Raw genomic sequence first — 281,049 nt, 5'->3', positions numbered from 1 at the left:
CCTCCTGCACGGTTCTCCCGGGGTGGTCGCAGTTGGCGTCACGAACAGGATTGCTGTGCCAATGAAAAAGAAGGGAGGCACTTGAGCTGCCGGCAGGAAAAAAAGGATCTGTGACTGCGACACTGTGCAATATCGCCATCTTGGCCCTGCATCGCACGCTATACCTGAATCTACAGCACAGGCAACAGCAGGTGAGCCACGTACTGCCAGTATGTTTAGGAACAAAGAAAAAAGGGATTTTGTCAGTTTTAAACACCAAGGGTTCAGTAATGAGGAAGAGGGGTGTAGTGTTTCAGCCCCCACAGCTGCAGTAATGCCAATCACAATGCCTTATTACCCAGGCGTGCCATGGCTGCCACTCTATGTAGGCGAGCCAAATACCCTAAAGGACTTTAAAGAAAAGATGCAAGCAACTTTCAAAGTTTATCCCCTCACTGCTGAGCAGAAGGTTGCTATCTTAATGGGTCAGATGGGAGGAGCAGCCCTCCGTGAAGTTAAGTCCTGGGATGTTAAGGAGAAACAAACTGTTAAGCAAATTTTTGATAAACTGCGCACCATATTTGAAACTAAGACTCTGTCAGAACTAAAAGCTCGGTTCTTTTGCCGCAAGCAGAACGCAGGTGAAAGTCTTAGAGACTATGCTCTGAGCTTGGATGAAGCTCTCCGCCAGGTTGCGCAACTAGATCCTCATGAGCTTCACAATTATGATTGCACGCTGAAGGAGCAATTCATCGAGGGTGCTACACCTGATGCAGTTAAAATGCAACTACGTATGCTTAACTCTCAAGACCCTGACCGACCCTTCAACCTATTTAAAGAGACAGCCATCCAAATCCTTAAAGTGGACACAATGCCAGTGGAGCAGCATAATGTGCCCTCAGCTTCTACAGCACCTCCGCCCTGTGTAATCCAACAACCCATTGCTCAGTGCGCACAGATCCAACCTTCTGACTCCAACATTGAACTCCAAGGACAAATCGCTGAACTTTCAAAGAATCTAATTAAGCTTTGCAAAAAAGTGGATGACCTTCAGCTGACACCACCGAGGTCTCCCTCATCCCGGCACTGGCAGCGACCTTCGCCACGTCAGTATTCACGCAGACCGTTATTCCGACCCGGTCGCAGGGTCACGGACCAGTTTGATTCATCCGGAAGGCCCATCTGTCGAAGTTGTCATTTACCAGGACACGTTGAACGAGAATGCCAGTCTTTAAACTAGGCCGTCCTGGGGCAGAGGACCTACCCCCAGGAGACAACCACCACCATGGTCCACTATCACCTGAATGGGGCCGACGTTTCATTGGAGACCGTCCTATCCTTTCCATCAATATGAACAACATCCCACTGACTGCTCTCTTGGATACGGGATCACAGATGACTACCATGCCCCTTGCCCAGTTTGAAAAATATTGGTCTCGAGATCAGCTACAACCATGCAATCCTCATGAGCATGTGACTCTAATTGCCAGCAATGGACAAGAACTTAAACAGGTAGGATACTTCCTAGCCACCCTTAAGATTGGCAAAACCGAACTGAAGGATCAAGGGATTGTCATTGTGGACGTTGCCAAAGACAGAGACACTCCCTCCATCATCATTGGGACCAATGTCTTAGTTAATTGTTTTGATGAAGCCATTGCTGCCTTGTCTGACACTCTTCAAATAGCCGCTCCAAAAGAGAGACACATCTACCATAAGGCCATTAAGGTTTTGGTACAACAACAACAGGTCCAACTTTCCCAAGGTGAGATCGGAAAAGCTAGGGTGACTGACGCTAGACCCATCATCTTACCACCTGGTCATGTGATGATGGTCTGGTGCCGGGCCAGGTTTGGTGTCAAAGGCAGGGATTACTCCGTGCTCATCGAGTCAATGCCTACGGATCGTACAGTTATTGCTGCCCGTAGTTTGGCTAAGGTGACCCATGGACGAGTCCCTGTACAATTGTTGAATTTTGGGGATTCTGAAGTTACACTACCACGGTATACAGTGGTTGCCAAATTATCCAGAGTTCAGGATGCTGATTGCCTCCAGAGAGTCCATTGTGGAGCTCAGACCACCAATTCACAACCCACATGTAACCCCACTGGGGAGCAAAAAGAATGGTGGCAAGAGATTCACCTTGGAACCCCTGAGACGCCTTCATCTCAGCTGGAAGGGGTATTGCGGGTAGTTCACGAATTCGAACACATTTTCAGCAAGTCCCCTATGGACTTTGGGCATGTCACTGCAGTAGAACACACAATTCAAACTGGTGATCATCCTCCCATCAAGGAAAGACATAGGCCCATTCCCCCAGCACAATACCAACAAGTAAAAGGCTTACTCCAAAACATGAAGGATTCCGGTGTTATAAGGGACAGCCGAAGCCCTTGGGCTGCTCCCTTAGTACTCGTCAAAAAGAAGGACGGTACTATTCGCCTTTGCGTGGATTACCGCAAATTGAATGATATCACTCACAAGGATGCATATCCGCTGCCCCGGATAGAGGAGTCCCTTGCAGCTCTTCAGTCTGCAGCCTACTTCTCTGTCCTGGACCTTACCAGTGGATACTGGCAGGACCCTATGTCCCCAACTGATGCTGAAAAAACTGCCTTCACAACACCAATGGGTCTGTTTGAATTTGACCGGATGCCATTTGGGTTGTGCAATGCGCCTGCCACATTCCAACGGCTCATGGAGTTCTGTTTAGGTCATCTAAACTTTGAGTCTGTCCTGTTATATCTGGATGATATAATTGTTTACTCCAGAACATATGCAGAGCATTTGGATCACCTTGCGAGAGTGTTTGAGTCTTTGGATCGCTATGGTCTGAAACTCAAACCTTCCAAATGCCATCTCCTAAAATCTGAAATCCAATACCTGGGACACATTGTGAGCGCTGATGGGGTGTCGCCAGATCCTCAGTACACTGAACGGATACGCGACTGGCCAACTCCTGAAACGGTAAAAGACATCCGTAGATTCCTTGGGTTCGCCGGTTATTACCGCCGATTTGTAAAAAACTTTGCCCGGATTGCTGCACCCTTACAGGCTGTACTGATAGGTCAGTCTACCACCCGATCTGGTAAGAGTCCAACTATCCAATGGACCCCTGAAATGCAAAAAGCATTTGATGAGTTAAAAGCGGCCTTAGTCGGTCCGAATGTCCTTGCTTACCCTGATTACAGTAAACCGTTCATTCTGCAAACAGATGCAAGTAAAACTGGACTTGGTGCTGTCCTGTCCCAGAAACAAGAAGGTTTGATTAGACCCATTGCATTTGCCAGTCGATCGCTTCGGGCGACTGAACGTAATGACTCTAACTATAGCTCCTTTAAGTTGGAGTTTCTGGCCTTGGTTTGGGCGGTTACCGAAAAATTCCATCATTATCTCACCGCCACTCCTTTTGTTGCATACACAGATAATAATCCTCTGACCCATCTTAGCACTGCCAAATTGGGAGCAATTGAGCAGCGTTGGGCTTCACGTCTTGCCAATTATCAGTTTACCTTAAAATTCCGTGCAGGGAGAGAGAATGTTAATGCTGACATTTTATCTCGGTTACCCCAAGAGTCAACTAATGACCTAGATGACCCTGACATATGGGAAGAAATTGAACTCCCTGACTTCTATGATAAAGTCACTCAACGTGTTAATCAAAATGTCCGGACCAAATATTGTACCCTTCAGACCGTGCGAGTTGAGTCCCTCCATCATATGGATTGGGAACAAGTCCAAAAACAAGATCCAACATTGCAAAGATTAAAAGACCTTTTAAAAGATTCAAATTCAATAGGTCCAGATAACAATGCAAGCCCTGAACTTCAAAATCTTTGGCGAGAGCGCGGTCGTTTAACCTATCTGCAGGGAAAACTGGTCCGCCGTTATGTAAATCCTCGTACCCATGAGCGAGTGTTTCAGATTGTGATACCAAGACAAGACGCTCCTTTGATCTTGGATGCGTATCATAATCAGTCAGGACATTTCAATGCCCAAAAGACAGAACGAACCATTAAGGATCGTTTCTACTGGGTGGGAATGCGCCCTCAAATTGAACAGTGGTGCCGGGATTGTGCACAATGTGCTTTGCGGAGAGGATCTAACCAACGGGCCCCTCTACAGGGCATTGTCACAGTCAGACCACTAGAGTTGGTAGCGCTTGACCACGTCAAGTTGACTCCAAGTCGGTCAGGTTACACTTATGCGCTAACAATGATTGATCATTTTTCAAAATTCATGGTTGTAGTCCCAGTAAAAGATCTCACTGGTAAAACAGCAGCTCGGGAATTCCAAAGACATTTTGGGCGACCCTACGGTTATCCTGAAAAGATCCTTACTGATCAAGGTCCTGCATTTGAGTCAGAGCTTTTTCAAGAGTTCTGCAACCTCTATGGGTGTCAAAAGATCCGCACTACAGCCTACCATCCCCAGGGTAATGGGCTTTGTGAAAAAGCCAATCAAATCATTATCAACATGCTGAGAACAGTTGCCCGTGAAAAACGATCTGAGTGGCCAGAGCTATTGCCAGAGATCACTGAGATCTATAATAACACCAGACAGGATTCCACAGGGTACACTCCTGCATACCTCCTTAGAGGACAGATAGGGCAGCTCCCCGCTGATCACCAAATGGGAGTGATTACAGAGGTTAGGTCCCCACCTTTACCAAATGACACTTGGGTAGCAGAAAGACTAAGGGTTAGTAGAGAACTTCAGGAACTTGTGTGTAAATCTCTGGACCAGGCTAGACACAAACAGGCTCTCCAGTATGACAAAGGAGCAAATGCTCAACCCTTGCAACCTGGAGATAAGGTCCTAAAAAGGCGACATGTTAGGCATCATAAGTTAGAGGATCGTTGGGAAGACAAAGCCTATGTTGTCCAAGAGGCACCACATGATAACTCTAAAGTGTGTAAAATTGTTCCAGAGGATGGAGAAGGTCCATCCCAGCTAGTGTCTCGAGATGATCTCAAAGTCTGTCCCTCCTCTTATACAAGTCCTAGAGTGACCCGTCGGCTACCGGCTACTCCACACGCTCTGTCACAACCAAGACGGACATTACCCTGTATACCCATTCCTGGCCAACATGGTACAGAATTAGGACTTGCTCTGGCTTCCCCTAACTTATACTTCTTTGTGAGACCTACGGTTACACCGTTGCAAAGAGAGACTCCTTCTGTGTCAAGGGAAACAAGTGACTCCATTTCCTCAGATGACTTTGTATCAGAGACTCCGGATACTCAGGTACTCCCTGTTGAGAGAGAGGAGGCCTCAGAGCCTGAAACAATTTCTCAAAGGAGATCCCAAAGGGTAAATAAGGGTAAACCCTCAGTTCGCTACAGCCCTTAAAGGAGCATGCCAAGATCAGCCATAGTAGACTGTGCATTTCAGCTGATCATCTGCCTTGGAGACTGTTGTTTATTTTCACTTCAACAAATAAGCCATATACCTGGTGCCATAGTGGCGACGCCATGCTTGGACTGCCCAAAGTTCTACCTCTATGTTTATTATTTGTTCCTAACCTATTTAACGTTTATTCCATTTACTTTGGACTATGGGATATTTAAGCCATTGACTGTTTTCTGTGTTATTGGTAGCCCGAGGACGTGCTACATTCAAGAAGGGAGGGATGTAACCCCCTCACAGGAGTTACTAATGGTTATTTGGCCATATAAGTGCCTTACATGTTATGATGGATTGTATATGTTGCCATGTTTATTCTGTATTCATTTGTGTAATGTTGTTAAGCTATTGTTCTCTGGTTTCACTTGTCCTAGTGAGCTGTGGTCTCCATAGCAACACACACTATGGTGAGTGGATCTGTAGCTGGAACAGGAAATAGTCATAGCAGAGAGAGGAAGTAGTATTCTGTAAGAGCCAGGGAAGGAGAAGCAAGGAGAAGTGTGGCAGTGGCCATCTTGTGTTTCAGACACTGTGTTGTGAGGATTGCCATAGCAGCAGTAGCAGGACAGAGAAGCTGTGTGACAGCGCCCCCATCACTATCAGTAAGAGGACAGGATTATATCAGGCTAAGCAGAGCTATAACCCTGGCAGCCTGCACCGACCTCTACAAGGTAGCTGAACTCCTGCAGTAAACCATAATCTGGATCTGCAGACATCTAAGACTCTCTGCTAATACATGGGAAGGTGTCATCCAGCTACAAGCCACTGTGCCACAGCTCACTGCTACAGGACAAGTGACCAGCAGGTGCCTGTTACAATAAAGCAGTGAATACTTCTACTGATCCTGGCCTGGACATTGCCTTCCTTACAGCTAAGCCCTGGGCTAAAGCTCTTTGTTGGAGTAGAGCACTGGCACCCACATCACCATCTCAGCCCAGGGACCAGCGGGTGTCTCAATACTCCAACTGGCGTCACATCTAACTGACTCTGCCTATTACCCTGTGCACCTCTCCTGGGAGTTCTGGTGCCTATAAGGTCACCGTGACAGTCCAGCCTCCTGCACGGTTCTCCCGGGGTGGTCGCATATATATATATATATATATATATATATATATATATATATATGTGAGTGTGTGTCACAGAAATGCAATGGTGGGGCCCACACCGTCACGCGTGTAGAGGGAATGTGCTGTTATGGACACTTATCCCCTACTTACAGAATTGGGGATACGTGTCCGATTGCTGGGCTCCCAGACACCATGCCCCCCAGTAATCAGGAGGAAGGGAGACCAACAGTCCGCCATAAGACACCTTGCACTTCCAGGACTGTAATCTCCGGGGGTGTCCACAGCCAAATAGACGTAAATGGAGTGGTGGTCATGCAAGCTGTCCATTCACAATGAGGCTTTAGGGAGACTTTCAGGCCCATTTTCTTCTGATCATGGGGGGGGGGACCAGTGATCATTTGGAAAGGGATGAGTGTACATAAGAACACAACTCCTTTCAGACTGTAGTATACAGTAGTTTATTTTTGATAATGTTAAGTTAATGAAGAAAAGACAAAACGACCATCAATATTTGGTGTGATCTTTGCCCTTTGGAGGAGGAGTCCTGGAAGGGATGATCCGGCCCCCACAGAGCCCCGATCTCAACATCATCCAGTCTGTCTGGGATGACATGAAGAGACGGAAGGATTGGAGCAAGCCTACATCTACAGCCTATCCGCGCTTAGTTCTCCAAGATGGCGGGAACAACCTCCCTACCGAGTTTCTTCCAAACCTGTCTTAAGTGTACTGAGAAGAACTGATGGAAAGCAAATAGCAAAGGTTACATTAAAGGGATTCTACCATTAAACTACCTTTTTTTCTAATGAACACGTCGGAATAGCCTTAAGAAAGGCTATTCGTCTCCTACCTTTAGACGTGGTCTCCGCCGCGCCATTCCGTAGAAATACCGGTTTTAACCGGTATGCAAATGAGCTCTCCGCAGCAATGAGGGCGTCCCCATTGCTGCCCAGAGCTCTTTCCTGCGCCGCCTCCTTCTTCTGCAGCAACTCCGCCTCTTCTGGCTTCTCTTGCTCTTGTAGTTCTATACAGGAGCATAGAGAGGCCACCCCAAAATGGCCGCCGGCCAGCTCCTGTATTGAACTGCAAGAGCGGCTACCCCAAAATGGTCGCCGGACAGCTCCTGTATTGAACTGCAAGAGCGGCTACCCCAAAATGGCCGCCGGCCGGCTGCTGTATTGAACTGCAAGAGCGGCTACCCAAAAATGGCCGCCGGCCATTTTTGGGTAGCCGCTCTTGCAGTTCAATACAGCAGCCGGCCGGTGGCCATTTTGGGGTGGCTTCTCTATGCTCCTGTATCGAACTACAAGAGCAAGAGAAGCCAGAAGAGGTGGAGTTGCTGCAGAAGAAGGGGGCGGCGCAGGAAAGAGCTCTGGGCAGCAATGGGGACACGCTCATCGGTCTTTCAGCGCTGGGGCCTGCCCTCATTGCTGCAGAGAGCTCATTTGCATACCGGTTAAAACCGGAATTTTCTACGGAACGGCGCTGCGGAGATCACGTCTAAAGGTAGGAGACGAATAGCCTTTCTTAAGGCTATTCCGACGTGGTAATTAGAAAAAAAAAGTAGTTTAATGGTAGAATCCCTTTAAATATTGATGGGGTATAGATTTCTCTTTTATAAATTGATATTAAAGGGGTTGTTTTAAAGGCCTATTTTATATGGAGCCAGAAAAGGTAAAAAAAACAAAACAAACAAACATACCTGTAACTTGTTCTCCAATGTTTCCCTGTGCAATCCGGTCCTAGTGCTCTGGTGTTTTCCCCGGTGTCCCTGCTGCACTTCATGTCCCATATCCCCTCCTCAGGCCGCTGATTGGTTTATGGAAAGAGAGATGGGATGAGGGGCAACACGGTGGCTCAGTGGTTAGCCACGCAGCCTTGCAGTGCTGGAGTCCTGGGTTCGAATCCTCCCAGGAACAACATCTGCAAGGAGTTTGTATGTTCTCCCTGTGATTGCATGGATTTCCTACCTTTCTACAAAGACATACTGATAGGGAAAGAAAAATGGACATTGTGATCCCTACATAGGGCTCACAATCTACATTTAAAAAAAAAGAGACATGGGACGTCGCAGTGCGGTGGCGACAGCAGAGCAGCACCAGAGATATCAGGAACAGGTATGTTTTTTTAAAAAAAATCTTTTTAACCTTCCCCGGCTTCATATTAAAAATGTGGCTATCCCAAACAACCCCTTTAATAAATACACTATTAGCACAACCTCCTTGTTCCACACCTGCATAACACTTTTGCACAACACTGTACAGTAGGTTTCAAGTAACAGGTTTAATACTGAAACAATGCAGTTGAAACTTACCTGCCTGGGAGATACCTGTGTCGATAAAGCCCAAAGAAGGGGAAGTATAAAAATGTGGAAGGAATGCTTCATCTTTGGAGGGTGACGCTCTTAACATAAGAAGGACATCGTTGGTATTTGTTTCACCCCCACAAAAAAAATATCTATTACATTTATCAAATGCTTGCCAATTTTCAAGTGTTCAACTATACAGAATATAAAGGTACAGTAATATATATATATATATATATATATGTATATGTATATATATATATATATATATATATATATACACACACACACATACTGTGTATATATATATATATATATATATATATATATATATATATATATATATATATACACATATATATATATTTCTGGGCTCTATTTCATACATAATATCTCTATCCGTATATAAGAGAGAAAAATTCAACGCAGCAGAAGGTGGAAAACTAAACAGAGTGAGGGTAAAAATAAAAATAAAAAAAATCCCAAAGTATGGGTTCAATCCAGCTTCAATCACAAAAAAAAAAAAAAAAAAAAAAAAAAAAAGAAAATTACAAATTTATATTTTTGAAAAAAATTCATACATATATATATATATATATATATATATATATATATATATATAGTTAGGTCAGCATGCACAATGACAAAAAAAATACAAAAAAAATCACATAAATTTATATTTTTTTATATTTTTATCATATACATAGATTTTATATATAAAATTATAATCTACTGAGCAGGTCTTTATATCACATCATATGATGTGCAGATATACCTATAGAGAAATGATGTTTCCCTTTAAGGAGCTGCCCAGAATGAAACAAAAAAGTCTTATTAATATATTAGGAGAAAGCTCCTCTAGTCCGTATATAGCTGACATTTACTTGAATGAAGTTAGGCTGCAGTACCTGACACAACCTATTCACAGGAGTGGCGCTCTTTCTGAAGAAAAAAAAACAAAAAAAACTGTTTTCTAATGTTGGACAGTTTCTTGGATAGTATTGAGATTCTTGAGAGATTAGAGTATAGTTAGTAGCAGATAGACAGATAGGCATGCATCTCTATTGCAAAGAAGACGCGTAGAGAAACCTTACCTTCAGCAAATAAGATTCAAGACTGTCGACTGTAAACCTGGGCTTGTCACGGATTTATATATGTATATATGTTCCTACCATGTCATATTTTTTTTTTTATGTCACATTTTTCAGCAGGAGCCAAAACATGAAAATACTTTGCACTGACTATATTAAATTCCTCTAAATGTTAGTGTTGGCTCGTAGCCCTTACAGTAGACGCCATGGTGGAAGAATTGAGTGACGATCCCATGTAAACACAATTAGTATAGAAATGAAGGTGAGAGCATATTAAGAACTAGCTCGTAATATTGTGCCATGTGATATATTTCACCTACGTATTGGAGAGACCCCCCTTGAGATGTGCTCGTAGCCCCCCATGTGATGCCTCCTACAGTCATAAAAACCTTATGATGACATCTTCATGAAGGCTGTCTTGGATTACATGACGGGGGTTGTGATATGGCCAGAGCCCCAGAGTCCATCGGCTGCAATAAACTGGGACACGGTGAGGCTCAGGCCCCACGTAGTGAGCCATAGCCAAGAAAGGCAAAAACGCATCGCAGTTGCTTTTCACAGATAGTCCGCAGAAGTTTCCTCTGTCCTTTTAGTCTCAGTATAAATACACCTGTTCTGTGAAGGCCTCAGTGGTTTGTTAGAAAACGCCAGTGAACAAACAGCATCATGAAGACCAAGGAACTCACCAGACAGGTCAGAGTTAAAGTTGTGGAGAAGTTTAAAGCAGGGTTAAGTTATAAAAACATATACAAAGCTTTCAGCCTCCTCAGGAACACTGTTCAATCAGTCATCCAAAATGGAAGTTATTCTACAACTGCAAAACTACCAAGGCATATTTGTTCACCTAAACTAACAGATCGAGCAAGGACAGCACTGGTCAGAGAAGCAGCCAAGAGGTCCATGGTCACCTTTCAGCGGGACGATGACCCTAAATATACAGCCAGAGCTACAGTGGAATGGTTTAGACTAGAGATGAGCGAACACTGTTCAGATCAGCCGGTCCGAACAGCACGCACGCATAGAAATGAATGGAAGCACCTGTGACGCTGACTTTGCCGGAGTCCGGCCGGCGTCACGGGTGCTTCCATTCATTTCTATGGGTGCGTGCTGTTCGGACCGGCTGATCCGAACAGTGTTCGCTCATCTCTAGTTTAGACCAGTGGTCGGGAACCTATGGCTCTCCGTAACTGCAGTGAAAGGTGGCTCTACAAAGTATTAATATAGGGGAGCTGAATCCTGGCTCCCATTGAAATCAATGGGAGCGTATACGGCACTCAAAATCTCACACGGCGTATATGTGGCAGGTGACGCGGCACGTTACTCTGTGTGAATGGACCCTAAGGCTAAGGCCCCACATTTGAGGCAGTAGCAAAAAAGCGATGCAGGAAAAACCACAGTTGCAACACATCATGGTTTTTCCTGCAACGCTTTTCACAGAAAGTCTGCAGATGCTTCCTCTGTGAACTTTCTGCTTTCATTATATCTATAGGGAAACCGCTAGCAATTCCGTAGGTATAATTGACATCCTGTGATTTTTCAAAGCCGAAACGTCTTGGAAATCGCAGCTTGTCTGCAGCACGCATTTTTCCACAATATGTGGATCAGTCGCTAGAATCCCAATCCACCTTGCAAAGACTGTAAAACACCACATTGTTTTCCATGGGGATTCCGTTGAGACCAAACTGCAGCGTTTACACCACATGAGGCCCAGGCCTAAAACATAAACCAGTGCCTTAAAGGGGCTCTGTCAGCAAAATCATGCTAATAGAGCCCCACATATGCGTGACTAGCCTTTAAAAAGGCTATTCAGGCACCGTAAAAGTTATATTAAACCACCCCCACCCCCCGTTTTAAACTAAAACCCTAAAACAGAATGTGATAAACTTACCGAACGTGCACGCTGGGTGGGCATTCAGGGTGCGCCGTCTTCTTCATCCATACCTCCTCTTCCTCCGATGTCCTCGGGTCCCGTCTTCCTCCGGCGCTCGGAACTGACATCGCTTACAAAAAATGGCCTGGGCGCATGCGCAGTAGCATGCTGCTTCTACTACGGCTACTGCGCATGCGCCCAGGCCATTTCTTTTTAAAGAGGACCCTTCACCACTTTTGGGCACATGCAGTGTTATATACTGCCAGAAAGCCGACAGTGCGCTGAGTTCAGCGCACTGTCGGCTTTCCCGATCTGTGCCCGGTGTAAAGAGCTTACGGTGCCGGTACTGTAGTGCTCTATGGTCAGAAGGGCGTTTCTGACCATTAGCCAGAGACGTCCTTCTGCCTCGCGGCGCCTATCGCGCTGTACTGTGGAGCGGGGAGGAACGCCCCCCTCCCGCTCTTGATAATACTTGTCTATGGACGAGCTGTGTGAGCAGAGGGAGGGGGCGTTCCTCCCGGCTCCACAGTACAGCGCGATTGGCGCCGCGAGGCAGAAGGACGTCTCTGGCTAATGGTCAGAAACGCCCTTCTGACCATAGAGCACTACGGTACCGGCACCGTAAGCTCTTTACAGCGGGCACAGATCGGGAAAGCCGACAGTGCGCTGAACTCAGCGCACTGTCGGCTTTCTGGCAGTATATAACACTGCATGTGCCCAAAAGTGGTGAAAGGTCCTCTTTAAGCGATGTCAGTTCGCGAGCGCCGGAGAACGGGACCGGAGGACATCGGAGGAAGAGGAGGCGTGGATGAAGAAGACGGCGGACCCTGAATGCCCGCCCACCGTGCACAATGGGTAAGTTTATCACATTCTGTTTTAGGGTTTTATTTTAAAACGGGAGGGGGGGGGGGTAGTTTAATATAACTTTTACAGTGCCTGAATAGCCTTTTTAAAGGCTATTCACGCATATGTGGGGCTCTATCAGCATAATTTTGCTGATAGAGCCCCTTTAATGCAGAGCGCTAAGAATATAAAACATCATGACAAATCAAAAAGCATCAGTAATACTGAAGACACCCCCAGAGCCATCAGCAAAGGGGGACCACTTTGGGATGGGGGAACCAATAACTCCTAACTCCTGCAGTTTCTTCTTTGTGCAGTAGTTGTGTGGATATATACAGGCTGGTTCTGCTTTAACAGTACATGTATAAATATATTCAGCTTTAGGAGTATATAGTGCCTAGTGTGTTACTGTAGGGGGGAGGAGTTAGGAATAGATGTCACTTCCTGTCTCCTCCATCTTCTCCTCTCTCACCACAAGGACTGGAAACATGTCTGCTGTATCAGGGAGTATAATGCTGGGGTCTATCACCTCACACAGCACTGGTGTAACCACATTCACATTACACAGCACTACTAGTATAGTATCACCAACTGTATATACTGCAGTATTACCTCAGGATATATACAGTCACAGAGTCCCCTCATGTATTTACCTCACACATGGCTGATATATCATATATACTGCAGTATTACCTCAGGATATATACAGTCACTGAGTCCCCTCATGTATTTACCTCACACATGGCTGATATATATACTGCAGTATTACCTCAGGATATATACAGTCACTGAGTCCTCTCATGTATTTACCTCACACATGGCTGATATATATACTGCAGTATTACCTCAGGATATATACAGTCACAGAGTCCCTTCATGTATTTACCTCACACATGGCTGATATATCATATATACTGCAGTATTACCTCAGGATATATACAGTCACTGAGTCCTCTCATGTATTTACCTCACACATGGCTGATATATATACTGCAGTATTACCTCAGGATATATACAGTCACAGAGTCCCTTCATGTATTTACCTCACACATGGCTGATATATCATATATACTGCAGTATTACCTCAGGATATATACAGTCACTGAGTCCTCTCATGTATTTACCTCACACATGGCTGATATATATACTGCAGTATTACCTCAGGATATATACAGTCACAGAGTCCCTTCATGTATTTACCTCACACATGGCTGATATATCATATATACTGCAGTATTACCTCAGGATATATACAGTCACTGAGTCCTCTCATGTATTTACCTCACACATGGCTGATATATCATATATACTGCAGTATTACCTCAGGATATATACAGTCACAGAGTCCCCTCATGTATTTACCTCACACATGGTGGATATATCATATATACTGCAGTATTACCTCAGGCTATATACAGTCACAGAGTCCCCTCATGTATTTACCTCACACATGGTGGATATATCATATATACTGCAGTATTACCTCAGGATATATACAGTCACAGAGTCCCCTCATGTATTTACCTCACACATGGTGGATATATCATATATACTGCAGTATTACCTCAGGGTATATACAGTCACTGAGTCCTCTCATGTATTTACCTCACACATGGCTGATATATATACTGCAGTATTACCTCAGGATATATACAGTCACAGAGTCCCTTCATGTATTTACCTCACACATGGCTGATATATCATATATACTGCAGTATTACCTCAGGATATATACAGTCACTGAGTCCTCTCATGTATTTACCTCACACATGGCTGATATATATACTGCAGTATTACCTCAGGATATATACAGTCACAGAGTCCCCTCATGTATTTACCTCACACATGGTGGATATATCATATATACTGCAGTATTACCTCAGGCTATATACAGTCACAGAGTCCCCTCATGTATTTACCTCACACATGGTGGATATATCATATATACTGCAGTATTACCTCAGGATATATACAGTCACAGAGTCCCCTCATGTATTTACCTCACACATGGTGGATATATCATATATACTGCAGTATTACCTCAGGGTATATACAGTCACAGAGTCCCCTCATGTATTTACCTAACACATGGCTGATATATCATATATACTGCAGTATTACCTCAGGATATATACAGTCACAGAGTCCCCTCTATGGTGCAGCTGGGAGGTGACATGTAATGGAGACCCTGTGGTGAGAGAGGGACAGCCTGATATCAGATATACAGTGTGGTGATGGTAATGGAGGCCGCACTGATAATCCCTGTATATGTCTCCAGTTCTGCTAATACTGAGCATGCTGGAGATAGGTTAGGTTAATTATTTCTATGTAATTCTATGGACATACTGGCCATACCATATACAGGTTATTTTTAATTGGTGGGTTGGGGGGTCCTTGGAGTTGGTTTAAATTTTCTGGGGTGTGTACACATTGTGGTTAGTTTCTCCTAGGATTAGCTGCTGTTTACATCTGACTGGTCTTTGAGCTCCTGCTGGGGGGTGTCCTGGGTAGTGGGTTATTATATGTGGTAACCTGCCATTGTGGGTGTTATGATGCCCCTGAGCCTGTACTTGTGGCTGGAGGTAATTTGGTGGGGGTGGAACAGATTGATGACCTAGTGGCGTAACTAGGAATGGCAGGGCCCCATGGCGAACTTTTGACATGCCCCCCCACCTCAACCGACACCGAAGACCTCGACCGACCCCCTCCTCCACATTCCTGCGAGCTTTATTATTTCCCTTAGTGTCCCCTGAACACAGTATTATGCCCCTTACTGGCCCCTGCACACAGTATTATCCCCCATAGTGGCCCCTGCACACAGTATTATCCCCCATAGTGGCCCCTGCACACAGTATTATGCCCCTTAGTGGCCCCTGCACACAGTACTATGTCCCATAGTGGCCCCTGCACACACTATTATGTCCCTTAGTGGCCCCTGCACACAGTATTATGTCACTTAGTGGCCCCTGCACACAGTATTATGTCCCTTAGTGGCCCTGCACACAATATTATGTCCCATAGTGCCCCCTGCACACAGTATTATGTCCCTTAGTCGCGCCTGCACACAGTATTATGTCCCTTAGTGGCCCTTGCACACAGTATTATGTCCCTTAGTGGCCCCTGCACACAGTATTATGTCCCTTAGTCGCGCCTGCACACAGTATTATGTCCCTTAGTGGCCCTTGCACACAGTATTATGTCCCTTAGTGGCCCCTGCACACACTATTATGTCCCTTAGTGGCCCCTGCACACAATATTATGTCCCATAGTGCCCCCTGCACACAGTATTATGTCCCTTAGTCGCGCCTGCACACAGTATTATGTCCCTTAGTGGCCCTTGCACACAGTATTATGTCCCTTAGTGGCCCATGCACACAGTATTATCCCCCATAGTGGCCCTTGCACAGAGTATTATGTCCCTTAGTGGCCCCTGCACACAGTTTTATGTCCCTTAGTGGCCCCTGCACACGGTATTATGTCCCTTAGTTGCCCCTGCACACAGTATTATGTCCCATAGTGCCCCCTGCACACAGTATTATGTCCCTTAGTCGCGCCTGCACACAGTATTATGTCCCTTAGTGGCCCTTGCACACAGTATTATGTCCCTTAGTGGCCCCTGCACACAGTATTATGTGCCTTAGTGGCCCTTGCACACAGTATTATCCCCCATAGTGCCCCCTGCACACAGTATTATGTCCCTTAGTCGCGCCTGCACACAGTATTATGTCCCTTAGTGGCCCCTGCACACACTATTATGCCCCACTGTGGACACCCATAAACAATTATTATACTCTGGGGTCTTTTCAGACCGCAGAGTATAATAATCGGAGACCCGGGAGAATAAAAACATAAAAAAACTACCGTTTCTTACCTGTCACCTGGCTCCTACGTTGTCGGCCTCCGCTGCCATCCTTCTTCAATAACGTCGGACGTCACATGACCCGGGACGCAGGCTGGATTCATGTGAAGTCAGAGACGCCGGACAACTAGGAAGGAGGCCTGGCAGGATCGTGGAGCGGTAAGTAACAGTGTTTCTTTATGTTTCTTACCTCTTCCGGGCCTCCGATCATTATACTCGGGGGTCTGCAAAGACTGCCTTGGGCAGGCATCTATTGGAGGCATTAAAAATATGTATAGCGGTCAGAAACCAAGCTTTCTCTGGCTGCTATCATGTTGGTCCGGGGCCCCAGCCATCTACAGCTAGCGCTAGGCCCGCTTGCAGTTGCACACTGCAACCGTGATCGTTTCGCCCCAGCTTGCAGGGCCGCTGGTTGGGTGTTTAGACTAGGTCATTAAGCCCTTCCCCATTTAGAATGGTCTTATCATAGATAGAACTCTTGTGCTTTTTTTATGGCATTCTGTACTTTTTTTTTTTTTAGCAGAACCCAGGTGGAAAAATATATATATATATATATATATATATATATATATATATATATATATACAGTATATATATCTTTGTAGATGGGTTCTTCTAGGTAAGTTTTTGGTTTGGCTAGAGAAAGGACTTTCCATTTTAATAACAACATGTTTGCATTGCTGCATATATCTAGAATTCTCAATGTCTCGTGTGTTTATTCCAAGTAAAGACTTTGCTCAATATTAAGGCACTAAATCACACAACTTGACAACTATCACACATGATGCGTGCCAGTGTAATTGGACAAGGCGCCACTGCTACCAGCTAGTCAGAGGGTGAACTGGTTTACCCACAGCTTATACTATGATACGTCTTAGTGCTGTATGTGCAGCCATCTTAGAAATGTTGACCATTCTATGTTAATTCATTTGACTCAAAATAAGGAATATACAAGACCTCCTTGATGGAAAAGAGGAACATGCTTTAGCGCCACCATTTGAGCAGACAGCTGTTTTGAGGTTGTTGCCTCTCATCAGTGCAGAGAAGGGTATTGACTGCCTATGTGAGAGTTTAGGCATGGGTCACGAGTGAGACACCGTAAAGGGACTTGTTAGACAATGCGTGCCCCGACCCACATTCTCAGGGTAGATCAGCAATAAGAGATCAATGTTGGTCCAAGACTTGGAACCCCCACTGACCAGCACAGTCTGTTTTGTAGTGACCGTGCAATGTAATTACATCCCTCGATCCATAGAATTGTACAGGACAAGGCTATGACTCCATAACACAACTGCTATGAAATACACAATACAATGTAAACAGTGAAGGGGTCACACCACTCACATAGGAGCTGATCGGTGGGGTCTCAGGTTTTTGAACCACACTGATTATTTTAATAAATTCAGAGGCACAAAGAGAAAGTTAGGAGGGACAAGGGATATTATTAATAAGGGGCACATTATTAGGCGATATTATATATTTTACAATTGGAGGTTTGTGCTCGAGAAGGATGTCGGAATTAGAGATTGGTGGCAAACCTGATTTGACCTGAATATTCCAAAAGTTTCCTGTTTGTTCCTAACCCAAAATTTTGGAGGTTCGTCAACCGCAAACCAAAATTATTATACTCTATGGTCTCTTCAGAGTATAATAGGTGGAGGCCCGGGGAGATGATGATAAATCATGTACTTTTGAAGATTTTAGACCGGTTTTCAGCTCTTTTTTAGGGAATACTGTTCTCTACATAAGCAGCTATAGCATCACTGGCTTCCACATTAAGGACCTTCCTCCTTATCACATCGCATGAGCCTTAATAGGCAATATAGGCTTGCATGTCCTTCATTCTTAGTCTCAGTGACATAGACCATTCTCAATAGATTGCAGCACTCACTCACTGTTGGTCTCTCTCTCTATATATATATGCAACACTCTCTCATGGTTGGCCTTTGTTATCAGCCATTAGCAAAGGATTGCAGCATTCACTCACTATATAGTTTCCACATGATCTTCCTGACTTTGGTGGTATTCTTTGGACCCACACTTTACATGAGGGCAAAGGAGAGTACCTTCTCTTGGAGATTATATATATATATATATATATATATATATATATATATATATATATATATATAGTCTGTTGTCACCTCTTTGTGCACAGCTAAACAACATTTGACACATAGATAAATAAGTCTCTTTTGAAAGTTATTATTATATTTCTATTATTATTGTTTATTTATATATCACCATTATTTCCATGGTCCTGTACATTACTATATTAATTCCATGGTGCTTTACATTTGAGGGTTTACGTAGGCTATACAAAATATACAAACCAATATAATACTAACAATGACTGACTGGCACAGTGGGACAGAGTACAATGCCCTCAAGGGCTTACAATCTATGAGGGAAGGGGGATAGAGACAGGTGAGGGGAGAGGCTCTATAGATGGTGATGTGACAGTGTTATGGGAGGTTGTAGGCCTTCCTGAATAGGTGAATCTTCAGGGCCTTCTTGAAGCCTGTGATTGTGGGGGTCAGTCTTATGTGTCTTGGTAAGGAGTTCCAGAGTATGGGGGATGCACGGGAGAAATCTTGGAGATGATTGTGTGGGGTGCGGATGAGAGCAGAGCGGAGTAGGAGGTCGTTGGAGGATCTGAGGTTACATGTGGGCAGGTAGCGCGAGATTAGTTCAGAGATATATGGAGGGGACAGGTTGTGGATGGCTTTGAATGTCAGTTTTAGTAACTTGAACTCTATTCGCTGGGTAATTGGTAGCCAGTGAAGGGATTGGCAGAGGGGAGCAGCCAATGAAGATCGGGGGGAGAGGAGTATTAAGCGAACTGCACAATTTAAGGTTGGGGGGGGGGGGGGTGAGAGTATTTGCTAGGAGGCCATGGAGAAGGGTGTTACTCTAAGCTAAGAGGGGGATTATGAGCGCATGGACTAGCATCTTTGTAGTTTCAGGGGTGAGGAAGAAGTGGATTCAATGGATGTTCTTGCGTAGGAGATGGCAGGAGGTGTTGAGGATTTGCGCAAGCAACTTGAAGGATAGGTAAAAGTTCAAGGTTATCCCAAGGCAATGGACCCTTGGGACAGTGGTAAGCGTGGTTCCATTAGATCTCCTCTCAACTCTATCAGACCTACTGGTTTCGACATATCCAGAAAACAAACTATAGCGCAACTGGATTCCACATCATGGGCCTTCCCCCATCTTACGTTAATTGTTTAAATCAGCCAATAAAAGCTTGCAGGTTTGTAGCAACCCAAACATTTTTGTTTATACTGGTTTTCACTCATTGACAAAAGCAAGTATGGCACTTTTGATTTTCACAAATGGCTCCCCCAACAAATGGCCCCTCCTGCAACAATTTTTTTTTTTTTTTTAACTAAACCAAACAAAATGGAGATTCGTCTTGGGCAAACTAAAACATCTATGGCATTATACTCTTGGGTTTCATCAAAGGAAATTGAAAAAAATATATATTTATACTCATCTTTACTTACCTCTTTTGGGCCTTCTTGTGGCATCTGGAACTCTCTTGGTGGTCTCTTGGTCAGCCTCTTTACTACAACCGGGATCCACCATCAGGGTCCCGGTCTCAACTGTGGTTTTTACCACATGCCATATCGCTGGTATTGCAATAGGCTAGATGGCAGGCTATAGTTATTAGGGCAGCCTGCAAAAATTTTAATCGTCTCCTGATGATCTTGATGAAACGCGTAGAGATGCTATAATATAAGGGACGAACATATCTGATGTCCTAGAATATCAATCTGTCCTCACAGACACAGGCAGAATAACTAGCAGGGTCCAGAGCTGCGGGTTCTCATAAGTGTCCAGGCTCAGGCAGAGACTCCCAGCACAGTCAATGTGAAACCCAATTGTTTGAGGAGGGGAGAGGGAGCCTTTCAGAACGAGCACCTGTCGGCTTAGGAGTGCTAGAGAGAGTGGTGTGAACAAGTACCTAGATTCAGGGTGAACACCCGACAAACGGATTAGGTATCACAGAACACACGCCTGCATAAAAAGACTTGCCACTCAGTGAGGAATAGTGATTTTATTGCACTAGGTGGTAGTAGGAGGTACACATGAACTTCATAGACTTATTTTAAATGACTTTAATAAAAGTTAGGTTTTAATCTTTATTTTTGTTGCTGTGGGGATACCCCTTTCTGGTCTTGTACTCTCTTGGTGATATCCTGCACCTCAAGTTACCACTTAGTTCTGTGATTGTGATGATGTCGCAACTAAGGCCCAATCATAGGCCCTAGCTTTGACCCTTGGCGCAAGACCAACCAAGAACGTGAAGAGAACACGAACTCTGCGAGGAGGCCTAAAAGAGGAAATGGAAGGTGAGTATGGATGTTTTTTTTTTATTTTTTACACCTCTACTGGGCCTCAAATATAACACTCTGGAGACTCCAGAGTATAATAATGTCACATTCAATTTGACAAAGCTTGGCCTCTGCTTGCCTAAGAAAGATAGATATTGGATAGAAAGGTTCCTAGGAGCCCTGACAGTATTCTACACTATGTTTTATAGATAGGTTCCTAGGAGCCCTGACAGTATTCTACACTATGTTTTATAGATAGGTTCCTAGGAGCCCTGACAGTATTCTACACTATGTTTTATAGATAGGTTCCTAGGAGCCCTGACAGTATTCTACACTATGTTTTATAGATAGGTTCCTACCAGTCCTGACAGTGTTATACACTATGTTTTATAGATAGGTTCCTAGGAGCCCTGACAGTGTTCTACACTATGTTTTATAGATAGGTTCCTAGGAGCCCTAAGAGTGTTCTACACTATGTTTTATAGATAGATTCCTAGGAGCCCTAAGAGTGTTCTACACTATGTTTTATAGATAGGTTCCTAGGAGCCCTGACAGTATTCTACACTATGTTTTATAGATAGGTTCCTAGGAGCTCTGACAGTATTCTACACTATGTTTTATAGATAGGTTCCTAGGAGCCCTAACAGTGTTCTACACTATGTTTTATAGATAGATTACTAGGAGCCCTAGGAGTATTCTACACTATGTTTTATAGATAGGTTCCTAGGATCTCTGACCATGTTCTACACTATGTTTTACGGATAGGTTTCTATAATCTCTGACAGTAGTCTACACTATGTTTTATAGATAGGTTCCTAGGAGCCCTGACAGTGTTCTACACTATGTTTTATAGATAGGTTCCTAGGAGCCCTAAGAGTGTTCTACACTATGTTTTATAGATAGATTCCTAGGAGCCCTAAGAGTGTTCTACACTATGTTTTATAGATAGATTCCTAGGAGCCCTAAGAGCATTCTACACTATGTTTTATAGATAGGTACCTAGGAGCCCTAACAGTGTTCTACACTATGTTTTATAGATAGGTACCTAGGAGCCCTAAGAGTGTTCTACACTATGTTTTATAGATAGATTCCTAGGAGCCCTAAGAGTGTTCTACACTATGTTTTATAGATAGGTTCCTAGGAGCCCTGACAGTATTCTACACTATGTTTTATAGATAGGTTCCTAGGAGCTCTGACAGTATTCTACACTATGTTTTATAGATAGGTTCCTAGGAGCCCTAACAGTGTTCTACACTATGTTTTATAGATAGATTACTAGGAGCCCTAGGAGTATTCTACACTATGTTTTATAGATAGGTTCCTAGGATCTCTGACCATGTTCTACACTATGTTTTACGGATAGGTTTCTATAATCTCTGACAGTAGTCTACACTATGTTTTATAGATAGGTTCCTAGGAGCCCTGACAGTGTTCTACACTATGTTTTATAGATAGGTTCCTAGGAGCCCTAAGAGTGTTCTACACTATGTTTTATAGATAGATTCCTAGGAGCCCTAAGAGTGTTCTACACTATGTTTTATAGATAGATTCCTAGGAGCCCTAAGAGCATTCTACACTATGTTTTATAGATAGGTACCTAGGAGCCCTAACAGTGTTCTACACTATGTTTTATAGATAGGTACCTAGGAGCCCTAACAGTGTTCTACACTATGTTTTATAGATAGGTACCTAGGAGCCCTAGGAGTATTCTACACTATGTTTTATAGATAGGTTACTAGGATCTCTGACCATGTTCTACACTATGTTTTACGGATAGGTTTCTATAATCTCTGACAGTGTTCTACACTATGTTTTATAGATAGATTTCTAGGAGTCCTCAGAGTGTTCTACACTATATTTTAAGACAATTAAAGCTGTGGTTCGTACCAAACTTGTTCGATCTGAAACAAATCTTAGACCTGAGCCACCTGAACCTGAAACAAGTTGAATCCTTAGAGCCCCATCTATTTCTAGTATTAGTCCACAGAAGTAGGTTGCAGGTTCTTCATTCTCGGCCTCACTGACATACACAGCTTTTTTTTTGTTTTAGACCAGGTTTCTATAACAACCCAGCCTTCTATAACATGTTGGCTTCATATCAGTAGCAAACAAAAAATTTCCCTACACACAAACAAAATAGACCAGTGCAAAACCAAATCAATCTGCTAGTAAACAGAGAAGAAATGATGATACGCTCCCTTTAAAAACTGCTACATCTGTATAGTTAGTTTAAAAAAAAAAAAAAAAACCTTAAGAACGGAAGGGAAGGATATTTGGTTCATCCCTTTTAAAGACTTCTTTAATACTTTACTGAGAAAATGCAGTAAATATTTTTTTGGATTATACCTTAACAGGATTTGAAGGCTTTTTGAGGACAGCATGTTAATATATTATACAAACCTTTATTTCATAAAATAGTGCCATTTCACTAAGATGCTGCTACTGTGCAAGAATTAAAGTGGATTAGGCCCCAGACATATAGATTCTTAAAGTTAAACACTGTTTCAGAATTTCCTGCAGTAATCCACCAGGAGTACTGTAGACGTGCTGATCCAAGTAAGTCACCTTGCCTTATCCCCTTCTACAGATATATACAATATTAGACATAATATTAAAGCGCCCTTGGTGCCCCTTTCACCATTGAGCTAGTTGTAAAAATTATTTTAATATACTGCATATAACTCAGAAAATGCTACAAAATTTACTCTGGTGCCATGGGTACATATCCTACTTTTTGCCCTCTTCCCCTTGTTCCTTTGGTCTAATTGTGCATTTTTCCACTCCAACAGTGGTCCATCACGCCTCAGACTTCTTGAAACCTTCTAACTAGAGATGAGCGAGTAGTATTCGATCGAGTAGGTATTCGATCGAATACTATGGTATTCAAAATACTCGTACTCGATCGAGTACCACTCGCTATTCGAATGGAAAAATTCGATGCAGAACCAGCATTGATTGGCCGAATGCTATACAGTCGGCCAATCAACGCTGGTTCTTCTCCTACCTTTAGAAGTCTTCTCTATGCAGCGTCCCCGCAGCGTCTTCCGGCTCTGAATTCACTCTGCTAGGCATCGGACCTGGGCAGAGCCGACTGCACATGCCTGCTTGTAGTGCGGACATGCGCAGTCGGCTCTGCCCAGGCCCGATGCCTGGCAGAGTGAATTCAGAGCTGGAAGACACCGCGGGGACGCTGCACGGAGAAGACTGCTCGGAGAATCCAGCCCGACCCTCACTCGTGGACTTGGTAAGTTCAATTTGATCGAATGTTGCCTACCCCTGAAACGAGAATTTTTCCCCCATAGACTATAATAGGATTCGATATTCGATTCGACTGGTCGAATATTGAGGGGCTACTCGAAACAAAAATCGAGTATTTAACTACTCGCTCATCTCTACTTCTAATGCCTTGGTGAGAAACCATTGACAATAAAGAATATGTTGGTGTATAGAGATGGGGTTGTTACTAATTTGTTACAAGCCAGGAGGAGGTCCAAAAGAGGTCCTGGAAGGTGAGTATACATTTTTTATTTATTTGTTTAAAGGGGTTGTCCCATCACAAGGATCCTATCTATACTGCTTGTTAATGTGGATGTAAGACTTTTCCTAAATACATTGCTTCAGCAAAACTGCTTTGTCTGTCCACTATCTCACTTTATTCAATTTTTTGTGGCCACAGCCCTGACCTAGCTGCTCCTGAGTCAAATGATGTATCTGCTGCTCTCAGGGGGGAGGGAGGAGGGGCTAAGTGCAGGGAGCGAGCCTGTGTTTCTAGCTATTCCTGTGTCTACACCATGTGACCTAGGTCCTGCACTCAGATAGAGGAGCTGCTTTCATGTCTTCTGTTCTCCCAGTTATCAGGCTAGCTCATTCAGTTGTGTTCATTATGGCAGAGACAGGCAGTCTCTGTATGTGACACAGAATGGAGTTGCTGCTGCCTGTACTTCATAGTCCAATATGGGTGGGCGGAGCTACACAAATTTGGGGGCGGAGCTAAACAGCAGGTTGCCTGTGAAACCCCGCCCACCAAATGATGCAAGAAATCAGGAAGAAAGAAGATTTTACAAGAGTGAAGACTGCTGAGTATGTGAGGTGGGAATACCCCTTTAACCTTCCCTGGAGCTCCACCTATTATACTCTGAGGTCAGACCCCAGAATTTAATCATTTAACTTCCATTTCTATCCAAAGTTGTTCGGTCCGAAACAAATCGGGGACCTAAGCTACCCAAACCCGAAATGCCGACTGACACCAGGCAAATCCCATTATAGTCTATGGGGTCTTTGGGTTTCCTAGGGTAACTACTGTTTTAGCAGCCCGGTCTCCCAAATGACGGAAAGCCCTGTACAGATATGAACTTAGCCTTAATGATCTTGATTAAAAATCTCTTAACATTTTGTACCTACAGATCTGAAGCAAAGCTATATCTCTCCATGGCAAAAGACTTCAAAGAAATCATGTGTAGTCTTAGGTAATAGTGACATACATTTATTATTTTTCATCATTGTGTGTCCCAGTGCTTGGGAGAGAACAACTCCGAGCTAGAATGACAGCAAGTGGGGCAAGGAGGAAAACCTCTGTACGGACAAATCATTGGAATAATGGGGCATAGTTGTCCGTTCTGTACTGCAAGTGAAATTGAATGTCACATCCCAAGCTTAGAGTGGCAAACAGTGTAAGGCATTTGGACAACTTTGGGCTACAAGCCAGATGTCTAACTATAGCTGCTCCATTGTCCATTATTCCATCCAATCGCTCTTGAAGGCTATGTTGGTGCACAGTAAGAGGGCAATGGAGGCCAGAATGAAGGTCTATCTTGTTCAGTGACCTGCTCTTGCCTCGGATGCAGTGATAGCCAGACATTTAGATACCCTGGAGAGACCTTCACAAAGAAACATTACACCAGCCCTACTGCGAGGATTATGTGTGTGTTGGCATAATGTATGATAGCCAGACCCCTTTAGTCTTCATTACAGGTACACTAACAGTTCAGTGTTACATTGATTTGATTGTAGAACCAGTGGCATGGCTATTTCTCCAAAGTGTACCAGAACCCATTTTCTAATGCAAAAAAATGACTCCAACTTGCTCAAGGTACTGTGAGCATCCTACGTGTCCTAAACGGGTTACCATGCTCTGCAGCATCTCTTAAATTGTCTCCCATCAAGAACATCTGAGATGTCATTTGTTGGCAATTGTAAAGGGACCATTAATAACCACATTGATAGGATGCCAAGGTGTGGAAGTGTGTGCACATCACTTCTGAGATTTCCATCATTCCAAGACTTACCCATCTTTGTGCAATTTCAATATTGAGGAGGCTTTCTCTTTCTTTTCTTGAGAGATAACAAATTATAGTAAATGAGACTTCCTTTATAGCTTGCCTAGTGCAATTCATGCAAGGTCAGATGTGTCCATACCTCTTTTCCTAAAGGGGAACACTCCTATGTCTGCCACCACGGACACCAGTAATACAAATAGAGTGCACACCCCTAGGATTTGACCAGTGTCCCTTAGAAATAAAAAACATAGAATGTAGAGATGAGCGAGTAGTGTTCAATCGAGTAGGTGTTCGATCGAATACTACGGTATTCGAAATACTCGTACTCGATCAAACACTACTAGCTGTTCGAAGTTTAAGGTTCGATGCAGAACCAGCGTTGATTGGCCGAATGCTATACATTCTGCCAATCAACGCTGGTTCTTCTCTTACCTTTAGAAGTCTTCTCCGTGCAGCGTCCCGGCTGGAATTCACTCTGCCTAGGCATCGGGCCTAGGCAGAGCCGACTGCGCATGCGCGGGCATGCCCTCGCATGCGCAGTCGGCTCTGCTCAGGCGTCGGGCCGGGCAGAGCCGACCGCGCATGCGCAGTCGGCTCTGCCTAGGACCCGATGCCTAGGCAGAGTGAATTCCAGCAGGAAGAAGACGCGGGGACGCTGCGCCGGGAGAAGACTTCAAGGAGAATCCAGCCCGATCGTCATTCGTGGACTTGGTAAGTATAATGTTATCGAATTTTGCATACCCCTGAAACGAGTATTTCCCCCCCATAGACTATAATGGGGTTCGAAATCCGTTCAAACAGTTGAACAGTGTGCGGATGTTCGAGTCGGATTTCGAACCCCGGACATTTTAGTGTTCGCTCATCTCTAATAGAATGGTATACTTTACTGGTCCATATGCATATATTTATTATCTATATATCTAAAATTTAGTTTTATTTGTGTGAACGCACCTGCCAGCAACAGGAAGATCTCTTCAAATAGATTCTAGACTGTGGGATCCATGACGCCCCCACTGTCTTTTTTGTGTGTGTTTTTTTTTTTCTTATAAACCATTACCTACTAGATTACTCTAGCAGGTAATGGCCGATATACACTTATCCATTCCCGCTCCTGTCTGGTGCCTCCTCCATTTCAATCTCCAGGGGAGTATCGCACATTGACATCCCGATGCTGAACAATATCTGGATGTTGGATCTTGACATTGTTCAACATCAGGATGTAATGTAATAAGAATCTAGAGGCAAAGAGGATGGGAGGGCAGGAACATGGGTGTGTATGTGAATATAAGCCATTACCTGCTAGTGTAATCCACTGTGGGGGCCAGTATATTGTGTAAGAGGCAAATAAAGGAGGCAATATAATGTATAGGGGCCAATAAAGGAACCTATATACTGTGTCAATATACTTTGTGGGGACCAGTAAAAGGACCATATACTGTGTTGGGGCCAGTAAAGAGAAAAGGGGGCACTACAGGGTTTGGAGGATGGTAAAGCCTCCGTATCTAAAACTTCTGAGCGGACGAGGGGTCAAGAGAGGTGATATCTAATTCCTTAATACCCCATGGAAGTGGTGCAGTATCTACTATCACTATCTGGTAGTAGCCCCAGAGTTAGCGTTACTTCACATAGGGTAAAGAATCAGTTTGTATCTTTAGCCTTTACTGAAATAGATGGTCAAGGCAGAATGGGACTCTTTGATCCTCCCTTTGAACTCAGCAACTAAACCCCATGGACATTTCTAGCTACCGAAGCTACGAAACGTGAGAACAATGAGCTTGTGCTCGTCCACTGGGTGCCTCTAGTCATGGTGAGATTATGTGACCTTCGTTGTTTTGGTACTTCAGGCATCTTAAGCTGTATTAGAAATCCTGAAAAATTCCTTAAAATCTTCGAGTTCTTCATACACTTACATAAAGTCTTGTTTTTATTGACTTATCCACGTGTAGATTTTGACCCAGTTTTGTAACCTTAATCCAGGTCTTGGTGCATGAAAACAAGTTGTTCACTCAATTAAAAAATGTTCTTATTGTTTTTGCTGCTCCGAGTGCCAAAAAGAGAACGACTGGCACCCAATAGACTTCGCGCAGGGCCTGCAAGGCTGTGTACATAAGGAGGTGTTTCCTATGGTTAAACTTTTGACCTGGTCTTCTGCCAAGCCATGAACGCATTCTTCGGATAAACATTTGCAAGGCTGTAAATACCCGTCCAAATGTTTAAAAACTGTAGGTAAAATCTTCATATAAAGCTCTTTTTCCCCCCTTTATCGTTCTTCAATCGATATATCCAAAGAAACAAAAAAGAAACATCTACAATGCACAAAGAAGGACACCGCCAATCCGTAATTCTTCCCTTACCACTCCCTCTACCTTGGACATATGGACAGTTACTCAAAAAAAAAAACATCCTATCCATGTCATGACCCTCAAATAATAAAAGGCTCTAGTAATGGAAACTGAAACCAGACATATTACCTACCATTTAGGAAACAGGACTTGGAAAGGTATTTTTTGTTGTTATTTTTGTTACTACAGTTTAGTATATTTATTTCTATAGTCCTTATGGATTATACAGGAAAGACAAGGTGGAAGCCCCGAGGTAAAAGATATATTGACGACCTACTGCCAAAAGAGTAATGTAAATCACACGTAGCATTGAATGGATATGCTCCATGTCCTCTGGCATCTGTTGGAAAAAACAAGGTCTGGCGTTAAGGTCATAGGTAACAGATTTACAATGTACACTGAGCCTAGTACTAGTATGATATACAATAATAGTGCAGGACGACAGATTGCTCATCCAGAATCTTCCAAAATGCTCAATTTTTAATGAAACTGAATAAATGGCTATTCTTGTCGGATGAACAACAATGGCTACGTGAAACTGGATTCCGCCATCTGTTTGATCAAGAAATAAAGAGAAAATGGTGTGTATGACTCTGTTTGTGACGTTGTCACCACACCTGACAATAGACAGTAGTAGATGGACCTTACAGTGCTGATGGTATATGGACTATATAAGGTGGTGCACTCATGATCAGGTCTACTGGTCAATTCTATAAGATCTACTGTGCTACATTATGAGACCTCTAGTTCACTCCTATAAGAGCTACTATTCCCAGAGCAATACGAAAATTGACTTTGGCAAAGCCCCATATTCATACTCGTTTCGGCTTTGGCTTTTTATCTGCCATTTGTCAAGTGAGGAACAGGGTGGTGTCAACCAACATGGACACCTCAGATGGTGCTCACACATTACAGGACAACCTTGTGGTTTACATTGTGCATTGTGAATATAACAATAAATGAATGGAAATGAAGATCAAATTTTGGCCAATTTTCTAGAATTATCATCGGTGGCCAATTGTTTTGCGCCTCATCTCTTATCCTACAGATTTTATGTCCCATTGAAATTGATTCTTGTCATTCCTTGAGATCTAGCTTTTGGTAAATGTACAGCTATCCTGATATCTATAGAGGACAACATCTGCATCATATTCTTGGGTAATACAGTCAGTATGGTGATTTGTCTATGTACAATACAATGCTTCATCTATCAGAGGCACAAGTAAGTAGTGGATAACAAGAACTAACTTGTTAAATATAGGTATACAACTTTAATGTTGTTGATCTTTGTGTATGCACAAATATATTGCAAGGAACCTGATGCAACAATCAACTCTGTAAGGTCTAGGGCAACTAGAATTCCCAAACGCTGAGGCAAAAACAGTCCTGGGTGTGCTGCGCTCCCCTAACCAGAGCAGAACCAGGCCCCAGAAATCCAGGTCCCAGATCCACAACCACCCAGAGAGCGACAAACACCCAGCGAACCCCAAGGAAGAGGACCCAGAAGTACCCAGACTTGGAGTGAAGAGTGAAGAGCAGGATGGTTCAGGATGGCAGAAGTGTGGGAAGGTAATCCAGGGAAGACACGCAGAAGCCAAGGAAGCAGATTCATAGGCAAGTCGAGTCGTTAACTGGAGGTCACAAGGTAGCAGAGGGAAGCGGCAGCAGCAAAGTCAGGAGAGCCGGGTCATGCACAGGAAGTCAGCGGAGTAGCCAAATCAGAATCCAAAAGGGGAGGTCAGGAGAAAGCCAAAAGGTCATACACAGGAGGTCAGGAAGGTGCCAAATCGGTATTACGGAGAGAAGCTCTGTAAAGCAAGCCAGGTCAACAATCCAGGGAATCCAAATACAGAGGCAGGCGACAGGAAGGAAGCAGGAGAGGCAGGGAGCTGATGCCGAATGTAAAACGAATAACCAGCGGTGGGCCGAGACCAGAATGAGGTCTAAATTGCCTCAGGCCTGGCCCTGACCCCTGAAGTGCCGGTCCCAGTGCTAGGGAGAAGCGGAAACCTCCACATACTCAAGCGGAGGCCTCTGGCCTACCCCAGCACTGGAACCAGCAGTGACTCTGGCGCTGGACAAGGATCAGGTTGGGCGCCTCCGTGTAACACAGTCCTAACAGTACCCCCTCCTCCATGAGAACCCACTGGGCCACCAACAACTGGACCAGGCTTTCTGGGAAACCTACTATGAAAATTCCTGACCAAACTAGGAGCATGTACTGAACTAGCTGGCTTTCAGGAGCGCTCCTTAGGCCCGTATCCCTTCCAATAGACCAGATATTGTAGCCCCCTCTCATCCTTGGAGAGTCAAGATTCTTGGCAACCTCAAATTCTAGTACTCCATCAACTAATACAGGAGGAGGAGGGCTGTCAAAGGAAAGAACAGGAGGAGAGTACTTTTTGAGCAAAGATTTATGTAAAGACGTTGTGCACCTTAAAAGACTGAGGCAGAGCCAGATGGAAGGAGACAGGATTGACAATCTCAATGATCTCATAAGGCCCAATGAATTTAGAACCTAACTTATGAGACAGTACCTTAAGCTTCAAAGTTTTTGAGGACAGCCATACTCTTTTACCAACAGAAAAAAAAAGTACCCACTGCAGGACTCCTATTAGCCGTTACCCTAGAAAACTCCTGAGAGAACCTTAAATTATTCTGGACCTGATTCCAGACCGCTCACAGTCTCTCCGCTTCCACATTAACCTCAGGATTGACAGCAGAGGAGGAACCAGAGGAGAAAAGAGGGTGAAAACCAAAGTTACAAAAGAAAGGTAAAGTATTAAGGGTAGAATGATGGTGATTATTAATAGCAGATTCAGCTAGAGCTAAATAATCCACCCAATTTGACGGATTACCAGAGATGTAACACCTGAGATACTGTTCAAGAGACTGATTCAACTGCTCGGTCTGCCTATTAGTCTCAGGGTGAAGTGCAGAGGAAAACGAGAGCTCAACCCCCAAAAGCTGACAAAACGCCCTCCAAAACTTGGAAACGAACTGCACCCCTCTATCAGAAACAATATTCTCTGGACTCCCATGAACCCTGGCAACATGATCGATAACAAGACGAGACAATGTTTTAGCATTGGGTAACTGACACAAGGGCACAAAATGAAGTCCATGTAAATATGGGACCAGGGTCTCTCAGGGCCTGGCAAGGGATGCAACTCTCCAGACGGCCTCTCCCTAGGAACCTTGGCTCTAGCACAAACACTGCAGGCCAATACGTAGGCTACAATATCTCTGGACATAGAAGGCCACCAATAAATCCGAGCTACCAATCGCTTGGTACCCGAAATCCCAGGATGTCCACACAAAACCGAATCATGACATTCTTTAAGCAAATGACACCTAAACTAGAGGGGAACAAATAATTTCCCCTATGGAGTTTTCTGAGGAACCTACTGTTGGTTTTCCTTGATTTTAGAGGCAAGGTTTGCTAAAATGGCTGAAATCACATCTAAAACCTCATGTGACCGGGTGGCCTGCGTTGCGATGCATATGGACACAGTTCCCAGTCATGTGATGTCAAGGACGTCATGCAAGAAGGCCGCAAGAAGGCCCGAAGCCTGCCCGGAGAGGTAATAACACTGTTTTTATGTTTCCTTACCTCTCCTGGGCCTCCGATCATTATACTCGGGATCCAAAAAGACCCCGAAGTATAATAGTGCTTGTGGGGCCTGTGGCCCTGTGGCAGCCGCTACTGCTGCTACCCCGGTAGTTACGCCCCTGATTGCAGGGTAAGAATTCTCTCCTTTTTTCACCTATTTCACTGCAGAACAGTCAGAAATGAGGCCAAGAGTCAACGCCATGAGTTACTGTTATTGGAGAGTGAGGCACGGAACAAACAATGTGGCACATGTGTCAAAGACAAGGGTGCAACTATCGGGGTAGTTATATATATTTTTTTTTAAATAGGCCGTTACCTGCTGGAGTAAACCCAGCAGGTTACAGGCTCTATTTACTTACTGATCCAAGCTCCTGCTCACAGCCGCCTGTGCTTCCCCTTCTGCAGGAGCAGGGATCAGTAAGTGAGGCCGCAGGCCCGCAAACCCCACCACCACCACTGCATTCAGAGTATAATGATCGGAGGCCCAGGGGAGTTGAGGGAACATAAAGAACACTGTTACTTACCTCTCCTGCACGCCAGCTGACCTCAGGCCTGTTTAGTGACATCACAGACCATGTCAAATGTTTGCCTTGGAGCCCCGCCATTCCTAGTTACGCCACTGGCCAAAGATGAGCTACAATTATATCCCTCTATGCCAGAAAACTAATAAATAAATTTCCCCCAATTACTTTTGGCAAAACCCCATATTCAAACTTGTCTTGGCTTTGGCTTGTCACTAGCCCTTTGTCAACTTTAGAACAGAATGCCAACCAACATGGCCACCTCAGATGGCGCTCACACGTTACAGAACGCTCTGAACCACGTTGTGGTGTACACATTGCGCATCTTTGCATTGTGCATTGTCTATGGAACAATAAATGAAAGGAATTGAACAAACAATTGGTTTGTTGGACGGCCAACTTTCCAGTTATGGTCACCAGTAGCCAATCATTTCATGCCTCGTCTTTCTTCCTCCAGATTTTATATCCTATTAGAACTGGTTCTCTTCATTCTTTGTGATCCCATTGTTGGTGCTTCAGCTTAATCCTGATAAGCAGAGAGGACAACATCTGCAACATGTTCTCGGGCAATACAATCTGTGTGGCGATTTGGCTATGTGCAATGCTTCATCATTCGGAGGACAAGTAAGTAGTAGATATCACAAACTATCCTGTAAAATATAAGGTTACAACTTTAATGTGATTGATAGTCCTGTATGTTTTATGTCTACATTTGGAAATGAATTGTCTAAATATATGATAAAAAATCTTCTATAGACTGGAAAAAGTAATATATGCATCAGGAACAATAGTGACTAAAGTTAATAACTTGCCAATATTAGATGATTAATAATATTCTGAAAGTAAGATAAGATAATCCTTTAATAGTCCCACAGTGGAGACATTTCAGTATGATACAGCAGCATAGTAATATAGATACAGGATAATACACAGTAGTATATTACAAGATACACATAAGCTGAGAAGAGAAGATATACTAGGAGTCCATAGGAGCTAAGGAAGAGAAGAAAGAAAGAAGGAAGACTTCAGGATCATTTTGTTTTCTGAGCGGAGTGATCTTCGCTTGCTCTGATGTAGATTATACAGCCTGGTCGCGGTTGGAAGGAAGGACTTGCGACAGCACCTTCTCACACTTGGGGATAAGCAGACGGTCACTTACAGTGCTGCCAAGTCCCATCAAGGTCCCATACATGGGGTGGGATTTGTTCTCCCACATGGAGCTCACCATGGACAGTATCCTTCTGTCACCCACCACCTGTACTGGGTCCAGGGGGCTCCCCGGGATAGAGCTGGCCCTTCTGATCAGCCTGTCAAGTCTATTTCTGTCCCTGGTTGATATACTGCTCCCCTAGCAGGCCAGACCGAAAAATATGGCTGAAGCAACCAGAGAGTTGAAGAAGGCCCTAAGAAGTGTCCCCAGGACTCCGAAGGCCCTCAGCCTCCTGAGCAGGTAGAGTCTGCTGTGGCCCTTTCTGTGCAGCGCCTCCAGGTGATCAGCCCAGTCTAGTTTATTATTGAGGAGCACGCCCAGGTACTTATAGGTCCTGACTATCTCAATACATGTCCCTTGGATCTCCACTGGGGTCGGAGCACTTCTCCATTTACTAAAGTCCACCACCATCTCCTTGGTCTTCCCAGCATTAATCCTGAGCTGGTTCTGCTGGCACCATTCAACAAAATCCTGGTTTAAGTCTCTGTATTCCTTATCGTCACCATCAGTGATAAGGCCGACTATAGCAGAGTCATCGAAGTACTTCTGTAAGTAACAGCTGGATGAGTTGTGCCTAAAGTCAGCAGTGTACAGTGTGAAGAGAAATGGGGCAAGAACTGTATTTTTTGGTGCCCCCGTAGTACAGATCACAGTGTCGGAAAGGGTTTGCTCATTGTTGTCTGGGATCTCTCTATTCCGTCGATCATTCATACTACCATACTATATCAATCACAATACATAACACTATAATATCAGTAAATTTTAGGAACAAGATTTGCACAAACACCAATTTTTTTTTTTTTTCCAGTAGTCAGCTAGTAATATTTCATTTGCCCTGCGGAGGTGCTGCAGGGGAATTGAGCACTTACTTTCTGGTTTTCATGCACATCATTGATAGTTAAAGTTTACCATAGAGATATCTTATGATCATTGTATTTTGAGGATCATTCTAACACAAAGGAATTGGAGATGGTCAATGTATGATATTGTCTAGTATGACACGGGTTATGAGGTTTAATCTACAAGGAAGATCGTCAACATTGCGATAAAACCAACACATATTCTTTTCAGTCACTGCGCCAAAAAGTCATCCATTTTTTGACTTATCACTCCACTATTTTGGGAAGAGAACCAATCAGAAAAAAGTGTACAAAGTTGCGGTAATATTTCATTATAGATAGTCTAGGCACCTAAAGTTGTGTTTGCACACTGGAGGGAAACAATGATTTTTCTGCAATTTTAGAAAGTTTTAATTGAAATTGCAAAAGAAAAACAAAACCCAAAGAACACAAAATCACACTAATATGTAACTGGAGCCTAAGAATGGACGGTATATACTTTTTTATGAATCTCTGACTTCGTGTCATCCATCAGGCCCCATTGATATTGGAAATATTACTGTACCCATAATAAGTTACACTTAGTGCTGTGCGGGAATCTCCTCATTGATGAGTGCAGATTGTGGGGTCCTAAATATACACAAGATGCTGGATAGCCGCACATACCTAATGAACAAAAATAGAGAGAAAATAATATAGAAATAATATAGAAATATATCTATACTGCATCACAAAAGAGAACTGACAGATCCTCTACATACTACACCACACAGGAGAGAGGACAGATCCTCTATATACTACACCACACAGGACAGATCCTCTATATACTACACCATACAGGAGAGATCCTCTATATACTACACCATACAGGAGAGAGGACAGATGATCTATATACTACACCACACAGGAGAGAGGACAGATCCTCTATATACTACACCACACAGGAGAGAGGACAGATCCTCTATATACTACACCACACAGGCAAGAGGACAGATCCTCTATATACTACACCACACAGGAGAGAGGAGAGATGATCTATATACTACACCACACAGGAGAGAGGACAGATCCTCTATATACTACACCACACAGGAGAGAGGACAGGTCCTCTATATACTACACCACACAGGCGAGAGGACAGATCCTCTATATACTACACCACACAGGAGAGAGGACAGATCCTCTATATACTACACCACACAGGAGAGAGGACAGATCCTCTATATACTACACCACACAGGAGAGAGGACAGATCCTCTATATACTACACCACACAGGCGAGAGGACAGATCCTCTATATACTACACCACACAGGCGAGAGGACAGATCCTCTATATACTACACCACACAGGAGAGATCCTCTATATACTACACCACACAGGACAGATCCTCTATATACTACACCACACAGGAGAGAGGACAGATGATCTATATACTACACCACACAGGAGAGAGGACAGATCCTCTATATACTACACCACACAGGAGAGAGGACAGATCCTCTATATACTACACCACACAGGACAGAACATCTATATACTACACCACACAGGACAGATCCTCTATATACTACACCACACAGGAGAGAGGAGAGATCCTCTATATACTACACCACACAGGATAGATCCTCTATATACTACACCATACAGGAGAGAGGACAGATGATCTATATACTACACCACACAGGAGAGAGGACAGATCCTCTATATACTACACCACACAGGAGAGAGGACAGATCCTCTATATACTACACCACACAGGAGAGAGGACAGATCCTCTATATACTACACCACACAGGAGAGAGGACAGATCCTCTATATACTACACCACACAGGACAGATCCTCTATATACTACACCACACAGGAGAGAGAACAGATCCTCTATATACTACACCACACAGGACAGATCCTCTATATACTACACCACACAGGACAGATCCTCTATATACTACACCACACAGGACAGATCCTCTATATACTACACCACACAGGACAGATCCTCTATATACTACACCACACAGGACAGATCCTCTATATACTACACCACACAGGACAGATCCTCTATATACTACACCACACAGGACAGATCCTCTATATACTACACCACACAGGAGAGAGGACAGGTCCTCTATATACTACACCACACAGGAGAGAGGACAGGTCCTCTATATACTACACCACACAGGAGAGAGGACAGGTCCTCTATATACTACACTACACAGGACAGATCCTCTATATACTACACCACACAGGACAGGTCCTCTATATACAACACCACACAGGAGAGAGGACAGATCCTCTATATACTACACCATACAGTAGTGCAGCATGGTTGCTGAAATGCAGCAGAGCTAAGTGTGCAGGAAGGGGTTCCGCGCACACTCAGCTCTGCTACATCTCTGATGTAGCAGCGGTTCTCTGGTGTAGCAGTGCTGGCTGTGCGCTCAGCTTGGCTGCATCTCCGAAGTAGTCGAGCTGAGCGCACGACCAGCACTGCTACATCTCGGCATAGGAATGCATTGACCAGCGTTGATTGGCCCGAATGCCATACAGAGTACAGCATTCGGCCAATCAACGCCGGTTCTGCCGGAGGAGGCTTAGTCTAAGATCGGTCCACAGCAGTCTCCATTCTGGTCCGATCTTAGACTCCACCTCCTCACAGACGAGCCTCCGGCAGAACCAGCGTTGTTGTCTGTATGGCATTCGGCCAATCAACGCTGGTCAATGCATTCCTATGGGAAAAAGTCAGCTAGCACATATTGCAAGCTGACTGGAATCCCAACCAGATAGAGCCCCAAAGAGCTGTGTGAGTAACATTCCCTATCCCTGTCTCACAGTCACATAATTCAGTCTCATATGAAGCAGATATTAAATCCACTGTTCGTATAAAGTGGAGGTCACTTGATTTCGGCCGCCAATTACTTTTTCCGATGCCTCCGTAGTCGTAATTCCTGTCCCACCTCCCCTGCGCAGTTATTGGTGCAAAAAAAGCGTCAGGGAAGGTGGGAGGGGATGCAAATTTTTAGTGAGTTTACCACCTGGTGTTCGACTCGAAATCAAACATCTCGAACAGCCTGATATCTGATCGAACATGTACTCGATCGAACGGTGCTCGCTCATCTCTAGTTATCAGTATTTTTGACTAGCTTAAAGCAATGTATTTCTGTATCCGAAGTCCTACGAATGGGACATTATAGTATGTCAGGTTATGAAGGCATGAACCTGCATGGAGAGGGCTTCTGTTGGGACTCACCTGACTCCAGTGTCCAGCACCGTCACAGTGAGTGGATGCCATCTTGGATCTCAGCCACTGTCTCTGCCAAGGTCCTAGGATTGAGGAACTTGGCAGGGCACATCTTCTACTTACAGTCTGAGAGCTTTTTGATAAATTGGAGGTCATTCCTGCCTTTCTACACCTGTCACAGCTTCTGAAATCCTACCTGGACTAGGTCTCTACTTTATACATATAGTTATGAATGGTAACAGTACCAATGCTGAGGACATTTCATATCTCAGGGGCATTTTTATTGCAAGCATTACTGTTTTATTTACCATGATTGCTCTTTTGTGTATGGCCACTAGGTGGTGATGCTGAATTATTTTTGCACTGATAAACGTTTGTTTTAGATTCCGATGCCTTTGCTATTTATCCACAAGAAGACGCCTAAAGATATGCTGCCATCACAAACGCAGTGGCCAATGTTATAGATTATTACATGAACGAGAATATTTCTACTAAAGAGAAAGGGATGATGAAGAAAACTGAAAAATCCCCTGAATCCCCTATTTTGCAGGCCAGCATGGGTATATTAATATCAGCTATCGACACAAGATTTTTACCTTTCCAGGAATTGCTAGACAAAACTGTTTCTAAAGTTGCAAAAAAAGGCAAGACATGGTTGGAAGTGGAGCAATGGAAATCTGATGCGGAGGACTTTAAACTAATCTGTAACTCGTGATTATAGCGTCCTATTACTGCACACAGGAAACACTTTAGCTTAGCATATACCTGCTGACACATTGAAACAAAAACCCCACTGCGACAACATACACAGCAATTAAAACATAACTAGACAGATAATGTGTACAATATAATATATACATTTTTCATCCCACTCTTATTGCAAGTAGTGACTGTAGGTGGATAGATTACTATCAAACTACCTGCCAGTATCAATAAGAATATGGGTGGCAACAGCAACACTACTTTTCATCAAGTATGCATGGATGGGGGTGTTATATTATTTCATGTCGTTATACAATGACTCTATGTATTACGTTTATTTCCCTCCTGCTTATTCTGATAGAGTGTTATACTCTCATTGAATTGTATGTTGTATCCAGGCTGTATAAACAGAGTAAAAAAATAGAAAAACCACTGCTTTGTAAAGCTACTTCTTCCCTTTTGAAACAGACACACATCCTGCAGTTGTCAGATGTCACTGCCACACTGGTGACTTAAAAACAAATTAAAGAAAAAAGGGGATTTGGATTTCATTCTGCGAATCGTCAGGTTCTATCCTCCATGTAATCTCTACGAACAACTGAGCAAAATCTTGCAATTGGATTTTTCAAGCTTGGTGGTGCTCCCATACAGAGGTCATGAGTGGTCCATCCTCTCTGCATGTGATATACCCAATAGTATCGAGTATGTGTCTCCGAAGATGTCTTTTTGTCTTGACTATATAAATCAACGGGCAAGAACAGAAAGCCTCATACATGACTCCTTCTGTGTGAAAGTTGATGAATTTTGTTAGGTAGGTGACACCTTTAGATGCTGATGTTACTTTCCTATTTCTGTGGATAAACTCACATGTTCTATAGGAACCATACTTGAAGGTGTCCGGAGGATGAGCGTTACCTAGGGCCAGGGCCGCCATCAGGAATTTTGGGGCCCCATACAGCCTAAGTGTCTGCCCCCCCCCCCCCGCCGCCATTTTAAAACTACTTTATTTTGCGTCATACCAATTCTGTATTACATTTCCCTTTACTTAGCAGCATTACAAGGCTTCATCAGATTCTATTTGCAGGTATAATCTGCTACGTGTGACCGCACCTATAGAGAGCCAACACCATCTATAAGAGCCCTCCTAATAAATCCTCAGGGCTTATTCACATTGCGTTTTTGGCCTCCCTTGCCGGGATACGTTGGTAACCAGTCAGAATCAGCTGTCAACTTATCCCTGCACGAAGAACTGGCCATTAAAAAAAAGGGGGGGGCTTCGCGTGTCGTGGCAAATTTAGCCCCACTCACCGTTATGTTGACTCCACCCATTCTCATTAATTTTTCATGTGCCCACACACAGTATAATCCTCCTACAGTCACCCGTACATTATATGTCCCCCCTCTATCTCTCCCCCAGCTTCATATACACCCTTCATCTGCACCCAGTTTCATGTCTCCCACCCAATCTCTGCCCCCAGATTCATGTCCGCCCATCCATCTCTGCCCCCAGTTTCATGTCCCCTCCATCTCTGCCCCCAAATTCATGTCCCCTCCATCTCTGCCCCCAAATTCATGTCCCCTCCATCTCTGCCCCCATATTCATGTCCCCTCCATATTCATGTCCCTCCATCTCTGCCCCCATTGTCATGCCGTCCTCTCCATCTCTGCCCCCATATTCATGTCCCTCCATCTCTGCCCCCATTGTCATGCCGTCCTCTCTCTGCCCCCACTTTCACGTTCCACATTACACTGACTGACCTACCTTCTCCTTCGTTCCCTCGCAGCTCTCTGCGCGCCTCTCTCTCACACTGGCGCACAGTTATAGACGCGATGTGACGTCATCACATCGTGTCTACAAGCCAGTAGCGGAGGCGGCGAAGCGAGGAGCTGACACAGGTCACAGGTCAGCTCACAGGTCACAGGTCCTCGCTTCGCCGCCGGCTACTAGCTTGTAGACGCGATGGCTGAAGCGAGGAGCTGACCTGTGTCAGCTCCTCGCTTCGCCGCTGCCGCCGGCTACTGGCTTTTAGACGCGATGTGATCACATCGCGTCTACAAGCCAGTAGCAGCGGCGAAGTGAGGAGCTGACACAGGTCAGCTCCTCGCTTCAGCTGCATATGTGTCAGGGAGAGAGGCGCGCAGCGGCGAAGCAAGAAGCTGACCTGTGTCAGCTCCTTGCTTCAGCCGCGTATGTCTTCAACTCAGATCTGCGTCCTCTGGATGCAGATCTGAGTTGAAATAGGACATACACAATGACTGCTACGGGCGCCAGGGGGCCGGCACACGGTGGCGGGCCAAAACCGGGCCCCCCCCATTTTTCAATTTGGCCGGGCCCCTGACGCCAGTACCAGTAGTACTGCCCTATCGGTGGCCCTGCCTAGGGCTGGGGTGAAACTTCTACACATGCGCAATTCTGTTCTGCCTTCACAGTACCACAATAAGCTGGGTAAGTGGCCACAAAAAATGGCCACTTACACCAGGCGGGCATGCGCAGTCAGCTCTGCCCGAGGGCAAAGCCGACTTGCACATGCGTAGAAGTTTCACCCCAGCACTGGAAGAAGACGCATAAAGAGGCCATTCCAGAAGAAGATGGAGGCATCGCTGAAGATTACTCTCGCAGCATTGGGGACGCCCCCAGTGCTGTTTGAGCGTCGGGGACCGCCCCCAGTGCTGCGTGAGAAGTAATTTGCATACCGAAGAAAACCGGGTGTCACAATACCCTTTCTATTTTCTAGAAACCAATGGCTGGGAACAGTGAGTCTAGCAATAGTAATACACAAATTGACTTACAGTCCGTTCTGTGGAAGGCAGGGAGGCTAGGCCGGAAGCAGTGGTCCTATACTCAGCAGGAGGGCTTGCTGGAGGCTGTAGTTCCACGGCTCCTGTGGACCAGGTGAATAGCAAAGTCTTAGGTAGCAGGAGGACTTGCTGGGGGTAGTGGTTCCAGGTAGCAACAACTTGCAGGTAATTAACCAACTTGGAACAGTCAGTTTGAGCTTGAGGACCTTGCAGAAGACAGGCTTCTGAAAACAATACTCAGGCAACTGGGTAATCAGAACACACATGCTAAATAATCAAGAATCAGGAAATCAGGGTAAGTCACAGACAGGAAACACAAAAGACTCCGTCTTGACTGCTGGCAAAAAAGAGTTCAACAAAACAAGATCCTGACACTGGGATTTCTACCGAACGGCAGCACGGAGAAGACATCTAAAGGTAGGAGAAGAATAGCCTTTCTTAAGGCTATTCCTACGTGTTAGTCACACAAAAAATTGTATTTTAATGATAGGATCCCTTTATTGCTTAAAATGCAAAAAAAAGAATGAATATTTATTGCAACTTGTGATAGGAGACGGTGTTGGTACTTATGACCATATAATGCTATATGAACAATTTTGAGGGGCCACACGGTGGCTCAGTGGTTAGCACTGCAGCCTTGCAGCGCTGGAGTCCTGGTGCTCAAATCCCGCCAAGGGCAAAAAACCATCTGCAAGGAGTTTGTATGTTCTCCCCGTGTCTGCATGGATTTCCATCCCATACTTCAAAGACATACTGATAGGAAAAAATGTACATTGTGAGCTCTATGTGGGGCTCACAATCAATAATAATGCTATATGAACAATTTTATTTTAATGTCTGAATTTGCAAAAAAAAAAAAAAAAAAAAAAAACAGACACAACATAAAATAGATTTTTGATATTGATTTTTGTCGTTTTCAAGGTTTGGAGTGATGAAGTTGCAGCTACTGCTGAGACATCTGCCTTATGGTTTAACCCTCTGTCCCTCGGATATATAATAGGCAAGTATGAAACCTTCTATAATGTTCCCAGTAAAAACCCCTGAGATAATAAGCACGTAGCACATTGACTGTGGCACTTATATTAGTGGAAAAGCAGAAAAAAGTGGAAAGGTTGATAAGATATTTAATGCTAAAAATGTGGAGTAATAGAAGACAGCATATGCATATACAGTCCTATGAAAAAGTTTGGGCACCCCTATTAATCTTAATCATTTTTAGTTCTAAATATTTTGGTGTTTGCAGCAGCCATTTCAGTTTGATATATCTAATAACTGATGGACACAGTAATATTTCAGGATTGAAATGAGGTTTATTGTACTAACAGAAAATGTGCAATATGCATTAAACCAAAATTTGACCGGTGCAAAAATATGGGCACCTCAACAGAAAAGTGACATTAATATTTAGTACATCCTCCTTTTGCAAAGATAACAGCCTCTAGTCGCCTCCTGCAGCTTTTAATCAGTTCCTGGATCCTGGATGAAGGTATTTTGGACCATTTCTTTCTACAAAACAATTCAAGTTCAGTTAAGTTTGATGGTCGCCGAGCATGGACAGCCCGCTCTCAAATGATCTGAAAACAAAGATTGTTCAACATAGTTGTTCAGGGGAAGGATACAAAAAGTTGTCTCAGAGATTTAACCTGTCAGTTTCCACTGTGAGGAACATAGTAAGGAAATGGAAGACCACAGGGACAGTTCTTGTTAAGCCCAGAAGTGGCAGGCCAAGAAAAATATCAGAAAGGCAGAGAAGAAGAATGGTGAGAACAGTCAAGGACAATCCACAGACCACCTCCAAAGAGCTGCAGCATCATCTTGCTGCAGATGGTGTCACTGTGCATCGGTCAACTATACAGCGCACTTTGCACAAGGAGAAGCTGTATGGGAGAGTGATGAGAAAGAAGCCGTTTCTGCACGTACGCCACAAATAGAGTTGCCTGAGGTATGAAAAAGCACATTTGGACAAGGCAGCTTCATTTTGGAAACAAAAATTGAGTTGTTTGGTTATAAAAAAAGGCGTTATGCATGGCGTCCAAAAAGAAACAGCATTCCAAGAAAAACACTTGCTACCCACTATAAAATTTGGTGGAGGTTCCATCATGCTTTGGGGCTGTGTGGCCAATGCCGGCATCGGGAATCTTGTTAAAGTTGAGGGTCGCATGGATTCCACTCAGTATCAGCAGATTCTTGAGAATAATGTTCAAGAATCAGTGACGAAGTTGAAGTTACGCCGGGGATGGATATTTCAGCAAGACAATCATCCAAAACACCGCTCCAAATCCTCAGGCATTCATGCAGAGGAACAATTACAATGTTCTGGAATGGCCATCCCAGTCCCCAGACCTGAATATCATTGAACATCTGTGGGATGATTTGAAGCGGGCTGTCCATGCTCGGCGACCATCTAACTTAACTGAACTTGAATTGTTTGTCCAAAATACCTTTATCCAGGATCCAGGAACTGATTAAAAGCTACAGGAAGCGACTAGAGGCTGTTATCTTTGCAAAAGGAGGATCTACTAAATATTAATGTCACTTTTCTGTTGAGGTGCCCATACTTTTGCACCGGTCAAATTTTGGTTTAATGCATATTGCACATTTTCTGTTAGTACAATAAACCTCATTTCAATCCTGAAATATTACTGTGTCCATCAGTTATTAGATATATCAAACTGAAATGACTGTTGCAAATACCAAAATATTTAGAACTAAAAATGATTAAGATTAATAGGGGTGCCCAAACTTTTTCATAGGACTGTAAATGTGACTACAAATGTGTCCTTCTATCTCCGCACATTGTCTATGTCTACGTGGGGCCATCCAGTGGTTGTATTGTGCAATGCAGTCTATCAAGTCGTTACTTTGCTGCAATATTGCATTCAGTTTGTTTCGAGAGAAATTGGAGACATTAACCAAATCCAAGCAAAGCCAAGAGTGGACACATCTGTATGGAGATGAACCTGGACAACAAGGCTGCAAAGGTGAATTGGTTAGGTAGGGTCAGAATGTCTTTCCCAGTCCCTATTCATTTTCCTTACTTGTATAGTGCCAAAATATTGCGCAGAGCTTTTTCAGACATTGTCAGTCACTGGCCCATATAGGGTTCACAACAGTGGTGTAACTAGGAATGGCGGGGCCCCGTGGCGAACCTTTGACATGGCCCCCCCCCCACCAACACTGACGCCGAACACCTAGACCGACCCCCCTATGCATTCTTGCGCGCTCTATTATCCCCCATAGTGGCCCCTGCACACAGTATTATGTCCCATAGTGGCCCCTGCACACAGTATTATCCCCCATAGTGGCCCCTGCACACAGTATTAGCCCCGGTTGTCCCGGGCCCTGTGGCAGCTGCCTCTGCTGCTATGGCGGTAGTTACGCCACTGAGTACAACGATAGATTAACAAACTTGGGGTTATTCAGATTAGAGAAAAGATGTCTGAGAGATCTAATAACAATGTACAAATACATGAAGGGACAATACAAAGAACTTTCTAAGGATCTTTTTACTCCTAGGCCAGTGACAGTGACAAGAGGACATCCTCTACGTCTGGAGGAGAGAAGGTTTCACCAGAAACATAGAAGGGGATTCTTCACAGTAAGAACAGTGAGGCTCTGGAACTCTCTGCCCCAGGAAGTGGTGATGGCGGATTCATTAAACAAGTTCAAAGTGGGCCTGGATGCCTTTCTTGAAGAGAAAAATATAACAGGTTATGGACTCTAGATTTTAAGGACACATTGAGCCAAGCTTTTTATACTGACTGCCAGATTTGGAGTCGGGAAGGAATTTTTTCCCGTGAAATAGGGCAATTGTCATGAGCCTCATGTTTTGTTTTTTTTTGCCTTCCCCTGGATCAACACTGTAGGGATTGTAGGGTTATAGGTTGGACTTGATGGACTAATGTCTTTATCCAACCTCATCAACTATGTAACTATGGTCCATGTTATGAGGTCTTCTGGTCCATGTTATGAGGTCTACTGGCCCATGTTATGAGGTCTACTGGTCCATGTTATGAGGCCTACTGGTCTATGTTATAAAGTCTACTGGTCCATGTTATGAGGTCTACTAGTCCATGTTATGAGGTCTACTGGTCCATGTTATGAGGCCTACAGGTCCATGTTATGAGGTCTACAGGTCCATGTTATGAGGTCTACAGGTCCATGTTATGAGGTCTACTGGCCCATATTATGAGGCCTACTGGCCCATGTTATGAGGTCTACTGGTCTGTGCTATTTGTCCATCACTATATCAAAGTATTGTTAAAATAGAAATACATTTGCTTCATGAGAACATAAATACTTTTGGTGAAGCTTCATATTCAGACTTGTCTTGTCTGACTTGTTTAGCGAGGAACAGTATGTCAGGTAATGTGGCTACCTCGTACAGCTCAAATATTACAGAACACTCCGATCTACTTATGCTTTACATTGCACAACGTAACAATAAATGGAATCGAAGGTACAATACACTTGTTAGACGGCCAAGATTCCGGAACCAGCAGCCAATTATTTTGTTGCTCGTCTCCTTCTCTGCAGATTTTATTTGGTAGTGGAACCAGTTCTCTACTTTATTCGTGAATCTACACCTATCCTGACAGCAAGAGACGGCAACATCTTCAACATGTTCTCAGTCCATACAATCTGTATGATGATTTGCCTTTGTGTAATGCTTCATCGGTCAAAGGCGCAAGTAAGTAATGAATATCCAGAACTAACCTATAACCTATTGGGATCGAGCTTTAATGTTATTGATAGTCATATATGTTTTATATAAAAATTTGGAAATCAATAGTAAACAAGCTTAACATGACTTCTGACACATTTCAATGGCTGTGTTATGAATTATCACAGTGCAGCAAATGATCAGATTCATGTTTCATAGATGGGAAGAAATCTTGATCTGCTCACCCACAACCTTTTAAAGGAAAGCACCAGTCCCCTTTTTTTGTTAAAGGAGAAATATCAATAATTGGTTGGCTCATCAATGTTAGAGGAATAATAATATTAGCCAGAATTTCCGTCAGGAGATCCTCAACCCCTTTCCAAAATTTTTGTATGATCGGACAAACCCAAATCATATGCCAAAAGTCCAGCTGTGGGCAAGGACACTTGAGGACACCTACATTTTATTTAGACAAAAGGGGGTTAGATAACATTGATGTAGAATGTAAATCTGGATGAGTTTGTTATTAGCTGAGGGTGAGACATACTGAGGGGATTCGATAATGTCCTGAAACGTCTCATTTGTGAGAGCCGGAATATTAGTAAGCCATCGCGTCAGGGCTGGGACCTCTGCCAAGAACACCTTCACTTGAATCAAGTGTGCATATAAACCTTCAGGGCCCTGCAGAGACCAAGTGCCTGATCCCGACAGTGTTTTTACCAGCGATTCGCTCTGAAATTGTAAGGGCTATCGTGAAGGTCTTAGAATATTTTAGAGAAGAGATTCTCATCTTTAAAATGAATCCAATTTCATTATCATATCCCCATCCAGTCCTGAGATATAAGGCTCTAAAGTGTGACCATTGTGGGTTCTTCTTTCATTAAACGAGGGGTACAAACAATTTTGTCCACGTGTGTACATGTGTGGTATGTATGATCTCCTAACATATTGCATTTTTTTTGGAAAGTACATTTTATTAGCAGAAAGGGATTGCTTGAGCCTTGTAATCTGTTTGCTGCAAAGTTGCATGAAGGTTGTTGTATTGTATATATGAAATATTTAGTTGTGTTTTTATATACAGAATGCTGTGCAATCTCAAGAAAGTTAGATTTTGGTATCAGTCACAGTTTGGTAGATGCAGTATAGATTTTTAGCATATTAGTGAATAACAGCATAATCCTGCCTGTCTTCTGTATCCGTGTTTTTGGGACTCCAAGCTCTTGTTGTAGTTGATGTTTGTGGAACGTATAGTATATATATGCATTGTCTACACCTTAAGCTATTATTTTAAATGTATTTTGTATGTAAATGTGAGATTAAATATGTGTTTTAGTACATTTTAAAAATAAATTCTCTTTGTCACAAAGTTGCATGAAGGTGGATGTGGCTATTGATAAATCATTGAGACACAAATAATCTTCAGGTTGTCTACTTTCAAAAATATATAGGGTTTAGGAGTTCAGTTGCCTTCTATGGTGTGTAATCCCTACATTTTATAGGATGATACTTTTTTTTAACATTTGCAGCTTAAAAGTAGATTTTTGTTCCTTCCAGTTCTGGTGATTTTCTGAGGACATGTACATGCGGGTGCAGGCCTTAGTGATAGGAATGGACTCTGCACATGTTGAATTCATATTTTTAGGAGGTCCGGTGCATATCATTTTTTGTTTGGTTTCCACTTTTAGAAACTAATATACATTTATTTGCATTTTTTTTTTATAAAACATTCACTTTAAATTAAAATTGCATGAAGGTGCCTGTTCGTATAAAGTACCAAGTGGCACTGAGACAATGCTGCAGGTGTCTACTTTAAGAAAATATATAGGTATGGGGGGGTTGGATTGTTTTTTAATGTTGCAATCTAAGTTTAATTTGACCATCTCAAAACTGTGAAAAGTGCTCTGGCTACCGGAGGTGCAAAATTTCCAGAGACCCTTGGCAGTGAAAAGGTTAAGGGGGTGTCCAGTTTAGAAAAAAAAAAGGGGATATTCGGAGTAAATATAGAACAGTACCTCGCAGAGGATCGCTATTAAACAGAAGTTACAATAAGAGTCTCTCTCTGAGGGACCTAAAAAATCCAATTCATTTGAATGGGCAGCTGCAATGCTTAATCTCTCCTGTAGGGGTGCTGTAGGGGGAGGAGCTCTTAGTGTCAGATTTCCATGCTGATTACTGTTAGTTGAGGGTTACCATAGAGACATCTTTTGATAATTTTATATCCGAGGATCTTCTAACACAAAGAAATGTTCCATATTAGACAAGTCCTTGACTAGGGGAGGAGGAATTGGGCCTCCTTTGATATGTTGTTTTGACCCTATTACCTATCAAACTCCCCCCCCCAAATAATGACACGACAACTTGCTGGATTTAATTTGGCCTGCCTCAGGCCGATTTATTATTAACGTAATAAACAATGTTTAAATAACAATCACCGCCAAAACGGGCAGTGCGTATATACAAAATCCAACACAGAACAATGTAACCCTAATAATACCCCCCATAAAGTGCTTGAACTATAGCCTTTCCCACCTTAGAAAGGCCACACCCCATCTGCCCAGGCGCAATAAACCACGACCTCGAGCAGAGCTACAAACCCTTTGACATCACACAAGACTGAGACCCCTAAAGGGACCTAAGCCCAAATAGGGGACATCCCAGGCTTCAAAGAACCCCCATCAGGGACCACATACCAACGATGAGGTCCACCAAACTGCCCGCTAGGCCTCTAACCCCCCCCCTAACCCCCGGCCAACCCAAAACAGGCCAGCAGTAAGGGAGGGCGGGCGGGACACTGGATGGTATTCACTGGTAACTGACCCTCCGACACACGTGACCCCAGCCTAAATAACCCCTGGCTCCACCTCCTAGAATTTGCGCCACTGGCGTCCAATCCTAGACTTCCTAGTCCTATCCTCCCCCCAGTCATGCGTCCCTATTCCTAAAGGCCTAGGGCCTTCTCTTGACTAGGGGAGGAGGAATTGGGCCTCCTTTGATATGTTGTTTTGACCCTATTACCTATCAAACTCCCCCCCCCAAATAATGACACGACAACTTGCTGGATTTAATTTGGCCTGCCTCAGGCTGATTTATTATTAACGTAATAAACAATGTTTAAATAACAATCACCGCCAAAACGGGCGGTGCGTATATACAAAATCCAACACAGAACAATGTAACCCTAATAATACCCCCCGTAAAGTGCTTGAACTATAGCCTTTCCCACCTTAGAAAGGCCACACCCCATCTGCCCAGGCGCAATAAACCACGACCTCGAGCAGAGCTACAAACCCTTTGACATCACACAAGACTGAGACCCCTAAAGGGACCTAAGCCCAAATAGGGGACATCCCAGGCTTCAAAGAACCCCCATCAGGGACCACATACCAACGATGAGGTCCACCAAACTGCCCACTAGGCCTCTAACCCCCCCTAACCCCCGGCCACAGACTCGCGGTCATGACCCCTTATGACCGAGAGGCCCGCCACAATGAAAGAGCCCGCTCAACCCCATCTCTCAAACCCAGCATCCAAATATCGGAGCCAATCGCGTTCAAATGAACACCATCGCGCCGCAAATGATCAAAGGACGGAACCTCAAGTTCACGATGGCGCACTGCTACCCCCCCATTGCGGACAACAAAACGAGCAACAGCCCTATTAATCTTGATGCGCGCCTTATCAACACGCGCCGCGGACCGGGCGTGCCGCCAAACTAAGCGCGCCACGATGTCCGACCACACAACTATGAGGCCCGGGAACTCGGATAACAACCGCAAAACATCAAATTTAACATCACGAATCAATTCCCTGGACAGGCGAGCCCCCAAGTCGTTACCTCCCACATGCAGAACTAGTACCTGAGGGGGGCGGTCAACACGACTGTAATAATGGAATTCAGGTAAAACCCGACTCCACGTCATGCCGCGCACCCCAATCCAGCGGACCACAGCATCCTCCCGGCGCAGCCCCAGTTGCCTTCCATCCGGTCGAACTGCCGCCCTCATGGAACCCCAGAAAACAAAAGAGTGTCCGAGGATCCAGATCAAACAGGGACCTACAAAATGAACCAACACCATCAGCAGAGACAAACAACAAATGAGAAAAACCAAACCCAGACCCGCCAAAAGACACTACAAGGCATCCCCAAACAACCCCAAAAGAGAGACAGACACAACAAAAAACTAACCAGTCAACAAGGAAGGACGGACGTACAAGCGGAACCTAGTCGACTCCCACCGGCCGATACGCCGGACAACCTCGTCACTAAGCCCCCAACGTGAAGCCTCCGTAGCCGCCCCAATGCGGAAGGAGTGGGAACCATAATCGGCGGGAGACTCCCCGACCAACGCCAAGGCCTTCTTGAGAACAGCAATGAACTGGAAACGCAACAAGGATCCACCCGATGCATAACACAACAAAGACCCAGGTCGAGATCCCCGAGCCCTCAGGTAAGCGGAAACACCCCGGACGGGGCAGGTCGCTTCATCATCGGACCCATACAACACTACTAGCCGCCCCCCGCCTACTTGATCAGTCTTAGAACGCCTCAAGTAACATTCCAACCTATCATCAAAGAAAGACACGTCGGACAACTGCAAACCACCAGACGCAGCCACCGAACCACTCACCAATTCCCCCACCCGGAATGCCCCAAAAAAGGCCAACAAGAAGGCTGCCCTAAAAAGCAGCTCCTCATAAGTAGAAAAACATAAACCAGGCAAGGAACTGAGCAACCGACCCAGCAAATCAAAGGAGATCGGCCGGCGGCGGTCCCTCTGCACCACCCCCCGCCTAAATCCCTTCATGGCCTGAGGAACCACGAATTCCTTAGTGATATCACGCTCCCCTTGCAATCGAAACCAAAAGGCCAGACCTGCAAGTCGCTGAGCCATGGCAGACACCGAACGGCCCTCGGCAAAAGACACACCAATCCAAGACAACAAAATCAACACCCTGTCCCCATCAGAACGAAGCTCACCCCACGACTCACAAGCCCGCTCCCAGTCACCCCAAACCTGATGATACCGGGACCAGGTCACGGCAGACACCGACCGCCGGATGAGCTCTGACGTGAAACCGATACCAGAGACCACAGATGAGGAGGACACTCCTCGCCCACGTCCGCCGCGTCCGGAACCAGCTCCCGAAACCTGTCGAACTGAAACCGAGACAAAGAGTCAGCTACACAGTTAACAACCCCCGGAACATGACGAGCAGACACCAAAACATTTAAGTCTAAGCAACGCACAACCAAATGCCGCATCAAAGACACCACCGGAGGGGAAGAAGCAGTTTGAGAGTTAATAATGAAAACCACCGCACTGTTGTCACAATGAAAGCAGACTTTGCGATCCCGCAATTCAAAACCCCACAACTCCACCGCTACTACAATGGGGAAAAGCTCCAACAGAGCCATATTCCTCACCAAGCCACTCTCCACCCACTCCGCAGGCCAAGCCCCAGCGCACCAACGTCCCCTAAAATAGGCCCCAAAACCCAAAGAACCAGAAGCATCCGTAAACAAGTCTAACTCAGCACTAGACACCTGAGCCGGGAGCCAAAGAGACCGGCCATTAAAACGCCCAAGGAAATCGTCCCACACAACCAAGTCCGCCCTCACGTCGGCAGTAAGCCGCACGAAGTGATGGGGCGACCGCACTCCACACGTCAGCGCCGCCAACCGGCGATAAAACACCCTCCCCATAGGCATGATGCGACACGCAAAATTCAACTTCCCTAACAAGGACTGAACCTCCCGCAAACGAACCTTGCGAACACCCTGGAAAGCACGAACCGATGCCCTCAAGTCTTCCAGCTTGTCAGCCGGAAGGCGCGATTCCATGCGGACAGAGTCAAGCTCAATACCCAGAAAACGCATCACCGTCGCCGGCCCCTCCGTCTTATCGGGAGCCAACGGGACACCAAACAAAGCCGCAACCCTCTGTACCGTACGTAACAACACCCGACAGTCCTCCGAATCAGCAGACCCAACACAGAAGAAGTCGTCCAAATAATGTATGACTGCCGACATGCCGGACATGTCCCGCACGACCCACTCAAGGAACGAACTAAAAGCCTCAAAGTACGCACAGGATATAGAACAGCCCATCGGCAGACAACAATCGACATAAAACTTCTCCTCCCAAACACAACCTAACAAATGAAAACTATCCGGATGAACCGGCAACAAGCGGAAAGCGGCCTCAATGTCCGTCTTCGCCATAAGGGCCCCCAGACCGGCACGCCGAACCAACTCAACAGCTCTCGCAAAGGAAGCGTAAGAAACTCTAGACAAGGACGGATCAATGCCGTCATTCACCGAGGAACCCGCCGGAAAGGACAGATGGTGGATGAGCCGGAATTTATTAGGTTCCCGCTTCGGCACCACCCCCAACGGTGAAACGCGCAGATGCGGCAACGGGGAAGACAGAAAGGGCCCGGCCATGCGACCTAACTCCACCTCCTTCCAGAGCTTCTCCCTCACCACCTCGGGATGTTCCCTAGCCGACCGGAGATTACCCGGACGAAAAACAGGGGCCGACGCATCAAAAGGAATGCGGAAACCCAAGGAAAAACCCTCCTCTAACAACCGGGCAGAGGCCCGATCAGGGTATCTATTTAGAAAAGGTTGCATTACTGCGACCTTCACCGGAGTCCTCCCTCTTGTCAACAGCGTCCCCACCTTTTCCTTTTCCCTTCTTAAAACATTTGTTAAGCCCATGACTGCCGCCGCAACCGGAGCACTCGTGCTTAAATCGACAAGTGGCCACGAACTTGCACTGCCCTTCATTGAAGAGCCAACAATACCCTTTTCGCTGACTGCCCGGAGATCCGGTAGCCGAGCCCGAAACTCCGGTGCCCCCCCGAAAGGACTGTCCTGAAGGGGAAGACATCAAACGCATCCACAGGTATATATCCCTTTGGTCCCACCGCAACCCAGGACGAACAGCCTTCCGCTGCCTAAACTGCTCATCGTAGCGGAGCCAAGCCGTTCCGCCATAAACACGATAAGCATCACCAATAGCATCCAAATAGCCAAAAAGGGCCGAACAATGCTCAGGCTCCTTTTCGCCAATCACGCTAGCCGTATATTAAAAGCCTGCGACCAATTAACAAACGTGCGAGGAATCAAGCGATACCGCCGCTTCTCCTCGTCATCCTTCTTGGAATCACTAGGCTTGACCTTATCCAAATTAAATTTGTCCAGGGGAAGAAGAGAAAATATCTCCACATATTCCCCTTTCCTTTCCCGCACCTCCTGCTTCAAGTGCACACCCAACGGACTCTCAAAACAGACATAAAGCTCGCCTTTTGCCCTGTCATCCAAACGCACAAGATCAACCGCCTGTTCTTTCTCCTTACCTACCTCACCAGATGACACACCAGCCCCCACAGCCGCACCCTCCAGAACTGCCGCCGCATCCCCCCCAGAAGAAGGCACACCCGCAGCACCCGATGCAACCGCCCCCCCATCTAAAGAATTGCTCGGGTTCGGGCCAACCCACACCCCTACAGGCCCCGACACCCCAGACCGCTCACTGACCAACTGCTTCAGCAGACCAACAATCTGCCTAAGTACAGCCCCAGACCCCCCATCAACCGGAGACTCCAACCCCACAGACCCGGAAGCCCCCGCATTGCCAGCCCCCGAGACAGACACAACCCCCCCAGAGTCCCCCCCAGCAGTCAAAGCACAAGACCCCATGAACTCACCAGGCTGCGTCAAAGAGAACCCCCGATCAGCCGCTGCAGGTCCGGCATCCTCGCCGAAGTTGGAAGCCGCAGGAGACAGCTGGCCCTCCTCACGCTCCTCATCCAGAGTCGGGTCCTCGGCAGGAGAAGGCTGTAGCGCTGCATCACTCCGCGCAAGGCAGGACAGGATCCACACTGGAGGGGGATGGCCTCTTCCGGCCCAAGCTGCCGCCACTCGAGGCCCCGGCTGCACCGGAAATGCAGGCCGCATCAGGACTGGCGCTCGCAGACGCCGTCACCAGGGGAGACCCGGCAGCCCCGCCCACAGAGCGGGCCCCGCCCACGTCTTCAACGTGACGAGCGCGCCTCCCGGCAGCCGCACGGGAAGCCGCCGCCCTGGTCCGGGGAACAGAAGAGGAAGGTGGGGGCCGGGGAGCCGAACCACCCTCCGGGCAGCCGCGGCTACGATGCGGATTCCTCCCTGCCGACGGACGAGTGCCAGGGGAGTCGACCCGGACGTCCGCGGCCGGAGGGTCCCTCCTGGGGCTCCGGGAATGCCGCCGCGCTGCTCCTCCCCTATCCGGAGAATAGCGCTCCGGCGGCCTAGACCGCCGAGCGCGGGGCGCTGAGACCGGAGCGGGCGGGCTCCGGCCAGGGGAAGAACGGGCCTGGGAGAGGAGATCGTCCAGCACACGGTCACCATGGACCACAGCAGCCGCCCGCAGAAGGGCGTGCAAGGCCTCCAAGTCAGCCATCAGGTAAAGTCACGATGTACACTGGATGGTATTCACTGGTAACTGACCCTCCGACACACGTGACCCCAGCCTAAATAACCCTTGGCTCCACCTCCTAGAATTCGCGCCACTGGCGTCCAATCCTAGACTTCCTAGTGCTATCCTCCCCCCAGTCATGCGTCCCTATTCCTAAAGGCCTAGGGCCTTCTCTTTACATACTAGTCCTGATTTCCAAAAAGAGGGGGTGGCAATTTTCTAAACTGATCTAGGCTAATGCGGGTTATGATATTTGAGCTACTAGAAAGAATTTCAGGTAAAAACAATAAATATTCTCTGCAGTTACAGCAGAATACAGTCATCATTCCCTTCTCAGAGGAGGAGAAGGAGAAAATGGTTGAAAGGCACAATTTTATAAGAGCAAATGTGACTCCATCAGCGGCAAACATGAACAAATTGGTAAGTTATTATAATGATTATTTATAACAAAAGTATCTTCTAATCTAATTAAAGTTGGGGGACCCCAAAGAGCACAAAACATTGGGAGGACTCCAGCACAGAAACAGAGAAATGGTGATTTTATAGAAACTATTCTAAGCACACAAGTAACTGATACATCACTATATACTCGTAGTCCTAGGATAAGGCAGGATAAACAGAATGGGGAAGCCATTGCTTCAGAAAGTCATACCTCCCAACTTTTTAAGAACTGAAAGAGGGACAAAGTGTGCGGCAAATTTAGCCCCACCCACTTTTATGCTGACTCCGCCCATTCTCATTCAGTTTTCATGTGCCCCCACACGGTATAATCCTCCTACAGTTACCTGTAAATTATATGTCCTCCCTCCATCTCTCCCCCAGTTTCACGACCCCCCATCTCTACTCCCAGATTCATGTCCCCCCTCCATCTCTGCCACCAGATTCATGTCCCCCATCTCTGCCCCAGATTCATATCCCCCCATCTCTGCCCTCAGATTCATGTCCCCCATCTCTGCCCCCAGAATCATGTCCCCCATCTCTTCCCCGCAGAATCATGTCCCGCCCATCTCTGCCCCCAGATTCATGTCCCCCCCATTTCTGCCCCCAGAATCATTTCCCCAATCTCTTCCCCCAGAATCATGTCCCCTCATCTCTGCCCCCAGATTCATGTCCCGCCCATCTCTGCCCCCAAAATCATGTCCCCTCATCTCTGCCCCCAGATTCATGTCCCCGAATCTCTGCCCCAGATTCATGTCCCCCCCATCTCTGCCCCCAGATTCATGTCCCCCCCATCTCTGCCCCCAGATTCATGTCCCTCCATCTCTTCCCCCAGAATCATGTCCCCCCATCTCTTCCCCCAGAATCATGTCCCCTCATCTCTGCCCCCAGAATCATGTCCATCTCTTCCCCCAGAATCATGTCCCCTCATCTCTGCCCCCAGATTCATGTCCCACCCATCTCTGCCCCCAGAATCATGTCCCCATCTCTTCCCCCAGAATCATGTCCCCTCATCTCTGCCCCTAGATTCATGTCCCGCCCATCTCTGCCCCCAGATTCATGCCCCCCCATCTCTTCCCCCAGAATCATGTCCCCCCCACCTCTGCCCCCAGAATCATGTCCCCCCATCTCTGCCCCAGATTCGTGTCCCCCCATCTCTGCCCCCAGATTCGTGTCCCCTCATCTTTGCCCCCAGATTCATGTTCCGCCCATCTCTGCCCCCAGAATTATGTCCCCTCATCTCTGCCCCCAGATTCATGTCCCCCCATCTCTGCCCCCAGATGCATGTCCCGCCATCTCTGCCCCCAGATTCATGTCCCGCCCATCTCTGCCCACAGAATTATGTCCCCTCATCTCTGCCCCCAGATTCATGTCCCGCCCATCTCTGCCCCCAGATGCATGTCCCGCCATCTCTGCCCCCAGATTCATGTCCCCCCATCTCTGCCCCAGATTCGTGTCCCCCCATCTCTGCCCCCAGATTCATGTCCCCTCATCTTTGCCCCCAGATTCATGTCCCGCCCACCTCTGCCCACAGAATCATGTCTCCTCATCTCTGCCCCCAGATTCATGTCCCCCCCTTCTCTGCCCCCAGATTCATGTCCCGCCCATCTCTGCCCCCATAATCATGTCTCCTCATCTCTGCCCCCAGATTCATGTCCCCCCATCTCTGCCCCCAGATGCATGTCCCGCCATCTCTGCCCCCAGATTCATGTCCCGCCCATCTCTGCCCCCAGAATTATGTCCCCTCATCTCTGCCCCCAGATTCATGTCCCCCCATCTCTGCCCCCAGATGCATGTCCCGCCATCTCTGCCCCCAGATTCATGTCCCCCCATCTCTGTCCCCAGATTCATGCTGTCCCCCCCCCCTTCATCTGCCCACAGTTTCATGGACCCCCTTCATTATGTTCCACCTCAATGTTTAACTTAAAAAAAACACTTATATTCACCTTTTTTTAGTCATGTATGAATTCAACTCAGATCTGCATCCTTCCGGGACCGCGGGACAGGACACTGAAATTGTGACTGTCCCACGGAAATTGGGACGGTTGGGAGGTATGAGAAAGTGGTAAAATCTGTTGACAGGTTCATTCTATAGTTCATATAAACAAGAGAACTAACACATCTTTTATATTAAACTACACAGGAGAGAGGACAGATCCTCTATATACTACACCACACAGGACAGATCCTCTATATACTACACCACACAGGAGAGAGGACAGGTCCTCTATATACTACACCACACAGGAGAGAGGACAGATCCTCTATATACTACACCACACAGGACAGATCCTCTATATACTACACCACACAGGAGAGAGGACAGACCCTCTATATACTACACCACACAGGAGAGAGGACAGATCCTCTATATACTACACCACACAGGACAGGTCCTCTATATACTACACCACACAGGAGAGAGGACAGATCCTCTATATACTACACCACACAGGAGAGAGGACAGACCCTCTATATACTACACCACACAGGAGAGAGGACAGATCCTCTATATACTACACCACACAGGAGAGAGGACAGATCCTCTATATACTACACCACACAGGAGAGATCCTCTATATACTACACCACACAGGACAGGTCCTCTATATACTACACCACACAGGAGAGAGGACAGATCCTCTATATACTACACCACACAGGAGAGAGGACAGATCCTCTATATACTACACCACACAGGAGAGAGGACAGGTCCTCTATATACTACACCACACAGGAGAGAGGACAGATCCTCTATATACTACACCACACAGGAGAGAGGACAGACCCTCTATATACTACACCACACAGGAGAGAGGACAGGTCCTCTATATACTACACCACACAGGAGAGAGGACAGATCCTCTATATACTACACAGGAGAGAGGACAGATCCTCTATATACTACACCACACAGGAGAGAGGCCAGATCCTCTATATACTACACCACACAGGAGAGAGGACAGATCCTCTATATACTGCACCACACAGGAGAGATCCTCTATATACTACACCACACAGTACAGATCCTCTATATACTACACCACACAGGAGAGAGGACAGATCCTCTATATACTACACCACACAGGAGAGAGGACAGATCCTCTATACACTACACCACACAGGAGAGATCCTCTATATACTACACCACACAGGACAGGTCCTCTATATACTACACTACACAGGAGAGAGGACAGGTCCTCTATATACTACACCACACAGGAGAGAGGACAGATCCTCTATATACTACACCACACAGGAGAGAGGACAGATCCTCTATATACTACACCACACAGGAGAGAGGACAGATCCTCTATATACTACACCACACAGGAGAGATCCTCTATATACTACACCACACAGGACAGGTCCTCTATATACTACACCACACAGGAGAGAGGACAGATCCTCTATATACTACACCACACAGGAGAGAGGACAGATCCTCTCCTGTGTGGTGTAGTATATAGAGGATCTGTCCTCTCTCCTGTGTGGTGTAGTATATAGAGGATCTGTCCTCTCTCCTGTGTGGTGTAGTATATAGAGGGTCTGTCCTCTCTCCTGTGTGGTGTAGTATATAGAGGATCTGTCCTCTCTCCTGTGTGGTGTAGTATATAGAGGACCTGTCCTGTGTGGTGTAGTATATAGAGGATCTGTCCTCTCTCCTGTGTGGTGTAGTATATAGAGGGTCTGTCCTCTCTCCTGTGTGGTGTAGTATATAGAGGATCTGTCCTGTGTGGTGTAGTATATAGAGGATCTGTCCTCTCTCCTGTGTGGTGTAGTATATAGAGGACCTGTCCTCTCTCCTGTGTGGTGTAGTATATAGAGGATCTGTCCTGTGTGGTGTAGTATATAGAGGATCTGTCCTCTCTCCTGTGTAGTTTAATATAAAAGATGTGTTAGTTCTCTTGTTTATATGAACTATAGAATGAACCTGTCAACAGATTTTACCACTTTCTCATACCTCCCAACCGTCCCAATTTCCGTGGGACAGTCACAATTTCAGTGTCCTGTCCCGCGGTCCCGGAAGGATGCAGATCTGAGTTGAATTCATACATGACTAAAAAAAGGTGAATATAAGTGTTTTTTTTAAGTTAAACATTGAGGTGGAACATAATGAAGGGGGTCCATGAAACTGTGGGCAGATGAAGGGGGGGGGGGGACAGCATGAATCTGGGGGCAGAGATGGGGGGACATGAATCTGGGGGCAGAGATGGCGGGACATGCATCTGGGGGCAGAGATGGGGGGACATGAATCTGGGGGCAGAGATGAGGGGACATAATTCTGGGGGCAGAGATGGGCGGGACATGAATCTGGGGGCAGAGATGGCGGGACATGCATCTGGGGGCAGAGATGGGGGGACATGAATCTGGGGGCAGAGATGAGGAGACATGATTATGGGGGCAGAGATGGGCGGGACATGAATCTGGGGGCAGAGAAGGGGGGGACATGAATCTGGGGGCAGAGATGAGGAGACATGATTCTGTGGGCAGAGGTGGGCGGGACATGAATCTGGAGGCAAAGATGAGGGGACATGAATCTGGGGGCAGAGATGGGGGGACACGAATCTGGGGCAGAGATGGGGGGACATGAATCTGGGGGCAGAGATGGCGGGACATGCATCTGGGGGCAGAGATGGGCGGGACATGAATCTGGGGGCAGAGATGAGGGGACATAATTCTGTGGGCAGAGATGGGCGGGACATGAATCTGGGGGCAGAGATGGCGGGACATGCATCTGGGGGCAGAGATGGGGGGACATGAATCTGGGGGCAGAGATGAGGGGACATAATTCTGGGGGCAGAGATGGGCGGAACATGAATCTGGGGGCAAAGATGAGGGGACACGAATCTGGGGGCAGAGATGGGGGGACACGAATCTGGGGCAGAGATGGGGGGACATGATTCTGGGGGCAGAGGTGGGGGGGACATGATTCTGGGGGAAGAGATGGGGGGGCATGAATCTGGGGGCAGAGATGGGCGGGACATGAATCTAGGGGCAGAGATGAGGGGACATGATTCTGGGGGAAGAGATGGGGACATGATTCTGGGGGCAGAGATGGGTGGGACATGAATCTGGGGGCAGAGATGTGGTGTAGTATATAGAGGACCTGTCCTGTGTGGTGTAGTATATAGAGGATCTCTCCTGTGTGGTGTAGTATATAGAGGATCTGTCCTCTCTCCTGTGTGGTGTAGTATATAGAGGATCTGTCCTCTCTCCTGTGTGGTGTAGTATATAGAGGGTCTGTCCTCTCTCCTGTGTGGTGTAGTATATAGAGGATCTGTCCTCTCTCCTGTGTGGTGTAGTATATAGAGGACCTGTCCTGTGTGGTGTAGTATATAGAGGATCTGTCCTCTCTCCTGTGTGGTGTAGTATATAGAGGGTCTGTCCTCTCTCCTGTGTGGTGTAGTATATAGAGGATCTGTCCTGTGTGGTGTAGTATATAGAGGATCTGTCCTCTCTCCTGTGTGGTGTAGTATATAGAGGACCTGTCCTCTCTCCTGTGTGGTGTAGTATATAGAGGATCTGTCCTCTCTCCTGTGTGGTGTAGTATATAGAGGATCTGTCCTCTCTCCTGTGTGGTGTAGTATATAGAGGATCTGTCCTCTCTCCTGTGTGGTGTAGTATATAGAGGATCTGTCCTCTCTCCTGTGTGGTGTAGTGTATAGAGGATCTGTCCTCTCTCCTGTGTGGTGTAGTATATAGAGGATCTGTCCTCTCTCCTGTGTGGTGTAGTATATAGAGGATCTGTCCTCTCTCCTGTGTGGTGTAGTATATAGAGGACCTGTCCTCTCTCCTGTGTGGTGTAGTATATAGAGGATCTGTCCTCTCTCCTGTGTGGTGTAGTATATAGAGGATCTGTCCTCTCTCCTGTGTGGTGTAGTATATAGAGGATCTGTCCTCTCTCCTGTGTGGTGTAGTATATAGAGGATCTGTCGTCTCTCCTGTGTGGTGTAGTGTATAGAGGATCTGTCCTCTCTCCTGTGTGGTGTAGTATATAGAGGATCTGTCCTCTCTCCTGTGTGGTGTAGTATATAGAGGATCTGTCCTCTCTCCTGTGTGGTGTAGTATATAGAGGATCTGTCCTCTCTCCTGTGTGGTGTAGTATATAGAGGATCTGTCCTCTCTCCTGTGTGGTGTAGTATATAGAGGATCTGTCCTCTCTCCTGTGTAGTATATAGAGGATCTGTCAGATCCTCTATATACTACACCACACAGGACAGATCCTCTATATACTACACCACACAGGAGAGAGGACAGACCCTCTATATACTACACCACACAGGAGAGAGGACAGATCCTCTATATACTACACCACACAGGACAGGTCCTCTATATACTACACCACACAGGAGAGAGGACAGATCCTCTATATACTACACCACACAGGAGAGAGGACAGACCCTCTATATACTACACCACACAGGAGAGAGGACAGATCCTCTATATACTACACCACACAGGAGAGAGGACAGATCCTCTATATACTACACCACACAGGAGAGATCCTCTATATACTACACCACACAGGACAGGTCCTCTATATACTACACCACACAGGAGAGAGGACAGATCCTCTATTTACTACACCACACAGGAGAGAGGACAGATCCTCTATATACTACTCCACACAGGAGAGAGGACAGATCCTCTATACACTACACCACACAGGAGAGATCCTCTATATACTACACCACACAGGACAGGTCCTCTATATACTACACTACACAGGAGAGAGGACAGGTCCTCTATATACTACACCACACAGGAGAGAGGACAGATCCTCTATATACTACACCACACAGGAGAGAGGACAGATCCTCTATATACTACACCACACAGGAGAGAGGACAGATCCTCTATATACTACACCACACAGGAGAGAGGACAGATCCTCTATATACTACACCACACAGGAGAGAGGACAGATCCTCTATATACTACACCACACAGGAGAGAGGACAGATCCTCTATACACTACACCACACAGGAGAGACTACAGATCCTCTATATACTACACCACACAGGAGAGAGGACAGATCCTCTATATACTACACCACACAGGAGAGAGGACAGATCCTCTATATACTACACCACACAGGAGAGAGGACAGATCCTCTATATACTACACCACACAGGAGAGAGGACAGGTCCTCTATATACTACACCACACAGGAGAGAGGACAGGTCCTCTATATACTACACCACACAGGAGAGAGGACAGATCCTCTATATACTACACCACACAGGAGAGAGGACAGATCCTCTATATACTACACCACACAGGAGAGAGGACAGATCCTCTATATACTACACCACACAGGACAGATCCTCTATATACTACACCACACAGGAGAGATCCTCTATATACTACACCACACAGGAGAGAGGACAGGTCCTCTATATACTACACCACACAGGAGAGAGGACAGATCCTCTATATACTACACCACACAGGAGAGATCTTCTATATACTACACCACACAGGAGAGAGGACAGATCCTCTATATACTACACCACACAGGAGAGATCCTCTATATACTACACCACACAGGAGAGGGGACAGATCCTCTATATACTACACCACACAGGACAGATCCTCTATATACTACACCACACAGGAGAGATCCTCTATATACTACACCACACAGGAGAGAGGACAGGTCCTCTATATACTACACCACACAGGAGAGAGGACAGATCCTCTATATACTACACCACACAGGAGAGAGGACAGGTCCTCTATATACTACACCACACAGGAGAGAGGACAGATCCTCTATATACTACACCACACAGGAGAGAAGACAGATCCTCTATATACTACACCACACAGGACAGGTCCTCTATATACTACACCACACAGGAGAGAGGACAGATCCTCTATATACTACACTACACAGGAGAGAGGACAGGTCCTCTATATACTACACCACACAGGAGAGAGGACAGATCCTCTATATACTACACCACACAGGAGAGAGGACAGATCCTCTATATACTACACCACACAGGACAGATCCTCTATATACTACACCACACAGGAGAGATCCTCTATATACTACACCACACAGGAGAGAGGACAGGTCCTCTATATACTACACCACACAGGAGAGAGGACAGATCCTCTATATACTACACCACACAGGAGAGATCTTCTATATACTACACCACACAGGAGAGAGGACAGATCCTCTATATACTACACCACACAGGAGAGATCCTCTATATACTACACCACACAGGAGAGGGGACAGATCCTCTATATACTACACCACACAGGACAGATCCTCTATATACTACACCACACAGGAGAGATCCTCTATATACTACACCACACAGGAGAGAGGACAGGTCCTCTATATACTACACCACACAGGAGAGAGGACAGATCCTCTATATACTACACCACACAGGAGAGAGGACAGGTCCTCTATATACTACACCACACAGGAGAGAGGACAGATCCTCTATATACTACACCACACAGGAGAGAAGACAGATCCTCTATATACTACACCACACAGGACAGGTCCTCTATATACTACACCACACAGGAGAGAGGACAGATCCTCTATATACTACACCACACAGGACAGATCCTCTATATACTACACCACACAGGACAGATCCTCTATATACTACACTACACAGGAGAGAGGACAGGTCCTCTATATACTACACCACACAGGAGAGAGGACAGATCCTCTATATACTACACCACACAGGAGAGAGGACAGATCCTCTATATACTACACCACACAGGAGAGAGGACAGGTCCTCTATATACTACACCACACAGGAGAGAGGACAGATCCTCTATATACTACACCACACAGGAGAGAGGACAGATCCTCTATATACTACACCACACAGGACGGATCCTCTATATATTACACCACACAGGAGAGAGGACAGATCCTCTATATACTATACTACACAGGAGAGAGGACATGTCCTCTATATACTACACCACACAGGACGGATCCTCTATATACTACACCACACAGGAGAGACCCTCTATATACTACACCACACAGGAGAGAGGACAGATCCTCTATATACTACACCACACAAGAGAGATCCTCTATATACTACACCACACAGGAGAAAGGACAGATCTCCTACACTACTTCACAGAAGAGAGATACTTCTCCTTTAATTGTCATTGCAATACATGTATTAAAAACATAAAAAATGACAATTTTATTTATGTATGTATTATTATTTTTAAGACTTGGAGTGATGAAACTGCAGACAATGCAGCAAAATCTACATCAGCATGTGCGGTAAATTCTAGCCCTCCTTTCAGTAAGTATATAATAAGCAAGTATGAAATACACAAGGTATAACAGTAAGTAATGTAAGTAACTGAGCTATCAGAGATCTTCAATAGGAAATAACACAAAGATAGCAATAGAAGTGTCCAACATATCCCAAGATGTGTAGCACAAGATAACCAGCTTTTTGATAAAACATTATTTTGTTATTCCCTGTCCCAGCCTGTTTATCCCATTAGTGTCTATGTGACCCCCTAGTGGTTGTATTGCACACTGCAGTTTGTCAGGGCTTTGTCAGTATGTTGCAATGTTGTATTCAAGACTTATTGGCGTCAACAAAGCATGTCTGTCATCTTAGCAAGTTATCCTCTATTCATATTGTATATGCGTATGATAGAGACAGAAAAAGACTATAGAAAAGAGGGGCAAAAATTGTTGCTCAGCAAGTACAGTTGGAAAAACACATATGTCCATCAAGAAAACATGGGAGATGATATGGTAAAGTGTTTCTCAATATTATTATTTATTATGCTTACTTATATAGCGCCATCATATTCCGCAGCGCCTTACAGATATTGTCAGTCACTGTCCCATATAGGGCTCACAACCTACATTCCCTATCAGTATGTCTTTGGTGTGTGGGAGAAAACCAGAGTAGCCAGAGAAAACCCACGCAAACACGGGGAGAACATACAAACTCCTTGCAGATGTTGCCCTTGGCGGGATTTGAACCCAGGACTCCAGTGCTGCAAGACTGCGGTGCTAACCACTGAGCCACCATGCTGCCCTCTATTCTTCCCCTGAAAGCATGGGCACCATGATGTAACCCTTACAGTCCCAATATAAAGAAAATGGATAGGGTGTGGTTCATGACTGATGGAGGAGAAGACTAAAATCGGCTAACCAAAACTTTTTCCTTATGAAGGCACCTATGGCTGGCACCCACTTATGGGGAAACCTATGGCTAATAGAGATGGGCCAATTGGTTTGTAATGAGCCCGGTCCATCCTAAATATTCCAAACTCTTTGGATTTAAAATAAAATGCACAAATTTGCTTCAAATGAATTAAAAAGGCTGCAGTACGAGAAACCTGTGTCTGGCACATTCCCTTAGTGTAAGTTCACACTGAGTTTTTTGGCCAGGGTTTTGAGGCCGTATCCGCCTCAAAACCCTGAGCAAAAAGACGGCTTCGGGTGCATTCACACTGAGTAAACGCTAGCTTATTCTGAACGTAAAACACGTTCAGAATAAGCGGCGTCTAAAGCAGCTCCATTCATTTCTATGGGAGCGGGGATACGAGCGCTCCCCATAGAAATGAATGGGCTGCTTCTTTCACTCCGTGCAGTCCCATTGAAGTGAATGGGGAGTGCCGGCGTGTACGCTCCAGCATGAGCAGAGCTTGCCGTATACGCCGGCACTCCCCATTCACTTCAATGGGACTGCACGGAGTGAAAGAAGCAGCCCATTCATTTCTATGGGGAGACCTCGTATCCCCGCTCCCATAGAAATGAATGGAGCTGCTTTAGACGCCGCTTATTCTGAACGTGTTTTACGTTCAGAATAAGCTAGCATTTACTCAGTGTGAATTCACCCTTCCATTGAAATCAATGGGAGCCGCTCAGGTCTTTTTTCCAGGAGCTGTTTCTTCCGGCTCACGGTAAAAAGAAGCGAGGTGCTCATTCTTCAGGCCGAGTCACCTTGCAATTCAGCCTGAAGACACTCCCATTCATTGGGCCTAATCCGGAGCGGAGTGAGCGGCTGGATGCTGGTGCAGTGCACTGGCTTTCAGTCGTATCTACCCGGTTTTTGGATCGGAACCTGAAGCGGCCTCTGCCTCAGGTTCTGATCCAAGAACTCCCATGTGAACTTACCCTTAGGATATTTTATCCCTCAAATTTGTAAGTGTAGGTTGAAGTAGACCACATGATACATAAATATAATAAAAGCTACCGGCCATTTTCGGGTAGCCGCTCTTGCAGTTCAATACAGGAGCTTGCCGGCGGCCATTTTGGGGTAGCCGCTCTTGCAGTTCAATACAGGAGCTGGTCGGCGGCCATTTTGGGGTAGTCGCTCTTGCAGTTCAATACAGGAGCTGGCCGGTGGCCATTTTGGGGTGGCCTATGTATGCTCCTGTATAGAACTACTAGAGCAAGAGAAGCCAGAAGAGGTGGAGTTGCTGCAGAAGAAGGAGGCGGCGCAGGAAAGAGCTCTGGGCAGCAATGGGGACGTGCTTATCGGTGTTTCAGCGCTGGGGCCCGCCCTCATTGCTGCGGAGAGCTCATTTGCATACCGGTTAAAACCGGTATTTCTACGGAACGGCGCGGCGGTGACCATGTCTAAAGTTAGGAGACGAATAGCCTTTCTTAAGGCTATTCCGACGTGGTAATTAGAAAAAAACGTAGTTTAATGGTAGAATCCCTTTAACGTTCAACTTCTGATATGTGTTCTGTTGTATGACTTTCACCTTCTCATATGTATTCCATTGTGTAACATTCCCTTTCTGATATGTGTTGTATTGTGTAACTTTCACCTTCTGATATGTGGTGTATTGTATGAGATTTCCAATCACTGAATTCTTGTTTTATTTACCTTTTTTTTCACAATTTCCCAATGTTTTTGCACCTGGGTTTGTATATTATTTGCTATTATTGAAAGAAGACAAAACAAGTCTTGTGGCTTTTGTCTCATATTTTTTAAGTTCTTAGCAATGAATCTGGCTGCATTGATGGATGGTATAAAGGGGAGTTCTAAGACTCTTATTATTTAAAACTGCTACTAGGTTTTCATTGCCGTCTTCACCGGTGGCTTCCTGTTTGTCCAAGAGAACCTCTGAAGCCAATCATAGGCCTCTTCAAAAACTGACTTGTGACCGCTGAGGCTTGTGGTTCGTTGCAGTGATCACCAGGCACAAACAGCTGGGGGACTTGTATACAAATCAAATCAAATCAAATCAAAAAATGCTTTATTGGCACGTCCGAATAGGTATTTGGCATTGCCAAAGCTAGTAAAGTGGGTGGGAGGGGGGGGGAGTTGGGTTGGGTGGGTGGTGGGTATGGCGGGGGGGGGTTCGGTTATAACAGTCCATGGTATACAAACAAACTGAGTAAAGCAAATGTAAATGGGAGCTGCAAGTCTAAGGAGTCAAAAGATTGTAAAAAAAAATGCAGATAAAACCCTTTTCTTTTTAGATCCATATTCTCAGGTTTGTTTGGAAAATTCCCATATCTCATCTTCACTGGAGTCCCCGGATACAGTTATTGGATACTGGGCAAGTAAAAACGATGGTGCACCTACTGGCAGTTATGTGAAGGTAATAAAAAAATGAGCAATTCCCGTTTTTTTCTGTTCTTTTTATTTGTTAATTTTTTTTTATAAAGCGCAGCAGCACTCAAGTTCTGTGTTCAGCGTGAGTGGGGATGAGTTACTATAGTAGACACAGTCTACAGAGAAGAGAGGGGCTTCATCTGCAAAGTGCGCACACCTTATTTTCCTAATATCTCTCCCTTTACATTCAGATTCTCTCTATTAGTGACTTGTACAACTTTCTATCATGACCACTATAACCCCATACCTATACCCTATACCTATAACCCCATACCTATACCCTAGACCTATAACCCCATACCTATGCCCATTAATTGTAATAAAATACTGTAGACCTAGAACTAGTAACATTACAGACGTGTTCACACATAACTGATCTCTAATTTGGTTAAGGTTTCCAGTTTGCCTTGATAGCAATTTCAGCACAATTTTACGACACAAGGCTTGAAAGGCTGTGATCCATCTCTCCCCCACTGGGTGGTCACACCTAGACTCATACAGGATAGTTATCATAAGGATTTAGTTAACTTATCTATATACCATATATCAGACCTGGGCAAAGTACAGCCCACGGGCCATATCCGGCCCTCTGACTGATTCAGTCCGGCCCGCACAGCTTGACTATGGAGGCGTGTCTTAGTGCCAGCAGGACAGTGCAAGAAGACACGTGTGGTGTGTGTCCTAAGGTACTGAGAGGGGAGGGAGGGGGGCTGTGAGATGCAGGGTGGAGAGTGTGTGTATGTGTGTCTGTCTGTATGTGTGTGTCTGTGTTTGTGTGTCTCAGTAAACTAGGGGCAGAGATGGAAGGGGAATGTTATACTGGGGCAGAGATGGCAGATGGAGGGGGGGACATTAAACTGGGGGAGAGATGGAGGGGGACATGAAATTGGGCAGATGAAGGGGGATATGAAACTGGGGGAGAAATGGAGGGGGGACATGAAACTGGGGGTAGATGAAGGGGGCACTTAAACTGGGGGGACATTAAACCATGGAGGTAGCTGGTGGGGGACCTGTCTGCCTCTAGTTTCCCCCAGTTTAATGTCACCCTCCAGCTACTCCTATGGTTTAATGTCTGCTTCCAGCTGCCCGATTTTAATGTCCCCCTCTAGTTGCCCCTAGTTTAATGTCCCACTTTATGTCCCATTAATGTATTGTTCCCCTCCAACTACCCCTAGTGCTAATGTCCCCCCCCAGCTGCTCCAGTTTCATGTCTGTCTCTAGTTGCCCCATTTTCATGTCCTGTTCCAGCTGCCATTAATTTATTGCCCTCCCTCCAACTATCCCAACTGTTTGATATCCCCTTCCAGCTGCTCCAGTTTTATGTCCCCCTCTATTTTCCACCAGTTTAAACTGGGGCACCTGGAGAGGGACCTAATACTGTGGGGCAGTTGGAAGGGAACATTATAATGTGGGGACATATAATGTACGGGTGACTGTAGGAGGATTATACTTTGTGGGGGCACATGGAAAGATGATTGAGAATGGGCGGAGTCAGTGCAGAAGTGGGTGGGGCTAAATTTACCGTGGCACGGCTCTCTAGCATAATTTCAATTTCTTATGCAGCCCCATGGGAACATTAATTGCCCACCCCTGACATATATAAATGATGCAATTATTACAAAGCATACTGAATCTGGACATGTGCTGCCAAGAGGAAAGATCAGGGAGGATATATCTGTATATACTACACTAGGGTTGAGCGATCGGAATCAGAAAAGATCGGATCCCGGTCAGCGATCGAGTAAATGTCCCATGTCAAAAATTCGCCACGGGGCCCGCCATTCCTAGTTACGCCACTGGTTTCACCCCATGTGTCACAATTGACTTAAAGTTGATGCATTTACCGAGATACTTGTCCTATACCATAATGACACACTTAAGATGTTACTTTCACCTTCTGGTTTTGTTCCATTTCTCTTTGTTTAGATGGTTTGGGCGGTGGTTAACAAAATTGGATGTACAAGGATAAAATGTGACACTTCTCCACCTACATTCCAAGTAATTTGCCAGTATTGCACAAAGTAAGTCACGTGGGAATCATTTGTTCTTTTATAGCATTCCATGTATCCAATGTGGAAGGAATTTACCAGGCCCTGTACTACAGAATTCTGGCATTAGAGGGTCACAAATTAAAGTAGAATTTTGTGATTTTTTGGATTTATTTTTGCAAAAAATAGTCTTCTATACGTTTAGACTCTTTTGAGCAGTAGGCGGGTAACCTGTCAAGCTGAAATGCTCTAAATAAAGTATTCCAAAAAGTCACATTGTTAAATATCCCTCCACTAGGGGGTGGTGTAAAAAGTGGGGTAACAGAAGTTTAATGTGCATGGTCAGCACGTCATCACTGCACTATTATCAGAGCAGTGAAAGTCTATGGCTGTATTTTCCTGTCCATTCAGATATTCTTGGGTGTTCCCCTGGATTTCCTGATATTGACCCCTGGCTACTATATTTGGTCTTGCAGTTGTCTCTCTGTACAATCCTGCTACAAGTGATAACATTTCATTCCAGTGCTAGTTACAACATTCCAGCCTGCGGCTTGCTATAAGCCAGTGTCCGGTTATGTTCTGGGGATAATATCACTCCTTAAGGAGATATCCACTCCACTGGGGGGTTATGGGAGAGATATGCAAATCTGTTTCCCACAGAAAAAATAGGAAAACAGTGCCCTTGTATGCTGCCCTCTAGGTGTATCTCCCTTAACATCATGCACAACTTTTCGAACAAGCCTTTGCTGCTATGATGCGGGGTTAGTTTCTATCACTTTGTAGCCCCCTAAATGTTACAAGCCTATGGCCTACTGCCTGTTGCCAACTTCGTCCTGCTGTGTGCTATGAGCCTGTGGCTGCAGACAGGCCTGTGACCTGTTACTTTATCACCTGCCTGTGTGGTGTAGTATATAGAGGATCTCTCCTGTGTGGTGTAGTATATAGAGGATCTGTCCTGTGTGGTGTAGTATATAGAGGATCTCTCCTGTGTGGTGTAGTATATAGAGGATCTGTCCTCTCACCTGTGTGGTGTAGTATATAGAGGATCTCTCCTGTGTGGTGTAGTATATAGAGGACCTGTGCTCTCTCCTGTGTGGTGTAGTATATAGAGGATCTGTTCTCTCTCCTGTGTGGTGTAGTATATAGAGGATCTGTCCTCTCTCCTGTGTGGTGTAGTATATAGAGGACCTGTCTTCTCTCCTGTGTGGTGTAGTATATAGAGGATCTCTCCTGTGTGGTGTAGTATATAGAGGACCTGTCCTCTCTCCTGTGTGGTGTAGTATATAGAGGATCTGTGCTCTCTCCTGTGTGGTGTAGTATATAGAGGACCTGTCCTCTCTCCTGTGTGGTGTAGTATATAGAGGATCTCTCCTGTGTGGTGTAGTATATAGAGGATCTGTAGTCTCTCCTGTGTGGTGTAGTATATAGAGGATCTGTCCTCTCTCCTGTGTAGTATATAGAGGATCTGTCCTCTCTCCTGTGTAGTATATAGAGGATCTGTCCACTCTCCTGTGTAGTATATAGAGGACCTGTCTTCTCTCCTGTGTGGTGTAGTATATAGAGGATCTCTCCTGTATGGTGTAGTATATAGAGGACCTGTCCTGTGTGGTGTAGTATATAGAGGATCTGTCCTCTCTCCTGTGTGGTGTAGTATATAGAGGATCTCTCCTGTGTGGTGTAGTATATAGAGGATCTGTCCTCTCTCCTGTGTGGTGTAGTATATAGAGGATCTGTCCTCTCTCGTGAATGGTGTAGTATATGGAGGATCTGTCGTCTCTCCTGTGTGGTGTAGTATATAGAGGATCTGTCCTCTCTCCTGTGTGGTGTAGTATATAGAGGATCTGTCCTCTCTCCTGTGTGGTGTAGTATATAGAGGACCTGTCCTCTCTCCTGTGTGGTGTAGTATATAGAGGACCTGTCCTCTCCTGTGTGGTGTAGTATATAGAGGATCTGTCCTCTCTCCTGTGTGGTGTAGTATATAGAGGATCTCTCCTGTGTGGTGTAGTATATAGAGGATCTGTAGTCTCTCCTGTGTGGTGTAGTATATAGAGGATCTGTCCTCTCTCCTGTGTAGTATATAGAGGATCTGTCCTCTCTCCTGTGTAGTATATAGAGGATCTGTCCACTCTCCTGTGTAGTATATAGAGGACCTGTCTTCTCTCCTGTGTGGTGTAGTATATAGAGGATCTCTCCTGTATGGTGTAGTATATAGAGGACCTGTCCTGTGTGGTGTAGTATATAGAGGATCTGTCCTCTCTCCTGTGTGGTGTAGTATATAGAGGATCTCTCCTGTGTGGTGTAGTATATAGAGGATCTGTCCTCTCTCCTGTGTGGTGTAGTATATAGAGGATCTGTCCTCTCTCGTGAATGGTGTAGTATATGGAGGATCTGTCGTCTCTCCTGTGTGGTGTAGTATATAGAGGATCTGTCCTCTCTCCTGTGTGGTGTAGTATATAGAGGATCTGTCCTCTCTCCTGTGTGGTGTAGTATATAGAGGACCTGTCCTCTCTCCTGTGTGGTGTAGTATATAGAGGACCTGTCCTCTCCTGTGTGGTGTAGTATATAGAGGATCTGTCCTCTCTCCTGTGTGGTGTAGTATATAGAGGATCTCTCCTGTGTGGTGTAGTATATAGAGGATCTGTAGTCTCTCCTGTGTGGTGTAGTATATAGAGGATCTGTCCTCTCTCCTGTGTGGTGTAGTATATAGAGGATCTGTCCTGTGTGGTGTAGTATATAGAGGTTCTGTCTCTACTGTGTGGTGTAGTATATAGAGGACCTGTCCTCTCTCCTGTGTGGTGTAGTATATAGAGGACCTGTCCTCTCTTCTGTGTGGTGTAGTATATAGAGGATCTGTCCTCTCTCCTGTGTGGTGTAGTATATAGAGGATCTGTCCTGTGTGGTGTAGTATATAGAGGATCTGTCCTGTGTGGTGTAGTATATAGAGGATCTGTCCTGTGTGGTGTAGTATATAGAGGATCTCTCCTGTGTGGTGTAGTATATAGAGGATCTGTCCTCTCTCCTGTGTGGTGTAGTATATAGAGGATCTGTCCTGTGTGGTGTAGTATATAGAGGATCTGTCCTCTCTCCTGTGTGGTGTAGTATATAGAGGACCTGTCCTCTCTCCTGTGTGGTGTAGTATATAGAGGATCTGTCCTCTCTCCTGTGTGGTGTAGTATATAGAGGATCTGTCCTGTGTGGTGTAGTATATAGAGGATCTGTCCTCTCTCCTGTGTGGTGTAGTATATAGAGGATCTGTCCTGTGTGGTGTAGTATATAGAGGATCTCTCCTGTGTGGTGTAGTATATAGAGGACCTGTCCTCTCTCCTGTGTGGTGTAGTATATAGAGGGTCTGTCCTCTCTCCTGTGTGGTGTAGTATATAGAGGATCTCTCCTGTGTGGTGTAGTATATAGAGGATCTGTCCTGTGTGGTGTAGTATATAGAGGATCTGTCCTCTCTCCTGTGTGGTGTAGTATATAGAGGATCTGTCCTGTGTGGTGTAGTATATAGAGGATCTGTCCTGTGTGGTGTAGTATATAGAGGATCTGTCCTCTCTCCTGTGTGGTGTAGTATATAGAGGATCTGTCCTGTGTGGTGTAGTATATAGAGGATCTGTCCTCTCTCCTGTGTGGTGTAGTATATAGAGGATCTGTCCTGTGTGGTGTAATATATAGAGGATCTGTCCTGTGTGGTGTAGTATATAGAGGATCTGTCCTGTGTGGTGTAGTATATAGAGGATCTGTCCTCTCTCCTGTGTGGTGTAGTATATAGAGGATCTGTCCTCTCTCCTGTGTGGTGTAGTATATAGAGGACCTGTCCTCTCTCCTGTGTGGTGTAGTATATAGAGGATCTGTCCTCTCTCCTGTGTGGTGTAGTATATAGAGGATCTGTCCTGTGTGGTGTAGTATATAGAGGACCTGTCCTCTCTCCTGTGTGGTGTAGTATATAGAGGATCTGTCCTGTGTGGTGTAGTATATAGAGGACCTGTCCTCTCTCCTGTGTGGTGTAGTATATAGAGGGTCTGTCCTCTCTCCTGTGTGGTGTAGTATATAGAGGATCTCTCCTGTGTGGAGTAGTATATAGAGGATTTGTCCTCTCTCCTGTGTGGTGTAGTATATAGAGGATCTGTCCTCTCTCCTGTGTGGTGTAGTATATAGAGGATCTCTCCTGTGTGGTGTAGTATATAGAGGATCTGTCCTCTCTCCTGTGTGGTGTAGTATATAGATGATCTGTTCTCTCTCCTGTGTGGTGTAGTATATAGAGGATCTGTCCTCTCTCCTGTGTGGTGTAGTATATAGAGGACCTGTCCTGTGTGGTGTAGTATATAGAGGATCTCTCCTGTGAGGTGTAGTATATAGAGGATCTGTAGTCTCTCCTGTGTGGTGTAGTATATAGAGGATCTGTCCTCTCTCCTGTGTGGTGTAGTATATAGAGGATCTGTCCTCTCTCCTGTGTGGTGTAGTATATAGAGGACCTGTCCTCTCTCCTGTGTGGTGTAGTATATAGAGGATCTGTCCTCTCTCCTGTGTGGTGTAGTATATAGAGGATCTGTCCTCTCTCCTGTGTGGTGTAGTATATAGAGGATCTGTCCTCTCTCCTGTGTAGTATATAGAGGATCTGTCCTCTCTCCTGTGTGGTGTAGTATATAGAGGACCTGTCCTGTGTGGTGTAGTATATAGAGGATCTCTCATGTGTGGTGTAGTATATAGAGTATCTCTCCTGTGTGGTGTAGTATATAGAGGATCTGTAGTCTCTCCTGTGTGGTGTAGTATATAGAGGATCTCTCCTGTGTGGTGTAGTATATAGAGGATCTGTCCTCTCTCCTGTGTGATGTAGTATATAGAGGATCTGTCCTCTCTCCTGTGTGGTGTAGTATATAGAGGATCTATCCTGTGTGGTGTAGTATATAGAGGATCTCTCCTGTGTGCTGTAGTATATAGAGGGTCTGTCCTCTCTCCTGTGTGCTGTAGTATATAGAGGATCTCTCCTGTGTGGTGTAGTATATAGAGGATTTGTCCTCTCTCCTGTGTGGTGTAGTATATAGAGGATCTGTCCTCTCTCCTGTGTTGTAGTATATAGAGGATCTCTCCTGTGTGGTGTAGTATATAGAGGATCTGTCCTCTCTCCTGTGTGGTGTAGTATATAGAGGAACTGTCCTCTCTCCTGTGTGGTGTAGTATATAGAGGATCTGTCCTCTCTCCTGTGTGGTGTAGTATATAGAGGATCTGTCCTCTGTCCCGTGTGGGGTAGTATATAGAGGATCTCTCCTGTGTGGTGTAGTATATAGAGGATCTGTCCTCTCTCCTGTGTGGTGTAGTATATAGAGGATCTGTCCTCTCTCCTGTGTAGTATATAGAGGACCTGTCCTCTCTCCTGTGTGGTGTAGTATATAGAGGATCTGTCCTCTCTCCTGTGTGGTGTAGTATATAGACAGTCTCTCCTGTGTGGTGTAGTATATTGAGGACCTGTGCTCTCTCCTGTGTGGTGTAGTATATAGAGGATCTGTCCTGTGTAGTGTAGTATATAGAGGACCTGTCCTCTCTCCTGTGTGGTGTAGTATATAGAGGATCTGTCCTGTGTGGTGTAGTATATAGAGGATCTCTCCTGTGTGGTGTAGTATATAGAGGATTTGTCCTCTCTCCTGTGTGGTGTAGTATATAGAGGATCTGTCCTCTCTCCTGTGTTGTAGTATATAGAGGATCTGTCCTCTCTCCTGTGTTGTAGTATATAGAGGATCTCTCCTGTGTGGTGTAGTATATAGAGGATCTGTCCTCTCTCCTGTGTGTTGTAGTATATAGAGGATCTGTCCTCTCTCCTGTGTGTTGTAGTATATAGAGGATCTGTCCTCTCTCCTGTGTTGTAGTATATAGAGGATCTGTCCTCTCTCCTGTGGTGTAGTATATAGAGGATCTATCATCTCTCCTGTGTGTTGTAGTATATAGAGGATCTGTCCTCTCTCCTGTGTGGTGTAGTATATAGAGGATCTGTCCTGTGTGGTGTAGTATATAGAGGACCTGTCCTGTGTGGTGTAGTATATAGAGGATCTCTCCTGTGTGGTGTAGTATATAGAGGATCTGTAGTCTCTCCTGTGTGGTGTAGTATATAGAAGATCTGTCCTCTCTCCTGTGTGGTGTAGTATATAGAGGATCTGTCCTCTCTCCTGTGTGGTGTAGTATATAGAGGACCTGTCCTCTCTCCTGTGTGGTGTAGTATATAGAGGATCTGTCCTCTCTCCTGTGTGGTGTAGTATATAGAGGACCTGTCCTGTGTGGTGTAGTATATAGAGGATCTGTCCTCTCTCCTGTGTGGTGTAGTATATAGAGGATCTGTCCTCTCTCCTGTGTGGTGTAGTATATAGAGGATCTGTCCTCTCCCCTGTGTAGTATATAGAGGATCTGTCCTCTCTCCTGTGTGGTGTAGTATATAGAGGATCTGTCCTCTCTCCTGTGTGGTGTAGTATATAGAGGACCTGTCCTCTCCTGTGTGGTGTAGTATATAGAGGACCTGTCCTCTCCTGTGTGGTGTAGTATATAGAGGATCTGTCCTCTCTCCTGTGTGGTGTAGTATATAGATGATCTCTCCTGTGTGGTGTAGTATATAGAGGATCTGTCCTCTCTCCTGTGTGGTGTAGTATATAGAGGATCTGTCCTCTCTCCTGTGTGGTGTAGTATATAGAGGATCTGTCCTGTGTGGTGTAGTATATAGAGGATCTCTCCTGTGTGGTGTAGTATATAGAGGACCTGTCCTCTCTCCTGTGTGGTGTAGTATATAGAGGGTCTGTCCTCTCTCCTGTGTGGTGTAGTATATAGAGGATCTCTCCTGTGTGGTGTAGTATATAGAGGATTTGTCCTCTCTCCTGTGTGGTGTAGTATATAGAGGATCTGTCCTCTCTCCTGTGTGGTGTAGTATATTGAGGACCTGTCCTCTCTCCTGTGTGGTGTAGTATATTGAGGATCTGTCCTGTGTAGTGTAGAATATAGAGGACCTGTCCTCTCTCCTGTGTGGTGTAGTATATAGAGGACCTGTCCTCTCTCCTGTGTGGTGTAGTATATAGAGGATCTGTCCTCTCTCCTGTGTGGTGTAGTATATAGAGGATCTGTCCTGTGTGGTGTAGTATATAGAGGATCTGTCCTCTCTCCTGTGTGGTGTAGTATATAGAGGATCTCTTCTGTGTAGTGTAGTATATAGAGGACCTGTCCTCTCTCCTGTGTGGTGTAGTATATAGAGGACCTGTCCTCTCTCCTGTGTGGTGTAGTATATAGAGGATCTCTCCTGTGTGGTGTAGTATATAGAGGATCTGTCCTCTCTCCTGTGTGGTGTAGTATATAGAGGATCTGTCCTGTGTGGTGTAGTATATAGAGGATCTCTCCTGTGTGGTGTAGTATATAGAGGATCTCTCCTGTGTGGTGTAGTATATAGAGGACCTGTCCTCTCTCCTGTGTGGTGTAGTATATAGAGGATCTGTCCTCTCTCCTGTGTGGTGTAGTATATAGAGGATCTGTCCTGAGTGGTGTAGTATATAGAGGATCTGTCCTCTCTCCTGTGTGGTGTAGTATATAGAGGATCTCTCCTGTGTGGTCCTCTCTCCTGTGTGGTGTAGTATATAGCGGACCTGTCCTCTCTCCTGTGTGGTGTAGTATATAGAGGATCTGTCCTCTCTCCTGTGTGGTGTAGTATATAGAGGATCTGTCCTGTGTGGTGTAGTATATAGAGGATCTCTCCTGTGTGGTGTAGTATATAGAGGACCTGTCCTCTCTCCTGTGTGGTGTAGTATATAGAGGATCTGTCCTCTTTCCTGTGTGGTGTAGTATATAGAGGATCTGTCCTCTCTCCTGTGTGGAGTAGTATATAGAGGATCTGTCCTGTGTGGTGTAGTATATAGAGGATCTCCCCTGTGTGGTGTAGTATATAGATGGCCTGTCCTGTGTGGTGTAGTATATTGAGGATCTGTCCTCTCTCCTGTGTAGTATATAGAGGATCTGTCCTCTCTCCTGTGTAGTATATAGAGGATCTGTCCTCTCTCCTGTGTAGTATATAGAGGATCTGTCCTCTCTCCTGTGTGGTGTAGTATATAGAGGACCTGTCCTCCCTCCTGTGTGGTGTAGTATATAGAGGATCTGTCCTCTCTCCTGTGTGGTGTAGTATATAGAGGATCTGTCCTGTGTGGTGTAGTATATAGAGGATCTGTCCTGTGTGGTGTAGTATATAGAGGATCTGTCCTGTGTGGTGTAGTATATAGAGGACCTGTCCTCTCTCCTGTGTGGTGTAGTATATAGAGGATTTGTCCTGTGTGGTGTAGTATATAGAGGATCTGTCCTGTGTGGTGTAGTATATAGAGGATCTGTCCTCTCTCCTGTGTGGTGTAGTATATAGAGGATCTGTCCTCTCTCCTGTGTAGTATATAGAGGACCTGTCCTCCCTCCTGTGTGGTGTAGTATATAGAGGATCTGTCCTCTCTCCTGTGTGGTGTAGTATATAGAGGATCTGTCCTGTGTGGTGTAGTATATAGAGGATCTGTCCTGTGTGGTGTAGTATATAGAGGACCTGTCCTCTCTCCTGTGTGGTGTAGTATATAGAGGATCTGTCCTCTCTCCTGTGTGGTGTAGTATATAGAGGATCTGTCCTCTCTCCTGTGTAGTATATAGAGGATCTGTCCTCTCTCCTGTGTAGTATATAGAGGATCTGTCCTCTCTCCTGTGTAGTATATAGAGGATCTGTCCTCTCTCCTGTGTAGTATATAGAGGATCTGTCCTCTCTCCTGTGTGGTGTAGTATATAGAGGATCTGTCCTGTGTGGTGTAGTATATAGAGGATCTGTCCTGTGTGGTGTAGTATATTGAGGATCTGTCCTCTCTCCTGTGTAGTATATAGAGGATCTGTACTCTCTCCTGTGTAGTATATAGAGGATCTGTCCTCTCTCCTGTGTAGTATATAGAGGATCTGTCCTCTCTCCTGTGTGGTGTAGTATATAGAGGACCTGTCCTCCCTCCTGTGTGGTGTAGTATATAGAGGATCTGTCCTCTCTCCTGTGTGGTGTAGTATATAGAGGATCTGTCCTGTGTGGTGTAGTATATAGAGGATCTGTCCTGTGTGGTGTAGTATATAGAGGATCTGTCCTGTGTGGTGTAGTATATAGAGGACCTGTCCTCTCTCCTGTGTGGTGTAGTATATAGAGGATCTGTCCTGTGTGGTGTAGTATATAGAGGATCTGTCCTGTGTGGTGTAGTATATAGAGGACCTGTCCTCTCTCCTGTGTGGTGTAGTATATAGAGGATCTGTCCTCTCTCCTGTGTAGTATATAGAGGATCTGTCCTCTCTCCTGTGTAGTATATAGAGGATCTGTCCTCTCTCCTGTGTAGTATATAGAGGATCTGTCCTCTCTCCTGTGTGGTGTAGTATATAGAGGATCTGTCCTGTGTGGTGTAGTATATAGAGGATCTGTCCTGTGTGGTGTAGTATATAGAGGATCTGTCCTGTGTGGTGTAGTATATAGAGGACCTGTCCTCTCTCCTGTGTGGTGTAGTATATAGAGGATCTGTCCTGTGTGGTGTAGTATATAGAGGATCTGTCCTGTGTGGTGTAGTATATAGAGGATCTGTCCTGTGTGGTGTAGTATATAGAGGACCTGTCCCCTCTCCTGTGTGGTGTAGTATATAGAGGATCTGTCCTCTCTCCTGTGTGGTGTAGTATATAGAGGATCTCTCCTGTGTGGTGTAGTATATAGAGGATCTGTCCTCTCTCCTGTGTGGTGTAGTATATAGAGGATCTGTCCTGTGTGGTGTAGTATATAGAGGATCTCTCCTGTGTGGTGTAGTATATAGAGGACCTGTCCTCTCTCCTGTGTGGTGTAGTATATAGAGGGTCTGTCCTCTCTCCTGTGTGGTGTAGTATATAGAGGATCTCTCCTGTGTGGTGTAGTATATAGAGGATTTGTCCTCTCTCCTGTGTGGTGTAGTATATAGAGGATCTGTCCTCTCTCCTGTGTGGTGTAGTATATAGACAGTCTCTCCTGTGTGGTGTAGTATATTGAGGATCTGTCCTGTGTAGTGTAGTATATAGAGGACCTGTCCTCTCTCCTGTGTGGTGTAGTATATAGAGGACCTGTCCTCTCTCCTGTGTGGTGTAGTATATAGAGGATCTGTCCTCTCTCCTGTGTGGTGTAGTATATAGAGGATCTGACCTGTGTGGTGTAGTATATAGAGGATCTGTCCTCTCTCCTGTGTGGTGTAGTATATAGAGGATCTCTCCTGTGTAGTGTAGTATATAGAGGACCTGTCCTCTCTCCTGTGTGGTGTAGTATATAGAGGACCTGTCCTCTCTCCTGTGTGGTGTAGTATATAGAGTATCTCTCCTGTGTGGTGTAGTATATAGAGGATCTGTCCTCTCTCCTGTGTGGTGTAGTATATAGAGGATCTATCCTCTCTCCTGTGTGGTGTAGTATATAGAGGATCTGTCCTGTGTGGTGTAGTATATAGAGGATCTCTCCTGTGTGGTGTAGTATATAGAGGATCTGTAGTCTCTCCTGTGTGGTGTAGTATATAGAGGATCTGTAGTCTCTCCTGTGTGGTGTAGTATATAGAGGACCTGTCCTCTCCTGTGTGGTGTAGTATATAGAGGACCTGTCCTCTCCTGTGTGGTGTAGTATATAGAGGATCTGTCCTCTCTCCTGTGTGGTGTAGTATATAGAGGATCTCTCCTGTGTGGTGTAGTATATAGAGGATCTGTCCTCTCTCCTGTGTGGTGTAGTATATAGAGGATCTGTCCTCTCTCCTGTGTGGTGTAGTATATAGAGGATCTGTCCTGTGTGGTGTAGTATATAGAGGATCTCTCCTGTGTGGTGTAGTATATAGAGGACCTGTCCTCTCTCCTGTGTGGTGTAGTATATAGAGGGTCTGTCCTCTCTCCTGTGTGGTGTAGTATATAGAGGATCTCTCCTGTGTGGTGTAGTATATAGAGGACCTGTCCTCTCTCCTGTGTGGTGTAGTATATAGAGGAACTGTCCTCTCTCCTGTGTGGTGTAGTATATAGAGGATCTGTCCTCTCTCCTGTGTGGTGTAGTATATAGAGGACCTGTCCTGTGTGGTGTAGTATATAGAGGATCTCTCCTGTGAGGTGTAGTATATAGAGGATCTGTAGTCTCTCCTGTGTGGTGTAGTATATAGAGGATCTGTCCTCTCTCCTGTGTGGTGTAGTATATAGAGGATCTGTCCTCTCTCCTGTGTGGTGTAGTATATAGAGGACCTGTCCTCTCTCCTGTGTGGTGTAGTATATAGAGGATCTGTCCTCTCTCCTGTGTGGTGTAGTATATAGAGGATCTGTCCTCTCTCCTGTGTGGTGTAGTATATAGAGGATCTGTCCTCTCTCCTGTGTAGTATATAGAGGATCTGTCCTCTCTCCTGTGTGGTGTAGTATATAGAGGACCTGTCCTGTGTGGTGTAGTATATAGAGGATCTCTCCTGTGTGGTGTAGTATATAGAGTATCTCTCCTGTGTGGTGTAGTATATAGAGGATCTGTAGTCTCTCCTGTGTGGTGTAGTATATAGAGGATCTCTCCTGTGTGGTGTAGTATATAGAGGATCTGTCCTCTCTCCTGTGTGATGTAGTATATAGAGGATCTGTCCTCTCTCCTGTGTGGTGTAGTATATAGAGGATCTGTCCTGTGTGGTGTAGTATATAGAGGATCTCTCCTGTGTGCTGTAGTATATAGAGGGTCTGTCCTCTCTCCTGTGTGGTGTAGTATATAGAGGATCTCTCCAGTGTGGTGTAGTATATAGAGGATTTGTCCTCTCTCCTGTGTGGTGTAGTATATAGAGGATCTGTCCTCTCTCCTGTGTTGTAGTATATAGAGGATCTCTCCTGTGTGGTGTAGTATATAGAGGATCTGTCCTCTCTCCTGTGTGGTGTAGTATATAGAGGATCTGTCCTCTCTCCTGTGTGGTGTAGTATATAGAGGATCTGTCCTCTCTCCCGTGTGGTGTAGTATATAGAGGATCTCTCCTGTGTGGTGTAGTATATAGAGGATCTGTCCTCTCTCCTGTGTGGTGTAGTATATAGAGGATCTGTCCTCTCTCCTGTGTAGTATATAGAGGACCTGTCCTCTCTCCTGTGTGGTGTAGTATATAGAGGATCTGTCCTCTCTCCTGTGTGGTGTAGTATATAGACAGTCTCTCCTGTGTGGTGTAGTATATTGAGGACCTGTGCTCTCTCCTGTGTGGTGTAGTATATAGAGGATCTGTCCTGTGTAGTGTAGTATATAGAGGACCTGTCCTCTCTCCTGTGTGGTGTAGTATATAGAGGATCTGTCCTGTGTGGTGTAGTATATAGAGGATCTCTCCTGTGTGGTGTAGTATATAGAGGATTTGTCCTCTCTCCTGTGTGGTGTAGTATATAGAGGATCTGTCCTCTCTCCTGTGTTGTAGTATATAGAGGATCTGTCCTCTCTCCTGTGTTGTAGTATATAGAGGATCTCTCCTGTGTGGTGTAGTATATAGAGGATCTGTCCTCTCTCCTGTGTGTTGTAGTATATAGAGGATCTGTCCTCTCTCCTGTGTGTTGTAGTATATAGAGGATCTGTCCTCTCTCCTGTGTTGTAGTATATAGAGGATCTGTCCTCTCTCCTGTGGTGTAGTATATAGAGGATCTATCATCTCTCCTGTGTGTTGTAGTATATAGAGGATCTGTCCTCTCTCCTGTGTGGTGTAGTATATAGAGGATCTGTCCTGTGTGGTGTAGTATATAGAGGACCTGTCCTGTGTGGTGTAGTATATAGAGGATCTCTCCTGTGTGGTGTAGTATATAGAGGATCTGTAGTCTCTCCTGTGTGGTGTAGTATATAGAAGATCTGTCCTCTCTCCTGTGTGGTGTAGTATATAGAGGATCTGTCCTCTCTCCTGTGTGGTGTAGTATATAGAGGACCTGTCCTCTCTCCTGTGTGGTGTAGTATATAGAGGACCTGTCCTCTCTCCTGTGTGGTGTAGTATATAGAGGATCTGTCCTCTCTCCTGTGTGGTGTAGTATATAGAGGACCTGTCCTGTGTGGTGTAGTATATAGAGGATCTGTCCTCTCTCCTGTGTGGTGTAGTATATAGAGGATCTGTCCTCTCTCCTGTGTGGTGTAGTATATAGAGGATCTGTCCTCTCCCCTGTGTAGTATATAGAGGATCTGTCCTCTCACCTGTGTGGTGTAGTATATAGAGGATCTGTCCTCTCTCCTGTGTGGTGTAGTATATAGAGGACCTGTCCTGTGTGGTGTAGTATATAGAGTATCTCTCCTGTGTGGTGTAGTATATAGAGGATCTGTAGTCTCTCCTGTGTGGTGTAGTATGTAGAGGATCTGTAGTCTCTCCTGTGTGGTGTAGTATATAGAGGACCTGTCCTCTCCTGTGTGGTGTAGTATATAGAGGACCTGTCCTCTCCTGTGTGGTGTAGTATATAGAGGATCTGTCCTCTCTCCTGTGTGGTGTAGTATATAGATGATCTCTCCTGTGTGGTGAGGTATATAGAGGATCTGTCCTCTCTCCTGTGTGGTGTAGTATATAGAGGATCTGTCCTCTCTCCTGTGTGGTGTAGTATATACAGGATCTGTCCTGTGTGTTGTAGTATATAGAGGATCTCTCCTGTGTGGTGTAGTATATAGAGGACCTGTCCTCTCTCCTGTGTGGTGTAGTATATAGAGGGTCTGTCCTCTCTCCTGTGTGGTGTAGTATATAGAGGATCTCTCCTGTGTGGTGTAGTATATAGAGGATTTGTCCTCTCTCCTGTGTGGTGTAGTATATAGAGGATCTGTCCTCTCTCCTGTGTGGTGTAGTATATAGACAGTCTCTCCTGTGTGGTGTAGTATATTGAGGATCTGTCCTGTGTAGTGTAGTATATAGAGGACCTGTCCTCTCTCCTGTGTGGTGTAGTATATAGAGGACCTGTCCTCTCTCCTGTGTGGTGTAGTATATAGAGGATCTGTCCTCTCTCCTGTGTGGTGTAGTATATAGAGGATCTGTCCTGTGTGGTGTAGTATATAGAGGATCTGTCCTCTCTCCTGTGTGGTGTAGTATATAGAGGATCTCTCCTGTGTAGTGTAGTATATAGAGGACCTGTCCTCTCTCCTGTGTGGTGTAGTATATAGAGGACCTGTCCTCTCTCCTGTGTGGTGTAGTATATAGAGGATCTCTCCTGTGTGGTGTAGTATATAGAGGATCTGTCCTCTCTCCTGTGTGGTGTAGTATATAGAGGATCTATCCTCTCTCCTGTGTGGTGTAGTATATAGAGGATCTGTCCTGTGTGGTGTAGTATATAGAGGATCTCTCCTGTGTGGTGTAGTATATAGAGGATCTCTCCTGTGTGGTGTAGTATATAGAGGACCTGTCCTCTCTCCTGTGTGGTGTAGTATATAGAGGATCTGTCCTCTCTCCTGTGTGGTGTAGTATATAGAGGATCTGTCCTGAGTGGTGTAGTATATAGAGGATCTGTCCTCTCTCCTGTGTGGTGTAGTATATAGCGGACCTGTCCTCTCTCCTGTGTGGTGTAGTATATAGAGGATCTGTCCTCTCTCCTGTGTGGTGTAGTATATAGAGGATCTGTCCTGTGTGTTGTAGTATATAGAGGATCTCTCCTGTGTGGTGTAGTATATAGAGGACCTGTCCTCTCTCCTGTGTGGTGTAGTATATAGAGGATCTGTCCTCTTTCCTGTGTGGTGTAGTATATAGAGGATCTGTCCTCTCTCCTGTGTGGTGTAGTATATAGAGGATCTGTCCTGTGTGGTGTAGTATATAGAGGATCTCCCCTGTGTGGTGTAGTATATAGATGGCCTGTCCTGTGTGGTGTAGTATATTGAGGATCTGTCCTCTCTCCTGTGTAGTATATAGAGGATCTGTCCTCTCTCCTGTGTAGTATATAGAGGATCTGTCCTCTCTCCTGTGTAGTATATAGAGGATCTGTCCTCTCTCCTGTGTGGTGTAGTATATAGAGGACCTGTCCTCTCCTGTGTGGTGTAGTATATAGAGGATCTGTCCTCTCTCCTGTGTGGTGTAGTATATAGAGGATCTCTCCTGTGTGGTGTAGTATATAGAGGATCTGTCCTCTCTCCTGTGTGGTGTAGTATATAGAGGATCTGTCCTCTCTCCTGTGTGGTGTAGTATATAGAGGATCTGTCCTGTGTGGTGTAGTATATAGAGGATCTCTCCTGTGTGGTGTAGTATATAGAGGACCTGTCCTCTCTCCTGTGTGGTGTAGTATATAGAGGGTCTGTCCTCTCTCCTGTGTGGTGTAGTATATAGAGGATCTCTCCTGTGTGGTGTAGTATATAGAGGACCTGTCCTCTCTCCTGTGTGGTGTAGTATATAGAGGACCTGTCCTCTCTCCTGTGTGGTGTAGTATATAGAGGATCTGTCCTCTCTCCTGTGTGGTGTAGTATATAGAGGACCTGTCCTGTGTGGTGTAGTATATAGAGGATCTCTCCTGTGAGGTGTAGTATATAGAGGATCTGTAGTCTCTCCTGTGTGGTGTAGTATATAGAGGATCTGTCCTCTCTCCTGTGTGGTGTAGTATATAGAGGATCTGTCCTCTCTCCTGTGTGGTGTAGTATATAGAGGACCTGTCCTCTCTCCTGTGTGGTGTAGTATATAGAGGATCTGTCCTCTCTCCTGTGTGGTGTAGTATATAGAGGATCTGTCCTCTCTCCTGTGTGGTGTAGTATATAGAGGATCTGTCCTCTCTCCTGTGTAGTATATAGAGGATCTGTCCTCTCTCCTGTGTGGTGTAGTATATAGAGGACCTGTCCTGTGTGGTGTAGTATATAGAGGATCTCTCCTGTGTGGTGTAGTATATAGAGGATCTCTCCTGTGTGGTGTAGTATATAGAGGATCTGTAGTCTCTCCTGTGTGGTGTAGTATATAGAGGATCTCTCCTGTGTGGTGTAGTATATAGAGGATCTGTCCTCTCTCCTGTGTGGTGTAGTATATAGAGGACCTGTCCTGTGTGGTGTAGTATATAGAGGATCTCTCCTGTGAGGTGTAGTATATAGAGGATCTGTAGTCTCTCCTGTGTGGTGTAGTATATAGAGGATCTGTCCTCTCTCCTGTGTGGTGTAGTATATAGAGGATCTGTCCTCTCTCCTGTGTGGTGTAGTATATAGAGGACCTGTCCTCTCTCCTGTGTGGTGTAGTATATAGAGGATCTGTCCTCTCTCCTGTGTGGTGTAGTATATAGAGGATCTGTCCTCTCTCCTGTGTGGTGTAGTATATAGAGGATCTGTCCTCTCTCCTGTGTAGTATATAGAGGATCTGTCCTCTCTCCTGTGTGGTGTAGTATATAGAGGACCTGTCCTGTGTGGTGTAGTATATAGAGGATCTCTCCTGTGTGGTGTAGTATATAGAGGATCTCTCCTGTGTGGTGTAGTATATAGAGGATCTGTAGTCTCTCCTGTGTGGTGTAGTATATAGAGGATCTCTCCTGTGTGGTGTAGTATATAGAGGATCTGTCCTCTCTCCTGTGTGATGTAGTATATAGAGGATCTGTCCTCTCTCCTGTGTGGTGTAGTATATAGAGGATCTGTCCTGTGTGGTGTAGTACATAGAGGATCTCTCCTGTGTGCTGTAGTATATAGAGGACCTGTCCTCTCTCCTGTGTGGTGTAGTATATAGAGGATCTGTCCTGAGTGGTGTAGTATATAGAGGATCTGTCCTCTCTCCTGTGTGGTGTAGTATATAGAGGATCTCTCCTGTGTGGTCCTCTCTCCTGTGTGGTGTAGTATATAGCGGACCTGTCCTCTCTCCTGTGTGGTGTAGTATATAGAGGATCTGTCCTCTCTCCTGAGTGGTGTAGTATATAGAGGATCTGTCCTGTGTGGTGTAGTATATAGAGGATCTCTCCTGTGTGGTGTAGTATATAGAGGACCTGTCCTCTCTCCTGTGTGGTGTAGTATATAGAGGATCTGTCCTCTTTCCTGTGTGGTGTAGTATATAGAGGATCTGTCCTCTCTCCTGTGTGGTGTAGTATATAGAGGATCTGTCCTGTGTGGTGTAGTATATAGAGGATCTCCCCTGTGTGGTGTAGTATATAGATGGCCTGTCCTGTGTGGTGTAGTATATTGAGGATCTGTCCTCTCTCCTGTGTAGTATATAGAGGATCTGTCCTCTCTCCTGTGTAGTATATAGAGGATCTGTCCTCTGTCCTGTGTAGTATATAGAGGATCTGTCCTCTCTCCTGTGTGGTGTAGTATATAGAGGACCTGTCCTCCCTCCTGTGTGGTGTAGTATATAGAGGATCTGTCCTCTCTCCTGTGTGGTGTAGTATATAGAGGATCTGTCCTGTGTGGTGTAGTATATAGAGGATCTGTCCTGTGTGGTGTAGTATATAGAGGACCTGTCCTCTCTCCTGTGTGGTGTAGTATATAGAGGATTTGTCCTGTGTGGTGTAGTATATAGAGGATCTGTCCTGTGTGGTGTAGTATATAGAGGATCTGTCCTCTCTCCTGTGTGGTGTAGTATATAGAGGATCTGTCCTCTCTCCTGTGTAGTATATAGAGGACCTGTCCTCCCTCCTGTGTGGTGTAGTATATAGAGGATCTGTCCTCTCTCCTGTGTGGTGTAGTATATAGAGGATCTGTCCTGTGTGGTGTAGTATATAGAGGATCTGTCCTGTGTGGTGTAGTATATAGAGGACCTGTCCTCTCTCCTGTGTGGTGTAGTATATAGAGGATCTGTCCTCTCTCCTGTGTGGTGTAGTATATAGAGGATCTGTCCTCTCTCCTGTGTAGTATATAGAGGATCTGTCCTCTCTCCTGTGTAGTATATAGAGGATCTGTCCTCTCTCCTGTGTAGTATATAGAGGATCTGTCCTCTCTCCTGTGTAGTATATAGAAGATCTGTCCTCTCTCCTGTGTGGTGTAGTATATAGAGGATCTGTCCTGTGTGGTGTAGTATATAGAGGATCTGTCCTGTGTGGTGTAGTATATTGAGGATCTGTCCTCTCTCCTGTGTAGTATATAGAGGATCTGTATTCTCTCCTGTGTAGTATATAGAGGATCTGTCCTCTCTCCTGTGTAGTATATAGAGGATCTGTCCTCTCTCCTGTGTGGTGTAGTATATAGAGGACCTGTCCTCCCTCCTGTGTGGTGTAGTATATAGAGGATCTGTCCTCTCTCCTGTGTGGTGTAGTATATAGAGGATCTGTCCTGTGTGGTGTAGTATATAGAGGATCTGTCCTGTGTGGTGTAGTATATAGAGGATCTGTCCTGTGTGGTGTAGTATATAGAGGACCTGTCCTCTCTCCTGTGTGGTGTAGTATATAGAGGATCTGTCCTGTGTGGTGTAGTATATAGAGGATCTGTCCTGTGTGGTGTAGTATATAGAGGATCTGTCCTCTCTCCTGTGTGGTGTAGTATATAGAGGATCTGTCCTCTCTCCTGTGTGGTGTAGTATATAGAGGATCTGTCCTGTGTGGTGTAGTATATAGAGGATCTCTCCTGTGTGGTGTAGTATATAGAGGACCTGTCCTCTCTCCTGTGTGGTGTAGTATATAGAGGGTCTGTCCTCTCTCCTGTGTGGTGTAGTATATAGAGGATCTCTCCTGTGTGGTGTAGTATATAGAGGACCTGTCCTCTCTCCTGTGTGGTGTAGTATATAGAGGACCTGTCCTCTCTCCTGTGTGGTGTAGTATATAGAGGATCTGTCCTCTCTCCTGTGTGGTGTAGTATATAGAGGACCTGTCCTGTGTGGTGTAGTATATAGAGGATCTCTCCTGTGAGGTGTAGTATATAGAGGATCTGTAGTCTCTCCTGTGTGGTGTAGTATATAGAGGATCTGTCCTCTCTCCTGTGTGGTGTAGTATATAGAGGATCTGTCCTCTCTCCTGTGTGGTGTAGTATATAGAGGACCTGTCCTCTCTCCTGTGTGGTGTAGTATATAGAGGATCTGTCCTCTCTCCTGTGTGGTGTAGTATATAGAGGATCTGTCCTCTCTCCTGTGTGGTGTAGTATATAGAGGATCTGTCCTCTCTCCTGTGTAGTATATAGAGGATCTGTCCTCTCTCCTGTGTGGTGTAGTATATAGAGGACCTGTCCTGTGTGGTGTAGTATATAGAGGATCTCTCCTGTGTGGTGTAGTATATAGAGGATCTCTCCTGTGTGGTGTAGTATATAGAGGATCTGTAGTCTCTCCTGTGTGGTGTAGTATATAGAGGATCTCTCCTGTGTGGTGTAGTATATAGAGGATCTGTCCTCTCTCCTGTGTGGTGTAGTATATAGAGGACCTGTCCTGTGTGGTGTAGTATATAGAGGATCTCTCCTGTGAGGTGTAGTATATAGAGGATCTGTAGTCTCTCCTGTGTGGTGTAGTATATAGAGGATCTGTCCTCTCTCCTGTGTGGTGTAGTATATAGAGGATCTGTCCTCTCTCCTGTGTGGTGTAGTATATAGAGGACCTGTCCTCTCTCCTGTGTGGTGTAGTATATAGAGGATCTGTCCTCTCTCCTGTGTGGTGTAGTATATAGAGGATCTGTCCTCTCTCCTGTGTGGTGTAGTATATAGAGGATCTGTCCTCTCTCCTGTGTAGTATATAGAGGATCTGTCCTCTCTCCTGTGTGGTGTAGTATATAGAGGACCTGTCCTGTGTGGTGTAGTATATAGAGGATCTCTCCTGTGTGGTGTAGTATATAGAGGATCTCTCCTGTGTGGTGTAGTATATAGAGGATCTGTAGTCTCTCCTGTGTGGTGTAGTATATAGAGGATCTCTCCTGTGTGGTGTAGTATATAGAGGATCTGTCCTCTCTCCTGTGTGATGTAGTATATAGAGGATCTGTCCTCTCTCCTGTGTGGTGTAGTATATAGAGGATCTGTCCTGTGTGGTGTAGTACATAGAGGATCTCTCCTGTGTGCTGTAGTATATAGAGGACCTGTCCTCTCTCCTGTGTGGTGTAGTATATAGAGGATCTGTCCTGAGTGGTGTAGTATATAGAGGATCTGTCCTCTCTCCTGTGTGGTGTAGTATATAGAGGATCTCTCCTGTGTGGTCCTCTCTCCTGTGTGGTGTAGTATATAGCGGACCTGTCCTCTCTCCTGTGTGGTGTAGTATATAGAGGATCTGTCCTCTCTCCTGAGTGGTGTAGTATATAGAGGATCTGTCCTGTGTGGTGTAGTATATAGAGGATCTCTCCTGTGTGGTGTAGTATATAGAGGACCTGTCCTCTCTCCTGTGTGGTGTAGTATATAGAGGATCTGTCCTCTTTCCTGTGTGGTGTAGTATATAGAGGATCTGTCCTCTCTCCTGTGTGGTGTAGTATATAGAGGATCTGTCCTGTGTGGTGTAGTATATAGAGGATCTCCCCTGTGTGGTGTAGTATATAGATGGCCTGTCCTGTGTGGTGTAGTATATTGAGGATCTGTCCTCTCTCCTGTGTAGTATATAGAGGATCTGTCCTCTCTCCTGTGTAGTATATAGAGGATCTGTCCTCTCTCCTGTGTAGTATATAGAGGATCTGTCCTCTCTCCTGTGTGGTGTAGTATATAGAGGACCTGTCCTCCCTCCTGTGTGGTGTAGTATATAGAGGATCTGTCCTCTCTCCTGTGTGGTGTAGTATATAGAGGATCTGTCCTGTGTGGTGTAGTATATAGAGGATCTGTCCTGTGTGGTGTAGTATATAGAGGACCTGTCCTCTCTCCTGTGTGGTGTAGTATATAGAGGATTTGTCCTGTGTGGTGTAGTATATAGAGGATCTGTCCTGTGTGGTGTAGTATATAGAGGATCTGTCCTCTCTCCTGTGTGGTGTAGTATATAGAGGATCTGTCCTCTCTCCTGTGTAGTATATAGAGGACCTGTCCTCCCTCCTGTGTGGTGTAGTATATAGAGGATCTGTCCTCTCTCCTGTGTGGTGTAGTATATAGAGGATCTGTCCTGTGTGGTGTAGTATATAGAGGATCTGTCCTGTGTGGTGTAGTATATAGAGGACCTGTCCTCTCTCCTGTGTGGTGTAGTATATAGAGGATCTGTCCTCTCTCCTGTGTGGTGTAGTATATAGAGGATCTGTCCTCTCTCCTGTGTAGTATATAGAGGATCTGTCCTCTCTCCTGTGTAGTATATAGAGGATCTGTCCTCTCTCCTGTGTAGTATATAGAGGATCTGTCCTCTCTCCTGTGTAGTATATAGAAGATCTGTCCTCTCTCCTGTGTGGTGTAGTATATAGAGGATCTGTCCTGTGTGGTGTAGTATATAGAGGATCTGTCCTGTGTGGTGTAGTATATTGAGGATCTGTCCTCTCTCCTGTGTAGTATATAGAGGATCTGTATTCTCTCCTGTGTAGTATATAGAGGATCTGTCCTCTCTCCTGTGTAGTATATAGAGGATCTGTCCTCTCTCCTGTGTGGTGTAGTATATAGAGGACCTGTCCTCCCTCCTGTGTGGTGTAGTATATAGAGGATCTGTCCTCTCTCCTGTGTGGTGTAGTATATAGAGGATCTGTCCTGTGTGGTGTAGTATATAGAGGATCTGTCCTGTGTGGTGTAGTATATAGAGGATCTGTCCTGTGTGGTGTAGTATATAGAGGACCTGTCCTCTCTCCTGTGTGGTGTAGTATATAGAGGATCTGTCCTGTGTGGTGTAGTATATAGAGGATCTGTCCTGTGTGGTGTAGTATATAGAGGACCTGTCCTCTCTCCTGTGTGGTGTAGTATATAGAGGATCTGTCCTCTCTCCTGTGTAGTATATAGAGGATCTGTCCTCTCTCCTGTGTAGTATATAGAGGATCTGTCCTCTCTCCTGTGTGGTGTAGTATATAGAGGATCTGTCCTGTGTGGTGTAGTATATAGAGGATCTGTCCTGTGTGGTGTAGTATATAGAGGATCTGTCCTGTGTGGTGTAGTATATAGAGGACCTGTCCTCTCTCCTGTGTGGTGTAGTATATAGAGGATCTGTCCTGTGTGGTGTAGTATATAGAGGATCTGTCCTGTGTGGTGTAGTATATAGAGGATCTGTCCTGTGTGGTGTAGTATATAGAGGACCTGTCCCCTCTCCTGTGTGGTGTAGTATATAGAGGATCTGTCCTCTCTCCTGTGTGGTGTAGTATATAGAGGATCTCTCCTGTGTGGTGTAGTATATAGAGGATCTGTCCTCTCTCCTGTGTGGTGTAGTATATAGAGGATCTCTCCTGTGTGGTGTAGTATATAGAGGACCTGTCCTCTCTCCTGTGTGGTGTAGTATATAGAGGGTCTGTCCTCTCTCCTGTGTGGTGTAGTATATAGAGGATCTCTCCTGTGTGGTGTAGTATATAGAGGATTTGTCCTCTCTCCTGTGTGGTGTAGTATATAGAGGATCTGTCCTCTCTCCTGTGTGGTGTAGTATATAGACAGTCTCTCCTGTGTGGTGTAGTATATTGAGGATCTGTCCTGTGTAGTGTAGTATATAGAGGACCTGTCCTCTCTCCTGTGTGGTGTAGTATATAGAGGACCTGTCCTCTCTCCTGTGTGGTGTAGTATATAGAGGATCTGTCCTCTCTCCTGTGTGGTGTAGTATATAGAGGATCTGTCCTGTGTGGTGTAGTATATAGAGGATCTGTCCTCTCTCCTGTGTTGTGTAGTATATAGAGGATCTCTCCTGTGTAGTGTAGTATATAGAGGACCTGTCCTCTCTCCTGTGTGGTGTAGCATATAGAGGACCTGTCCTCTCTCCTGTGTGGTGTAGTATATAGGGGATCTCTCCTGTGTGGTGTAGTATATAGAGGATCTGTCCTCTCTCCTGTGTGGTGTAGTATATAGAGGATCTATCCTCTCTCCTGTGTGGTGTAGTATATAGAGGATCTGTCCTGTGTGGTGTAGTATATAGAGGATCTCTCCTGTGTGGTGTAGTATATAGAGGATCTGTAGTCTCTCCTGTGTGGTGTAGTATATAGAGGATCTGTAGTCTCTCCTGTGTGGTGTAGTATATAGAGGACCTGTCCTCTCCTGTGTGGTGTAGTATATAGAGGACCTGTCCTCTCCTGTGTGGTGTAGTATATAGAGGATCTGTCCTCTCTCCTGTGTGGTGTAGTATATAGAGGATCTCTCCTGTGTGGTGTAGTATATAGAGGATCTGTCCTCTCTCCTGTGTGGTGTAGTATATAGAGGATCTGTCCTCTCTCCTGTGTGGTGTAGTATATAGAGGATCTGTCCTGTGTGGTGTAGTATATAGAGGATCTCTCCTGTGTGGTGTAGTATATAGAGGACCTGTCCTCTCTCCTGTGTGGTGTAGTATATAGAGGGTCTGTCCTCTCTCCTGTGTGGTGTAGTATATAGAGGATCTCTCCTGTGTGGTGTAGTATATAGAGGACCTGTCCTCTCTCCTGTGTGGTGTAGTATATAGAGGACCTGTCCTCTCTCCTGTGTGGTGTAGTATATAGAGGATCTGTCCTCTCTCCTGTGTGGTGTAGTATATAGAGGATCTGTCCTGTGTGGTGTAGTATATAGAGGATCTGTCCTCTCTCCTGTGTGGTGTAGTATATAGAGGATCTCTCCTGTGTAGTGTAGTATATAGAGGACCTGTCCTCTCTCCTGTGTGGTGTAGTATATAGAGGACCTGTCCTCTCTCCTGTGTGGTGTAGTATATAGAGGATCTCTCCTGTGTGGTGTAGTATATAGAGGATCTGTCCTCTCTCCTGTGTGGTGTAGTATATAGAGGATCTATCCTCTCTCCTGTGTGGTGTAGTATATAGAGGATCTGTCCTGTGTGGTGTAGTATATAGAGGATCTCTCCTGTGTGGTGTAGTATATAGAGGATCTCTCCTGTGTGGTGTAGTATATAGAGGATCTGTCCTCTCTCCTGTGTGGTGTAGTATATAGAGGATCTGTCCTGTGTGGTGTAGTACATAGAGGATCTGTCCTCTCTCCTGTGTGGTGTAGTATATAGAGGATCTCTCCTGTGTGGTGTAGTATATAGAGGATCTGTCCTCTCTCCTGTGTGGTGTAGTATATAGCGGACCTGTCCTCTCTCCTGTGTGGTGTAGTATATAGAGGATCTGTCCTCTCTCCTGTGTGGTGTAGTATATAGAGGATCTGTCCTGTGTGGTGTAGTATATAGAGGATCTCTCCTGTGTGGTGTAGTATATAGAGGACCTGTCCTCTCTCCTGTGTGGTGTAGTATATAGAGGATCTGTCCTCTTTCCTGTGTGGTGTAGTATATAGAGGATCTGTCCTCTCTCCTGTGTGGTGTAGTATATAGAGGATCTGTCCTGTGTGGTGTAGTATATAGAGGATCTCCCCTGTGTGGTGTAGTATATAGATGGCCTGTCCTGTGTGGTGTAGTATATTGAGGATCTGTCCTCTCTCCTGTGTAGTATATAGAGGATCTGTCCTCTCTCCTGTGTAGTATATAGAGGATCTGTCCTCTCTCCTGTGTAGTATATAGAGGATCTGTCCTCTCTCCTGTGTAGTATATAGAGGATCTGTCCTCTCTCCTGTGTGGTGTAGTATATAGAGGACCTGTCCTCCCTCCTGTGTGGTGTAGTATATAGAGGATCTGTCCTCTCTCCTGTGTGGTGTAGTATATAGAGGATCTGTCCTGTGTGGTGTAGTATATAGAGGATCTGTCCTGTGTGGTGTAGTATATAGAGGATCTGTCCTGTGTGGTGTAGTATATAGAGGACCTGTCCTCTCTCCTGTGTGGTGTAGTATATAGAGGATCTGTCCTGTGTGGTGTAGTATATAGAGGATCTGTCCTGTGTGGTGTAGTATATAGAGGACCTGTCCTCTCTCCTGTGTGGTGTAGTATATAGAGGATCTGTCCTCTCTCCTGTGTAGTATATAGAGGATCTGTCCTCTCTCCTGTGTAGTATATAGAGGATCTGTCCTCTCTCCTGTGTAGTATAGAGGATCTGTCCTCTCTCCTGTGTGGTGTAGTATATAGAGGATCTGTCCTGTGTGGTGTAGTATATAGAGGATCTGTCCTGTGTGGTGTAGTATATAGAGGATCTGTCCTGTGTGGTGTAGTATATAGAGGATCTGTCCTGTGTGGTGTAGTATATAGAGGACCTGTCCTCTCTCCTGTGTGGTGTAGTATATAGAGGATCTGTCCTGTGTGGTGTAGTATATAGAGGATCTGTCCTGTGTGGTGTAGTATATAGAGGATCTGTCCTGTGTGGTGTAGTATATAGAGGACCTGTCCCCTCTCCTGTGTGGTGTAGTATATAGAGGATCTATCCTCTCCCCTGTGTAGTATATATAGTTGATCTGTCCTCTCTCCTGTGTGGTGTACTATATAGAGGATCTGTCCTCTCTCCTGTGTGGTGTAGTATATAGAAGACCTGTCCTGTGTGGTGTAGTATATAGAGGATCTCTCCTGTGTGGTGTAGTATATAGAGGATCTGTAGTCTCTCCTGTGTGGTGTAGTATATAGAGGATCTGTAGTCTCTCCTGTGTGGTGTAGTATATAGAGGACCTGTCCTCTCCTGTGTGGTGTAGTATATAGAGGACCTGTCCTCTCCTGTGTGGTGTAGTATATAGAGGATCTGTCCTCTCTCCTGTGTGGTGTAGTATATAGAGTATCTCTCCTGTGTGGTGTAGTATATAGAGGATCTGTCCTCTCTCCTGTGTGGTGTAGTATATAGAGGATCTGTCCTCTCTCCTGTGTGGAGTAGTATATAGAGGATCTCTCCTGTGTGGTGTAGTATATAGAGGACCTGTCCTCTCTCCTGTGTGGTGTAGTATATAGAGGATCTGTCCTCTCTCCTGTGTGGTGTAGTATATAGAGGATCTGTCCTGTGTGGTGTAGTATATAGAGGATCTGTCCTCTCTCCTGTGTGGTGTAGTATATAGAAGATCTCTCCTGTGTGGTGTAGTATATAGAGGATCTGTCCTCTCTCCTGTGTGGTGTAGTATATAGCGGACCTGTCCTCTCTCCTGTGTGGTGTAGTATATAGAGGATCTGTCCTCTCTCCTGTGTGGTGTAGTATATAGAGGATCTGTCCTGTGTGGTGTAGTATATAGAGGATCTCTCCTGTGTGGTGTAGTATATAGAGGACCTGTCCTCTCTCCTGTGTAGTGTAGTATATAGAGGATCTGTCCTCTTTCCTGTGTGGTGTAGTATATAGAGGATCTGTCCTCTCTCCTGTGTGGTGTAGTATATAGAGGATCTGTCCTGTGTGGTGTAGTATATAGAGGATCTCCCCTGTGTGGTGTAGTATATAGATGGCCTGTCCTGTGTGGTGTAGTATATTGAGGATCTGTCCTCTCTCCTGTGTAGTATATAGAGGATCTGTCCTCTCTCCTGTGTAGTATATAGAGGATCTGTCCTCTCTCCTGTGTAGTATATAGAGGATCTGTCCTCTCTCCTGTGTGGTGTAGTATATAGAGGACCTGTCCTCCCTCCTGTGTGGTGTAGTATATAGAGGATCTGTCCTCTCTCCTGTGTGGTGTAGTATATAGAGGATCTGTCCTGTGTGGTGTAGTATATAGAGGATCTGTCCTGTGTGGTGTAGTATATAGAGGACCTGTCCTCTCTCCTGTGTGGTGTAGTATATAGAGGATTTGTCCTGTGTGGTGTAGTATATAGAGGATCTGTCCTGTGTGGTGTAGTATATAGAGGACCTGTCCTCTCTCCTGTGTGGTGTAGTATATAGAGGATCTGTCCTCTCTCCTGTGTAGTATATAGAGGACCTGTCCTCCCTCCTGTGTGGTGTAGTATATAGAGGATCTGTCCTCTCTCCTGTGTGGTGTAGTATATAGAGGATCTGTCCTGTGTGGTGTAGTATATAGAGGATCTGTCCTGTGTGGTGTAGTATATAGAGGACCTGTCCTCTCTCCTGTGTGGTGTAGTATATAGAGGATCTGTCCTCTCTCCTGTGTGGTGTAGTATATAGAGGATCTGTCCTCTCTCCTGTGTAGTATATAGAGGATCTGTCCTCTCTCCTTTGTAGTATATAGAGGATCTGTCCTCTCTCCTGTGTAGTATATAGAGGATCTGTCCTCTCTCCTGTGTGGTGTAGTATATAGAGGATCTGTCCTGTGTGGTGTAGTATATAGAGGATCTGTCCTGTGTGGTGTAGTATATTGAGGATCTGTCCTCTCTCCTGTGTAGTATATAGAGGATCTGTCCTCTCTCCTGTGTAGTATATAGAGGATCTGTCCTCTCTCCTGTGTAGTATATAGAGGATCTGTCCTCTCTCCTGTGTGGTGTAGTATATAGAGGACCTGTCCTCCCTCCTGTGTGGTGTAGTATATAGAGGATCTGTCCTCTCTCCTGTGTGGTGTAGTATATAGAGGATCTGTCCTGTGTGGTGTAGTATATAGAGGATCTGTCCTGTGTGGTGTAGTATATAGAGGATGTGTCCTGTGTGGTGTAGTATATAGAGGACCTGTCCTCTCTCCTGTGTGGTGTAGTATATAGAGGATCTGTCCTGTGTGGTGTAGTATATAGAGGATCTGTCCTCTCCCCTGTGTAGTATATAGAGGATCTGTCCTCTCTCCTGTGTGGTGTACTATATAGAGGATCTGTCCTCTCTCCTGTGTGGTGTAGTATATAGAAGACCTGTCCTGTGTGGTGTAGTATATAGAGGATCTCTCCTGTGTGGTGTAGTATATAGAGGATCTGTAGTCTCTCCTGTGTGGTGTAGTATATAGAGGATCTGTAGTCTCTCCTGTGTGGTGTAGTATATAGAGGACCTGTCCTCTCCTGTGTGGTGTAGTATATAGAGGACCTGTCCTCTCCTGTGTGGTGTAGTATATAGAGGATCTGTCCTCTCTCCTGTGTGGTGTAGTATATAGAGGATCTCTCCTGTGTGGTGTAGTATATAGAGGATCTGTCCTCTCTCCTGTGTGGTGTAGTATATAGAGGATCTGTCCTCTCTCCTGTGTGGTGTAGTATATAGAGGATCTCTCCTGTGTGGTGTAGTATATAGAGGACCTGTCCTCTCTCCTGTGTGGTGTAGTATATAGAGGATCTGTCCTCTCTCCTGTGTGGTGTAGTATATAGAGGATCTGTCCTGTGTGGTGTAGTATATAGAGGATCTGTCCTCTCTCCTGTGTGGTGTAGTATATAGAGGATCTCTCCTGTGTGGTGTAGTATATAGAGGATCTGTCCTCTCTCCTGTGTGGTGTAGTATATAGCGGACCTGTCCTCTCTCCTGTGTGGTGTAGTATATAGAGGATCTGTCCTCTCTACTGTGTGGTGTAGTATATAGAGGATCTGTCCTGTGTGGTGTAGTATATAGAGGATCTCTCCTGTGTGGTGTAGTATATAGAGGACCTGTCCTCTCTCCTGTGTGGTGTAGTATATAGAGGATCTTTCCTCTTTCCTGTGTGGTGTAGTATATAGAGGATCTGTCCTCTCTCCTGTGTGGTGTAGTATATAGAGGATCTGTCCTGTGTGGTGTAGTATATAGAGGATCTCCCCTGTGTGGTGTAGTATATAGATGGCCTGTCCTGTGCGGTGTAGTATATTGAGGATCTGTCCTCTCTCCTGTGTAGTATATAGAGGATCTGTCCTCTCTCCTGTGTAGTATATAGAGGATCTGTCCTCTCTCCTGTGTAGTATATAGAGGATCTGTCCTCTCTCCTGTGTGGTGTAGTATATAGAGGACCTGTCCTCCCTCCTGTGTGGTGTAGTATATAGAGGATCTGTCCTCTCTCCTGTGTGGTGTAGTATATAGAGGATCTGTCCTGTGTGGTGTAGTATATAGAGGATCTGTCCTGTGTGGTGTAGTATATAGAGGATCTGTCCTGTGTGGTGTAGTATATAGAGGACCTGTCCTCTCTCCTGTGTGGTGTAGTATATAGAGGATTTGTCCTGTGTGGTGTAGTATATAGAGGATCTGTCCTGTGTGGTGTAGTATATAGAGGACCTGTCCTCTCTCCTGTGTGGTGTATTATATAGAGGATCTGTCCTCTCTCCTGTGTAGTATATAGAGGACCTGTCCTCCCTCCTGTGTGGTGTAGTATATAGAGGATCTGTCCTCTCTCCTGTGTGGTGTAGTATATAGAGGATCTGTCCTGTGTGGTTTAGTATATAGAGGACCTGTCCTCCCTCCTGTGTGGTGTAGTATATAGAGGATCTGTCCTCTCTCCTGTGTGGTGTAGTATATAGAGGACCTGTCCTCTCTCCTGTGTGGTGTAGTATATAGAGGATCTATCCTCTCTCCTGTGTGGTGTAGTATATAGAGGATCTGTCCTCTCTCCTGTGTAGTATATAGAGGATCTGTCCTCTCTCCTGTGTAGTATATAGAGGATCTGTCCTCTTTCCTGTGTAGTATATAGAGGATCTGTCCTCTCTCCTGTGTGGTGTAGTATATAGAGGATCTGTCCTGTGTGGTGTAGTATATAGAGGATCTGTCCTGTGTGGTGTAGTATATTGAGGATCTGTCCTCTCTCCTGTGTAGTATATAGAGGATCTGTCCTCTCTCCTGTGTAGTATATAGAGGATCTGTCCTCTCTCCTGTGTAGTATATAGAGGATCTGTCCTCTCTCCTGTGTGGTGTAGTATATAGAGGACCTGTCCTCCCTCCTGTGTGGTGTAGTATATAGAGGACCTGTCCTCTCTCCTGTGTGGTGTAGTATATAGAGGTTCTGTCCTGTGTGGTGTAGTATATAGAGGATCTGTCCTGTGTGGTGTAGTATATAGAGGATCTGTCCTGTGTGGTGTAGTATATAGAGGACCTGTCCTCTCTCCTGTGTGGTGTAGTATATAGAGGATCTGTCCTGTGTGGTGTAGTATATAGAGGATCTGTCCTGTGTGGTGTAGTATATAGAGGATCTGTCCTGTGTGGTGTAGTATATAGAGGACCTGTCCTCTCTCCTGTGTGGTGTAGTATATAGAGGATCTGTCCTGTGTGGTGTAGTATATAGAGGATCTGTCCTGTGTGGTGTAGTATATAGAGGACCTGTCCTCTCTCCTGTGTGGTGTAGTATATAGAGGATCTGTCCTCTCTCCTGTGTAGTATATAGAGGATCTGTCCTCTCTCCTGTGTAGTATATAGAGGATCTGTCCTCTCTCCTGTGTAGTATATAGAGGATCTGTCCTCTCTCCTGTGTGGTGTAGTATATAGAGGATCTGTCCTGTGTGGTGTAGTATATAGAGGATCTGTCCTGTGTGGTGTAGTATATAGAGGATCTGTCCTGTGTGGTGTAGTATATAGAGGACCTGTCCTCTCTCCTGTGTGGTGTAGTATATAGAGGATCTGTCCTGTGTGGTGTAGTATATAGAGGATCTGTCCTGTGTGGTGTAGTATATAGAGGATCTGTCCTGTGTGGTGTAGTATATAGAGGATCTGTCCTGTGTGGTGTAGTATATAGAGGACCTGTCCCCTCTCCTGTGTGGTGTAGTATATAGAGGATCTGTCCTCTCCCCTGTGTAGTATATAGAGGATCTGTCCTCTCTCCTGTGTGGTGTAGTATATAGAGGATCTGTCCTCTCTCCTGTGTGGTGTAGTATATAGAAGACCTGTCCTGTGTGGTGTAGTATATAGAGGATCTCTCCTGTGTGGTGTAGTATATAGAGGATCTGTAGTCTCTCCTGTGTGGTGTAGTATATAGAGGATCTGTAGTCTCTCCTGTGTGGTGTAGTATATAGAGGACCTGTCCTCTCCTGTGTGGTGTAGTATATAGAGGATCTGTCCTCTCTCCTGTGTGGTGTAGTATATAGAGGATCTCTCCTGTGTGGTGTAGTATATAGAGGATCTGTCCTCTCTCCTGTGTGGTGTAGTATATAGAGGATCTGTCCTCTCTCCTGTGTGGTGTAGTATATAGAGGATCTGTCCTGTGTGGTGTAGTATATAGAGGATCTCTCCTGTGTGGTGTAGTATATAGAGGACCTGTCCTCTCTCCTGTGTGGTGTAGTATATAGAGGGTCTGTCCTCTCTCCTGTGTGGTGTAGTATATAGAGGATCTCTCCTGTGTGGTGTAGTATATAGAGGATTTGTCCTCTCTCCTGTGTGGTGTAGTATATAGAGGATCTGTCCTCTCTCCTGTGTGGTGTAGTATATAGACAGTCTCTCCTGTGTGGTGTAGTATATTGAGGATCTGTCCTGTGTAGTGTAGTATATAGAGGACCTGTCCTCTCTCCTGTGTGGTGTAGTATATAGAGGACCTGTCCTCTCTCCTGTGTGGTGTAGTATATAGAGGATCTGTCCTCTCTCCTGTGTGGTGTAGTATATAGAGGATCTGTCCTGTGTGGTGTAGTATATAGAGGATCTGTCCTCTCTCCTGTGTGGTGTAGTATATAGAGGATCTCTCCTGTGTAGTGTAGTATATAGAGGACCTGTCCTCTCTCCTGTGTGGTGTAGTATATAGAGGACCTGTCCTCTCTCCTGTGTGGTGTAGTATATAGAGGATCTCTCCTGTGTGGTGTAGTATATAGAGGATCTGTCCTCTCTCCTGTGTGGTGTAGTATATAGAGGATCTATCCTCTCTCCTGTGTGGTGTAGTATATAGAGGATCTGTCCTGTGTGGTGTATTATATAGAGGATCTCTCCTGTGTGGTGTAGTATATAGAGGATCTCTCCTGTGTGTTGTAGTATATAGAGGACCTGTCCTCTCTCCTGTGTGGTGTAGTATATAGAGGATCTGTCCTCTCTCCTGTGTGGTGTAGTATATAGAGGATCTGTCCTGTGTGGTGTAGTATATAGAGGATCTGTCCTCTCTCCTGTGTGGTGTAGTATATAGAGGATCTCTCCTGTGTGGTGTAGTATATAGAGGATCTGTCCTCTCTCCTGTGTGGTGTAGTATATAGCGGACCTGTCCTCTCTCCTGTGTGGTGTAGTATATAGAGGATCTGTCCTCTCTCCTGTGTGGTGTAGTATATAGAGGATCTGTCCTGTGTGGTGTAGTATATAGAGGATCTCTCCTGTGTGGTGTAGTATATAGTGGACCTGTCCTCTCTCCTGTGTGGTGTAGTATATAGAGGATCTGTCCTCTTTCCTGTGTGGTGTAGTATATAGAGGATCTGTCCTCTCTCCTGTGTGGTGTAGTATATAGAGGATCTGTCCTGTGTGGTGTAGTATATAGAGGATCTCCCCTGTGTGGTGTAGTATATAGATGGCCTGTCCTGTGTGGTGTAGTATATTGAGGATCTGTCCTCTCTCCTGTGTAGTATATAGAGGATCTGTCCTCTCTCCTGTGTAGTATATAGAGGATCTGTCCTCTCTCCTGTGTAGTATATAGAGGATCTGTCCTCTATCCTGTGTGGTGTAGTATATAGAGGACCTGTCCTCCCTCCTGTGTGGTGTAGTATATAGAGGATCTGTCCTCTCTCCTGTGTGGTGTAGTATATAGAGGATCTGTCCTGTGTGGTGTAGTATATAGAGGATCTGTCCTGTGTGGAGTAGTATATAGAGGATCTGTCCTGTGTGGTGTAGTATATAGAGGACCTGTCCTCTCTCCTGTGTGGTGTAGTATATAGAGGATTTGTCCTGTGTGGTGTAGTATATAGAGGATCTGTCCTGTGTGGTGTAGTATATAGAGGACCTGTCCTCTCTCCTGTGTGGTGTAGTATATAGAGGATCTGTCCTCTCTCCTGTGTAGTATATAGAGGACCTGTCCTCCCTCCTGTGTGGTGTAGTATATAGAGGATCTGTCCTCTCTCCTGTGTGGTGTAGTATATAGAGGATCTGTCCTGTGTGGTGTAGTATATAGAGGATCTGTCCTGTGTGGTGTAGTATATAGAGGACCTGTCCTCTCTCCTGTGTGGTGTAGTATATAGAGGATCTGTCCTCTCTCCTGTGTGGTGTAGTATATAGAGGATCTGTCCTCTCTCCTGTGTAGTATATAGAGGATCTGTCCTCTCTCCTGTGTAGTATATAGAGGATCTGTCCTCTCTCCTGTGTAGTATATAGAGGATCTGTCCTCTCTCCTGTGTGGTGTAGTATATAGAGGATCTGTCCTGTGTGGTATAGTATATAGAGGATCTGTCCTGTGTGGTGTAGTATATTGAGGATTTGTCCTCTCTCCTGTGTAGTATATAGAGGATCTGTCCTCTCTCCTGTGTAGTATATAGAGGATCTGTCCTCTCTCCTGTGTAGTATATAGAGGATCTGTCCTCTCTCCTGTGTGGTGTAGTATATAGAGGACCTGTCCTCCCTCCTGTGTGGTGTAGTATATAGAGGATCTGTCCTCTCTCCTGTGTGGTGTAGTATATAGAGGATCTGTCCTGTGTGGTGTAGTATATAGAGGATCTGTCCTGTGTGGTGTAGTATATAGAGGATCTGTCCTGTGTGGTGTAGTATATAGAGGACCTGTCCTCTCTCCTGTGTGGTGTAGTATATAGAGGATCTGTCCTGTGTGGTGTAGTATATAGAGGATCTGTCCTGTGTGGTGTAGTATATAGAGGACCTGTCCTCTCTCCTGTGTGGTGTAGTATATAGAGGATCTGTCCTCTCTCCTGTGTAGTATATAGAGGATCTGTCCTCTCTCCTGTGTAGTATATAGAGGACCTGTCCTCTCTCCTGTGTGGTGTAGTATATAGAGGATCTGTCCTGTGTGGTGTAGTATATAGAGGATCTGTCCTGTGTGGTGTAGTATATAGAGGATCTGTCCTGTGTGGTGTAGTATATAGAGGACCTGTCCCCTCTCCTGTGTGGTGTAGTATATGGAGGATATGTCCTGTGTGGTGTAGTATATAGAGGATCTGTCCTGTGTGGTGTAGTATATAGAGGATCTGTCCTGTGTGGTGTAGTATATAGAGGACCTGTCCTCTCTCCTGTGTGGTGTAGTATATAGAGGATCTGTCCTCTCTCCTGTGTGGTGTAGTATATAGAGGATCTGTCCTGTGTGGTGTAGTATATATAGGATCTGTCCTGTGTGGTGTAGTATATAGAGGATCTGTCCTCTCTCCTGTGTGGTGTAGTATATAGAGGATCTGTCCTCTCTCCTGTGTGGTGTAGTATATAGAGGATCTGTCCTGTGTGGTGTAGTATATAGAGGACCTGTCCTCTCTCCTGTTTGGTGTAGTATATAGAGGATCTGTCCTGTGTGGTGTAGTATATAGAGGATCTCCCCTGTGTGGTGTAGTATATAGATGGCCTGTCCTGTGTGGTGTAGTATATTGAGGATCTGTCCTCTCTCCTGTGTAGTATATAGAGGATCTGTCCTCTCTCCTGTGTAGTATATAGAGGATCTGTCCTCTCTCCTGTGTAGTATATAGAGGATCTGTCCTCTCTCCTGTGTGGTGTAGTATATAGAGGACCTGTCCTCCCTCCTGTGTGGTGTAGTATATAGAGGATCTGTCCTCTCTCCTGTGTGGTGTAGTATATAGAGGATCTGTCCTGTGTGGTGTAGTATATAGAGGATCTGTCCTGTGTGGTGTAGTATATAGAGGATCTGTCCTGTGTGGTGTAGTGTATAGAGGACCTGTCCTCTCTCCTGTGTGGTGTAGTATATAGAGGATTTGTCCTGTGTGGTGTAGTATATAGAGGATCTGTCCTGTGTGGTGTAGTATATAGAGGACCTGTCCTCTCTCCTGTGTGGTGTATTATATAGAGGATCTGTCCTCTCTCCTGTGTAGTATATAGAGGACCTGTCCTCCCTCCTGTGTGGTGTAGTATATAGAGGATCTGTCCTCTCTCCTGTGTGGTGTAGTATATAGAGGATCTGTCCTGTGTGGTTTAGTATATAGAGGATCTGTCCTCCCTCCTGTGTGGTGTAGTATATAGAGGATCTGTCCTCTCTCCTGTGTGGTGTAGTATATAGAGGACCTGTCCTCTCTCCTGTGTGGTGTAGTATATAGAGGATCTGTCCTCTCTCCTGTGTGGTGTAGTATATAGAGGATCTGTCCTCTCTCCTGTGTAGTATATAGAGGATCTGTCCTCTTTCCTGTGTAGTATATAGAGGATCTGTCCTCTCTCCTGTGTGGTGTAGTATATAGAGGATCTGTCCTGTGTGGTGTAGTATATAGAGGATCTGTCCTGTGTGGTGTAGTATATTGAGGATCTGTCCTCTCTCCTGTGTAGTATATAGAGGATCTGTCCTCTCTCCTGTGTGGTGTAGTATATAGAGGACCTGTCCTCCCTCCTGTGTGGTGTAGTATATAGAGGACCTGTCCTCTCTCCTGTGTGGTGTAGTATATAGAGGTTCTGTCCTGTGTGGTGTAGTATATAGAGGATCTGTCCTGTGTGGTGTAGTATATAGAGGATCTGTCCTGTGTGGTGTAGTATATAGAGGACCTGTCCTCTCTCCTGTGTGGTGTAGTATATAGAGGATCTGTCCTGTGTGGTGTAGTATATAGAGGATCTGTCCTGTGTGGTGTAGTATATAGAGGATCTGTCCTGTGTGGTGTAGTATATAGAGGACCTGTCCTCTCTCCTGTGTGGTGTAGTATATAGAGGATCTGTCCTGTGTGGTGTAGTATATAGAGGATCTGTCCTGTGTGGTGTAGTATATAGAGGACCTGTCCTCTCTCCTGTGTGGTGTAGTATATAGAGGATCTGTCCTCTCTCCTGTGTAGTATATAGAGGATCTGTCCTCTCTCCTGTGTAGTATATAGAGGATCTGTCCTCTCTCCTGTGTAGTATATAGAGGATCTGTCCTCTCTCCTGTGTGGTGTAGTATATAGAGGATCTGTCCTGTGTGGTGTAGTATATAGAGGATCTGTCCTGTGTGGTGTAGTATATAGAGGATCTGTCCTGTGTGGTGTAGTATATAGAGGATCTGTCCTGTGTGGTGTAGTATATAGAGGACCTGTCCTCTCTCCTGTGTGGTGTAGTATATAGAGGATCTGTCCTGTGTGGTGTAGTATATAGAGGATCTGTCCTGTGTGGTGTAGTATATAGAGGATCTGTCCTGTGTGGTGTAGTATATAGAGGATCTGTCCTGTGTGGTGTAGTATATAGAGGACCTGTCCCCTCTCCTGTGTGGTGTAGTATATAGAGGATCTGTCCTCTCCCCTGTGTAGTATATAGAGGATCTGTCCTCTCTCCTGTGTGGTGTAGTATATAGAGGATCTGTCCTCTCTCCTGTGTGGTGTAGTATATAGAAGACCTGTCCTGTGTGGTGTAGTATATAGAGGATCTCTCCTGTGTGGTGTAGTATATAGAGGATCTGTAGTCTCTCCTGTGTGGTGTAGTATATAGAGGATCTGTAGTCTCTCCTGTGTGGTGTAGTATATAGAGGACCTGTCCTCTCCTGTGTGGTGTAGTATGTAGAGGACCTGTCCTCTCCTGTGTGGTGTAGTATATAGAGGATCTGTCCTCTCTCCTGTGTGGTGTAGTATATAGAGGATCTCTCCTGTGTGGTGTAGTATATAGAGGATCTGTCCTCTCTCCTGTGTGGTGTAGTATATAGAGGATCTGTCCTCTCTCCTGTGTGGTGTAGTATATAGAGGATCTGTCCTGTGTGGTGTAGTATATAGAGGATCTCTCCTGTGTGGTGTAGTATATAGAGGACCTGTCCTCTCTCCTGTGTGGTGTAGTATATAGAGGGTCTGTCCTCTCTCCTGTGTGGTGTAGTATATAGAGGATCTCTCCTGTGTGGTGTAGTATATAGAGGATTTGTCCTCTCTCCTGTGTGGTGTAGTATATAGAGGATCTGTCCTCTCTCCTGTGTGGTGTAGTATATAGACAGTCTCTCCTGTGTGGTGTAGTATATTGAGGATCTGTCCTGTGTAGTGTAGTATATAGAGGACCTGTCCTCTCTCCTGTGTGGTGTAGTATATAGAGGACCTGTCCTCTCTCCTGTGTGGTGTAGTATATAGAGGATCTGTCCTCTCTCCTGTGTGGTGTAGTATATAGAGGATCTGTCCTGTGTGGTGTAGTATATAGAGGATCTGTCCTCTCTCCTGTGTGGTGTAGTATATAGAGGATCTCTCCTGTGTAGTGTAGTATATAGAGGACCTGTCCTCTCTCCTGTGTGGTGTAGTATATAGAGGACCTGTCCTCTCTCCTGTGTGGTGTAGTATATAGAGGATCTCTCCTGTGTGGTGTAGTATATAGAGGATCTGTCCTCTCTCCTGTGTGGTGTAGTATATAGAGGATCTATCCTCTCTCCTGTGTGGTGTAGTATATAGAGGATCTGTCCTGTGTGGTGTAGTATATAGAGGATCTCTCCTGTGTGGTGTAGTATATAGAGGATCTGTCCTGTGTGGTGTAGTATATAGAGGATCTGTCCTGTGTGGTGTAGTATATAGAGGATCTGTCCTCTCTCCTGTGTGGCGTAGTATATAGAGGATTTGTCCTGTGTGGTGTAGTATATAGAGGATCTGTCCTGTGTGGTGTAGTATATAGAGGACCTGTCCTGTGTGGTGTAGTATATAGAGGATCTGTCCTCTCTCCTGTGTGGTGTAGTATATAGAGGACCTGTCCTCTCTCCTGTGTGGTGTAGTATATAGTGGATCTGTCCTGTGTGTTGTAGTATATAGAGGATCTGTCCTGTGTGGTGTAGTATATAGAGGATCTGTCCTGTGTGGTGTAGTATATAGAGGATCTGTCCTGTGTGGTGTAGTATATAGAGGATCTGTCCTCTCTCCTGTGTGGTGTAGTGTATAGAGGATCTCTCCTGTGTGGTGTAGTATATAGAGGACCTGTCCTCTCTCCTGTGTGGTGTAGTATATAGAGGGTCTGTCCTCTCTCCTGTGTGGTGTAGTATATAGAGGGTCTGTCCTCTCTCCTGTGTGGTGTAGTATATAGAGGGTCTCTCCTGTGTGGTGTAGTATATAGAGGATCTGTCCTGTGTGGTGTAGTATATAGAGGGTCTCTCTTGTGTGGTGTAGTATATAGAGGATCTGTCCTCTCTCCTGTGTGGTGTAGTATATAGAGGATCTCTCCTGTGTGGTGTAGTATATAGAGGACCTGTCCTCTCTCCTGTATGGTGTAGTATATAGAGGGTCTGTCCTCTCTCCTGTGTGGTGTAGTATATAGAGGATCTGTCCTCTCTCCTGTGTGGTGTAGTATATAGAGGGTCTGTCCTCTCTCCTGTGTGGTGTAGTATATAGAGGGTCTGTCCTCTCTCCTGTGTGGTGTAGTATATAGAGGGTCTGTCCTCTCTCCTGTGTGGTGTAGTATATAGAGGATCTGTCCTGTGTGGTGTAGTATATAGAGGGTCTCTCCTGTGTGGTGTAGTATATAGAGGATCTGTCCTGTCTCCTATGTGGTGTAGTATATAGAGGACCTGTCCTCTCTCCTGTGTGGTGTAGTATATAGAGGGTCTGTCCTCTCTCCTGTGTGGTGTAGTATATAGAGGGTCTCTCCTGTGTGGTGTAGTATATAGAGGATCTGTCCTGTGTGGTGTAGTATATAGAGGGTCTCTCTTGTGTGGTGTAGTATATAGAGGATCTGTCCTCTCTCCTGTGTGGTGCAGTATATAGAGGATCTGTCCTCTCTCCTGTGTGGTGTAGTATATAGAGGATCTCTCCTGTGTGGTGTAGTATATAGAGGATCTGTCCTGTCTCCTATGTGGTGTAGTATATAGAGGACCTGTCCTCTCTCCTGTGTGGTGTAGTATATAGAGGGTCTGTCCTCTCTCCTGTGTGGTGTAGTATATAGAGGGTCTGTCCTCTCTCCTGTGTGGTGTAGTATATAGAGGGTCTCTCCTGTGTGGTGTAGTATATAGAGGATCTGTCCTGTGTGGTGTAGTATATAGAGGGTCTCTCTTGTGTGGTGTAGTATATAGAGGATCTGTCCTCTCTCCTGTGTGGTGTAGTATATAGAGGGTCTCTCCTGTGTGGTGTAGTATATAGAGGATCTGTCCTCTCTCCTGTGTGGTGTAGTATATAGAGGATCTCTCCTGTGTGGTGTAGTATATAGAGGATCTGTCCTCTCTCCTGTGTGGTGTAGTATATAGAGGATCTCTCCTGTGTGGTGTAGTATATAGAGGATCTGTCCTGTCTCCTATGTGGTGTAGTATATAGAGGACCTGTCCTCTCTCCTGTGTGGTGTAGTATATAGAGGGTCTGTCCTCTCTCCTGTGTGGTGTAGTATATAGAGGGTCTGTCCTCTCTCCTGTGTGGTGTAGTATATAGAGGGTCTCTCCTGTGTGGTGTAGTATATAGAGGATCTGTCCTGTGTGGTGTAGTATATAGAGGGTCTCTCTTGTGTGGTGTAGTATATAGAGGATCTGTCCTCTCTCCTGTGTGGTGTAGTATATAGAGGGTCTCTCCTGTGTGGTGTAGTATATAGAGGATCTGTCCTCTCTCCTGTGTGGTGTAGTATATAGAGGATCTCTCCTGTGTGGTGTAGTATATAGAGGATCTGTCCTCTCTCCTGTGTGGTGTAGTATATAGAGGATCTGTCCTCTCTCCTGTGTGGTGTAGTATATAGAGGGTCTCTCCTGTGTGGTGTAGTATATAGAGGATCTGTCCTCTCTCCTGTGTGGTGTAGTATATAGAGGATCTCTCCTGTGTGGTGTAGTATATATAGGATCTGTCCTCTCTCCTGTGTGGTGTAGTATATAGAGGATCTGTCCTCTCTCCTGTGTGGTGTAGTATATAGAGGATCTGTCCTCTCTCCTGTGTGGTGTAGTATATAGAGGATCTGTCCTGTGTGGTGTAGTATATTGAGGATCTGTCCTGTGTGGTGTAGTATATAGAGGACCTGTCCTCTCTCCTGTGTGGTGTAGTATATAGAGGATCTGTCCTGTGTGGTGTAGTATATAGAGGACCTGTCCTCTCTCCTGTGTGGTGTAGTATATAGAGGATCTGTCCTCTCTCCTGTGTGGTGTAGTATATAGAGGACCTGTCCTCTCTCCTGTGTGGTGTAGTATATAGAGGATCTGTCCTGTGTGGTGTAGTATATAGAGGATCTCTCCTGTGTGGTGTAGTATATAGAGGATCTGTCCTCTCTCCTGTGTGGTGTAGTATATAGAGGATCTGTCCTCTCTCCTGTGTGGTGTAGTATATAGAGGACCTGTCCTCTCTCCTGTGTGGTGTAGTATATAGAGGACCTGTCCTCTCTCCTGTGTGGTGTAGTATATAGAGGATCTGTCCTCTCTCCTGTGTGGTGTAGTATATAGAGGATCTGTCCTCTCTCCTGTGTGGTGTAGTATATAGAGGACCTGTCCTCTCTCCTGTGTGGTGTAGTATATAGAGGATCTGTCCTGTGTGGTGTAGTATATAGAGGATCTGTCCTCTCTCCTGTGTGGTGTAGTATATAGAGGACCTGTCCTCTCTCCTGTGTGGTGTAGTATATAGAGGATCTGTCCTGTGTGGTGTAGTATATAGAGGATCTGTCCTGTGTGGTGTAGTATATAGAGGATCTGTCCTGTGTGGTGTAGTATATAGAGGATCTGTCCTCTCTCCTGTGTAGTATATACAGTATTATCTTTGATCATTAATTAATTATTTTCTTTTCAGTTTTTAATTTACTTTGTTTAAGAATGCAAAATGTAACATTCTCCTCTTGCTCTTTAGACGTAATATATTGGAGAATTCGTCTGCACCATATGTTTCAGGCGAATGGTGCTCACAATGCGAAGGGAAATGTGAAATCCATTTATGTGGTAAGAACTTTTAAATTTGATGTCAAGGGCAATAACATTGAATAGATTCCTCTAGATCAGACGTTCCTGCCCCTCCTTCTCACAAACGTCTGACTGACTGCAGCAGGAATCTTCTACAACTGGAAAGGACAAGTTAAACTTTGCGCTATATTTTTAGCTAAATGTCATCTCCAGAACACTTTTTAATTTGAAATAATAGCTGTAGCCTCACACTGTGCTACACATGCACCATCTCTGGATTAGTGTTCCTTTAAAGGGATTCTACCATTAAAACCTCTTTTTTTTGTGGATAGTCTTTAGAAAGGCTATTCGTCTCTTACCTTTAGATGTGATAACCGCCACGCCGTTCCTTAGAAATACTGTTTTTTACCGGTATGTAAATTAGTTCTCTGGCAGCGATGAGGGCGGGTCCCAGTGCTGAAAATACGATGGGGGCGTCCCCACTGCTGCTCGAGAACACAATCCTGCGACGCCTCTATCTTCGGCTGGATCCTCCCCTTCTCTGTCGTCTTCCACCTACGTCACCTCCAACGCCTGCGCAGTTGGCTCTGCCAGTGAGACACCAGCAGAGCCGAGTGTGAATGCCGGCCAGCGGCCATTTTTGGGAGGCTGCTCCTGCACTGAACTACAAGAGCAACTTCCCAAAAATGGCCGCCGGCCACCATACGCAGTTGGCTCCACCAGTGTCTCACTGGCAGAGCCAACTGCGCAGGCGTCGGAGGTGACGCAGGAGGAAGACGACAGAGAAAGGGAGGATCCAGCCGAAGATAGAGGCGTCATAGGATCGTGTTCTCGAGCAGCAGTGGGGACGCCCCCATCGTATTTCCAGCGCTGGGGCCCGCCCCCATCGCTGCCAGAGAACTAATTTACATACCGGTAAAAAAACGGTATTTTTAAGGAACAGCGCGGCGGCGATCACATCTAAAAGTAAGAGACGAATAGCCTTTCTAAAGGCTATTCCGACGTCTTATCCACAAAAGAAGAGGTTTTAATGGTAGAATCCCTTTAAAGCTCTACTCTAGTGAACTGCAATAGTCAAATATTGTATCACAATGGAGCAAAGGGTGAGGCTAATAACAACAATCAGTTTGTTGCAATATTTGCTACAAACACAAATGGGGCCATGAGGGGTTATTATTAGAGATGAGCGAACAGTAAAATGTTTAAGGTTCGATATTCGTTTTGAGCAGCCTCTCAATATTCGACTACTCGAATCAAATATCGAACCCCATTATACTCTATGGGGGGAAAATGCTCATTTCAGGGGTAGGCGACATTCAATCAAATTATACTTACCAAGTCCACGAGTGAGGGTCAGGCTGGATCCTCCGAGCAGTCTTCTCCTTGCAGCTTCCCCGCGGCGTCTACCGGCTCTTCATTCACTCTGCCAGGCATCGAGCCTGGGCAGAGCCGACTGTGCATGTCCGCACTACAAGCTGACATGCGCAGTCGGCTCTGCCCAGACCCGATGCCTGGCAGAGTGAATTCAGAGCCGGAAGACGCCGCGGGGAAGCTGCACAGAGAAGACTTCTAAAGGTAGGAGAAGAACCAGCGTTGATTGGCCGACTGTATAGCATTCGGCCAATCAATGCTGGTTCTGCATCAAACTTTTTCATTCGAATAGCGAGTGGTACTCGATCGAGTACGAGTATTTCAAATACTGTAGTATTCGATTGAATACCTACTCGATCGAATACTACTCGCTCATCTCTAGTGATTATACTTTGCATAAGGGCCACTATTGAACACAATGCTTTATGGATGGGCCACTATGGGCATAGTACTGTGTGGAGGGGCCACTATATGATATTATACTTTATGGAGGGGTTAATATGTGACATACGGAGCGCACTGGCCACTATGAGACATTATACTGCCCGGAGGGTCTGCTATTTGACATTATACTGACTGCAGGGTCCATTATGGGGCATTATACTGTGAGGAAGCCACTTACAATGCGTGTAAATGGGGTATTATACTGTGTGGTGGCCAGGAAAGAGGGTGCTAAAACGTGGGAAAGGGGCACAAGTCACAATTTTTCTACGTGGCTCAGTCTTTGCTAGTTACAATCCTGCACTCCTCTATATCACCAGCAGATGTTAATGGAGAGTGAGCTTACATGTGCAGGTAACAATAGCTAGTGCTCTTATATATAACCTTGATCTTTTTCTAGATGTTTTTTCTTTTCCATTTCAGTTCCATAATCGGGAAGGAAGACAAGAAATAAATAAGAATATCTGATCCCGACTCTTGTGGTCAGAGAAATGCTGCAGACGCCTCACCATCCTAATGAAATAGATGATAATAGTTCAGTATAAAGATGAGTGCCACCGAAAATGCAAATAAATCCTGTATATCATCACTACTCACCATGGCTGTGCCCGCTTACTGACCACCCACATTAGTAATGTAATAGAAGCTTTAAAAAAATATAATAAAAAAATAAAGTAAATAAAAGTTGTAAATCTCTCCTTTCCCTAGAATACATATAAAAGTAGACAATGACTGTGATACACATACACATTAGGTATCCCTGTGTCTGACAGTGCCCGGTCTACTGAATATAGGGGATCTGCAGTGCTCCTGTTCCGTCAGGAAGGGGTTAATAGGAGCACTGCAGATCCCCTATACTCAGCCAGGCTGAATTCCAAGTGGGGGAAAAAAAAACAGTCCTCAAGCTCAGGGAAGGGGCAGACAGACAAGCAAAACACCCCCTCCCCTTCCCCAGCACCCAGCATCTACTGCACCCAAAAACTTCGACCATTTTAATTTTTGAAATTTTCCAGTAGCTGCTGCATTTCCCCCCCTCGGCTTATACTCGAGTCAATAAGTTTTCCCAGTTTCTTGTGGTAAAATTAGGGGCCTCGGCTTATATTCGGGTCGGCTTATACTCGAGTATATACGGTAACTTTATTGCCATATTAAGTGACACATGCCAGTTTTGAAAAATGGAATTTTGGGTTTGAAAATTTGAGGAAATTAATGGGTTTTCCCATGAAAGACTTTTATGGCATAAATATAGGATAGGCTGTAAATTTCTGATAGATGTGGGTCCCAACTCTGAGACCAGACCTATTTCTAAAATGAGTCCCCCAGTCTCTGTGCCGCACTTCTTCCCCAGCTATATCCTTACTGAGAAGACTTTCAGCTATAACTGAGCTGTATGGAAACAACGTAACGAAGAGTGCAGGTCATAGAGGTGCCCTTTGGCCGCCTCCTTCATAGGCCTTTGATCTCTGTAGAGCTCACAATGTACATTTTTCCCTATCAGTATGTCTTTGGAATATGGGATGGAAATCCATGCAAACACGGGGAGAACATACAAACTCTTTGCAGATGGTTTTATGTCCTTGGCGGGATTTGAACACCAGGACACCAACGCTGCAAGGCTGCAGTGCTAACCACTGAGCCACCGTGTGGCCCCCTCCTTTGATCTCTTATTCCTCACATGCCACTTGTCCTGTTTGCAGCTCAGCCCCAATTCATGACCTGAAATACCGAGCGCAGCCATTATACAACATACTAGATGTGCTAGAAAACGATTGAAGATGCCGTAGGGTTCGTCTTTTCCACTCTGTACTGCTCCGAAAACACAATGTAGCTGGTCAGGTCCAGATATGTTTGCCAGGAGATGACTAGGTTTTCAAAGCAACATGGTTGCAGATTGATACCCAACCAATTAACTATATAACCTATAACATTTTACCGACTATATTTGGCAGGTCAGCCAAAAATTACTCTATTTGCTCTCAGCAGTGGGACTCAAAACCATCCTTCATACTTGACCCCACACTGGTATAGGTTCTTACATAGTGAGCAAGTTGGAAAAAAAAGACTTATGTCCATCAAGTTCAACCAGAGGATGGAAATTTGAATGACTGAAAGAAATAAGTATTCTATACATTTCCATAAGATTCCAAGTCATTTTACTGTAAAAAGCCATATAATACTTTTTTCACAGACTGCTATGACCAACTCCTGGGTAGGCTATTCCACAGATTCACAGACCTTACGATGCAGAATCTTGGTCACCTTTGAAGATTAAATCTGTCTTTTCTAGAGGCAGTGTCCACTTCACTGTTCTACTCAAGCTGAATCTGCAGGAAAGTGTATTTTGTAATGAAAATGGACTGAGTAGAGACCCATTTTTCCTTCTTTTTAACTTAAAAATCAATAAAAAACACAGCAAAAACATAAACATACAAAAGGATATGAATAAGTAGTATTCATTCTTCCAATAAGCCGTACACATCTGTTCCAATTATCCCAATGCTAATACTTTCTGTGTCTGGGATTTAAAAAAAAATAAATAAATAAGATAGAAATAAGATGTGAAAATAAAAAATAATTGAGTGTAGCCAATGTATTCTGGACAGCTTACATATTCTATTTTCACCATCTGCAGGGCATTCACATCTGGGAAAACTAATCATTACTATACCGCTTGATAAATTGGGATAAAAAAAAAAATCTAAATAAAAAATAATCCTACTAATGAAAGTTTGTGTGTTTGGATGTTTGTTTCTCAATCACGCCTAAACGGCCGAATGGATTGGCCTGAAATTTCGCACATACATAGCTTGGCTCCCAGATTGAAACATAGGCTACTTTCCATCCCCGTAGATCACTGGACTTCACAGGCGCTAACGCCGATGTTCGCTTTGGGGTCCGCTTAAGGACCTGAGATTACGTCATCCCAGGTCCTTGAGATGCTCCCCGGTTGGATGGCGCGACTGTGTGAGCGGAGCTATCGTCCGGCCTGCAAGCAGAATAAGATGGCGTCGCTCAAACCTCCGGAGCGTCCCAACGAAGCGGCCATGATGTGGAGCCGCGAGAAGTTCATTGGCTGTGCCAGCGGTATGCGCAGGGTGGAAAGGGCACGTGGGTTGCAGGGGAAAATGCCAGGGGAGTTTGTGAAGGGTGGGGGGTGCCGGGCAGGGTGGGGGGGGGGTTCGTTGGGTGCTGCAGGAGGGGGGTGCCAAGGAGTGGGGGCCGCAGGAGGGGGGTTGGGATGGGACCATGGAGGGAGGCCCGGGGGGGCCGCGGGAGATATGGGGAGGGTCACGGGAGGAAGGGTGGCATCGGAGGGGGGTGCCACGGGATAGGAGGTTGGGGGCCGGAGGCACGCGAGACAGAGGGGGGCCGGGGGCACCAAGGGAAGCAGAGGCATAGGCACGGGGGAGGAAGGGGGCAGGTGCGGGGATGAGAGGGGGAAGCCAGGAGCAGATGGTAGGTATTGAGGCCAAGGGGCAAGAGAGGCAGGGGTGTGCAAGGGAGATCGCGGGGGAACACGGCGGATCATAACCAACACAGCTTGGCTAAATAGAAGCGGCTTAGCGCCAACGCCAGCCCGCAGACGAAGTCTTGGGCAGATGCTAGTAGTAATAATAATAATAATAATAATAATAATAATAATAATAATAATAATATATAAATAAATAAAATGCTGCTCAGATGGTGGGAATAACATTACTCTCGCCTATAGGTAAGTATAAAGTTTTTTGTTGTGTTTTTTAAATGTACAGACAAAAAAAATTAAGGTAGGACTTTTGGGACACTAAACCATAAGGAACTGTGGCTGGCTAAGTGCCGCAAGTAGCCGTGACAGGTTCCCTTTTAGTATTGTATAACACAGATTTTTGCTATATACCATACAAGTAGCTGAAGGTTTTTTAACCCCTTCCCGACACCCGCCGTACTGGTATGGGAGATGCTGGGTGTTTAACGTGCCATAACCGCCGGGTTTCTACTGTTTTATACAGTAGACACACAGCACTAATGCCCCTGGTTGGTGCCCACACCGTCAGTGGCATTAACCCCTCTGGCGCCTTGAGGCGCCATTTTCCTGGTGGTACGTGGAAGTCGCACATTTTCCCTGTGATCGTCGGCACCCGGAGTAAGCCCCGGGCCGGCGTCATGCTGCCATGAGAGTCGGGAGTCTTGTGAAGGCTCCCCGGCCTGTCATTCTATTTCTTCTATTGTAGGCTACACAATAGAAGCTCCGGTATTTTGCATTGCATTAGTGATCAGACCCCTGGGGTTCAAGACTAGTGTTGAGCGAATAGTAGGAATCCTCAATACAAAACCCGGGAACTTACAACCTTATATTTATTCTACCCGTGTTTCTCCGAAAACAAGACAGGGTCTTATATTATTTTTTGCTCCAAAAGTTGGGTTAGGGCTTATTTTCATGGGATGTCTTATTTTTTTTCATGAATAACAATTCACTACCCACACCCCCTTAGACCCAAAATAATTAGTCTGCAAGTGCCAATGGCTCTCACACACAGATCTGAGTCACTGTCAGGTTTCTTGTCATTGCATCGGTGTCCCACTGCAGCCAAGTTTAGCGAATAATAATAATAACAAATTTTATTTCTATAGCGCCAACATATTCCGCAGCGCTGTACAATTTGTAGGGTTCAAATACAGACAGAAAGATACATTACAAAGAAAGTCATTTCACACAATGGGGCTGAGTGCCCTGTTCACAAGAGCTTACAATCTATGAGGTAGAGGGGGTGACACAAGAGGTAGCAGGGGCAGCATTGCTTATACAGGGGTCAGACACGTCTGTAATAGAGGTGACTGTCATTACACAAACATAAAACTTTATGAGCCATCACCAGTCGTGTCCTGTAACATGTGGATGGAGCTTGGACAGATAAAGTTATCCTGAGATGACATCATATCATGTGGGGTAATGTGGGAGCGGGGACAGAGGAGGGTTAAGGGTTTACGTTAGAAATTGTGATAGGCCTGTCTGATAAGATGCATCTTTAGTTTGCGTTTGAAACTGTAGAAATAGGGAGTTAATCTGATTGTCCGGGGTAGAGCATTCCAGAGAAGTGGTGCACCTCAGGAGAAGTCTTGTATACGAGCGTGGGAGGTTCTGATAATAGAGGATGTAAGTGTTAGGTCATTGAGTGAACGGAGAGCACGGGTTGGGCGGTAGACAGAGATGAGGGAGGAAATGTAGGGAGGTGCGGCATTATGGAGAGCCTTGTGGATGAGGGGGATAACTTTATATTTTATTCTATAATGAATAGGCAGCCAATGTAGCGACTGGCACAGACCGGAGGCATCGCTGTAGCGTCTAGCCTGATAGATGAGCCTGGCCGCTGCATTCAGAATAGATAGTAGAGGAGAAAGTTTAGTGAGGGAATCACTCCCCCTGGTGACCGGAGGCAGCCACAACAGAGTGATGCCAGCAGGACTACCTGATTTGTGTGTATGAGCCGACACAACCGGTATGCAACCTTAATTTTAATTTTTTTAATTTTTTTTCAATATAGATTATATATACCAGTGTAGCACCCCATTTACACACTCTATAATGTCCCATAGCAGCCCATCCACACAGTATAATGTCCCACCGTAGTCCTTATACACAGTATTATGCCCCATTGTGGACCACCCATGAACAATTTTTATACTCTGGGGTCTTTTCAGACCCCTGAGTATAATGATCTGAGACCCAGGGGAGGATATAAACATAAAAAACACTGTTACTTACATCTCTCAGGCTCCGGCACACTCCCTTCTGTTTTCAGCTTTCTTCAATGTTGGTACAGATGTCACATAAGCCAGGCCGACGTTGCAACACATAATGACACTGACTTCACCCACGTGACATCTGGGATGTCATCAAATAAGCCTGAAGCATTGCCAAAGCACAGGAGAGGTGAGTAACAGTGTTTTTTATGTTCTCTCACCTCCCCTGGCTCTCCGATCATATACTCGGGGGTCTGAAAATCCCCCCCCCCCCCCAAGTATAATGAAAGCAAAGTTTGTTGGAGTTCACAGACTCACAGCCTCACTTACTGATCCCGGGTAATGCTCACAGCTGCCTCCGCTTCCCAGGTGACTGTGAGAAGGAGCAAGGATCAGTAAGTAAGTAGGGCCCGTTACCTGCTAGAGTTACTCCAGAAAGTAATGGCCTATTAAGAAAAAAAAAAACATCAGGGGCCCGCCTAATGGGCCATGCTATGAAATCTACTGGTCTGTGCTACAGCAGACCTGTAGTTCACTCCTATAAGGTCTACTGATCCCTGTTATGAGGTCTACTAGTCTGTGCTACAATAGGAGACCTGTCATTCACTCTCTTATTGGTCCATACTATGAAATTTCCCCAAGGTGGGACTATTAAAGAATTATCTTATCTTATGAGGTCTACTCGTCCATGTTATGAGATCTACTCTCGTCCCTGCTATGATGTCTACTGGTCTATCCTATTCGGCCACCACTGTATCAAAGTAATGTTAAAACAGAAATAAATTTGCTTTTTCTAAACATAAAGGTTTTTGGCAGTGGCATAACTAGGAATGGTGGGGCCCCGTGGCAAACTTTTGACATGGTGCCCGGGCCCTCCCCCAACCGACACCGACGTCGAAGACCTCAACCGGCACCCTTCTCCGCACTCTATTATGTCCCTTAGTGACCCCTGCACACAGTATTATGTCCCTTAGTGACCCCTGCACACAGTATTATCCCTCATAGTGGCCTCTGAACACAGTATTATGCCCCATAGTGGCCTCTGAACACAGTATTATGCCCCATAGTGGCCCCTGCACACAGTATTATGTCCCTTACTGGCCCCTGCACACAGTATTATCCCCCATATTGGCCCCTGCACACAGTATTATCCCCCATAGTGGCCCCTGCACACAGTATTATCCCCAATAGTGGCCCCTGTATACAGTATTATACCCCATAGTGGACACCCATAAACAATTATTATACTCTGGGGCTTTTCAGACCCCAGAGTATAATAAACGGAGACCTGGGGGAATAAAAACATAAAAAATTACTGTTTCTTACCTTTCCCCGGCTCCTACGCTGTCTTCTCTGCTGCCGTCCTTCTGAAATGACGTCAGAAGTCACATGACCCAGACCGGGTTCATGTGACATCAGACAACTAGGAAGGAGGCCTGGCAGGATCGTGGAGAGGTAAGTAACAGTGTTTGTTATGTTCCCTTACCTCTCCCGGGCCTCCGATCATTATACTCAGGGGTCTGCAAAGACCCCCGAGTATAATGATAGTATTTGTGGGGCCCGCAGTGTCACTTACCGATCCTGGCCCACCCAGGATCGGCAAGTAAATAGGGCCCGTAACAGCCTATAAAAAATAAAAAAAAACGCAGTGGTAGCGGCTGTCACTGGGCCCCCTGATGGCCCGGGCCCTGTGGCAGCCACCTCCGCTGCCTCTACGGTACTTACGCCCCTGGTTTTTGGCAAAACCCCATATTCAGACCTGTATCACTTTGGCTTATCATCTGCCCTTTGTCAAGTCAAGAACAGAATGTCACCCAATGTGGCCACCTCAGTTGTGGTGAATACATTGCAGAACACTCCGATCTACTTGTGGTTTACATTGTGCAACGTGAATGTAACAATTGAATGGAACTGAAGGTAAAAAGGTCAACTTCCTGGAATCTGTATCGGCAGCCAATCGCTTTGTGCCTCGTCTTTTTCCCTTCAGGCTTTAATCCCAGTTGGTTCCAGTTCTCGTCATCTTTGTGATAAATTTTTTGGTGAAACTACATGTATCCTGAAAGCAAGAGAGGACAACATCTGCAATGTTCTCGAGCAATGCAATATTTATGGTGGTTTTCCGATGTGCAATGCTTCACCAGTCGGAGGCACAAGTAAGTAGTAGATACCAACGAACGTTGGAAAATATAGGATAGAATTTTAATGTTATTGAGAGTCATGTATGTTTTATAACTACATTTGGTATAAGGAAAACGTTTGTTTTTGTACCGTGTTAGCCAGTGGGTAGGAAATATAAAAAACAAAAAACTTGAGGGTCTTCAGTAGTTATACCTTTTTTAATGGCTAACTAATAATGATGACAGATTACAAGCTTTCGAGGCTCTCGGCTTCTTCCTCAGGCAAATTTAAAAACAATTTCGGAAGGATGTGTATTTATGTACAGAGGGACACATAGGAATAGAATTTTAGGAGGGAGGGTGGAAGAAGTTTATTGGTTAGAGATGAGTGAGTACTATTCGAAACGGTAGTACACTACCATAGGAATGAATGGACGCTGACAACAGACAACCGGGGCCGGTGTCCTGCCGCTTAAACCCTTGCACGCCGGACACTCCCATTCATTCCTATGGGAGCGTGCTATTCGAAATTACCATTTCGAATAGTACTCACTCATCTCTATTATTGGTTATTGGTACATACAAGTAAACAATTCATCAGTTCGCAATGTTCTTATCAGTTCAAAGAGTCGTCTTTTATGGTTGTTTCAGTTCATTGATTTCTGTAGGATTCCATGAACCCATGTGATAGATTGATCCTGCCCTCACATCATGACCACCGACAAGATAGCAAATTCTAACAGGGAATATAAAATCCCAGCTACTTTCACCTGTAACACACCTAATGTAGTGTATTTAACCCCTTCCCGACATGCGCCGTAATAGTACGGCGCAAGTCGGGTCTGTAACTATGGCGACCGCCCAGGAGCCGGGCGGCCGCCATAGCCGCTGGGTGTCTACTGCTTTAAGCAGTAGACAACCAGCTCTAATGCCTCTAATCGGTCCCCGGACCGATCGGAGGCATTAACCCCTCTGGCGCCACGAGCAAAGGCGCCGGAGGCACCATTTTCCTGGGCGCCGCCATTTTTCCAGTGATCCCCATGCTCCAGGGCCGAAGTCACGTTGGCATGACAGCTGGGAGCCTTTACAAGGCTCCCAGGCTTGTCTGCAAATTCTCTCTTTTGCAGGCTGGTCTATGCAGCCTGCAAAAGAAAGGATGATTTTTTTGCAATGCATTGCAATGCATTAGCATTGTAATGCATTGCATTAGTGATCAGACCCCCTGGGGTTCAACACCCCTAGGGGGTCTAATAAATGCAAAAAAAAAAAGTTAAAAAAAATTCAAATCACCCCCCTTTCCCTAGAACACATATAAAAGTAGTTAAAACTGTGAAACACATACATGTTAGTTATCACGGTGTCTGAAATCGCCCGCTCTACAAATCTATAAAAATATTTTTCCTGTTCGGTAAACGCCGTAGCAGGAAAAATAGTCAAAAGTGCCAAACCGCCGTTTTTTCACTGTTTTGATTCTGATAAAAATTTGAATAAAAAGTGATCAAAGCAATAGCATTTCCCAAAAATGGTAGAACTAAAAAGTACACCCGGCCCCGCAAAAAAAGACGCCCTATGCATCCCCGTAAACTTACGTATAAAAAAGTTACGACTGTCGGAATATGGTGACCTTTAGAAAAAAAAAATTTATCACAGTTTTGGATTTTTTTTAAGGGGTCAAAATGTAAATAAAACCATATAAATTTGGTATTCTTGGAACCGTATCGAAACACAGAATACAGGGGACATGTCATTTTGGCTGCACAGTGAACGCCGTAAAACCAAAGCCCGTAAGAAAGTCGCAGAAATGCATTTTTTTCTTCAAATCCACCCCATTCTGAATTTTTTTCCTGCTTCCCAGTACATTATATAGAATAATTAATGGTGGCATCATGAAGAAAAATTTGTCCTTCAGAAATAAAAAAAGTTATGGGGTTTAGAAGGAGGGGAGTCAAAAACGAAAATCAAAAAATGCCATCGGCGGGAAGGGGTTAATAATATGCACCAAGTGTTCCACTGAAAACTTGTATGTTGGAGAGACTGGTCAGAAGCTTAGAATGCGGATGTACTCACATCGCCATACAATTAGAGAACAAAGAATGGACCTTCCCGTGTCAAAACATTTCTGCAATGAAGATCATAATATCAGCAATGACATGAAAATTTTGGTTTTAAGAGGGAATTTTAACCCCTTCCCGCCGATGGCACTTTTTGACTTCCTGACCAAGCTCGATTTTTCAAAACGGACATGTGTCACTTTATGTGGCAATAACTTTGGAACGCTTTAACTTACCAAAGTAATTTTGAAATTGTTTTTTCGTAACACATTGTACTTCATGTTAGTAGTAAATTTTGGTTGATATGTTTTGTGTTTAATTATGAAAAAATTGGAAATTTGGTGGAAATTTTGAAAAATATGCATTTTATAAAATTTGAAATGATGTGCATTGCATACAGAAAGTCAGACCGCCAAAATTATATCCTAAATCTAATGTCCCAGATCTCTGCTTTATGTCGGCATCAAACTTTAGTCACCCTTTTATTTTTTACGGACATTAGAAGATTTAAAAGTGAAACAGCAATATTCAAAATTTTCAAGAAATTTCCAAAACCCATTTTTTAAAGGACTAATCCAGTTATGAAGGGGTTTTGAAAGACCCTTGTATTAAAGCCCCCATAAATCACCCCATTTTCAAAACTGCACCCCTTAAATAAGCCAAAACAACATATACCTAGTAATTTAACCCTATAAGTGCTTAACAGGAATTAATACAAAATGGAGGTGAAATTTTCAAATTTTATTTTATTTTACTAATATTTTCGTTTAGCCCTAGAATTTGCACATTCACAAGGGGTTAAAGGAGAAAACGCATACCACAATTTGTTAGGCAAGTTCTCCCGACTACCACAGTACCCCACTTGTGGGTGTAAACTAATATATGGACGCACAGCGAGACGCAGAAGGGAAGGCGCGCCAAGGAGCTTTTAGAGGGCAGATCTGGCTGTGATCAGTTTCAGGAACCATGTCGCATTTACAAAGCCCTTGAGGTGTCAAAACAGTGGAAACCTCTAGAAAGTGACCCCATTTTGAAAACCGCACCCCTCAAAGAATTTATCAAGTGATGTAGTGAGCATTAGTAACCCCGAAGTGAATGTGTAAGCTGTGCGGAGTAAATTGGGTACACCAAATCCCATTCTATTTTCCCACTAGCTCCTATGACACGGATGGGGAAGAGGGGCATTCTGGGGGATCAGCACTGGTGTATTATCTCTCATAAGCTCTAAATATGGGGGGTCCCCTGAAAACGCTCGCACCGCTTACACATTTCCTTCTAGTCGCAGCCACTTATGTCCTAATGATTTGGCGACTTTTGGGGTTTTTGTCTTCACATTGTACAAGGTAGATTTTTATTTTTATTTTCTGGCAATGTGGCCATATGAGGGCTTGGTGTTTGTGGCATTAGATGTACTTTTCAATGCCACCATTTTGGGGCCTGTAACTTATTGACTATATTTTATTAACTCTTTATGGGTGGGATGTAAAAGGAAACATCAATTCTGGCATTGCTTTTTAGCATTTACTTTTTTTCCCCGTGCAGCGTACAGCAAAAATAACATATTACCTTTATTCTGCGGGTCGGCACGGTTACGGCAATACCTCATTTATATGATTTTTTAATGCTTTGCTATTTGTGCAGAATAAAATTCAATTTAGGGAAAAAAATCTACTATTTTTGCATCGCCATCTTCTGAAAGGCATAACATTTTTATTTTTCGCTAGACAGAGCTGGTTGAGGGCTTATTTTTTGCGGTATGACCTCTTCTTTTAATTGGTACCATTTTGGTTTTCATCTAACTATTTGATTACTTTTTATTGAACATTTTGTAAGGGAAAGGTGGTGAATAATCATTATTTTGTGCGGTTTTCTACGGGTTTTTTTTACGCCGTTCGCCGTTCGGGTTAAATAATGTTTTAATTTTATTGTTCAGGTTATTACGGACGCGGCGATACTAAATATGTAATTTTTTTTCTTTTTTTCTTTATTTTACATAATAAAACATTTTATATGGGGAAATAGGGATTTTTGGGGCTTTATTTATTTCTAATTTATTTTAAACTTTTTTATTTTTACTTTTTTTTCACTTTTTTTTCTGTCCCCATGGGGGATTGAAGCAGTGATCAGCTGATCACTGCTTCAATAGAGATACGCTGCAATACACGTGTTACACGTGTATTGCATTGTATAGGAAGCTGTGAGCCTGTGTAAACGCACAGGCTGACAGCTTCATTTACGGCAGGGTCAGCCAGGCGCGAGGAGGGGGTAAGTGAAGGGGCAGACCCAGGGTCACTGATCAGACTCTGGGCTGCCCCCTACAAACACTGGCACCCCCCGAAACCGGCGTGGGGGATGCCGATCGCCTCCATATTATGTTGAAACCCTGGAGGTGCCGGTGGTCATGTTGACCGCCGGCATCTCAGGGGTTAACACCCGCGATCGGACCCGGTTCCCGCGGGTGTTACGGGGCATTGTCAGCCGTGTATTACGGCTGACACCCGCAGTGCATGGTGCGCACACAGTTTCTGTGTGCGCACCATGCATCCGCAGTAATAGTACGGCGGTTTGCGGGAAGCCCTTCCCTGCAGCGCCGTACTATTACGGCACATGTCGGGAAGGGGTTAAATCAAGGAAAGAGAGAAGGATTTAGGAGTACAAGCTGATGACTTTGTTTCATAGGAAGGGATTAATCTCTCACATGGGTTCATGGCATCTTACAGAAATCACTGAACTGAGACAGCCATAAAAGATGAATCTTTGAACTGATAAGAACACTGCAAACAGATGAATTGTTTACTTATGTACCAATAACCAATAACCTTCTTCCACCTCCCTCCTAAAATTCTATTCCTAAGTGTCCCTCTGTGCATAAATATGTATCCTTCAGAAATGGTTTTCAAATTTACCTGAGGAAGAAGCCGAGAGCTTCGAAAGCTTGTAATCTGTCATCATTAGTTAGCCAACAAAAAGGTATCAACTACTGAAGACTCAAGTTTTTTGTTTTTTATATCTAAATTTGGAAATTCATATTTTAAGTATATGTTACAAATCTTCTTATATTTTGGAAAAAATGATGGTGTACATGGATATGACTTGTCTTATTTGTATCATTTTATGTGGGAATAACTTTGCAACAATTAAACTAACCGAAGAGATATAAGACAAATGATACTTCATGTTAGTGGTGTTATTTGGTTAAAGTTTGAAAAATATATAATTTTCGAAATATGAAATTTTATAGTTTTCGGACATAGACCACATATGATTTACCTTATCCCTGCTTTATGTTGACATCATCTTTTAATTACACTTAGATTTATTTTAGATTTTACAACAGCAATTTTTTTATAAATGTATAAGAAAATTTCCCAAAGATATTTGGGAAAGCATTTTGTGGAAATTAAAAGGAAATGGAGGTGAAATTTAGAGTTGATTTTGCTGGAATAGTTTTCAGGTGCCATGATGCAGTGGTAGAGCCCTTGAGGTACCAGAAAATTGCAAACCCACATTGAATGACCCCATTTTAGAAACTTGACCCCTCGAGGAATTTATTAATGGGTACAGTGAACATTTTGATTCCAAAGCTGTTTTACATTGAGATATAAGACTAAAAAAAAATAAGCACGTGACCCTAAATTTGACCTTGTGGCTGGGGCACTGCCTGGCGGAAATGCTGCCCCCAAAAAGTGGTGTTTTACAATCACAGCAAAGTGGATGGTATTCTGGCAAATCCTATGCCCACATTGCGGCAAAATATGAAGTACAGACATGCAGCGATTTCTAAAACAGTTGCGATTTTGAAAACTGCACCATGTCAGATGCCAGAGGTTTCCCTATAGATATAATTGAAGCTGAAAATCCACAAAGGAAACCTCTGTGCAGGAAGAACAGTTGCTGCCGCGGCTTTTCCCGCAGAGCTTTTTTTGCTGCTAGATGCCACGTGAAGCATTAGCCTAAAAGAGGTACCACACAAAGGAACGAAGCAACCCCAACATCCACACAAACAACTGCTACTACGTGTCACTTACAGTAGACAACACATTGGTATATCCAGATCACACCTTCACCCTCTGGCCACACACAGTGAACCTGGTGTACAAAAGGTAACACAGCTAAGGGCTCGGTCACATCTGCGCCCCGGGTCTCCGTTATGCAGTTTCCGTTTCCTGCCCGAAACTGGACAGGAGACAGAAACCTGCAATCACTTTTCAAACCTATTCATTTGATCTGATGAATGGGTTTGATGAAAGGGGTCCTTTCCATGACCAATTTTGTAGGAACTCTAACCCAACCCACTTTTGGAAGCTTTCCACCTGTGTCCCCATTTTGAAAACTGCATCCCTCAAAGCATTATCAAGGAACATAGTGAGCTTTAGTTTTACATATTTTAATACACAGCAGATGGTGAAAATTGAATATGAACCTAGGTTACACCAGATTCCCACTATTTTCCCATTAGCTTCTTGGGTTGGGTGCTGTGTCTTTCCTTATAAACTAAACCTAGGATGTGTTTTTTTATTTTTATATTTTCACTTAATAAAACATTTTATATAGTAATGGGGTATTTTTTGGTATGGTTATTTATTTATTTTACATATGAATTGTTCTAAAAACATTTTTATAGAATTTTTACAATATAGAAGTATTAGGGGAGCCAAGTCAAAATAGGGTCAAAACCCGCCTGCCACAATGTCACGGTCACGGCTTCCTCCACCCCAGAGTCGGCTCAATTGAATGGGCCGACACCGGAGGTTGCGGCTGCCAGGCGGAAGCTGCGGCTCAGCGAGCCACGGAATCCGCCTGAAGAAAGGGCAGCTCGCTTCTTTTTTTCCGCTATCGGCAGTTGCCAATAGCGGAAAAAAGAACGCTAGTGGTCTCCATAGACCACCATTGTAAAGGGGCGGATTATGATGTGGATTCCGCTGTCAAAATCTGCCCCTTTGGCCCCGTGTGAACTATCTCTTAGAAGGTATAACAGCTATCAGCAAATAAATATATGCATAGGCTTACAGCCTTCAATAATTAAATCTGCCGGAGGCAGTATCTAGGGCGGATTCGGCTTTAGTCATCATGCCTTAAGTTCACCATCAATTTGGCATGGGTGTGGAGGGGGAAGGTACAAACAACTTTATCATTTTTTACCACTTTCCCAAAAAAGGGTCGTAGCATTGCTATACAGGGATAGAGGCCATCAACTCCGTCATATTTATTATTATTTATACCAGAAAACTGCATGCAAAATCTGCAACATTGTTTATGTCCAATGGATGAAAATCAGTCCTTAGACATCTGTCAGACACACAGGTGCATGGCTCCTAACAATGCAGGTATCTGGTTACTGCGCTGTGAGTGTTATGAGCCTTGCATAGTCTATGGGGTCCATGTGCTTTCTTAGCTAACCATTTTCTGATGTGTTTGGTATTCTGTTCAGGGGTCCCCAAGCAGACTCCCCGAAGGGAATACAGAACACAGATATGAACCGGGCCTATGCAGACTAGGATACCTTTTGCCAACTTTTGAAGGAATTATTGTCCTCCAAATAAAAGCATCCGCTGTCCTGTCAACTGGACACTCAATTTTCTAGTTCTTTGGTTGGTAATGGTTTTACACAGATCCTTTGTGGACTTCAGTTAATCGAGGGATCTGTGAAAACGGGCTGATATATATGACAATAGATATTAGTCAATGGAAGGGTCACAAAAAAAACTGGTGCATGAATGGATCCATTTTACAGATTTATGTAGGGATCTAGTTTAACGTGGGTTATGACGCTGGAGATGATGGAGTACTTAAATGTAACAATTCTGTCCAGTTACAGGGCGGCATCATTCGCGTGAAAGAAGAGCTTAATATTACTTACAGTCGCAAAGTTGAAAGAATAAATGTGGATCTACCAGCTGCAAACATGGAGACGTCGGTAAGTTATCATAGTGATTATTATTGTAATAGTGTCCACTGATCTAAAGGTAATAACATTTTTCATTTCACCGTTCTATCTTAGCCATTAGGAGTTGTTGGGAGCACAGGCTGCATGAGGGAATGCCACATAGTCAACAGGCTCTGGACTAGAGATGAGCGAACAGTGTTCTATCGAACACATGTTCGATCGGATATCAGGGTGTTCGCCATGTTCGAATCGAATCGAACACCGCGTGGTAAAGTGCGCCAAAATTCGATTCCCCTCCCACCTCCCCTGCGCTGTTATTGGTGCAAAAAAGGACAGGAACTACGACACTGGGGGCATTGAAAAAAATTGGAAAAAGTCATTGGCTGCCGAAATCAGGTGACCTCCATTTTAGACGAATAGTGGATTTCAAATCCGGGTCATATGAGAATGTGAACTTTGTGACTATGAAACAGGGATAGCTGTACAGGCAGGGATAGCTAGGGATAACCTTTATTTAGGGGGGAATGTTATTAAAAATAACTTTTTGGGGCTCTATCGGGTGTGTAATTGTGATTTTTGTGAGATAAACTTTTTCCCATAGGGATGCATTGGCCAGCGCTGATTGGCCGAATTCCGTACTCTGGCCAATCAGTGCTGGCCAATGCATTCTATTAGCTTGATGAAGCAGAGTGTGCACAAGGGTTCAAGCGCACCCTCGGCTCTGATGTAGCAGAGCCGAGGCTGCACAAGGGTTCAAGCGCACCCTCGGCTCTGATGTAGCAGAGCTGAGGCTGCACAAGGGTTCAAGCGCACCCTCGGCTCTGATGTAGGAGAGCCGAGGGTGCACTTGAACCCTTGTGCACCCTCGGCTCTGCTACATCAGAGCCGAGGGTGCGCTTGAACCCTTGTGCACACTCTGCTTCATCAAGCTAATAGAATGCATTGGCCAGCGCTGATTGGCCAATGCATTCTATTAGCCCGATGAAGTAGAGCTGAATGTGTGTGCTAAGCACACACATTCAGCTCTACTTCATCGGGCTAATAGAATGCATTGGCCAGCGCTGATTGGCCAGAGTACGGAATTCGGCCAATCAGCGCTGGCTCTGCTGGAGGAGGCGGAGTCTAAGATCGCTCCACACCAGTCTCCATTCAGGTCCGACCTTAGACTCCGCCTCCTCCAGCAGAGCCAGCGCTGATTGGCCGAATTCCGTACTCTGGCCAATCAGCACTGGCTAATGCATTGTATTTGCGTGATGAAGCAGTGCTGAATGTGTGTGCTTAACACACACATTCAGCTCTACTTCATCGGGCTAATAGAATGCATTGGCCAATCAGCGCTGGCCAATGCATTCTATTAGCGTGAACTGAGTTTGCACAGGGGTTCTAGTGCACCCTCGGCTCTGCTACATCAGATTGCTACATCTGATGTAGCAGTGCCGAGTGTGCATCAGATGTGTAGTTGAGCAAAACTGACTCAGCACTGCTAAGTCTCTGCATTCGCATAGGAATGCATTGGCCAGCCTTCGGCCAATCAGCGCTGGCTCTGCCGGAGGAGGCGGAGTCTAAGGTCGGACCTGAATGGAGACTGGTGTGGAGCGATCTTAGACTCCGCCTCCTCCAGCAGAGCCAGCGCTGATTGGTCGAGTTCCGTACTCTGGCCAATCAGCACTGGCCAATGCATTTCTATGGGGAAAAGTTAGCTTGCGAAAATCGCAAACTGACAGGGATTTCCATGAAATAAAGTGACTTTTATGCCCCCAGACATGCTTCCCCTGCTGTCCCAGTGTCATTCCAGGGTGTTGGTATCATTTCCTGTGGTGTCATAGTGGACTTGGTGACCCTCCAGACACGAATTTGGGTTTCCCCCTTAATGAGTTTATGTTCCCCATAGACTATAATGGGGTTCGAAACCCATTCGAACACTCGAACAGTGAGCGGCTGTTCGAATCGAATTTCGAACCTCGAACATTTTAGTGTTCGCTCATCTCTACTCTGGACAGCCCAGGTAGACCACCAGTGGAGAGGATCATCTGATCCTGAAGTAGGACTAGATTCCAGAGTTTCCTGATCCACCCTACAGATGTAGGTGGCACCTCCTTTACATACCTCTGTCTCAGCCCAGTCCATTCCCATGCACTTAAGCAGAAGGAAGCATCCATTACATGTCCTGCCATTGGCAGCCACTGTCTTCTACATTTAGAGTGGTGTCATAAATGAGAAATCTGGACTACTAAAAACTGGAAGAATATCATCTTTTGCAACGATTCCAGGTTCTGTTTGAGGATCTGACAATGTTTGGATAGAGGCCTCATGGTGAGTGCCTCAATCGTGCTTTGGAGTGAGACACGGCTCCAAATCTGGAGAGATCGGGGTAGGATAGGACGACAGCGTCACCAACCTATAAATATTCATGGTCTAAAGGACCTCATTATCCCCCTTTTCATGGGTATATTTTTATTATTTTTAAATGTCAGTGAATATATTAAAGATATTATATAACTGATGATGCAACTGTTACTGACAAATTTGGTGGCCTCTTCAAAGGATTAGAGGAGGCAACAAATTTCCATTATAAACCTCCAACGACAGGGTTCAAAGAAATACATTGTCCCCGTGGTCCCTGTGCTTGTGGTAATTATTCACAAGAAGCCTGAGATCTGTCCCTGCCCTTTCTTTGCTTTCTTATGCACAAAATGGTTCCTTTTTGTATATAATCTTATATAGTACCTATAACACCACTCAATGACCTCTCCACCCACAATCCTTCTGATAACACTAGGGATGATGTATGACCTAGGTGGAAAAGCCCATCATGTGATGTACCTTCTTGCTGCTTCTTTCTGATGTTTCATATGGCGATGGCCACTGTTCAAAATGAATTGCAAAAGTTTTGGTCTCGTTAGAGACCAAATTTAGAATTTGTTTCTCTAGGATGCGGTTGGGTTGCCCATCTCTAGTAGATATCAGGTCAGGTGTTTTTTTTATTGTTTGGCCTGTTCTCATGAACCCCTTAAGAAATGAAGTTGTGTACTGGTAGCAATGAGTTGGTGGAGCAGAAGAAACGGTAGTTTAGGAAGCCTTTTACAATCTTAGTCTCAAAAATATAACCGCAACCATCAACTGTTCTGACAACCCTATGCTCTGCTGGCTAGGATGCTGGTATTCTAATCCCTTCTGTTATAGGTCTTAGATTCTGGGGCTTGCCTTGTATGAGGGTGCTCGTTCTATGACACATCATTTGATTGGCCTCATTAAAAAAAATTATTGAATACTGTAAGTTTTTTCTCGTAATACAGGGGTGTCTGGTTTAGAATAGGGCATTCTCAGCTAACATAAAGCACTACTTCACTGGGGATCTCCATTACATAGAAAGTATAGCAGAAAGTTACAAACAGTCTCTCTCTGGAGGACCCAGAACTACAAAGATTTACAGTATATACAGATATGAGTTCTGACCGACTAGAGAGAATGTGAACATTTAATATTCTTTCCATTTACAGGGTGAAATAATTCCCTTGTCAGAGGAGGATAAGCAGAAAATTGTCGATAGCCACAATTCTATAAGAGCAAATGTGAATCCACCAGCAGCAAACATGATGAAGATGGTAAGTTATTATAAAGATTATTATATCAGTATCCACTAATCTAAATATAATTATATTTTTCATTTCACTGCAAAGAGAAGAGAACCCATCAAGAAACTCAATAAAAAATTTTTTTATTTAGGAAAGTCTCACTATAGGGGTTCCTATTAAAACCCCTTAAGGACCAGGCCATTTTTTGGTTTCGCATTTTCGTTTTTCCCTCCTCACATTTCAAGAGCCATAACTTTTTCATTTTTCAGTTCACAGAGTCACATGATAGCTTATTGTTTGCGGGACAAATTGTACTTTGTAATGGCACCATTCAATATGCTGTGCAATGTACTGGGAAGCTGGAAAAAAATTCAGAATGAGGCGCAATTGGAGAAAAAATGCATTTGCGCCATTTTCTTATCGGGTTTAATTTTTACAGCATTCACTGTTTGGTACAAATGACATGTTACCTGTGTTCTACGTGTCAGTACAAACGCGGTGATACCAAATTTATATAGTATTTGAAATTTTTTGATACTTTTAAAAAAATGATAAACTTTGCAAAATAGAAAAAAAAATTTGTGTCATCATGTTCTAACACCTGTAACTTTTTCATATTTCCATGTATGGAGCTGGTTGTGGTGTCTTTTTATGCGGGACAAGATGACGTTTCTATTGATACCATTTGGGGAAAGATCCGATGGTTTGATCACTTTTTATTCAATTTTTTATAGGAGGCAAAGTGTTGAAAAAAACGCTTTTTGGCTGTTTTTATTTTTTTTGCCGCTACGCCGTTCGCAGTACGGGATAAATGTTTTAATATTCTAATAGTTCGGGCATTTTGGAGCGCGGGGATACCTAATATGTTTATGTTTAATGTTCTTTAATTACTTTTATAGCTGATCTAGGGAAAGGGGGGTGATTTGAACTTTTATATTTTTTTTATTTTTTTAATACTTTTAAAAACTTTTTTTTTTCTTCTGTTACATTTATGATCAGACCCCTTAGGTACCTTGAAACCTAGGGAGTCTGATCGCTCATACTATTCACTGCAATACTACAGTATTGCAGTGAATAGGAAAATCGCAGCACTTCTATTAGAGGCTGCCTCTGGCATCCTGTAATAGATCTAGTGCAGAGACAAGCCTGGAAGCCTTCAATAGGCTTCCGGCTGTCATAGCAACCGATCACCGCCCTCATGTGACGTTCAGGAGGGTGGCGATCGGCGAAACATGGCGGCGCCCATGCCATGTCACGTTTGACCGCAGTGTGTAAAGGGTTAACAGGGCGGCGCCCATGCCATGTCACGTTTGACCGCAGTGTGTAAAGGGTTAACAGCAGCGATCGGCTCGGGCACCGACCGCTGCTGTTAGTGGCAGGTCCTGGCTGTATTATACAGCCAGCATCTGCCGTGTATGGAGCGAGCTCAGCGTGTGAGCTCGCTCCATACATCCCCATGCGACCCATGACGTACAGTTACGTCAAGGGTCGCTAAGGGGTTAAATTGTAATACATCCACAATTTATTAAGTAGGAGAGCTTACAGATCCTCTATATACTACACCACACAGGACAGATCCTCTATATACTACACCACACAGGACAGATCCTCTATATACTACACCACACAGGAGAGAGGACAGATCCTCTATATACTACACCACACAGGAGAGAGGACAGATCCTCTATATACTACACCACACAGGACAGATCCTCTATATACTATACCACACAGGAGAGAGGACAGATCCTCTATATACTACACCACACAGGACAGGTCCTCTATATACTACACCACACAGGACAGATCCTCTATATACTACACCACACAGGACAGATCCTCTATATACTACACCACACAGGAGAGAGGACAGATCCTCTATATACTACACCACACAGGAGAGAGGACAGATCCTCTATATACTACACCACACAGGACAGATCCTCTATATACTACACCACACAGGAGAGAGGACAGATCCTCTATATACTACACCACACAGGACAGATCCTCTATATACTATACCACACAGGAGAGAGGACAGATCCTCTATATACTACACCACACAGGACAGGTCCTCTATATACTACACCACACAGGAGAGAGGACAGGTCCTCTATATACTACACCACACAGGACAGGTCCTCTATATACTACACCACACAGGACAGATCCTCTATATACTACACCACACAGGACAGGTCCTCTATATACTACACCACACAGGAGAGATCCTCTATATACTACACCACACAGGAGAGAGGACAGATCCTCTATATACTACACCACACAGGACAGGTCCTCTATATACTACACCACACAGGATAGAGGGCAGGTCCTCTATATACTACACCACACAGGAGAGAGGACAGGTCCTCTATATACTACACCACACAGGAGAGAGGACAGATCCTCTATATACTACACCACACAGGAGAGATCCTCTATATACTACACCACACAGGAGAGAGGACAGATCCTCTATATACTACACCACACAGGAGAGAGGACAGGTCCTCTATATACTACACCACACAGGAGAGATGACAGATCCTCTATATACTACACCACACAGGAGAGAGGACAGATCCTCTATATACTACACCACACAGGAGAGAGGACAGATCCTCTATATACTACACCACACAGGAGAGAGGACAGATCCTCTATATACTACACCACACAGGAGAGAGGACAGATCCTCTATATACTACACCACACAGGAGAGAGGACAGATCCTCTATATACTACACCACACAGGAGAGAGGACAGGTCCTCTATATACTACACCACACAGGAGAGAGGACAGATCCTCTATATACTACACCGCACAGGACAGATCCTCTATATACTACACCACACAGGAGAGATCCTCTATATACTACACCACACAGGAGAGAGGACAGATCCTCTATATACTACACCACACAGGAGAGAGGACAGATCCTCTATATACTACACCATACAGGAGAGAGGACAGATCCTCTATATACTACACCACACAGGAGAGAGGACAGATCCTTTATATACTACACCACACAGGAGAGAGGACAGATCCTCTATATACTACACCACACAGGAGAGAGGACAGATCCTCTATATACTACACCACACAGGAGAGGACAGGTCCTCTATATACTACACCACACAGGAGAGACTACAGATCCTCTATATACTACACCACACAGGACAGATCCTCTATATACTACACCACATAGAATAGATACATCTTGTTTAAATGTTATTTGAACACATGCAACAAAAAATAGTTGATCTTTATATATTTGTATTAAGGTATGGAATGAAGAAGTTGCAGACATGGCAAGGAACGTTACAGTAACATGTTCGGCTGAACCCAGCCGTCTTTCCAGTACATATTCAACAGGTAAATATGCAAAAATAATAATGATAAAAACAATCTTCTTTTTGCATTGCGGTTCCAGAATTAATAGAGTGTCCTCAAATATTTATTTTACAGTTAAACACTGTCTGTGATTTAATCGTTAATGTAAAACCAGTTTAGCATCATTATATAGATAAGAGGCCTTGAAAAGGAGGTAACAGCTACTTATTATGGAGCAAACGAAACACAGCATATGTGTCTAGATAGATAGATAGATTGATAGATAGATAGATAGATAGATAGATGATAGATAGATAGATAGATAGATAGATAGATGTGTTCTTCCATCTTTGTATGACTTATTGAAAGATATGTGGCACAAAATAACCAGTTTTAATAAAATATATTAATGTGGTGCATCTTGGGGAGTGCTGCATATCATAATAGAAACTACAGGCCATTGATAGGTAAATGAGAAGATGTATAGGTGAATATAAACATATTTAGTCAGCTACAACAAGCAGCAGCACACCAGAATTATCTGGGTGTGTTTTTGGCTCTTCCTAGCTTTATTATACTAGACTGCAACCACCTTAATACCATTACTTCATGTTGTTGAGTATGGTTCGGAAGTTACCCAGCTCTTCCCGGTAACCCTCATAGAGGTATGCTACCATACATACAGTGACTCAGATCTGTCCATGTCTGCCATTATAAAGGTTTGCTACCATACATACAGAGAGATGAACCACTGTATCTAAGCTGATATGTTACAAAAGTTGTCTTATAGATTTATGAGAAACTGTATATTTGGAGGAGGAGAGGGCAAAACAGGACTTGGGTCTTTTAAGACCCCAGCAACATACCTGGTTGAAGGGTACAAGACCACATTGTTCAAGTGTAAGATGAAATTGCACCAGGGGCCTGAGCTGAAACTTTGCATCAGTGCATTCTTAGCTATACCTATAATTGTAGCAAATGGTCGTTGCAAGTGAAAAAAAATTTTAAAACAGAAAAAACTCTTATTTTGTAGAGGCTTATTGTGGAAATATTTTCTACGCGTCAGCTTCTTTGAACCCTTTGGATAAAGTTGTTTTCTCTTGGGCAAGTGAAAAAAAGAACTCTACTTCCGATGTAGGAGGGAACGTTAATCCTATTCTTGGTTATAGCCAGGTAATAAAAAAAAACTTTATAGCTCTATTTTCTTTTTTTTTCTCTATAAAAATGTTTTCATTTTAGGAAGTTGGTGACTAAATTACTAGAGATGAGCGAACAGTGAAATATTCGATATTCGTTTCGAATAACCCCTCAATATTCGACTATTCGAACGAATATCGGATCCCATTATAGTCTATGGGAAAAAAATGCTTCGTTTCAGGGGATCCCACATTCGACTCAGGAGGGTCACCAAGTCCACTATCACACCTCAGCAAATGATGACAACACCCTGGAATGCAACTGGGACAGCAGGGGAACCTTCTTTCCTCCCCAATTGTATGGACAGAATCCCAAATTTTAAGCTAAAGAAACATTACCAAGCACCCCTTTAAATCATGTTGCCCATGACAGCCACACATAGAATAGGCAATGGGAAATCCATCAGTACCCACCCTCAACTGTCATTGTGGATGTGTGTGTGTGTATGTGTGTGTGTGTGTGTGAGGATTTCATCACAACGCTGACAGACCCAACTCCAAATGCTGAGCACAAGCAACCAGCAGTCAGACTAAGATTGTCTCTTTTTCAAGTAAGACACGAGATTCTTTGGAACCAGAACAGGAAAACCCAGTGATTGCCATTGCAGCAGTGCCTAGGCCATCTGTCAGAGCAGTTCATTCACAGATTGAATTGGAGAAAAATAAGGACATTTACTGTGATCGAGTCTTCATGCATATTAGTGGGCATGGACAACCTAACGTAGAATATCCTCATGCTGAGCTGGCCTCATTACTGAACACGATCAACCAGGATAATCAGGGCCTGAAACAGCCATCAGATCTTACTGAAAGGAATTAGAGATGAACGAACACCGTTCGATCGAATAGATATTCAAATTTCCATTTTTGGTGCAGCAGGGTTCAACGCACACTCAGCACTGCTACATCAGATGCAGCAGAGCTGAGTGTGCAGCAGGGTTCAACGCCGAGTAGCCGAGCTGAGCGCACATCCAGCACTGCTTCATCTCCGATGTAGCATCTTCGGAGTAGCCGATATGACTGCGTGGCCAGCACTGCTTCATCTCCGATGTAGCAACTTCCATCTTCGGAGTAGCCGAGCTGAGTGTGCGGCCAGAACTGCTTCATCTCTGATTTAGCATCTTCGGAGTAGTTGAGCTCAGCGCAGGCCAGCACTGCTACATCTCGGCATAGGAATGCATTGACCAGCGTTGATTGGCCGAATGCTATACAGAATACAGCATTAGGCCAATCAACGCTGGTTCTGCCAGTGGAGGCGGAGTCTAAGATCGGTCCACAGCAGTCTCCATTCTGGTCCAATATAAGACTCCGCCTCCTCCGGCAGAACCAGCGTTGATTGGCCGAATGCTTTCTCTGTATGGCATTCGGCCAATCAACGCTGGTCAATGCATTCCTATAGGAAAAAGTCAGCTCGCACATATCGCAAGCTGACAGGGATCCTGATGTAATCCTGTGACTTGGGCATGTTAGATGCCCCCAGACATGCTTCCCCTGCTGTCCCCGTTGCATTCCAGGGTGTCGGCATCATTTCCTGGGGTGTCATAGTGGACTTGGTGACTCTCCTGAGTCGAATGGTGGGATCCCCTGAAACAAAGCATTTTTCCCCATAGACTATAATGGGGTTCGATATGCGTTCGAATAGTCGAATATTGAGCAGTTATTCGAAACGAATATCGAATATTTTACTGTTCGCTCATCTCTAAAAGGGATCACCCTCGGTTTGGAAAGAAGCCATCTAAACGTTGTACCTTTAATTGAGTTGAGCATTGCACCATCAGAATGTTAGGCCCTTTGGGTGAGTTGAACCTCTAACCAGCTTAGTTTTTGGCCCTTTGGGTGAGTAGAGCCTTGCACCTGCAGAATAGTAGGCCCTTATAGTGAATTGAGCCTTGTAGCAGCAGAGTGTAAGGCCCTTTGGGTGACCCCTAAAACAATGATTTGCAGGCACTTGAGGTGGAGCCCTAAAAAATTGATTTGCAGGCTCTTGAGGTGGAGCCCTAAAAAATTAATGAGGTAACCTCAGTGAGGTTCTTTAAGTATTACATTAGGGTTGGAGGAGGAGGATGAGTGAAGTGGGTGCTGGCAGCCCCTCTCCAGTACCTAGACTTTGGACTGGATACCCAGCTGGATATCCACGTCTTTTCCCACATCCCCTGCTGCTACCCTACTGCATCATTGGTAGGTTCACTGTATGTGTACAGTGTTCCTTCACTGTAGTTCTGAAAAGAGCTGTTTTACAAAAATGTTTTCCTGCCTAGACAACGCTAAAATCTGTTTCTCACCCTGAGACCAAGCTCTCCCTATCTGTCCAAAACTAAAATGAAACAAACATAGCAGACACTATTCTTATGAATCAGAGATCACCTAATTTCGGCAGCCAATGGCTTTTTACAATTTTTTTCGATGCCTCCGTTGTCGTAGTTCCTGTCCCACTTCCCCTGAACAATTATTGGTGCAAAAAAAGCACCAGTGAAGGTGGGAGGGGAATCAAACTTTTACTGTGTTTGCCGCGTGGTATTCGATTGGAATTGAATACCTCGAACAGCCTGATATTTGATCGAATAGCTATTCAATCGAACACTGTTCATCTCTATAAATTACCAGTTAGTTGGAAAAGTAGGGGGAAATGCAGCAGCTACTGGAAAATTTCAAAAATTAAAATGGCCGGAGTGTTTGGGTGCAGTAGATGCTGGGTGCTGGAGAAGGGGAGGGGGTGTTTTGGTTGTCTGTCTGCCCCTTCCCTGAGCTTGAGGACTGTTTTTTTTTTTTCCCCACTTGGAATTCAGCCTGGCTGACTATAGGGTATCTGCGGTGCTCCTATTAACCCCTTCCCAACGGAACAGGAGCACTGCAGATCCCCTGTATTTAGCAGACCGGGCACTTTCTGACAGAGGGATACCTAATGTGTTTGTGTTTCAGAGTCATTTGCAACTTTTATATGTATTCTAGGGAAAGGAGGGATTTAGAACTTTAATTTATTTTATTATATTTTTTAAAGCTTCTTTTTTTTCCCCCACTATATTATGGGAGATTCTATACATTACTATTAAAGCTGGTCATAGACACTCCCCCCCCCCCCCCCCAATAAAAAATAATAATTTTTTGCTCGACTCGAGTATAAGCCGAGGGGGGCTTTTTCAGCACAAAAACTGTGCTGAAAATTTCGGCTTATACTCAAGTATATACGGTACTCATAGGACTGCCAGAGTGGCAAATCAGAACTCCCACTTGACTGCAAAAGACCTTCAAGAAGATTTAGCAGACTCTGGAGTTATGGTACATTGTTCTACTGTTCAGCAATAGCTGCACAAATATGGCCATCATGAAGTCATCATGAAGTCATCAGAAGAAAACCACTCCTGTGTCCTCACCATAAAATTCAGCCTTCAGAAGTTTGCAAAAGAACATCCATACAGGTGTGATGCATTTTGGAAACAAGTCCTGTTGACAATGAGGATAAAATAGAATTCTTTGGGCACAATGGTCAAGGGTTTGCTTGGAGATAAAACGGCACATAATTTCAGGAAAAGAACATCTCTCCTACCACAAAGCATAGGGATGGATTAATCATGCTTTGGGGTTGTGTTGCAGCCAATGACACGGGGAACATTTCACTGGTAGAATGAAAAATGGATTCAATGAAATTTCAGAAAAAAATTCTTTAAGTAAAGTAAAGAGGTGGAGGAGGAGGAGGAGGATGAGGAGGAGGATGCTTCTAAAAATAGATAAAGATGCTAAACACACATCAAAATCACCCATAGATTACGTAAATCGGCGTCAGCTGAAGGTTTTACCATGGCCCTCACAGTCCCCTGATCTAAACATTATTGAAAATCTTTGGCTAGTCCTTAAAAGAGCAGAACATGGAAGACGACCCAAGAATCTCACAGAACTGGAAGACTTTTCCAAAGAGGAATGGATGAAAATCCCTGAAACAAGAAATGAAAGACTCTTGGCTAGCTACGAAAACTTACAAGCTGTGATACTTTCCCAAGGAGGTGCTACTAGGTACTAGCCATGCAGGGTACCCAAACTTCTGCATGCCACTTTATATGTCAATAGTACCAGTAGATTATACTCCTATATAACACCCCTTTACCGCACTCTGTAAATATATACTGAAACAAATGCAGGTATACAAATACAGGAAATAAATAGACCTATACCTTATACGTATCACACACATATGATGTACATAACGATACCGATGTGGAAGACTGTAAAGCACAAAAACAAAACACTGCCTTATCACAAACACATACTGGATAGGCATCTCGTGACACAATATCATAACATTATCTATTCACTTGCATCCATAGCTGATACATTATACACAAAATTAATTCCTTCCACACTTCAGCTGTTACAACACTTGAGGTTTGACAAGACAAAACACAGACAAAAATCCGGCCAGCTCCTGCTAGTCCATCAATTCAAGGTTATCTGCAAGTTCGAACAAAAAGTCTTGGTAGGACTAAGTCTGGTGGTGCAAAAACTCATACTCAACTTTCCCTGGCACTCCGTTGTACAGTCCAGGTCCCATTCCCTACCATGCTGGGACTCACTGCGCCAGAAGAAAAGAGGTTCACATGACTGCTGGACCAATCGGTGGCCTCAGCTATTGTTGGTAAGGAACAGGTGATGTATGTGAGTGACTCTCCACTGACTACTGAGGTTAGTGAATGGTCTCATTAGTCATGTGAGCTTCTTTGCTTCTGGCCCGGCGAGTCCCAGCATGGGAAGGAATGGGGACCTGGACTGTACAACGAAGTACCAGGGGTAGATAAATAAAGTATAGCATTCATATTTAACACCTGCCCTGGCCACTCATGAGTTTTGTATGATTCCAGGAGAAACCCTAGAACTTGTTGTACACATATATGAACAGGTAAGGGATATACAAATATTGTGGATGTGCAGTATATACTGTAGCACTATACTCTGTGTAGCACAATTGTCTTCCAGTTGATGTATTCACTGATACAAATGTCCTATACAAATGAGACACCGAAGATGTTATTTTTACCTTCTTTTTTATGTTCCATTTGTCTTTGTTTAGGCCATTAGGGCAGACTCAAACCAGATTGGATGTGCGGCTACAAAATGTACAAATGTTTCATCTAGATACATAGTTCATTGTCAATACTGCCCAAGGTAAGTCATATACACAGGTTAACTGAGAGCAGCAGAGTGCTGAGAGATCCTCTATATACAACACCACACAGGACAGATCCTCTATATACTACACCATACAGGACAGGTCCTCTATATACTACACCATACAGGACAGGTCCTCTATATACTACACCACACAGGACAGATCCTCTATATACTACACCACACAGGAGAGAGGACAGATCCTCTATATACTACACCACACAGGAGAGAGGACAGGTCCTCTATATACTACACCACACAGGAGAGAGGACAGATCCTCTATATACTACACCACACAGGAGAGAGGACAGATCATCTATATACTACACCACACAGGAGAGAGGACAGATCCTCTATACACTACACCACACAGGACAGGTCCTCTATATACTACACCATACAGGACAGGTCCTCTATATACTACACCACACAGGAGAGAGGACAGGTCCTCTATATACTACACCACACAGGAGAGAGGACAGATCCTCTATATACTACACCACACAGGAGAGAGGACAGGTCCTCTATATACTACACCACACAGGAGAGAGGACAGATCCTCTATATACAACACCACACAGGACAGATCCTCTATATACTACACCATACAGGACAGGTCCTCTATATACTACACCATACAGGACAGGTCCTCTATATACTACACCACACAGGACTGATCCTCTATATACTACACCACACAGGAGAGAGGACAGATCCTCTATATACTACACCACACAGGAGAGATCCTCTATATACTACACCACACAGGACAGATCCTCTATATACTACACCACACAGGAGAGAGGACAGATCCTCTATATACTACACCACACAGGACAGATCCTCTATATACTACACCACACAGGAGAGAGGACAGATCCTCTATATACTACACCACACAGGAGAGAGGACAGGTCCTCTATATACTACACCACACAGGAGAGAGGACAGGTCCTCTATATACTACACCACACAGGAGAGAGGACAGATCCTCTATATACTACACCACACAGGAGAGAGGACAGATCCTCTATACACTACACCACACAGGAGAGAGGACAGGTCCTCTATATATTACACCACACAGGACAGATCCTCTATATACTACACCACACAGGAGAGAGGACAGGTCCTCTATATACTACACCACACAGGAGAGAGGACAGGTCCTCTATATACTACACCACACAGGAGAGAGGACAGATCCTCTATATACTACACCACACAGGAGAGAGGACAGATCCTCTATATACTACACCACACAGGACAGGTCCTCTATATACAACACCACACAGGACAGATCCTCTATATACTACACCATACAGGACAGGTCCTCTATATACTACACCATACAGGACAGGTCCTCTATATACTACACCACACAGGACAGATCCTCTATATACTACACCACACAGGAGAGAGGACAGATCCTCTATATACTACACCACACAGGAGAGAGGACAGGTCCTCTATATACTACACCACACAGGAGAGAGGACAGATCCTCTATATACTACACCACACAGGAGAGAGGACAGATCCTCTATACACTACACCACACAGGAGAGAGGACAGGTCCTCTATATACTACACCACACAGGACAGATCCTCTATATACTACACCACACAGGAGAGAGGACAGGTCCTCTATATACTACACCACACAGGAGAGAGGACAGGTCCTCTATATACTACACCACACAGGAGAGAGGACAGATCCTCTATATACTACACCACACAGGAGAGAGGACAGATCCTCTATATACTACACCACACAGGACAGGTCCTCTATATACAACACCACACAGGACAGATCCTCTATATACTACACCATACAGGACAGGTCCTCTATATACTACACCACACAGGACAGATCCTCTATATACTACACCACACAGGACAGATCCTCTATATACTACACCACACAGGAGAGAGGACAGATCCTCTATATACTACACCACACAGGACAGATCCTCTATATACTACACCACACAAGAGAGAGGACAGATCCTCTATATACTACACCACACAGGAGAGAGGACAGATTCTCTATATACTACACCACACAGGAGAGAGGACAGGTCCTCTATATACTACACCACACAGGAGAGACGACAGATCCTCTATATACTACACCACACAGGAGAGAGGACAGATCCTCTATATACTACACCACACAGGACAGGTCCTCTATATACAACACCACACAGGACAGATCCTCTATATACTACACCATACAGGACAGGTCCTCTATATACTACACCATACAGGACAGGTCCTCTATATACTACACCAAACAGGACAGGTCCTCTATATACTACACCACACAGGACAGATCCTCTATATACTACACCACACAGGACAGATCCTCTATATACTACACCACACAGGAGAGAGGACAGATCCTCTATATACTACACCACACAGGACAGATCCTCTATATACTACACCACACAGGAGAGAGGACAGATCCTCTATATACTACACCACACAGGAGAGAGGACAGATCCTCTATATACTACACCACACAGGAGAGAGGACAGATTCTCTATATACTACACCACACAGGAGAGAGGACAGGTCCTCTATATACTACACCACACAGGAGAGAGGACAGATCCTCTATATACTACACCACACAGGAGAGAGGACAGATCCTCTATATACTACACCACACAGGAGAGAGGACAGATCCTCTATATACTACACCACACAGGAGAGAGGACAGGTCCTCTATATACTACACCGCACAGGAGAGAGGACAGATCCTCTATATACTACACCGCACAGGAGAGAGGACAGATCCTCTATATACTACACCACACAGGAGAGAGGACAGATCCTCTATATACTACACAGGAGAGAGGACAGATCCTCTATATACTACACCACACAGGAGAGAGGACAGATCCTCTATATACTACACCACACAGGAGAGAGGACAGATCCTCTATATACTACACCACACAGGAGAGAGGACAGATCCTCTATATACTACACCACACAGGACAGATCCTCTATATACTACACCACACAGGACAGATCCTCTATATACTACACCACACAGGAGAGAGGACAGATCCTCTATATACTACACCACACAGGAGAGAGGACAGTTCCTCTATATACTACACCACACAGGAGAGAGGACAGATCCTCTATATACTACACCACACAGGAGAGAGGACAGATCCTCTATATACTACACCACACAGGACAGATCCTCTATATAGTACACCACACAGGACAGATCCTCTATATACTACACCACACAGGAGAGATCCTCTATATACTACACCACACAGCACAGATCCTCTATTTACTACACCACACAGGACAGATCCTCTATATACTACACCACACAGGAGAGAGGACAGATCCTCTATATACTACACCACACAGGAGAGAGGACAGATCCTCTATATACTACACCACACAGGAGAGAGGACAGATCCTCTATATACTACACCACACAGGAGAGAGGACATATCCTCTATATACTACACCACACAGGAGAGAGGACAGTTCCTCTATATACTACACCACACAGGAGAGAGGACAGATCCTCTATATACTACACCACACAGGAGAGAGGACAGATCCTCTATATACTACACCACACAGGACAGATCCTCTATATAGTACACCACACAGGACAGATCCTCTATATACTACACCACACAGCACAGATCCTCTATTTACTACACCACACAGGACAGATCCTCTATATACTACACCACACAGGACAGATCCTCTATATACTACACCACACAGGACAGATCCTCTATATACTACACCACACAGGACAGGTCCTCTATATACTACACCGCACAGGAGAGAGGACGGGTCCTCTATATACTACACCACACAGGAGAGATCCTCTATATACTACACCACACAGGACAGATCCTCTATATACTACACCACACAGGAGAGAGGACAGGTCCTCTATATACTACACCACACAGGAGAGATCCTCTATATACTACACCACACAGGACAGATCCTCTATATACTACACCACACAGGAGAGAGGACAGATCCTCTATATACTACACCACACAGGAGAGAGGACGGGTCCTCTATATACTACACCACACAGGAGAGATCCTCTATATACTACACCACACAGGACAGATCCTCTATATACTACACCACACAGGAGAGAGGACAGGTCCTCTATATACTACACCACACAGGAGAGAGGACAGATCCTCTATATACTACACCACACAGGAGAGAGGACGGGTCCTCTATATACTACACCACACAGGACAGATCCTCTATATACTACACCACACAGGACAGAACCTCTATATACTACACCATACTTTTTTCTGCAGATAGAAATTATAACCTATTTCTTTTCAATACCCTTCAGAAATAATCCTCTGGTTAAAACGGCTACCCCATATGTATCCGGTGAATGGTGCTCACAATGCAAAGGCACATGTGAAAATAATTTATGTGGTAAGAACTTTGACATTTAACGTTACTCACAACAATCTGTAATAATTTGCTTTAGAAGATCAATCATTAGACTCTCCAACCTTCTTACAAACATCAATCTGACTGTAACAGGAATGATCCACGACTGCTCTGTCTGCAATAAGAGACAAGGACGTCTAAGCCCTGCTATTGTAGCTAAGCTCCGCCTCCAATGCACTTGCCATCCAAAATGAAAGCTGTAGACGGTCACTGTGGTATAGTGCTGAGTTTAGTGTTCCTTTTAGATAACACAGTAGGTTTTGGTTAGTGTTACTTTAGTGTTTTTCTGCAGCCTTGTCAAAACAACAAATTCATCCTTTTTTTGTGTTACCCAGTACCCCCTTCCCTATCACAATATTAGGTAGCTATAGGCCTGGAACTCCATTGTCATTTTCTATTATTTGACAGATATCCTGGGTATAGATACAATATGATGTACTGGGACTGCCAGTGGTTTGCACTGTTGCCTTGCAGACATGGGATCCTTTGAGTCTCCCTGGGAAAATACATTACAAATGCATTATAGTCTATGAGAGCACAGAGGAGCAAAGATAATACATGGGCGTATATAGGAAACATGATACTATACGGGGGTATACTCTAAGTAGAATGAGGATGTGTTGGAAGAGCGAGGAGTCAAAGTGATTTCTGTGCATTAAATTCAGTAGAGACAACTGATGGCTTGACGGATCAGCCGGGTGAAGATAAGGGGGCGACTCCAGGCATAGATGATGTCAGCAGTCCAACTGGTAAGTCATTGGATATAACTTTTATGAAGTACAGAGCTCCAGTGTAGTCAAAAAAATTTCTGTGCATTAAATACAGCAGAGACAACTCATGACTGGACAATATGGTGGGATCAGCCAAGTGGATGAAGTGTATGTGATGATGAAAAGCAGTCATGGTGCAGATGTAATATATGGTTATCATCTAATGTTATCTAAAGATGAGCAAATCAGTTTGGAACAAAATGGGTTCGGACAAAACGTTAAAAAAAAATTGGGTTCAAATCCATTTTCCAAACTGATTGAAAGGAATGGTCTATAAAGCAAAGGCAAAGTTTCTAAGCTTGTGTTCCTAAACATGACCACAGTGATCAGAAGGCTTCCTCATAATACCTTGCAAGTAACCGTTATTAAAAAGGGCAAATATTGATGACTTATAATTAGCCAGTAGTCAGTCAGAACTCACAGTTTGTATAAATAGCCAAGGCAGAAAGAGTAGGCGTCCATCTTGTGGGGAGAGATTAGAGAGATAGGGTCTCAAACTGAGACAGGTAGTATATGGGAGGGTTCACACGGAGTTACGTGCCGCGTGATGTGGCACGTAGACGCCACATGAACTTTTGCGGGCCGTTCATGCTCCGTGTGAACCCTCCCTAATACATAGATAACATACTTTGGGGGTTCTGGGGAAGATAGGATTTAGGACTGGGTAAACATTCCCAGCAAATTGCTGTTAAGATTGAGATTGTGGGGAAAGATTAGAGAAATAGGGTGTCAGACTGAGACAGATAGTATAATACACAGATAATACACTGTGGGGGTTCTGGGAAAAATTGGATTTAGGACTGGAGTAAAAAAAACCTTTGAAACAATGCTTTATTCCCATTCTCAGCAAATTGCTGTTGAGATTGAGAAATTTGCTCTCTTCCCTCCCTAATTATGGAAAAAGGAGCATTGTTCTGCTCATCGCTGTTCCTGTAGTTACTCTAGATGAGTATGGGAGAGAGTGTAGCACAGTTGAGCTACACTGTTTCAGTAGCTTAAAAGTTCAGAATCAGTATAGATAGATCTTGTACGCTGTTTCCATTCTCCGATATGGCAGTTACGGAACAGTGTAGAGCTGCTCTGCTCGCCTGTGGAGCCTGGACTTAGGAGCAGCTATTCCCATTTTAGCAGTGGTTTGTAGAGATAGGAATTACCCTGAGATTAATAAACATCTCTATTCAGTAACAGGCTGCTTTAGGCCCAGGGTCGTAACTATATGCAGTATACATGTCGTGTTGGGCTCTGGAATCTAAGGGGATCCAAAGGCCTCAATATGGTGTAATACAACACCAGTATTATATACAGCACATGGTAATTGGGGGCCCCGTTATAGATTATCCCCCAGGATACAGGAGCTTCTAGCTACGCCTCTGTTCAGACTTGTGACCTACCAAAGATCATGAAATATGCAGAGAATATCCTGCAGGGCAATAAAGAACTGTATCACACCATCAGCATTGGGTCATTTTCTATATGTGGGCACAAGCTGTATAGTATATGAAATCTCAGTGGAGGAAGTATACTACATGGGTGTACATGGGAAGCACAATACTATATGGAGGTTGCACTTTGAATAGAATGGGGATGTGGTGGAAGAGTGAGGAGCTAAAAATATTTCTGTGCATTAAATTCAGCAGAGACAACTCATAGCTGGTCGGATCAGCCGCTTGGAGAAGATAAGGGGGCGACTCCAGGCATAGAAAATGTCACCATTCCCACTGGTAAGCCATTGGATATAAGTGTAGTGTATTATCTTATATAATGTACAGATCTCGCATATGACATGTGTGTACCACTATAGTATATGGTCACTGTATGGTGGTTATTTTGGGCATTTGTATTGTGTTTTTTTAAGCACCATTATAATAATATTATTTAGAGACTGTCATGACAAAAAGCAGCCATGGTGCAGATGTAGAGCGAGGAGTCAAAAAGTTTTCTGTGCATTAAATTTAGCAGAGACAACTCAAGACTGGACGGTATGGTTGGATCAGCCAGGTGGAGAAGATAATACGATTGCTCCAGGAATAGAAGAAGTCACCAGTCCCACTGGTAAGTCATTGGATATAAGTGTAGCGTATTCTCTTATATGAGCTGCAGATCTCTGATATGACCTGAAGTATATGGGCACTGTATGGTGGTTATTTGGGAACTTTGTATTGGGCTTTTTATTCATCACCAGTATAATGGTATAATTTAGAGACTATGTGATGACAAAAAGTAGTGATGGTGCAGAAGCAATATGGCGATACGGTCTAATATTTAAGGATGTGCAAAAAGAATGCTGACCTCCATGAGATAGCATGGAGAAAGCAAAGACAAAGTTTCTAAACATGGGTTTCCAAGCATGACCACAATGATCAAGAGGCCGCCCCAAAATGCCTTACAAGTGATCCTCATCAGAGAGGACAGAGATTCATGACTGACTATTGGTCAGTGGCCACTCATGCCCCACAGGCAGTATAAAAAGCCCATGCAGAAGGGGTAGGGGGTTATTTTGTGGGGAGAGATTAGAGAAATAGGGTGTCAGACTGAGACAGATAGTATAATATACAGATAATACACACTGGGGGTTCTTGGTAAGATTAGATTTAGGACTGGAGTGAAAACCTTTGAAACAATGCTTTATTCCCATTCCCAGCAAATTGCTGTTGAGATTGAGAAAACTGCTCTCCTTCCCTCCCTAATTATGGAAAAAGGAGCATTGTTCTGCTCATCGCTGTTCCTGTAGCTACTCTAGATGAGTATGGGGGAGAGTATAACACAGCTGAGCTACACAGTTTCAGTAGCGTAAGGCTGCGTTTACACGGAGTTATTTGGTCAGGGAAAATCCGCTCAGGAAAATTCCTGAGTCGTTTTTTTTAGGCGTTTCCTGAAGCGTTTTCCACCTGAAAAAAAAATCAATGCAAGTCAATGGGAGTAGGAAGCTGACTGGGGGGGGCAGCAGCTGACTTCCTAATTACATCATGGTAGACAGATTTGCATATTCTTTTTAAGAGTTACAGAATCAGTGTAGTTAGATCTTCTACACTGTTTCCTTTGTCATCTATAGATGTTTTGGGAACAGCGTAGAGCAGCTCTGCTCACCTGTGGAGCCTGGACTCAGGAACAGCTATTCCTATCTTAGCAGTGTTTTGTAGAGATAGAAATAATCCTTTAATGGATCGAGAGTAATAACAATCTCTATTCAGTAAGAGGCTGCTTTAGGCCCAGGGTCGTAGCTCTATGGGGTATAGGTGTAATAATTGCTTCTAGGCCCTGGAGTCTAAAGGGACCCAAAGGCCTCACTATAGAGTAATAACACCCGTATTATATACAGCACATGGTAAGTGGGGCCCCATTATAGATTATCAACCAGGATACAGGAGCTTCTAGCTATGTCTCTGTTCAGGACTGTGACCTAGCAAAAATCGTGAAGCATGCAGAAAATATCATGCAGGGCAATAAAGAACTGCATAACACCACCGCCATTTTGGTCATATTCTGTATGTAGGCACATGCATTATAGTATATAAGGAAATATATGACATGGGTGTACATGGGACGCACAATACTATATGGGGTTTGACTTTGAGTAGAATGGGGATGTGGTGGAAGAGTGAGGAGCTAAAAATATTTCTGTGCATCAAATTCAGCAGAGACAACTCATAGCTGGTCGGATCAGCCGGTTGGAGAAGATAAGGGGGCGACTCCAGGCATAGAAAATGTCACCAGTCCCACTGGTAAGTCATTGGATATAACTGTAGCATATTCTCTTATATGAGCTGCAGATCTCTGATATGACCTGAAGTATATGGTCACTATATGGTGGTTATTTGGAAACTTTGTATTGGGTTTTTTATTCAACACCAGTATAATGGTATAATTTAGAGACTGTGATGATGGTGCAGAAGTAATATGGCGTTACAGTCTAATATTATTTAAGGATGTGCAAAAAGAATGCTGACCTCCATGAGATAGCATGGAGAAAGCAAAGACAAAGTTTCTAAACATGTGTCTCCAATCATGACCACAATGATCAAGAGGCCGCCCCGAAATGCTTGACAAGCGATCCTCATCAGAGAGGACAGAGATTCATGACTGACTATTGGTCAGTTGCCACTCATGCCCCACAGGCAGTATAAAAAGCCCATGCAGAAGGGGTAGGGGTTTATTTTGTGGGGAGAGATTAGAGAAATAGGGTGTCAGACTGAGACAGATAGTATAATACACAGATAATACACTGTGGGGGTTCCTGGTAAGATTAGATTTAGGACTGGAGTGAAAAACTTTGAATCAATGCTTTATTCCCATTCCCAGCAAATTGCTGTTGAAATTGAGAAAACTGCTCTCCTTCCCTCCCTAATTATGGAAAAAGGAGCATTGTTCTGCTCATCGCTGTTCCTGTAGCTACTCTAGATGAGTATGGGGGAGAGTATAACACAGCTGAGCTACACAGTTTCAGTAGCGTAAGGCTGCGTTTACACAGAGTTATTTGGTCAGGGAAAATCCGCTCAGGAAAATTCCTGAGGCGTTTTTTTGAGGCGTTTCCTGAAGCATTTTCCACCTGAAAAAAATCAATGCAAGTCAATGGGAGGAGGAAGTCAGCTGCTGAGGCAGCAGCTGACTTCCTAATTACATCATGGTAGACAGATTTGCATATTCTTCACATGGTCCCTTGCGAAGTGGAGTACTAAAGGCTTAATAAGTCTCCACACACCTATATGGTGGTCTCTCCCCAAGCAGTGACAATATCCCCTTAACCCTGTCTAAGCCTCTCACCTCTACCAGGTTAGTCTTCTTTACATTGGGCTGACGAGATGCAAGTACATCGAAACGGCCGTCCTCGATTGAGAGACTATACCTGGTAATAATCCCAGTGTCATTGCAAAACAAAGGCCTCTTGGAAGGTCGAGCATGATGTTAAAGGGAGCAGCCTTTATTGGGTTATTTCACTGAAACTCTGTCTTCCTAATTACATCAGGGAAGAAAGGCTTGCACATTCCAGTGAGCGCCCTCTATTGGTTTGCAACACTGAGGCAACAGCTGACTTCCTAATTACATCATGGAAGACAGATTTGCATATTCTTTTTAAGAGTTACAGAATCAGTGTAGCTAGATCTTCTACACTGTTTCCTTTGTCCTCTATAGATGTTTTGGGAACAGCGTAGAGCAGCTCTGTTCACCTGTGGAGCCTGGACTTAGGAGCAGCTATTCCTATCTTAGGGTGAATTCACACTGAGTAAACGCTAGCTTATTCTGAACGTAAAACACGTTCAGAATAAGCGGCGTCTAAAGCAGCTCCATTCATTTCTATGGGAGCGGGGATACGAGCGCTCCCCATAGAAATGAATGGGCTGCTTCTTTCACTCCGTGCAGTCCCATTGAAATGAATGGGGAGTGCCGGCGTATACGACAAGCTCTGCTCATGCTGAAGCGTACACGCCGGCACTCCCCATTCACTTCAATGGGACTGCACGGAGTGAAAGAAGCAGCCCATTCATTTCTATGGGGAGCGCTCGTATCCCCGCTCCCATAGAAATGAATGGAGCTGCTTTAGACGCCGCTTATTCTGAACGTGTTTTACGTTCAGAATAAGCTAGCGTTTACTCAGTGTGAATGCACCCTTAGCAGTGTTTTGTAGAGATAGAAATAATCCTTTAATGGATCGAGAGTAATAACAATCTCTATTCAGTAACAGGCTGCTTTAGGCCCAGGGCCGTAGCTCTATGGGGTATAGATGTAGTACTTGATTCTAGTCCCTGGAATCTAAAGGATCCCAAAGGCCTCAATATAGAGTAATGACACCAGTATTATATACAGCACATGGTAAGTGGGGCCCCATTATAGATTATCCACTGGGATACAGGAGCTTCTAGCTATGTCTCTGTTCAGGCCTGTGACCTAGCAAAAATCGTGAAGCATGCAGAAAATATCATGCAGGGCAATAAAGAACTGAATAACACCACCGCCATTTTGGTCATGACTTTGGATATGGGATGTCCCTCACTCCTTCTTAAAACCACCCAAACTACGGTAAATAATGACTTTGGAATAAATGCACAAAATACTTTATTTTGGTTGTCAAAATGGCCACAGCTTTATTAAACTCACAGAAGTAAAATAATGACAGAAGGAGTCAGGTGAAGTGCTAGACCATTGGGATTCACGAATACTGTGAGATCCCCAGCTGTCTGACATACAGTACCCGGCCAGACAGCAATAAATAAATAAAGGGGGGCAGCACGCTCCGGCTTGCAATTCTAGCAGAGCCAGTACACTTTAAGGGCACCAACGACCCTGTGCTTAACCACTGTGCCCGCCCCTGGATGACGTTACTATTACGACATCCTTCAGGCTGGCCATTTCTAAAGCTCAGCCTGTTCACCACCATGTGGTTTAACCTCCTCTATTAGTTAAAATAAGTCTACAATAACTTGCCTGCAACTTCCACCTGACTCCTCAACCGCAAAAGTAAAGCTGTGACAGTTTATCAATGGACCATGTGACACGTAATACTTTATTACACATGACTGACTAAATAATGGCAAACCCCCGACTCACAAAGAGTCATCCTACAGCACTCAGGAGAGGAAAAAAAACCTGTGGAGGAAACCTCTAGAGAACCATGGCTGGAGGACTGCCCTTCCCTTGGGCTTAGAAGGATAATACCCAACAATAACTCATCAGTCATCTCATAATTGAATATATAGAGCCAAATACACAATTACAGTAACAAAGCAATGATACAATAATACATTAGATAGGAAAATGTGAAAAAAATAAAAATAAAAAACAAGTATAACATAGTGATGCAAAGAGGGCGGGAGGGCGGGAAATGCTTCATCCAGGTCTTGTGATGAGAAAGAGGATGAAGATGGAGGAGACAGGAAGTGACATCTATTCCTAACTCGTCCCTCCCTACAGTAACACACTAAGCACCATATACTAAAGCAGAACATACACAGATATATACTCCTACAACAGATATATACTCCTACACAGAACATACAGATATACACTCCTACAGCAGAACATACACAGATATATACTCCTACAGCTGTATATACACTAAAGCTGAATATACACAGATATATACTCCTAAAGCAGAACATACACAGATATATACTCCTACAGCAGAACATACAGATATACACTCCTAAAGCAGAACATACACAGATATACACTCCTAAAGCAGAACATACACAGATATATACTCCTACAGCAGAATATACAGATACAGTCCTATGAAAAAGTTTGGGCACCCCTATTAATCTTAATCATTTTTAGTTCTAAATATTTTGGTATTTGCAACAGCCATTTCAGTTTGATATATCTAATAACTGTTGGACACAGTAATATTTCAGGATTGAAATGAGGTTTATTGTACTAACAGAAAATGCGCAATATGCATTAAACCAAAATTTGACCGGTGCAAAAGTATGGGCACCTCAACAGAAAAGTGACATTAATATTTAGTACATCCTCCTTTTGCAAAGATAACAGCCTCTAGTCGCTTCCTGTAGCTTTTAATCAGTTCCTGGATAAAGGTATTTTGGACAAACAATTCAAGTTCAGTTAAGTTAGATGGTCGCCGAGCATGGACAGCCCGCTTCCAATCATCCCACAGATGTTCAATGATATTCAGGTCTGGGGACTGGGATGGCCATTCCAGAACATTGTACTTGTTCCTCTGCATGAATGCCTGAGGATTTGGAGCGGTGTTTTGGATCATTGTCTTGCTGAAATATCCATCCCCGGCGTAACTTCAACTTCGTTACTGATTCTTGAACATTATTCTCAAGAATCTGCTGATACTGAGTGGAATCCATGCGACCCTCAACTTTAACAAGATTCCCGATGCCGGCATTGGCCACACAGCCCCAAAGCATGATGGAACCTCCACCAAATTCTACAGTGGGTAGCATGTGTTTTTCTTGGAATGCTGTTTCTTTTTGGACGCCATGCATAACGCCTTTTTTTTATAACCAAACAACTCAATTTTTGTTTCCAAAATGAAGCTGCCTTGTCCAAATGTGCTTTTTCATACCTCAGGCAACTCTATTTGTGGCGTATGTGCAGAAACGGCTTCTTTCTCATCACTCTCCCATACAGCTTCTATTTGTGCAAAGTGCGCTGTATTGCTGACCGATGCACAGTGACACCATCTGCAGCAAGATGATGCTGCAGCTCTTTGGAGGTGGTCTGTGGATTGTCCTTGACTGTTCTCACCATTCTTCTTCTCTGCCTTTCTGATATTTTTCTTGGCCTGCCACTTCTGGGCTTAACAAGAACTGTCCCTGTGGTCTTCCATTTCCTTACTATGTTCCTCACAGTGGAAACTGACAGGTTAAATTTCTGAGACAGCTTTTTGTATCCTTCCGCTGAACAACTATGTTGAACAATCTTTGTTTTCAGATCATTTGAGAGTTGTTTTGAGTAGCCCATGATGCCACTCTTCAGAGGAGATTCAAATAGTAGAACAACTTGCAATTGGCCACCTTAAATACCTTTTCTCATGATTGGATACACCTGTCTATGAAGTTCAAAGCTCACTGAGGTTACAAAACCAATTTTGTGCTTCAGTAAGTCAGTAAAAAGTAGTTAGGAGTATTCAAATCAATAAAATGATAAGGGTGCCCATACTTTTGCACCGGTCAAATTTTGGTTTAATGCATATTGCGCATTTTCTGTTAGTACAATAAACCTCATTTCAATCCTGAAATATTACTGTGTCCATCAGTTATTAGATATATCAAACTGAAATGGCTGCTGCAAACACCAAAATATTTAGAACTAAAAATGATTAAGATTAATAGGGGTGCCCAAACTTTTTCATAGGACTGTATATACTCCTAAAGCTGAATATACACAGATATATACTCCTAAAGCTGAATATACACAGATATATACTCCTAAAGCTGAATATACACCGATATATACTCCTAAAGCAGAACATACACAGATATATACTCCTAAAGCAGAACATACAGATATATACCCCTAAAGCTGAATATACACAGATGTATACTCCTAAAGCAGAACATACACAGATATATACTCCTAAAGCTGTATATACACAGATATATACTCCTAAAGCTGAATATACACTGATATATACTCCTAAAGCTGAATATACACTGATATATTCTTAAAGCTGACCCAGCCTGTATAAATCTACTCAACTACTGCACGAAGAAGAAACTGCAGGAGTTATTGGTTCCCCCATCCCAAAGTCATGTCCCCCTTTGCTGATGGCTCCGGGGGTGTCTTATTCTGTATGTAGGCACATGTATTATAGTATATAAAGAAATATATGACATGGGTGTACATGGGAAGCACAATACTATATGGGGTTGCACTTTGAATAGAATGGGGATGTGGTGGAAGAGTGAGGAGCTAAAAATATTTCTGTGCATCAAATTCAGCAGAGACAACTCATAGCTGGTCGGATCAGCCGGTTGGAGAAGATAAGGGGGTGACTCCTGGCATAGAAGATGTCACCATTCTCACTGGTAAGCCATTGGATATAAGTGTAGTGTATTCTCTTATGTAATCTACAGATCTCGCATATGGCCTGTGTCTACCACTATAGTATATGGTCACTGTATGGTGGTTATTTTGTGCATTTGTATTGTGTTTTTTTAAGCACCATTATAATGGTATTATTTAGAGAGGGCAATGCAGGGCAATAAAGAACTGCATAACACCACCGCCATTTTGGTCATATTCTGTATGTAGGCACATGCATTATAGTATATGAGGAAATATATGACATGGGTGTACAATGGACGCACAATACTATATGGGGTTGCACTTTGAATAGAATGTGGATGTGGTGGAAGAGTGAGAAGCTAAAAATATTTCTGTGCATCAAATTCAGCAGAGACAACTCATGGCTGGTCGGATCAGCCGGTTGGAGAAGATAAGGGGGCGACTCCAGGCATAGAAAATGTCACCAGTCCTGCTAGTAAGCCATTGGATATAACTGTAGGGTATCATCTTATATAATGTACAGATCTGGCATATGTCCTGTGTGTACCACTATAGTATATGGTCACTGTATGGTGGTTATTTTGGGCATTTGTGTTGTGTTTTTTTAAGCACCGTTATAATGGTATTATTTAGAGACTATGTGATGACGAAAATCAGCCATGGTGAAGATGTAATATGTACGATAAAAAAAAATTGTTTTGGATCAACTTGAATCTTCAAGGTTTCGCTTACCTGTAGTGGTATTGTTTGGCCGCTATATACTGGTACTATTGGCCTTCACGGTCCTAGTTTGTGCAGTATGGAAATACTTGGTCCCTGTGTAGTTGTGTTATCTCATAAATTATGACCTTTTGGCAGTGCCAGTCAACCTTTCACAGTCAGTTTAGATACATGGGGCACTCTCGGGACCTCATTACTGTGTTGGTCATAAAGCGAACACCATTACAGTTTAGGGACTCTTTACTGTATGTAACACCAGGATGGGCTTTTTCCCATCTTTGAATGAGGAAGTGCAAGAAGAGCGAGGAGTCAGAAAGTTTTCTGTGCATTAAATTTAGCAGAGACAACTCAAGACTGGACGGTATGGTTGGATCAGCCAGGTGGAGAAGATAAGACGATTGCTCCATTCATAGAAGAAGTCACCAGTCCCACTGGTAAGTCATTGGATATAACTGTAGCGTATTCTCTTATATGAGCTGCAAATCTCTGATATGACCTGATCACCAGTCCCATTGGTAAGTCATTGGATATACAGTGTTGGCCAAAAGTATTGGCACCCCTACAATTATGTCAGATAATACTCGTGTTCTTCCAGAAAATGATTGCAAGCACAAATTCTTTGGTATTATCTTCATTTATTTTGCTTGCAATGAAAAAGCACAAAAGAGAATGAAAAAAAAAGTTATTTTACACAAAACTCAAAAAATGGGCTGGACAAAAGTATTGGCGCCCTCAGTCTAATACTTGGTAGCACAACCTTTAGACACAATAACTGCGCACAACCGCTTCCGGTAACCATCAATGAGTTTCTTACAAGGCTCTGCTGGAATTTTAGACCATTCTTCTTTGGCAAACTGCTCCAGGTCCCCCCTGAGATGTGAAGGGGGCCTTCTCCAAACTGCCATCAAGAGATCTCTCCACAGGTGTTCTATGGGATTCAGGGCTGGACTCATTGCTGCCACTTTACAAGTCTCCAGGGCTTTCTCTCACCACCATTTTCTAGTGCTTTTTGAAGTGTGTTTTGGGTCATTGTCCTGCTGGAAGACCCCTGACCTCTGAGGGAGACCCGGCTTTCTCACACTGGGCCCTACATTATGCTGCACAATGTGTTGGTAGTCTTCAGACTTCATAATGCCATGCACACGGTCAAGTAGTCCAGTGCCAGAGGCTGCAAAGCAACCCCAAAACATCAGGGACCCTCCGCCATGTCTGACTGTAGGGGGCGTCTTCTTCTCTTTGAAGGCCTCTTTTTTTTCCCTGTAAACTCTATGTTGAGGCCTTTTCCTACTTTTGTCTCATCTGACCAGAGAACATTCTTCCAAAACATTTTTGGCTTTCTCAGGTAAGTTTTGGCAAACTCCAGCCTGGCTTCTTTATGTCTCTGGGTAAGAAGTGGGGTCTTCCTGGGCCTCCTACCATACAGTCCCTTCTCATTCAGACACCGACGGATAGTACGGGGTGACACTGTTGTACCCTCGGACTGCAGGGCAGCTTGAACTTGTTTGGATGTTAGTCGAGGTTCTTTATCCACCATCTGCACAATCTTGCGTTGAAATCTCTCGTCATTTCTCTTTTCCGTCCACATCTAGGGAGGTTAGCGACAGTGCCATGGGCTTTACACTTCTTGATGACACTGCGCACGGTAGACACAGGAACATTCAGGTCTTTGGAGATGGACTTGGAGCCTTGAGATTGCTCATGCTTCCTCACAATTTTGCTTCTCAAGTCCTCAGACAGTTCTTTGGTCTACTTTCTTTTCTCCATGCTCAATGTGGTACACACAAGGACACAGGACAGAGGTTGAGTCAACTTTAATCCATTTCAACTGGCTGAAAGTGTGATTTAGTTATTGCCACCACCTGTTAGGTGCCTCAGGTAAGTAACAGGTGCTGTTAATTACACAAATTAGCATCACATGATTTTTCAAACAGTGCCAATACTTTTGTCCATCCCCTTTTTTATGTTTGCTGTGGAATTATATCCAATTTGGCTTTTTGACAATTCTTTTTGTGGTTTTCCATTGCAGACAAATTGAATAACAATATTAATACCAAAGAATTTGTGCTTGCAATCATTTTCTGGAATAAAATGAGTATTATCTGACAGAATTGCAGGGGTGCCAATACTTTTGGCCAACACTGTATCTGTCATTCACACTGTGTGTCAGAGAAGTGATGCCATGAAGTGAGTCAAAACATTCAAATTTAATAGGTACTGTGTCCATGACCAAGAACAGACTATTGGTGACACACGTCATTCTTTTTGGAAGCATCTGACATAAATTGGCTTTTCTTTTTCTCACAGAAATCTAAAACACCGAGTGGAGTTATAACTTTTATTTGCAAAAAGTGTTACTGTAAAATATGGCCTTGTTTTTTCTAAGTAAATACCAAAAAAATACCTGTGAATAAAAAATAAAAATAAATTCCAAAGTACAGTGTTCTTCTAAATGGATTGTTACTAGAGTTTCTTAGGCCTCGTTCACATCTGCGTCGGTAATCCGTTTGGGAGAGTCCGCATGGGGACCCCCCTGTATGGACTACCGAACGCATTGGCAAGCGGTGTACAGTGAAAGCACATGGACCTCAGACTATAACGGGGTCCGTGTGCTTTCCGCATTGTTTCCACACAGAACATGCGGACAGAAAAGTATTTCACGATCTATTTTCCAGTCCACATGACTCGTGTAGAAAGCACACGGCCCCCATTATAGTCTATGATCCATGTACTTTCACTGTAGACCGATTGCCAATGCATTTGGTAGTCCTTTTGAGGGGGTCCTCATGCGGACTCCCCCGAACGGATTACCAACAAAGATATGAACGAGTCCTTATTCTTGGTGAGTCATATACATTTTTTGTGAGCAGTTTATTTGCACTTCAGAACAAACTCAAACTACACTTTTTTATGGAAAAGCTAACCTGTACCCAGTTCGAAACTTAAAGGGCTAACTTATCTCTACTAGCTCTAGTATGTACTATATGGTCAAAATAGGTGTTCCTTGTATATTGCAGGGTAATTCAACCTAGCAGGGTCGGTGTTGCTGCTTGAAGCACCATGAGGACCCCATTAGGGAGCTTTCACATGGGGCAAAATGGCTTGGGTTCTGGCACGACTCCGTGCGGAATTCATGCGGTGTCCATGCAAATTCCAGAATCCGTGCTGTTAAAAAGCCTCTCCATAGAGTTCTATGGGGAGGCTTTTTAACCTGAGCAGATTCTGGCGTCAATACCGCATGGACAGCGCATGAATTCCACGTGGAGTCGCACCAGAACCCAAGCCATTTTGTCTCATGTGAAAGTTCCCTTAATGAAGAGGCCATAAATGGAACACAAGTACAGTTTGGGGATATTTTTACTGTGTGCAACACCAGGGAGATCTTTTTTCCCAGTTTGTGTTGAACGGGGATGTGGAGGAAGAATGAGTAGTCAAAAATGTTTCTTTGTATTAAATTCAGAAGAGACAACTCATACATGGAGGATATTGTCAGATCAGCCAAAGGTAGATGTCGTCACCAATCCAACTGGTAAGTCATTGTATATAATGTAGCATATTATATTTTCTGCTCTGCAGAGCCTCCATGTAGATCTGGTGTCTACCTCTACAGTATATGGTCACCGTATGGTGGTCCTTTTGGTTCATTCTATAATGGATTTTTATCTAGCACCATATTAATGGCATTATTTTGAAGAATATTAAAAAAAAGTGGTCATGGTGTAGTGGTAACATGTGTTATACTCTGGTGTTATTTAAAGATGAGCAATATGGGTTCGAAACCACACACTTTCTAGCTCGATTCTCAGTAATAGTCTATAGGAGTGACACGGAGAAAGGAAAAAATGAAGAATTACATGACTGTTTGGATCAAGAGTTTTCCCCATAATAGCTTGCCAGCAAACCTCATGGGAAGGGGCAGAGAATCATGAGGGGCTATTAGTCAATGGTTACTGACAAGAGGCCGTAAAAAGAAAAAAATAAGACAGGAAGACTAGGTGTCCATTTTGTGGGGAGAGATTAGAGACATAGGGTGTCAATATGGTCAAGATAGTATAACACACAGATAAAATTGTGTGGCGAGATCTCGGATCCATCCTGTTTCTATTACAGCTGGGAGTCTTATGAACACTCTCAGGCCTGTCATACTATTATAGTTATATAGAGAATCTCCCATAGCCTGCAATAGAGGCTGCATCTTCATCCAAAAGCACCGACTGCGCAAGTCTGTCAACCATTTTCCTGTGGCGGAACGGGCGCTCGCGTAAGAGGCCGCTAGAAAATGACTGACGGACATGCACAGTTGGCGCTTTTGGATGAAGATGCGGTCGGTGACGTGGCGAAGAGGCGGCCAGCAGAAGAAGACTGAGGCGTCGCTGGAGAGTTTTCGGACAGCCCAGGGGACACGGTACGAATCAGAGAAAGAAAGCTAAGAGAAGAATGACATTCTTAAGAATATTCCAACGTGTTCTTAGCTAAAAAAGGGATTCTAATGATAGAATCCCTTTAATAAATGTATTACACATTGGCAGTGCAAGTCAACCTGACAGGGTTAGTTTTGCTGTTGGGTCTCACTGAGGACCCCATTGCTGTTTGGGACATAAAAAGAGCATGATTTCCCATGTCTGTAGGTTGAGTTTGTGTTGGATGGGTAGGATGTGATGTGAGTGAGGAGTCAAAAATATTTCTGTGCATTAAATTCAGCAGAGACAACTAATCCATGGTTATGGTCGAATCAGCCAGGTGAAGAAGATAAGGGGATTTCTCCCGGCATAGATGGTGTCACCAGTCCCACTGGTAAGCCATTGGATATAACTATAGTTCATTCTCTTTTCTGCTCTTCAAAGCACCACAGTAGATATTGTGTAAAACACTACAGTATATGACCACTCTATGGTGCTCATTTTGGGCCAATGTATAGGACTAGAGATGAGCGAGTAGTACTCGATCGAGTAGGTATTCGATCGAATACTACGGTATTCGAAATACTCACTCGATCGAGTACCACTCACTGTTCGAATGTAAAAGTTCGATGCAGAACCAGCATTGATTGGCCGAATGCTATACAGTCGGCCAATCAACGCTGGTTCTTCTCCTACCTTTAGAAGTCTTCTCTGTGCAGCTTCCCCACGGTGTCTTCCTGCTCTGAATTCACTCTGCCAGGCATCGGGCCTGGGCAGAGCCGACTGCGCATGTCTGCTTGTAGTGCGGCCATGCGCAGTCAGCTCTGCCCAGGCCCGATGCCTGGCAGAGTGAATGAAGAGCCGGAAGATGCCGTGGGGACGCCGCACGGAGAAGACTTCTCAGAGGATCCAGACCGACCCTCACTTGTGGACTTGGTAAGTATAATTTGATCGAACGTTGCCTACCCCTGAAACGAGCATTTCCCCCCCATAGACTATAATGGGGTTCGATATTCGATTCGAGTAGTGGAATATTGAGGGGCTACTCGAAACAAATATCGAACCTCGAACATTTTACTGTTCGCTCATCTCTATATAGGACCATTGTATAGGGCCATTGTATAGTGGTTTAGATCTAGCACCAGTATAACGGTATTATTTAGAGAATATTTGATTACCAAAAAGTGCTCATAGTGAATTGGTTATATGTGCTTATGGTCTGGTGTTAGTTAAAGATGAGTAAATTGGGTTTAAATCCATACTCTTTTCAGGCAATTCGCAAAAAAGTCCATATCGATGGCCTCCATGCAAAAGCATAAAAAAAGCCAAGAAGAATTACATGACCATTTGGATCAAGAGTTTTCCCTATAATGCTTTCCTGTTCCGATCACGCTTATTCAGACTCTACCTGACCTTTTGTTCTGAAAGAGCTAACCCGTGCCCAATTCGAATCTTGAAGAGATCACTTACCTCGACTGTGATTGTTTGGCCACTTATACAGTGATTATTTACGTAATATTGGCCCTCATGGCCCTATGATATAATACTGTTATGGCATACAATGCGATCTTAATAGTAGTTCTTTGTATAGTTGATTTATTTAATAAATGTATGACATTTTGGCAGTGTCTTTTTGGATATATCTGGCGTAAGTTGGCTTTTTGCTTTTTCCTTGGCAATCTCCAACACCGGTGCCGTTATGATTTTTATTTTTTTTTTCCAAAAAGGTTTTACTGTAAAATATGTCCTGTTTTTCTTAAACAAATACCAAAAAGAAAACCTGTGAAACTTTTTAAAAGTATAAAAAAAAATTCTAAAGTGCAAAGTCTTTCAACTGGTTGTTTTCTTACAAAAAGTTTCTTAGGGTAAGTTCAAATGGGCTTTTTTGTATTGGAACCTAAGGTGGAGGCCGCCTCAGGTTCCGCTCCAAAAAACAGGTAACCGAGTCTGAAAGCCGGTGCACTGCACCAGCATCCAGCCACGTACTCTGCTCTGGATTAGGCCCAATGAATGGGCCTAGTCTGCAGGAGGGTTTGTCTTCAGACCGAATTGTGAGGTGACTCGGCCTGAAGAATGAGCACCTTGCTTCTTTTTTCCGGGAGCCGTCTTTTTGGTCAGGGTATTGAGGCGATTACGGCCTCAAAACCCTGACCAAAAAACTCAGAGTGAACTTACCCTTACCCTCAGAAAGTCAATTTTTTAAAAAACAATTTGCATTACGGGAACAATTATTGAACCATATCTTAACTTTTAAGTTTAAGAAGCAAACCCTTAGCCAATCGGAATCGGGAATGGTTCACAAATCTGTACTGGTATTGTTTGGTCACCTCTATTTTGGCACTAGTAATAATTTTGGCCTTAATTAACCTAATATGTACAGTATGGTGATAATATTTGTTCCTTGTATGGTTATTTTAAAAATATATGACTTTTGTACTTTTGTTATACCATTTTGGAGAATTGCTATTGCTTTGATCACTTTTTATTAAATTTTTTATCAGAGGCAAAACCAGTAAAAAAATGACTTTTTTTTCCCGCTATGACATTTACTGTATGGGAAACATTTTTCTCTAGATCACGGGCATTAGAGCCGGGTCTCTGCTGTATAAAACAGCAGACACCCGCCGGCTCCCAAGCTGCTTACATGTTTAAACACTTGGCACTTGGTACTAGTACGTCGGATGTCGGGAAGGGGTTAGAAATTTTAAAAAGTTAAAAAACTTATAATTGTTTGTTACCAGAGTTTCTTGCCCTTGGAGAGCCATGCACAATTTTTGAAAACAATTTGCACTTCTGGTTCAAAAGAAACGTGATCAAACAGAACCCAAACTTTTGGCCTGAACAAGAACCCCCGTAGCTAAACTGAAGTGCTCACTTATCGCTATTGGTTTTGTTTGGCCCCTATATAATGGTACTATTAGTCATATTGGCCTTCATTGGCCTAGTAGTGATAATAGTTGTTCACTGTATAGCTGTGTTATTTCATAAATTTATGTCAGCGTCTGTCAAACTGTTTTGATGCCTGGGGTACTCTAAGGACCCATTACTGTGTTGGTCATAATGGGAGCACAATTAAAGTTTGGGAGCTCTGTTACTGTGTATAACCTAGGGAGGACATTTTCCCATCTCTGAATGTTGAGCTTGTGTAGAATGGGGATATGTTGGGAGAGTGAGGAGTCATACATTTCTTCTATGCATTACATTAAACAGATACAACTCAGGGCTGGTGGATATGGACGGACCAGCCGGGTGAAGGAGATAAGGGGGTGACCCCAGGCATAGATGAGGTCAGCAGTCCAACTGGTAAGTCATTGGGTATCACTTTAGTGTATTGTCTTATGTGATCTTCTGTGTGACCAGTGTAGATCTAGTGTCTACTATACAGTATATGGTCACTGTATGGTCTAGTGTTAGTAAAAGTTATGCAAATTGGTTTGGAACAAACTGGATCTTGAACACTTCACTTAGTTCTATTGGTATTTGGCCCTCTTTATAGTTATACCTTTGGTAATTTTTTTTTTTTTTAATGTAGATTGTGAGCCCCACACCGAGCTCACAATGTACATTTTTCCCTATCAGTATGTCTTTTTTTGGAATATGGGATGGAAATCCATGCAAACACAGGGAGAACATACAAACTCCTTGCAGATGGTTTTTTGCCCTTGGTGGGATTTGAACACCAGGACTCCAGCGCTGCAAGGCTGCAGTGCTAACCACTGAGCCACCGTGTGGCCCCTATACCTTTGGTAATATTGGCCTTCATGGCTCCAGTATGGAAATCAGCTTGAATCTTGAAGGGTTCCCTTACCTGTTTGCTTCCTATATACTGGTACTATTGGTAATATTGGCATTGATGGCCCTACTTTGTACAGTACGGTAATAATAGTTGTTCCTTGTATATTTGTGTTATTTTATAAATGTATGACTGTTTGAGGATACTTTTACTGTCTGTAGTACCAGAAGGGGCGATTTTCTATCTATGAAAGGTGACTTTATGTTGATTGGGGTTGATGGAAGACGGAGGAGTCAAAGAGATTTCTGTGCATTAAATTCAGCAGAGACAACTCAATCCTTGAGGATATGGTTGGATCAGTCAGTGTTACGATTGGCAGGTTATATTAAAAAAAAAATAAAAAAAATAATAACCTGCGGAGCCCACTGGGCTCTGAACCGCAGAGCACCCTGGTGTGAACAAAGCCCAACAGTTAATGTCACTGCCGGGCAACTACACCATCTGGGTTCAACAAAAACTATATAAGTTCTCTGCCAGTTAGAGCAGCCGCAACTGAATACAAAAGTCTTGCAGTTCGTGCACTGCAAGACCAACACAAACTACGGGGCCACACCCACACCACAGCCACCTGCCTAAGGTAGGAGATTCACAATTATAATTAAGGGACAGGGAATCCACAATTTTAACCCATAAGGGGAAATTCTCCCTACCTGACTAACTAGGCAGCTTACTGCCAACTAATGTCTTGTGCAGACATGCACCATGTGGAATTTGAGACTATAGCACCCGACGGCCTAAAACAGCCTCCTTAAATGGAGGAAAGGTGGGACCGATCAGCCCGTCCAGGTGCTCAAGCCAGATGCCGATAAGCTGACACCAGTGTCAGTCTGCAGACCGATCAGATGGCCACACCTGCTGCACAATCCTAACAGCCAGTTGGAAAAGAGGAGATGTTTCCAGATTCTTCCATACTTAACTTAAAGGGGTTGTCCCATCACAAGGATCCTATCTATACTGCTTGTTAATGTGAATGTAAGACTTTTCCTAAATACACTGCTTCAGCAAAACTGCTTTATTTGTCCACTATCTTACTTTATTCAATTCATTGTTGACACAGTCCTTGACTTATCTGCTCAAAAGTCAAGTGATGTATCTGCTGCTCTCAGGGGGGAGGGAGGAGGGGCTAAGTGCAGGGAGCGAGCCTGTGTTTCTAGCTATTCCTGTGTCTACACCACGTGACCTAGCTCCCTGCTCTCAGATAGGGGAGAGGAGCTGCTTTCATATCTGAACGTCTTCTGTTCTCCCAGTTATCAGGCTAGCTAATTCAATTGTGTTCATTATGGCAGAGACAGGCAGTCTCTGTATGTAACACAGAATGGAATTGCTCCTGCCTGTACTTCATAGAACAATATTGTGCATATAGTCTTTAAGGACTTTTGATGACATCACAGGCCCTTCAGCCGCCCCATAGGATCACGCTATGTGGTGGGCGGAGCTACATGGTAATTTGGGGCGGAGCTAAACGGCAGGTTGCATGTGAAACATCGCCCACCAAATGATGCAAAAAAACAGGAAGAAAGAAGATTTTACAGCAGTGAAGACTGGTGAGTATGCGACGTGGGAATACCCCTTTACAGATCTAGTGTGAAATGACAATTCCAAACCAGAACTAAATCTTGAAAGTTTTCCTTATCTCTAGTGGTCTTGTTTGGCCCCCTATATAGTGGTACTATTGGTTATATTGGCCTTGATGGCGCTAGTATGTACAGCATGATAATATTTGTTCCTTGTATATTTCTAATATTTATTAACTGTATGACTTATTGCTAATGTCAGTAAATGTAGCATTGCCAATTTTTCTGCATGAGGACCTTATTACTGTGTGGATCAGAAGGGGGGCACATAAATAAGAGAGCACTTTTACTGTGTGCAGTACCAGGGATGGCTTTTTCCAATCTATAAAGGATGAGTTTGCGTATTTTGGGGATGTGACGGAAGACTGAGGAGTCAAAGATGTCTCTGTACATTAAATTCAAAAGAGACAACTCACCAATGGAGTCCTCGGTCAGATAAGCCAGTTGAAATTATAGGGGTTCTCCCAGGCAAAGTTGGTGTCACTGCTATGACTGGTAAGTCAATAGATAACTTTTAGGCTAAGGCACCATGGGACGTATCGCAGTTATTCTCACAATGCTTTAAACAGAAAGGCCACAGAGTTTTCCTCCGTGGATACTGAGAGGGGACAACCAATTGTAAGGGACGATAGGTTAGTGTTAATTGATAACACATAAGCAGTATAAAAAGCTCAGGCATAAGGATAAGTGTCCGTTATGTGGGGAGAGATTAGAGAGATAGGATGACGGATCAAGATAGACATAAGACAGGACTGGTGGTGTAAGTACAGGAGGCGAATACAGAAAATTACTGATGTGATGGGGAAAACTACACTTTGTTGCATGGGGTACTCTGAAGACTCCATTACTGTGTGGGTTATGAAAGGGACAGAATTAAAGTTTAGGGGATTCTTTTAATATGTGCAGCATCAGCGAGGCCATTTTTCCTTCTATGAATGGTGAATTTGTGTAGAATGGGATGTCTTGGAAGAGCGAGGAGTCAGATATTTCTATTCAATAAATTCAACAGAGACAACTAATGGCTGGTGGATATGGACGGATCCGCCAGGTGGAGACAATAAGGGGGTGACTCCAACCACAACCAATGTCACGGGTCCAACTAGTAAGTCATTGGATATAACTGTAGGGTATTCACTTAAATTATCTGCAGGGCTCCAGTGTCGACCTGGTGTCTACCACTACAGTATATGGTCACTGTATGGTGGTGTTTTTGAGCCTTTGTATAGTGTTTGTGTTGGTATAACTGTTTTATATAGATGCTATGTATGGTGCAATGGTGATATGGTCAGGCTTTATTCACAGTAATGGTCTATAGTGGTGGCCGCCATGTTTAAGTATAGAAAAAACAAATATGAAAAGTTACATAACTATATGGTTGAGAAGGCTTACACGGGTTTCACTGCAGGGACTGATATAAAATAAATAAATTAGCATTTTTTTTTTTAATGTAGATTGTGAGCCCCACATAGAGCTCACAATGTACATTTTTCCCCTATCAGTATGTATTTTTGGAATATGGGATGGAAATCCATGCAAACACGGGGAGAACATACAAACTCCTTGCAGATGGTTTTTTGCCCTTGGCGGGATTTGAACATCAGGACTCCAGGGCTGCAATGCTAGCGACTGAGCCACCGTGTGGCCCCTATAAATTAGCAAGTTTGTGATATAGTGTATAGACTCAAATGCCTCTCTTCTAAAGTACCAGAATGCAAACTCACTTACAAAAACTATACAAAATCATTGATAAAGCAAACAGGAAAAATCCCAAGACCTGAGATCAGATGGGTTTCCCCATGTAAACAGCCCTCATGGTAGAGTGTTCCAATAATGAGGGACTATCGGTCTATTGTCACTGAGAAAGCCAGGCAGGAAGAATAGGTGTCCAATGTGTGGAGAGAAATCAGAGACCTAGGATATCACGCTGAGATGGAGAGGCTAATACACAGATACTACATTGTGGGGGTGGCGGATTAATGAGGTGTTACGACTGGGGACAAAAACTTTGATTCATACTCATCTTGGCAATTCTTTGCCGAGATGGAAAACTAATATCTGTCCTTTCCCAACCAAGATGAAAGTTACGGCAACAGTTTAGAGAGTTGTTGCTTGTGTAGTTGCGTTATACATTAACTGTAGGACACATTGGTAGTGCCAGTCAGCCCCGCAGGGTCATTTTAACTACATGGGTTACTCGAAGACCCTGCTACTAAAGGGAACACAATTAGAATTTATTAGGCATTATTACAGTCTGTAGCAAAAGGGGCGGGGGCATTTACCCATCTATGAATGGTGGGTTTGAGTAGAAGAGAGGATTGGAAAGTGAGGAGTCAAAAATATTTCTGTGCATTGAATTCCGTAGAAACAACTCAAGGCTGGAGGACGTGGTCGGATCAGCCAGGTGTTAATGCTACAGGAAAAGAAAATGTCACGAGTACCCCTGGTAAGTCATTGGATATAACGGTATTGTATTCACTTATTTAGTCCCCCCCCCACACACACACACACACATTGCACTCCTTTTGTACGTATCTGGTGAAATTTTGCTGTTTTTTCCTTGACAATTGCCAAACCCAGTGAAATTACGTACGCTACCTCGCTACCTCTACAACTGATACTGTACCCCTGAAAAAGTGGTCCTAATAAATACGACCTGTTGTCCCATGCCAAATGCCTAAATACGCCGGTGAAATTTAAAAAAAATATGTACAATTTTATATTGCAGATATGGGCAGGGTCGGACTGGGGTGTCTAGGGCCCACCAGTGGAATTGTTTGTAGGGGCCCACCACCAGGACCCTGCAGACCAGCGATACTGAGACAGGGCAGCTAAAGGTAATACCATCTCGGGAGCCATGCTGCTCACCTGCCATACAATGTGCAACAACACACTACCTAAACCTACTGCTACACTCTGTATGGAAAGTGAACAGCGCGGCTCCTAGAAATGTTACCATTACCTGTAGCCACACTGTCCTGGAAGAGCTGATCTGCAGATGTCCTGGCTGTTGTATCATCACAGATGTAATATTGATGACCTATCCTAAGGACGGACCATCAATATTATAAAGTTGGATAAATCCTTTAAAGATTTGTTCAGGAATTGGATCAACCCATTTGCCTGACGGGAGGTGTAAAATAAAAAATAAATAAAAAGTGCCTTCACCTGTCCCCATTGCTCCATTGTCCACCGTCAGTGTCCATTTAGTCTCGTTCCGGCGCCTCCATGCTGGGAGTCCTGCACCTCATGGGACCACTGAAACCAATTAGATACAGGATTTCCAGAAATAAGACCATGAGACTGAACAGACACAGGCAGGAGGATAACGGGGCACTGGGGACAAAAGCTCAATGAAAAACACTGCGTCTCACTGTTGCACCTAGTCCTTAAAGAGGACCTTTCACCATTTGGGGCACATGCGGTTTAATACACCGCTACAAAGCCGACAGTGTGCTGAATTCAGTGCAGCTTTCATGTTCTGCGCCCTGGGTGAAGAGCTATCGGTGCCGGTACCGTAGCTCTTCACTGTCAGAAGGGCGTTTCTGACAGTCAGTCAGTAACGCCCTTCCTCACAGTAGCGTCTATTGCGCTGTACTGTGTGAGGGGGCTTTGCTTACCGCCTAGTGATGATGCTGAGCGGTGAGGAACGCTACCTCCCCCCAGTACACGTCTATGGACGAGCATTATCAGGAGGGGAGGGGGCGTTCCTCCCCGATCTCACAGTACAGTGCAATAGGCGCTGCTGGGAAGAAGGACGTTCCTGACTGACTGTAAGAAACGCCTTTCTGACAGTGAAGAGTTACAGTACCGGGACCGATAGCTCTTCACCGGGGGCACAGAACAGGAAAGCTGTACTGAATTCAGCGCACTGTCGGCTTTCTAGCGGTATATAAAACCGCATGTGCCCCAGGTGGTAAGAGCTCCTCCTTAACATCTCACTATACTGTACATCACATTAAGGATAAGGCCTAACACAGCGTCCCGAAGCAAAAAAGCGCTGCAGGAAAAACCCCGGCGGCAAAGCATCAGTTTTCCTGCAGCGCTTTTTGCAGAAACTCCACAGAGGTTTCCTCTAAGGACTTACTGCTTCCATTATACCTATAGGGACACTGTAGATGTTTCCGTAGGTATAAGTGCTGCGATTTCCAAAAACTGCAACAGTTACCTACACACTCATACATATACATTCATATATATATATATATATATATATACACACACACACACACACACACACACACACACACACACACACACACACACACACACACATATATATATATATATATATATATATATATATATATATAATTAGCATATACACATTTATATACATTCATATACCATATATACTCACCTATATACATACACTCACACATTATTATAGCATACTGTATATACACACACACCTGTATACAAACATACAGTCCTCACACAGTATACAAGACACATGCTTTAACCCTTAAGTACTATCATGGTGTCTATCATAATGATATGTGTATGGTAGTGGTGTATGATAGACACCATGATAGGACTTAAGGGTTAAACAAATGTGCACATATACATATTAAACATTACATTTTACCAAAAAAAAAGAAAAAAAATATACTCACATTTGTGAAGCAGCAGCAGCAGACTGCTCTGTCCCCACACGGGCCGATGTAAGCGATGACTCACTGCTGGGAGGGGGAGGGGGGAAAGTCCAGGCTTGCAGAGAGATCGCTTCCTAAGATTGCACTGGCAGGAGGCCTCTGTGTAAGTGTCGGGCCCTGGGAAACTGCCGGTAGCCGTGCTTCTTTATTCATTACAGCGCTGCCAGCAGCCTGGGGCCCCGAGCTTACATATCCGGCCCCTGCCACTAGCAGTGGTCAGGTTATCAATGCAAATGCACTGGACAGGGGACCGAACCAGCCCCTGACATCCCGATCGGGCCCCTGACCAGTGCTTCTGTGTTGAGGAAAGGAGCACTGACAGTCAAGGCTCGGGGCCTACCGGGGGATTCCCGGTTCCCCGGCGGGCCAGTCCGGTCCTGGATATGGGGACTACTCTAGGCAAAGATAATGTCACCAGTACCACTGGTAAGTCATTGGATAGAACTGTAAGGTATTCACTTATATGATCTGCAGAGCCCAAGTGTAGAATCAGCATCTCCCACTACATCATTGTATGGTGATCATTTTCCTAGGACTTAGGGGACATTATTCCTATTTTGGCATTCAAAGGTGATTTACTGCCTATAATGAATAGAGAGCAATAGCAATCTCTGTTTGTCACACTGGGAGTGTCGGTGAAGTGATGTCATACTGTCACCGTGCAGCAGTAGATGTATCCATTACAATCACAATACTCAGACCATCAAACAGTTTTCAACCAAACCAAAATGTATAACAAACCCGAAACCCCATAATGATGTCACTGTGCTCTGTTGTATTATAATACCCCATTGTGATGTCACTGAATTACAATACAATGTAACAATTCTCCATTAAGATGTCACTGAGGTCTGCTGTGAAGTCACAATGCCCCATTGTGATGTCACTTAGTTTCGTGGAGATTTCACATATCATCTTTGGATGTCGCTTATTTCCGTTTTGATGTCACAGGGTTCCTCTGTGCCGTCACAGAGTTATGTCACAATGCCCCATTATAATGTCACTGAATTATATTGTGATGTCGCAATTGTGAAATCATTGATTTCTGATGCAATGTCACAGTTCCCCTTTGTGATGTCACTTAGTTACTTTGTGATGTCCCAACGTTCCATTGTGATGTCACTGAGTTCAGTTGTGATGTCAGAATTCTGCATTGCCACGTCATTGACTTTTGTTATGTCAAAATGCCCCATCACAATGCAGAGTTTCATTTTAATGTCACCGAATTCCATTGCAATATCCCAAAGCCCCATTGAGAAATCACTGATTTCCTTCGCGATATGACAATGTCCCATTGTGATGTCATTGAATTCTGTTGTGATGTTACTAAGTTCTATTGGATGTCACAGTGCCCCAATGAGAAATCACTGAGTTCAGTTGTGATCTCACAATACCCCATTGCCCCAAATTCAGCTCCCTAAATGTCCAGAAGCTGAAACAGAAGAGGAGAACAGGGGAGCGTGGCAAGGTGAATGTTACTAAAGTGACATTTATTGATAAGGTGACATCACTGTACTCTTTTACGATGTCGAAATGCCCCAATGTGTATGTGACTGAGTTCTGATGTGAAGTCACAATGCTTCATTGTCATGTCACAGAGTTCCAATGTGATGTCACAGAGGTCTGTTATGATGTCAGAACACCTCGTAGTGATGTCACTTATGCTCTGTTAGGATGTCACAGAGATTAACTAGGATTGAGAGATCGGATTGGATTCCAATTGGCGATTGAGTACATTTCACAATCGCGATCGGAATTCTGATCCCGATCTTTTCCGGCGGGATAGAGGTTGGAGGTTACGTCAAGATTGGCTCAACCCTATTCATGTATAAATCATAAATAGGGTTGAACGATCGGGATCGGGAAAGATCGGATCCTGGTCATTGATCAAGCAAATTTCACGATCGGGATCGGCTGGAAAATGATCGGAAATCAGATTTTAAAATCGATTCTGAAATCTTAAGATTGGCTCAACCCTAACATTAACTTTTTAATTCATTCCCCTTAAAAAGGTCCTATACAACATGGCCAGTTTTTCATGCCACATTCCCAAATAACCCAATGAAATTTAAAAAAATAAATACAATTTTACCTTGCAGCGATGGCGACTACTCCAGGCAAAGTCACTATCACCAGTACCCCTGGTAAGTCATTGGAGATAACTTTCAGTTTTTTACTTACATGATCTGCAGAGCTCCAGTGTAGAATTGGTACCGTATATACTCGAGTATAAGCCGAGTTTTTCAGCACATTTTTTGTGCTGAAAAAGTCTGCCTCGGCTTATACTCGGGTCATTACGGTAATTCAGCAATATTTATAGTTACAGACCCAGCATACAGACACCGGGACGGGTGTCGGGCCGCAGCATCAGCTCATAGCAGGAGCGTGGCCATGCTGCTCATTTCAAACTGCAGAAGTACTTACGGCATCTACCACTACATTAAGGTCACTAAATGGTGGTCATATTTATGGGACTAGGAGCCATACACAACTTTTTTTTAAAAAAAAAATTTGTGCTTCCGGTTTGCAACAAACAGATTCAAACCATCTGAAAAATTTGGCCTGAACCGACAAATGCAAACGGAAGCTTGATGATTTTTTTGCAGTGGTATTGTTTTGCCCCTATATAGTGGTACTATTGGTAATATTGGCCTTTGTGGTCCTAGTTTGTACAATGTAGTGATAATAATTGTTCCTTGTTTTATTTTATAAATGTATGACTTGGTATAGACGTGTTACTTATAAAGTGTACGACTTATTGACAATGTCGGTCAACCTGGTGGGTTCCGGTTTTCTGCATGGGGCACGTTGAAGACCCTACTACTATGTGGGTCATAAAGGGTGCAGAATTAATATTTAGTAGTCATTTTTACCGTGTGCAGTAAAAGTGAGGGCACTTTCCCTTCTATCAATAGTGACTTTGTGTAGATGGGGATGTGTTGGAAGAGTGAGGAGCCACAAATATTTTTGTGATTCAGCACAGACAACTAAATAAGGGACTAGGGTTGAAAGATCAGATTACAATTGGGATTGGGATCGGATTGAAAATGATCGGAAAAAGGATTTTAAAATCGATCCTGAAATCTCAAGATCGGCTCAACCCTTCTCTATAAACAAAGTAACTAGGGTTGAGCGATCGGGATCGGAAAAGATCGGATTCCGATGGCGATCGAGTAAATTTCACAATCGGGATCGGATGGAAAATGATGAGAAATCGGATTTTAAAATCGATCCTGAAATCTCAAGATCAGCTCAACCCTATAAGGGACAACAGGGTCGGAGAAACCAGTTTGAAAAAAATAAGATATAACTGTAGTGTATTCTCTAATATGATTGTAGAGCACCAGTGTAAACCCGATGTCTACCACTACAGTATATGGTCACGATATGGTGGTAATTTTTGACCTTTCTATAAAGGGCTTTGTTTAGTACTAGTATAATGTTATTATACAGAGAATATTTGACTACAAAAAGTTCTTGAGCTCAGGGATCAGACAGTCTTCCCATAATGCCCTCATGATTGGGGATAGCCAATCATGAGGGACTATAGGTTAGAGGTTAGTGATGACTCAGTATGAAATGCCCGGGCCAGAGGTGTAGTTTATAATTTTGTGGGGAGAGATTAGAGACATAGGCTTCAAACTGAGATAAGTAGGATAATGCACAGATTATAATCTATTTAGATTCTGGGGTGGTATTGTGTTAGAACTAGAGATGAAGCGAACAGTAAAATGTTCGAAATTCGATATTCGTTTCGAGTAGCCCCTCAATATTCGACTACTCGAATCGAATATCGAATCCTATTATACTCTATGGGGGAGAAAATGCTTGTTTCAGGGGTAGGCAACATTTGATCAAATTACACTTACCAAGTCCATGAGTGAGGGTCGGGCTGGATCCACCGAGAAGTCTTCTCCGTGCAGCTTCCCCGCGGCATCTTCCGGCTCTGAATTCACTCTGCCAGACATCGGGCCTGGGCAGAGCCGACTGCGCATGCCCGCACTACAAGCAGACATGCGCAGTCGGCTCTGCCCAGGCCCGATGCCTGTCAGAGTGATTTCAGAGCCGGAAGATGCCGCAGGGAAGCTGCACGGAGAAGACTTCTAAAGGTAAGAGAAGAACCAGCGTTGATTGGCCGACTGTATAGCATTCGGCCAATCAATGCTGGTTCTGCATCGATCTTTTCCATTCGACTAGTGAGTGGTCCTCGATCGAGTACGAGTATTTCGAATACCGTAGTATTCGACCGAATACTACTCGCTCATCTCTAGTTAGGACTTGAACCTCCCATGGAAGTCACTTATAGGAGCAGGTGAGCAGTGCTGCCCTATACAAATCAATTAAAGGGGTTGTCTTATACTTTATATTGATGACTGCTCCTGATGAGTCATTAATATGGAAGCTTTGGGGTCGGATATCTAGATCCCTCACCGAACAGCTGTGATCAGAAGCAGATGATTCTATCTATAACATAGAGGCCCAGAGAGTCAAGATGTCAGAGCATGCCGAATCCACCGTACCAATGGATTGGTTGGACACTCACTGGTCTTATACTTATCCTTCCACCAATCTGCTTGCCAGTGTTCTTATATACAACCTAAATCTACATATGTTTTCTTCTATTTCAGTTCCAGTAAAAACGAAAACGAAGACGGGACTTATTCCAAATCTCTTATCTCGGCTCCTGTAGTCAGAGAATTGTTGTAGACGCTTCACAATCCTAACGAAATAGCTGATAATCGTTCGGGATAAATTGTCAGGTTGTTGAATAAATCCTGGATTTAATCACTGCTCACCATGGCTGTGTCCACTTACTGATCATGCATGGCTCATTGTGTGATACATACAGTCCTATGAAAAAGTTTGGGCACCCCTATTAATCTTAATCATTTTTAGCTCTAAATATTTTGGTGTTTGCAGCAGCCATTTCAGTTTGATATATCTAATAACTGATGGACACAGTAATATTTCAGGATTGAAATGAGGTTTATTGTACTAACAGAAAATGCGCAATATGCATTAAACCAAAATTTGACCGGTGCAAAAGTATGGGCACCTCAACAGAAAAGTGACATTAATATTTAGTAGATCCTCCTTTTGCAAAGATAACAGCCTCTAGTCGCTTCCTGTAGCTTTTAATCAGTTCCTGGATCCTGGATAAAGGTATTTTGGACAAACAATTCAAGTTCAGTTAAGTTAGATGGTCGCCGAGCATGGACAGCCCGCTTCAAATCATCCCACAGATGTTCAATGATATTCAGGTCTGGGGACTGGGATGGCCATTCCAGAACATTGTACTTGTTCCTCTGCATGAATGCCTGAGGATCTGGAGCGGTGTTTTGGATCATTGTCTTGCTGAAATATCCATCCCCGGCGTAACTTCAACTTCGTCACTGATTCTTGAACATTATTCTCAAGAATCTGCTGATACTGAGTGGAATCCATGCGACCCTCAACTTTAACAAGATTTCCGATGCCGGCATTGGCCACACAGCCCCAAAGCATGATGGAACCTCCACCAAATTTTACAGTGGGTAGCATGTGTTTTTCTTGGAATGCTGTTTCTTTTTGGACGCCATGCATAACGCCTTTTTTTATAACCAAACAACTCAATTTTTGTTTCCAAAATGAAGCTGCCTTGTCCAAATGTGCTTTTTCATACCTCAGGCAACTCTATTTGTGGCGTACGTGCAGAAACGGCTTCTTTCTCATCACTCTCCCATACAGCTTCTATTTGTGCAAAGTGCGCTGTATAGTTGACCGATGCACAGTGACACCATCTGCAGCAAGATGATGCTGCAGCTCTTTGGAGGTGGTCTGTGGATTGTCCTTGACTGTTCTCACCATTCTTCTTCTCTGCCTTTCTGATATTTTTCTTGGCCTGCCACTTCTGGGCTTAACAAGAACTATCCCTGTGGTCTTCCATTTCCTTACTATGTTCCTCACAGTGGAAACTGACAGGTTAAATCTCTGAGACAACTTTTTGTATCCTTCCGCTGAACAACTATGTTGAACAATCTTTGTTTTCAGATCATTTGAGAGTTGTTTTGAGTAGCCTATGATGCCACTCTTCAGAGGAGATTCAAATAGTAGAACAACTTGCAATTGGCCACCTTAAATACCTTTTCTCATGATTGGATACACCTGGCTATGAAGTTCAAAGCTCACTGAGGTTACAAAACCAATTTTGTGCTTCAGTAAAAAGTAGTTAGGGGAATTCAAATCAATAAAATGATAAGGGTGCCCATACTTTTGCACCGGTCAAATTTTGGTTTAATGCATATTGCGCATTTTCTGTTAGTACAATAAACCTCATTTCAATCCTGAAATATTACTGTGTCCATCAGTTATTAGATATATCAAACTGAAATGGCTGTTGCAAACACCAAAATATTTAGAACTAAAAATGATTAATATTAATAGGGGTGCCCAAACTTTTTCATAGGACTGTATTTAGTATATAACTAGACCTTACGGCACATACAGATATGTCACCTCTTAGCTGCTCCTATAACTAGATATATCCTGAGATGTATGACTCGAAATGTATAAGATATCTCGCGATAGACTGAGGCAGAGGGAAGGACCAGCCTTGTGGAGGACAGGCGGAGAATCAGCGCTCACCAAATTTTGATAAATGGAAGTCAACTTTATTAGGCACAACGCGTTCCGGGCAAACAGCCCTTTTTCAAGTGCAATAATGATCTTTTAAAATGAATATTCATAATTACATTTAAATTAAATTAAAAACCAAACAACAATACACAATAATTACATCATATGTATGCGCCATAGGGAGTATAAATAAGTATATAAAAAACCCTATTGTAATAGTATAAAATACATTATATACATACAGTATATATACACATGATGATAATAAAACAATAACAACACAATAATAAATGAATAAAAAAAATACTGAATAAATAGTATATAAATAAATAAATAAATAGAGTGGTTTCTTTCATTTACTAAACAAGACTACCAAAAATAATAACCAAGAAATGATGCTGAATATGATTTAAAAAATTCTATTAGATATATGTCACAGCTGTGTGGCTAGATTTTCACAAATATCAAACATGTATGCCCAAAGAAATGCCTATTACATATCCAAAATACGTCTGAGCTATACTGCCATTAAGCCCAAAACAACAACACATCGGCATATGGCCAGTATTTAAGCCACAGTAGACTAAGTAACAAAAAGTATATATAAATGAAGCTGGAAGCTTGAGCTAAAACACACTTACCCCGCCACTATGGACAGATAGCTTGTCCTGCTTGGGTGTTTTTGGGTTTATAAAGGGCTGGTAGTCATCATGTGTATGGCAGGAAAGGACATCACGCGCCAAACCGCCGATACACACTCAGACAGGAGCTGCGTGTTTGCGGCGTTCGAAATAGTTTAAAGCACATGCGCGGGGATAAATTCCGGGCGCATGCGCAATAGCCGGCAAGCCTGATCTCACTATACCGCTGGGCATGCTAGGCGTATTACTCGCTCGATCTCAAAGCAAACTTAAGATGGGAACAGATTGTCTTCATGCCGGTTTGAGGATGTTTAGTGCATGTATGTCTGAACCATGCATATCCTACTTGAAACTGGAGGCATAGAGTGGCTCCTAGAGCCTGAATACAGCAAGTGCTTCCGAACAGGGAAAGAGGAGTAAAATATAGTAGAATGTATGCTATGTACTAGATCACTAACATATTAAAAGAGCTAAATATACAGTTATATTATGTGACGTCATTCATATATTAAATACAGTACGGAGGGGAGAGTAACAGCAGCAGCATAATGATAACGGTGTTTAGGATATAAACGTAAAAAAAGGGTATCCCAAGGCCGTAATCTCAACAGCAAGAGAGAAAGCGGCATCTTTGACACAACAAACATGTCTAGTCCCCCGGCCCCCGCAAAACAGAGTCTGACTACCAGTGCAGGTTTTTGACCACCTATAATGGGGCGCATCAATCTATAAGAAATATTGTGAGGAAACATTGGAATATTCTTCTCAATGATCCCCACCTGGGAGATTTCTTGTCCCCAAACCCGGGGTTCATATTTAGGAGAGCAAGGACTCTCAAGAGCCTAGTGGCACCAAGTAGGCTCAAACAGAAGGAACTACTTGAACACGGCCCTCCCAGCACTAAAGGTAGTTATTGTTGTAATAAAAAATGATGCAAATGCTGTTCTTGCATCACGAACAAAACTACCAAAGTCATAAGTAACGTAACGAAAGAGTCTTTTTTAATTAATGGTCATCTTGACTGCTCGTCATCTTATGTAATTTATTTGCTAGAATGCCCATGTGGGTTACAATATATAGGTAGGACAATCATGCCTTTAAGGGTTAGGTTAAATAAACATAGGTCCAATGTCGTAAATGGCTTCCTCAAACACAGCGTATCGAGACACGCAGCCACTAAACATAATAGCTCCTTTGAAGGCTTTAAGGTTACTCCTATTGATCAGATCCCGGTTCATAAATATAATAGATTTGAGATCCTTAGACGTAGAGAAATATACTGGATCTACAAATTTGATTGCTTGTCTCCAAAAGGCCTTAATGAAACTCTGGAAGACATTACCCAATGAAACTTAGTTATATAGGATTCTCCGGTACCAGTATTTTTAGCTTTCGGTGTTTATTATCATATTGGGAGTATTTTCACATACATATGGTACTCCCATCTATTTAGACTCGGGTTTTTTCATATTTGTATGCTTGTCCATTTTGTTAATCATTTATTTATTTAGTACCCCCATATTTATTTATTTTTTTATTGTATTCATTTCATCCTCTGGTAGGATTTATACATTCCAATTTGTTTAGGGTTTATTGATTTAGTAAGTAGAGATGAGCGAACACTAAAATGTTCGAGGTTCGAAATTCGATTCGAACAGCCGCTCACTGTTCGTGTGTTCGAACGGGTTTCGAACCCCATTATAGTCTATGGGGAACAGATACTCGTTAAGGGGGAAACCCAAATCCGTGTCTGGAGGGTCACCAAGTCCACTATGACACCCCAGGAAATGATGCCAACACCTCTGGAATGACACTGGGACAGCAGGGGAAGCATGTTTGGGGGCATCTAACACACCAAAGACCCTCTATTACCCCAACATCACAGCCTAACAACTACACACTTTACACACTCAATACCACCTCTCTGACAGTAGGAAAACACCTTGAAACATGTGTATTTGGCACTTGCAGTGAGGAGAGCTTGTCACCAGCAGTGAATTTGGCCCTTGTAGTAAGTTGAGGTTGGCACCAACATTTGTTTTGAAAATCAGGGTGGATTGAGCCTCTAACCAGCAGAGTTTGGGCAAATTCATGGTGGAGGGAGCCTCTAAAAACCCCAGTTTGGACCAATTCATGGTGGAGGGAGCCTCTAAAAACCCCAGTTTGGACCAATTCATGGTGGAGGGAGCCTCTAAAAACCCCAGTTTGGACCAATTCATGGTGGAGGGAGCCTCTAAAAAACCCAGTTTGGACCAATTAATGGTGGAGGGAGCCTCTAAACAGCCCAGTTTGGACCAATTCATGGTGGAGGGAGCCTCTAAAAACCCCAGTTTGGACCAATTCATGATGGAGGGAGCCTCTAAACAGCCCAGTTTGGGCAAATTCATGGTGGAGGGAGCCTCTAAAAACCCCCAGTTTGGACCAATTCATGGTGGAGGGAGCCTCTAAAAACCCCAGTTTGGACCAATTCATGGTGGAGGGAGCCTCTAAACAGCTCAGTTTGGGCAAATTCATGGTGGAGGGAGCCTCTAAAAACCCCAGTTTGGACCAATTCATGGTGGAGGGAGCCTCTAAAAACCCCAGTTTGGACCAATTCATGGTGGAGGGAGCCTCTAAAAACCCCAGTTTGGACCAATTCATGGTGGAGGGAGCCTCTAAACAGCCCAGTTTGGGCAAATTCATGGTGGAGGGAGCCTCTAAAAGCCCCCAGTTTGGACCAATTCATGGTGGAGGGAGCCTCTAAAAACCCCAGTTTGGACCAATTCATGGTGGAGGGAGCCTCTAAAAACCCCAGTTTGGACCAATTCATGGTGGAGGGAGCCTCTAAACAGCCCAGTTTGGACCAATTCATGGTGGAGGGAGCCTCTAAAAACCCCAGTTTGGACCAATTCATGGTGGAGGGAGCCTCTAAAAACCCCAGTTTGGACCAATTCATGATGGAGGGAGCCTCTAAACAGCCCAGTTTGGACCAATTCATGGTGGAGAGAGCCTCTAAAAACCCCAGTTTGGACCAATTCATGGTGGAGGGAGCCTCTAAACAGGCCAGTTTGGGCAAATTCATGGTGGAGGGAGCCTCTAAACAGGCCAGTTTGGGCAAATTCATGGTAGAGGGAGCCTCTAACCAGCCCAGTTTGGACCAATTCATGGTGGAGGGAGCCTCTAAAAACCCCAGTTTGGACCAATTCATGGTGGAGGGAGCCTCTAAACAGCCCAGTTTGGACCAATTCATGGTGGAGGGAGCCTCTAAAAACCCCAGTTTGGACCAATTCATGGTGGAGGGAGCCGCTAAACAGCCCAGTTTGGACCAATTCATGGTGGAGGGAGCCTCTAACCAGCAGAGTTGGTGGAAATCAGGGTGGAGGGAGCCTCTAACCAGCAGAGTTGTGGGAAAGCAGGGTGGAGGGAGCCTCTAACCAGCAGAGTTGGGGGAAATCAGGGTGGAGGGAGCCTAGTATTAGCAGAATTGTGCAACGCTTATGGTGGATGAGTATGAGGATGCGGAGGAATTGGAGAGGTTGAGTACAGACATGGAGTTTCATGTTGGGGTGCTTTACACAGGTGGGCACAAAAATGAAGGCTCTATCCAGTGGTGGTTCATTTTTATCAAAGTGAGCCGGTCGGCACTCTCAGCTGACAGACGGGTGCGCTTGTCAGTGATGATGCCACCGGCTGCACTGAACACCCTCTCAGATAGGACGCTGGCGGCAGGACAGGACAGCACCTCCAAGGCATATAGGGCAAGTTCAAGCCACAGGTCCAACTTCGACACCCAATACGTGTAGGGCGCAGAGGGGTCGGAGAGGACAGGGCTGTGGTCGGAAAGGTATTCCCGCAACATGCGCCTATACTTCTCACGCCTGGTGACACTAGGACCCTCCGTGGCGGCACTTTGGCGAGGGGGTGCCATCAAGGTGTCCCAGACCTTAGACAGTGTGCCCCTCGTTTGTGTGGACCGGTGAGAACTTGGTTGCCTACTGGAGGAACTGCCCTCCCTGCCGCCAACGTCACATGCTGGAAACATCTCCATCATATTCTGCACCAATTGCCTGTGGCAAGCATTGATGCGATTGGCCCTCCCCTCTACCGGAATAAAAGACGAGATGTTGTTTTTATACCGGGGGTCAAGGATAGCAAAGATCCAGTACTGGTTGTCCTCCATGATTTTGACAATACGCTTGTCGGTTGTAAAGCACCCCAACATGAACTCAGCCATGTCTGCCACAGTGTTAGTTGGCATGACTCCTCTGGCCCCACCGGAAAGTTCAATCTCCATTTCCTCCTCATCCTCCATGTCTACCCATCCGCGCTGCAACAATGGGACGATTCGAAGTTGCCCGGAAGCCTCCTGTATCACCATCACATCATCGGACAACTCTTCTTCCTCCTCCTCCTCCATTAAACGCAGTGAAGCGGACAGATGTGTGGACCTACTCTCCAGCTGTGACGGATCGGATGCTATCCCTAACTCCTCTGTGTGATCTGAGTTATCCCTGATGTCAATCAGGGATTCTCTCAGAACACACAAGAGCGGGATTGTAAGGCTCACCATCGCATCCTCAGAGCTCACCCTCCTTGTGGACTCCTCAAACACCCGTAGGATGTCACAAAGGTCTCTCATCCATGGCCACTCATGGATGAGAAACTGAGGCAGCTGACTTTGTGGCACCCTAGGGTTTTGTAGCTGGTATTCCATCAAAGGTCTCTGCTGCTCAACCACTCTATTCAACATCTGAAACGTTGAGTTCCAGCGTGTGGGGACGTCGCACAAAAGCCGGTGTTGTGGCACATGCAGGCGTTGCTGGAGAGATTTTAAGCTAGCAGCGGCTACTGTCGACTTGCGAAAGTGGGTGCACATGCGCCGCACTTTCACCAGTAGCTCTGGAACATTGGGGTAGCTCTTTAGGAAACGTTGCACCACTAGGTTGAAGACGTGGGCCAGGCATGGAACATGTTGGAGTCCGGCAAGCTCCAGAGCTGCTACCAGGTTCCGGCCGTTATCACAAACGACCATGCCTGGGCCCAGGTGCAGCGGCTCAAACCATATTGCCGTCTCATCGAGGAGGGCATCCCTCACCTCGGAGGCAGTGTGCTGTCTGTCCCCCAAGCTGATCAGCTTCAGCACAGCCTGCTGACGTCTACCAACGCCAGTGCTGCAACGTTTCCAACTCGTAGCTGGGGTCAATCTAACAGCGGAGGAGGAGGCGGTGGCGGAGGAGGAGGCGGTGGCGGAGGAGGAGGCGGTAGAGGAGGAGGAGGAGGGGGGTGTTCTTCTCGTGTCCCTGCCAGGAATGTTAGGCGGGGAGACGAGGTACACCGGGCCAGTTTGGGAAGCAGTCCCAGCCTCAACTACATTCACCCAGTGTGCCGTCAGTGAAATGTAGCGTCCCTGTCCGCATGCACTTGTCCACGCGTCGGTGGTCAAGTGGACCTTTGTGCAAAGCGCGGAACTAAGGGCCCGCCTGATGTTGAGTGACACATGCTGGTGCAAGGCGGGGACGGCACACCGGGAGAAGTAGTGACGGCTAGGGACGGCATAGCGAGGTGCCGCAGTTGCCATCAGGTCCAGGAAGGCGGGAGTTTCAACAAGCCGGAACGCCAACATCTCCTGGGCCAGCAGTTTAGCGATGTTGGCGTTCAAGGCTTGCGCGTGTGGGTGGTTAGCAGTGTATTTCTGCCGCCGCTCCAATGTCTGAGAGATGGTGGGTTGTTGTAAAGAAGCGCCTGATGGTGCCTTTGATGGTGCAGGAGAAGGAGATAAGACAGGAACAGGGGAGGATGAGGGAGAAGTCAACAAAGTGGCGGAGGCAGATGAAGTGGTGTCCTGGCTCGTCCTCTGGAGTGCATCGCCAGCACAGTCAGTAGTGGCAGTGGCAGAGGCAGAGGCAGTGGCAGAGGCAGTGGCGTGAACGGCAGGCGGCCTTTGTCCTGCCGTTGCTGCCTGCCACTGATTCCAGTGCTTGGATTCCAAATGACGGCGCATTGAAGTGGTGGACAGGTTGCTCTTCTCAGAGCCCCTAATCAATTTCGAGAGGCAAATTGTGCAGACAACACTATATCTGTCCTCGGCGCATTCCTTGAAAAAACTCCACACCTTCGAGAAACGTGCCCTCGAGGTGGGAGTTTTTCGGGGCTGGGTACGAACTGGAACATCTTGGGAGATTCCGGGTGTGGCCTGGCTTCGCCTAAGCTGCTGACCTCTGCCTCTAGCTACCCTTTTTGGTGCTGCACTTGCCTCAACATCCACACTACTTTCCCCGCTTGACATCCCCCCTGTCCAGGTCGGGTCAGTGTCCTCATCATCCACCACTTCCTCTTCCAACTCCTGTCTCATCTCCTCCTCCCGCACAATGCGCTGGTCAACTGGATGCCCTGACGGCAACTGCGTCACATCATCGTCGATGAGGGTGGGTTGCTGGTCATCCACCACCAAATCGAACGGAGATGGAGGAGACTCTAGTGTTTGAGCATCTGGACACAGATGCTCCTCTGTTAGGTTCGTGGAATCGTGACGTGGAGAGGCAGGTTGAGGGACAATGAAAGGAGCGGAGAACAGCTCTGGGGAGCAGGGACAGTTGGGGTTATTGTTCTGTGAAGCTTGGGAATTTTGGGAGGAAGGAGGACAAGACTGTTGGGTAATAGGAGGAGAGGAGGCAGAGTCTGACTGGCTGCTGGACAATGTGCTGTAAGCGTTCTCTGACAGCCTTTGCAAGACCTGTTCCTGGTTCTCGGGCCTACTAAGGTTTGTACCCTGCAGTTTAGTTAATGTGGCAAGCAACCCTGGCACTGTGGAGTGGCGCAATGCTTGCTGCCCCACAGGAGTAGGCACGGGACGCCCTGTGGCTTCACTGCTACCTTGCTCCCCAGAACCATTCCCCCGACCTCGCCCACGGCCTCGTCCACGTCCCTTTCCGGGAGCCTTGCGCATTTTGAATTCCCAGTTAGAAATTGGCACTATACCAGTAGCAAAAATTGTGGGTGCACGTAACCCCAATATATTCTTTGAATTCCCAGTCAGACAATGGCACTATATACCAGTAGCAAGAAATGAGGGTATTTATAACCCCAATATATTCTTTGAATTCCCAGTCAGACAATGGCACTGTATACCAGTAGTAAAAATTGTGGGTGCACGTAACCCCAATATATTCTTTGAATTACCAGTCAGAAACTGGCACTATATGGCAGTAGCAAGAAATGAGGGTATTTGTAACCCCAATATATTCTTTGAATTCCCAGTCAGAAACTGGCACTGTATACCAGTAGTAAAAATTGTGGGTGCACGTAACCCCAATATATTCTTTGAATTCCCAGTCAGACAATGGCACTATATACCAGTAGTAAAAATTGTGGGTGCACGTAACCCCAATATATTCTTTGAATTCCCAGTCAGACAATGGCACTGTATACCAGTAGTAAAAATTGTGGGTGCACGTAACCCCAATATATTCTTTGAATTCCCAGTCAGACAATGGCACTGTATACCAGTAGTAAAAATTGTGGGTGCACGTAACCCCAATATATTCTTTGAATTACCAGTCAGAAACTGGCACTATATGGCAGTAGCAAGAAATGAGGGTATTTGTAACCCCAATATATTCTTTGAATTCCCAGTCAGACAATGGCACTGTATACCAGTAGTAAAAATTGTGGGTGCACGTAACCCCAATATATTCTTTGAATTACCAGTCAGAAACTGGCACTATATGGCAGTAGCAAGAAATGAGGGTATTTGTAACCCCAATATATTCTTTGAATTCCCAGTCAGAAACTGGCACTGTATACCAGTAGTAAAAATTGTGGGTGCACGTAACCCCAATATATTCTTTGAATTCCCAGTCAGACAATGGCACTATATACCGGTAGCAAAAATTGTGGGTGCACGTAACCCCAATATATTCTTTGAATTTCCAGTCAGACAATGGCACTGTATACCAGTAGTAAAAATTGTGGGTGCACGTAACCCCAATATATTCTTTGAATTCCCAGTCAGAAACTGGCACTATATGGCAGTAGCAAGAAATGAGGGTATTTATAACCCCAATATATTCTTTGAATTCCCAGTCAGACAATGGCACTGTATACCAGTAGTAAAAATTGTGGGTGCACGTAACCCCAATATATTCTTTGAATTCCCAGTCAGACCATGGCACTGTATACCAGTAGTAAAAATTGTGGGTGCACGTAACCCCAATATATTCTTTGAATTCCCAGTCAGACAATGGCACTATATACCAGTAGCAAGAAATGAGGGTATTTATAACCCCAATATATTCTTTGAATTCCCAGTCAGACAATGGCACTGTATACCAGTAGTAAAAATTGTGGGTGCACGTAACCCCAATATATTCTTTGAATTACCAGTCAGAAACTGGCACTATATGGCAGTAGCAAGAAATGAGGGTATTTATAACCCCAATATATTCTTTGAATTCCCAGTCAGAAACTGGCACTGTATACCAGTAGTAAAAAATTGTGGGTGCACGTAACCCCAATATATTCTTTGAATTCCCAGTGAGACAATGGCACTATATACCAGTAGCAAAAATTGTGGGTGTATATAGCCCCAATTCTATTGCTAGGGGACTTGCAGGGTATTTCTGAGGTGAAGGTGGGGGGGCACACCGTTGGAACGGTGATTTGGGGTGTATATATGGGGTATACGGGAATACACTGTCAGTGTGTTCCATTCAGGATCCTGGGAAAGCTGGGTTGCGGCGATTGAGCCCGTCAGTGCCACGTTACACTGACAAGCTTCTCCCTGGAATTGAAGTTATATGTAAGCCCAATATATTCTTTGAATTCCCAGTGAGACAATGGCACTATATGGCAGTAGCAAAAATAGTGGGTGTATATAGCCCCAATTCTATTGCTAGGGGACTTGCAGGGTATTTCTGGGGTGAAGGTGGGGGGGCACACCGTTGGAACGGGTATCGGGGGTATATATCGGGTATACGGGAATACACTGACAGTGTATTCCATTCAGGATCCTGGGAAAACTGGGTTGCGGCGATCGAGCCCGTCAGTGCCACGTTACACATACAAGCTTCTCCCTGGAATTTAACTCTTACAAGAGCTGTTGTGGTTGTCTTCTCCTTCCTATCTAGCCTGTCCCTGCCTACCCAGAATCTAAGCCGTAGCTAGCTGGACGGAAACCTCTGTCCTCGGTGAATTGCAAGCTCAGAATGACGCGAACCTGGGCGGCGCTGTTCTTTTAAATTAGAGGTCACATGTTTTCGGCAGCCAATGGGTTTTGCCTACTTTTCTCAACGTCACCGGTGTCGTAGTTCCTGTCCCACCTACCCTGCGCTGTTATTGGAGCAAAAAAGGCGCCAGGGAAGGTGGGAGGGGAATCGAGTAATGGCGCACTTTACCACGTGGTGTTCGATTCGATTCGAACATGCCGAACAGCCTAATATCCGATCGAACATGAGTTCGATAGAACACTGTTCGCTCATCTCTATTAGTAAGTACTTAGTGTGTTTATTCACATAATGTAATTTATCCTCATAGATTTTAATACACTAATATTGTCATATATTCGTATGGTATCAGTTTCAGGGTTAATTTTATGCTTATATCCATTATATATTTCAATATAGAGTTGATTAGTGTAGAGATAAAGGTTTTTTATTTATTTTTTTATATTTATATTTATTTTTACATTTATATTTGTTTATATCCTAAACACCGTTATCATTATGCTGCTGCTGTTACTCTCCCCTCCGTACTGTATTTAATATATGAATGAAGTCACATAATATAACTGTATATTTAGCTCTTTTAATATGTTAGTGATCTAGTACATAGCATACATTCTACTATATTTTACTCCTCTTTCCCTGTTCTGAAGCACTTGCTGTATTCAGGCTCTAGGAGCCACTCTGCCTCCAGTTTCAAGTAGGATATGCATGGTTCAGACATACATGCACTAAACATCCTCAAACCGGCATGAAGACAACCTGTTCCCATCCTAAGTTTGCTTTGAGATCGAGCGAGTAATACGCCTAGCATGCCCAGCGGTATAGTGAGATTGGGCTTGCCGGCTATTGCGCATGCGCCCGGAATTTATCCCCGCGCATGCGCTTTAAACTATTTCGAACGCCGCAAACACGCGGCTCCTGTCTGAGTGTGTATCGACGGTTTGGCAAGCTATCTGTCCATAGTGGCGGGGTAAGTGTGCTTTAGCTCAAGCTTCCAGCTTCATTTATATATACTTTTTGGGTTTTTGTCTATTATGTCCATTGGTTGTTGTGTTCGACACAACCAAGCCAGGTGAGCGGACACCTGATTGTCTTTATTTATTCATTAACATACCAAGGGTATTACACAAAGAACGGCTCGGTGCCGGGGACCTTGTTTTTTTTTTTTTTTTCTCGCGATAGACTATCAGGTTGTAGAGTCATCTGCCATCAGCTTACAGTGGTCAACAGTTACCAGTCTCCATATGCACTGTCTACCAATAAGTATTTGGACACCCATGCAAATGAAGATATCTGCAGTCGTGATGTGCGTCAAGTCTTCCGCCATTAAATAGGAAACAGCATTGGCATTAGTGCATTGGCATTAGTGCATTGGCATTAGTCGCATACAAGATGCCACAAAGTGCAGAGTTGTCCGATTTCGAGAAAGGGGTAATTGTGGGGGACCACAGAAATGGCCGATCCTTAAGGGACATAGCAAGTGAACTGAATTACCCAAAATCAACAGTAGCCTATGTGATTATGAAGTGGAAGGTGAACAGTGATTGTTGGAATGTGCCCCGAGTCGGCAGACCCCCGAAACTGGGAGATAGAGACCGACGGGTGCTGGCCAGAGAAACCGCCCCAACCGATGGCTCACATACACAGGAGTGTCACCAGTCATCCGGGAGTGTTGTGTCGATCAATCCCATCTGTAAGGAAGTATCTGCTGGGGTCTACCAACTACTGAATAGGAATAAATGTTGTTTTCCTATTCTACCACAGGTGTCCAAATACTTATTGGTAGACAGTGTAGATGTATCAGCCAGTGTGTAAGAAATCGAACTTATTATAAATTTCCCCTGAAATTCGGATTCTAAGAAATCACAATATTTTTGGGGTTAACACAATTTCAATAAAAATGGTCAAGCCGACTGCCATTTTTCTAGCAGTTTTCCAGGCAGGAAAAGCCCTTAAAAATAAAAAAGGTAATATTATTCACCTGTAGTTTTCCGGGGTTCAGACACAGCAGCTGGGTTGCCTCTACTCTGCATTGTGTGATTCCTACCACTTCATGCTCCTGTGCTGTTCTCCTGCTGTTGATGTATCTGGTGCACTGTTCCTTGATGCCCTAATGTGCACTCCTGTGGACCTTTCCAGCCAATCCAAGGAGACCCATCACCTATTTATATCTGCTTTGCCCTCAACACGATGCCTGAGCATTTTAGGATTTTATCTAGCTAGTTCCTGTGAGGATATTTCGATACTTTGTTCTGGCTTTGCAGCTCATTCTGATCTTGCTCTATTGATGTTACGTTACCAGTATACGCGGCTGGAATCCGGTGGTCAGATGGAATAAGCCAGGAGCAGATAGGTACTGAAGAGTAGTAGTCCAAGGTGCGGCTTGAAGTGTAGATCACAAGGGTAATAGCAAGGAATAGAAACAGTCTAGGAAAGATAGTTTTGAGCAGCAGGAGACTGGAACAAATCACAATACTCGAGCAGAGGCTGTACTACCTCATGGGTATACATAGGCCCAAACAGAAAACAAGATGGCTTCACATTGGTACAGATCGGTCATCTTTGTTAAGGCAATTCCTGGGATGAACACAGCAGCCAATAAGACCACGCGTAACCGTGGCGTAACCCAGACCAACCTCCTCCCATGGCTGAGCCCCTCATAAATAACACTGACACTTTTGGATGGTTAAATTGTGGGGGTCGGCCACAGCTTTATTAAACGTACACACATCGGCAGAACCCTGCTATCCCCTCCCTTTCTAGACCAAGCGCGTCACCAGAATGCCCCGCCACCGCATTGCGGTGTGCATGTGATGTAATATTCAGCGGGTGACGCGCCTCATCTTCTACACCGATGACCAGAGGGGATGGGAAGGGGAAGGCGCAAGGTCCCGCCAACATGCAAGCTGTGACACCTGAAATAAATAAAACAAAATAAATATAATGCAAGGAAACACAGAACCAATAAATAACAAAAAACCACAACAAAACGAGCAGAAGAACCAAATGGGGAGGGAGGGAGGGAAGATCAAACCGCTCCGAACGACGGCGGGGATCCAAGAGGAAGTCCCCGCCCAGCGCCGGAAGTTAAATAGCGCGGGTAAGCCCCGCCTCCTCCAAACCCCGCCCAGGCCAGCGTCAGCCGCCGGGAGGGGGGAAGGAGGAAGCGCACTCAGCACGCGCAGTCAAGACCCGGACAGCTTAATCAGCCGTCCGGATCGCAGACCACGCGTAACCGTGGCGTAACCCAGACCAACCTCCTCCCATGGCTGAGCCCCTCATAAATAACACTGACACTTTTGGATGGTTAAATTGTGGGGGTCGGCCACAGCTTTATTAAACGTACACACATCGGCAGAACCCTGCTATCCCCTCCCTTTCTAGACCAAGCGCGTCACCAGAATGCCCCGCCACCGCATTGCGGTGTGCATGTGATGTAATATTCAGCGGGTGACGCGCCTCATCTTCTACACCGATGACCAGAGGGGATGGGAAGGGGAAGGCGCAAGGTCCCGCCACCGGAACCCGACGTAAACCTACAAAGGGGTCCGACCCCCCCCCAAGAGCATAAAAAGAGCACGCTCAATACCATCCTGAAGCCCAGACAAAAAAATGTCTAGACCAATGTCAGACAAATGGACACCATCACCCCGGAGCAGCGCCCTGTTGTCACCCTCAAGCTGCCTGTGCCGAACCACCACTCCCGACCGGGAGCGGACGTGGCGCGACACACGCAAGTTAAGTAGGCGCCTCGCACTCTCCAAAGCTGCCGGATCTCGGGCATCACGCCACCTTGCCCGAGGGACAATTTCAGACCAGACAATAATGACATCTTGAAAAAAGGCAGGAAAGCGATCCACATCAGATCGAATCAGGGAAATCAACTCAGATAAACGCATCACACCCAAATCGTTGCCACCGGCATGAAACACCAGCACCACAGGGGCCTGGGAGGTTCTTCCAATCTCAACCACTTGTGGCAGCATCTGCGACCAGCTCATCCCTCTGATTCCGTGCCATCTCAGCTCCGCTTCCTGGAAACCGAGTTGCAAACCTCCAGGTCGGATTGCGGCACGCCGCGCCGCCCAATAAATATACGAGTGGCCTAAAATCCAAACCACTGGATAAGGACCTGAAAAACAAAGAGAGACGTCAATGCAAATATATAAAACCCCTTTTTTTTTTTTTTTTTTTTTTTTTTTTAATCTTATGAAAAACAAAGGAAAACCAACCCAGAAAACATAAAAGGAACACAAAAAAAAAAAAAACTAAGTTGTAAGAAGACCTGGGCGGACATAACGTCTGTAACAACTAGACCGCCAACGGCCAATACGCTTAATCTCATCCTCTGAAAGGCCTGCCGCGTCGGCAGCAGTAGCTGCCACGATGCGGAAAGAGTGCGTACCAAAATCATCCGACGGGACTCCCAAAGCAACAAGACAACGCTTAAACAAAGATTCAAACTGGAATCTCGTAAAAAAAGAGCCGTCAGCATGGACTAAAAACTGGCTAGCCAAGGGGCGAAGCGCCACAAAACGACGCACTCGATCGACGGGGCATAAAGGACCGTCCAAACGCGAAATAGTCAACCAAGTACCCTGACCGTAAGGGTCAGTCTTAGACCGTTTAACCCGGACACGGATGGAATCTTGCAATAGCACTACATCGTCCGCAGCCAACCCACCTGCTGCCCGACGGGATGGGGCGACTAGCTCACCCACGCGCAACGCCCCAAAAAATGCCAATACAAATGCACAACTCAATAATTCCGCCTCAAACGGGGAAGAACAAACTGATCCTGTTATCCCGGCCAAGCGACGCAAAAGAAAAAACGAAACCGGGCGACGCTTATCAACAGGGCGCGCAGACTTCTTCCAACCCCGCAAAATCAACTGAAAAGCAAAATCCTTCGTTACATCCGGAAAACCCAACAATTTAAGCCCAAAAGCTACTCCCGACAACCTCCGGGCCGCAGTAGCGGCCGACACGCCATCCGACTTCAAACGGGCTAAATAAGCAAAAGTCAAATCCTTACAACAGTCGGGATCCAACAGCCTTTCTGGTGAACCAAAGGACAGCCACTCATTCCACGCCTTACCATGTGCAGACCAAGTCGCAGCCGTGATGGATTCTTGCAACAACGGGCTCAGGACTGCAGAACCAGATCCCACAGCAAAGGAGGGCACGGGCAGCCCACCAAATCCGCTCTCGGGTGCAGGTCTCTGAAGCGCTCCCACTGAAAACGAGAAAGAGCATCAGCAACAACGTTATGAACACCCGGGACATGGCGAGCCTTAAAAACCAAATTGAACTGTAAACATTTCAAAACCAAACGGCGGAGCAAAGACAAAACAGGTAAAGAGCTGGACGAGAGACTATTAATTACAGAAACAACGCTCTCGTTGTCACACCAAAACAAAACACGCTGATTCGCCATGTCCGCGCCCCACAACTCCAAGGCAACCACAATTGGAAACAATTCCAATAAAGTAAGGTTACGAGTAAAACCAGCAGACAACCAGCTTTGGGGCCATGGGGCAGCGGACCAGTGGGAACCGAAAACGGCCCCATAACCAGACGAGCCAGCAGCGTCAGTGACAAGCTGGAGGTCAGAATTGCACAACTCCTTCTCTGGGAAACAAGAAACACCGGAATAATCTAACAAAAAGGACTTCCAGACCTTCAAGTCCTCCCGCAGGACGCTCGTTATCCGCACATAATGATGCGGCATGCGGACTCCAGCCGTGGCCATAGACAGGCGTCGAGAAAAAACACGCCCCATAGGAAAAATTCTACACGCAAAGGCCAGCTGACCCAGCAAAGACTGCAAACGAGACAGCTGGACCTTGCGGGCCGACAAGCAAAAATCCACATCCGCCCGAAGGCGAGACAACTTGTCCTGCGGAAGCTGAAGTATCATACGGTCCGAATCAATAAGAATGCCCAAGAAGGAGAGTGACGAAACCGGACCCTCCGTCTTGTCAAGCGCAAGAGGGACCCCAAAATAACCTGCAAAGAAACGAAAAGTGTTAAGTAAATATTCGCACAAACGAGAAGAAGCAGGACCAACAAAAAGAAAATCATCTAAATAGTGAATCACCGCCTGGGACCCCGTCTCTTGCCGAACAACCCACTCTAAAAACGTGCTAAACAACTCAAAGTAACGGCAAGAAATGGAGCACCCCATGGGCAAACACATGTCATAATAATACGAACCCCCAAACTGGCAACCCAATAAGTGATAGCAATCTGGATGTACCGGCAACAGACGAAACGCCGCTTCAATATCGGATTTCGCCAAGAGGGCACCCCTGCCGGCATTGACCACCAAGGAGACCGCTCTATCAAAAGAGACATATGACACCATCGTCTCCTCCTTCGGGATACCATCATTCACCGATTCGCCCGGGGGAAAAGACAAATGGTGAATCAATCTGAATTTACCGGCCTCCTTCTTCGGGACCAAACCCAGCGGGGACACCCTAAAATTTGGAAAAGGGGGTTGTGCAAATGGGCCAGCCAAACGACCCAACTCAACTTCCTTATCAATCTTAACCTGAGCTACAACTAAATCTTTCTGGACAGAACGTAAATTATCCGAAAACGTAACGGAACAACTAGGAACATGAGGTATATAAAAACCAAAAGTAAAACCGTTAAGCAGTAGGTCTGCTTCCTGTCTCCTGGGGTACCTGTCGAGCCAGGGGCGCATCCTTACTGCGCTCACCGGCGTCCTCGGGTTTACCCGTACCGGACTTAGGGGCCCTACCGCGCTTGGCACAGCGCAAGGCGGAATGAGCTCCTCCACAAATTGAACATTCATGCTTGAAACGGCATGATGTGAAGAAACGACAGTGTCCTTCATTAAACATCCAACAGGCGCCTGGCCTGCGAACGGCCGCGGAGGGAGAACCGGCTCCCCCAGCGGCCGCGGATGGAAAGGAAGAGGAAATCGGTTTTGGCGAAAGCATCAGCTGGATCCAAATGTCAGTAGCCTTGGAGGCCCAACCAACTTCCGGCTGAAGCGCCAACCGACGCCGAAATTCCTCGTCGTATCTCCACCATGCCGTTCCTCCATAAAGCTTGTGAGCTGTAAAAATAGTCTCAAGATATACAAAAAGATCAGCTGCCATAGAAGGTGCTGATTGACACAGGAAACAAGAATAAATAGCAAAGGCTTGTAACCAATTCGAGAAAGTTTTAGCTACTTTGGGCTTCTTATCATCACCCCGACCAAACCCTCTTTCTTTATCTACCGTAATCTGATCGGGAGATAACAAAAGCCAAATATCAACAAACTCATTAGACGTGATCTTTTGCCGAAGCTCCGCTGAAACATGAGTACCCAACGGAGCCACAGCACAAAAATACGAATCACAAAACCTTAAACCTGAAGGAGGGGGAATCGGCTCAGGCTGCGTACCAGCCGCCCCTGGAGAAGCAAGTGACTGCCCCCTACCTTCCAACTGACTAACCATAGCCTTTAACACATCCAATACATCACCACCAGCAGGTGGCGTTTGAGAGGACCAAGCCTGTGAACATGATAACTCACCAGCCGGAATCACTGGAATCTGCGACGAGGCGATCAGGGATGGAGGCAACGGAGCCACTACAGGAGGAGGGTCAGGAACCACAACAGCAGGCACGACTGGGACGCCCTGGGCGGAACCATATTCCCTCCTCCCACTCCGCCTCCTGGAACTCCTGCTGTAGTGCGAACGCCGTGACCTACGGGAATCGCGCGATGAAGAAGACGAACGGGACTCTGATCTACGCCTGCTGTAACGAGACCCCCGACGCCTACGGCGACTCCGCGACCTAGAGCGACTCCGATAACGCCGCGAACGACCTGAACGTAAGGACTCATCATCAGGCCCAAAGCTCCTGTAGGAGCGGGCCCCAGACCCCGGCACATGACCAGAAAGCGAACGGGAATGAGTACGCGGCAAAACATGCGGAGTTCCGGGGATATAATCTACGTCAAAGAACTCCTCTTCACTTTCATGAAACAAAACTGGAGAAACCGCGGCAGGTAGGGGAACCGGCGCCTGAGAGACTACATTCTGGCACATTGCGGCACTGTCTGTCCCAGCCGGGGTGGTAGATGCCCTCCCAAACCACCGCGCCAATCTACCAGGCTGCGGGGGGGGGTGCCAAAGTGGGAGCAGAAACAGAAGGGTCACTAGACCCAACAGGGGGCGCAACTACTGAGGCCTGCTGGGAAGCCACCATAGGGGGGGCACTCCCTTGAACAAACTGGGCAGGCACCGGGGGGGCAACATGCAGAGGGGGCTCAACAACCATGGGAACCTCCGAGGCAGCAGTAGTAACAGCCGTAGGAGGAGGGGGGGGAACCACCCCCCCAACCGATTGCCCAGACACCATTAAAGGGGGCCGACGCCCGCGAGCCCGGGCGCCCGCGCCACCCGACTGTGAAGTTGCGCGCCGCCCGGTACGTGCAGGAGCCCGGGCAGCACGCGACACAGAGCGCGCAGACCCCCGAGCCGGAGCCCTGCTCCGGCTGCTGGGGGCCGCATCGGGGGACAGCCGCACGGGAGGCCTCGCCGTCCTACTAGGCCGGGTAGAGGTCTCCCGCTGCGGCATCGGTGGAGCGGGAGGCAGGCTGAAACCACCGCTCGAAGAGAGCAGTGTTTCCAGCCATGCCGTCCCCTCGTCACTTACCCTTCGCTGCAGCAGCTCCATGAGCTGCTGTTGCCGGGTACCTTGGTCCATGATCTTCAGACGCGAAGATCAAACCGCTCCGAACGCTGGCGGGGATCCAAGAGGAAGTCCCCGCCCAGCGCCGGAAGTTAAATAGCGCGGGTAAGCCCCGCCTCCTCCAAACCCCGCCCAGGCCAGCGTCAGCCGCCGGGAGGGGGGAAGGAGGAAGCGCACTCAGCACGCGCAGTCAAGACCCGGACAGCTTAATCAGCCGTCCGGATCGCAGTCAATAAGTTTTCCTAGTTTTTTGTGGTAAAATTAGGGATCTCGGCTTATATTCGGGTCGGCTTATACGCGAGTATATACAGTAACCTCCAATAACACTACTGTCACCACACCACCATCTGAATAGTCTCTCCCCTCACCTTCTGTCTCTATCCCTCTTCCCTCATAGATTGCAAGCTCTTGCGGGCAGGGCCCTCTACCCCACTGTGCCAGTCGGTCATTGTTAATAATGTACTTGTTTTGTGAATGTTATGCCATGCATGTAAACACTGAAATGTAAAGCACTATGAAAGTAATATAATAATGTCCAGCACCATGGAATTAATATAATGTATAGCACCATGGAATTTACATAATAATAATAATAATAATAATAATAATAATTAATAATAAATAATATAGCTGTTAAAACAATAGACATTCCCCAAATTAGTATAAATAAAAAGCACCTCTGGCCCCACAATAAAAGAGAATAAAACTGTTATCTCTGGATTAGTTTATGAAAAAGGCAAAAGAATAATAAAAATTAATAAAACCATCATATCAAGGAAAAGGCTTTATATTAAGAGGACTATCGACAAGTAAAAATAGTAATAGAGAATCCATGTTACACATTGCTGATAGAGTACTGCAGATTGACCACTAGATGGCACCAGAGTTCCCTTGTTGTTGAGTGTGCTGGTGATGGCTCTTATCTATTGATTGGTAAGGACTTATATTATTTTCAGGAAATACAACAGTAAGTCTCAGCTGCTCAGGAATACAGACAGGTTATTATTATGATGTCTCAAATTCATAATGTGAAGGGTTAAAACAAAATATAAGAACTGTGTACGGGCTGAAACTGTGTACAAAGTCCATTAGCTTTAAGAGATAAGCAAGTACTGGTTCAAATTGGTTAAAATGAAGAAACCAAGTTAAGGGTGTGATGATTTTAACATGACCAAATAAAGACAAATGCTTTATAACTTGCTTGTGACTGTAGTGCTATATAAACCTGTCCTTCTGCGTTAATAAACTGAAGCATACTGAACATGATACCCTGTTGTCAGTTTGTATGTCTCCCGAGCTCATAAACTTCTTCCTGATCAATTAGAACTATGACAACATAACTCAGGGGTCTTGTACTCATAACAATTACAATCAGCAATGGCGTATCTCTAAATATTAAAATATCAGGTGGATCCCTTCACTTTTCAGAGACCTGCAGGATGGGGTAAGGGGTAACTTGTGGCGCTGCCTGATTCTGTGGTCAGGATATACTGTCCTATGAGACATACACTATAGGGCAGCCCCTGTAGATACAGCAGATGGATTAACTGGCTATAGGAGCAGTAAGAGAAAATATTCGGCATGAGAGATGGACAAACCTCAATATAAGTAGGCGGATTCAATACAAGTAGACAGAGCCGGCACAAGTAGCCCCTCCATGTAAAGTAGTCCTGTGTAAAGTAATTTTGAGGAACTCAATGACATCATAACGGAATTCGATGATATCACTATGAAACTTGATGACATCAGGACCAAACTCGATGACATCACTATGGAACTCGACATCACAACAGAACTTGACATCATTACGGAACTAGATGACATCACCATGGAACTAGGTGACATCACTACGGAACTTGATAACATCACGACGGAACTCGATGAGATCACAAAATAACTCAATGACATCACTATGGAACTTGTTGACCACTACAGAACTCGGTAACATCACCACAGAACATGATGACATCACGACGGAACTCGATGACATCACGACCAAACTCATCACTACGGGACGCAATGACATCATGACTGAACTTAATGACATCATGACCAAACTCATCACTACAGAACGCAATGACATCATGATTGAACTCGAGGACATCACGACAGAACTCGATTACATCATGACAAAACTTGATGACATTGCTACGGAACTCGATGACATCACAACGGAACTTGATGAGACCCCAGAGTATAATGGCAGTTTCGGTTAGGACCTGTTTAGTCAGAACGAAACTGCTGGGTGGCCTTTGCATGATGAATCTCGTGACATTCATCCCACACATTCTCTCACTGCTGCCTGGTGGCCGCCAAACTGCACTCTGCAGCAATAACGCCTCATACTACAGTCGCCCCACTGGAAATTTTTCCAATAATATACCTGGCCAATCTGCCTCTAGGTGGATCGCATCAATACTTTGACGAAACATGATGAAAGAAGAGAACAAATACAATGGGAGTGAAGGGTGTGGATTAAAAATAGTGGGGAACAAGCCGTAAAACTATTTTGAGGGACCATTTTTTTTGCTCCAAATTCAGCAGCAGATTCCATCATGAAACTTCCTCCCATTCTATTCAATGGAAGACAGAGATTGGAGAGGGAGATTGAGCAAGACGCTGAAAAATAAGAATCCTGCTCCATCGTGTCTGATTTAGCTGCAAAGTCTGTGGCTCAAGACTGGTTAGGCCCATTCATTGGGTCTAGGGGGGTGAAATTTTAAGAGGATGAATATTCACAGAAATAACTTGAATCTGACAAAAGTAATAATAAATAAGACTAATATGAAAATGGACAAATGAAAGTCAGACTTTGCTTTTCGCTTCAACAGAATTTTTTAAGAAATAAACCTCATGACACGGCCTGGACAGAAATGATGGCTCCAGTAACTTAATATTTTGTTGCACAACCTTTTGAGGCAATCGCTGCGATCAGATGATTCCTGTAACTGTCAATGAGACTTCTGCACCTTTCAGCAGGTATTTTGGCCCCCTCCTCATGAGCAAACTGCTCCAGTTGTCTCAGTTTTGCAGAGGGCCTTTTCCGGTCGGCATGTTTCAGCTTCTTCCAAAGATGCTCAATAGGATTAAGGTCAGGGCTCATAGAAGCCACTTCAGAATAGTCCAATGTTTTCCTCTTAGGCTGTATTCACACAGAGTAACGCCAGGCGTTTTTTGTGTGTTTTTTGCACATAGCGCCGCGTTAACGCCGGTCAACGCCACCGCAAAATAGCGCGGCGTTAACGCCGCGTATACACGGCGTTAATGCGGCGCTATGTGCAAAAAGCACACAAAAAACGCCTGGCGTTACTCTGTGTGAATACAGCCTTAGCCATTCTTGGGTGTTTTTAGCTGTGTGTTTTGGGTCATTATCCTGTTGCAAGACCCATGACCTGCAACTAAGACCAAGCTTTCTGACACTGGGCAGCACATTTCTCTTTAGAATCCCTTGATAGTCTTGAGATTTCATTGTACCCTGCACAGATTCAAGACACCCTGTGCCAGATGCAGCAAAGCAGCCCCAGAACATAACAGAGCCTCCTCCATGTCTCACAGTAGGGACAGTGTTCTTTTCAAGATATGCTTCATTTTTCCATCTGTGAACATAGAGCTGATGTGCCTTCCAAAAAGTTTGATTTTTGTCTCCTCTGTCCATAGGACATTCTCCAAGAAGCTTTGTCAACATGGTGTCCTCCTTGGTCATCTCCCATGAAGTCCCTTTGGCTCAGACAACAACAGATGGTGCAATTGATGTTACTTGAGCTTGACGTTCACCTTTAATCTCTTTAGAAGTTTTTCTGTACTCTTTTGTTACCATTTGCATTATCAGTCTCTTTGATTTGTTATCAAATATCCTTCTGCGGCCACGTCCAGGGAGGTTGGCTACAGTCCCATGGATCTTAAATTTCAGAATAATATGTGCAACTGTAGTCACTGGAACATCAAGCTCCTTGGAGATGTCTTATAACCTTTACCTTTAACATGTTTGTCTATAATTTTCTTTCTAAGCTCCCGAGACAACTTTTTCCTTGGCTTCCTCTGGTCCATGTTGAGTGTGGTCCTCACCATGTCACCAAACAGCGCAGGGAGTATCTGTAGCCCTATATACAGGCCACCAAACAGTGCAGGGACTATCTGTAGCCCTATGTACAGGCCACCAAACAGCGCAGTGAGTATCTGTAGCCCTATATACAGGCCACCAAACAGCGCAGGGAGTATCTGTAGCCCTATATACAGGCCACTGACTGATTACAAGATTGTAGACAACGGTGATGCTACTTAGTGGACACACCAAGATTTAACATGTCCCTTTGGTCACATTATTTGTTGTCATCCATACCAGCGCCACCTTTCTTCTTTTCTGTCGGCCTTCTTGTGGTGGTCTCCTGTAAGAAGAGGAGGAGAGTGACTGACGGAGCAGAAGAAAGGCAGCGCTGGAATGGATGACAACGCTGTGCTCAGAGTATAGGGGAAACAACCCCTGTGCTTTCTGAGCACAATGAAGAATGAAGAAAAAATTAAAAATGGCAGTATGGTTCTTCAAAATAAAGGTAAGAGATGGATACGTGGTTTTGGTTTAAACATGTTTTTTTTAATGATAAAATCCCTTTAATGTCCATTGCTGTCAACCTGTGATGAAAGACAGCAACGGACATTACCAATGGCAATGTGAACGCCCCCTGATTTCTCCAGTTTCAGGTATTATGCTGTCAGAGCAAATGAGAAACAAGATTACAGGAGAGAAATTCTGTTTGAATGAACAGTAGTAATTTGCAAAGAGGGTTCTTGCAACTCATAATGATTGATAACAGAAACTTAAAGTCCAGGATACAGTCCTATGAAAAAGTTTGGGCACCCCTATTAATCTTAATCATTTTTAGTTCTAAATATTTTGGTATTTGCAACAGCCATTTCAGTTTGATATATCTAATAACTGATGGACACAGTAATATTTCAGGATTGAAATGAGGTTTATTGTACTAACAGAAAATGTGCAATATGCATTAAACCAAAATTTGACCGGTGCAAAAGTATGGGCACCTCAACAGAAAAGTGACATTAATATTTAGTAGATCCTCCTTTTGCAAAGATAACATCCTCTAGTCGCTTCCTGTAGCTTTTAATCAGTTCCTGGATCCTGGATAAAGGTATTTTGGACAAACAATTCAAGTTCAGTTAAGTTAGATGGTCGCCGAGCATGGACAGCCCGCTTCAAATCATCCCACAGATGTTCAATGATATTCAGGTCTGGGGACTGGGATGGCCATTCCAGAACATTGTAATTGTTCCTCTGCATGAATGCCTGAGGATTTGGAGCGGTGTTTTGGATCATTGTCTTGCTGAAATATCCATCCCCGGCGTAACTTCAACTTCGTCACTGATTCTTGAACATTATTCTCAAGAATCTGCTGATACTGAGTGGAATCCATGCGACTCTCAACTTTAACAAGATTCCCGATGCCGGCATTGGCCACACAGCCCCAAAGCATGATGGAACCTCCACCAAATTTTACAGTGGGTAGCAAGTGTTTTTCTTGGAATGCTGTTTCTTTTTGGACGCCATGCATAACGCCTTTTTTTATAACCAAACAACTCAATTTTTGTTTCCAAAATGAAGCTGCCTTGTCCAAATGTGCTTTTTCATACCTCAGGCAACTCTATTTGTGGCGTACGTGCAGAAACGGCTTCTTTCTCATCACTCTCCCATACAGCTTCTATTTGTGCAAAGTGCGCTGTATAGTTGACCGATGCACAGTGACACCATCTGCAGCAAGATGATGCTGCAGCTCTTTGGAGGTGGTCTGTGGATTGTCCTTGACTGTTCTCACCATTCTTCTTCTCTGCCTTTCTGATATTTTTCTTGGCCTGCCACTTCTGGGCTTAACAAGAACTGTCCCTGTGGTCTTCCATTTCCTTACTATGTTCCTCACAGTGGAAACTGACAGGTTAAATCTCTGAGACAACTTTTTGTATCCTTCCCCTGAACAACTATGTTGAACAATCTTTGTTTTCAGATCATTTGAGAGCGGGCTGTCCATGCTCGGTGACCATCAAACTTAACTGAACTTGAATTGTTTTGTAGAAAGAAATGGTCCAAAATACCTTCATCCAGGATCCAGGAACTGATTAAAAGCTACAGGAAGCGACTAGAGGCTGTTATCTTTGCAAAAGGAGGATGTACTAAATATTAATGTCACTTTTCTGTTGAGGTGCCCATATTTTTGCACCGGTGAAATTTTGGTTTAATGCATATTGCGCATTTTTTGTTAGTACAATAAACCTCATTTCAATCCTGAAATATTACTGTGTCCATCAGTTATTAGATATATCAAACTGAAATGGCTGTTGCAAATACCAAAATATTTAGAACTAAAAATGATTAAGATTAATAGGGGTGCCCAAACTTTTTCATAGGACTGTATTTTTTTTCATATATTAGGCAGGGGATGGTGAAAAAAAAAAAAAAAAAATACTCACCAGTCCCCATGGGCTCGTTTGTCTCCTAGTGCGTTCCGGTCCTGCTGCTCCCTTGTTTTATAGTAGCAGAAGTCCACACCGCACTGTGACGTCCCGCATCCCTTTCGGTAGGCCGCCGATTGGCTGGAAGACACTGGAGCACTGGCGACTGGTGAGTATAGTTTTTATTTTTTTATTTTTTTTTCATCTTCCCTGGTCAAATATATATATAGATAGATAGATAGATAGATAGATAGATAGATAGATAGATAGATAGATAGAGATATAGATATAGATATAAAACTATTCTGGACAAGCCCTTTACTGCACTAGTTCCAAACCCATGCTTTCTTCATACTGGATCATGTTGTTCCTCTCCTCTACCCTACGCTGTTGACTACTTTCTTGTCTTATTATTGTACAGTATCTGAAGAAGAATGTGAATTGTCTTGTGGTTTACCTTGAGCAGCTTGACTGCAACAATAACTGGATGGAACTGAAGGTAAAATTTGCTTTATCTTATGTTTCAGCCCTTTAAACCTGCATAGATCACAGTGACATATCAAACAAATGCGCTTGTTAGGCAGCCAAATTTCTGGAATCTGCATCCGCAGCCAATCGCCTCCCGCCTCGTCTCTTTGCCTTCGGGTTTTAATTCTTATAGAAACTAGTTCTCTTCATTCTTTGTGGTCTGTTTTTTGGTGAATCTACATCTATCCTGACATCAAGAGAGGGCAACACCTGCAACATGCCCTCGATCCATACAATCTGTATGGTGCTTTGCCTGTGTGCAATTCTTCAGTCGGAGGCACAAGTAAGAAGGAGATATCGGGAACTAACCTGTAACCTATAGGGATAGAATTGCAATGTTATTGATCATTGTGCATGTTTTATATTAGAATTTTAGGACAGAATATTCTAAATATATAACAAAAATATTCCAATACGTACAATTGACATGCTGTAATTTCCAAAAATGCAGCGGTTTTGGAAATCACAATTTTTCCGTTATTTTTCTGCAATGTGTGGATATGACTCACTTTGCGCCATGTGGGGCTTCAGCTTTAAACTGAGTTTTTGCATTCATTATTTTTTTTTTTATTATTTGATTTTTTTTTTTTATGATCTCAGTTTGGATATCAGTGTTGTATTGTGCATGTGGAGTGACCGTGTTTATGGCAGTTGGAATATGAGTGAAAGACTTGCAGGTTTGTATCGGCTAATGCTGGTCATTGTTTTGGGAATGCTGTATCTCAGCACCGGTACGTCCTAGAGAGTTGAGGCCCAGTCTAAAACCTTCCTGGACACCTGATGTATCTGTGTGCCAAATTTGGTGAAGATCGGTCCAGTCATATGGTCGCGCATAAAGAACAGATAGATAGACTCTCTAGATCTTTATACAGGTGATACATAATTTTGTATTGTCAGGGATAGAATCATTGAGGTAGATGCAGTAAAGGCACTTTTTAATTTTATTTTCATTTTTTTCATCTAATTCATTCATTTATTTTACAGATTGTGCACCAATAAGTTCCTTTGGAGGCATTTTGGCATTACTTGATTTTTATTTTTTTTTGCTGGTTTTCCCTCTACCTGGGGCTGACAGATTAGTCTAGTTACGGGAGACATGCAGCCTCCTGGTATACACTGCATTCTGGGATCCCTAAGATGTTGAAGCTCCTGCACTTTCTGGTCCACTGGGTGCGAGGAAATGTATCATGGCAGCTTCCATCGTTGTATACACAGCATTCATTGAACATTGTGTGCAGGAATCAGACAAGGATTGTAATAGTCCCTGCCTTCTGTGTGACATGCCTAAGTGCTAATAACCGTTGTCTCCCTATTCCTGCAGGCAAAAAGCCACAGGATGTTGTGATGATGAATTCATTGTGCAAGCTCAACAAGGGCCTGGATGCCTTTCTAGTACGTAGAATTAGATTTTTGGTAGAGACAATTTTTTTTTTTTTTTTTTAATGTAGATTGTGAGCCCCACATAGAGCTCACAATGTACATTTTTCCCTATCAATATGTTTTTTGGAATATGGGTTGGAAATCCATGCAAACACGGGGAGAACATACAAACTCCTTGCAGATGGTTTTATGCCCTTGGCGGGATTTGAACACCAGGACTCCAGTGCTGCAAGGCTGCAGTGCTACCCACTGAGCCACCGTGTGGCCCCTAGAGACAATTTTATCCAAGGTTTTATACTCATTGCTCAGGAAGGATTTTTTTCCCCTGACATGGGGCAATTGGCAATGAGCTTCATGGAGTTTCTTTTTTTCCTTCCTCTGGACCAATAGGGTGTAGGGTTGTAGGTTTGACTTGATAGACCTGTGTCTTCATCCAATCTCATCTACTATGTTACTATGTAGTGAGCCTGCGCCACAAAATGGACCGGTCCTGAGTTATGCCCTGGGCTCACTACCGCATACAGTACATATGATAATACAGGGGTATGTGTATGGGGCAACAGAGATGACATATGCATACAACCTAATGTCAATCCATACAATACAATATATATATATATATATATATATATATATATATATATATAACTACAAATATCTGTAGCAATATTAATACACCCCAACCAAATACTGTAGGTCCCAGTACAACTGGTATCTAAAGTACAAGGAAAATCTAAGTACGTTGGAAAAGTTTTCCATAGAGTTATGGTCTCAAGATACAATGGCTTTAACTTACAATGGTCATCCCGGAACCAATTGATATTGTAACTTGCAATCAAAACAAATCACGACATAGAAATGAGAGAAGACGTAATAGATGCTTTGTGTATGCGAAGAAATTAGCGATTGTTAAAGTCTTGCGATTGAGTCGCGTTCCGGTAACTGTGACATACAGGACCTGGAGTAAACAATGGCTAATAAGAGTTTAATTTCATGCTTCAGCAGAGGGTGTCGCTGTGAATTGTTTTGGTGAAATCACTCTCATACAACCATTAATATTAAAGACCTCACAGTTATTAAAGGGCACCAAACTATTGTTGGTAAGTGGGAACAGACCATAACCTACTGTCAATTACTGCAATAGTACGAGTATGTGTAGTTAACATTATACTAGAGAGAAGGATGGAGAAACCAGAAAAGGATCACATGACTTGGGGGATCAACGTCTTGCAAATAGCCCTCATGACATTAGGAATTATAGGTCTAAGGTCACTGATGGACAGACAGTATAAAAAATCTAGGCAAATAGAGAGGATGTCTATGTTGTGGGGAGAGATTAGAGAGATAGGGTCTCAAACAGTCTGACTGATGGGAAAGTGTTGTGTCTGTGTTAAAAAGGGTTGGAGAAGAAAGACTTAGATTTAATTAACTAATTAATTCATTCATTCATTAATTGAGATGACAGAACACTGAGTAAGAGACGCCTGTCTAACACACAGTTAGACCAACCAGCAGTCTATTGTAGCACAGTCTGACCTAGTGGTTTGTGGGAAGAATATGCAAATCTGACTTCCATGATGTAATTAGGATGCCAGTGCTTCCGGTATGCACACCAATAGAGGGCGCTGACTGAGAATGTGCAAGTCTGTCTTCCATGATGTAATTAGGAAGACAGAGTCTCAGTCAAGCAAACCCATAGAGGGCGCTCCCTTTAACATCATGCCGACCTTCTCAGAGGCCTTTGTTTGCAATGATGTTGGGATTATACCAGATACAGTCTTCTCAGCCAAGGACAGCTGTTTCGATGTACTTGCATCTCGTCAGCTTGGCGCAGAGAGGACTGATCTCGCAGAGGTGAGAGGCTTAGACACCAGTGGTTTGTGTGATACTTAGAGATGTGTGGACCAGTTTGGATCAAATCAGATTCAATCTGAGTTTTTGAAAAGTTTCAGGCTGAATGGCAGCCATCTAGCATGGCCAGGAAATAACAGTATGTGTCCAGTCATCCACCTGCGTGTCAACTCGTACCTGGCCAAATGGCTAGTGGTTCACTTGGTGATGCACGAGTCAGTAGATTCCTCTTACTCTAGAGAACTGCTGGTGTGGATTCTGCCTTGATGGAGGATACCTAGCTCTCATTATTTCTCTAAGAAATATATCCCTGCCTTATACTTCATATGGTAATCCACAACATGCAATTGTCTATGCCAGTAAGGTACATGCCACTGTAAACATAAGGAGCAGCAATTGTGGGCAAGGTAAGCACATGACTTTCATAGCCCTCTGGGCCAATGTTTTGGAAGGAAGCAACAATCGTGCACCATCATTACAGGGTCAGGTATTAGTGTCACCTCCACATTTGTGCAGACCACGTTTGGAGTCTTCTGACACCAGGTGGTATTAATCCACCTCCGCCCCCTGCCACTGCTCCTACTCCTCCTCGCCACTGCCACGGCTAGCACCATACTGTCCTTCCATTACTTCCACTATTGCAGGTAGACAGCCAGATATCTCCTTTGACCTTGTTGGCCCTGTTCTGTGTTGCTCATATTTTTTGTAAAGGCCATTGCTTCTTCATTTTCCTTATAACAAACCTTCTTCCACTGTCTAGAACGGGAAACTGTCACTACGTCTTCCAATGACACTGTGCGTATAAGCATCGACATGCACCCCCCCTAAATAAGGGTAATTTTTGGGCTATTTTAAAAATCATAAAAAAATCTGAAAGTATAGTTTGGTTTTAAGTAGACTAGTTTTTTTCTTAGCATTCCACACAGCAAATAAGTCCAAGTGACAATTTTCTTGTCAAAGAAATGGTAAATTTAATTTACATTCTCCTTCTGACACTGCTAGGGGACAACATTATAAGTAAATGGGTTCTAGCAGTGCCCGAGGGACAGTCTATTTCATCCACATTAGATGGTCAGCCACCTGGTCATCCACTTGGCCAACTCAAGTGTAAAGAGTATGGACATCAGTGATGTGTTAGCGTAGGCTTCTTTTGGGTACTATGGTTTCCTTCCGCACGCCAAAAGACATACTGATAGGGAATGTAGATGGTGAGTCCTATATAGGACAGAGACCGACAATATCTGTAAAGCGCTGCAGAATATGTTGGTGTAAGAGAAACTGATAAAAAAGTAATGAATGTTACGCTGGTAGTAATGAGTCAGTGGGACAGCAAAGGTTTGGAGGGTTAGGATTAGAGATGAGCGAGTAGTATTCGATCGAATACTTGGCTCCCATAGGAATGCGTGTAAGCGGTCGAACACCAAGGGGTTAAGCACACTGAATATTTGATGTGCTTAACCCCTTGGTGTTCGGCCGCTTACACGCATTGCTATAGGAGCGAAGTATTCGATGGAATACTACTCGTTCCACACTAGTAGGGATCTATTCCTATACTCTATATGCACTTGGGGGCCTTTTTGTGATCTTAGGCTGCATTCACACGGAGTAAACGCTGGCGTTTTTTGTGTGTTTTTTGCACATAGCGCTGCGTTTACGCCGCGTAGCGTCGCGTTAACACCGCGTATACGCCGCGTTAACGCCGGGCAACGCCACCGCTAAATAGCGCGGCGTTAACGTGACGCTACGCGGCGTAAACGCGGCGCTATGTGCAAAAAACACACAAAAAACGCCAGCGTTTACTCCGTGTGAATGCAGCCTTAGACTGTGACCACATGCTACAAGTTTATAGGAGGATGTACATAGCAGAAATCTCACAGAAAAACAAAAAAATGTAGAAATGTTTTGATTTGGTTTTCAATGGAGGACTCATACTTCTATAAACACCAACTTATTCCAATGGCCAACGTGTAATACCTAATTTCTCCTGTGGGGGTGCTGCAGGTGAGTAGAGCACTTGATTTCAGGTCTTCGTGCTGATTTCCAATATTTGTTTTTTTGGGGACATTTTATGATCATTTCATTTCTGGGGGAATCCTCCAACAAAAAGGGATACTTACTGAACTGCTGTAGATTAATGTGGTTATGACACTTGAGCTACTAGAAAGTATGAGAACATTTATAAGAAGAAAATAGTGAATATTCTTTATATTTACAGTTCCATCACCATTACCATCACCGTCCACATCGCCCTCAGTATCACCATGTGAAGCCAAAAACAGTCATCATTCCCTTCACAAACGAAGATAAAAATAAAATTATTGAATGTCACAATAATGTAAGATCCAGAGTGAGTCCAGAAGCCGCAATGATGAAGAAAATGGTAAGTTATTATACAGAGTATGACTACAGTATCCAATAATCTAACTGCAGGAAAATTATGTATATTATATTATGTACAGTATATTATACTACACCACACAGGGGAGCTGACAGGTCCTCTATATACTACACCACATAGGAGAGAGGACAGGTCCTCTATACACTACACCACACAGGACAGGTCCTCTATATACTACACCACACAGGAGAGATCCTCTATATACTACACCACACAGGAGAGAGGACAGATCCTCTATATACTACACCACACAGGAGAGAGGACAGGTCCTCTATATACTACACCACACAGGAGAGAGGACAGGTCCTCTATATACTACAGCACACAGGAGAGAGGACAGATCCTCTATATACTACACCACACAGGAGAGAGGACAGGTCCTCTATATACTACACCACACAGGAGAGAGGACAGATCCTATATATACTACACCACAGGAGAGAGGACAGATCCTCTATATACTAGACCACACCGGAGAGAGGACAGATCCTCTATATACTACACCACACAGGAGAGAGGACAGGTCCTCTATATACTACACCACACAGGAGAGAGGACAGATCCTATATATACTACACCACACAGGAGAGCGGACAGATCCTCTATATACTACACCACACAGGACAGATCCTCTATATACTACACCACACAGGAGAGAGGACAGATCCTCTATATACTACACCACACAGGACAGATCCTCTATATACTACACCACACAGGAGAGCGGACAGATCCTCTATATACTACACCACACAGGACAGATCTTCTATATACTACACCACACAGGAGAGAGGACAGATCCTCTATATACTACACCACACAGGAGAGATCCTCTATATACTACACCACACAGGGGAGCTGACAGGTCCTCTATATACTACACCACACAGGACAGAGGACAGGTCCTCTATATACTACACCACACAGGAGAGAGGACAGATCCTCTATATACTACACCACACAGGAGAGATCCTCTATATACTACACCACACAGGAGAGAGGACAGGTCCTCTATATACTACACCACACAGGAGAGAGGACAGATCCTCTATATACTACACCACACTGGAGAGCTGACAGATCCTCTATATACTACACCACACAGGAGAGAGGACAGGTCCTCTATATACTACACCACACAGGAGAGAGGACAGATCCTCTATATACTACACCACACAGGAGAGGACAGATCCTCTATATACTACACCACACAGGAGAGAGGACAGATCCTCTATATACTACACCACACAGGACAGATCCTCTATATACTACACCACACAGGAGAGAGGACAGATCCTCTATATACTACACCACACAGGAGAGAGGACAGATCCTCTATATACTACACCACACAGGAGAGATCCTCTATATACTACACTACACATGAGAGGTTCTCTATATACTACACCACACAGGAGAGAGGACAGATCCTCTATATACTACACCACACAGGACAGATCCTCTATATACTACACTACACATGAGAGGTTCTCTATATACTACACCACACAGGAGAGAGGACAGATCCTCTATATACTACACCACACAGGAGAGGACAGATCCTCTATATACTACACCACACAGGAGAGAGGACAGATCATCTATATACTACAGCACACAGGAGGGAGGACAGATCCTCTATATACTACACCACACAGGAAGGAGGACAGATCCTCTATATACTACACCACACAGGAGAGAGGACAGATCCTCTATATACTACACCACACAGGAGAGAGGACAGGTCCTCTATATACTACACCACACAGGAGAGAGGACAGGTCCTCTATATACTACAGCACACAGGAGAGAGGACAGATCCTCTATATACTACACCACACAGGAGAGAGGACAGGTCCTCTATATACTACACCACACAGGAGAGAGGACAGATCCTATATATACTACACCACAGGAGAGAGGACAGATCCTCTATATACTAGACCACACCGGAGAGAGGACAGATCCTCTATATACTACACCACACAGGAGAGAGGACAGGTCCTCTATATACTACACCACACAGGAGAGCGGACAGATCCTCTATATACTACACCACACAGGAGAGAGGACAGATCCTCTATATACTACACCACACAGGAGAGCGGACAGATCCTCTATATACTACACCACACAGGAGAGAGTACAGATCCTCTATATACTACACCACACAGGACAGATCTTCTATATACTACACCACACAGGAGAGAGGACAGATCCTCTATATACTACACCACACAGGAGAGATCCTCTATATACTACACCACACAGGGGAGCTGACAGGTCCTCTATATACTACACCACACAGGAGAGAGGACAGATCCTCTATATACTACACCACACAGAAGAGACTACAGATCCTCTATATACTACACCACACAGGACAGAGGACAGGTCCTCTATATACTACACCACACAGGAGAGAGGACAGGTCCTCTATATACTACACCACACAGGAGAGAGGACAGATCCTCTATATACTACACCACACTGGAGAGCTGACAGATCCTCTATATACTACACCACACAGGAGAGAGGACAGGTCCTCTATATACTACACCACACAGGAGAGAGGACAGATCCTCTATATACTACACCACACAGGAGAGGACAGATCCTCTATATACTACACCACACAGGAGAGAGGACAGATCCTCTATATACTACACCACACAGGACAGATCCTCTATATACTACACCACACAGGAGAGAGGACAGATCCTCTATATACTACACCACACAGGAGAGAGGACAGATCCTCTATATACTACACCACACAGGAGAGAGGACAGGTCCTCTATATACTACACCACACAGGAGAGAGGACAGATCCTATATATACTACACCACAGGAGAGAGGACAGATCCTCTATATACTAGACCACACCGGAGAGAGGACAGATCCTCTATATACTACACCACACAGGAGAGAGGACAGGTCCTCTATATACTACACCACACAGGAGAGAGGACAGATCCTATATATACTACACCACACAGGAGAGCGGACAGATCCTCTATATACTACACCACACAGGACAGATCCTCTATATACTACACCACACAGGAGAGAGGACAGATCCTCTATATACTACACCACACAGGACAGATCCTCTATATACTACACCACACAGGAGAGCGGACAGATCCTCTATATACTACACCACACAGGACAGATCTTCTATATACTACACCACACAGGAGAGAGGACAGATCCTCTATATACTACACCACACAGGAGAGATCCTCTATATACTACACCACACAGGGGAGCTGACAGGTCCTCTATATACTACACCACACAGGACAGAGGACAGGTCCTCTATATACTACACCACACAGGAGAGAGGACAGATCCTCTATATACTACACCACACAGGAGAGATCCTCTATATACTACACCACACAGGAGAGAGGACAGGTCCTCTATATACTACACCACACAGGAGAGAGGACAGATCCTCTATATACTACACCACACTGGAGAGCTGACAGATCCTCTATATACTACACCACACAGGAGAGAGGACAGGTCCTCTATATACTACACCACACAGGAGAGAGGACAGATCCTCTATATACTACACCACACAGGAGAGGACAGATCCTCTATATACTACACCACACAGGAGAGAGGACAGATCCTCTATATACTACACCACACAGGACAGATCCTCTATATACTACACCACACAGGAGAGAGGACAGATCCTCTATATACTACACCACACAGGAGAGAGGACAGATCCTCTATATACTACACCACACAGGAGAGATCCTCTATATACTACACTACACATGAGAGGTTCTCTATATACTACACCACACAGGAGAGAGGACAGATCCTCTATATACTACACCACACAGGACAGATCCTCTATATACTACACTACACATGAGAGGTTCTCTATATACTACACCACACAGGAGAGAGGACAGATCCTCTATATACTACACCACACAGGAGAGGACAGATCCTCTATATACTACACCACACAGGAGAGAGGACAGATCATCTATATACTACAGCACACAGGAGGGAGGACAGATCCTCTATATACTACACCACACAGGAAGGAGGACAGATCCTCTATATACTACACCACACAGGAGAGAGGACAGATCCTCTATATACTACACCACACAGGAGAGAGGACAGGTCCTCTATATACTACACCACACAGGAGAGAGGACAGGTCCTCTATATACTACAGCACACAGGAGAGAGGACAGATCCTCTATATACTACACCACACAGGAGAGAGGACAGGTCCTCTATATACTACACCACACAGGAGAGAGGACAGATCCTATATATACTACACCACAGGAGAGAGGACAGATCCTCTATATACTAGACCACACCGGAGAGAGGACAGATCCTCTATATACTACACCACACAGGAGAGAGGACAGGTCCTCTATATACTACACCACACAGGAGAGCGGACAGATCCTCTATATACTACACCACACAGGAGAGAGGACAGATCCTCTATATACTACACCACACAGGAGAGCGGACAGATCCTCTATATACTACACCACACAGGAGAGAGTACAGATCCTCTATATACTACACCACACAGGACAGATCTTCTATATACTACACCACACAGGAGAGAGGACAGATCCTCTATATACTACACCACACAGGAGAGATCCTCTATATACTACACCACACAGGGGAGCTGACAGGTCCTCTATATACTACACCACACAGGAGAGAGGACAGATCCTCTATATACTACACCACACAGAAGAGACTACAGATCCTCTATATACTACACCACACAGGACAGATCCTCTATATACTACACCACACAGGACAGAGGACAGGTCCTCTATATACTACACCACACAGGAGAGAGGACAGATCCTCTATATACTACACCACACAGGAGAGATCCTCTATATACTACACCACACAGGAGAGAGGACAGATCCTCTATATACTACACCACACAGGACAGATCCTCTATATACTACACCACACAGAAGAGAGGACAGATCCTCTATATACTACACCACACAGGAGAGAGGACAGATCCTCTATATACTACACCACACAGGACAGATCCTCTATATACTACACTACACATGAGAGGTTCTCTATATACTACTCCACACAGGAGAGAGGACAGATCCTCTATATACTACACCACACAGGAGAGCGGACAGATCCTCTATATACTACACCACACAGGAGAGGACAGATCCTCTATATACTACACCACACAGGAGAGAGGACAGATCATCTATATACTACAGCACACAGGAGGGAGGACAGATCCTCTATATACTACACCACACAGGAAGGAGGACAGATCCTCTATATACTACACCACACAGGAGAGAGGACAGATCCTCTATATACTACACCACACAGGACAGATCCTCTATATACTACACCACACAGGAGAGAGGACAGATCATCTATATACTACACCACACAGGAGGGAGGACAGATCCTCTATATACTACACCACACAGGAGGGAGGACAGATCCTCTATATACTACACCACACAGGAGATGTTATCTATATACTACACCACACAGGAGAGAGGACAGATCCTCTATATACTACACCACACAAGCTGATGTGTCCTTTTTAAATCTCACTTTATTTTATGTAGCAAACAGACAAAATACATGATTTTTATGTTTGTATGTTTTTGTTATTAATAAGGTTTGGCATGAGGAAGCTGCGAATAATGCGGCACAGCATGCAGCACTGTGTGAGGGAAGACATAGCTCTTCTTCCAGTAGATATATAAAAAGTAAGTATCAATTATTCTATAGTAATGATAAGTACAACTGACTGAGCGACCAGAGACCTTCAATAATGTTCTTGAAGAGGAAGTCCCAGTTATATGATACATTTTCCATAGGTGATGTTCCTTTACAATATGATTTTAGTAATGTTATTCCATTATTGACTTTAGACATAAATTTTAGCTATAAATCCTTAATACAAAAACAGATACTAATAGATAGTAGTTACTAATATAATATCTTATCTGAAACAATGAGTGGGCTGATAAAGAAAATAACATCTACCTAACACTACACCTCTACAATATGGGATAATATTATATCAATGAAGTGTCCATTGAAATCCATTGAAAGAGTCAAGCAAAAGTTTGGTGCCACAGTGTAGTCAACACCTTTAGACCAGTTCAAATTGGCGACTTTGGCCGCTACTCCCGTCACTTGCCCAAAGATTGCTGGGTCACACTGCCGTTCTTTCACTAATGTTAAGGTATGGAGACGCATTTTTTTTACCCCAAGTATGTCGCAACCACAACCTATAACTTAGAAAAAAAATGGAACGATGTCCATCCTCTTAGCCGCAATGCAATTCTATTAACATTAGTGAAGGAGTTGCAGGGTGACCTGGGGTCATGTGTCAAACCTCTTTTAGGGTCCATTCACATAGAGGAAAATGGTGAGGAATTTGGTATGGAATTTAGGCGCTGAAAAAAAAAAAGCCTTCCATTGACTTCAATGCTAGCAGAAAAAGGAACCCATTGAAGTCAACGGGAGGCTTTTTTTCAGCGTTGAAATTCCACACCAAATTCCTCACCATTTTCCTCCGTGTGAATGGACGCTTCACCCTGATCCATGAGGACCTGTGGATGGTTTAGTGCCCCCAAATCACCCTGACAGGTTCACAATCGTATAAGACTGACATATAGCCTGCACAGAAATCAGGGGCATTAACCCCCTCTTTATATCATACCCCGAGAGGCGAAAAAACTCCTAGTTTTTAAGAGGTATTGTAATGTATCAGGTACCCTGACATTCTTATTTTTTGTTTTGCCCATTCCTGGTGAACACTATTAAAATTAGCAGAGATTGATGTAGTGATGGTTCAGCACCAGCAGTGGGAACTTCGGGGAGAATGGCTAAACCATCCTTAGGAAAATCCTTTGTAGACCCATGGGCATACATAGAGCTGAATAACTTTACCTAGGCCTGTCTGATGCTCATAGCCCCATTATGTCCGCAACACATTTTACATTTCTCTCTGCCTCCTCCCCTTCCATTATTACTAGTATTAGTTTCGTTACATGCTACGATTAACTAAAGAATAGCAAACACATAGCTTAGAATCACCCAAGAGCACATACTATGGGGGCAACATGGTGGCTCAGTGGTTAGCACTGCAGCCTTGCAGCGCTGGAGTCCTGGGTTCGAATCCTGACAGGAACAACATCTGCAAAGAGTTTGTGTGTTCTCTCCGTGTTTGCGTGGATTTCCATCCCATACTACAAAGACACACTGATAGGGAAAAAAATGTACATTGTGATCCCTATATGGAGCACTCAATGTATATAAAAAAAATTAAAAAAAAGAGTGAAAACATAATATAGGAGATCCAGAGACAATGGACTCCAAACCCAGGTTATGAAAAAGATCCCTGACACACAAAAAGATAGTCGGAGCTGTATATGACTAACATCACATCACCAATAACACAAGCAGCTAGTCAGAAGTCAATACCATAAATGAGTGAACCAATTCAGATCAAACAAGGTTTGACCCAAATTTTCAATAAGTTTCAGGCTATACTCAAACCTAAAACATTTGGGGTTTGTTAATAGGGATGACTAAAACAATGTGGTCACAACTAATTTCAACTTGTTCTCCAGAAGTTTCGGTTTAGAACCAGAACTTAAACCTCTAGGGTTTGCCATTCATGAAATATTATTATACCCTGAGGTCTCGTTACAGTGGAGGCCAGTAAAAATAAAAAAAAACTGTCACCTTGGTTCACCTCTCCTGAGTATCCAGCGGTCCCGGTTGTCCTATTCTGGCTTCTTCCAGCCTCTGGCTGACATCACCACTGAGGCCCAATCACAGACTTCAGCAGTGATCTCAGGACGTGTGACATCAGCCAAAGGCTGGAAGAGGCCTGAAGGGGACACTGGGGTACCACTGGACGCTGCTCAGAGGCCCAGGGGAGGCTAGTATAGGAGAGTATAACTATTTTACTTTTACTCTGGGCCACTACATATTATACTCTGGAGTTTGAGGAGCACTTCACACCAAACCAGTTCAAGCCAAAATGATCTGGAGGGCCGAACCCTACACTTATTTGTCGAAATGTCGAAATAATCAGATGTTTCTAAAAAGCAGATAAAACTCTTTTTTTTTTGTAGACCCAGATCTTTGTTCTTGTGGAGAAAATATGTTCATGTCATCTGCAATGCCTACTTGGTCGGAAGTTATTGAATACTGGGCCTCAGAAGTCGAGCACTTTAATTATGGTGAAGGATCGAAGAACGGTAAACCTACTGGTCATTATACCCAGGTAAGAAAACATTATCAACTTCTGGGTTTTTTCTTGTTTTCCTCTGTTAAAAAGTGGTTTCTTTTAAGAAAGTCATCACCACTAACGTTCTGTGTCTGGTATGAGTGGGGGAAGACCATGCAAAGGAGGGTGCGTTAGCTGCAAAGTGAGCAGACCCTTTCCTCACATCAATATTAGAGATGGGCAAACTTACAAGTCAAGATGGGCGAACCCTAGAAGATTAGGAAATTTATATACTCTGAGGCCTCAGCATTGACCGAAGGCAGTGATGGCGAGCCTTTATGAGACCGAGTACCCAAACTGTAACAATAAACTCAATAAATTATCGCGGAGTGCCAACACGGCAATTTAACTTTAAAACTCTGTCAATCCACAATTGGGGACCCACAAATTACAGTCGTGTGAATGGGGCTTTACAGAGCTTGTACTGAAAGGTAAAGGTCTCTGCATTTGTTACTTTTGGACAATTAATGTTCACTACTTACATCGCATCAGATCTGTTTTATAGTGACCGTGCAATGTTATTACAGCCTGTACTAATATCATGTCTGCTATATAACAGATACTGTGTGATAAAAATAGTGAAGGGACGCCACACAGCACAATCTGCCCTGCAGTGGTCCTCATACACAGTACAATCTGCTCCACGGTGACCCCCACACAGTACAATCTGCCTCACAATGGCCCCCACAAAGTACAATTTGCTCCACAGTAGCCCCCACACAGTACAATCTGCACCACAGTGGCCCCGACACAGTACAATCTGCCCCGCAATAGCCCCCACAAAGGATTATACCTGTATACTCCACAGTAGCCCCCCTCCTCACATAGTATTAAATGCTCCGCAGTAGCCCCCCTCCCCAGACAGTACACACACAAATATACTTACCTGAAGAGTCCCCGGGCGTCCTCTCTCCTATTCCACTACGGGCGCTGATAACTTAAGTCATTATGCCCATACCGGTGCAGAGGTCACACTCTGCAGTCAGTGTTGGCCGTGCGTTTTCATTTGCACAAACAGCTGAAAGTAGCGATCGCTCACTAATGGGGAATCCTGTACTGGATTCCCCGTTAGTGAGCGATCGGGGCGACCGCACGCGTGCCGGCAGAGGGGGCTCTGTGTGCCCTCTCTGGCACACGTGCCATAGGTTCGCCATCACTGACTTAAGGAATGTGATGTCACAGAAGAGCACCAGACTTCGGCTCCGGCGCGCTTCTGTGATGTCATCCGCTCAGAGGAGGAAGATCCCGGTGGTTGGACTCCACAAGGAGGTCCAGAACAGGTAGTAGAAGGTGAGTATAAGTGTTTTTTTTTATTTTCGTCGCCCGTGGGCCTCCAGCTATTATACTGAGACTCCAGAGTATAATGAATTCCAAATTGTTCAGTTTTTAATAAATGGGTCGAACATGGCTCGGTACAAGTCTATTTACCCAACTCTATTCACAAGTTTTAATTTGTGAATATTTGTGAAGTTTACCTTCTAGTTTCACTTCGGACCAAACTATACACACACACTAAATTTACGGAGTACAATAATAGCAGTATTTGTTGGAGTTTGCCCACCAAATACTCTTGCCATGGGTTCACATCCGCATTTGGTAATCCGTTCAGGGAGTCCGCATAGGGACTTCTGAACGCATTGGCAAGCAGTGACCAGTGAAAGCACATGGACCCCATAGACTATAATGGGGTCCGTGTGCTTTCCACACAGTCTCCGCACGAGTCATGCAGACAGGAAAGTAGATCATGAAGTACTTTACACGGAACATGCCAATGTGTTCGGTATTCCGTTCGGGGAGGGGGGGGGGGGTACGCCTCAGGTTCCAGTCGATAAAACCCCGTGTGAACTTACCCTTACACTTACAAACATAGATCAAGGAGGGGCATACATTTGCCCGTGTATATACACACAGCTATAAATCACCTTGAAAGTGTGTCTGTTTGCTGTAGGAATCCAGAACTGGGCATGTGATTTTTGATGCAAGTCAGTATATACTTATGTGTGTATTTAGTTGTTCCATTTCTTTTTCTTTAGATCGTTTGGGGAGAAACAGACATGGTTGGATGTGCACTTGCAAAATGTGACAATACTGCATTTCCATACCATATGTATTGCCAGTATTGCCCAGCGTAAGTCATTTGGGAATTATTTCTCACACTCTAGATACATACATTGTGGGGTGAGTTTGTCAAGACGTCTGCTACAGGATTCTGATGTCAAAAAGTCACACATGTCTTTATGGTTTTGCGTGTTTTGGGGCTTATTTGTGCAAAAACTTTACTACATTTGATCAGTCCACTATTGACACGTGGGAGGTAAAGTGAGTCTGCTATCGAGCTGATCTAGACTGAATGCAACAAGATACAAAAGTTGCTGTAATTCTCACTCCAGCAGGGGGCGGAATAGAAAGTAGAGTATCATCTCAAGACAGAATATGCACCAATTTTTTCATGAAGATATTTGATAGATTTGGTGCAAATTACAGCAGCATAGACTTCTTAAAAATATACATTAAAAATTTCCCTTATAATCTCCTGATGGACACCTGACTATCATGACTACACCACACAGGAGAGAGGACAGGTCCTCTATATACTACACCACACAGGAGAGAGGACAGGTCCTCTATATACTACACCGCACAGGAGAGAGGACAGGTCCTCTATATACTACACCACACAGGAGAGAGGACAGGTCCTCTATATACTACACCACACAGGAGAGAGGACAGGTCCTCTATATACTACACCGCACAGGAGAGAGGACAGGTCCTCTATATACTACACCACACAGGAGAGAGGACAGGTCCTCTATATACTACACCACACAGGACAGATCCTCTATATACTACACCACACAGGAGAGAGGACAGATCCTATATATACTACACCACACAGGAGAGAGGACAGATCCTGTATATACTACACCACACAGGACAGATCCTCTATATACTACACCACACAGGAGAGAGGACAGATCCTGTATATACTACACCACACAGGACAGATCCTCTATATACTACACCACACAGGAGAGAGGACAGATCCTCTATATACTACACCACACAGGAGAGAGGACAGATCCTCTATATACTACACCACACAGGACAGATCCTCTATATACTACACCACACAGGACAGATCCTCTATATACTACACCACACAGGAGAGAGGACAGATCCTCTATATACTACACCACACAGGAGAGGACAGGTCCTCTATATACTACACCACACAGGAGAGAGGACAGATCCTCTATACACTACACAGAAGAGAGGACAGATCCTCTATACACTACACAGGAGAGAGGACAGATCCTTTATATACTACACCACACAGGAGAGAGGACAGGTCCTCTATATACTACACCACACAGGAGAGAGGACAGATCTTCTATATACTACACCACACAGGAGAGAGGACAGATCTTCTATATACTACACCACACAGGAGAGAGGACAGATCCTCTATATACTACACCACACAGGAGAGATCCTCTATATACTACACCACACAGGAGAGAGGACAGATCCTCTATATACTACACCACACAGGAGAGAGGACAGATCCTCTATATACTACACCACACAGGACAGATCCTCTATATACTACACCACACAGGAGAGAGGACAGTTCCTCTATATACTACACCACACAGGAGAGAGGACAGGTCCTCTATATACTACACCACACAGGAGAGAGGACAGATATTCTATATACTACACCACACAGGAGAGGACAGGTCCTCTATATACTACACCACACAGGACAGATCCTCTATATACTACACCACACAAGAGAGATCCTCTATATACTACACCACACAGGACAGGTCCTCTATATACTACACCACACAGGAGAGAGGAAAGATCCTCCATATACTACACCACACAGGAGAGAGGACAGATCCTCTATATACTACACCACACAGGAGAGAGGACAGATCCTCTATATACTACACCACACAGGAGAGAGGACAGGTCCTCTATATACTACACCACACAGGAGAGAGGACAGATCCTCTGTATACTACACCACACAGGAGAGGACAGGTCCTCTATATACTACACCACACCGGAGAGAGGACAGATCCTCTATATACTACACCACACAGGAGAGAGGACAGATCCTCTATATACTACACCACACAGGAGAGAGGACAGATCCTCTATATACTACACCACACAGCAGAGAGGACAGATCCTCTATATACTACACCACACAGGAGAGAGGACAGATCCTCTATATACTACACCACACAGGACAGATCCTCTATATACTACACCACACAGGAGAGAGGACAGTTCCTCTATATACTACACCACACAGGAGAGAGGACAGGTCCTCTATATACTACACCACACAGGAGAGAGGACAGATATTCTATATACTACACCACACAGGAGAGGACAGGTCCTCTATATACTACACCACACAGGACAGATCCTCTATATACTACACCACACAAGAGAGATCCTCTATATACTACACCACACAGGACAGGTCCTCTATATACTACACCACACAGGAGAGAGGAAAGATCCTCCATATACTACACCACACAGGAGAGAGGACAGATCCTCTATATACTACACCACACAGGAGAGAGGACAGATCCTCTATATACTACACCACACAGGAGAGAGGACAGGTCCTCTATATACTACACCACACAGGAGAGAGGACAGATCCTCTGTATACTACACCACACAGGAGAGGACAGGTCCTCTATATACTACACCACACCGGAGAGAGGACAGATCCTCTATATACTACACCACACAGGAGAGAGGACAGATCCTCTATATACTACACCACACAGGAGAGAGGACAGATCCTCTATATACTACACCACACAGGAGAGAGGACAGATCCTCTATATACTACACCACACAGGAGAGAGGACAGATCCTCTATATACTACACCACACAGGACAGGTCCTCTATATACTACACCACACAGGAGAGAGGACAGGTCCTCTATATACTACACCACACAGGAGAGATCCTCTATATACTACACCACACAGGACAGATCCTCTATATACTACACCACACAGGACAGGTCCTCTATATACTACACCACACAGGAGAGAGGACAGATCTTCTATATACTACACCACACAGGAGAGAGGACAGATCCTCTATATACTACACCACACAGGAGAGAGGGCAGATCCTCTATATACTACACCACACAGGACAGGTCCTCTATATACTACATCACACAGGAGAGAGGACAGATCCTCTATATACTACACCACACAGGAGAGAGGACAGATCCTCTATATACTACACCACACAGGAGGGAGGACAGATTCTCTATATACTACACCACACAGGAGAGAGGGCAGATCCTCTATATACTACACCACACAGGAGAGAGGACAGATCCTCTATATACTACACCATACAGGAGAGAGGACAGATCCTCTATATACTACACCACACAGGAGAGAGGACAGATCCTCTATATACTACACCACACAGGAGATCGGACAGATCCTCTATATACTACACCACACAGAAGAGAGGACAGGTCCTATATATACTACACCACACAGAACAGATCCTCTATATACTACACCACACAGGAGAGAGGACAGGTCCTCTATATACTACACCACACAGGAGAGAGGACAGGTCCTCTATATACTACACCACACAGGACAGGTCCTCTATATACTACACCACACAGGAGAGAGGACAGGTCCTCTATATACTACACCACACAGGAGAGAGGACAGATCCTCTATATACTACACCACACAGGACAGGTCCTCTATATACTACACCACACAGGACAGGTCCTCTATATACTACACCACACAGGACAGATCCTCTATATACTACACCACACAGGAGAGAGGACAGGTCCTCTATATACTGCACCACACAGGAGAGAGGACAGGTCCTCTATATACTACACCACACAGGAGAGAGGACAGGTCCTCTATATACTACACCACACAGGAGCGATCCTCTATATACTACACCACACAGGAGAGGACAGGTCCTCTATATACTACACCACACAGGAGAGAGGACAGATCCTCTATATACTACACCACACAGGAGGGAGGACAGGTCCTCTATATACTACACCACACAGCAGAGAGGACAAGTCCTCTATATACTACACCACACAGGACAGGTCCTCTATATACTACACCACACAGGACAGATCCTCTATATACTACACCACACAGGAGAGATCCTCTATATACTACACCACACAGGACAGGTCCTCTATATACTACACCACACAGGAGAGAGGACAGGTCCTCTATATACTACACCACACAGCAGCGAGGACAAGTCCTCTATATACTACACCACACAGGACAGGTCCTCTATATACTACACCACACAGGACAGATCCTCTATATACTACACCACACAGGAGAGATCCTCTATATACTACAACACACAGGACAGGTCATCTATATACTACACCACACAGGACAGATCCTCCATAAACTACACCACATAGGAGAGAGGACAGATCCTCTATATACTACAACACACAGGAGAGAGGACAGGTCCTCTATATACTACACCACACAGGAGAGAGGACAGATCCTCTATATACTACACCACACAGGAGAGGACAGGTCCTCTATATACTACACCACACAGGAGAGACGACAGATCCTCTATATACTACACCACACAGGAGAGAGGACAGGTCCTCCATATACTACACCACACAGGAGAGAGGACAGGTCCTCTATATACTACACCACACAGGAGAGAGGACAGATCCTCTATATACTACACCACACAGGAGAGAGAACAGATCCTCTATATACTACACCACACAGGACAGGTCCTCTATATACTACACCACACAGGAGAGAGAGGACAGGTCCTCTATATACTACACCACACAGGACAGATCCTCTATATACTACACCACACAGGACAGATCCTCTATATACTACACCACACAGGACAGATCCTCTATATACTACACCACACAGGACAGATCCTCTATATACTACACCACACAGGAGAGAGGACAGATCCTCTATATACTACACCACACAGGAGAGAGGACAGATCCTCTATATACTACACCACACAGGAGAGAGGACAGATCCTCTATATACTACACCACACAGGACAGGTCCTCTATATACTACACCACACAGGAGAGAGGACAGATCCTCTACATACTACACCACACAGGACAGGTCCTCTATATACTACACCACACAGGAGAGATCCTCTATATACTACACCACACAGGACAGATCCTCTATATACTACACCACACAGGACAGGTCCTCTATATACTACACCACACAGGAGAGAGGACAGATCCTCTATATACTACAACACACAGGAGAGAGGAACGATCCTCTATATACTACACCACACAGGAGAGAGGTCAGATCCTCTATATACTACACCACACAGGACAGGTCCTCTATATACTACACCACACAGTAGAGAGGACAGATCCTCTATATAAAACACCACACAGGAGAGAGGACAGATCCTCTATATACTACACCACACAGGAGAGAGGACAGATCCTCTATATACTACACCACACAGGAGAGAGGACAGGTCCTCTATATACTACACCGCACAGGAGAGAGGACAGGTCCTCTATATACTACACCACACAGGAGAGAGGACAGATCTTCTATATACTACACCACACAGGAGAGAGGACAGATCCTCTATATACTACACCACACAGGAGAGAGGTCAGATCCTCTATATACTACACCACACAGGAGAGAGGACAGGTCCTCTATATACTACACCACACAGGAGAGAGGACAGATCCTCTATATACTACACCACACAGGAGAGAGGACAGGTACTCTATATACTACACCACACAGGACAGATCCTCTATATACTACACCACACAGGAGAGAGGAGAGATCCTCTATATACTACACCACACAGGACAGGTCCTCTATATACTACACCACACAGGACACAGGACAGATCCTCTATTTACTACACCACACAGGACAGGTCCTCTATATACTACACCACACAGGAGAGAGGACAGATCCTCTATATACTACACCACACAGGAGAGAGGACAGATCCTCTATATACTACACCACACAGGAGAGAGGACAGATCCTCTATATACTACACCACACAGGACAGGTCCTCTATATACTACACCACACAGTAGAGAGGACAGATCCTCTATATAAAACACCACACAGGAGAGAGGACAGATCCTCTATATACTACACCACACAGGAGAGAGGACAGATCCTCTATATACTACACCACACAGGAGAGAGGACAGATCCTCTATATACTACACCACACAGGACAGATCCTCTATATACTACACCACACAGGACAGGTCCTCTATATACTACACCACACAGGAGAGAGGACAGATCCTCTATATACTACACCACACAGGAGAGAGGACAGATCCTCTATATACTACACCACACAGGACAGGTCCTCTATATACTACACCACAGAGGAGAGAGGACAGATCCTCTATATACTACACCACACAGGAGAGAGGACAGATCCTCTATATACTACACCACACAGGACAGGTCCTCTATATACTACACCACACAGTAGAGAGGACAGATCCTCTATATACTACACCACACAGGAGAGAGGACAGATCCTCTATATAAAACACCACACAGGAGAGAGGACAGATCCTCTATATACTACACCACACAGGAGAGAGGACAGATCCTCTATATACTACACCACACAGGAGAGAGGACAGGTCCTCTATATACTACACCGCACAGGAGAGAGGACAGGTCCTCTATATACTACACCACACAGGAGAGAGGACAGATCTTCTATATACTACACCACACAGGAGAGAGGACAGATCCTCTATATACTACACCACACAGGAGAGAGGTCAGATCCTCTATATACTACACCACACAGGAGAGAGGACAGGTCCTCTATATACTACACCACACAGGAGAGAGGACAGATCCTCTATATACTACACCACACAGGAGAGAGGACAGGTCCTCTATATACTACACCACATAGGACAGATCCTCTATATACTACACCACACAGGAGAGAGGAGAGATCCTCTATATACTACACCACACAGGACAGGTCCTCTATATACTACACCACACAGGACACAGGACAGATCCTCTATTTACTACACCACACAGGACAGGTCCTCTATATACTACACCACACAGGAGAGAGGACAGATCCTCTATATACTACACCACACAGGAGAGAGGACAGATCCTCTATATACTACACCACACAGGAGAGAGGACAGATCCTCTATATAAAACACCACACAGGAGAGAGGACAGATCCTCTATATACTACACCACACAGGAGAGAGGACAGATCCTCTATATACTACACCACACAGGAGAGAGGACAGATCCTCTATATACTACACCACACAGGACAGATCCTCTATATACTACACCACACAGGACAGGTCCTCTATATACTACACCACACAGGAGAGAGGACAGATCCTTTATATACTACACCACACAGGAGAGAGGACAGATCCTCTATATACTACACCACACAGGAGAGAGGACAGATCCTCTCTATACTACACCACACAGGACAGGTTCTCTATATACTACACCACACAGTAGAGAGGACAGATCCTCTATATAAAACACCACACAGGAGAGAGGACAGATCCTCTATATACTACACCACACAGGAGAGAGGACAGATCCTCTATATACTACACCACACAGGAGAGAGGACAGATCTTCTATATACTACACCACACAGGAGAGAGGACAGATCCTCTATATACTACACCACACAGGAGAGAGGACAGATCCTTTATATACTACACCACACAGGAGAGAGGACAGATCCTCTATATACTACACCACACAGGAGAGAGGACAGATCCTCTATATACTACACCACACAGGACAGGTCCTCTATATACTACACCACACAGGACAGGTCCTCTATATAAAACACCACACAGGAGAGAGGACAGATCCTCTATATACTACAACACACAGGAGAGAGGACAGATCCTCTATATACTACACCACACAGGAGAGAGGACAGATCCTCTATATACTACACCACACAGGACAGATCCTCTATATACTACACCACACAGGAGAGAGGACAGATCCTCTCTATACTACACCACACAGGAGAGAGGACAGATCCTTTATATACTACACCACACAGGAGAGAGGACAGATCCTCTATATACTACACCACACAGGAGAGACAGAACCTCTATATACTACACCACACAGGACAGATCCTCTATATACTACACCACACAGGAGAGAGGACAAATCCTCTATATACTACAGCACACAGGAGAGATCCTCTATATACTACACCATACAGGAGAGAGGACAGATCCTCTATATACTACACCACAGAGGAGAGAGGACAGATCCTCTATATACTACACCACACAGGAGAGGACAGATCCTCTATATACTACACCACACAGGAGAGAGGACAGGTCCTCTATATACTACACCACACAGGAGAGAGGACAGATCCTCTATATACTACACCACATAGGAGAGAGGACAGATCCTCTATATACTACACCACACAGGACAGATCCTCTATATACTACACCACACAGGAGAGAGGACAGATCCTCTATATACTACAGCACACAGGAGAGATCCTCTACATACTACACCATACAGGAGAGAGGACAGATCCTCTATATACTACACCACACAGGAGAGAGGACAGGTCCTCTATATACTACACCACACAGGAGAGAGGACAGATCCTCTATATACTACACCACACAGGACAGGTCCTCTATATACTACACCACACGGTAGAGAGGACAGATCCTCTATATAAAACACCACACAGGAGAGAGGACAGATCCTCTATATACTACACCACACAGGAGAGAGGACAGATCCTCTATATACTACACCACACAGGAGAGAGGACAGGTCCTCTATATACTACACCACACAGGAGAGAGGACAGATCCTCTATATACTACACCACACAGGAGAGATCCTCTATATACTACACCACACAGGACAGGTCCTCTATATAAAACACCACACAGGAGAGAGGACAGATCCTCTATATACTACACCACACAGGAGAGAGGACAGATCCTCTATATACTACACCACACAGGAGAGAGGACAGATCCTCTATATACTACACCACACAGGACAGATCCTCTATATACTACACCACACAGGAGAGAGGACAGATCCTCTATATACTACACCACACAGGAGAGAGGACAGATCCTTTATATACTACACCACACAGGAGAGAGGACAGATCCTCTATATACTACACCACACAGGAGAGACAGAACCTCTATATACTACACCACACAGGACAGATCCTCTATATACTACACCACACAGGAGAGAGGACAAATCCTCTATATACTACAGCACACAGGAGAGATCCTCTATATACTACACCATACAGGAGAGAGGACAGATCCTCTATATACTACACCACAGAGGAGAGAGGACAGATCCTCTATATACTACACCACACAGGAGAGGACAGATTCTCTATATACTACACCACACAGGAGAGAGGACAGGTCCTCTATATACTACACCACACAGGAGAGAGGACAGATCCTCTATATACTACACCACATAGGAGAGAGGACAGATCCTCTATATACTACACCACACAGGACAGATCCTCTATATACTACACCACACAGGAGAGAGGACAGATCCTCTATATACTACAGCACACAGGAGAGATCCTCTACATACTACACCATACAGGAGAGAGGACAGATCCTCTATATACTACACCACACAGGAGAGAGGACAGGTCCTCTATATACTACACCACACAGGAGAGAGGACAGATCCTCTATATACTACACCACACAGGACAGGTCCTCTATATACTACACCACACGGTAGAGAGGACAGATCCTCTATATAAAACACCACACAGGAGAGAGGACAGATCCTCTATATACTACACCACACAGGAGAGAGGACAGATCCTCTATATACTACACCACACAGGAGAGAGGACAGGTCCTCTATATACTACACCACACAGGAGAGAGGACAGATCCTCTATATACTACACCACACAGGAGAGATCCTCTATATACTACACCACACAGGACAGGTCCTCTATATAAAACACCACACAGGAGAGAGGACAGATCCTCTATATACTACACCACACAGGAGAGAGGACAGATCCTCTATATACTACACCACACAGGAGAGAGGACAGATCCTCTATATACTACGCCACACAGGACAGATCCTCTATATACTACACCACACAGGAGAGAGGACAGATCCTCTATATACTACACCACACAGGAGAGAGGACAGATCCTTTATATACTACACCACACAGGAGAGAGGACAGATCCTCTATATACTACACCACACAGGAGAGACAGAACCTCTATATACTACACCACACAGGACAGATCCTCTATATACTACACCACACAGGAGAGAGGACAGATCCTCTATATACTACAGCACACAGGAGAGATCCTCTATATACTACACCATACAGGAGAGAGGACAGATCCTCTATATACTACACCACAGAGGAGAGAGGACAGATCCTCTATATACTACACCACACAGGAGAGGACAGATCCTCTATATACTACACCACACAGGAGAGAGGACAGGTCCTCTATATACTACACCACACAGGAGAGAGGACAGATCCTCTATATACTACACCACATAGGAGAGAGGACAGATCCTCTATATACTACACCACACAGGACAGATCCTCTATATACTACACCACACAGGAGAGAGGACAGATCCTCTATATACTACAGCACACAGGAGAGATCCTCTATATACTACACCATACAGGAGAGAGGACAGATCCTCTATATACTACACCACACAGGAGAGAGGACAGGTCCTCTATATACTACACCACACAGGAGAGAGGACAGATCCTCTATATACTACACCACACAGGACAGGTCCTCTATATACTACACCACACAGTAGAGAGGACAGATCCTCTATATAAAACACCACACAGGAGAGAGGACAGATCCTCTATATACTACACCACACAGGAGAGAGGACAGATCCTCTATATACTACACCACACAGGAAAGAGGACAGATCCTCTATATACTACACCACACAGGACAGATCCTCTATATACTACACCACACAGGACAGGTCCTCTATATACTACACCACACAGGAGAGAGGACAGATCCTCTATATACTACACCACACAGGAGAGAGGACAGATCCTCTATATACTACACCACACAGGACAGGTCCTCTATATACTACACCACACAGGAGAGAGGACAGATCCTCTATATACTACACCACACAGGAGAGAGGACAGATCCTCTATATACTACACCACACAGGACAGGTCCTCTATATACTACACCACACAGTAGAGAGGACAGATCCTCTATATAAAACACCACACAGGAGAGAGGACAGGTCCTCTATATACTACACCGCACAGGAGAGAGGACAGATCCTCTATATACTACACCACACAGGAGAGAGGACAGGTCCTCTATATACTACACCGCACAGGAGAGAGGACAGGTCCTCTATATACTACACCACACAGGAGAGAGGACAGATCTTCTATATACTACACCACACAGGAGAGAGGACAGATCCTCTATATACTACACCACACAGGAGAGAGGTCAGATCCTCTATATACTACACCACACAGGAGAGAGGACAGGTCCTCTATATACTACACCACACAGGAGAGAGGACAGATCCTCTATATACTACACCACACAGGAGAGAGGACAGGTCCTCTATATACTACACCACACAGGACAGATCCTCTATATACTACACCACACAGGAGAGAGGAGAGATCCTCTATATACTACACCACACAGGACAGGTCCTCTATACACTACACCACACAGGACACAGGACAGATCCTCTATTTACTACACCACACAGGACAGGTCCTCTATATACTACACCACACAGGAGAGAGGACAGATCCTCTATATACTACACCACACAGGAGAGAGGACAGATCCTCTATATACTACACCACACAGGAGAGAGGACAGATCCTCTATATAAAACACCACACAGGAGAGAGGACAGATCCTCTATATACTACACCACACAGGAGAGAGGACAGATCCTCTATATACTACACCACACAGGAGAGAGGACAGATCCTCTATATACTACACCACACAGGACAGATCCTCTATACACTACACCACACAGGACAGGTCCTCTATATACTACACCACACAGGACAGATCCTCTATATACTACACCACACAGGACAGATCCTCTATATACTACACCACACAGGACAGATCCTCTATATACTACACCACACAGGACAGATCCTCTATATACTACACCACACAGGAGAGAGGACAGATCCTCTATATACTACACCACACAGGAGAGAGGACAGATCCTCTATATACTACACCACACAGGAGAGAGGACAGATCCTCTATATACTACACCACACAGGACAGGTCCTCTATATACTACACCACACAGGAGAGAGGACAGATCCTCTACATACTACACCACACAGGACAGGTCCTCTATATACTACACCACACAGGAGAGATCCTCTATATACTACACCACACAGGACAGATCCTCTATATACTACACCACACAGGACAGGTCCTCTATATACTACACCACACAGGAGAGAGGACAGATCCTCTATATACTACACCACACAGGAGAGAGGAACGATCCTCTATATACTACACCACACAGGAGAGAGGTCAGATCCTCTATATACTACACCACACAGGACAGGTCCTCTATATACTACACCACACAGTAGAGAGGACAGATCCTCTATATAAAACACCACACAGGAGAGAGGACAGATCCTCTATATACTACACCACACAGGAGAGAGGACAGATCCTCTATATACTACACCACACAGGAGAGAGGACAGGTCCTCTATATACTACACCGCACAGGAGAGAGGACAGGTCCTCTATATACTACACCACACAGGAGAGAGGACAGATCTTCTATATACTACACCACACAGGAGAGAGGACAGATCCTCTATATACTACACCACACAGGAGAGAGGTCAGATCCTCTATATACTACACCACACAGGAGAGAGGACAGGTCCTCTATATACTACACCACACAGGAGAGAGGACAGATCCTCTATATACTACACCACACAGGAGAGAGGACAGGTACTCTATATACTACACCACACAGGACAGATCCTCTATATACTACACCACACAGGAGAGAGGAGAGATCCTCTATATACTACACCACACAGGACAGGTCCTCTATATACTACACCACACAGGACACAGGACAGATCCTCTATTTACTACACCACACAGGACAGGTCCTCTATATACTACACCACACAGGAGAGAGGACAGATCCTCTATATACTACACCACACAGGAGAGAGGACAGATCCTCTATATACTACACCACACAGGAGAGAGGACAGATCCTCTATATACTACACCACACAGGACAGGTCCTCTATATACTACACCACACAGTAGAGAGGACAGATCCTCTATATAAAACACCACACAGGAGAGAGGACAGATCCTCTATATACTACACCACACAGGAGAGAGGACAGATCCTCTATATACTACACCACACAGGAGAGAGGACAGATCCTCTATATACTACACCACACAGGACAGATCCTCTATATACTACACCACACAGGACAGGTCCTCTATATACTACACCACACAGGAGAGAGGACAGATCCTCTATATACTACACCACACAGGAGAGAGGACAGATCCTCTATATACTACACCACACAGGACAGGTCCTCTATATACTACACCACAGAGGAGAGAGGACAGATCCTCTATATACTACACCACACAGGAGAGAGGACAGATCCTCTATATACTACACCACACAGGACAGGTCCTCTATATACTACACCACACAGTAGAGAGGACAGATCCTCTATATACTACACCACACAGGAGAGAGGACAGATCCTCTATATAAAACACCACACAGGAGAGAGGACAGATCCTCTATATACTACACCACACAGGAGAGAGGACAGATCCTCTATATACTACACCACACAGGAGAGAGGACAGGTCCTCTATATACTACACCGCACAGGAGAGAGGACAGGTCCTCTATATACTACACCACACAGGAGAGAGGACAGATCTTCTATATACTACACCACACAGGAGAGAGGACAGATCCTCTATATACTACACCACACAGGAGAGAGGTCAGATCCTCTATATACTACACCACACAGGAGAGAGGACAGGTCCTCTATATACTACACCACACAGGAGAGAGGACAGATCCTCTATATACTACACCACACAGGAGAGAGGACAGGTCCTCTATATACTACACCACATAGGACAGATCCTCTATATACTACACCACACAGGAGAGAGGAGAGATCCTCTATATACTACACCACACAGGACAGGTCCTCTATATACTACACCACACAGGACACAGGACAGATCCTCTATTTACTACACCACACAGGACAGGTCCTCTATATACTACACCACACAGGAGAGAGGACAGATCCTCTATATACTACACCACACAGGAGAGAGGACAGATCCTCTATATACTACACCACACAGGAGAGAGGACAGATCCTCTATATAAAACACCACACAGGAGAGAGGACAGATCCTCTATATACTACACCACACAGGAGAGAGGACAGATCCTCTATATACTACACCACACAGGAGAGAGGACAGATCCTCTATATACTACACCACACAGGACAGATCCTCTATATACTACACCACACAGGACAGGTCCTCTATATACTACACCACACAGGAGAGAGGACAGATCCTTTATATACTACACCACACAGGAGAGAGGACAGATCCTCTATATACTACACCACACAGGAGAGAGGACAGATCCTCTCTATACTACACCACACAGGACAGGTTCTCTATATACTACACCACACAGTAGAGAGGACAGATCCTCTATATAAAACACCACACAGGAGAGAGGACAGATCCTCTATATACTACACCACACAGGAGAGAGGACAGATCCTCTATATACTACACCACACAGGAGAGAGGACAGATCTTCTATATACTACACCACACAGGAGAGAGGACAGATCCTCTATATACTACACCACACAGGAGAGAGGACAGATCCTTTATATACTACACCACACAGGAGAGAGGACAGATCCTCTATATACTACACCACACAGGAGAGAGGACAGATCCTCTATATACTACACCACACAGGACAGGTCCTCTATATACTACACCACACAGGACAGGTCCTCTATATAAAACACCACACAGGAGAGAGGACAGATCCTCTATATACTACAACACACAGGAGAGAGGACAGATCCTCTATATACTACACCACACAGGAGAGAGGACAGATCCTCTATATACTACACCACACAGGACAGATCCTCTATATACTACACCACACAGGAGAGAGGACAGATCCTCTCTATACTACACCACACAGGAGAGAGGACAGATCCTTTATATACTACACCACACAGGAGAGAGGACAGATCCTCTATATACTACACCACACAGGAGAGACAGAACCTCTATATACTACACCACACAGGACAGATCCTCTATATACTACACCACACAGGAGAGAGGACAAATCCTCTATATACTACAGCACACAGGAGAGATCCTCTATATACTACACCATACAGGAGAGAGGACAGATCCTCTATATACTACACCACAGAGGAGAGAGGACAGATCCTCTATATACTACACCACACAGGAGAGGACAGATCCTCTATATACTACACCACACAGGAGAGAGGACAGGTCCTCTATATACTACACCACACAGGAGAGAGGACAGATCCTCTATATACTACACCACATAGGAGAGAGGACAGATCCTCTATATACTACACCACACAGGACAGATCCTCTATATACTACACCACACAGGAGAGAGGACAGATCCTCTATATACTACAGCACACAGGAGAGATCCTCTACATACTACACCATACAGGAGAGAGGACAGATCCTCTATATACTACACCACACAGGAGAGAGGACAGGTCCTCTATATACTACACCACACAGGAGAGAGGACAGATCCTCTATATACTACACCACACAGGACAGGTCCTCTATATACTACACCACACGGTAGAGAGGACAGATCCTCTATATAAAACACCACACAGGAGAGAGGACAGATCCTCTATATACTACACCACACAGGAGAGAGGACAGATCCTCTATATACTACACCACACAGGAGAGAGGACAGGTCCTCTATATACTACACCACACAGGAGAGAGGACAGATCCTCTATATACTACACCACACAGGAGAGATCCTCTATATACTACACCACACAGGACAGGTCCTCTATATAAAACACCACACAGGAGAGAGGACAGATCCTCTATATACTACACCACACAGGAGAGAGGACAGATCCTCTATATACTACACCACACAGGAGAGAGGACAGATCCTCTATATACTACACCACACAGGACAGATCCTCTATATACTACACCACACAGGAGAGAGGACAGATCCTCTATATACTACACCACACAGGAGAGAGGACAGATCCTTTATATACTACACCACACAGGAGAGAGGACAGATCCTCTATATACTACACCACACAGGAGAGACAGAACCTCTATATACTACACCACACAGGACAGATCCTCTATATACTACACCACACAGGAGAGAGGACAAATCCTCTATATACTACAGCACACAGGAGAGATCCTCTATATACTACACCATACAGGAGAGAGGACAGATCCTCTATATACTACACCACAGAGGAGAGAGGACAGATCCTCTATATACTACACCACACAGGAGAGGACAGATTCTCTATATACTACACCACACAGGAGAGAGGACAGGTCCTCTATATACTACACCACACAGGAGAGAGGACAGATCCTCTATATACTACACCACATAGGAGAGAGGACAGATCCTCTATATACTACACCACACAGGACAGATCCTCTATATACTACACCACACAGGAGAGAGGACAGATCCTCTATATACTACAGCACACAGGAGAGATCCTCTACATACTACACCATACAGGAGAGAGGACAGATCCTCTATATACTACACCACACAGGAGAGAGGACAGGTCCTCTATATACTACACCACACAGGAGAGAGGACAGATCCTCTATATACTACACCACACAGGACAGGTCCTCTATATACTACACCACACGGTAGAGAGGACAGATCCTCTATATAAAACACCACACAGGAGAGAGGACAGATCCTCTATATACTACACCACACAGGAGAGAGGACAGATCCTCTATATACTACACCACACAGGAGAGAGGACAGGTCCTCTATATACTACACCACACAGGAGAGAGGACAGATCCTCTATATACTACACCACACAGGAGAGATCCTCTATATACTACACCACACAGGACAGGTCCCCTATATAAAACACCACACAGGAGAGAGGACAGATCCTCTATATACTACACCACACAGGAGAGAGGACAGATCCTCTATATACTACACCACACAGGAGAGAGGACAGATCCTCTATATACTACGCCACACAGGACAGATCCTCTATATACTACACCACACAGGAGAGAGGACAGATCCTCTATATACTACACCACACAGGAGAGAGGACAGATCCTTTATATACTACACCACACAGGAGAGAGGACAGATCCTCTATATACTACACCACACAGGAGAGACAGAACCTCTATATACTACACCACACAGGACAGATCCTCTATATACTACACCACACAGGAGAGAGGACAGATCCTCTATATACTACAGCACACAGGAGAGATCCTCTATATACTACACCATACAGGAGAGAGGACAGATCCTCTATATACTACACCACAGAGGAGAGAGGACAGATCCTCTATATACTACACCACACAGGAGAGGACAGATCCTCTATATACTACACCACACAGGAGAGAGGACAGGTCCTCTATATACTACACCACACAGGAGAGAGGACAGATCCTCTATATACTACACCACATAGGAGAGAGGACAGATCCTCTATATACTACACCACACAGGACAGATCCTCTATATACTACACCACACAGGAGAGAGGACAGATCCTCTATATACTACAGCACACAGGAGAGATCCTCTATATACTACACCATACAGGAGAGAGGACAGATCCTCTATATACTACACCACACAGGAGAGAGGACAGGTCCTCTATATACTACACCACACAGGAGAGAGGACAGATCCTCTATATACTACACCACACAGGACAGGTCCTCTATATACTACACCACACAGTAGAGAGGACAGATCCTCTATATAAAACACCACACAGGAGAGAGGACAGATCCTCTATATACTACACCACACAGGAGAGAGGACAGATCCTCTATATACTACACCACACAGGAAAGAGGACAGATCCTCTATATACTACACCACACAGGACAGATCCTCTATATACTACACCACACAGGACAGGTCCTCTATATACTACACCACACAGGAGAGAGGACAGATCCTCTATATACTACACCACACAGGAGAGAGGACAGATCCTCTATATACTACACCACACAGGACAGGTCCTCTATATACTACACCACACAGGAGAGAGGACAGATCCTCTATATACTACACCACACAGGAGAGAGGACAGATCCTCTATATACTACACCACACAGGACAGGTCCTCTATATACTACACCACACAGTAGAGAGGACAGATCCTCTATATAAAACACCACACAGGAGAGAGGACAGATCCTCTATATACTACACCACACAGGAGAGAGGACAGATCCTCTATATACTACACCACACAGGAGAGAGGACAGGTCCTCTATATACTACACCGCACAGGAGAGAGGACAGGTCCTCTATATACTACACCACACAGGAGAGAGGACAGATCTTCTATATACTACACCACACAGGAGAGAGGACAGATCCTCTATATACTACACCACACAGGAGAGAGGTCAGATCCTCTATATACTACACCACACAGGAGAGAGGACAGGTCCTCTATATACTACACCACACAGGAGAGAGGACAGATCCTCTATATACTACACCACACAGGAGAGAGGACAGGTCCTCTATATACTACACCACACAGGACAGATCCTCTATATACTACACCACACAGGAGAGAGGAGAGATCCTCTATATACTACACCACACAGGACAGGTCCTCTATACACTACACCACACAGGACACAGGACAGATCCTCTATTTACTACACCACACAGGACAGGTCCTCTATATACTACACCACACAGGAGAGAGGACAGATCCTCTATATACTACACCACACAGGAGAGAGGACAGATCCTCTATATACTACACCACACAGGAGAGAGGACAGATCCTCTATATAAAACACCACACAGGAGAGAGGACAGATCCTCTATATACTACACCACACAGGAGAGAGGACAGATCCTCTATATACTACACCACACAGGAGAGAGGACAGATCCTCTATATACTACACCACACAGGACAGATCCTCTATACACTACACCACACAGGACAGGTCCTCTATATACTACACCACACAGGACAGATCCTCTATATACTACACCACACAGGACAGATCCTCTATATACTACACCACACAGGACAGATCCTCTATATACTACACCACACAGGACAGATCCTCTATATACTACACCACACAGGAGAGAGGACAGATCCTCTATATACTACACCACACAGGAGAGAGGACAGATCCTCTATATACTACACCACACAGGAGAGAGGACAGATCCTCTATATACTACACCACACAGGACAGGTCCTCTATATACTACACCACACAGGAGAGAGGACAGATCCTCTACATACTACACCACACAGGACAGGTCCTCTATATACTACACCACACAGGAGAGATCCTCTATATACTACACCACACAGGACAGATCCTCTATATACTACACCACACAGGACAGGTCCTCTATATACTACACCACACAGGAGAGAGGACAGATCCTCTATATACTACACCACACAGGAGAGAGGACCGATCCTCTATATACTACACCACACAGGAGAGAGGTCAGATCCTCTATATACTACACCACACAGGACAGGTCCTCTATATACTACACCACACAGTAGAGAGGACAGATCCTCTATATAAAACACCACACAGGAGAGAGGACAGATCCTCTATATACTACACCACACAGGAGAGAGGACAGATCCTCTATATACTACACCACACAGGAGAGAGGACAGGTCCTCTATATACTACACCGCACAGGAGAGAGGACAGGTCCTCTATATACTACACCACACAGGAGAGAGGACAGATCTTCTATATACTACACCACACAGGAGAGAGGACAGATCCTCTATATACTACACCACACAGGAGAGAGGTCAGATCCTCTATATACTACACCACACAGGAGAGAGGACAGGTCCTCTATATACTACACCACACAGGAGAGAGGACAGATCCTCTATATACTACACCACACAGGAGAGAGGACAGGTACTCTATATACTACACCACACAGGACAGATCCTCTATATACTACACCACACAGGAGAGAGGAGAGATCCTCTATATACTACACCACACAGGACAGGTCCTCTATATACTACACCACACAGGACACAGGACAGATCCTCTATTTACTACACCACACAGGACAGGTCCTCTATATACTACACCACACAGGAGAGAGGACAGATCCTCTATATACTACACCACACAGGAGAGAGGACAGATCCTCTATATACTACACCACACAGGAGAGAGGACAGATCCTCTATATACTACACCACACAGGACAGGTCCTCTATATACTACACCACACAGTAGAGAGGACAGATCCTCTATATAAAACACCACACAGGAGAGAGGACAGATCCTCTATATACTACACCACACAGGAGAGAGGACAGATCCTCTATATACTACACCACACAGGAGAGAGGACAGATCCTCTATATACTACACCACACAGGACAGATCCTCTATATACTACACCACACAGGACAGGTCCTCTATATACTACACCACACAGGAGAGAGGACAGATCCTCTATATACTACACCACACAGGAGAGAGGACAGATCCTCTATATACTACACCACACAGGACAGGTCCTCTATATACTACACCACAGAGGAGAGAGGACAGATCCTCTATATACTACACCACACAGGAGAGAGGACAGATCCTCTATATACTACACCACACAGGACAGGTCCTCTATATACTACACCACACAGTAGAGAGGACAGATCCTCTATATACTACACCACACAGGAGAGAGGACAGATCCTCTATATAAAACACCACACAGGAGAGAGGACAGATCCTCTATATACTACACCACACAGGAGAGAGGACAGATCCTCTATATACTACACCACACAGGAGAGAGGAAAGGTCCTCTATATACTACACCGCACAGGAGAGAGGACAGGTCCTCTATATACTACACCACACAGGAGAGAGGACAGATCTTCTATATACTACACCACACAGGAGAGAGGACAGATCCTCTATATACTACACCACACAGGAGAGAGGTCAGATCCTCTATATACTACACCACACAGGAGAGAGGACAGGTCCTCTATATACTACACCACACAGGAGAGAGGACAGATCCTCTATATACTACACCACACAGGAGAGAGGACAGGTCCTCTATATACTACACCACATAGGACAGATCCTCTATATACTACACCACACAGGAGAGAGGAGAGATCCTCTATATACTACACCACACAGGACAGGTCCTCTATATACTACACCACACAGGACACAGGACAGATCCTCTATTTACTACACCACACAGGACAGGTCCTCTATATACTACACCACACAGGAGAGAGGACAGATCCTCTATATACTACACCACACAGGAGAGAGGACAGATCCTCTATATACTACACCACACAGGAGAGAGGACAGATCCTCTATATAAAACACCACACAGGAGAGAGGACAGATCCTCTATATACTACACCACACAGGAGAGAGGACAGATCCTCTATATACTACACCACACAGGAGAGAGGACAGATCCTCTATATACTACACCACACAGGACAGATCCTCTATATACTACACCACACAGGACAGGTCCTCTATATACTACACCACACAGGAGAGAGGACAGATCCTTTATATACTACACCACACAGGAGAGAGGACAGATCCTCTATATACTACACCACACAGGAGAGAGGACAGATCCTCTCTATACTACACCACACAGGACAGGTTCTCTATATACTACACCACACAGTAGAGAGGACAGATCCTCTATATAAAACACCACACAGGAGAGAGGACAGATCCTCTATATACTACACCACACAGGAGAGAGGACAGATCCTCTATATACTACACCACACAGGAGAGAGGACAGATCTTCTATATACTACACCACACAGGAGAGAGGACAGATCCTCTATATACTACACCACACAGGAGAGAGGACAGATCCTTTATATACTACACCACACAGGAGAGAGGACAGATCCTCTATATACTACACCACACAGGAGAGAGGACAGATCCTCTATATACTACACCACACAGGACAGGTCCTCTATATACTACACCACACAGGACAGGTCCTCTATATAAAACACCACACAGGAGAGAGGACAGATCCTCTATATACTACAACACACAGGAGAGAGGACAGATCCTCTATATACTACACCACACAGGAGAGAGGACAGATCCTCTATATACTACACCACACAGGACAGATCCTCTATATACTACACCACACAGGAGAGAGGACAGATCCTCTCTATACTACACCACACAGGAGAGAGGACAGATCCTTTATATACTACACCACACAGGAGAGAGGACAGATCCTCTATATACTACACCACACAGGAGAGACAGAACCTCTATATACTACACCACACAGGACAGATCCTCTATATACTACACCACACAGGAGAGAGGACAAATCCTCTATATACTACAGCACACAGGAGAGATCCTCTATATACTACACCATACAGGAGAGAGGACAGATCCTCTATATACTACACCACAGAGGAGAGAGGACAGATCCTCTATATACTACACCACACAGGAGAGGACAGATCCTCTATATACTACACCACACAGGAGAGAGGACAGGTCCTCTATATACTACACCACACAGGAGAGAGGACAGATCCTCTATATACTACACCACATAGGAGAGAGGACAGATCCTCTATATACTACACCACACAGGACAGATCCTCTATATACTACACCACACAGGAGAGAGGACAGATCCTCTATATACTACAGCACACAGGAGAGATCCTCTACATACTACACCATACAGGAGAGAGGACAGATCCTCTATATACTACACCACACAGGAGAGAGGACAGGTCCTCTATATACTACACCACACAGGAGAGAGGACAGATCCTCTATATACTACACCACACAGGACAGGTCCTCTATATACTACACCACACGGTAGAGAGGACAGATCCTCTATATAAAACACCACACAGGAGAGAGGACAGATCCTCTATATACTACACCACACAGGAGAGAGGACAGATCCTCTATATACTACACCACACAGGAGAGAGGACAGGTCCTCTATATACTACACCACACAGGAGAGAGGACAGATCCTCTATATACTACACCACACAGGAGAGATCCTCTATATACTACACCACACAGGACAGGTCCTCTATATAAAACACCACACAGGAGAGAGGACAGATCCTCTATATACTACACCACACAGGAGAGAGGACAGATCCTCTATATACTACACCACACAGGACAGATCCTCTATATACTACACCACACAGGAGAGAGGACAGATCCTCTATATACTACACCACACAGGAGAGAGGACAGATCCTTTATATACTACACCACACAGGAGAGAGGACAGATCCTCTATATACTACACCACACAGGAGAGACAGAACCTCTATATACTACACCACACAGGACAGATCCTCTATATACTACACCACACAGGAGAGAGGACAAATCCTCTATATACTACAGCACACAGGAGAGATCCTCTATATACTACACCATACAGGAGAGAGGACAGATCCTCTATATACTACACCACAGAGGAGAGAGGACAGATCCTCTATATACTACACCACACAGGAGAGGACAGATTCTCTATATACTACACCACACAGGAGAGAGGACAGGTCCTCTATATACTACACCACACAGGAGAGAGGACAGATCCTCTATATACTACACCACATAGGAGAGAGGACAGATCCTCTATATACTACACCACACAGGACAGATCCTCTATATACTACACCACACAGGAGAGAGGACAGATCCTCTATATACTACAGCACACAGGAGAGATCCTCTACATACTACACCATACAGGAGAGAGGACAGATCCTCTATATACTACACCACACAGGAGAGAGGACAGGTCCTCTATATACTACACCACACAGGAGAGAGGACAGATCCTCTATATACTACACCACACAGGACAGGTCCTCTATATACTACACCACACGGTAGAGAGGACAGATCCTCTATATAAAACACCACACAGGAGAGAGGACAGATCCTCTATATACTACACCACACAGGAGAGAGGACAGATCCTCTATATACTACACCACACAGGAGAGAGGACAGGTCCTCTATATACTACACCACACAGGAGAGAGGACAGATCCTCTATATACTACACCACACAGGAGAGATCCTCTATATACTACACCACACAGGACAGGTCCTCTATATAAAACACCACACAGGAGAGAGGACAGATCCTCTATATACTACACCACACAGGAGAGAGGACAGATCCTCTATATACTACACCACACAGGAGAGAGGACAGATCCTCTATATACTACGCCACACAGGACAGATCCTCTATATACTACACCACACAGGAGAGAGGACAGATCCTCTATATACTACACCACACAGGAGAGAGGACAGATCCTTTATATACTACACCACACAGGAGAGAGGACAGATCCTCTATATACTACACCACACAGGAGAGACAGAACCTCTATATACTACACCACACAGGACAGATCCTCTATATACTACACCACACAGGAGAGAGGACAGATCCTCTATATACTACAGCACACAGGAGAGATCCTCTATATACTACACCATACAGGAGAGAGGACAGATCCTCTATATACTACACCACAGAGGAGAGAGGACAGATCCTCTATATACTACACCACACAGGAGAGGACAGATCCTCTATATACTACACCACACAGGAGAGAGGACAGGTCCTCTATATACTACACCACACAGGAGAGAGGACAGATCCTCTATATACTACACCACATAGGAGAGAGGACAGATCCTCTATAGACTACACCACACAGGACAGATCCTCTATATACTACACCACACAGGAGAGAGGACAGATCCTCTATATACTACAGCACACAGGAGAGATCCTCTATATACTACACCATACAGGAGAGAGGACAGATCCTCTATATAATACACCACACAGGAGAGAGGACAGGTCCTCTATATACTACACCACACAGGAGAGAGGACAGATCCTCTATATACTACACCACACAGGACAGGTCCTCTATATACTACACCACACAGTAGAGAGGACAGATCCTCTATATAAAACACCACACAGGAGAGAGGACAGATCCTCTATATACTACACCACACAGGAGAGAGGACAGATCCTCTATATACTACACCACACAGGAAAGAGGACAGATCCTCTATATACTACACCACACAGGACAGATCCTCTATATACTACACCACACAGGACAGGTCCTCTATATACTACACCACACAGGAGAGAGGACAGATCCTCTATATACTACACCACACAGGAGAGAGGACAGATCCTCTATATACTACACCACACAGGACAGGTCCTCTATATACTACACCACACAGGAGAGAGGACAGATCCTCTATATACTACACCACACAGGAGAGAGGACAGATCCTCTATATACTACACCACACAGGACAGGTCCTCTATATACTACACCACACAGTAGAGAGGACAGATCCTCTATATAAAACACCACACAGGAGAGAGGACAGATCCTCTATATACTACACCACACAGGAGAGAGGACAGATCCTCTATATACTACACCACACAGGAGAGAGGACAGGTCCTCTATATACTACACCGCACAGGAGAGAGGACAGGTCCTCTATATACTACACCACACAGGAGAGAGGACAGATCTTCTATATACTACACCACACAGGAGAGAGGACAGATCCTCTATATACTACACCACACAGGAGAGAGGTCAGATCCTCTATATACTACACCACACAGGAGAGAGGACAGGTCCTCTATATACTACACCACACAGGAGAGAGGACAGATCCTCTATATACTACACCACACAGGAGAGAGGACAGGTCCTCTATATACTACACCACACAGGACAGATCCTCTATATACTACACCACACAGGAGAGAGGAGAGATCCTCTATATACTACACCACACAGGACAGGTCCTCTATACACTACACCACACAGGACACAGGACAGATCCTCTATTTACTACACCACACAGGACAGGTCCTCTATATACTACACCACACAGGAGAGAGGACAGATCCTCTATATACTACACCACACAGGAGAGAGGACAGATCCTCTATATACTACACCACACAGGAGAGAGGACAGATCCTCTATATAAAACACCACACAGGAGAGAGGACAGATCCTCTATATACTACACCACACAGGAGAGAGGACAGATCCTCTATATACTACACCACACAGGAGAGAGGACAGATCCTCTATATACTACACCACACAGGACAGATCCTCTATACACTACACCACACAGGACAGGTCCTCTATATACTACACCACACAGGAGAGAGGACAGATCCTCTATATACTACACCACACAGGAGAGAGGACAGATCCTCTATATACTACACCACACAGGAGAGAGGACAGATCCTCTCTATACTACACCACACAGGACAGGTTCTCTATATACTACACCACACAGTAGAGAGGACAGATCCTCTATATAAAACACCACACAGGAGAGAGGACAGATCCTCTATATACTACACCACACAGGAGAGAGGACAGATCCTCTATATACTACACCACACAGGAGAGAGGACAGATCTTCTATATACTACACCACACAGGAGAGAGGACAGATCCTCTATATACTACACCACACAGGAGAGAGGACAGATCCTTTATATACTACACCACACAGGAGAGAGGACAGATCCTCTATATACTACACCACACAGGAGAGAGGACAGATCCTCTATATACTACACCACACAGGACAGGTCCTCTATATGCTACACCACACAGGACAGGTCCTCTATATACTACACCACACAGGAGAGAGGACAGATCCTCTATATACTACACCACACAGGAGAGATCCTCTATATACTACACCACACAGGACAGGTCCTCTATATAAAACACCACACAGGAGAGAGGACAGATCCTCTATATACTACACCACACAGGAGAGAGGACAGATCCTCTATATACTACACCACACAGGAGAGAGGACAGATCCTCTATATACTACACCACACAGGACAGATCCTCTATATACTACACCACACAGGAGAGAGGACAGATCCTCTATATACTACACCACACAGGAGAGAGGACAGATCCTTTATATACTACACCACACAGGAGAGAGGACAGATCCTCTATATACTACACCACACAGGAGAGACAGAACCTCTATATACTACACCACACAGGACAGATCCTCTATATACTACACCACACTGGAGAGAGGACAGATCCTCTATATACTACAGCACACAGGAGAGATCCTCTATATACTACACCATACAGGAGAGAGGACAGATCCTCTATATACTACACCACAGAGGAGAGAGGACAGATCCTCTATATACTACACCACACAGGAGAGGACAGATCCTCTATATACTACACCACACAGGAGAGAGGACAGGTCCTCTATATACTACACCACACAGGAGAGAGGACAGATCCTCTATATACTACACCACATAGGAGAGAGGACAGATCCTCTATATACTACACCACACAGGACAGATCCTCTATATACTACACCACACAGGAGAGAGGACAGATCCTCTATATACTACAGCACACAGGAGAGATCCTCTATATACTACACCATACAGGAGAGAGGACAGATCCTCTATATACTACACCACACAGGAGAGAGGACAGGTCCTCTATATACTACACCACACAGGAGAGAGGATAGATCCTCTATATACTACAGCACACAGGAGAGATCCTCTATATACTACACCATACAGGAGAGAGGACAGATCCTCTATATACTACACCACACAGGAGAGAGGACAGGTCCTCTATATACTACACCACACAGGAGAGAGGACAGATCCTCTATATACTACACCACACAGGAGAGAGGACAGATCCTCTATATACTACACCACACAGGAGAGAGGACAGATCCTCTATATACTACACCACACAGGAGAGAGGACAGATCCTCTATATACTACACCACACAGGAGAGAGGACAGATCCTCTATATACTACACCACACAGGAGAGAGGACAGATCCTCTATATACTACACCGCACAGGAGAGAGGACAGATCCTCTATATACTACAACACACAGGAGAGATCCTCTATATACTACACCACACAGGAGAGAGGACAGATCCTCTATATACTACAACACACAGGAGAGAGGACAGATCCTCTATATACTACTGCACACAGGAGAGATCCTCTATATACTACACCATACAGGAGAGAGGACACATCCTCTATATACTACACCACACAGGAGAGAGGACAGGTCCTCTATATACTACACCACACAGGAGAGAGGACAGATCCTCTATATACTACACCACACAGGAGAGATGACAGATCCTCTATATACTACACCACACAGGAGAGAGGACAGGTCCTCTATATACTACACCACACAGGAGAGAGGACAGATCCTCTATATACTACACCACACAGGAGAGAGGACAGATCCTCTATATACTACACCACACAGGAGAGAGGACAGATCCTCTATATACTACACCACACAGGAGAGAGGACAGATCCTCTATATACTACACCATACAGGAGAGAGGACAGATCCTCTATATACTACAACACACAGGAGAGATCCTCTATATACTACACCACACAGGAGAGAGGACAGATCCTCTATATACTACACCACACAGGACAGATCCTCTATATACTACAACACACAGGAGAGATCCTCTATATACTACACCACACAGGAGAGAGGACAGATCCTCTATATACTACAACACACAGGAGAGAGGACAGATCCTCTATATACTACACCACACAGGAGAGAGGACAGATTCTCTATATACTACACCACACAGGACAGATCCTCTATATACTACACCATACAGGAGAGATCCTCTATATACTATACCACACAGCAGAGATCCTCTATATACACTACTCCACACAGGAGAGAGGACAGGTCCTCTATATACTACATCACACAGGAGAGAGGACAGATCCTCTATATACTACACCACACAGGAGAGAGGGCAGATCCTCTATATACTACACCACACAGGAGAGAGGACAGATCCTATATATACTACACCACACAGGAGAGCGGACAGGTCCTCTATATACTACACCACACAAGAGAGAAGACAGGTCCTCTATATACTACACTACACAAGAGAGAGGACAGGTCCTCTATATACTACACCACACAGGAGAGAGGACAGATCCTCTATATACTACACCACACAGGAGAGAGGGCAGATCCTCTATATACTACACCACACAGGAGAGAGGACAGATCCTCTATATACTACACCACACAGGAGAGAGGGCAGATCCTCTATATACTACACCACACAAGAGAGAGGACAGATCCTCTATATACTACACCACACAGGAGAGAGGACAGATCCTCTATATACTACACCACACAGGAGAGAGGGCAGATCCTCTATATACTACACCACACAGGAGAGAGGACAGATCCTATATATACTACACCACACAGGAGAGCGGACAGGTCCTCTATATACTACACCACACAAGAGAGAAGACAGGTCCTCTATATACTACACTACACAAGAGAGAGGACAGGTCCTCTATATACTACACCACACAGGAGAGAGGACAGATCCTCTATATACTACACCACACAGGAGAGAGGGCAGATCCTCTATATACTACACCACACAGGAGAGAGGACAGATCCTCTATATACTACACCACACAGGAGAGAGGGCAGATCCTCTATATACTACACCACACAAGAGAGAGGACAGATCCTCTATATACTACACCACACAGGAGAGAGGACAGATCCTCTATATACTACACCACACAGGAGAGAGGGCAGATCCTCTATATACTACAACACACAGGAGAGATCCTCTATATACACTACACCACACAGGAGAGAGGACAGGTCCTCTATATACTACATCACTCAGGAGAGAGGACAGGTCCTCTATATACTACACCACACAAGAGAGAGGACAGGTCCTCTATATACTACACCACACAGGAGAGAGGACAGATCCTCTATATACTACACCACACAGGAGAGAGGGCAGATCCTCTATATACTACACCACACAGGAGAGAGGACAGATCCTCTATATACTACACCACACAGGAGAGAGGGCAGATCCTCTATATACTACACCACACAGGACAGATCCTCTATATACAGGAGAGCTGAGCGATTATTTGTGGACATGTATATTATGTCATCTTGTTCTTCTCTACTTTTTAGAGGTAATAATAGGGGGAAAATGGCTAAACCATATGAGTTAGGCAAATCGTGTTCAAAATGCCCAGGCAAATGTGAAAACCGTTTATGTGGTAAGAAGTTTTACATTTCACTTACAATAATATGATAAAGATTGTTCCATCATCCATTACTGCCCAAGTCTTCCTATCTCGTGCTGCTATATACAACCTAAACCTGAATATTTTATTTCATTTCAGTTCCATAATGAGGAATGATGACAAGAAAACATCCAAAAATCCAATCCCGGCTCTTGTAGTCAGTGCAAAGCTATAGTCGCTTTACAATCCTAATCAAATAATGATAATAGTTCAGATTGTCACCGCAATTATTAGTAAATCATGGATTTCATCAAAGCTTTATGGATTTTCTTTAAAAGCTCACCAAGCCTGTGACAACTCACTCAAGATACTTAGTTCATTGCATGCACGAAATAGATATTTTTCTACATGGAGGTCAAGAGTAAGCCAGAGCAAAGAGTCACTGGGGTGGCTGCTCTAGAGGACTTAGCACCACTGTAGCACCTTAGGTCTCATACAGATAAGTCCAAATCACTGTATACCTATTCTGTGGGGTATCCTTACACCTTGCTCACCACATACATGTTTGACCCTGAATGTGACTTTAAAGGGGAACTCTGCTTCCACACTCACCTATCACATGGCTGCACAGGAGTGAAGTGACCCCTACAGTGGCACAACCACACAAGAGGCTGCCACCGTTCGCCACTTTTGGTAGGCAAGACACTGATATATCCACACCACTCACAAAAGTCGCAAAGAAAAGGGTAACTAAGCGATACTTTAGTGAGCCCTAAGTGGAATCCATCACCTGTCCCTGCCTACTTGCCTCACTGCCCTAGGCGGCAGAGGACAACTAGGAGGCAGTCTCCTCTTAGATATAAGTGATGCCACAGAACATAGACAAACAACAACAAAAGGGAAGTCAGCTAACCAAGGGGTCAGAACCAGTCGAGTACAGTGTAGTACAGAATCAAAATCCAAGAGAATAGTCACAAGAAAAGCCAAATTTCAGAAATGCAAATAGAAACAGTAATAGTATAGAGCCAGAACGCACAGAAAGTCAAATAGCAAGCACTAAAGTGAGTGTGAGAAAACAATATATCAGAATAAAGAACTCGCCCCAGACTTGATTGGAGGGAAAAGATGTCAATCAGGCAAGTAAGGCTAAGACTAACTATTAGGGTAAGTTCACATGGGGTTTTTTGGACTGGAACCTGAGGCAGAGGCCGCCTCAGGTTCTGGTCCAAAATACGGGTTGCTGCAACTGGATGCCGCTCCGGATTGTGCCCAAATGAATGGTCGTAGTTGTGAGGGAGTATCTTCAGGCGGATGAGTATCTCGATTAATTTCCCGGAAGCCGGAACAAAACGGCTCCCAATAAACAGAACTGACCGGCTCCAATTGATTCCAATGGGAGGCGTCTTTTTGGTCAGGATTTTGAGGCGGATGTGGCCTCAAAATCCTGACCAAAAAACCCGTGTGTAACTACCCTATGAGGAGCAGAGGGAAACCAAGGTGTAAGAGATGGGTGTGGTGGAAAATTCACTATAGAGCTGAGCTAATAGGGCAGTGTTCAGACAGTACCATAAGAACCTAAAGCAAGGAATCCTAGCTGGACACTCCTCCTGCGCCATAGAATGTGGCTTGAGGATGGTGCCGAAGTCCAAACCAGCAAGGATGCAGCTCCATTTTTAAGTCTGGGAGCACGGGGGGAAGCAGATGTGCAAACTTTACAGGTGACCTCTATCTCCATAATCTGAACCTGAGTTCACGTATCTCATCAATTTTTAAAGAATTCTCAGCTTTGATCACTTCGTGAACCTCCCATCTATGATGACATCATTTTTCTTTGCTGGATATTTATGGGTTGACTGGCTTCTTAATGGAGTCGCGATGTCTTCTACACTCCACACACACCGACTTATTCATTAGCGGCGCTTTGCATTGAATGCTCTTCCTGGGACTTGCTTAACCACCCGTATCCTGGCTTGTGGGTTACCATAAACATGACATCGGAGACATGCTGACACTTTGAAGTAAAGTCCAACTCCAGTTATAAACACAAATTCACTAGATACATCTCATAACATCATAAAGTATATACATATTTTATCCAAACCACCATAAATTTCACGGCCACCAACTGATTAGAATGAGCGGACTGTAATACCACCTTTCTCCTGCAGTGGCCACTGTGGGTTTTATCCGCAAGATCTACAGATCTCATTATCCCTAGTTCTTAGTTTGGAGATTGGATTGCCCGGATGGGGCAGATGCCTTTAGTAACATCTACACGTATTGAGGTATAGTGACAATGAAAAATACATCCAAACACGCGCAGACGCTTTATGTTCTCATCATTCAGCCATGATTATCTAACAATAAAGTTCAACCAGAACTAGAATATCCTGTGCTTGTTGGCTTTGCATAAGGATCACTGTATAAATATCATGGAATGTAATGATGCTGTTCTAAAATAATTTAGTAGGAGTCTTTTACAATACTGTGCAAACAAAGTTGACCTTTGAGGAACACGTGCAATGCTATCAATTACCAGCGACAGAACAAATGCAATGGTGTCAATTACCAGTGTAAGTCTTAGGGCAAATATTAAGGTTTTTTTTTTATCCTTAATACCATTCTGTCAGTTCTAGTATCTGTGAGAGTCTATGATAGAGAAGAAGACACTGAGCTGGGGAATATATAGAGTTTTATGGTTTTAACGAAAAGTATTTATCCTCTTTCCATACAATAGAGCAGGGGCCCCAATACGTCGATCGCGATCTACCGGTCGATCGCAAAGGACGTATGGGTCGATCGCGGGATGCAGACAGGGATCCCCGGTGTCTGCTTGTTCACAGTGCAGGCTGAGAGTCGACTCTCAGCCTGCACTGTGAACAAGCACTCCGGACACTTGCAGGCCGGGCAGCAGCAGCTCCAGGGGATGACGCGCTCCCCGCTCTTAGGGATGGAGGGAGTCGGGGTGCTGCTTGTTCAGAGCGCAGGCTGAGAGTCATCTCCGGACACTGGCATCCTGCCAGTGTCCAGAGATAACGCTCAGCCTGCACTGTGAACAAGCAGACATCGGGGATCCCTGGGCGGCCACAGAACGCCGCTGTCTCCTGCTCTCACGCTCCGCTAGACCCCGCCCACAGACATGCCCCGCCCACGGTCCCGCCTACAGGCCACCCTGGCCCCACCCAAAAGAAGTGGGTAGTAGATCTTTTTCCTTGGTCAGTTTATAAAGTAGCTCACATGCTGAAAAAGTGTGAGCACCCCTGCAATAGAGGATAAATACCTGAACAATGGGGTTCAACAATGTTTGACACCCCAACCGCCCCCAAATACATTACACCTGTCTATAACAGCAGTATACAGTATGTGTAGCAGCAGGCTTTTCAATACTTTGCCTAATCTATATACAGATATATCCGACAATGACTGAGCTCATATTTGTCGTGAAATTGCAATATGCTAGCAAAACTTTTGAAAGGCTGCAATGTACAACACAACCCCTAGGTGGCCACACATAAAGGAGAGACATCTAGTGACAGCATATCATAAATTACTGTTGTGCTACAAGCAAACTGTGTATAGTTACATAGGTCTATGTCTCCGGTGGCCCTTGCCTTCAGGAGAGGTAAGCATGCTGCTGTGTATGCAAGTAGCCGTGACAATTTGGAACCATGTGGCTACACTCAAATCCCTACACTACTTCTATCCATAGTGCCTAGTGTGATCCAAAAGCCTGGAGCTATGAGAAGTGCTATTATGATTCATACTCCATGAATCCAGCGGGAGCTGGACCCTACCACTTTGTCCTTTATCCTACAATATCCTGCTTCTGATGGTCCTCTTGCAGTTGTTTGGTTTAGAAGACCTAGAAGACCTTGATTGGCCTGTACAAGTTCTGACCTCAACTTCGTCAAAAAACTTTGGGGTGAGCAACAACGCTATTGCAAGCTGGGACCTCTCATCTAACCTCAATAATGGTGTTCCGGATGAATAGAAGAAAATCACAACTGACACCGTGCAAAGTCTTGTAGAAAGTCTTCCCAGAAGCTGTATTACATGGAAAGTGGTAACCAACTCCCTGATAATAACTATAGATTTAGAAGTGGATGTTATAAAAGCTCCACTAGGTGCATTACATAGTAGTTCCCGACATTTTGTCTATAAAGGAGGTATTTTTCAATAGCACTTTTGTGGGTGTCTCTAACTTACTAAATAAAAACATTAACTCTTTCTGAAAGCCATAAAAGCCACTTGCTGAACATCATAAATAATCGGAAATATCCTAGTGACACCCTGTTATATGAGAACAGGTATAATAAACATAGTAATGTCAAGTGCAAGATTAACACACAATGAAATCATAGCATAGAGATAATACACACAGTGATGTCATAGTACAGGGATAATACACACAGTGATGTCACAGTACAGAGATAATACACACAGTGATGTCACAGTACAGAGATAATACACACAGTGATGTCACAGTACAGGGATAATACACACAGTGATGTCACAGTACAGGATAATACACACAGTGATGTCACAGTACAGAGATAATACACACAGTGATGTCACAGTACAGGGATAATACACACAGTGATGTCACAGTACAGAGATAATACACACAGTGATGTCACAGTACAGGGATAATACACACAGTGATGTCACAGTACAGAGATTATACACACAGTGATGTCACAGTACAGGGATAATACACACAGTGATGTCACAGTACAGAGATTATACACACAGTGATGTCACAGTACAGGGATAATAAACACTGGTAAGCTTCGGAACTACTCAGTAGGCTACAGTGCAATTGAACCAATGGTCAAACATTACTGAGGTAACAAGGATCATATGCAGCTCCCCAATGGGAGTAGTAGCTTGGGTTTCCACTATGGGTAGATGGTGTCAGAATAACTGAGTGCCTTACCCACTATATATAGGGAGTCTGATATGATGAAGTCTCTAGGATCCCTATCTGCCAGTATGTTGCAGGGTCTTGTTTGGGAGGCTCTCAAAACTACAACTTCTCCTCTACAATGACACATCCCTCTTTTCAGTGGGCTTTACAGTAAATCTTTCTTGGGGATCTAGTGATGGAACATGGGCACTGGCTGCCTTAGGGGGTCTGCTTGTTCTCCCAACAATGGTCTGCAGAGCTTCTAGGACTAGACCAATTGCAAACACTGAATTGGCTGGGACAAATAAAGTTTCCCTCAAAAAGAGGGGTGTGCCAGATTCTTGGCAGAGTGCTCCAGAAAGGGGGAAACACATAAAATACAAACAATACAATATACAGACAGGGGCGTAACTAGCAAACATTGGGTGGCACAGCAAACTTTTTGACTGAAAAGCATAAGGGTAAGTTCACACGGGGTTTTTTGGTCTGGAACTTGAGGTGGAGGCCACCTCAGGTTCCAGACGAAAATACGGGTAGCTGCGAATGGATGCCGTAACACTGCACCGGCATCCAGTCGTGCACTCCGCTTCATATTTGGCCCAAATGAATGGGACTAGTTGGGAGGGAGTGTCTTCAGGCTGATGTTGCGAGGCGAATCCCCCGGAAAGAATGAGCATCTCGCTTTTTTTTTTCCGGGAGCCGGAACAAACGGCTCCCAAAAAAAAGAACTGACCGACTCCTTTTGATTTCAATGGGAGACGTATTTTTGGTCAGAATTTTGAGGCGAATATGGCCTCAAAATCCTGACCAAAAACCCAGTGTGAACTTACCCTAACTCTCCCTTTCCTGGACCTCACACAGTACAGCACCACATTTACACACTCTATAATGTTCCAAAGTGGCCTCCAAACAATATAATATCCCATAGTGGCCCCTGCACACAGTACAGTGTCTTATAGTGGCCCCTGTAGAAAGGCCTATGGCCTTATTTACCGCTCCACACTCCTGCTCACTGCTGACTCTGCTTCCACTTCTTCCCTCCAGGAGGCCCAAACAAGGTAATATGGGATGCCAGGGGCCCCCTGGAGGGCAGAAGGGGAAGCAAAGGTAGCAGTGAGCAAGAACGGGGATCGGTAAGTAAATAGGGCCCGTTACCTGCTGGGGTTACTCCAGCAGATAATGACCTATTTTTTTTTAAAAAAAAGAGCAGGGTCCCACAGGACCCCCTAATTCATGATCCCTATGGCAGCCACTATGGCTGCTATGGCAGTTCTTACACCACTGTATATAGGATAAACAGAATGGCCCATACTGTAGCATAACATAAACTAGTGTACAATATAAGACTAAATTAAATCAGATAGCAGCCAATTCCAACAGATTCCAAACATTTGCTCATCTCTCTTTATTTTATAATATATCTTTATAGCAGTCAAAGCTCCGAATCCCATTCAAGGGCTTAGAGTTGATAATAAAATTCTGCATGCTATGCCTACGTTATACTCCATATCAGGGATCCGGATCGCACACAAAATATATTCAACTCACTGTACACCAATCCTAGGCTACACAGGAGTGAAGCAATGTTCTACAATCACACATCCCCACAAACAGCTGCCACCACCCGTCACCTATGGTAGACAAGACACCAATATACCCAAACCACACACAAATAGCAAACAAAAGTTTGGAATTTGGGGGACATTTAGAGTCAAGGACAATCTTATTAAATTTTAGATTTAATATACACGAAAAAAAGTACAGTGCTTAACAATAAAAGATGCAATAAAAAAGACAAGTATATATAATGAATGAAAAATAAAAATGGGACTAAAGTACAGACCTGTTTTTAAGTCTGGTGGTGGAACAAATGACACGTTAGTAGGCTGTGGGTCTAAAATATCCGATCCAGAGCTCATATATCTCATCACATTTATGGACACCTGGACCTCATGCTGCTTCCTGTAACCTCCCACCTGTCATGTCATCATTTTCCTTTTTGGTTAATATTTTTGGCTTTCAGACTGACAAATGGAGTCAACCACACACACAAAAGGCTCATTAGATTGACCACAATGGAGTTAGCTCCTCTGAGTTCCTTCATCCTTCTTGTGTAGCCTGGATTGTGCATTAGAATTACTGTACACAGGAAACACTCAGACCGATCTTCTAACTAAACCCATGTATGGAAAACCTATAACTATATGTAAAAAAAGATATCTCATGTCACATGAGGTGTAACCCTCCAAACATTGTATTTCATCATATCATGCCAGTATACAGAGTGCTATAACCTATATCAGGGTAGAACACAATCATAAATCTAGCCAAAGTTAAAGGGGCGCTATCACTGGGAAAAGTCATTTTTAACCAATCACATCCTTGCATAGCCTTTAGAAAGGCTATTCCACACCTACCTTTAGTATGTAAATTGCCTCAGTGGTTTCTGAATAAGTCCGTTTTTATTCATATGCTAATTAGACTGGTGCACGATACATTGTGCACCCTTTGCTATTGTTTCCTATGGGAGCCTGCTGCTGCTGATGACTCAGCTTCCTGTTTGCACACACATAGGAGAGAATAGCAGAGATGAGTGCTGCTGGGAACTTCCTGTGCTGGCTGGAAGCTCATTAGTGTATGAATAGAAACGGACTTATTCATAAACCACTGAGGTAATCTACATACTAAAGGTAGGTGTGGAATAGCATTTCTAAAGCCTATGCAAGGATGTGATTAGTTAAAAATGACTTTTCCCAGTGATAGAGCCCCTTTAAGGGAAAGCAACTTACAGTTATAATGACAATATACAGGCTCTATGGAAGGAACCAGCCCCTGGAAATGAATGCATTTTGTCTGGATCTATATCTCTATCCTCCATGAGAATTTACCTGAATTTGTTTATCTATTAATAAAGATGTATGGTATTAGGAATATCTTCTCTGCGGACTTATGTTTTTGGTAGATGCAACATTTGTACAGCTCACAGTGTCTATTTACATTGAGCATAGTTAGTTCTACAAAACATCAACCCAATTCCTATATCAATATGTACCATTGTGCTGTACAACGTGTCTGCAGAAGAGATTTGACTGTCTCCCAAATAAATGATTAAATACAGGCGCTATTTGTTTTACTTAAACTATTTCCAGCATGCGGTGATCCATAACGATGAAATCTAAGCCGTGCTGTCAGGAAGGATAACCTGTCCGTGTACTCCGGGTTTACCTGTAACTTGTCCCCTTCCTGAATTCTTTTACTTATTTACATATTTTGCACATATGTCTCACACGCCATTTGTTTCTGATAAATTCCAAGAAAATGTAACGATTAAACAAATACTTCTAAAAGTGAAAGTTTGTATGTTTGTATGTTTGTTCCTCAATCACCCAAAAACAGCTGAACAGATTTGAATGAAATTTGGCATATAGATAGATTGTAACCTCGATTAAAACATAGGCTACTTTTTATCTCGGTAAATGACATGTCTTCACGACTGTTATGAATTTATGTTCACATACTATATTATACTGCTCCTGCAGCAGCTTATCTCAGGTCCCAGATCTGTTATCTCTCTGAGTACACGGACGCCAACCCTCAGTGGTTTGTGTACATGTATTTGCATATTATCTGATCTGCTCCAGGCAGTGCAGACAAACTGACATGGGCAAACACCTTTAATCTAAACCGTCAGTTTTTCAATTTTAAAATCTAATTTAATTTGTCACAAACGAGAGCTATGAAGGTGGCCAGAAGTCACATATCTCTCCTCAATTGGAGATGAGGGGGATCATCAATGCCAACAACACATACAAAGAACAACTTCAGTGCCAGGCCAACTTGAGAGCTGCTGAAACGCCGGAGCAGGCGGATCGTCAATGCCAAGAACACGCTCATTATATGGCGTCCCAGCGAGTTGCTGAGATGCCACAATAATCACGGGCACAGCGCGAGGAACAAGTTCAGTGGCAAGCCAGTTTGAGAGTTGCTGAAACGCCGAAGCATGCAGATCATCAATGTCAACAACAGGCTCATTATATGGCGTGGCACAGCGCGAGGAACGCATTCAGCGACAGGCCAGCTTGACAGCTGTCGAAACGCCGGAGCAGGTGGATCATCAACCCCAACAACACGCTCATTATATGGCTTCCCAGCGAGCTGCCGGAACAATCAAAGGCACGGTGTGAAGAACAAGTTCAGCAGCAGGACAGTTTAAGAGCTGCAAAATAACTTCGGAGTAGGCAAACCATTGACGGTAGCAATTTGCTGAATATAGGTGGATCATCCACTCCAGCAACCCGCAGACGAAGTCGTGGGCAGAGGCTAGTGTATATATATATATATATATATATATATATATATATATATATACTAGCAGTACCCGCGACTTCGTCCGCGGAACCCTGGCCTCCTGCGTGACCCACCTGTAGCGCCACTTCCTTTTCCTTGTGTCCACAGCGGCTCCCTTTTCCTCATCTCCCCCCCTGGCGCCCACCAACCTCTTTTTTTTCTACCCTCTCCCTCATGTGCTCACTTCTTTCTCCTACCCCGTGCCCCTTTTCCCCAACCCCATGCCCCCTTCTCCCGTGTTACCTACCCTGTACCTACTTTTTCCCACCACCCCATGCCCCGTTCCCTGTCTTACCTACCCAGTGACCCCTTCCCCCTCCCAGACCCTGTGTCACCTTTCCCTCCACCAACCTGTGCCCACGGCCTCACCAAACCCCGGGCTCCCCGTGCACCGATGTTACAGGGGTGCCTATGAGGGCCCCCCTCCCGCGGCAAGCCATGTGCCCCCATTCCATCTGTGGGCGCTGTGGCAGCCCTGTCCCCGTCCCCCTTCCAGGGGCCCCTGGGTTTACCTGCCTAGGCCCCCCCATTCCCGCATCCCACACTGAACCAGCAACCTCCTCACTCCCAACACCCCACCCCTCTCCCTTCTCAAAGTCCCCTAACTCGCCTGTCATCACAACCCTTCTCCTGCGGCCTAATGACACTGTAGATAGCCCTAAGCAGACATCGGCGACATCCGTGACGGACATGCAGAGTCCAGAGGCCGCAGCCGCCACAGGACAGCAGGCCGAACCCCTGTCTGGCCGCGGCAGAGCACTGCGGTCCTGTGGTAAGCCCACACAGGCGGGGCAGCGTACGCACTTCTCGCTGCCCCAGAGTACGGGCGCTGGTTCAGGATGCTCTGGACCTCTGAGAGCCGCCATTTTCTTGTGGATGCCGACCGACCGATAGCCCCGTCCACATAGAGAAGCGGCACCCATCCAGGTGAGCTGCTGATGGGGCTGGGATGACATCATCCCAGGTCCTACAGCGCCCCAGGTCCTGCAGCAAATTCAAAAGTGAAAAGCACCAGTCACGGGAGTGAATTGCGGCGGTGTACGGGAATTCTATGTAGCCTATCGTTCAATCCGGGACCCAAGGTATGTATGTGCGCAATTTCAGCCAAATCCATTCGCCCATCTAGGTGTCATTGCATCCCCTTTCCAACCCCCCCCCCCCCTTTGCACCCACCCCCGCAACCCCGGCTTATCGCGCCACGGTAAATTTATCCCCGCCTACTTTTGTGTTGACTCCGCCCACTCGTTAATTTTTCATGTGCCTGCACACAGTATATTCCTCCTACAGTCACCCGTAAATTATATGTCCCCCTTCTATCTCTCCCCCAGTTTCATATACACCCTTCATCTGCCCCCAGTTTCATGTCCCTCTTCCATCTCTGCCCCCAGATTCATGTCCCTCCATCTCTGCCCCCAGATTCATGTCCTCTCCATCTCTGCCCCAGATTCATGTCCCCCATCTCTGCCCCCAGATTCATGTCCTCCATCTCTGCCCCCAGATTCATGTCCCCACATCTCTGCCCCCAGATTCATGTCCCCACATCTCTGCCCCCAGATTCATGTCCCTCCATCTCTGCCCCCAGATTCATGTCCCTCCATCTCTGCCCCCAGATTCATGTCCTCTCCATCTCTGCCCCCAGATTCATGTCCCCCATCTCTGCCCCCAGATTCATGTCCCCCATCTCTGCCCCCAGTTTCATGTCCACTCCATCTCTGCCCCCAGATTCATGTCCCTCCATCTCTGCCCCCAGATTCATGTCCCCACATCTCTGCCCCCAGATTCATATCCCTCCATCTCTGCCCCCAAATTCATGTCCTCTCCATCTCTGCCCCCAGATTCATGTCCCTCCATCTTTGCCCCCAAATTCATGTCCTCTCCATCTCTGCCCCCAGATTCATGTCCCCACATCTCTGCCCCCAGATTCATGTCCCACATCTCTGCCCCCAGATTCATGTCCCTCCATCTCTGCCCCCAGATTCATGTCCTCTCCATCTCTGCCCCCAGATTCATGTCCCCCATCTCTGCCCCCAGATTCATGTCCCCCATCTCTGCCCTCAGATTCATGTCCTCTCCATCTCTGCCCCCAGATTCATGTCCCCACATCTCTGCCCCCAGATTCATGTCCCTCCATCTCTGCCCCCAAATTCATGTCCTCTCCATCTCTGCCCCCAGATTCATGTCCCACATCTCTGCCCCCAGATTCATGTCCTCTCCATCTCTGCCCCCAGATTCATGTCCTCTCCATCTCTGCCCCCAGTGTCATGCTGTCCTCTCCTTCATCTGCCCCCAGATTCAAGTTCCACCTCCACATTAAACTTACCTTCTCCTCCGCTCCCTCGCCGCTCTCTGCCCGCCTCTCTCGCTGACACATGCAGCTGAAGGAAGGAGCTGACACAGGTCAGCTCCTCGCTTCGCCGCTGCCCGCCTCTCTCCCTGACACATGCGGCTGAAGCTGCTCGCGTGCTCGCTTCGCCGCTGCGTCTCTCTCTCGCTGACACATGCGGCTGAAGCGAGGAGCTGACCTGTGTCAGCTCCTCGATTCGCCGCTGCCGCCGGCTCCTGGCTTGTACATCGCGTCTACAAACCAGGAGCCGGCAGCAGCAGCGAAGCGAGGAGCTGACACAGGTCAGCTCCTCGCTTCAGCCGCATGTGTCAGCGAGAGAGAGACGCAGCGGCGAAGCGAGCACGCGAGCAGCTTCAGCAGCATGTGTCAGGGAGAGAGGCGGGCAGTGGCGAAGCGAGGAGCTGACCTGTGTCAGCTCCTTGCTTCAGCCGCATATGTGTTCAACTCAGATCTGCGTCCTCTGGACGCAGATCTGAGTTGAAATCGGGACATACCTCCCTCCAACCGGGACCGCGGGACATGTCACCCAAATCGGGACTGTCCCGCGGAAATCGGGACGGTTGGGAGGTATGCCTGCCTGGTGTTAGGAGCTAGGCCCGAGAGGGCAATAGGGAGTTTATGGCTTGCTAAAAAGTGTGTGGGATTGCAGAGCTGGTGGTATGAGTTGTGGTTTTGTGGGGGTCCTGGCAAAAAAGTATGTCTGCGATTGTGACGAAAAGTAGCCTAATACTTTCACATTTATAATATTAGTAGGATATATATATATATATATATATATATATATATATATATACTGTATATATATATATATTTATATGCAACTCTGGAAAAAATTAAGAGACCATCGCAAAATTTTCAGTTTCCCTGATTTTTCTCTTCGTTGGTATATTTTTGAGTAAATTGTACACTCTTCTTTTATTATATAAACTACTGACAGCATGTCTCCGAAATTCAAGGCAAAATAGGTTGTATTTATTTGCAGCAAATGAGAAATCGTCAAAGTAATAAAAAAAGAAGCTGCAGCGCTGTCAGACCTCAAATAATGTGGACAAAAAAAGATCATATTCATTTAGAAACAACGATACTAATTAGAGATGAGCGAACAGTGTTCTATCGAACTCATGTTCGATCGGATATTAGGCTGTTCGGCATGTTCGAATCGAATCGAACACCGCGTGGTAAAGTGCGCCATTACTCGATTCCCCTCCCACCTTCCCTGGCGCCTTTTTTGCTCCAATAACAGCGCAGGGGAGGTGGGACAGGAACTACGACACCGGTGACGTTGAAAAAAGTAGGCAAAACCCATTGGCTGCCGAAAACATGTGACCTCTAATTTAAAAGAACAGCGCTGCCCAGGTTCGCGTCATTCTGAGCTTGCAATTCACCGGGGACGGAGGTTTCCGTCCAGTTAGCTAGGGCTTAGATTCTGGGTAGGCAGGGACAGGCTAGGATAGGAAGGAGAAGACAACCACAACAGCTCTTGTAAGAGCTAAATTCCAGGGAGAAGCTTGTCAGTGTAACGTGGCACTGACGGGCTCAATCGCCGCAACCCAGCTTTCCCAGGATCCTGAATGGAACACACTGACAGTGTATTACCGTATACCCCATATATACACCCCAAATCCCCGTTCCAACGGTGTGCCCCCCCACCTTCACCTCAGAAATACCCTGCAAGTCCCCTAGCAATAGAATTGGGGCTATATACACCCACTATTTTTGCTACTGGTATACAGTGCCATTGTCTCACTGGGAATTCAAAGAATATATTGGGGTTACGTGCACCCACAATTTTTGCTACTGGTTTATAGTGCCATTATCTGACTGGGAATTCAAAGAATATATTGGGGTTACAAATACCCTCATTTCTTGCTACTGCCATATAGTGCCATTGTCTGACTGGGAATTCAAAGAATATATTGGGGTTATAAATACCCTCATTTCTTGCTACTGCCATATAGTGCCATTGTCTGACTGGGAATTCAAAGAATATATTGGGGTTACAAATACCCTCATTTCTTGCTACTGCCATATAGTGCCATTGTCTGACTGGGAATTCAAAGAATATATTGGGGTTACGTGCACCCACAATTTTTGCTACTGGTATATAGTGCCATTGTCTGACTGGGAATTCAAAGAATATATTGGGGTTACAAATACCCTCATTTCTTGCTACTGCCATATAGTGCCAGTTTCTGACTGGTAATTCAAAGAATATATTGGGGTTACGTGCACCCACAATTTTTGCTACTGGTTTATAGTGCCATTGTCTGACTGGGAATTCAAAGAATATATTGGGGTTACAAATACCCTCATTTCTTGCTACTGCCATATAGTGCCAGTTTCTGACTGGTAATTCAAAGAATATATTGGGGTTATAAATACCCTCATTTCTTGCTACTGCCATATAGTGCCATTGTCTGACTGGGAATTCAAAGAATAAATTTGGGTTACGTGCACCCACAATTTTTGCTACTGGTATATAGTGCCAATTTCTAACTGGGAATTCAAAATGCGCAAGGCTCCTGGAAAGGGACGTGGACGAGGCCGTGGGCGAGGTCGGGGGAATGGTTCTGGGGAGCAAGGTAGCAGTGAAGCCACAGGGCGTTCCGTGCCTACTCCTGTGGGGCAGCAAGCATTGCGCCACTCCACAGTGCCAGGGTTGCTTGCCACATTAACTAAACTGCAGGGTACAAACCTTAGTAGGCCCGAGAACCAGGAACAGGTCTTGCAATGGCTGTCAGAGAACGCTTACAGCACATTGTCCAGCAGCCAGTCAGACTCTGCCTCCTCTCCTCCTATTACCCAACAGTCTTGTCCTCCTTCCTCCCAAAATTCCCAAGCTTCACAGAACAATAACCCCAACTGTCCCTGCTCCCCAGAGCTGTTCTCCGCTCCTTTCATTGTCCCTCAACCTGCCCCTCCACGTCACGATTCCACGAACCTAACAGAGGAGCATCTGTGTCCAGATGCTCAAACACTAGAGTCTCCTCCATCTCCGTTCGATTTGGTGGTGGATGACCAGCAACCCACCCTCATCGACGATGATGTGACGCAGTTGCCGTCAGGGCATCCAGTTGACCGGCACATTGTGCGGGAGGAGGAGATGAGACAGGAGTTGGAAGAGGAAGTGGTGGATGATGAGGACACTGACCCGACCTGGACAGGGGGGATGTCAAGCGGGGAAAGTAGTGTGGATGTTGAGGCAGGTGCAGCACCAAAAAGGGTAGCTAGAGGCAGAGGCAGAGGTCAGCAGCTTAGGCGAAGCCAGGCCACACCTGGAATCTCCCAAGATGTTCCAGTTCGTACCCATCCCCGAAAAACTCCCACCTCGAGGGCACGTTTCTCGAAGGTGTGGAGTTTTTTCAAGGAATGCGCCGAGGACAGATATAGTGTTGTCTGCACAATTTGCCTCTCGAAATTGATTAGGGGCTCTGAGAAGAGCAACTTGTCCACCACTTCAATGCGCCGTCATTTGGAATCCAAGCACTGGAATCAGTGGCAGGCAGCAACGGCAGGACAAAGGCCGCCTGCCGTTCACGCCCCTGCCACTGCCTCTGCCTCTGCCACTGCCACTGCTGACTGTGCTGGCGATGCACTCCAGAGGACGAGCCAGGACACCACTTCATCTGCCTCCGCCACTTTGTTGACTTCTTCCTCATCCTCCCCTGTTCCTGTCTTATCTCCTTCTCCTGCACCATCAAAGGCACCATCAGGCGCTTCTTTACAACAACCCACCATCTCTCAGACATTGGAGCGGCGGCAGAAATACACTGCTAACCACCCACACGCGCAAGCCTTGAACGCCAACATCGCTAAACTGCTGGCCCAGGAGATGTTGGCGTTCCGGCTTGTTGAAACTCCCGCCTTCCTGGACCTGATGGCAACTGCGGCACCTCGCTATGCCGTCCCTAGCCGTCACTACTTCTCCCGGTGTGCCGTCCCCGCCTTGCACCAGCACGTGTCACTCAACATCAGGCGGGCCCTTAGTTCCGCGCTTTGCACAAAGGTCCACTTGACCACCGACGCATGGACAAGTGCATGCGGACAGGGACGCTACATTTCACTGACGGCACACTGGGTGAATGTAGTTGAGGCTGGGACTGCTTCCCAAACTGGCCCAGTGTACCTCGTCTCCCCGCCTAACATTCCTGGCAGGGACACGAGAAGAACACCCCCCTCCTCCTCCTCCTCCACCGCCTCCTCCTCCGCCACCGCCTCCTCCTCCGCCACTGCCTCCTCCTCCGCTGTTAGATTGACCCCAGCTACGAGTTGGAAACGTTGCAGCACTGGCGTTGGTAGACGTCAGCAGGCTGTGCTGAAGCTGATCAGCTTGGGGGACAGACAGCACACTGCCTCCGAGGTGAGGGATGCCCTCCTCGATGAGACGGCAATATGGTTTCAGCCGCTGCACCTGGGCCCAGGCATGGTCGTTTGTGATAACGGCCGGAACCTGGTAGCAGCTCTGGAGCTTGCCGGACTCCAACATGTTCCATGCCTGGCCCACGTCTTCAACCTAGTGGTGCAACGTTTCCTAAAGAGCTACCCCAATGTTCCAGAGCTACTGGTGAAAGTGCGGCGCATGTGCGCCCACTTTCGCAAGTCGACAGTAGCCGCTGCTAACTTAAAATCTCTCCAGCAACGCCTGCATGTGCCACAACACCGGCTTTTGTGCGACGTCCCCACACGCTGGAACTCAACGTTTCAGATGTTGAATAGAGTGGTTGAGCAGCAGAGACCTTTGATGGAATACCAGCTACAAAACCCTAGGGTGCCACAAAGTCAGCTGCCTCAGTTTCACATCCATGAGTGGCCATGGATGAGAGACCTTTGTGACATCCTACGGGTGTTTGAGGAGTCCACAAGGAGGGTGAGCTCTGAGGATGCGATGGTGAGCCTTACAATCCCGCTCTTGTGTGTTCTGAGAGAATCCCTGATTGACATCAGGGATAACTCAGATCACACAGAGGAGTCAGGGATAGCATCCGATCCGTCACAGCTGGAGAGTAGGTCCACACATCTGTCCGCTTCACTGCGTTTAATGGAGGAGGAGGAGGAGGAGGAGGAGGAGGAGGAGGAGGAAGAAGAGTTGTCCGATGATGTGATGGTGATACAGGAGGCTTCCGGGCAACTTCGAATCGTCCCATTGTTGCAGCGCGGATGGGTAGACATGGAGGATGAGGAGGAAATGGAGATTGAACTTTCCGGTGGGGCCAGAGGAGTCATGCCAACTAACACTGTGGCAGACATGGCTGAGTTCATGTTGGGGTGCTTTACAACCGACAAGCGTATTGTCAAAATCATGGAGGACAACCAGTACTGGATCTTTGCTATCCTTGACCCCCGGTATAAAAACAACATCTCGTCTTTTATTCCGGTAGAGGAGAGGGCCAATCGCATCAATGCTTGCCACAGGCAATTGGTGCAGAATATGATGGAGATGTTTCCAGCATGTGACGTTGGCGGCAGGGAGGGCAGTTCCTCCAGTAGGCGACTAAGTTCTCACCGGTCCACACAAACGAGGGGCACACTGTCTAAGGTCTGGGACACCTTGATGACCCCCCCTCGCCAAAGTGCCGCCACGGAGGGTCCTAGTGTCACCAGGCGTGAGAAGTATAGGCGCATGTTGCGGGAATACCTTTCCGACCACAGCCCTGTCCTCTCCGACCCCTCTGCGCCCTACACGTATTGGGTGTCGAAGTTGGACCTGTGGCTTGAACTTGCCCTATATGCCTTGGAGGTGCTGTCCTGTCCTGCCGCCAGCGTCCTATCTGAGAGGGTGTTCAGTGCAGCCGGTGGCATCATCACTGACAAGCGCACCCGTCTGTCAGCTGAGAGTGCCGACCGGCTCACTTTGATAAAAATGAACCACCACTGGATAGAGCCTTCATTTTTGTGCCCACCTGTGTAAAGCACCCCAACATGAAACTCCATGTCTGTACTCAACCTCTCCAATTCCTCCGCATCCTCATACTCATCCACCATAAGCGTTGCACAATTCTGCTAATACTAGGCTCCCTCCACCCTGATTTCCCCCAACTCTGCTGGTTAGAGGCTCCCTCCACCCTGATTTCCACCAACTCTGCTGGTTAGAGGCTCCCTCCACCCTGCTTTCCCACAACTCTGCTGGTTAGAGGCTCCATCCACCCTGCTTTCCCACAACTCTGCTGGTTAGAGGCTCCCTCCACCCTGCTTTCCCACAACTCTGCTGTTTAGAGGCTCCCTCCACCCTGATTTCCACCAACTCTGCTGGTTAGAGGCTCCCTCCATCATGAATTGGTCCAAACTGGGCTGGTTAGAGGCTCCCTCCACCATGAATTGGTCCAAAATGGGTTTTTTAGAGACTCCCTCCACCATGAATTTGCCCAAACTGGGCTGGTTAGAGGCTCCCTCCACCATGAATTGGTCCAAACTGGGGTTTTTAGAGGCTCCCTCCACCATGAATTTCCCAAAACTTGGCTGTTTAGAGGTTCCCTCCACCATTAATTGGTCCAAACTGGGCTGGTTAGAAGCTCCCTCCACCATGAATTTGCCCAAACTGGGCTGTTTAGAGGCTCCCTCCATCATGAATTGGTCCAAACTGGGCTAGTTAGAGGCTCCCTCCACCATGAATTGGTCCAAACTGGGGTTTTTAGAGGCTCCCTCCACCATGAATTGGTCCAAACTGGGGTTTTTAGAGGCTCCTTCCACCATGAATTTGCCCAAACTGGGCTGTTTAGAGGCTCCCTCCATCATGAATTGGTCCAAACTGGGCTGGTTAGAGGCTCCCTCCACCATGAATTGGTTCAAACTGGGTTTTCTAGAGGCTCCCTCCACCATGAATTGGTCCAAACTGGGCTGGTTAGAGGCTCCCTCCACCATGAATTGGTCCAAACTGGGCTGTTTAGAGGCTCCCTCCACCATGAATTGGTCCAAACTGGGCTGGTTAGAGGCTCCCTCCACCATGAATTTGCCCAAACAGGGCTGGTTAGAGGCTCCCTCCACCATGAATTTGCCCAAACTGGGCTGTTTAGAGGCTCCCTCCATCATGAATTGGTCCAAACTGGGGTTTTTAGAGGCTCCCTCCACCCTGCTTTCCCACAACTCTGCTGTTTAGAGGCTCCCTCCACCCTGATTTCCACCAACTCTGCTGGTTAGAGGCTCCCTCCATCATGAATTGGTCCAAACTGGGCTGGTTAGAGGCTCCCTCCACCATGAATTGGTCCAAACTGGGTTTTCTAGAGGCTCCCTCCACCATGAATTGGTCCAAACTGGGCTGGTTAGAGGCTCCCTCCACCATGAATTGGTCCAAACTGGGCTGGTTAGAGGCTCCCTCCACCATGAATTTGCCCAAACTGGGCTGGTTAGAAGCTCCCTCCACCATGAATTGGTCCAAACTGGGCTGGTTAGAGGCTCCCTCCACCATGAATTGGTCCAAACTGGGCTGGTTAGAGGCTCCCTCCACCATGAATTGGTCCAAACTGGGGTTTTTAGAGGCTCCCTCCACCATGAATTGGTCCAAACTGGGGTTTTTAGAGGCTCCCTCCACCATGAATTTGCCCAAACTCTGCTGGTTAGAGGCTCAATCCACCCTGATTTTCAAAACAAATGTTGGTGCCAACCTCAACTTACTACAAGGGCCAAATTCACTGCTGGTGACAAGCTCTCCCCACTGCAAGTGCCAAATACACATGTTTCAAGGTGTTTTCCTACTGTCAGAGAGGTGGTATTGAGTGTGTAAAGTGTGTAGTTGTTAGGCAGTGATGTTGGGGTAATAGAGGGTCTTTGGTGTGTTAGATGCCCCCAGACATGCTTCCCCTGCTGTCCCAGTGTCATTCCAGAGGTGTTGGCATCATTTCCTGGGGTGTCATAGTGGACTTGGTGACCCTCCAGACACGGATTTGGGTTTCCCCCTTAACGAGTATCTGTTCCCCATAGACTATAATGGGGTTCGAAACCCGTTCGAACACACGAACATTGAGCGAATCGAATTTCGAACCTCGAACATTTTAGTGTTCGCTCATCTCTAATACTAATGTTTTAACTCAGGCAGATCAGAAATCAATATTTGGTGGAATAACCATGATTTTTAATCCCAGCTTTCATGCGTCTTGGCTTTCCACCAGTCCTTCACACTGCTTTTGGGTGACCTTATACCACTCCTGGCACATGAGTTTAAGCAGTTCTTCTTTGTTTGATGGCTTGTGACTATCCATCTTCTTCTTGATCGCATTCCAGAGGTTTTCAATGGACTTGAGGTCTGGAGATTGGGTTGGCCATGACGGGGTCTTGATGTGGTGCTCCTTCATCCACACATTGATTGACCTAGCTGTGTGGCATGGTGCATTGTCCTGCTGGAATAACCAGTTCTCAGAGTTAGGGAACAACAGTCCGGGATGCAAAATATGGAACAGGTCCTATCCCTGACCAATTCTTCATAAAGCGGTTATCTCTGGAAACCCGCAAACCTAATAGACTATAATAGGGTCCGTTGAGTTTCTGCCCCTGAAAAGGAATGGAAGAACGGAATGTGGAATGGAATCCCAGGCGGGGATTAGAGCCTTAGGTTGGGTTCACACGGGGTATTTTGGACCGGAACTTGACGCGGAGGCTGCCTCATGTTCCGGTCCAAAATATGGGTTGCTGCAACTGGATGCCGGTGCACTGCACCAGCATCCAGCCACACACTCCGCTCCGGATTAGGCCCAATGAATAGCCCTAGTCCAGAGGAGGGAGTGTCTTCAGGCTGAATCGCGAGGCGACTCGGCCCGAAGAATGAGCACCTCGCTTCTTTCCGGCTCCCGGAAAAAACTCATGATCGGCTCCCATTGAGAGCTGTCTTTTTGGTCAGGATTTTGAGACCGATTCCGGCTCAAAACCCTGATCAATATACCCCGTGTGAACTCAGCCTTACAAGCACAATACCATGCTCCAGGTTTACTCAACAGGAATTTAGAGAAGCGGCTCTAAATAGAGTCAGTTTGTTTTGTTGTTAAAAGGAAAAATAACATAGCAACGGCAGTCATAAGAAGAAACACGCACAATCTAGAGTTTACCAAAACTATAATCTGATTTTTCAAAAAGCCAAAACACAGACACAACGTTACTGACCACAATGAGATTATATAATATTAGTTGTGTTTCATCCGTGACTTAGGGCTAATCTTTTGTGTTAACACTCGCAAAACTTTTTTTCTGCCTTTGTAGTAAATCACTCATTGGTCTCAGCAGGTTCATTGAGTTTAAGGTCATGATCCCAGGCTATGATATAAAAACCATTTCCTTGCAGGATTCTCTTGTTTGACCTTCGAAGACAGAAGGTGATTTACGACCACAGGTAATGTGCAATGGTTTTGACCTTAATACATTACAATATTCTTTATAGAACGCTAGAAAATATGTTATCGTAGGGCTGACGAATGGTTCCTCAAAGATGTTTGAAGCTGTATGAGCCGTCACCAGCCGGTATCTGTCAATATACAGATACGAAGTACGTGGAGTGCAGGGAAACCTCTAGATAGAGGGATCAGGATTTGAGGAATAGGGGAGGAAGGATAACTTAGGATAAGATATGTTAGTGTAGGAGGTGGAGGTGTAGGAAAATGTTATCAGCTCATGTAATATGTCACCTAAACAGATGTGGTTTTATGGCACATGCAAAGCTACCTAAGTTCACTGTTAATCTGACTGTCCAAGGTAAAGCATTCCAGAGCACCCATTCAGCTCGAGAGAAGTCTTGGAGATGGGATTGGGATATTCAGACAACAGAAAATACATGTCTAAGTTGAATGGCAGAACAGAGAGGACGGTTAGGGTGGTAGACAGTGGGGAGGGAGGAGATATGGGGGGGGGGGCACAGTGCCATGGAGGGATTTGTGGATGAGGGTGATCATTTTATATTGTATTCTGTGGTGGAGGGTCTGACAGAGTACCTGAGTACCGTTTTGAGAGATGAGTTTGGGGGCTGCATTCAGGACAGATTGTAGAGAGGAGAGTTTAGTAAGAAGAAGACCAGTTACCAGTGAATGGCAATAGTCAAGGTGAGAAAGAATCAGAACGACAATGAGGGGTTTCAATGTTTCTACTCTAAGATTGGCTAAAATAAAATTATTTGATGTAATACACAATTGGGGTTAGGGTTAGAGGTTTGGGGGTTAGGTTTAAAGGATTCAGGTTAGAGGGTATGGTGAGTGTTAAGTGAGGGTTGGGTTAGGGTCTAGGAATAGGGTTAGAAGGGTTAAGGGGTTTACATATTACTCTATTGTACAGCATGAGTCGCTAGGAGCATTAACAACCCCCGTATGGAGATTGTAGGGGGTGCCCATGTTTGGTTGGGTATCCAGCAGTTCCTGCTCACTTTCCTATATATCACTCTAGTGCGTGAGATAGAGAAATTACATTATAGTTTGTTGTATTGATGTGAAACGGCATTTGTGGCTGCCCCTCTCTATCTCAATATATATCCCATAAATGTATATCTCTCAATATATACTGTACATCGTATCTAAGTATGTCTCATATCTATCTTAGCTATCTCTTTTTGTATCTGTAAACTGTAGTATCTATCTATCTCCTATCTATCTATCTATCTATCTATCTATCTATCTATCTATCTATCTATCTCCTATCCATCTATCTATCCATCTATTTATCTCCTATCTATCTATCTATCCATCTATCTATCTCCTATCTATCTATCTATCTATCTATCTATCTATCTATCTATCTATCTATCTCCTATCTATCTATCTATCTATCTATCTATCTCCTATCCATCTATCTATCCATCTATTTATCTCCTATCCATCTATCTATCCATCTATTTATCTCCTATCTATCTATCTATCTATCTATCTATCTATCTATCTCCTATCTATCTATCTATCTATCTATCTATCTATCTCCTATCTATCTATCTATCTATCTATCTATCTATCTATCATCTATATATCTCTATAATATCTATCTACCTATTTATTTATCTACAATTTAGACTTCTTTAAGTTTAATCTGATAACTGTCTTTATAGCTCAAAATTAGTCATACTTGGCTACATCAGTATATATCTCTCTACATTTCTAAGTCTCTCTCTAAGAATCTATCTCCTATCTCTATCTATCTATCTATCTATCTATCTATCTATCTATCTATCTATCTATCTCCTATCTATCTATCTATCTATCTATCTATCTATCTATCTCTCATAATCTATCTATCTATCTATCTATCTATCTATCTATCTATCTATCTATCTATCTCCTATCTATCTATCTATCTATCTATCTATCTATCTATCTATCTATCTCTCATAATCTATCTATCTATCTATCTATCTATCTCCTATCTATCTATCTATCTATCTATCTATCTATCTATCTATCTATCTATCTCTCATAATCTATCTATCTATCTATCTATCTATCTATCTATCTATCTATCTATCTATCTATCTATCTATCTATCTCTCATAATCTATCTATCTATCTATCTATCTATCTATCTATCTATCTCCTATCTATCTATCTATCTATCTATCTATCTATCTATCTATCTATCTATCTATCATAATCTATCTATCTATCTATCTATCTATCTATCTATCTATCTCCTATCTATCTATCTATCTATCTATCTATCTATCATAATCTATCTATCTATCTATCTATCTATCTATCTATCCATGTCTATCTATATCTATCTTTCTACCTACCTGTGTATCTCTCTTTCTATTATCTTTATCTATGTAGCAGAACCCGCCACGTTATTATTGCCTAAATGTCATGGCTGTCATCAGGTAACCAGAGCTTTCTGCAGTCTATGCTTAAAGGATTCTTACAGGGATTATATATATATATGTCCTATACCTGATCCAAGTCAAAGATCCGTCAAAGCAAATGGTTTAATACCATGTCTTGTTTAACTCTTAAATACCAGACTGTTTGCTTTATTATTTTTTTTTACTATCCACACAATTTTTATGGTAAATATGGCTATTTGTATGTAAATAGTCATAGCTTTTTTTCATTCGTTTTAAGACAAGATTTATTTATTCTTTCCTATCAGTATGTCTTTGTAGAATGGGAGGAAATCCACGCAAGCACAGGGAGAACATACAAACTCCTTGCAGATGTTGTCCTTGGCAGGATTCAAACCCAGGACTCCAGTGCTGCAAGGCTGCAGTGCTAACCATTGAGCCACCATGTTTCCCCTTGTTTTAAGACAATATTGAGGAGGGGATGCAGATATGATATAGGTGGTAGCCACAGTTGTGCCCTCCATAAACTAGCCCCATGGCTAGTCTTGTCTAGATTAGGTATGAGCAAACCAATTCAGATCGAATTGGATTTAACCCGAATTTTCCAAAAGTTTGGGGTTTGACTCAAACCTGAAACTTTTGGGAGTCACCACCCATGAAATAATATTATGCTATTATGACATTGCACACTGGGATGCATGAGATCAACTATAGGCTAGAAGAGGCCTGAAGTGGATGTCGGAGAACTTTTTACTGGAGACTTCTTTCGTTTCGGCTTCGAATGATTTGGTCCTAAGATTTGTTTTTGGTCGAACTTGTTTGGAAGTGCTTATACTATAATATCGGATCTCTACAGACCCCAGATTGTAATAAGTGGGGGGAAGGGCATACAGAAACATAACAAATAGTTATACTCATCTCTTCTGGGCATACTCACGGTGTCTGGTGCTTCTTCAGGGTCTTCCTCTAGCCTCCAGGGTGACATCATATGTTCTGGGGGACTACTGATGATACCATGTTTACACTTATTCTCTGGAGAGATCCCACAACATGACAGTAATTTATGAGTGACAAACCCCCTCAAATTCTGGGCTCAGGACAAGCTAGAAACTTTTGAAAAATTTGGTTAGAGTCCAATTTGATCAAAACCAGTATGCTCATCTCTATTGCCCTGGCTTCATTGGAGGACTACACAACAGCAACACCAAATATAACGTTCAATTAGATTCATTTATAGATAAGATTGAAGACTTTTTCAGTCCTTCAATAGGAACCATTTTGCTGCTGTTGATGGACTTGTAATTTTATTCTATATACACAGTTCAGTCACATTAATGTGACCACCTGTCAAAATCCAGAATAACCACCTTTGGCAGAGTGGACCGCTGCGAGACGTGCAGGAAGAGAGGGGATGTTGTGATGATGATCACTGGGATGTTGAGCCATGCCGACTCCAATGCTATGGTCAGCTGCACTAAGTTACATGGTTGAGCATCCATGGCGCGAACAACGCGATCCAGGTGGTCCCACAGATTGTCGATTGGGTTCAAGTCCAGGGAATTTGCTGGCCAAGGGAGTACGGTAAACTCATCCTGGTGCTCCTCGAACCACACATGTACACTGCTAGCTTTATGATACGTCACAATGTCCTGCTGGTAGATGCCATCATCCTGAGGAAAAACAATTCACATGTAGGGGTGAACATGGTCCACAAGGATAGATGCATACTTGTGTTGATCCATCGTGCCTTCCACAATGATGAGTGTGCCCAGATGGCTGATGACACGTGCCTTCTGTGATTGGTTATTTAACGTTGACGTCAAAAGTAGAAGGTGGTCACATTAATAGGACTGGATGTGTATATGGTTTTTGCAGCAATTCAGAAATGTTTATTAATACGGAAAATGAATGTGAGAGCTAAAGGGGGTGTTAATAAAGGAATAAGCCACAAGAGTGACAGAATATTTAGAATAGTGCTCCCTAGTCTGAAATACAGATCAGTCAACAGCAGCTTGGTAACAGCTTCCCTATATAAACTAATATTTTATTAACTTTATAAATCCTTTTCTTCTTTGCTTTCCAGAGATGAATTTGGTGACGTTCCCGTTACTTTGCCTGACGATTTTAATTCAACAAAGTTTTTGTCAGGTAATTCTCTATTTGACTCTCTATATGTACTTTTGACTTGGGTCCTCCCAAAACTTCACACAGCATAGCGCCCCCTTTCCTGACGCCTCCTTTACTAGCCCCTATATGGTAAAATGTTCCCTTTGCTGGCCCTCACATGGTATAATACCTTGTTTATACACAGTATAATATCCCACAGTGACCCCTCCACATGGTATAATATGCCATAGCCACGACCATAGAGTATATTGTCCCACAGTGGCCCTTCATAAGGTGTAATGTCTCGCAGTGGCCTCCACACAGTATAATGTCCCACAGTGGCTCCTACAGTATTCATTGCAAATTTTTGCAAAAAATTTGGGTTTGGTAGAACCAATAATTTTTGGGTTTTCCTCCCATGAATAGGGTTGAGCCGATCTTGAGATTTCAGGATCGTTTTTAAAATCCGATTTTCGATCATTTTCCAGTCGATCCCAATTGTGAAATTTGCTCGATCGCCAATCGGATCCGATCTTTCCAGATCCCAATGCTTAACCCTACCCATGAACTAATATTATACTCTGGTGTCTCTTCAGACCCTAGAGTATAATGATTGGAGGTCCAAGGGGGGAGAGCAAACATATCTAACAGTGTTACTCCCCTCTCCTGTGACGCAGATCTTTGGGCCTCTTCAATAACATCACTTCTGTACTTGGGTCTCAGTGGTCACATGGGTTAGGAGTCATTATGCGTTGTGACACATGCATGATCCATATGACCACTGAGACCGAAATTACAGGCCTCAATGGTCTGGGATATCATTGAAGAGGCTTGAAGATCCATGCGAGAGTTCGGGAAAGGTAACACAGTTAGTTTTGTGTAATCATCTGCATCTCGGCCTTTGTTCATTATACTCTGGGGTCTGAAGAGTATAATAGCAGTTTAGGACATGTTCAGATGTGATATGGGACATAAAGGGCCCCCTGGAGGGCTGAAGAGGAAGTGGTGGTGCTTGTGGGGAGGAGCCAGGTTTGGTAAACAAATAGGGTGTTACCTGCTGGTCTATTTAAAAAATAAAAAGACAGTAGTGGCCCATCGGGGTTACTAAGGTCACGGGCCTTATCACTAGTGCCATCCTCATCCATGTGGCTGTGCTTAGTACTACTGCAGGGTCTCTTAATTTATAATAGCTCTGTGAATGAAGCCTTGAAGTAAGTAAACTTTTTTTTTTACTTTCCTTCATAAGTCAATGCAGGTGAAGAGAACAAACTTTGCAATATACGTTATTAAAAAAAATGCCTACTGTATGTCTTTAACTATCACTTTGGTCTATTCTGTCCCATACTCCATACACAAGCCAGAAGAGTTTACAGTGAAGTCTATAGAGCGGGCAAGGGGAGGAAAAAGCTATGTACAAAATTATATAAGTGATTTCTGTCAGGTCAAGGCTGGATAGTAATTCCTGACAACTGTTAGGATTGGGTCCCGCAGGCTTCCCGTCCAGCGCATAGCGCCACCTGCGGGCCAATCCAAACCTCGCCCTCGGCGTTGTGCAGTAAGGTGTCTGGAGGCTAAGTCCAGCTTTCGGCCCACTGAGCATGCTCAGACATTTTGGAGCCGCTCAGAGGCTAAGTCCCATTTTGGCCATACTGAGCATGATCGGTGACGTCATGCTCCCCCTGTTGGGCGGGGACTAGCCTTTAAATAGTGTGAGCCGACGCCCACCCAGTGCTCACGCTTTGACTAGTAATACTTTGAGACAGGAGGTTAGGGCCAGTTTCCAGTCAATGGCAGGAGCTGTCTAGGGACCAAGTTAAAATTCCTTGGCTCTGCCGTTGGGAACCAGTAGCCTATTCTCTTGTCTAACTGCTGTGTATCTCCTCGCAGGTTAAGGAGTTCTTTGTGTGACTGACCAGGAGTGAAGTTAACTCCTGGCAGTCTTGTTTGCAGCAGAGTGAAGCATATACTAGGGCCTGGTTCCCCTGCTGTAATTAGCAGGTGCTCCTTACAAGGCTTCATTTGACTTCACTCAACTGCTATACATAGGCACGCTTTCCCAGTGAAGTTAACTGGAGAGAGTCTGTTGCAGCCTGTTCACAACATCACTTCCAGTCCAGTTTAACTGGGGGTTCATATTCAGACATACGGCTGCCCATCTGGGCTTGTGGACCTCGCTGCAGTGCTCTGCAGCTTAGCGGTTCTGGTTGTGTTCATTATTTTTATACACACAGAAGTGTAACAACAACTCAGCTGCATTGTGAGAACAAGAAATGTCTCTATAAGTAAGAGGTTTTAAGGAACTCTCCTCTGCCACCTCTCCATAGACTTCTATAGTACAGACTTGATCATAGGCAAGTAATTGAAAAAAGAAATCATTTTTCTAACCAAGTATATTAAATGTATCCTGGCTTTTTTAATACATACTTTTTTCATAAAATTATTTTCTGAGACGTTTGCATTGTGTTGTGGTTCCATTTTCCTCCTGGAAAGGATTAAACTTGGAGTTTCCATTCCCCTTGTCATAGGAGTGTGTCAATGCAGTCTCTAATATGTCCGATTAGTGGCGAGTGTCTGAAAGCGTCAAATAGTGAAGGGACACCCCATAAAATCCTCCACAATTGTTATTTTATCAACAAATAGAATTGTTTACAAAAACACACATCAGGAGACGATCATTTGTTACAGGATTTTTCTGGGACTCTGATCTTGATGACCTATCCGTAGGATGGTTCATCAGTAACCGATTGGTGGGAGTCCAACACCCTTATGGATATTTCTTTGAAGAGGGCACATTTTTTGGATGGGACTGAGCTGTAAACTAAACATCTGACTCACAAATTTGACATCACAGGGTTGTGAAGTCAAACTCAAGAAATTCTTTAATGTTGGGGTAAGCTGCAAAGTCCTAGTAGGATCATCTGTCCTTACAATTTCAATATTCCTTAATAGGGTATATCTAAGGCCTGTGTTCGGTATTCCATTCGGGGAGTCCACTTGGGGACCCCCCTGAATGGAATACCGAACGCATTAAAAAGCGGTTAGCTAAGAAACCACATGGACCTCAGACTATATTGGGGTCCATGTGTTTTCTGCGCGGTGTCCGCACGATTCATGCACTTGCTTGTGATATCCCTCTTACCATCTTCTTTACCTTTATCTTTTTATCTGTACTTACTCTCAATGTAATGTCTCTACCATGGAACTTTTTGTACTCATATTTTGTATTTGATATCATTATTGAATTATCTATGCTTCTGAAAAACACTGAATGCCCCTATTGTGGGATTATTGAAAGATTATTTTATTTTATCTTAGAGGATGCCATGGAAAACCATTGTTGATTTATAATCCCATGTAATTTCTTCTGCAGGAAGAAGGCTATGAAAAATTATCATGTGAACTAGAAGAGATCCAACAATATATCGTTGACAGACACAATCACCTAAGATCACAAACAGAACCTTCTGCATCTAACATGTTGAAAATGGTGAGTGATAACAAAGAGAATGCCCCTGCCTGGAGGACTTGTCCTGCATTACACAGACAACCCATTAATTTGAATGGACACCATGTAATGCCTTACTACTCCTGTGAGCTGGCTAGAAGCTAATTAGCATAAGAATAAAAACGGGCTCAATCAAAAACCACTGAGGCAATTTACATACAAGAGGTTGGTGTGGAATAGCTTTTCTAAAGGCTATGCAAGAATGTGATTAGTTAAAAAATGACTTTTCCCAATAATAGAGCACCTTTAAAGAAACCACTTTACAACATAGAGTTCTGGGAAAGGAATAAGCAAATAAGTTCTTCTCAGTAGAAAAGGGGAACTTGCTCTACCACCATCTTTTGGGAGGTAGCGCCCTACAAATCAATGTCTGGTTTTCTTGAAACCTAGTAGAATATTCGGTACTATTCCGTTATCGGGCCAGCAGCAGCGCATTTCAGCACCAGCTTTCGGGACAGCAGTTCAGTTCAGCAGCGGGAATTACAATGACATCCGAGGACTGCTGGCCCGATGCTTGTGCCCAGTAGCCAGTACATCAATGACCCCCCCTCCATCTCCTCCTCCTTCCAGTGCTGCCCCCCAGCTCTCCTTACATCTACCCCGTACCCTCTCCCCGCCACATGACTAAGCCGATGCTGGCCCGATGATAGAGGCCGTGCTTGTGTGTAGTAGGCAGTACATCGATCGATGCCCTCATCCTCCTCTTCCTTCCAGTGCTGCCCCCCAGCTCTTCTTACATCTGCCCCGTACCCTCTCCCTGTAATAGGCCTCACCGTAAATCTTGAGCAATGAATGCTACTAGATAGCCGCCGGACGCTGCAGAAAGTTTGTCCCTCCGGCTCGCTGTAGCTCACCGTTCCTATAGTCGGCGTGTTTCTTGTCAGGGCCTGGATTGAGCCCCGGTGTCTTTCCTTTCGGTCTCGGTACTAGCGCTGAGGTGAGGCCTAGTCGTGTGGCGGGGAGAGGGTACGGGGAAGATGTAAGGAGAGCTGGGGGGCAGCACTGGCAGGAGGAGAAGGATGGGGGAGGGGGGTCATCGATGTACTGGTTACTGGGCACAAGCATCGGGCCAGCAGTCCTCGGATGTCATTGTAATTCCCGCTGCTGAACTGCTGTCCCGAAAGCTGCTGCTGAACTGCGCTGCTGCTGGCCCGATAACGGAATAGTACCGAATATTCTTGAAATAAAGTCAGAATAATTCCACGAAAAGGAAACATCCGCAGACTGATTTTATGAGGGGTCCTAGATGTGGGTCACCAGGGGTACTATGTCACATGAAGGAGGAGTTGTCTCAAAAGAGGCCACTTTGCAGTGTGCATGGAAATATTAGACCATGCATGCCCTGCTAAGAATTATGGGAAAAGAATATGGAAATATGATCTTGCCCAAGAAGTTAGTCATCTTCTTCTATTCTTCCACATGCTGTGAGAGCCTGAGGTACCATAGAATAAAATAACATTATTAACAGTAGTTTTTGCTTGTTTACACGTTGATTTTTGGATTTTATTTGTGTTTTTTTTTTCTTTCAGGAATGGTGTCCAGAGGCAGCAGAAAATGCAAGACGTGTGGCAGAATGTTGTGAGCACAGTCACAGCAAAGCACATGAAAGGCAAATTTCTAGTACGTATATATCTGCTTAGGTTAACCACTTCAGTACCGGGCCAATTTGTGGTCCAGGACCAGACACATTTTAGGTTTATTCTGTATGTGCGGTTTAGAGGTCTGTAACGTTTTTCCCGTATCTCTGTCAACTAATTTTTGCGTCTTTTTTCTGGGACACATAGGGCTTTATTTTTATGTTATTTTTATTTTCAAATGTGTTTTAATTTTTTTTTATATCCAGGAAAATATAAACAAAATAGGAGGGAAAATGTGTCTGGTTTTCAATTTATTATTTTTTTTTATTTAATAACACAAAGTGTCACTGAAAAACTTTATAAAATAGTTTTTCCTCTCTGTTACGGTAATTTTTATTTTGTATGGTGTCGTCAGGGGTGGGGCTATACCCTTTAATAACAACGTTTTATTAGCGTATTATTTATTTATTTTTTATTTTATTTTTATAATTATATTATTATATTATTTAAATTATTTATTTTAAAACTTTTTTTATTTTTTTTTTATTTTTTTCAGATTGTGTCCCCATAAGGTGATAAGAGACCTTTGGGGACATCTGATTACTTTTTTTTTTGTACTTGAGGCTGATTTCTCCTATAACTGGGGCTGCTACATTTAATCCTATACAGCTTACTGAGCTGATCTGGGGTCCTGTAGGACCCAACAGCTTTTGCAAGACTCTGCTCCCGGCGGATCACGTGTCCGCCGGGTCAGAGGGCGGCTGAATTATGGCAGCGTCCATGGCTGTGTATACAGCGCTCATTGAGCGCTGTATACACAGCGATCGAGAAGGCAGGGGGGGTAATAAATCTTCCCTGTCTTCTCTCTGGGAGCTCCGGCTGAAGTTACAGCCGGCTCCCATTGAAAGCAGCTGCACGATCTCCGTGTAGCTGCTGTGTTCTGACTGGACGTACAGGTACATCCTGTCAGAACAAGGCAACCACTTCCCGGACGTATAAAGTCTATGGGTGGTCCGGAAGTGGTTAAAGGGATCC

The 281,049-nt window shown here is 44.8% G+C and overlaps 2 protein-coding genes across 2 annotated transcripts in view; both read left to right on the top strand.

Annotated features, from left to right (window-relative positions):
* The first annotated feature begins 114,541 nt into the window (after window positions 1-114,541).
* LOC142198593 (uncharacterized) lies at window positions 114,542-253,489 on the top strand. Its single transcript, XM_075269620.1, has 12 exons — window positions 114,542-114,674; window positions 115,802-115,821; window positions 127,298-127,396; window positions 130,867-130,971; window positions 134,236-134,326; window positions 140,331-140,368; window positions 140,540-140,634; window positions 144,412-144,885; window positions 223,447-224,068; window positions 237,414-237,848; window positions 238,586-239,089; window positions 253,343-253,489. Exons 1-12 carry the CDS (start codon window positions 114,542-114,544, stop codon window positions 253,487-253,489), a joined length of 2,763 nt encoding a protein of 920 aa, XP_075125721.1.
* A 16,876-nt stretch (window positions 253,490-270,365) lies between these two features.
* Window positions 270,366-281,049, top strand: part of LOC142198591 (cysteine-rich venom protein TEL1-like) — a 25,803-nt gene continuing 15,119 nt past the window's right edge. The window contains exons 1-4 of the mRNA XM_075269619.1: window positions 270,366-270,408; window positions 274,910-274,974; window positions 278,303-278,419; window positions 279,967-280,057. Of these exons, the coding sequence (XP_075125720.1) occupies window positions 274,912-274,974; window positions 278,303-278,419; window positions 279,967-280,057 (271 nt within the window). The 5' untranslated portion in view covers window positions 270,366-270,408; window positions 274,910-274,911. The remainder of the gene's footprint in view (window positions 270,409-274,909; window positions 274,975-278,302; window positions 278,420-279,966; window positions 280,058-281,049) is intronic.

The sequence above is a fragment of the Leptodactylus fuscus genome, chromosome 3, assembly GCF_031893055.1.
Source record: "Leptodactylus fuscus isolate aLepFus1 chromosome 3, aLepFus1.hap2, whole genome shotgun sequence".
Taxonomy (NCBI): Eukaryota; Metazoa; Chordata; class Amphibia; order Anura; family Leptodactylidae; genus Leptodactylus; species Leptodactylus fuscus.
The sequence above is the reverse complement of the archived record's forward strand: the minus strand, read 5'-3'. Positions and strand labels throughout refer to the sequence as shown.

What these genes read in the sequence shown, in the direction of transcription:
- LOC142198593 (XM_075269620.1), top strand. Translation starts at nt 114,542, where the DNA reads ATGGCGCGACTGTGTGAGCGGAGCTATCGTCCGGCCTGCAAGCAGAAT. An exon ending in CATTGTCAATACTGCCCAAG is followed by an intron (nt 140,635 to 144,411) that starts GTAAGTCATATA and finishes TACACCACACAG; the next exon opens with GACAGATCCTCTATATACTA. An exon ending in CCACACAGGAGAGAGGACAG is followed by an intron (nt 239,090 to 253,342) that starts GTCCTCTATATA and finishes GTCCTCTTGCAG; the next exon opens with TTGTTTGGTTTAGAAGACCT.